Below are 256,804 nucleotides of genomic sequence, written 5' to 3' on the forward strand. Positions count from 1 at the left end.
GGAAAGAAATGCAGTCTTCAAAACAAAACAGGAAGTGAGCCTGTTTCAAATAAAAATATGAATTTGATATTTTCACCTGTGATACTTTCCCCACCCTCTTCCAGCCTCCAGCTTGTTATATATTTGAAAGAATTTGGTACTTAAAAATACAGTGAATATGTACAAATAACTTTAATCCCTATGATTGTTTTTGAACTATCAAGCTACATCGAATCAGACAATTCTTCTCTTTCATCTACACTCCAGAGAACTGCGCTTTTTTCCCTGAAATTCTATAGCATTTGAAAAGAAATGGTCCTAGTTTAGAGTGATAGCGCTCCAAACACTTCTTGTGTTTTCCATTAATTTTCAGTTGTATTGGTATTCTGTTCCAATTAGTCTCTGTTAATGCTTCAAAGCTTTATCTTATCTGTAGATAAGATCAAAGATGAGAGCTTCCAGTTTTAAATTTGGTTTGTAGTTATTTTAAAGATACAAAGGCGTCATTTGTGAATAGCTGATCAAATAGAATAAATACTTTCTTGTTTGGGCTCCAAAAGGGCCAGAAAACTACTTTTTATTTTGAAGTTCAATTTCATTTAGACATCAGGCCTGATTTTCAGGGTGCTGAACTCCCAGAGCTCGTGTTGACTTCAGTTATGATTGTATGTATGCAGACAGGAAGCAGATTTCCTCTTCCACAAGACTTTGAGACTCACAATTTTTCTCATTTCACTAGTTCAAATCACAGATATTTCAAAGCATCTTACAGAGGCATTAGCAAGAAAGATCCCAACTCCCATAATGACCACGCTATCGCTTCCTTTAGGACAAGGAGTTCTTAATCTCTCCTGTTGGAGCTGTTTCACTCCAACTAGAAATGAACATAATCATTCAGAAGGAGTTTGAACTGAGGTTTCTTGTACCCCAGGGAGATCCTAAGAGTTCAGAAAGTTGCTGTTTTCTCTCTACTGCTACCTTCTCTCTAGCCTGAGAAGTATTTAAACAAACGTAAACAAATTTAGCAAGAGAACAGAAGAAACTCATTTCACCAGTGGTTAGCTTAGAAATAGCAGGGCTGAGTGCAAGGCACCTAGAATTTCCCTTGACATTTTCCTGAAATAAGCCAGCTGTTTAATCTAAACTTTCTGATAAGAGTTACGTAGACAAAAAAAGTCTTCCCCAGCTGTACTCAGCACCTCCGAGAAGATGACCACATTTCAACCACTGTTGGGAAGTGGCTTACTTAAAAGCATGAGAGAAAAGTGTCTGAAATGTTTTCCCTTCTGTTTGAGAAGTGCAGTGCTCTCGCTGACATCTCATCTGGGATAGTGCTGTTTAGGGAGGTGCTGTCAAGCTTTGCCAGTCAGCAAAGGAATCTGTAAGTGCTTCATTACAAATACTTGCCACTGGCCTTTTACGTGTGATGGAACACGTACCAAGCCACTGTTGTGCCTACCTGGCTTGTAAACAACATTAAAGATGGTGTGCACTCACCGTCAGCAATCCCAGTTTGCACCCTGCAATTACTGAGAGCATAAGGGACTTTTCTCCATGTCCCTGCATGCCTGCTTATATACTCAGAGGTGTCATCTTGGCATTCAAGGAGCAGTCTCTCTTGTTTATCAAACCATGAAGAGACAGAGTTTGAAGGTACTCACGGATTCTGCTAAGAAAGCAAACCATGGAGACATATATACCATCCATGAAAGTGTTATTTGGGAAACATAACGCTTCATATTTCTGACCTACTCCAAGTGTCTATGTAGCAGCAATTTCCACAGGAGCTCTGCAAACATCCACCAACACAACCACAATACATTAGGGCTAGAAGCACTTTAGAGAGCAGGGTGAGAATTCAAAATGATCTTCACAAACTGGGGAAATAATATGGAGAATAATATGGAGAAGATTGGGATGGAGTTCAGGAAGCACAACTGCACAATGTTATGCTTAGGTGTGGATAATCGGTTGCATAAACAAAAGACAAAACAACTGGTTATGTTGCTATGCTGAAGAAACTAATCTGGGGAAGAGGATGTATTATAAACTACACACAAGTAAACAGTTTCATGCTGTCATGGAAATGACATATACAGGGATGTACAAAGAGGAACAAAGACTGTAAAACATGCAAGTAACCTCACTGCTTAATCCCATATTGGCAAAGTCCTAGGAGGAATGCGTGACCACTTTTGGATACCACATTACAAAGAAAGAAGCTCCAACAACGATGACAAGATCCAGCATAGACTAATGAAAGTGATATACACGCAAGTGTTGGAAAAACAACTACAACAACTCCGGGAATATGTGATCATGCTCCTTTATCTGCTGAAAGAGGACTGTTGCAAAGGGGTAGGAAGCTCAGCATAAAAGACAAGAAGGGCAGCAATAAACTGTTGCGATGAAGATACGATCCTCATTTTTCATATCTGTTACACAAACTTCCCTTCACTCCCATGGAAGTCCTGTAGATGAGTGTGACCAACAATAGCTACCAGAGGATACACCCCGTTCTTGAACACCACATTCCTGTCTCCTTTACACAAGCATACATTCAGACAAGGCAGCAGTTAGACCACGAAGCTTATTTTCCATCTCATCTTATACAGGTTTTTCCTAATTTTTGCTGTAATGGCCCAAAGGCTTTCAAACATCAGTCTGAAAAGATCTCCTGCAGCAGGTCTCCTTTAGCCTAGAGGGGTCCACCCAAGAGAACTGTACTTCCACCTGCCTTATTAAATGCACAAAAACTGAGCCTTTTAAGATGGTAAACTGTCCCCTAACACTTTTTTTTTTTGAAAAATCTACTATGTTTAAACTACTCTCCACTACTCTCCACTCAAATACAGCCACCTACATGCCCACCAGTGCAGAGCCATGCAAAAAGACAGTGTACACATAGGCAACAGAGAACTTGGTCCACGACAGACAAAACAACATGGAAGCACAGGAGGATTTTCTGCTTGAAGCCAGGGTACACAAAGCTTCACATACCTCACATGTTACTATAAAAACATTATGAAACCTGTGCCTTCATTTTGACTCCAAGAGTTTACAGTGGGTAGGAGGGATATTGGCCAAAGAATATTTGTGCATCCATATCCCCTTCCCCAGCTTGGACAAGGTTAGAGGCTGGGTCTTTCCTAGGCCTTCCCTACTCTAGCATCTCACTATCATTTGTTCAACTTTATTTCACACCTGCCCTCCATCCCATTCTGAAATTGTCCCCTTCATCACTTTTTAGCTCAGTCCCTCCTTGCCCTCTTGAAGGATGAAACCTGTAAGCTATCTGCTGTCTTCAGACACTTTGCTTTGCTGGGGAGTGAAGTGGTTTTGCTGACATGTAACATCTCTTTTTCTTTCCTGTTAAGTATGGAGTATTTCTAATCTTACTGGTTTGTAACATTTCCTCTGCATTATTAGTGACCTCTGTGCTCAACAGCCTTTGCAACACTTTTCAAGATTTTATTCCTTTCCCCAGTCTAAGCATATTCCCAGGCATTCGCCAATCTAGAGTGGCAAGGAGTGGCAAAGTGAAATAAAGCCTCATGTCTCCCCTTACAGGACACAGTTACTGAAAAATTATCTGGAGTGTCCATGAGGCAGAGTGATGGGGAATAAAATCTGACTGTCTTTGTACTGCTCAGAGCCTCTGCAGCATATAGATCATTTGTCAGTGCCAGTTTGAGGTAGTCTCTATAAACAGGCTGTTTTGCATTTGAAGCACTCACAGGACATGATGGTTCGGCTAAAAAACCATGCATTTTACATGTAATCACCAGGATAATTTGGCTGTATATCGTGTTCCCACAACTTAATATTCTACCTACAGATGCATGATCAAGAAGAGATTCCTTAACTTTGACAGGGCACATCACATTATACTCACTTTATTATTGGAAATGATCACCCCAGGGTGCGAAAGGGAGCAAAGGCATAGTTTCATCGTGGTGTTTTTTTTTTTTTCCCTCCTTACACATTTACTGCAGTGTGGGGTATTCCAAAGCTACAGAGCGCCACTTGCCAGTGGACAAGTGGCTACATTTTACCTGGGCTATGCAGAACAGAAATAACTGCTTAATCCAATGTTGTGCTGTGGAAATTGTGTAGTTCTACTTCCTGGAAATGAAACTTTGATGCATACAGTTCAGCTCCTCAAGTAAAAATCACTTCAGGTAGTGAAATATAACTCTGTAAATGCTGTACCCATGGATGTAACCAAAAACCCTCTTGGCTACAGCTTCGCGTCCCTCCCTTAGTGCAGCACATGATTCTGGACTCTTGACCTAACATTAAGCACACAAGGAAATCTTAAGTTTTGTTACTTGCTAGGACCAACAATGACATTTTTCCTCTGCTTTGATGGTTATTACAGTCTATTAAAGTTTCCTGTTCTCCAACTCTACAAAGACTTGAATGCACTCCTAGTTGAGCAGACCAGAAAAATATACTCTCAAATTTCAACAAGCACTTGACACAGTACATTTATCTGGCAGCTGATTGACATCATATCTATTTTGGCATTATGATTTTTTTTATTTTTTTATCCTCCATATAAATGCCGTATTTCACAATCTGGAAGGATAAGAAACAAGTGATGGCCCATAGCTATTTAATAGCTATAAAGTAAAACCTATAAAATAGAAGTGACATGAATTATCAAACCATAAACTAAAGTTCGGTGTTTAAAATGGGCCATGGCTTTAAAAATTCAATTACAGCTTTAATAGAAACAAGTTTACTCAATATTTTAATGACCTTCTTGCATAATGTTTTTTTTTTTCTCCTGCTTTTCAAAGTCTGGCAATACTGAGGATGCATGGTAAGCCTGCCTTTCCTCTAACTGCTTTAAGATTGATTAGGAAACAGAAGTATTGATGCATTTATCTGAAATAATTAAATGAGGGGAAAAAATACACACACAAATATGCCTCAGTAGAAAACTAGAGCTGATCAAGATGAAGAAAGGCTATATTTCATGTTTCTGGATTGAAAACATTAGACCGTTAATTGAACATCAGTAATGGAGAACACTCCAAATAGAAAACTCATTTAATATTTTGTTAACTAGCTGGTGAGATCTTTCCCGAGGTTCAGATTCGGTAACTTCTGAGGGTTTGCATCTTACCAACAGGCAGAGGAATTGTACAACGCATCTTGTCTGAGAGTAGCAGATGAACAGGTTATCTCAGAACAGGAACCTATGTTATTCTTGCTGAACCATAGATTTAAAGCCAGGTTTTTATTTGGTTGATTTGCACAAATCAGTATTGTCATGGCTTGGGGGAGATATTTAGTAATGAGCCATCAGCAGCTGCAAGTGGTACTGGTTTCTTGCACTCTTGGAGGCTGTCTGGACTGAGTTCTAGCTCCTGCTGGTTTCAAGAAGAGCTTAAGTTGGGAAAAAAAAAAATCTAAGGAACAGCAACTTCAGGAGCTGTTCTTTCAAGGAACAGCATCTTTCAGGGCTGTAGCTTTGGATGGGCTTTTCTTGGTTGCTTTACTGTGGGAGACATGAGTGCTGAGTGAGTGTGTAGAAAATTTTCTCTCTAGTTTCCTTTGGAAATAAGCCATTTCTTCATTTTAAGCAGTGCTTCTGAAATGCCGATTAACATCAGGTCCAAGTTGCAATCCTATAGGTCTAGGCTAACCCATACAGAGCCCAGGTGATTTTATTAGGACCCACCAGGAGCTCGCTCTACAGCCTGTTCTGGCAAGTACAGCTGAAGAATCAGCACCACTGATAAATTTAAAACATTACAGGTGCAACAATATAGAAAAAATAGGAAAGTGTTTCTGGGAGAAACGGGGGAATTGAAAATACATGACTCTCAAAGCTGCATCCAAGGGGAATGGAACAAAGATCTTAAAATATTACCCCTAGACGTTTCCCCCCTGTGGTTGCAATTATTCCCAAAGTACCCTGCTTAAAATAGGTTTTCAAACCATGCAAGACTAATCATTGCAATTTGGAGATGTAAGTAGGCACTTACCATGCAATTCACAATTAGCTAAAGATGGTAGAAGAATCTCAGGCATGTTGGCACGGGAGAAGTAGGAAGAAAAAAAAAGAAAACATTTTTTCTTGCAAGAATGACATGTGATGGGAGAGTAGAGGAAGATAATTGTCATAACAAAGGGAATATGTTATTATTTATTGGCCACACTTAAGCACTGGGATCTTGGATTATAGTATCTGGTGACAAATGCTGCTTGAAATTTTGTAAATATTGCTTAAAAGGTAAGATAACTGAGTAATTCTGAATGTACTCTGCAACTAATACTTTCAAAACTCAGTTTGGGAAAGCAGAGTGGCATTTGCTTTTTTTTTGTCCTATAGAAGAAGTAGGACAACATTTGAGTACCCTAAAGTTTTTTTCTCTTTGGGCTTGACCCTGCCCTCACCAACATTAGAGCAGCATTGCTAGTAACTATAGCAAGTGAATTTTAACAGCCAACTAGTAGCATTCAATTATTTAATTTTTAGTGTCCAATAGTTACCTTGACATCAGCTTTGTTGACCATCAAGCCCACCAGCACGAGCACTGTCCCCACTCGAGACCTCTCGTCCCTGTCCAGTGCTTGTCTGTGCCCACCTGCCCTCCTGGGTGAGGATGGATTTCTGCCTCCTGAGCTCAGGGCATTCATAGCACTCAGCTCCCCGCAGGATTAGATCTTATTCTTTGCCAAAGTGGCAACTGTAAGTAGACACTCAGGGTCTGATTCGTACACCCTTCATTATTTTAACTTGCATTTAGCCAAAACATGGACACATTTGTCTGATTTGTCACTATTAATTTCCTGGTTCCCTTTTTACTTTTTCTCCCCTTGCAGATCCACTGGTTTATGAACTGCAGCAATAGCCTTTCCAAACCAATTTTTCTTTCACAAAGCTGTTGATTTTCTACCACTCCACTAGTGCTGGGATGCTGATTACCCCCTCCTTCCCTACCCTACCCAGCTCTTGAGGTGCATGCAAACAAAAAGGGAAAGAAAAAAAAAGGAAAAGAAGAAAACCTCAGCAATAAGTTGGCTGATTTTGGCAGCAAGACAAATCTAGCACCACACAGCAGGCAGGAAGAGAGTGCACTGCTCATCCTTTCGGTTTTGTCAGTGTATGGGAATGCTGGACATCAACACACAGCGAGGGATTTGGCCGAAAGCACTCCTCCCCAGCATCTGAACCCTGCTGCTTTCATCCCCGTTCGGAAGATACAGGTAAAAATAGAGAAATGCTTTAGCTAACTGGATTCAGTGAAAATATAAAGCAGTTAGAAGAAGCCCGGACAGCATAATCTTATTCCTAGCAGGCAATGGAAGTAAACCTCAGTGTACGGGCTGATAGCTACTGTATACATAATACCCTCAGGTACTGTAACTTGCATGTGATTCTTCTCGTTACAGCAAATAAATTGTCGCAAGTGGCAGTAAATGGTTTTTTGGATACGCTTGGTTCGAGTTGCCTTTATAAATATTTATCATTATTTACATAATTATACCTCTCCGACAGCAGGCTTTACAGCAACTTTGAACCACAATAAACAGGCAGGCTGGACACCTCCTCTGTAGCCAGACCGTATCTGTTCTGTGTTGTATGTATATCTCTTACCAGCATGCTACGACTGTATCACTCACTCCTTTCATAACGTAATTTATAGTAACCTTACAAAACAATCCATCTACAAACAGCAACCATGTAATATTGATAAAGCATTTAGGAACAGAACATAAATTTAATGACTGAGATATTATATAGTATAAATAATCTGCAGGAAAAGAAGTGTGTCTGTGTAAGTAAACAATCTATTACAGCTGGAACCTAAACAGAGAACACAGTTGTCAGAAACTTTCTTTAAAAGAAATCCTGACATCCCAAAATTCTTTTCTCCCCCACAGATGTCAGAAGCAGAGACAGACAAGGTAAAAATCAAACCAGCAGAAAGTTTTGAAAATGACAAGCAAAATATTTCTTGGCTGAAGAAAGGTAAGCTGCATTGCTGAGTTGTTAATTACTGGTTTGTGTTTGGAAAGATACACAAGAAATTTTGCAGCCTTAAATATGGCGAGGAATTTCTACCATACTAATTCCATAGCTTGACACCTGTGAAACATACATGTACATTTGCTTTTGGTGCAGAATGGCCTAAATTACCAAAATTTAGAGTACACTGAAAGCTCATTTTTCCAATATGCTTGCATGCCTTTGGAAGGTTTATTTAAGATCACTTACAACACTAAGATTGTACAGATCATCCTCTTATTCCTAATGAAAAGTTTTTGTTAAATCAAACCATTACAGCATTGGACTCACATTTGTTGGGTCTCCTCAAATTGCTGGGGGTAAAAATCAACCCCAAATCTTTGGATTTGGCAGCGTGCTAACTTAGAATAAGTAGCATCAGTTGTCATCAGTTCATGAAATATAGACTCCCAGCGGTAGAAATGTTATAGGAGATGTTATAGGGGGAATTTCCAATTTTAAAGGCTGAAAATTGACAGGTATTAAGTAGCTTGTTTGCTACAAATAACTGTCAAAGAAAGGTATTTCAAACACTACGTTCTACTAGTTAAACTATTTTAGAAGACAGACATGAGATTGTAAAGATTTTCTTATTGCATATCACTATATGCATAAAAAGGGAAGGTCAGAATATATTATTTTTTTTGCTAGAAAAATGTAATTGTAAGTTAACACATTGCTTATTACAAGACCCTCTATGTATGTTTGTTGGTCATAACAGAATCACTTTATTGTATTTCACACGCATGCACAGAAGAGAAGTATATGAATGCGGAGACTTTCAAGAATACAAATTACATATCTACAGTTAGGTGCAAATTTGGGTTTTAAAATGAAAACAGTTGTATTCTAATCCTAACAAGTGTGTGTTGGAAAGACTCAACAAGTGACCTCATTTTGAAAATATTAACTAGGAAGGTATTGAGGAAAAGGCCATTTATAGCAACTATTATGTCATCTGTAAAATGCGCATCACTATTTTAAACTCGTGTTCTTAACCATATCTTTTAAGCTACGATAGGGGCTGCATTAAAATAGACCTAAATTAATGTCTCTACCTTGCATTTTTCATTGTTTATGCAGCACTTCTGCAGAATGAAAATTGCATGCCTAAGTAGAGCTCACTGGCCAACATGCAGGCCTTGTTTGGCTGGACAACCAAAACCCTCCACTTGCAAGGTGTCAGCTACACCGGTAGAAACTCTGCAAAATTTGCAATTTGAGCATCACAAAGAACGATATAGCCGATTGAGATCTGGGTCTGATCCTACAAAACAGCTTTGTACTTTAGTTTGTAAACAGCAAGCACATAACTGAAATGAAGATTTATTCCATCAAAATAGGGTACAGCACAAGAGATTGTGACTTTACAAAAGGGGTATAGAGGGTTTTAACTGGTCCATAGTAAGAGAAGAGTCTCTGAGCAGGGTAGGTATGAGCCCTCAGAGCCCCATATAGTTATTTAACCTCTGGACTAGATCTACTCTGGTAGCCAGTTACATCTCTCACACCTCTATATTCCTGAGTTCATCTAGCTTGGGTAATGCTCATGCTCCATGTTTTATTACTATTCCCCTTCCTACAGAGACCTACAGTTCTGCATTTCTAGGTCATTAGCAATATACAAATTTTATTTTTTTTTTCTTGGAGACAGTAATCTCCTTCAGAAAGCAAGCCAAGCGCTGTCTATTTGCACCTCTTCTCTAAAATGCAACAGAGAAATGGGCCTTGAAGGCCTTGGACAGCAGCTGAGTCGGGAAGTAGCTGAAGTCTCAGAAGAGAAAGAATTTTTCCTGGAGATAGGAATATGGACATTATTTTATATTATATTGAAATTTGGTTATTTAAAATGCGTTATTGTTTCTTTGCTTTATGCACTTCTGTGGTACACATCAGGTTCTTAGAAAAAGCTAAACCATACTGCCTGGAGCAGAAGCTTAACTTCTATGTTTAAGTGTTTTAAAAATACATTGCATATAGATTTCAGGCATTCCAATAAACAATGAATTGTGGAGAACAGACTTTACTGTTTCCGTCAAGCACAGTAAGAAGACTATATGTTCTATTAGCATCCAGTTTTAAAGAAAAGTTATTTTTGTTCATGGTTTTGTATTGATTATTTGTTCCTTCTAAAAGAAACAATCATGAACCACATAGTATCAGAAATAAACATAAAATACAGACTAGGCTGTGGCTTTAGTATCTTTTGTAGACTTCTGTTTCTTCCCAATGCTCTGCAAAGTAGCAGTTCATGGACTAGTAGTGCAGTGGGTCACAGTATGTTACCTGTTGGCTTTCAACATTAGAAGCTGTTCAACCAAGGCAGGGGGAAGGGATTTTAATTTGGCTGCCAGTTATTTATCTTCCAAGTATTTTGGAAGAGGATTTTTTTTTCTGTCTTCCAGCCCCTACAAATTGAAATCCATGCCTCATTTTGAAGGAATACTTTCACAAAGCAAAACAGACTCCAAACCAGCCATGTAAAAAGTATTACAGAGAAACATTAAGCTGTGCTTGTAGGAACTTCTTTGGGCAAGAAGACCCCCAAAAAATCCTACTCATCCTTCTACCTCTGAGAAATGTGCACCCACTGCTGCACTCATTTCTCTCTCCACAAGTGCAGTGGAAGACTCATGGGAGTTAAAGATGATGAGGGGGCATGGGGGGAAGAAATAACGCTGCATAAGCCAGAACAGTCTTGGAGAGAAACATCTACATAATCATGGCTCTAGACTATATTTTTTAAAATTAACAACGATATTTACCCTCTCCTTTCATTTCTTGCTTACAAAAGCCTTTTAGTTGGAGGGCCTGAGGTCCTTCACAACATCTAGGAGAATGCGGAACTATAGTGAAATAATAATAAAACTGCACGCATGGAATCAGACTGACAGATACGTGGTTTGGTTTTGCTAGACTATCCAGAAGTCCTAAAACATACCTGTAACCTCTTAAGTCACCTGTCACTCAAGTCTGGATCTGAACAACACCATGAGACACACCCTGGTTTGAGGGCCTGAATGAAGACAGAGAAGGGGTCACAGTCCTATCCTGAGAGCTAGAAGAGCAAAGAATTTATACCAGCAATCTTTTCTGAGCCTGTTCCTCAGTGCTGTTATTTTTGAAGATCACACAGAGAAAGCCTGTTTGGAGAGCATGCATCAGATCATCGGGCACAAAACCATGAGAAAAAGGCAGTTATTGGCCTTTTTTTGATTTGTCTGACCTTAGCACTGGTGAGAACCAACTCAAGAAAAGCCGAGACGTATGAGTAAAGCCAAACAACTTGTTTTCTGCAGCAGCTGAGGCAGTTATCTCTGCTTGCTTCTTCATATGGGGAAGAGCTCTTCACTGGAGAAGGGAAGCAGGAAGCAGGTTTAGATGGAGGTACAGATCTCCCCATGCAAATGTCTGCACAACTTCAGGTCAGAGTGAAACACGGGCTGATTTGCAAAGAAGCACTGGCAAAGTTATCTGCATTTCTACCCTGAAAAACTAAAGCAGGAATCCTCACTGCATGCATTATTACTGTTTATACTTGTTTTGCCCTGCCATACAGAAATTATGTAAATGACAAAGCGTAAAAAATAATTATGCATATATGTAAAGAACATTCAGTGCAACGTGAAGGAAATGTTAAGAAGTGTCCTCTGCATGGACATGAGCCCCCATCTGCATCACACACACCCAGAAGATGGGCAACCAGCAAACCATCACACCCCAGGCAAGAAACATCTCTGCGGGCTCCTAATCCAGCAGAGCTCTTAGAGGAAGTCTTATGAAATCTGGAAGCCACACAAGACATGCCCTTAGAAATGCAGTGCCCAAGGATGAGTAACACTCCCAGGGGCTGACCAAGGGATGCTCCCAGCTCACGCAACTCACTCACATCCAGGGATGTCTCCTCCACGTGGACCAGGGCTCCTTCTACCACCGTGGTGATAGTGCCAGAAAAGCAGTCATCTGGTGGGAAGGGAGGTCAAAGCAGAGCTAAATTCACACCAGCTTCAGCACGTGGCTTTTGGAGTTCCTTACAAACATTTAATCTCTCAGCATCGCTTGATGATTACAGCCATATGGATACACGGGAGCAGGCAGGAGCTTATCTGACTGACGTTAGGCGGTAAAAGGTGGCACTGATTCTGCACAGGGGCCAGCAGCGGTTTCTTCACTATTTTTTGCATCCATTGCTAAGGACTGAACGCAAGGTAAAAAGTGCGAGGGCCTAATACTGCCCTCCTACGGTTACATCCAAAACTGTCCCTGGCAGCCCAGGAACGCAGATCCAAGTTGCACAGAAATGAAATTTCATTTCAGGATATTCTCACACAAAGCCCTCCTGTTTTATGCTGCCCAGCTGTGTACACAAATGCCCTCCATATATAACTTCCAGTGAAAAGTTAATGAAATGGCTTCCTTGCTCTCCTGCCAAAAATATAACTGAAATGCTAATTTCAAGACTTTCTCCAAAATAGCCCCTTTCTGCACTAAAATTCTCATAAATCAGAAACGTTTTGTCAAAAATAAGCCTGTTTTCATTGTCTTGCAAAGAGTAAGGAGTCTAACCCTGATTTCTTTAATCGGCTGCTCTAGCCAGCAGATTTTCGCTGTAGGCTAAAATTCAGCCCTGTATTGAGGGTCAGTGCAAGGTCAGCACTTAAACCATAAACTAAGGCTTAAGTGGTAAATAGAGCCTCTGTTCAGATTATATTTCACCCCTCCAAGGAGCACAGTTCATATGAAAAGGGAGATTTACTCATATCATAGGCCTGGCTGTAGTGACATTATTCACATTATTCAAATAATCCCTTACTCCAGAAGTAATCCCAGTGGGTGAGATTGTGCCACACTTCTGAGCAGTACATCCCAGAAATCTGATGTGGGAGTAGGCAATTCCTAACTGCACCCCCTCCCCATAACACCCCCACAGCCTTGCCCTGGGATATATTCCTGGATGAACAGCAAAAAACTCATCTTTTGCAGCACTCAAACACCTTTTCCCCAGCATACCCTTCTCCCTGGATACCTAGGGGTTTTAAGAGCCTTTTCCAAAAAGTAATGAAGCAGGAAGGATACCCTGCCATGAGACTGGTTTTGCACAGGGGGAATTACCCCGGAGAGATTTGGAGGCTCGTTTCTTTCAAAACCTTCCAGCTTTCCCCTGATTTGCAGGGGCTGGAGTAGCCAGCATGAGGTTTGTGCTTTGGGTTCAGAGAGATTATTCTCAGCAAAGTGTTCCAATCCAACTTGCATCACTGCATTTAGGTAGCTAAATGTCATTTCTATAATTTATTTCTAAACTCAGAAGTCAATGAATGTAATTCTACATCCACACTTGGACATTTGTTTCCTGCATTTTGCTGACTTGGGTCCAGAAGCTTTTTCTCTTCAAGCCTGAATTAAGGCATCGGATTGAAAAGCTTTATAGAACACCAATAGCAAAAAAAAAAGAAAATACCTCTCAGTTTCATGCAGCAGAAAACACCAAATTCTTATAAGATGAATGCTGTAATCTAAGCAGACTGTTTCCAGATAAGAACCACACACACAAAAAAAAATACACTTTTAAAAACTGATGACAAGGATCCCAGGGGGCTCGAATTCCTGGAAGATGCCTTGTCAGCTTCAGGACTATGACCAAATGAATTAATTGAGACAACCCTTCCTTTAAGTTGTAAAACAGCAGATTTAAAGACTCTCTTCCAACGGAGAAGGAGTATATGAAACCTGCAATGGTCCCAGCTCACCACTCCTAATTATAGTTTTATAAACTGATTGGTCCTTGATCCTTGATCTAGAGAGTCCTCAGAGATGTAAGGCTTCAAGTACTGCCACATAGGCGGTATGAATGTACAGTAAGGAGTGGCATTGCTTTAGATGATAAGGTTAGCTTAAAGTCACTCTCCTAAGCTGGATACTGGTTGTAAAAATGTAGATGCAAGGTTTATTTAGGTTTGTCTAAGTTCTTGTGAATTTCCACAGATGAATGAAAAAGATTTTTTTGTTTGTTTGTTTAACTGTCAATGTTTGGAAAGATCCGAAGATGTGGTGTGGGTTTCTGTTTTGGTTTTTATTCTATCATTCACCGCATAGAAGTCTTCCAGAAGATTCCTATTCTTCATTGTACTGGGGCAAATTTTTCAAGATTTTCCCATTGGTTGCATGAGTGCAGCCAAAAAAAACCCTAACTCCACATAACAACACAGGTAGTCAGTTGTTAATTTACTTTTTAGTAGTACGTGTATTACAGCAGATCCCCTATTTCTAAGGGCCTCTTATAGCCTATATTCAGTAGGAAGCGCTAAGTAGAAAAGTGATCAGTAATTCCACTAAAGTAATGGAGTCATGTTGGCTTGCAAAAGATTTAATTGGACCAAGCATGTCTGAAACAGATACTTGTAATCATCTTAGGGTATAAATTAGGTAGGAGGAATAAAACAACATTCACAAGATGTCCTATTTTTACTGCTTCCATTCAAAGAGGGAAAGGTCAAATGCAAAACTTGTCTTCTCGTTCTAAGGCAATACAAACCAGAAAGCTGCCAGTAGGAAACAGAGTAAGTAACTTGGTTGGTAAAGAAAATTCATTATAAGTAAAAGTGATATGTAGTTCAGAATCTCTATCATTCTTGATGCTCTTGACTATACCTGCTCCCCTCCCTATTAGGGGTGTTGTTGGCATTGGGCTCCAGTACATGCATCACTGTCACGAAGAGGATTGTCTCTCTTCAGTGACAGAAGTGGAGCCCAATGTCAGTTTCTTCAATCAGCTTTAGCCTGCACTTCTGAAAGCAGAAAAAAATAGCAGCAGTTGTATTCCTTCTTATGTGGGTAATGAAGATGTCATTGGGGTTATTCTCAGTTTCTTCTGGAGGGAGACTGAGACACCTTGGAATCTAAATGTTCATTAGTTTATGAAGTTTTTAGTTCCTTAAGAATTACAAAAGATGCTTTTTTTTTTTTTTTACTGAGCTCAAAGGCAGGTAATAATGGATCTAAACAGCTGAGTGTCAATTTCCACATGTTTTATAAGCCTGCAAGATTATAAACCGGTGCATAGAGCCAGACTGACTGTCACATAGAGGTATAGCAAAATCCTCACTACTAGTGTGTGTTCAATCAGCTATTTAAACTCTGGTGTTATATCTATTGTTTATGAAAGATGTTAAATTACAAGTTTAGACAAAGACCAAAAGTGGAATTACTTTAAATATTCATTATGTTCGCTGAGGTTCAAAGGAATTATTTTTCCATTTTTAAAAAATATTTAGAACTAAATCCAAATGGAAAAATACTTAGACACTAAGATTGACTGCTCTAAGTGTCCAATAATAAAATATTGGACATAATAAAATCCTTATCAGAACAGCTTAGTGGTAAGGAATTCTTCTGGGACACTTCTTGTCTGTGCTGAGAGCACACAACAGTATGAGGACTTGAATTCACATCTTCCAGAAGAAAACTCTAGTCACCTGCTATCATACTCTCCTTAATACCACAGCTTAGAGATTAAGTACATATGTTTGGACTACTTAAAGCTCATTGCTCCAGAGAGAGCAGGAAGAACACTACAGTCCAGCAGAAAAGACACCTGCTGGAATGGCAACAGATTGGCTCTAGTCCCTGTGCAGGTGAGCATTCAGTTATCCAATACGATGTGGAAAGCTATTAATAGGTTGTCTCAGTACATTGCTGAGAGCAGGTAGAGAGGAGTTTGAACCCAGGCTGTGCCCAGTCAGTCTGCTCTGATCTCACCCACGTAGAGGACAAGGGACTAGAGCATCTCCTCCTGCTCTATCGGGAACAAGGTCTGGTAGAGGTGCCCAGTGCAAGTGGAGCATTCAGGTTGTCCTTCTCCCCAGCACCTCCCAGTAGTTTTCCTACTTGGACTCATCTTGTTCCCACACCTCTCCCCTCAGCTTATTGCTGCTCCCTGTTACTTTGTCCTCTATGTTGAACCTGAGAGCCTGGTGCTTGCTGGGCAGAAAAGCATATGCAAAAATTAGGTGCTGAAACCCTCGGTGTCAGCCAGGTTTCTTTATGACTCTTACTACAGCTGAGATTCATCTCTTTGAAGAGAATTGCACAAGGCTTCTTTACCACCTAAGAGATACTTAAGTGGCACAGAGATTTTTGCTATCCCCCTAAACTAGATTAATTTTTATTTTATAGGAGTGAAACAGTCTCTTAGGGTCTCCTGATTATATATAGTCTCATTCTAATTTCAGTCTTTAATCTGAATAAACATGTTAGAAAAACAGACACAATTAACTTAATCATAAATTCAGATGGATTGTTTATTATCTGTCTACTTAATGTGCTTATGATTGCAGCAGTTAAACATGATAATGTTTTCTCTCACACATAAATGAATATACACAGTGCAGAAATATGTGCAGGAAGAAAAACTTCTGCCTGAATATGTCAGGAGGCTTCAGAGATAAAGTAGATGCAGTGCTCACTGTTATGCTCTGCAGAAAAACACAAACATTGCCTTGATAGTGTTGAGACATCTGAGAACTGATTACTGACAAATTATGTTTCTTCATATCTTTGCTGAAATATGCTTAAGTACAGTTTCAAAAGAGAAAATGGTATTGCAGCATCAAAGATGCAGGTAGCAATGCCATTCTGCTATACTACAGCACCTCTATTTAAGAAGTAGACATGTAGATTTGGGTAAATAAAGTTACTTCAGTTCTTCAGAGTAAAATACAGGTTAAATCTCTATCTTCCCTCTGAAGCAAGCATCAAACATCAGATTTACAGAGAAGAGTTCTCTGTTATGCAGTCTTCATAAACGGTCATCAAAAAAGGTCAAACCCTTGTAACACCATTGTCCCTTTTGGTTACATGTCCATGGCAACTAATGTGTGGCAAAATACGATCACATCCACAAATACTTAATGTCAAAGTTATAGTTAGAATACGATTCTTCTTCCTGTTCCCACAGGATACTGAAAGTAAATAATTTCAAGCATGTGTTCAGTTAAATCAGTGATTATTATTCAAATAGGCTTTTCTCTGTCATTAGGGTAATTTTTTTAATGGCCTCATAGTATAACACAGTGAAGTTACACTTGGCTTTGAAATATTCACGTTTCAGCTAAATTTAAAACACTACATTTTTCCTGCCCAACAGGAAACATTTATTTTTGTTGTCTCACTCTTGATTTTCAGATAAGGCTGCACTAACCCCACATTCTTACTATATACCACTATATACTATATATATATATATACTTACTATATACTACTATATACCAAATTCAGCCTGGTATTTCCTACACCTCTAGCCTTCCTAGGGTTTCTGACCTGTGTGTTGACAGTCAGAAAAAAGTTCACTTCCACGTTAACTCTCACCATGCTTCGTGCTGGCTGTTTGCGTGATTCTCGCTAAATACATGGAGCTTAGAAATAAGTTGAGAGGAGTCTTTGAAAAATAGAGCCCATCCTCAGACACCAGCAACTTTCATAGGACTACTTCTTGTAACATTTTTATCAGGTGCTCCTCTTTCAGCTTTCCACCCTGGGAGCTACACTCACATTGAACTCATTGAATACCAAGGTAGCCAAAATCACACTAATTGTAACTTCTCTTTCGATGGTTAACAGAAGCCCAGTACACCAGGAAATCCATACTATTACATGTATAACAACTCTGAATTTGACTCAAAGTTTAAATTTAATGCCTTATAAGGCTGTCATATAGACGTATCTGTGCTGACTGCAAGTCCTAAACTTACATCATGGTTGATAAATCAGTCAGTACTCCTGACTGAAGAGAAGCCACTTTGATAGTGCACCAACAACAGACAAGAAAGGGGAGGATAAAAGAATTGAAATTTGGAAGTAAATGTAAGCCCCTTCAATTTCCCTTCATTTCTTCTCAAGGACTGCTGTCACATTAGTACTACAAAAATATATAAAATTTTATAAGTTTTCCCCCCACTGATTAAATGAAACAAAGTCATATTACTAGAATTTTAAATCTTTGAAATTCATGCATATACTCTGGGGATAATACAATAGAAGACATGGTAATAGACAGAAGAAAAAGTCAAAAGAACCACAGGAAAAAAAAACTATGGCACCTGGTGGTCATTCTGGTTAGACCAAGTTGTGACTGAATGTATCGACTTCAAATATTTTAGATGTTTAATATTTTAAAATACTACTGCAAAACAAGACAAAAATCAAATGTGAAGTCCATTTCAGTTTCCAGCTAAGTAATGATTTTTTTGTTTGTTTGTTTGTTTTCAGTTTATATATCATTTAAAAGGAAAATGACCTATGAGCTTCAGATAGTCGCTTTGGGGGGAAAAGAAGTTTAAATATCTTATCTCCAAGAGAACAGCCAGGGCTGTAATGACTTGGGGTTTTACTTATTGTCATTTCTGGCTGGAAGCATCATCCCAAGGTGTCTACCAGAGACAGGGACATTGCACAGGACCCCAGAGGCTGTCTCTGCAGACACCCTGCTGAACCCACTTAGATTTGGGTCAGGCTTAGGCTGTACCAAGAACAGACACACCAACAAAGCATGCACAAGCAAGTAAGAGGCAAAGGAAGCAGAGAGGCAGATGCTGTGAATAATAGTCTTATTACAAAGATAAGCATAATTAAAAAAACTGATGTTATATAAATACACTGAGCCTGCTTCACCTAAGGTTCTCTGAAAGCTCCTTCTGCAGATGGACACCCTGAATTCAGGATGATTTTCCTCTACTCACTCTTTGTGTCTAACTTTATAATCAGATATGTCCCAGCAGAGATGGCAATCATTATGCAAAGAAAATCACTATGCAAAGAAACAGCAGTGGAAGCTTCCTCAGCTCTCACTTGGAGGGAATCACCAACAGCTGTAGAAGGATAGTACAGTCTCCAAGCTCTAAAAAAAATTTCATGAAAAATAAATAAAATATAAAACTAAGCAGCGGTTTTTACAGTATGACACAGCAGTATTACTTGCATTAGGCCAATTTACCACTTATGATAGCAGTAATAGCACTAAAAGCCAATAAAAGCGGTCTGTTCGTTCAGAGATTGGCTTTTATGGCTTATTCTAAATATTATCAAGTGAATCAAAAGCTGTCATTATAGTGTCTAAAAAGCCTTCGTACCTTGTAAGCAAACAGTGTGACTTTGACAAATAATCATTAATATGCCTGTGTGAGACCAGGGCTAAAAGAGAAAGAAAAAGGAAAACCCAATATTTCACTTTACATAAGTCATTAAGATCATTTCAGTTAAATTTCATACAAAATAAAACAGTTTTATATGTAAAACACCATTGTTTTCCCAAGTGTTTTTTTTTTTTTTAAGTATGTGAATATACTTTCACAAAACAAAAACTTGTCAGACAACTGAGCAATGAGTGGCTGAACTATAGCGATAGTCTCAACAACCTTGGGAAAACAAATAATGCAAATAATGAAAGGTAGCACCTTTCGGGTCAGCCAAGCAGGTGGCATCACCCTCTCACCCTGCCTGCCAGAGGCCCTGACAAGCACAGCATCCTTCTCCCTCTTCTTGCTTTGTAAGACGACATATCTTCCTGTACCCCCCGGAAATGTGAAATTTATGCCCTGTCTGATATGTGGCTGGTTGCTCTTCCAAGAAGCTCAGAGGAGCAAAACCACAGCTCTGGCAGCTCTCAGCTGCTCTCCACCCACCTGGGTGTCAACGGGAATGCCCAGAGAACTGAACTGGGCTCTGCAAAACATAGGCAGGGCAGACATAGGATGTAGAGGATTTCCTTGTCCATAGTGACCAGAGAGCAAATCCTTCTCAGAGGAGGATTGCACGGCTCAAGTCAATACCAAATGTCATTTCTAGTCTTCGAACCTCTCAAGCAGTATCCCCAATGTGCAGTCGCCAGCAACAGTGAGGAAGATTTGGGTTTACCACAGGCTGCCCAAAATTTGTCACTGCCAGTATTCAGTGATTCAAATGCAGCTTTCTGAGGTGGTTGAGTTTGACAAAGGATGAAGGTAAAGAGACAGGAGAAGAAGAACCTTATTACTGCCCATGTATTGCCACACCACAACACCTGACACTGCTTCATTACATACTAAGATGGGCAAGGTGGAAATAGAGGAGGAGATTCAGGACGTTGCATGGGATGGGACATCATCTGGTATCGGGATGACAGCAGGAAAGCTGAGCACACTGCCACATAAACAGTGTACGTACTGGAAAGGTTTAGAGCGGACCACACAGCAGACCTGACTGTGTAACCATGCCCTTTCACACAAGTTTTTTTGGTGTAACATCAGTAAGAGGATTTGAAAGCCCCAGTTCCTCTCAGCACCCTACTGGGACTGTATACTGCAGTGTTTCCTCAGCCCCCAGGAAAGTCACGGTGACTTCTTAGCCATACTTGCAGACATCCAGGCTCTGAACTCAAGACCAGGGTTTGCAACTGGGACAAACTAAATGCCTTGGGTGAGGCACAGCCACCTGTCAGGTCTCACACACTGAGTACAGGCTCTGGGCAGTTGGCTAAGTGTCCATGGTCTTGCAGCTCAAGTGCTGCACCACGGTTTTCTCGCCTATTGCTATTTACAGTTCTTTGGGCCTCACGGGAATGGCAAGCTAGCATGCTTGCCGTTGATGGCGTTATGCGATACGTTGTGCAGCTGCACCAAGCACACAGGCTAGCAGAAACATGTGGTGCCGCACTGCCAAGGGAATTATTCCACCTAATGCAGCCCTTTAAGGGCCACGTGTGCTTTGCAGACAATTTATGTGAGCAGAAAACCAACAGACCTCCCCTTCCAAGCTTCCAATTTCTTTGGCTCTTTCTTTTTTTTTCCTCCCTGTAGATTAGAGATCTCTCCAGAAACACTACAGGTAGAAACTGCTGCACAGGATTTTGCCTGAGATATACTAAAGGACAGTAGGAAACCATAAGGATCCTCCACATGCTTGCATTTATCCAAGGAAAAGGGAGCGCAACTCTGTAAGTCTATAACAAGTAGGGCTTCTTCCCTTAAAAGAAAACTAATTATGGATTTATTTCAATGAAAAGAGCAGGTAAAAGCTGTTTGTTCAGATATACACAAGAATTAGATTTTGGTCTCTTTAGACCTTCTCTTTCAGGCAGAGTGTCTAGCAGCTATTGAGCTCCCTTCCAGATCCATTACACAAACTGAGTATCTGCTTTTCAGTGCCCAGGCATGATCTGGTTCAACAGAGGATCAATTATTGACGCTTGAAGAGCAGAAGCTGTACATTGAAGTGAATAATACCAATGTTACTCTTCTGCTGTCACCAATAGCATTTTGCAGTACTGATTTCAGTCTCAAGCATTCCTATAAAATGGTAAGAAAGGATTTTACACACACAGAGGTTTGAGTGCTTTGGTCTGTTTGCTTTTCAAGTCATGGGTCTGCAATGTGTGTATTCATCACGCACAGTTCTTCTATATTATTTTTCCCCAGGGTTTAATCCCCCCATATTTTAGCTCCACCTTCATCTCCCTGTCACACACAAGTCCTTTATTACTGCTGAGGAAAATCAGAGCAGAGGACTCTACGGGTTGCTGTGCAACCTGAAACAATCTGTGCAACACTGACACAAACCAAGGCAAACATTGGATATGAGTCTTTCAACCAGGATTTCAAGAGCAAAGTCACCAGAATTACTCATATGCTCGGAGTTATGCTTGTGCTTTGGCATTTTGCTCAATCTGCTTCTCATAGAAGAGGAAGATGAAGAATGCCTTGGCCTAGATTAGAGGCCACGTCTTGGGTGTGTTGTTGCCCTGTTTCTAATTGCTAGCATAGCCAAGAAACTGTATCCTTTCTTCCACTTTAGAGACCACCTGCAGAAATACATTTTTCCCCTCAAACTGCACAAGAGCCCAAAACTTGGCTTTAATACAACACATATTTTCCATTTTTCTCCCTCTAATGAGACACATTGATATTTTTACCTGCATGTACTGTGTTTTGTTAATGGGAAATTTTTCAAACACTACGTGGTAATGGACTGTGGGATATGGGATTATATATTTATTATTCTCAAGAGCACTGTACACCGTACCAGTAAGTTACAAGCAGGCTGGCAGAACAGGGTTTGAATTTTGGCAGAAGACCTCTCCTGAGCTTACTGCGATTTGCTGGTTAGGCTGCTTGGCTCTGCTTTTAAAACCCTGTGGTGATTAAGTTACGGTTGCTTTGGTCAACTGAGCTACAAACAGGCTGCACTGAGCGCTTTGTTCTGGACTGGTCATGTCAAAACTAGGGTGAGGTAGTGGCCAAGGGCTGGAAAAGGAGGAGCACTGCAAGAAGCTGACTGTTCTGGGTTGTTGTGTGATACAAAAAGTGATGTTGATGCTAAATCCAGAGATAACAAAATTTGTCGTAAGCTTCAATTGACAGGAAAAAAAAATCTGCTCCTTTAGGTTGTATTTATACACAGTGGTGTCTAAGTCTGCATTTACACAAGCATTCAACAGTCAAAATACACCTTCTCCCTGCCTTAACAGGTCAGCCTAGGTTTTTCTACGTGCTGCCTTTTACAGAAGTGAAATGCTTTTTTATTTTTTGCACACCTGAAAGACTGTCATTTTAAGATAAAAAGCTTGCTTTTCCCCCCCAAGGGAAAGTTGGAGAAAAACTTTCATGGATTTGCCCTTTGTAATATTCTGGTTTGTCTGGAGCAAGGGGAGGAAATAAAAACCTAATGGAAAGAGACATTTTTTTCTTGGATCAAAACTGAATACTTGGAAGAATGTGCTCTCAGACTATGCTCATAAATGCTTAGTAGAAGAAACAATTGCTAGGTCAAATGATTCACAAGGTCCAGCTTCACTAGAGCACTTGATATTTACCTTTTCTAATGAGACTAAGGTGAAAAAAACGTTTACTTTTTGTCTGAGAGTCTTAAATCCTTTTCAGTCATTAACCATTTGAATAGCCTACTTGCTTCCTGAAGGTGATTAATAGAAGTTGAGGTGAATCAGTTACTTAGAAATGTGAAAACTCTGGGCTAGATTTGTACATTAGGTTCAACACTTAGTCTACAGCAAACCAAGTGAAAGCTCAGCCCAAAGCCTTTTTAAACTCAGAACAGATCATATCCCAGCTTTGCAGGCTCATTTCATCTCCCCCCCATGTCACCAATTATCTCAAGGCATTCTATAGGCTGAGTAGTAAAAACTTCTGTACCAATGCTAAAGTAGGTTTGCTAGATGCATATAATACTTACATATTATAAATATCCAGCATTCCAGGTAGCTGAACATCACCAACTGATCACCCTTGTTTGTGGTTGCCAGTGCGCAGTACTTAAAGATGTGCTTTGCATGCTTTTAAGAAAAAAATGATAATTGCAGCACCCAAAATTTAGTAACTATAGGTGATGTGAAGATCAAAAAGAACCCAAAACTTCTACTGACCTTAATGTCAGAACTGTCGAGCCCTTAATAAAAAAACAGTATTGAATTATTAGAATATGGCTTTCCCTGATTCAGTCTTATTGAGTATCTGCTTTATTACTTATCCAACTCTCCTCCAGAAAAACAAGTAGCAGCACCTTCTTTTTGGCCTGTGATAACCTAGTTTGTGCAATGCCAACCCATTCAAAATCTTCCATTTAATTTTATGAACTTTGCATTGGGGCCCCGGTATTGTTGTTTTATTTAAAAAAAAAAAAAGTTTCACTCCAGAAAATAAAGCCCTCTTAAACCAGCAGATGTTAATAGCCTTGTACAGAAATTTTAAGAGGTCTCCAGGACCTGCCATACTGATCTTCTCCTATCAGCACCCAGCCCATGGGAACACAGCTGCACGAAAATCAAAAAAATTAGAACTGGATCTTTTGAGAACCTCCAAATCCCTTTAACTTCCAGAAAAGGTGCAGTAGTTGTCAGCCAGGTACAACACTGTAGTTATTGATGTGTAACTGGCCTTGCAAGGTAAGTAAACGTACCCTACTAAAGTTACTTAGCCAGTTCTGAAGTACTTATGAGGTATATTATGGACTATATACATAGCCTGTATCTGTCCTATGATGAAGGCTACCTAAACTACAGCTGGACATGAGGTGTATTTTCTTGGTCTAAACAGCACAAGCTATGCCATATCCCATGACCATTGGTAATATTAATGTGATCTTTTTATCTTCTAATACATATTAATTTGTAATATACAAAACCATTCAAATAAATAATTGTGCAGACTGAATAAAAAAGCAATTTAAACTTTTTTTCCTTAACTGGAGACACTTTTTACAAATAGTTCTTTTAAGTAGTCTTAATAGTATCTCTTTAATATTGCCATTAAAATTCACCAGAGTTCAAGAGCAGAGCAAATTTACATCTGTTAAAATAATGGAATTGACACTGGTATTACATCATTGCTATTTTAAATAATCATTCTTCATAATTTTAACCTACTTACTTTAAGTTGCAAATACAGGGCTTGTTCCTACTTTGATGAAAGTCAATGGCAAAACTGCCTTTGGCTTTCAGGGAGCAGCACGTAGCTTTAAATGTGGGGGTCTCTGGTTATACGTGGTGGGGTTTGACTGTGTTCACTTATACAGGGAAGAATAATTCACTCTGAAGGAAAAATTACTGAGGACAGTTCTATGAACTCTATCAAGCTCTGGTCAAATGGAATAATTGTACTGGACTAGCCCGCACCCCCCAAAATCGTGAAACTATACTCTGAATTTCAAGGGAGGTACAGTTCTCTTTAGTTTCACAAGAAAAAAAAGGTTATACATCGGTGTGCAATTTTGGGGGGTTTGTTCGTTAATATTTTGGGATAGCTTGTTTTTAAGAGAAGCATAATGGGAACCCTCACAAATTCACCTTCTTTTGGGAGAACATCAGCAGTTTCACTGAAATTAGGTAAATATTTTTCTTTGAAGGTTTCAAACTGAACCTAAGGAATTAAAAAGATACACCATACACAGATGGAAAGCCACCTAGAAAATGAATCCACATTGCCCTCTCCCTGATTACAGGAGAAAGTGATGCAAAGCCTTTTTTTTAAAAAAAAAAAAGATTATAACCAATTTGAAGAATCTTTAAAACTGGAGAAAATATGGATTTTGCTGTCTATCTAACACCCTAAAGAAAGCTTACCCATGTGGTCAGGAAAAAAGAGTCAGTAACCCCACCGCAGCTCATCATCTGCAAAATCACCATGACTCCATTGTCTACATAGACTTGCATAGTTTTCAGGGACAGGAACTTTTCAACTGTATCTGCACTGAGCACCTAGTTTGACAGATTTTGGCCATGGCAGAAATCACCAGTCACTACAGTTAACTTTCGACTATCATGCTACTAAGATGTGTCTTCACGGTTTACTGGACAATAACCGTCAGCTGAGTCTTAACCATAACATTTCACTGCAGTATAGGGCCTGTTAGTTGTTATCTGGGAGCCAGAGAACTTTATTAGCACTATCATAAAAACTAAAACAAGGTCAATCCCTTGTTTTATTTATAATAGGCAGTGCCAGGGATAATAGAACATCTACCAAATATCTATCAAACCTCAGCAAATTAAGAGTTGAAATAACAATTGCCTTGGCATTTTTAATAGTTACACATTAAAAAAAGACATGACAACAAAACGCAACCCTTTGCTCTGAAAGCATAAACAAGCAACACCACCAACGACAGGGAGAAAAGATCAAGTTATTCCAGAAAAATCAAGTTTTGAAGACCCTGCTGTGCTGACTGCCTTATTCCACTTGGAATTATTTACCCATTTACATTTCTTTCCACTTCCACAGCAGGACACATTTGTGAGCAGAAAAAATTTAGCTTGGATAGAAGGCAAATGTCTTCCGAGAAAGGAAGATTAGGCAATATTCTGCCTCAGGAAGAGTTTCAGGCACCGTCACTTAGTGGTGTCTAGGAAGAAATGAGAAAACACCTAAGGGGTTAGCCTGCAGAGACTTTCACGCCATGCAGGCTAGGACTAGCTGAGACAGGAGGTCCTTTCCAGGCCCACTGTCTGTGATTCTTTTTGGCATCATTTTTTGCCTTTATAGTATCATGTCTTCCCCCCAGCTGTGGCAGTAACACAACATGATGCACGCTGCAACCCAGCCTTTAAGGATAGCCTAGAATCACACAGGAAGCCAGTGCTGCGACCATTAAATAAGTTACAAATATGGCTTTTGTAAGCAATTTACTTTTTTGTAGCTTCCCAGCCACAGCACTGAATGGTAATAAGGGGAGAGGTGTATACCTGATGTGGAGAACAGGTTGTTGGCAGAACACTCATCACAGAGGAAAGCAGGAATATACAGATATATCATTCTAACCCTAACTACTCAAGTGTATATATAATATGGAGACTTTTTATATTATAGTCTAGGTTCTTCATTCCAAAACTATTATTTCCTTTCACTAAAACCTGTTAATGTGAAGATTTTACCTAGCTGCATAAATCTTCATGGAAAGAAATATGTTTCTGTCATCTATTTTTGACTTTCCGTGCTGTGACAGTGAAGGTTGGCCTGGTGTTGCTAAATATGCACACTGCTCAGGTAGCAGAATAGCTACTGCAGATTGCCTGGCACCTGCTCGAGGATGAGGTGAACAGAAAGTATTTTTGTTCCATTGAGAACATCTTGGCCAAATGATATTTGTAACAGACAAAAAAAACAAGGAACCTAAACTGAGTGAGAATGGAATCTTAATATTTTGGGATCATGAAAGGGTGAAATCAGAGTTCTGAACCTGAACAGGTTTAGATGCAGTGGAAAAAAATGGCAGGTGTTAGGGAAAAATATCTTCCTTGGAAGTAGGATTTTCAAAACCTGGTACTTAGATTGTTAGTTCTAATCTGTTTTTAATGAAAAAACTTCTGAAAAAGAGATAAAAAGCATGGAGCATGAATGCCAACAGAAACATATTGTAAGTATGATACATTATCAACAGTTCTACTGCTACTGGGTTAAGAAAAAAATAATGCACTTAAAAGCACCCCCTTTTGCTTTTTAATATTTCTTTGAAAACATCTGTTTTATTTATTTATTGTTTTTAAGTATAGCAGCTACTAAGAGAGAAATTAATTACGATTTCATTTTTAAGGACCTGGATTTCCTCTTGCATGTATCAGTCTAACTCAGGAGTAAGCCCATTGAAGCAAATGAAATGAGGTTGGTGTGAACGAATTTAAAAGTGATCTGAAGCAGGCCCTCAGATATATATGGATGGAGTGAGTCATTCTTGTTCTGGTTGGTTGATTACATCAGTGGAGATCTAGTATCCATCACGCAGGGCCTGACTCTCCTTTCTCTTATATCACCATGCTTCAGAACCATTGTGTGGAGCGCAATGATATTTTACTCCTAAAATCAACAAGTTGAAAGAACTGAGCCCCCAGCCCTGTAAATTTGAAGTGCATTGACTGCAAAAAGCCACCCCCAATTAAATCAATGGATCATATGGTCTCCATAGTCTGTTTACCAACTAAAGCTTCCATGCAAATTGTTTTAAGACATTTTACTCATTTAAAATTTTAAGTAGCTGCTGTCATAAAACAACACACATTCTTGCCTGGCACCACACTCAAGAAGTAACTCTTCTTCCAGCTGTTTCCAGTGACAAAACCACATAGATATTAAGGAGAAACTGAATCGATACCATGAACTTGACTAGTCCAATTCCCTCCACAACAAAAACAGTTCTGTAAAAAACCCTTGAGCAGTCCAAGCCCCTGAGCATTTTCTGATTATTTGTGTGTCAATTTTTCCTTTTAGGCACACACCAGGCTTGGTGGTGCTGGAACCTGTGGTATTCCCATATTGTCTCTCAGAATAGGCAATACCAGCTATTCAAGAAGCAACCCTGGGAAACTTTTTTGTGGGTTGCTGTTAATACCTGAGCTAGATTATAGAAGAAAAAAAGGGTGGAAAACCTTCAGCCATCATCGGGCTCCCTGAGAAGGTTTTCCCTCTTGGCAATGACTTTATGGCTAATCAGAGGCAGAAAACCAAAGTGGCAGGCTATGAACTCCCCAGACACCAGGTTTTTAACCAGGAAATCCCTTCCCCAGCCTCACCCCATCTCCGTTTCTCTACGGTTTCCCTGGACCTCTACCCCTATCAGAAGCGAGGCAGCCTGCCTTCCCACTATGTCCATGTACTTCTCACTTCTGGGAAACGAGGACTAAAACCACCTTCAAAGTGGATAAACCTGAGAGCAGATATTTCTTGGATCCAGCTCAGCCAGTCCAGAAACTGTCTTAGAAGCAGGACAATATTTTATACCAGCTTATTCATAGGGAAGCTATATGAGCATAGAGCATCCTAGTTCACTGCTATCCTGTCCCTGGCCATGCAGTAGTCCAGCAAGGACACTGAGCTAAAGAAACCTGACTTAAGACACTTTTAGTACAGACGTTTTACTTCCTACCATTACACCTTCTCAAGATATTTAAGCACCAAGCACTGTAGGTATCATGGTTTCATATTCATGTTACACTTAGCTAATACTAGCTAGAAATTCTCTGCATTAAATGGTGTATTTTATCTTGTCCAACAAGTAAGACTTCTGCACCATAATGTATCCTACAGGCAATTCTTTTCATATCTAAATCCCAAGGATGTTTGGGGGAAAAAAAGGAGATTATATTTATTCAGAAATTAAATGAGATTAATAATTTTAAAAGTAATTTACAAATAGCAATCAGCCGCTGCAACGAAGGTCAAAAGAAAAAGGACACATTAGCAATTGAATATCTTCCATCCCTTTAAAGTTTTAATACCTCATACCTGTTAATAATAGGAAATATTCTTCTTCAAGAGTAGCATTTTCAAAAATTGGTAGGATCCTTTTGCTAATTCTAATCTTCTTTTAATAAAATAATTTGCTAAAAAGGATTATAAAAAAGCATGAAAATGGAATGCCAATAGAAATGTACTGCCTATACAATAAATAGTTAATGTATTTTCTAAATGAATGATTTAAAATAGCTATTAAAGTAAAGAGAATGAGCTTATGTTTCTAGTAATGACTTCCCTGCCTCAGAATGAAATCTGTAAATCCCCGATTGCAATTTCACGTCCCAAAAGAACAAGCAGTCCTGGGACCAATGCTTATTGCCTTTATCGTTAATACTAGCATACCACATATGTGATTTTTATATCACTGGTTTGAATATTTAGATTTATACTTATGTGTGCTTTTTATTTTAAATCTCATACAGTTATTCTGTCACAAAAATAAAGCTCTCTTTCAACGAGGCTTTTTTGCATGTACGTGCATACATGTATACACAGACATTCAGTATAAGTACAATTTTATTCATAAGAGTGCATAATGATTCAGGCTGTGATTGTTAATAAAAATGCATTTCTAACCATCAAATTTGAGTCTATTATTCTAAGTTAATTGCATTTGCCCTAAAGAGACTTGCGACTGGCTGTCAGCCTATTTGTGTCAGTTCCATTTTATTCATCAGTCAATCTTGTCTCCTCTTTTTTCACATCCCATATATTGATCAAATAGATTTGTTAGCATGCCTCTGCAGCCTTAAAAAAAAGTTTGTTATTTGTCAGCTTTATTTGATAACTATATTAGTTTGTGTGTTATCTTAATTGTTATTTCAATAGAAAATAAATGGCCTTTGATAGCCCCACAAGATTCCCATTAAATATAATCCATATAACAAGTTAGTGGATAGAGTGAATGTGGTAAGAAAATAAACACATTAAACCTATTTTAGAAGGTGGTATTAATCTGCTGCTGTACTGTACTTGATCCAAAAGACAGGAATAGAAATAACTACAGTGTGAAACAATTTTGATAAACATCAGTGCCGTATCATTGCATATTATGCTATGTATAAAATACTTTAGGAAAAAGAAGTGTGATATAAAATAAACTGAGGTCATATCTGGAAGAGTGGGTTTTGCGGTTAAGTGTGAATTGGAACAATATTATATATGGCCTTAGACACTAGAAATTAGGCTACAGAGGCTGTAAGCAAATGCAGGTGGAAATGCATTACATGGGGCAAATTGTTGATCAGGAGAGGAAAAACAGCTTTATAGGAAAGTATTTACTGGAGAAAAAAATAAGCATTAAGCAAGATACATTGTGTAAGGAAATAAGAGTTTAGCCAGATTTAAAAGATAAAAATCAGAACAGCATCTTGTGCACACCAGTCAGTCAGTATTGGTAGTGACTTTACAAACACTTTTACTTCAACCTTCTCAAAGCAGAAGATGATGCAATCATTTTTCCCCCCGTATGATAGTCTCAGAAACCTGCCTCTGATACTGTCTCTATCAGCAAAACTATATAACCTCTGGCTCCCTGCTTAACTTTGAATCTGATCTCCCCAGGTGGTACCTGAGATTACATACTTTCCAAAATAAACACCACATTAAAGTCGGCAAGAACACGTGCTTACCATTTCATTTTAAAAATGATTCAAGAGTCCATGTGTATTAAGATAGTTGTTCAAGACATAGAAGTGCTGCTCATAAAAGGCATTAGGAAACAATCTTTTGTTTTACTTAAAGGCTCAAGGAACACTGACGAAGCCCCAGCTTTTCAAAATTGAAATGTGAGATTAACAGAACTTCCCAATCTTCTTATGAAAATTGGAAGAAGTTATTTCATCTCTTTGGTCAGGATTAGTCTTTTTGTTATCTAACTTTAGTCACTTATAAGTTTAGTTTCTGGTATGGGCTAATTCATTATTATTATTTTGGTAGCCAACTGCTAGGTGGTTTCACGATGGGGGAAGAGGGACAAGATATTTCTTCAGAAGAGCAACTTATTCCCACCTTAATCTTTTTCTGTCAAGAAGCAATGCCTTGCCAGGAAGACAGGCTTGTCTCTTCCTTTGGTTACTGTAGGAGTTTAGGCCAGGCTACAGCTGCTATGATGAACACCACCCTGAGAGGGACATATCCCATTATAGCAGAAGCATTTTAAACGCCTGTATCTAGCTGCAGACACTTGAAAAGCCCAACTCCTAGGTTATTATTTTTCATCTGGAACCTCTTTAACTGTATTTCATACAAATAACCATGCTAAGGCTTCAGATGACCTAAAATAATGCTCAAATTTGCAACTGTCATAGAGCAGTTAGCAATACCCCTGCGATTCAGAAGCACACAGCATGATGATAGCTTCAAGCCAAACTGTTATGACCAGCTAGTATAGAATATAAACAGGAACAGATGAGAAGAATACAGCCTCAACATTTGAGACAACAAAGAAAGAGTGAAATGATTGCTACATAAAAGACATTTCAAAGACCTCCCTGAAAAGCAGGCATAAAAATCCCCAATAAAAAGGCTCAGCAAGAAAACTGTCACACCCCCTAATCCTCAGCAGACTTTAACAAGATGTTTGCATGAGCCAGAGATTGTCTCCTTCCCCAGAAGACAAAAGGCACAGAAAACAATACTGTCTAGCATAGGATTAGGAGGCAAGAGATAGATAAAAAGGATTCCTTAACCTTACAATTAGAAGCCCCAACTCTCCAGCCAAAGGGATAATCAGAAACAGACGGCAAACCTGTGTCACAATAATTGCCACATCTTTTTTTACTCTTTGAAAACTGATATATTTTCTGATTTTTTTTTTTTTTAAATTTACTGCCACCCCAAGAAGGGTTTTGATGGTCATTTAACTACAAGACAACTGCTGCTACCAAACCACAATTCAGCACACATGGCAATAACCTTTTATTTCCCGTTCTTTATATTTCCATCACCTCCAGCCTGGCAAAAATTAGATTACCAATGCTCATACCAGCTTTCCAGTAAATGTACAGCTAAAAGCAAAATTACATGTAATACACTTGTCTTCTATCAAATGATTGGCGTACTGTGCCCTAAACCAGACACACGCGCAGAGGTTCTTCATGCAAACCTGGCATAAGCACTTGCTCTGGTTAAAAAGGAAACAACTTAGTTGTTATAACGAGCATCTCTAGCTTTTTTTGGTACTACTAATGCCTTTAAACAGAAGGCAGGGTACTGACAAGAGTAGAAAACAGACTTGGAGAAGGAGAAATCCTGCAGGCTGGAAAGAAACTAGAGTCTGCAAAATTTGACCCTCCTGCTGTAGTTAACTAGTGACCATAAACTGTAATAGCCATGGAAGTTAACTGCATAAAACTTTAAGACTTTTTCTGAAGCTGAACAAGGCAACCACAAGACATTGACAACTGCATTTACAGGGCAAATATTAACTTACAGTCATGACTTAAGTGCCAAAACAATCATATATGATTAGGAAGTATACATGTCCCTGCTTTATAGGGAATAATTTGAGGCACACAGGATTTGAATGGTTTGTTCAAGCACTTGTGAGGGACAGTCAGAATTTAAGCAGTCACCAGCTCCAGTGGGCAGATTGATATTGCTAGCCTTTCCCAGTTTTTGGGTGCCATCAGGAAAGGAAAGGCCAAGCAATTATGTTTTTTCTTCAGGTGCAGCACACTTGCAAACTATTCGTCTCTGCTCTTGTGATTCCATCTGTCTGTTTGGGACCTTAAATTTCCTGCCTTAAGTTCAGTGGCCTTGTTCCACGCAAGCTAGACACTACCTTAGAGCTGCCTCATATTCTGGGGGAGATGAAAAATTCCTCCTTTAAGTAAACTACTTAAAACTGCTTAGAAAGAGGTTGTCAGAGATGCCACCTTAACCATTTCTGGACCTTGGTGCAGGCAAAAGCAAGTAACTAATATATCCCTGAGGCACGAAGAACCAGCACACCAGGCAGAGCAATACAGGATGTCAATCAGTGTAGGGTAGGAGCAGAGGGTAGCATGGTTTGTATGGTGACAAAATCAAATTAATCTCTTCAGCAACACCAGGGACTTCAGGTCTTGCTTGTGGTGTGGTGTTGGTGACCCACAAACACTCTTGTTCCCATGCCAGGATCTTTGCTGCTGTCCTGCTGAAAGACCAGCTATGCTTGAATCAGAAACCTGGAAACAGGGCTGTGGCACCCTGTCTATTGCCTCAAATTATTTCCAGATCAAGTTTTCCTCATTTTACAAGTAAGCTTCTGGTTGCCACTATTACAAGCATGACCTGAGATTTACAAGTTGGGCTAGTGTTTTTTTCCCAGTTCACACATACAGACCCAGATTTACTAAATAATGGTCTGGTCTGAATTTTTTTTATGAGTGACACCTGTGCAGCACAAATTCCCATACCCTATGGCACAGCAATGCCACCCAAGTACACAGTCCCCCACTCAGGTTGTTACTTATGCCTTCCCCTCCAAGCAGAGGAGAAACAGTGTCACAGACACTTAAATTTTCTGCTTTGCCATCATTATTCATTTTGTCAGAAACCCAGATACTATAATGATGAAAGACAGTGCAAAACCCTAACATAGCTAAAAATCTAGGAAAATTCAGTCATGATGAAACAGAAAAATAAGAGGTGATCTAAATTTGAACCCCCAGTATATCACACAGCCTTGGCTCAGAAAACAAAACAGTATGTATTAAAGCTGTTTGATAACTTATTCTTCTTGATTCAAAAACTTGAAGTCCAGCATCTTCATATTTACCATTGGTAGGAACAGGGTTGTGATGAAGCACACGGTAATGAGGCCTACGTTCAGGTTCATTAGCAGTGTTTTCCTTGGTTGTAATTATTTTAATGAAGACTTCGCTTAATTAAGATTTTCATGACTTGGCATAGGAAGCAGATACAACACCTGATAACAGTATGCCCTGAAGTTAAACATCTCTATCAGTTTTAATGGGCATTAGACTGGTCCCTAACAGAGTAAGGCAGAGCCTTTTCACTGAACAGGTGAAGACAACGCAGACATGAGCCAGCAAAAAGACACAGCCAAAAACATAAGCTTTACTCACTCGAATTCAGGGATGAACACCACACCAGTGAGTCAGGATCCTCAGAGAGTTGCTGCTCCTCTGGTTAAGGTGAGTTGTGTTGGCCATACGAATGTTGGTGTGTCCCCTGGGGAAAAAAATAAACCTCAGTGAGGGGTCACAGGACCCTGGATTTTTAGGGGGAAGAGGTACCTCTCAGCTTCTATTAAGAACTGTTTTTCCTTACTCATGAAGTCAATTAGGGAACGAAGTCTCCAGCCCCACTAGCTTCACTTCTCACTTTTCTCTGACAACAATACAGCACTGAGAAGTTTAGAAAACACTGCTGCCTATGAGGGACAGCAAACCCACCTCACCAGCTGAGGAGCTTCTCCTGCTTAGTGAGGCCTTCCTTTCCTGCTCTTGTTTTCCAGAACTGGACAAGCCCACCCTACTGCCTCTTGGAGATTCAGGTAAGACCCCCTGCCTCCTCAGCTCCTTCTGCCCATGATATATGGTACCACGTAAAAGTAACTACTGAAGTGGCCCTTTTCTTGTAAGAAAATGAGCTCAGTTATTCTAATTCCACGGGGAACATGAACGAAGTATTTTTTGCCTCAATATTAACACATTGCATTTCAGATTTAAGCTCATTTTTAGAACAAGAATATTATTTCTATTAACGTGAGTTAAAGAAATATTTCAAGATTTACCACAAAACAGCAGAACAATCATAGGAGTGCCATGCAGTTGGCTAAGCCTACATGCTTTGGAGTACAATGATGTTTTTTTAAACAAATAAACAAACTCAGCCTCATGACCGTTTTCTTCTGAAAATTGAGTGAGAGCCTCAAAGGGCCAGCCTATAAGCCACAAAACTTTATTGTTTCAATTTGCTGGCTCTCAGTGGATTATTCAGGGATCAGGCAAACCCCCAAGTGATACCCAGCCTGCTTACAAAGGCTGCTGAACCTGCATCTTACCAGCAGAACACCCATAAGGTTTTGGGGCCTTCATCTTACCTTTATTTACCTGCTGAAGAAGGAGAATTAGCCGTGGCCCCCTTCCTCCTTCCCTAGCTGATGATGATTTCCTGATTAAGAGCTGTCTAACCCCTCAGTACCACCTGAAAACCTTTAGAGCAAGGGGAAGATCAGCCAATTTATCCGCTCCCTCCTCAGCCACAGCTGAATCCGTGAGGCCTACCTGCTCTCTTTACTTCTGCTGATGACCTTTAATTGGAGAGTCCCAGCCAGAGCTAACCTGAGGGGCTTCTCAGATTTTGGAAGGGACCCTCAACAATTAATTGAGCACCTCAACTGTTAATTGAGGTGCTGCTGATTAGAGGATGAGCACACCAGGCTGGGCAGCACCTACAAGCTGGGCTCTACCAGTCACAGTGACCTGGCTGCGTTAGAGACCACAACACCCAGAAACGTTCAGAAAGCACCACGCCCCCATGAGGCCCGTTCTCGATGTGGTGTCCAAGACTCTGCTGATGCAAGCAAAAGGCCTACACCCAACAGCTCTACGTTTCTTTGCATTGCATACACATACGCCATGCAAACTTCCTCTGGTAGTTATAGGACACTGCTGGGGCTTTGATGGGCAAGGTCAAGACAACGTTAGTCTGGCCTGATAAAATATGAGGAGGCAAATCATTCCGTGCAACTCAGAAGTCATTCAGATGGTACTTTTGGCTTTTCCCCCCTGCTTTTGTTCTGTCAGTCTGAAGAGAACAGCTCGTGTGATGTAATTTAGAATGGAGCTTTTTTAAAGCTTTCACTCAGGAAAAGCTTCAGGAGCTCTGGGGGTATAGCTTAGCTCTGAGAAATAGAAAGAAAGCAAGTTTGCATTGACAGCTTGATCCCAGAGAGAGGTGGCTGCCTGCTTGTCTAACAGGTCCTCTGGGTCTGGATGAGGCAGAGACAGAGGAGCAGTCATATTAAGTGAACGTGCGCTGCCAATGTTAAAGGAACAATTACCATTATTCTGCATAGTTCACTGTTTGCTACTGCTATTTCCTTCAATAAAACCTCTTTTCACTTGCCAATTGGAGCTTGTCATGTAACAATATTTCTTATGCACAATACACATACTAAAATGCCCCTGTGTTTTTAATACATTTATAGTTGTTAACAATAGTGGTATAGTGACAGAAAAAAATGTACTTGCTTTGAATACAGAATAGACTGAAAAAAAAAGAACAAACTAGAGGCCCTGCTCTGAAGGATTAATGGGTGTTAGATTTTGCCTAATCTCAGCGTTAGAGCGGTGACATCTCTTCCATCTCATTTACGCCTAGTTTTTCCTCTCAGGGCCTGGGCTGTGACCTCCTCGCTTAGAAGGGGTTGTCCACCTGTGAGACTTTTGACGTGAGGAAGTGCTGAGGAGGGAGACGAGCTCCTCCAGCGGGTGCTCTCACCTGCCCTGTGTCGGGCAGCTGAGGGATGCTGCCCCTGGGGCTTTGGTGAGCTCAGTGCCCTGCAGGTTGCCCAACCAACCCTTTGGTCCTTGTGCATGGCCCAGTGGTCACCGCTCACATCAGGCATGAGCTCCCAACTCCTTGGGAGTACAGTTTCTTATAAAACAGGACAAACAGCTGGTGTTAGGGAGAGTTTGGCATTTCACTGAGATTTCAGGAACTCTGCAGCTCTCCTTTGAAAGCCTGTACAATGAAGACATTGTGCTAGCACTGCACTCGCCAATGTTATAAAGCCAGGCAGAAATGACCACAGCGGAGGTGCCATGGTGAGAAGAAATTAAGTGCTTGCTCGTGACCAGGCTGAACCTAATATTTCATGCACCCAAATGATCAAGCAGCTGTTCGGAAACCTTTGGAGCACAGTCATGAAGGAAACTTTCTTCTGCCATAAGATTCATGGTTTCCAAGAACACTATTTTGTTCCAAACAAGTTAATATACACAGGGAGAGACATCTTGAGTTTCACTGGTCTCTCCTACACTATGCAGGAATAGCGGCAGGCTGCAGTTTTAAAAACATCCTTCCACTGCACAATGAGAGGAGTGTATTTAATGCTGGGAGCAGAGCAGTTACCGTGTTTGCCTTTGCCAGAGCAGACAAGAGTGCACCACCCTGAAAGTACTTGCTGTACAATTAAAAATGAGTGGATGTTATCTGTGCACTCCCAGAACACATATTCTGCATCTTTAGTGTTTCCCAGGAAAAAAAAAAAAATAGTTTGGAGAAAAGATGTATAGCATGGTATTTCTTCTGCTTCAGATATTGCTTTGTCTACAACTCTTTCTGAAGAAAAGATCAATGACAGAGAAGGCAATTGTTATGGAAGTTGTTTTGGAACCTGATCTGCTGAGTTCCCTGGAAGCCTTTCCATTGACATCTGCTGATACTGGATCAGGCCCTCATGGAACTGGATAAATGGCTTTCCAGCACAGCCCAGCAAGGGCTGCTCAGCAGCACCCAGGGAGGGGTTCAGATGGCAGTAAGATTAATAATAACATGTGCTCTGGTGGACAAGTCCAGCTCCCAGTCATGCTACAGTACTGCATGCAGCTGAGAGAGAAAAAAATGGGAGTTTTTGCTAGGAAAGTCTCTAGAAGACATGACTCTCACAGATTGCCACTCATCATTGTATTTAAAGCAAAAAAAAAAATTATAACTTATTAGAAGACATGTATTTTTATAGTTATATACTATCACATGTCAGTTTACCATGAGTAGAGCTTTAAAGGCCCTTCTATGTTAAATGCTGCATCTTCAGTGATTTGCAGCTCTTCTTGACAGTGCTTAAACTCTCTGGGTATATTTTAAGAAAACATGCTGCTTTGACGGCATTTACCCCCACCAGCGTGCTGACAGCCTCAGAGCTCCTCTGGCATTAATGCTTTGTGAGGATATCTGTGTGACCATAGCTGTGTATAACACCTGCTTTGGGAATAAACTCCAGGCACATAACTTCAGTGTCACTTAGGAAGTGACACAGGTGCCAAAGACCATGGAACATTAAAGAAAGACACTGCACTGTCTTTTCAAGTTCACAAACTCTGCCTGGAGTTGCCTCGAAGATTTCCACTTCTCATTAGAAAGAGCTTACCAAAAATAAAACCAAAAAATTAAAGTTCCTTCCAAATTTAATTGCAGAGAGTTTTAGGTGGAAAAAAAAATCCTTTGTAATAAGGGGAAAAAAAAGGATAATATGGAATGGAGACTTTATTTCTCTTTACAAAAGTTTTACAGTGATATGCCACACCACCCACAAGAAATGAAAGGCCAATCTGGGGCTTAAATTCAGCTTTAGAAGTTGCTGCTCCCTCAGCACATGGAGGTGTATGTGCAACACCACAGGGTCCGGCTGCTCACTGGCAGAGCCTCAATTACTACAAAGGAATTATTATATACAGTCCCAACAAACAGGACATGAATAGAGACATGAAGCAAAATTTAGCAGGAAGGAAAACAGTGCCTGAAGCAGAATTGGAAGATCCAGTCTAGAAAGAAGCCCTGGGGGCTCTGGCACAGCTCTCCCTGAGGATGGTGGCTGTACCCTGCACCCTGCCCCGCACAACCTGCTGAGGTTACGTTTCTGCTGCAGTTCATACCAAAGCTGTGAAGTTCTTGTGAAAATCCAGCGATATACCTGGGGCATATCAGCTGAGGGCTCTGGAGGGCCTGGCACCAAGCTCTAACCCAGAGCACCAGAGAGCGCAGGGCTCTGGGCAGGCATCTGCAAACCATCCTGTGAATGCAGCACAAAAGCACCTGAGTTCTGCTATTATTCTCATTGGGAGCATGAATTATGTCTGGTGTCTAATGCAGATGATGATGTCTGATGCAACAGGCAATTTTGAATTTGCACATAAAAACCTTTTCGTAGTTTTTGGTCCCCCCCCCCCTTTTTTTTTTAGCAAAGTCCATTACAACAGTTCACACCGATCCTTTCAATTCTTTTTTAAGCATCTTTAAATCCACCCCAGTCCCCTCCCCCCCAACTGTACATCCTCACTTTTTAATAGTTAAAAGTAATTTTAAAGCAAAAAAGAGCATAAACAATATACACTGACTCTTGACACTCCATTGCTTTTTTAAACTAGAATAATAAAAATTTGCAAATGAACAAAAGAGTGGGAGGAAGATATCTGATTTACAATGTTTTTGAGATAAAGAACACTATAAAAAAAGATCAATGTGAATAATAAAGCATTGTTAACTGAGTCATGACATTTCTATTCTCAGTGAAGATTTGAACAGTAGAGCTCTGCAAATGAGCACCTTGTGCCATTTTCAAAGTGGGAGGAAGACATATAATTATAATTTTTAAAGTGAAGAGAATTTTTTTAAAAATCTCTGTTAAAAAGTTTATTGAAAAACATATCGACATATCAATATGACATAAATTACTTTAATTTTATTAAACTAGGAGGGGGGAAAACCTCTTTTTGAAGACTGGCTGCAGAAAGCATTCCTTGAAAAGAATTTTCTTTATTAAAAACTCTTTTGCTAAGATGAAACAGCACTGAATGTCAGCACTACCGTATATTTATTCTGTAACTCTTCCAACAGCTGAGATCCATAAAAGAAACATATTTTCAAAACAGTTTTAACCTCCATTGTCTTGATCATTCGTATTAACATTTTTCATGTCACCTATTGAAATCCCTTAAAGGAACCTTTTATTCAGTCAAAATTAATGAAGCCATTTTCTTAAACAGCCTCCAAAAAGTAAAAAGGACATAATGTTGTGCATTTTACTTGACATACGTTTTCTTCCATTTCACTTATTTGCGTGACGAGAGCAAAACTTCATGTTTATGTTATCAATTCTGCAGAGAAAAGTGATTTTGAGAGAGAAGAAAACTAACTCTGCTCTCGCTGTGTGTGCAATTTAAATTCAGAGCAAAAATACAGCATTGATCAGATTACTCCAATTGAATCATTTAGTGCTTTGGCATTCCTGAAGTTAGGGCCCAGCTGTGAAATCATAGTTGGGGCCAAACTTTGCTGTTAGGTGAGTGCACATGGCTCCCATTTTCTTCAAAGGGAATGACACACATGGCCAATATTTAACTTTCACCTCTTCCATTTTTCAGCTAGCAAAGCCAGAACCAATGCAGGCAATTTAATAGAATTAAGAATATACTCAAGATTTTCCAGGACTTACTAGTGATTTGGACTATATAATTCAATACACCTCAAAGCGCAGATGCTCAGCATATTCTGAAAATCAGGCCATCTCGTATGTCTTATTCTAAGCAAGTAAAATCATAAATCACTTTGAGTATTTTGGCCATCTAACAGCAAACAGGGTGCAGGATACCTCTTCAAAATCATAAGCTCCAGTTTCTGGGCTGGCTGGGATGCCTGGGGGACTTCCACTTCCCAGCCCACTTTGGGCACTGGGTTTGCATTCATTTCTCCTCTGCCATTGCCAAGGGGGCTTGAACACAGCAGAAATGCCCACCTGCAGCAGCTGTCTCCTCAAGACAATGCAGGGTACAGTCCTGTGAATCTCCTGGACTGCTGGCACGGTCCCCAGGACTTTGAGGTGCAAGTGCCGCAGAGGGAAAAAAGGATGCACCCCAAAGCAACATCTAGCTGCCCCAAGGTATATGTAGCTCTTCATTTCAGCTCAAGGTCAAATGGAAAACTTTCCTTCCATCCTTCCTGACTCTCCCCTTAGCTTTCCCTCGATTCCATCTGTTCCTCGCCCATCTCCTTCATTCCATGCTCGCCTCCCTCCTCTTCCTGTGTCCATCTGTTCCCTCCATCCTCAACGTGAGTCAGGGAAGGGAAGTGAATTCAGTCATTCACTGAACAGATTTCAAGATGAACCCCCTCCCTCTCCTGTTCTAACTTCATTCATCATGGTAAAAATTATAATGAATAGAAATGTTGAAGGTGAAAATTTATTAGGAATTGTGTTGCTTTCCTATATCAAAAGCAGTTAAAGCTGCATATAAACATTGGCTTCATTCATTTTTTTTTTAATATATGGTATAATTAGCAAGAAATATTAGTGGAAGTGCTCGGTATGCAGTCCATCAACACATGCCCATCAGAGTTTAGGATCTGGGCCAAAATTTTTTGCTAGTCCTGTGATAGATTTATAATAAGCCTATAGAAGGCTTTACAGTCAGCTGGGTCACTAATTCATGAAGTTAAAACGTATGCAATGAGGTCAAAAATTCACTATTGATAAAATACCCCCTCCAGGGATTGCACCATTAGCTTTGGTACTGCAACAGAAAAAAAATGAAAAAGTAAACCCAAAGCTTCTACGAATTACCAGTCCATCATCATAAATCAGAAGAGAAGCACTTGCACAAGTTCGTGATGTCACATGAAGCCCAGTATATATTTATAGCCTTGTGTACCATTTCCTGTTTCCCTATTGCAAAAATAAACAGTCTCAAAATCCCTTGTATCCTTTTGGTTGACCTCAGCAAAATGTAATGGGCATAGAACTATGAAAGCACCCGTGATACGTTCATTACTTTAGAGCAGCTTGCTTTGCATCGGCCGTGACACCACCCTCCCTCTGGTCTCTCCTACGTGGACAACAGCAGTTCCTGTGCAGTGTGTCCCATTTGCCTGGGCTTGCTGTAGGGACAAGCACCCCATCCCACTTTGCCTACCTGATCCCAGGAGGGAGAAGGAAGTGGGATTTAACGCTCCAAGCCCTATGCAGGGAGCAGGTGGGGTGGCAAGTGTAGCTCAGCACCCACAGGAGGGCCTTGGGCATCTTGTCCAAGAGGGCTAAGCCATGGAGGCTGGGGCTTGGAGGTGCATTTTCCTCTCCATTCCTTTGCTGACCATTTGGGAACTTTATTTAAGGTTTCTGGAGTGCTTGGGCATGGATTATGCCTCACAGTTCATTGCAAAACTTCCAGCCCCAAAACTTTCTGTACCTACTCCAAATGGGAACTTCTGCTCCTGACAGTGATCCTCTGTCCTGTCTCCTCAACTAAAACTCTCTCTCTTATCAGTTTGTTTTTCTTTTGGGTTATTTTATCAAAGCAAGGCATAGATATCAAAAAAAGCGTACGTTCCACTGTAACCTCCCCTCCCAAGGAAGCATACTTGCCTCTATTTCTCCCCAAAGCAACAACTTTTAAAATAAATTACTTACATTCAATGGCTGGTGGTGATTTCTGTGCTGAACCATGTTTATTTACAGTGTGCCTCTGTAATATTGTGTTGTTTTTCCACCAAGACAGCTGTACCAGCTCCCTGACTCTCCCAGTGCTCCCCAGGGTGACGCTGAGCAGCGAGAACTGCACAGGTAAGCTGCTGTCCCTGCGCACATATTGCACCATGCAGAGGTACACCTGGCATACATTCCCATTGCTGTAAATTATTATTTATTATTATTTAAAGAACAAATTGTGTTCCTTAGACTGATTACCAAAAGGGTTTTTTTTTGTTTGGTTGGGTTTTTTTTCCCCTTTATCTCTTTTTTTTTTCTTTTAAAAACGTCCATCCAAACCTGGGGCTTGGGTTTTATTTTGCTCTGAGTCTTTTCAAACCAAGTGAGTTCAGTTCAAGCCTTTAAACTTACAAGTTATCATCCATCAGGTCTGATGTAGCTCTGCCGGCTCCATCTCAGGACTGAACGGACATGGCACTCAGCTCTTCGAGTGATGAGCACATGAGATATTAAATAGACAGGCAGTGACAGCAGTACGTGGGATAAGGAATGGCAGGGAGATCAGCCCGGCGTTCCTTTGGTGCTTTATTTGCACCGATATATGAAGATGCCTTACGGTGAAATTAAGAAGTTACACGTCCTAAACTGCCAGAGTTTCCCACAGAATTTACCATTAAACCTCGGGACTCTTTGCCACAGGAGTGCAAGGCAAGGGGCCACCGCCAGAGCAGCTTGGGAACAAATGTCAGTGGCGACTAGAGCCACAGACACACACGTCCTTTGCTGCAAGATGTGTACGAGTCCTACACAGGGTGATAGATCAGTTCCCTCCCTTTCCTTCTCTCTCAGAGGCAACTGCCCCCCTGCAGCATTACCTGGCTACAATCCAATTCAAGACACTGTTGTCTTGAATTCACCTGGCTTAAAAAATAAAAATAATAATAAAAAAAAAAAAGTCTCTATACTCACATAAATTTCCATCTCTGTCTTTATATCGGAAACATAGGAAAGCGATCCCAGTCCTCTGCAACAACGGTCAAGGCAAGTCCCAACTTCCCCAGCTAAAAAACAAAGTTGCTACTCCAGGACACACTTTAAAAATGGTAACTTAAGGGTGTTTACCTCTACCTACCTCTAACAGTCTTGCTAACGCTGAATAGACTGAGCTTTTTTCATCACAATTACCTATTTTTCCCCTTCTAATTAAGTTCAAAGGATGATTTCTGCATGTTAAAAACGGCATTCGTGGGCATGTGAAACTGTGGACCAGGCTTTTTGAAGACAGTAACAAAGTCTGACCTCCTGCCCATCTCTAATTGGAATTTAATTCTTTTACATTCTCATTTAAAAGTAATCATAAATAATCAGTTGTACATAATATATTTTTAAAGCCTATTTGGCTCCACTTATTTGTTCCAATCCCGCAACCTATTACTGTTCCATGCAGCAACAAACTATAAAAGAAAAAAAAATGCTAACCACTTTTTTTTTATGCTGGTCTAGCATAATCTTTATTTCTTTAGACACTTTGTGCAAACATTAAATTGATAAAAGACATAATGTAGATGGACCCACAGCTGAACTGAAGGTAATTGCATAAAAATGAAATGGAGACCTATAATTGTACACTGCTTTAGCCTCTCTCGCACTGTTTTCTGGAAGCAAGGATCTCGCTTGTCATAGCAAGTTGCTTGTTACGGTGATTGCGTGAAGACTTGATCTAGCTGTACAAGACAAGTATAACATTACTTAAAGGGAGCTTTTCAAACTAAGAGTCTGACACTAAAATGTACTGTATTTTCAAAGATGTAGTATGCTTTAACAAACAGAAGAGTCCTTGAATGACAGCTTTTGTTACCCTTTTGTTTGATGGTGCTGTATTGAAAAATTCAGGTTATGTCTATGCCTTTCTATTTCTGGTTTTGATTTCTCTTCAACAGCACTTCAAGAATAAAAACTGACTCGAAGCATGAATAGTAGAAGTCGGTGGATACAGTAAATGTTAGTCTGGCATTTACTGATTACTTCCGTCTGATTTTTTTCATTCTCATTTGTTGAATGCTTAAATGCTTTCTGTGGACCATTGTATTGCGGCAAAAATGGGAAACCGAACATATATATTGCAATTTAAAATATATCCAGATTAGACTTTAGGGCCAATTTTGAAAGGGGGAAATGATAGAAAATGTCATTCTTGCATAGACCTTTCAATCTGACCCCTGAGTATTCGTCTGCTCAGCCCATGTACGGCGCTCAGCCTGGACAAGCAAGATCCATTTGTAAGATTGGCACCTGAATACCAGGTGGGGCTCGTGCCTTTTGGACCCACAAATCAATTATTATCCAATAAAACCTATGCACAAGCAGGACACTGCTTCCTCCAGATCCCTGCTACTTCAATTAGCACAGCCTTTCCTAGAGATGGCATGTTATTGAATGAAAGTTCAGGGAAAACTGTGATATGACATTGATTTATAAATACTGGAAAATAGTGGTTACTGTATCTATAAGTAAATACATCCAAAACTCATGAATTTTCACATTTTTGTTTAAGAGTCTAGACAAGAAGTCAGAGAGGAAAAAAGAAAAAGCTATATTTACTTATTCCGAGGGAAAAGCCATTGCCAAATTTTTATAGCCAAGCAAAATCACAGATGTGCTTTGTCCAGGACACTGTTTTTTTACACACGAATGTGTGACCTACAGCCTTTGCACTGCTGCCTCACGTAGAGAAGCCACTGCCTCTCCTGCCCTTCCCAAGTCTCACCTGGGGCGTTCCATCCTCATAATGCTCACAAAACCTGACAGCTATAGGTTTCCAAGACTCCTTTCTGTGCCACCACCGTCTTACTTCCCTTTCCTTCTATCCCACCAGTGTGCCCTTCCCTAAGGCCACCCCATAAACTCTCCAGGAGAGGGAAAACTATTTCCTTCACATCAGACCTTGTCATTACCAGAAGTTAACAATCCAGCCAAAACACCTCCCAACAAACATTTTTATGACAATGACTTTAAATGAAAATAATAGCTTAGTATTTCATTTCACCCTCTTCAATGGTATTACTCCACTAGACTTTACCCAGTTTTTTTCACTTCTAGAAATTTCACCGCACGAAGATGATCTAAAATAGCATGAAATCTGACTATGGGTAATAGTTTTAACAAATTGTTCACTCATTCTGTAAGTGGAATCATAGAAAAATTATGATTGGAAGGGACCTCTAGAAGTCATCTCATCTGGCTTCCTCCTCAAACCAGGGCTAACTCTGCAGTAAGAGCAGGCTGCTGGGGACTTGCCTGCTTGAGCATACTTCCCAGCCTCCCCAGGGCCCGTTCCAGTGCTTTCCAGATCCCATGATGAAGAATTTGCTTCTTCAAGCAATCCTAATTGCCTTTGCTGCAACTTGTGACTGTGTCCTCTGGTCCTTTTGCCTCTGGGCACTACTGAGTGGAGTTGGGGTTTGGTTTCTCCATAACCTTGGGTATGGAGAAGAAAACAGTATCTAGCACTGACCTCTGCCTTCTCTTCTCCAGGACAAACAAGTCCAGCTCCTGCAGCTTCTTCTCTTTCGTCAGGTAACTCCAGACCTCTCACCACCTCGGTTGCCTCCACTAGACTCTACAGATACCAGTTATACTCAAAGTGCTTCCTCCCACTCAGCAGAATTTTCACTTATTTTGCAATCCACTCATCCCATCCAAATATCCTCCTTTTGGCTACAAGTGGACACAACTGCAATTTCACACTCTATCAATCTTTTATTGGCTTTTCTTTAATATACTGCAGGTGTCAAAGGTATCTGAAAAACAAGAGAGATGCGGGATCTCTCTTCTAGCTCCTTACAGCAGAACACAGACCAGTTGCTTTAGAGCCCTTACTGCTCCCATCAGAAAGCAATGTTTGCAAAACTGAGGTGTTTGTAAAGATTGATTTTCTGTATATAGCTTAAGAGCAAGCGTATCGCAAGATTTAAGCAAGATAAAAAGTGAGGCTGTGCTTGCTGAGAGGTGCAGGAGTTAATCAGCTGTAGATAAGAACTGATGAGGTTTTATCATCCCGGCTGTAGAAAGAATGACTGTGTTTCTTGGCCTCTTGATCACTTTGGAGAATAAGTCAAACTGTTTATCTACTCATGTTTATCTGTTCCTGAGAAGTTCTTCAAGAATAAATTGAGCTCAGAACTCTTCTTAACCTTTCCCCTAGTTGAGGCTTAAAAACAAGCTCTCCCTCTCATTTTTGAGCTGCCTCTCTGGCACACTGACAGCATGTGGAGTATCCCATCTTCTAGTTGACTTCCAGGCCAACAACACAAGTGGGGATGAAATTATGAAATAATGAACCTGGATGTTAAAGAGAGAACATCTGGCTTTCTTTGCAACAAGACTATGAACCATGGCAAGCTGGCACATCTGCATCTAGGTACCACCTACACACACAACATTGGCTGTAAATTTAGGGAAACAAGAGCTGCTGTTGAAAAATAATTGTTTTGCTTTTTTGCATGTCACACATTGCAATTGGGAGATCACAATCCAAATAGGTTTCAACTGAGCCAATAGTTCTGTTCTCCTTCCTCACCTGAACCCACACAATGGAACTGAATAATTACCCTAGCCTGTAATCCCCCTGGGTTTAAGAGAAAACCTTAGAGTGCAAGTGTAAAAATACTTGTTCCATGAATAAACTTATCCAAAGAGACTGAAATCAACAGGTAAGTAGGGTTAGGCCTCGGAAGTAAACACCTGTAGGCTTGGAAATTCTGCGTATGTTATTCCTTCAGATCTTTGCCTTAGTATCACAAACAAGTCTTTTTTCTCTTAATCCCACCAGATAACCAGCTTATAAATGAAAAGCATACAGATGAAAAGCCTGTGAAAAATATTGTTATGAGTACTGTCGCAGAATTCAGCATCACAGATGCTTCATCAAAGGAAACCAAAAATGAGAAGAAATTGTCAAATGCAAGCAGATCATCCATTGCTTCCCTGGAGAAATGCAGAGAGTTCACCTACATCGAAGATGATGCATCAGTACGTCAGAGAGACAGTGATGGTATGTTTGATAACACAGATTGCATTTAAGCTCATTTCTAAATAACGTCCATTTCAAGAGCACTATGTGTATCTAACTTGAAATAAATGCTTACATGCTGAATGGGAGTTTCAAGAACATAGCCAAAAGCAGTACTAATTTGCCTCATAGACACTTCTTATGATACATGAGAATCTGTAGATGATGATCTTAAATTGTCAGTGATATTAAATTCATAGAAGAGCTTAGAGCCTATGGAGCTGTTGTGTAATGGAGCATTTGTACCTTTGTAACCAGTGTTTGCACGGAGCTACTAGTGACGATGTCAGATAAAACACTGTCAGACATAGGCCTACTTCTTCCCAACAGCAGGGGCTGTTGCTTTTGCAGCAGCTGCAGTGGTTGCTGAACAGATGGTGTGTTTCGTGGTCTGGACATGTCTTAAGGACTTTTGCATATGCAGTTGTATGGACCATTATGTCCAACCCTGCTATTCTGCTGGTCCATCACCAAACCTCTCCTCTATTGCCTACACTGCAAAACTCACACGGGTCAAAATGAGGAGATCTCTTCAAACTCTACCATGATTCTGTAGAAAACTGCTTCTGATGACTGAGCAAGGTGGATGCATGTGGACAGGACTCTGGGTTAGCTCGGTATGATCTGCATTTTGAAAAAGCATATTTGAAAACAAAGCACTATGAAAGGTACCTACAAACCAAAATTGCAGCAGAGCCCCAGTAGCTCAAATGCATTTTTTTTTTCAAATGAACACTACATATTGCTAAAACAATTTGCTCTGGGAATATTAATCATTGTTACCTTTTCAGAAAGGGAGCTGAGCCTTTTTATTGCAAAAGAGCACAAGTAAAGGAGCAGAATATTTCCATTATTTTTTATTAGAGTTCCACAGACAATAGCATAACCAAGAGAAATGGAAGAAAACTGGTTGTGCCCATTACAGACCATGGGCCATGACTCCTGGTAATGTAAATGCTGTACCAACCCTGATTTTAGTGAAATTATGCTGAGTACCAGCACCCGAGGAGCTATTCCTGGTTATTCACACGGGTGTGGGAAAAAGTGCTTCTGTGAATCATTTTTTCTGTTTCTTATGTGTGCCTTTTGCAATAATGGATGAGTATCTTATATAAAGTAGAGTTGGGTTGTATCATGCATTTCATATTAATGATCCCCAAATTAAGAACTTCTGAATACAGATCATCACAATAAACTGCAATGCTCTCAAGGAGCCATTACCATCTCTGTTGTAACGCTGATCCCATAGTAAAAGGGTTGTCTCCGTTACATCTATTAGAATGCATTTAATTTCAATGAAAGCCATGAAGTATTTATTCCATTTAAGGGATTCATCCCCTAGTCCAGACACTCACTATTTTCTGAGTTTACTGACTATTGGATCAAGCCTCTCAATCACACACAGGTGAGTACCATGTGATGCAAATAACAGATTTCATACTCCTTAGAACGCTGGAAGTGAAGGAAATTAACAAAAAAAACAAGCTGTGCTCAATTAATAATGTTAAGGGCTGGATGGAAGCCAAGAGAACCAAAGGAAGCCAGATTTGTGATTGTCACTGCATACTCTGCTCACTCTACTCTGACAAGTTACTGCTTATTTCACACACACAAGGCTAAATCTTGCTCGCTGATGCATGGAGAACCTCCGAAAGCAGAGCAATAGCTGAAGAAAGCGGAGACTTGCTGAGAGAGGAGCAGATCCAAAGCTCATAGGTCTCACCAGGGGTGACCCCGGTGGCACGAGCGAGCTTTGGACCAGGTTTGTACAGAGCTTCATCTGCCTGAACAGAGAGCGAACTGACAGTCACCAGACAAGAACAGGAAAATTTAGAGATGAGGCAGGCTAGCGAAATTACTAGAAGTTTTTCTTTTGTGGTAATTAATCTACTAATGCAGAGAACGAGAGCTGAGGTCATTGTTCTCACCGAGATAAATGCAATAATGCCTTTTCGCAAACAGCAGGGAAAACAGAGGAGAAAACAGGAGATTGCATCTCCTTTTATGCAGTTTGTGGCTAATTTATTTTCAAATATATAAATGAATGCATAGGAATGGATGTTTAATTGCTAATATCTATTATTTATATACATTACCCCACTTAAAACAGGACAAAAAAAAGCCTCACACATGCAGATTTTTTGAAATGTGTTACATCCATTATCACAGTTCATGGTGTGTGCTCTGATGGGAATTTAAAAGCATCTTTACTGCACATCACAGACTCTGTGCTGAAACATTACTTTATTATTAAAATCTTGTGCTTTTTGTGTGCTCCCTTTCCTGGATGAGGTCCTAAGGATTGTATCTATTCTCTTAAGATTACATAAGCACCATTATGGCTAACGCATTTAGAAAAAAAAATGTTATTAGAAAACAGATCTTTGGAGAGAAAAAAATGGAAAGGTATAGGAAGAAAATTTGATAAACATAAGATACTTAAGAAGAATAGTCTTAATTACACCATGGACTACTGGATAAAATGATTACATTTTCTACACTGTAAATTTCATACAATTAAATGCAGCAGTGTCACCTTATAAAATGTTTCAATTTTATAATTATTTCAGTTCATTTACTTAGAAAAAAATATAAGCATGAATTTACTAAGTATCACCAAAATCTAGTCATTCTTATTCAACAGAACTGACTTCGAAGTTAGTTGTGCTTGTCTGAACTCAAATAGATCTTGACATATTTAAATAAGTATTAAAATTGATAACATTGGTGATGATATGCTACTTAGAAAGAAGTTCAATCACGTTATTCATTCTTGCTACCTGCTATAGCTGCTTTATATATACATGTATATAAATATAAAGACATTGGAATGATTTCTTAATTTTGTTTTTTATCAAGAAAGCTTTCTTCAAAAAGAAAGAAAAAAAAAGCGTAATTCTGGAAACTTCCTGGCAGTGAACTTTATGTTACGTGAGAGAGAAAATGCCACAACAGAACCAATGCAGTTGAATGAGTTCACAGTTAGTCATCCTAGGGCAAGGAATGCAGTTACAACCATATGCTTTCCTGAAAGAACCAATGAAAAGACATTCATATTGTTGAAGGCATTTTTCTTTTCCAAAAAACAAGGAGGGAAAAAAATTTTGAAAGGTTTGGGTCTTTGCGCTCCAACGAGATTCACACAGTCAGAATCTCACACCTGCTCAGAGCCCTGCTGCACTCCGAGGCACATTCCCCAGATGCTGTCGTTTGAACTGTGGGTAGTAATTAATTGATTTTCGAGGGGAATGAATAGAAGAGAATAGAAAGTTTTTGCCATAGGCAGCCAGAGTTTGGGGAATACTCGCTGGCTCCACACACACGCCCTAGCTGATATTATTTTCCAAACTTTTGTCTCATAGCCCAGGCAGTTCAAGAACACGTTCCTCTGCACTTCACCTCTGCAGAACATTTTCACCCAAACTATTTTACTATTTTCATGTCACTTTTTATTTTTTTTCCCCAGGACAAACAACATAGGAAATACTTCCACAGAATCGAATCAAAGGGTTTATCTCATTTCTGTGTAGTCACAGTAGCCTAAACATGGGTAATCAAGCAGGCCCTTTTTCTTATGTCTTGCTGCTTTTCCTTTTTCTTAGATGAATGCGCAACACTTATCCTGGCCTGCTTGTTCTGCCAGTTTTGGGACTTTCTTATAATGCTGCCTGATACCTGTGAACATTGGCTGACAGATACCTGTTGTCCATCCAATAGATACTACCAGACTTCCAACGAAGACCACACCAACAACGACTGCAACTGTGACTGTGACATTGATTGCAGCCTTTTTGAGTCCTGCCATGAGACTGGTGAATGCCTGGAACTTGCCATGGAGATTTCTGAAGTTTGCTATCGCTAATGGGAAAATATTAGACAAAATTCCTGAAAACTGCCTGAAAGGGAAATGGCAGAGTACAAAGGAGTTTTTTTTTTTTTTTTTAATAATAACAAAAATAACCAGAGTGTTTGCCAACCAGGACTATGTGCATCATGCTGCTCCCACCCTGGAGGTCTGTATATCTGTACCATACTGACTGTATGATAATAAAGGGCAAAAAAGGGTCTCCTCCTTTGCCATAGACAACAAGAGAATTCCTAAGTGCCAAGCGTGCTCAATGCTTTATCCACTTTCAATGCGATGCTTTTATAAACCTAATTGCTTTAAACATGGATTTTCCCCATTCACAAACAGGACAAATTAGGACATTCTTTTAGGACTGATATATATTAGTTCATCTTCCTAATGGATTCATACATAAACATGTATTACACATTGTTGGTTATTATTAATAATGTATGATACAGCATCATTTTATAATTAAAAATTTATTTATTCAATCTCTTAGAACACACTTATATGCTCAGTTTAGGTAGAAAAGAAAATTAAATGAATTAGAAACCATGCTAGCTGTAATTACAGCAAATGTCTCTAAAAATCTCCAGTGAATTTTGTAGAGGAAGCATTTTAACAGGGTAGTGCAATTCGACAGTGTATTAATGTGCGTGCCTATGGTTATGTAATAACAGGTTATGCCTATTGTTCATTAGTTATAGGAAAGGGCTCCTTAAGTGTAATTAGCCTAAATGGGAATTGACTGCACACTTTCAGAGGAGAATTACCCCATGGATAGCCAGTAACTCCTTTGCCTGATTTTCATCTGTAAGAATTCTGCAAGCAGCAGAATATTGTCATCTATTCTAGTGGAAACAGGCATCTCCACCTGCGCACAAAAGATTACAAGATGACAGTACCTATCCTGGTTGTGCTTTCGAACTCTATCTCTTTTCTGATGGCAGGTCTGATTAATAAAAAGGAAATACATATTGCAAATTACACATATGACAACAAAAGCATGTAAATTCAGCCGCCTCAGGGTGCAGAACGATCGCATTAAGCACAGAGGAAAATACAGAGTTGCTTGCTCACATTAGATATTTATAGACTAACACCAAAGACCATGTTTGCTTTGTATAGTCACTAAAAGTTCTCCCCAAAACCCCACTGATCTCAGTGCAGAATTGCCTGGGGAATCCCAAACAAGAATCCTGGACAAGATGCCAGGACAATCAGCTTTGCTGAAATCATTGAAGCCACTTGTTTAATAACCTGAGTCTCAAATCTCTAGTCTTGACACAGAAATATTTAATGAATGGAAACAAAGACTCATGTGAATTTTCTTCCTCCCACCCCCTTCTGGAAATTCATGCTTTCAGAAAATTGGAAGTAAGAAGGAGGTAGAAACGCTAACGATCTTTGTCAGGTATCTTACACAGCTTAGTGACCTCTTAGCAGATTAAACACTTTTTTATAATAAATAAAACATGAGGTGGCTTTGAGGACAATGAACCTTAGAAGCGCAGCAAACAGCCCAGCATACCTTGTTTCTGTACTCCTTCCAGGATATTGATGGGGAGTAAGATAGCTTTGCTTCTTCTAATTGCCACATCCCTTTGAGAGTTGTAGTCACCTGAAGGGACAAAGTCATTAGTCCTTAATTGTCATACCTGTGCCAGCCTGCCAGATGCGGTGGGACCCAAACACAGAAAGCGCTCACCGCCGCCATCTGCGAGGCTCTGTCTTTGCGCACCTGGGCTGAGCAATGCTGGCTTTTAATGCTTCAGTTTGTACTCTCCCACGGGTTTTTGATCTTAAACCTGGCCATACTATGACTAAACTGTCAGGGCAACATACTAGGAGTTGGCCACAGGCTTGGATCAATCCACTTCCTGCTGCCACAGGTTGTCTTCGACAAGTTGGCAAGCAGACTCGTGTGACTAAAGACACTGACCAAAACCATTTAAGAGTCAGAAAAGGAGAATTCTTGCCCCACGTTCCATTTCTGAGAGGAGTACCAATACACACATTAGTGATGCACGCAATACTTGCTGTTGATGCTGCCATCCAAAAAGTGGGATTTCATATGTGCAAGGGCTGGAAGGAGCCCGAGAGGCAACCAGTTCTCTTCAACTGTTTTCCTAGTAATCATTATCAAAAAAAACTTTCTTTATGTCGTAATCCATTGGTTGGCAAACTGAGGTCATGTCTATTATAGGGCATGGGTAAGGTCAAAGACAGATTTACAATGGACATGACCATAGCCATGGCTAGACAGGATGTCCCAACAATATGAATTGAATTACACTGTGAAAAATATTAAAAACTGCTGATGTCATGAATAGTGGTGTTTTAAACAGTGCAGCAATATCTTCTTGACTAAAGTATACATAGACACATTGCTCAGTTTCCTGTTTTAGGAAGTAGATTTTCAGTGGCCTTCTGTATAAGCAACGAAATCTTGAAGAATGTGTTAATATTTTTTCCGTATTTAATGGTTTTCATACCTTATTTCATGTAGCACGGGAGAACCAGCTGCTCATGATGACTTTGTTTTCTGGCATAAAACTGCTAATTGTACTGTTACACTTTCATGACACAGGGACCACTCAATACACTGACTGAAAGTCAGTTGTTTTTTTTTTGTGTGTTTTTTTTTTTCCATTAAGCATTCCAGAAACTGGATTTCCTGTTTGGAGAGCCACCCTATTCCTATATCAAACTGACTTCCTCAGCCAGAGAAATACCCATTTATCAGATAAGAACATGGGTAGACACTCCAGTTAAACAGAAATATCAATATCTTGGAACAATTCAAAGCTCTCTCTGTATTTTTTATTTACTGTGGAGAAAGGCCTGAGCATGCGAGTAGGAGGCGTTCGGGTGGATGGCTGTTCTGAACATGTTGGACTCAGCTGTGCTCCCAGAGAGATGTCAGCTCTGCAGTGTGTGAAACCGGCTCCTCAGAACAACAAATAAACGTTACCATTTTGCAAACGGGAACATCGCTCTGACACGACGCCTCTCCTCAGCACCATAAATGAGCTGACAGATTGGTTGGGGGAAGAGAGAGACGGAGATAATAAAGAAGAGCTATATTGCTACCTTCTACAGGAAGGGACCATAGGATGCTCTCTAAGGATCTCCTCGTGGAAACAACTCACCGATCTCATCCTTTAAAGGAAAATGTCTTTATCTCCTTCTGGTGTGCTCACAGGACATAATAGTGATTTGGATGCAAATTCTTTGCAGCAGAAATTGTCATTTGCTAATTGTTGTACTGCACCCACCACGTAGAGGACCCAGTCGAAAGGCTTCAGGGTGCTTCTCAAAGGTTAAAGAGAAGTTATCTCAAAGGAAATGAAATTCTCCAACTGAACATGAGCCCTTCCATTTGTAGTTCTGGTGCCTTACTCTCCACGCACACTAGGAGTCCCTTTAGATATGGGGTAAACAAAGATTAGCCTGTGTAGTTCTCCAAATATGGGAATGGAGCAGATTATGCTATCTCTTTTGACTTTCCTCTACTTCCTAGAGCATTTTGATCATTCATATTCTCTTCAGCAATCACAACCAGAATAACCAATCTCTTCCAAATGTCAAGACAACAATGACTCTTGCCTTAACTTCAGCGCTGCTTAGGGATTCAGGCTGCATGCTACAGCAGAGCTCTAGAAAACATTGTTTCTCAGGAAGAAAGCAAAATATGGGAGCAAGTAAGATGCCTGCAATCATATTTCGGCTATTGTTACGCTGGTATATACTGAAAACTTTCAATACTGTTTGACTAAGAATGTGTGTAACTATTAAATTTATCTTTTAATTACATGAAATGGGTGGTTCCAATCTGCCTTTTGCATTTCTGTAATTTTCACCTCTGTCAAGCTGTATTTTAACTCTCTTAAATACAAGGTAAGTTTCCCATTATGCAAGAAAATCAGGTTACCACACAGCCTGGGACCACCAGGCACCGCTCTACTATAACTCACAGTAACTGAGTATTAATCATGATTAATATTCTATCATTCCTGTAGTAAAAAAAAAAAAAAAAAAAAAAAAAAAAAAAAAAAAAAACCTGTACTTTCTCTTTGCATACCTCATATAATTGCAGAGCAAACGATTATACGGAATTCAATATTCTGCCGGTAACAATCTAGATTTCTTTAGCATTGCACACGAACAGGAATCGTCACCATCTGATGTGTGTTCTGTGGCCTGCGCGAAATGAGTTGGTGGGTGCAAGCCAACTCATAATGGATGTGTGCCCATCTCACAAAAAAACGCCATTATAATTGGTACCCTTAGGAAAAATGCCAAGGCCTGAACGTAAACGCAGTACTTTCTGTCCCAAGTGCTAGCTCTTCCACGGTCAGAGCTGAGGCACAACAGGAGGAGCAAGGCTGAACTGCACCTCCCGCCTCTGTAAAGGGCCTCTCTCCCCTGAGGTACCCGCTGGCATCTCAGATTCCCCTTAAAACCAGGAGAAAAGTCACACTTAAGGGTCATACCCAGCATGCCTCTGCCTCCCCCCCCCCCAACCCCCGTCATGTCATCATGGAGGTTGCAGGAGCAAGTGAAAGTCAGGCTATAATTTGTCCTCTTTCTAGGTGTGGAAGAGAGCTAAGAGAAATCTATTAGCACTAAATATAAAGTATTTATTCAGGAATCCCCATCTGAAATCTGAGAAATCTACAAGCCAGAAAATGTTGAAAGTCGCAGAGTTACCATTTTGTGGGGCTTTCCTGTGGAGGGCCACCACACTCCTTGGATTTCAGAAGACTATAGACTTCCAACCAGTTCACAGGCCACATGAGTATCCTAAAAAATAAAATAAAATAAAATAAAATAAAATAAAATAAAATAAAATAAAATAAAATAAAATAAAATAAAATAAAATAAAATAAAATAAAATAAAATAAAATAAAATAAAATAAAATAAAATAAAATAAAATAAAATAAAATAAAATAAAATAAAATAAAAATAAAAATATCTCTCATAGACACTCTGTTGATGGCCTGCCTGAGCAGAGCAGTTTATGTGAGAAAGTAATATTGGAGAAGTCTGCTTCCTTGTTAGAGAACCTTGCAACTGAAACAGTCAGTCACATCCTCATGCCAAGGTATATTAAAATGACCATGGTAAAAGAGAAAGAAAAAAAAATATACCTTGTACAACTGCACAGGAAAATCACCATCAATATCATTAAGATGCAGACTCAATTTATATTGCCAGTTTTGCCATGATTTCTATGAAGTAGAAAATAATGCCAGAGAGCAGTGAAGAAAATATTATTAGATCAACTGTATAAAAAGCATGAGTGATTCCATTAGCAAGCACAGCTGAGAAAAGACAGGATTTAAATCAAATCTAAATATGATAAGATTATACAGCCAAAGTGACATGTCCATTTTAGAAAACATACAGGATGGGGAAAGAAGCAGCAGAACAAAGTAGAGTTTCTGCTTTATGCTGTAAAATGTGGTGGCTTACACAACATTCAAAAACCTGATGGAAGCATCCTGCTAGCTCCTCAGTTTTATGCTGTACTTGTTCTAGCTAAATAACAAGTGTGAAGCTAATATACAGGAAGACCTTTCTTCGTCTTTATTTCGGTGTATTTGTATCATTCATTTCCTCAAAGTGTCAATACGCCTTATCACTTGGTACAGTCATTGCACACACAGACGCGCCTGCTCAGGAAACAGCAGAGCTGCCCACAGACCCCGTTTCAGATCCTAAAAACTTTTGGGATGTTGCACTACGTCTTTGAGGACAAAGAAAATGTGCTGAAAGTTGGCATTGAATAACAGAGACAATCATTTAAAACGAAAGGCCCAGGTTTTCTGATCTGTTCTCTTTTGGAATAGAAGAGCTTGCCCTGGATTTCAAGAGAATTTTCCTTAAAAAATGTAGCTGGAAAAATCTCTTTCCAAAAAATGGTTTTGGCTAGTACAGTGTCCAACAGACTTTACTGTATACAGAGAGTGACAGGTAAAGAATTAAGAAACAGAGAGAGGGCATTTCTTTTGGTAAGGTCACTGATAACAGTTGTTACTGGTTGTGCTCTCCGATCACTCCCTGGAGCAGGTTTCTCTCATCAAAGAGATCTTTGTGACTTCTGTACCAGAGACAAAATGAGCTGCAGAAAGCAAAGAGGGCAAGCACAGGTGGGCCTTTGCCCCAGCTCCTGGAGCTTTCTGCTTCCACACCACTGCCCGCTCCTTTCCTTGTTTAAATCCAGGTGGACTCTCTGAGATAAGTTTCATTTGTAAGGGATTTCAATGCTGTTCAAAATCAGGAGTGGAAAAGGACATGCATCAACATTCGCCTTCTCAAATATATAATCAAATATTGATCCATTTTCAATCCCTTGATTTTACTACGCATTTCAGAGTTTCCTATATTTTGTAACCCATACACACCATAAAGTCATCACCGAGAGGGGAAGCTGGAAAAATCCAGCTACCTTTCCAAATGGAAATCAAAAGATATATTTTTAGCTACGTTAAGCCAACTGCATGCAGCTCTGCACACTTATGTAATTCCAACATAAAAATAATCCATAATATTCCAGAGGAACAAATCCAATTCTTAGTCATATAAATTTTCATATAAGTCCATCAAAACCCATTCCAAAAATGTCTCAGTCTCTCTGAGCGCTAGAGTTGGAACAAAAGAGCGAGTCCTTTAAAATGCCTTTGGAGCTTCCAGGGATGTTAAATCTAATTGCCCTTAGCACAGCACCGATCCACAAAGGTTTAAGTCATGGAAAATGTATTTTACCTTTATGCAAGATATACTACGCAAAGTTTATCATGGCACAGTAAAGTCAGATCTAACTTTGTGCACATTTCAGACAGAGAAAAATTAACCTTTGATGCTTCACTTTGACTGACTAATCAGGCCAGAAAAATGTGTCTTCTCATTGCAGATATGCAATACTATATTAAGTTATATGACACAGTACAGTATGATATGATAAAATATCAATTTGTGCACTTGAGTGTGTGTACGTAGAAATCCATATTTATACTCAAGACTATTTATAGCAATGCCTCTGTGTTCCAAGAAGCAAGAAATGATGGAGAGTGGGCAAAGATTAATTGTGATAAAAACCTTCATAAGACAAAGCCAGATCAGCATTATTTGTTAATACTTTTAGAAGCTGTATAATTATCAGAGCTAAAGTAGAGCAGAAATTTTCCAATAAAATGGTTGGTCATGACAGAACGATCATTTGCTTAAACTGACCTTACAGCATCACAGGCAAGAAAGTGTTGGGAACCGAATGTTTCCCTGGAAAGCTCTGCAGGGCTTTGGCAGCCCACAGAAACAAGAACAACCCAGTCACTTTCCTGGGAGCCTGGAAGTCCTTGGGATTCAGGTCAACCATCTGTGCCATTGCATTCAAATGTAAAACAAGAACTAGAACAGAAGCCTTTTTTTTTTTTTTCCTAGAATGAGTTTTCTTTGACCATCCTTCTATACGAGCTCTTTCAATTTCTAATGTCTATCTCAAGCAGAGATAGACATTTTTTTCGCCAAACTTTGGAATCCCTGGTGGAATAAAAACCCCTAGCTTTGTGTGTAACAGCTGTGTCAAGACCAGTGTTTTATAGGCATGGGAGGAGACTACATCTGACCCAGAGGAGCTCCTAATTTTAAAGACAGAAGGGGAGAAATGTAAGACTGTATAGTCTGCAAGCAAGAAATCAGGAGTAAGGGACCAAGGGTGGATTTTTCCCTTGAGAACTTTATATCCTCAGCTAGGAATCAGACCTGTACCAAGGGGACCCCAGGGACGAGATGTGTTTATAATGCAGCCAAGGACTCTGCTCCCTTGGTCCAATCCCCTTGCGCACTCAATACTCCTAAGAGGTGTCTACTCCATAAAGACCCAAGAAAATTTAAGAAACCTTTAAAAAAAAAAAAAAAAAAAGATTTGCAATGGCACGTCTTCTTAACCAACATCATGGAAAAGTCACGCTGCTCTGTATATAGCCTTCAGGATTGTGTCTGCAACACTTGAAATCCTGCCCAAGTCTGGCTTCGCTCTCACTAACAGGTACTCTGTGTGCTTCTGCATCTTTTCCTACAAGCAAATGTTGCAACTTTCCTATTGCGACAGCTGTAATAGGCATTCACTTTACTCTGTTTTTCCTTAACACTCCTGATTCCTTTTATATCTAGTTGGGAATACGCTCAAGCGCTAATGGCACTTGTTCAGCCATCCAGAGAAGGCACGGCGTCGCCTTTCTAACTATTTGTATTTCTTCATCTTGGAAATCTGGACTTTGCTGAGATCCAAATGCCTGATATTTAACTTAGATTCATCCCTCTTAAGGTCAGAAGACACCATTAAAATTATCTGGCAACACAAGATCAACATCTACTTGGAGAGAGGAGGTTTTAAATCAGTCATTCCTTCCTCCTATTTCTGTTTGGGCAACGAGAGGAGCCCAGGTGCCAGATAATTAAGTCACCACTGACAGATGAGACAGGTGATAGACCTGCATCCATATGCTATCACTTCTAGTTTGGTAACCTCAAGGGATGTGGCTTGCTCTGCACGATAGCGATCTGCAGCTGCTGGTGTTTGCTCATCGGTCAGCGTGGGCTCCTTCTGCCACCACCTGATGGAAAAGTCCCCAGAGCCTGAGCAGAAATGGAGCTATCAAAGCTCCAAAGACATCACTTCATAGAAAAGGACCTGCTCATTCTCAGTGCCTCTTACCTGCCCTGGGCTTTCTGCTCTTGGCCCTAAGGGGATGTTCAGGGCATAGGGAGCGGCACCAGCGCAGTCCTGCAGAACTGCAGACAGTCTGAAATCCCTTGCAAGCCACTTCCAAATCTTTGAATCCACACATGAAAAATGTCTTGAACAGTACAGGAAGAAATGGCATTAATAAGCCCTGTGAAACCCATTGGTAAGGCAAAGCAAGGAGAGCTGCAGGGGAGCTAAGGGAGCGTGGTGACAGCCAAGGAATTCAGAAACTCCTTCAGCAAACAGAGACGTACCACCACCCAGGCAGGTCTGACATAAGGGTTTTGAACAGGAGCCTTCAAACTTTTATTACTAGGCTTCTTTTTGTAAGGCAGGGCACAGCAAATACTCCATTTAAGGCTTCTGTGGAGTAGAACCAGAAATATCCAGCCTTGCAAATATCCTCAGCAGCCAAGCGCAGAGCCGAGACATGCAAAATGAGCGCCCGTCAGCTCGGTGCCAGCACAACAGAAGGCAGAAGTGCTTCAAGGAACTTGTGACAGGTTCTCTGGATGCACCAATTCGAGACGGGCCAATCCCTGCTCGAAATGTGCAAACTCTCACACTCCTTGGCATGACCGCACAGCCAAAATGCACATTTTTTAAAAGATTCAGAGAAAACACAACCAAAGGGACAGGAACGCAGAAGAATTTGGCAATGGGAAGCAGATGCTTCCCGGGGAGGAGACAGGACTTAGTTCGAAAAAGGTTTGAGGAAAACTTTATATATAGCAATGAAGTTGCTGAAGTCTGTTGTGTTGTAGAATATCTAACTTAGAGGCAGGACTGGGCTCTAAAGAGCCACACCTAGGAAATCAACTCTTAAGTGGCACAAAAATCAGTGCCCTGGGTTACCTACAGCAGCCGCTGCTGGCAGACGCCGCAGACATCCGTCACAACCCAGGTTCCCCGGGTTTTGTCACTCGCTGCTCCTGACACCCCCTCTGAAACCCTGGGGGTGATGTACCGGAGATGCCGACAGCCAGAGGGTGAGCTGGTGTGCAGGGCTGGGGAGAGAAAGAGAAAGGGAGGGGATTAAAACACATATAAGGCACACACCAAGCAGAATCCAAAGAATCCCAAATTTGCTGGCAAGAAAGACAAACTTGACCGCTGGTTTTGAGAAGGGCAGTGGTACAGCTCCATCTTGCTCCTGGCTAGTGGGATTCAGTTTTCAGTTAACTTCATGTGAAGACCGTCATGGTGCTGAGCACAGAAACCAAAAGAAAAAAGGGGTGATAGGCTGACCTGCGAGGGATTGAGTTCCCTACCTAAAAGGGACAGACATGGCAGATTTTAGGGGAAAAGACCTAGTACAGGGCAAAAAGTCCTAAGAGAGAAGGAAGAGGAAAAAAAAAAACATTCCTGTTCTCCTTTATTGCACTAAAAAGGGCTTGCCTCCATCCAGAGGGATCTTGGTTGACTTTCTTCTCATAGGAAAGTACAAAATACATTATTCAATGTGGACTTCAGGCACATCCCAAGTGAAGCCTTTGCATCCTTCAGTAAAAAAAGAACGAGACGCTTGCTGTCCTCTGGGCTTCAGTCCTTTTCGTACTGGTGTTAATTTTATTTTTCAGGCTGAACAAGATCACTCCTCATTCACATCTTAGGGCCTCCTCATAAAATTAGCCTGGGAAAGCAAGATGATTGGACTGAAAATTTTTGGACTTGCCTGGACTTTGGAACACTGTTAAAAACCTCATGTTTCCTTGGAAATCCTCTCCCTTCAACCAAACTAAACCTGCTCTATTTCCACCAAGTGTCACAAGCTCATTCCCCTCTCCAGCGGGACCGGAGAATTTCCTTCCTATAAAGCAGGGTTTAAAGGCCAGCTGCACTCCCGAGGCTTCAGCAACAGCCCGCAGTCTCCAGCACACCACGTGCCAGAAACAAGCATCCACACAGGCTCACAAAGGCTGTAAAACATCTTGTGCAGAATGGAAAAAAAAAAAAAAAAGTTAAAAAAAAAATGCCGGGGAGCTTTGCCAAACACTTTCTGCTTATTTGCACCGATGCCAAATGCTTCGCAATCTTTTGCAGGGGGCATCAGAAAGTCACCCCGCAGCAGCCCCGGGAAGCGGGGACGTGCCTCCTGCCGGGAGCCTTGGGGAAGGGCTGGGGCAGAGCCCGTGCTCCTGAGGAGCTGCGGTACCTTGGAAATGTCTGCTTAGAGATCAGGCTGCCTGATGCCCCTGGGGGAAAAAACTTTTGTTTGAGGCACAGTTTAATTCCAGGCCTGCCCCAGAGCCTTTTTGCAGCCCTGCTGTCTCACCCAAGTCCCCTGCCTCAGTTTCCCCATCCAGAAAAACCATCAGTATGTCCTTTACACAGCTCTCCGAGGCACTGAAGGTACATCCACTTCTAAACCGCGTGGTTTGGAAGCTGAGAAGCAGACGGAAAGGAAAATACAAGACTTGAGCTGTCCTCCTGCTGGAGATGACTTCAGCTCTGCAGCGGTTGGCACTGCTGCCCACACCGCCCTGCAGGGAGCTGTGAGACGGGCCGTGCCCCAGACCTAGCATGAGTCTGTGCCTTCAGGAGAAGCATTTTTTCCCAATCTGGAATGTAGGAGGAGGGCCTTACAGGTACAAAGAGGCACCTTTTACCAGATAAGTATTTTTATTTCTTGCCCAGAAGGAACAAAGACTGGAAAGAAAATGAACCAGGGGGTTAGCTGGCTTAGGCTATGCCTTTGCTTCTCTGAAAGGAGCTGAGAGGAGCTCGATTTGCCTGCTGCAGAGAGAGAAAGAGGCAGTTTTAAGCCCAGCCCTTTCAAGCAGCAGAGAAAAGCCAGTGTCCTGGCTAGGGCAGGCGTCCTGGGAGCATCCTGCACCAGCAGCCCGAGGGAGAGCCCCAGCAGCAGGGCAGCCCCAGCTCCTGCACTGCTGGAAGACACGGTGAAGCTTTTCATCGCGCAAGAGTAATTTCTTCTGCTGGGGGAACACTCAGAAGCCACAAGGAGCCACACAGACACCCAGGAAGCCTGTTTGAGGCAACAACACCACAAACAAAAATACAGGAGAAGGCACGGACAGGGGGATACAGGATGCTCTGGGGTTCAGGCAGCCGGTCATTAACTCCTTACTTCAGCGCGGTTTTATTTCTCTGTACTACCATTTGCTTAACCAACCTCGAGAATCAAACTGTTAGCCCTCCTTCGAACACACCCAGAACACTCGGCTCTGACGGGGAAGCACGGAACAAAGAGGTCCCTGCGTATCAGGGCAGCCCGTGCCTCCCTCAGAAAGGTGGCTCCCAAAGCACTCCCAGGTCAGCCCAAAGCCGTCCTACAGACAACCTAAAACACAGCTGTGCCTTCTCACGGCCTCCTGCAGGCTGGCACCCACGTGCTGAAGCAAGGATGCCCTTGCTCACAGATGCTCCAGCACCATCCTGTGCTCCAGCACCATCCTATGCGCCTGCCCCGGTCCCCCACCGCCGCCCCATCGCTGCTGACGCAGGGCTGGCTTTTGTCAAAACCCATCATCGGGACTCGGTTTCCCCCCTGCTTTGAACCTTCTTATGCACAACATTAAAGCCTCAGATTTGTCAAAACATGCGGAGGTGCTGCCAGAGGCTGAGCAACTCATTTTAGTCCCTTTACAAAGCCATCTTAAGGGAAGAAACAACATGTCAGGGCGATGCCAACAACTGACTGTACCAACAAGGAGAGATTTGACGTACTTCTCTGTGCCGCAGTGACTGTTATAATAAAAGACAGCAGTGCATTAGTGAAAGATTTATGCTAGTATTTCAACAATGGAAAACATGAGCTTTGCTGTATCCTCATTCACACCGAGACAGGCAGCGAGGGCATGTCACGTCGCACCATTTCCAGGAATGATGTTCCAACAGAAGAAATGCTGATTTGCCGGTGCAGGGAGATCGTTCCTGGAAGCAGCGGAGACCCTCACAGTATTAGCACTGCGGAGGGAGAACCTCACTGCTGGAGCTCTCATCCCGGGCTGGTTGGTGGGAAGGAAAGGTGAGCCAGCAAGGCTGGGATTGCTGCCGCTGCGCCGTGGCCCCGCCGCGTGGCACCAGCCTCCCTGGCACCGCCGCCGGAGGCCTCCATGCCAGCCAGAGCCAGTGCCAGCTAATTGAATTTGCTAATGATCCATCCTCTCAAAACCCCTCTCGCGCTGCACCCACCGTTTTGCGCTTGCAATTAAATCACAAGCGAAAAATGCCATGTGGTGTCATTTGACATTTAGATGTCAAAGGAACTGATTGACAGGGGGAAAAAAAAAAAAATCGACAGCGAAAGGCCTGCTTCTGCCAAAGCCGGCGGGGAGGATGCCAGCGGCGGTGGGAAGAGTGGGATTGGGGCCGGCGGGATGAGGGGAGGTGGCAGGAGGGCACCCAGCCAGGGGGTGGCGGGAGGCAGGGGACCCCTTGCACGAGGGATGCTGTGTGCAGAGCCTGGGAGGACGGAGTTCTCCCTCCTCGAAGGGAGGCTTTGACATCTCGGTAGTTTCGGCCGTCTCTGTTCAGGGTAAGGAATTGAAAAATTAAAAGAAATTAAAAAAAATCTGAGCAGAGTTAAAGCAAAATATATATTTTGATTATTTTGAAATATATTCTTTAATTTTTTAGCTCACAAAATGTTTGCTTTTAGCCAAAAGAATAAAGCTAAAAAAATTTCAAAGCGAAATAGAAAAGTTTTAAGTGTGAAAACCTGGGTAGTTTTCATAATTTAGCAGTTGGTTGCTTTTTGTTTTTCACTCAAACCCTTTTCAAACTGGTGAGATCCACCAGAACAGGCCCCGTCCTGCAAAAACCTCACCAGCGGTAAATACGATGTTTTTCCAATGGGATTAAAAAAAAGGTTCAGGCTGAGACTCCTGGCGAGCCCAAAGGAAGGAGACCTGCCTCGGGGTCAGGGAGAGGTGGGAACGGGAATGGAAATGTCGGGCCAGGAGCGCAAAGCCCAGCTGTGAGCACGGGCAACGTGGAGCCGCATCTTTTCTTCTTCCCATAAGGAAAGGTTTGGGGTCACCCACTGCAGGCAGCCTCTGATCCACCCGCACAGCGCTCAGCTGCTAGAGGGGTGAAAAGGGACAAATTCCTATAAGAGAAGTGAATATTAATAATACAAAATTGCATTATTTCGTATTTTAGCAAGCAGCAGCTTCCACAGTCCCACAGGGTTCGGGTGGGCTTCAGCTCAGCCCCCACAGACCAGCATGGGCACGGGTATGTGTTTTAATGGAATGGACGAGGTATGCTCGTGGAGTTAAAAATAAAGCTTTGGGGCTTTTTTCCTTCTCTTAGATGCAGGTGGGGCTATAAAACCCTGTTAGCATGAGTCAGAGAACCAGACTTGGCGAAGCTTGGCTTGCCACTTTAAAAACAGAGCACTAATTAAATCAAGTAACAACAAGGAAAAAAATATATCTCTCTTTTTTTCCAATAACTAATCCAGCCTCAAATGAATTAAAAATATTTTACCTGGACTCTATTCATGTACAGAATAAAGCAAAAAACATTCCTGAAAAAAAAAATTTGCTTGGCAAAAACCTAATGCAAATTGTTCTAGCATGAAAGTGCAGGCTCTTCTTTGAGCAGTTTAGATAGATTTAATCACAAAGCTGAAAGCCTCCCTCTCTGAAGAGAGGCCAAATGAATAGCCCTTGCTTGGGTGTTCTTTGCAGGGGAAAGGGGATGGGAACCATCAGAGTCATCCTGAGCATCCCCAAAAGTGTATCATTTATCTTCCAACACTATATTGTACATTCTGGTGTAAGTCCAGCCTTCCTGGTGCGGAGACCAGCCATCGCTCGTGTGCCCTTGTTGGGCGATGCTACACAGCCTGGGCATGGCACCACGGGTATCTCGGCCCCAGAACCATCCCTGCCCCTGTGTTCCTGCAAACATTTTAGGAGAACGAGATCCTTTTTGAACTTGGTGTAGAAAAACATTGATAATTCCAGTACTCTATATTTCCTTGGTGCTGTTCTTACAGATTATCTTCCTTTTTCCTTCCTTTTTTTTTTTTGTAATTGTACATTGTTTATAAAAAAAAAAAAAAGTCTTAAGAAATGTTAGTATCAGCAAGACAAAAAAAAAATCAGTGCAAAAAAAATGTAAATATATTGCTAATGGGGCAGGAAGTAATCTGTTTCTAAGCAGCAGCACACCACTCTCACAGCCCCAGTTAGTGACCACCAGGCTTCACGCAGGAGCCACGGGACAAAGTTTCACGGCTTGCGTCACACAGCACAGCCGATCGGTGCGTTACGGGGTTCACTTGCCTCTGAAATTACTTTGGGCACAACAATGCCCAAATCCAGCCCGGTGCACACGGCAGTCATCCCATTAACTCCAAGAGCAATCCGCTCGCGTGAGCCGAACAAGACCGACTTGCCGGGGAATTTCTATCGGCACGGTGAGCAGTGATAGATACAAAGCGTGCAGCCCGCGGTTATTCATTCTCCAGATTTAGTTTTATGGCAGCTCTTTACAAAAGGATCTGCAGCTGCACACTTACCAGCACTCAGGCCAGCGTTCGCCCGGGTGCGAGCCCCAGGGCAGCAGAGGCACGCCGGCTCCTCTCCTGCTTTGTCGGCTGCCACCGGGGCTCTGTGGGACACCTGCAGGCATCCACCTGCACCCAAATGTTATGGGAAATTCGGGGGTGAATTTGGCTTCAAAGTAAATGTCATCTCTATTCCAGTCGGGGTACACCCCTTGCACGAGCCTGTCCTCGCACTGTCCTGAGCATCTCACCTGTGCGGATATGGTGCCATTGTACTCCGCAAGGAACACAAAATTCAAGGGCCATGCCCAGAAGTGCACAGGAAAAACAGTACTGCCTGACACTTCCCAAGTCCTATCCCTTCTATCCCTTGCATCTTTTTACCGAAGGCATCTTTTTTTTTTTTTCAGAGTGCTCATTTAAATTACATTTAATAAGATAGGCATGTCAGATTTTGTTTACAGAAGTTTACTGTTCAAGTCAGTAGGGAAAATAAAAATCTATCGACTGTGGCTTTTAAACAATATGAACGCAGATTTTTTTTTATTAGCACTTTATTTCAGTGCAGACAGAAACATCACTGACTATCACTGTTGTTTACTGTTAAAGGCACAGCTCCTACTGCCTTTCCACACAGAATATTCCCATGGCAATCAATGGAGGTTTAGCATAAAGAGCAAAATATACTCCATCATGTTGTCTCTCTATATAGTAAATGCTAATTTCTTGCCAACTATAAACTTGAAAATTTCTTGCTGTACATTGCAACACAAACCTATTCTCAGTGCGTAATTTAAATTTCCAAGATGTGTACATTCCCAGCGGAGAGTCATTTGTGCGTGTGCGCGCGCACGCCTGGGTATATGTATAGAAGAAATGAAATGTTAATGACTTCTCCATCTATGTTTCTAGACTTGTTAGCTTTTCCTACTAGTTCTCTTCTGCCCTTCAGAGTGCTAATTGTGCCTGTAAAAGTCCAGGAAATTTGTGTCATAAATAGTTTCTGCCTATTATAGCCAATGAAACACATATTGAGACAAATATATGGGACTGACTCTCGAGTTATTTCGCTGAAGTCAATGGGGTTACTCTGCATTTTGATTTTGATTTGGCAAAGCATGTGGTCTAAAGTTGGTCTTGGAGACGGGAATAAAATTAAGCACATGCATAAGTACTTGTCTGGGGCTTTTTGTTTAATTGGTTCCATACAGAGAGCAGACTTTAGCTAAATACATTTGATATGGTTTCCTTCTGATTTTCATCACTATAGATAATAGCTTATAGTAGGAAAAGTGTACTATAAATATCACACATTTGCCAAAGAATGGGCAAATAAGAGGTACTGATGCTGCACTTGAATCAGCTAGTAGTGCAGAATTTGATGGCCAGGTTATTGCCATCTGGCTATTAAATTTGCTGATAGGTTGGAATAAAATATGCTTTTATGCATTAACTAATGAATTTAGTATTCAAGAGCAAGGAAAAAAAAAATCCTTTGGTTTCTCAGGTGTTCAGAAGCACTGCTATTTCTCTGCCATTACACATTCCCCAGTATTTTGGGTCTGTCACTCTCTCTGGTGGGTATATTCAAACCTTTAAAAAAAATTGCCTTTTTTTTTTTTCCCACATGGTACAGAGCTGCATGCATGTGTGTTTTTAAACAAGGGCACCTGCATAAAAAATGTCTATTCTCATTAGATCCATTTTCTCAATTAAATTCAAGTTTCTGTGTCCAAAAGGCATAAATCTGGGTATCGATTTAGTCATAAAATAATGAAACTCCCAGCAGTCTTCTAAACCCATTTTACTTGGATGAGCGTATAAGCTTTTAAAATATCAAGTTATTCCAGTATTTAATACACATAACTGCTTCCAGAGGTCTGAAGGCAATAAGGCATATCTTCCCCACTCCATTTGAAGCACTGCAGTGAGAGCTAGCCAGCACCTTACTACTGTTTTTAAGGCTTTTGACAATTTTATTCAGTGTGAGTTTGATACTTTCTGAACAGGGGCTATATCCCCTGAAGCCAAAAATCAATAACCTATCGAATCAAAGCTCTGTAAAGTACCAATGGACTCTCAGTGTTTTGCTCCCGTAAATAAAATTCAGCTCAACTCTATGCTTCCGAGCCAGGCTAACTCTACATTTACTGATCTGTTCCAATGAGTTAACTGTATCGTCAGCGTGTATTTCCAAAAACCTCTTTTTAGGCAACAAATAATGATCTATTCATTGTAAAGTAAAGAATCAAACCCAATTCCACTTACTTGTATTCAGAGAACAACTCTAAATCTTGTTTCCCCCAAACAGGACAGTATTTCCCTGCAAAAGTGCGTTCTTTACTTGTTCAGTCGGCACGCTGAGCAGAGCACACACAACCCTGATGTAAAATAAATCTTTGATGTTTCTTGTAGTCCTATTTTGACAAGTTAAACTGGATGGCACAGCTCATAGATCAGTGTTGGTAAATAAACTTTAAGCTACATTGGCCTCTTACTAAACCCTGTCTAATCTCAGGGCAGTTCAAAAATATAGGAAGAATGGTAAACTGAACCGAATTTTAAACATGCCAGTGGTTTTATTTGAATCTTTTCCACTCCTCACACACATGCTGAAGTTGCTGCTTGATAAAACAGAACCCCAGAAAGACAAGTATTTTAGGAGTTGAGAAACCTCTTCTACTGCAACGTGTAATCGTGCAAGGAGTAACTTTCATTGCTAAATCAACACGTACACCACACGCTGTTTTTTTCTCCAGCTGAGTTTAACAAACAAACCTGCCCTGCATAACGCAACAAACAGTCTTCAATAACTAGGAGCAACGTTTCATATTCAGTGGTTCCATAACGTGTTTGATCTGCTGATGCAAGCTTCGGTTCTTTTCCTTTCCTAGCTTGCCTTTAGCAACAGAAAGCTCGGCTCGCTGCTGTGTTACCCCAGGATTTACACAGCTGCACAACCGGGGCAATGGATCCTTAGTGCGTGTTTCACTGAGACTGCACACACACAGAAAACTGAAGCAACACGGTGATGAATTATCCTCTGAATACAAGTATTCAAGTATTAATGAATGCGCAATGCAAAATTACTCCTAGTAGTTTTATATCTTAACTCCTGTTCATCACTAAGACCATTTTCTAAATATAATCTTAAGGTCAGCAAGTAAAAAAGAAGTATGTAGCTACATTTCACATGCTTTTGTATATTAAAAATAAAAATTAACACCTAAACTCATCGAAATTGGTGTCCTTTAGTGCTGCCACCCCTCTCCTCACTCTGATTAATGCCTCACCAATAAATACAGTTGATATAGTTGCTAATTTTTTCTCTGCATGGCATTTACGTACTTCCCCTAAAGCAAACATCACAGCAACTTATTTATATATTGATCTCTCTGGTGTCCTCCAGGAAAACAGTTCCCTAACATTACATTCCTCCAGATGGGTCTTTATATTCTTGCCTGTTCCACTAGTAGGCTCAGTTTTATTAACTCTTAGGGTGATTCTTTAGACCCAGTAATATCATCTGCAATGCCCTCCTTCCACTGTATATTTTTTTCTCCGCAGCTAGCAAGGACGATGCCCAGTCTTGGAGGGCTGAACAGCTGCCGAGCAGGACCACGACCTTTGTTTCGTGACATCTCTTGTTTTGACCCCCGCTTCCTGGTCGCTGGAGAGATGATTGACTAAGTGTGCAGGGAAGTCCATTTTTAGTACAGTGGACTGGAGCACGGCATGACAAACTGTGATGTCTGAGTTTTGTGTTACACCATCTGGCCTGCCATTTCCACAGCCTCACATCAGAGTCCTGATGATGTATGTTTAAGCTTGGCACTATCATTTATCTCCTATCTTGTGTTTAAACAGATGCAAGCTGAGTATAACAGAAAAGGAGACCTTGATGCAGGAGTCGCCGCAGAAAGCGATGCTCTTGAGCTGTCTACAGGCTCCAAGATTAAGTGTAAAATCTGACAGGGAGGATATGTATTAAAAAATATGTGTTGACAGAATGATTTAACTAATATTTTAAAGGCAAAACATCAACTGAATTTCCATATCATTTATAATGTTAGCGAACAAGGTACTACAAAGCAGACTATCCCCTTCTGTCACCATCATCTTATTCGCAACTTTATTTTACAGATCAAGAAAGTTTAAATAAAAGGAAGCTCTGGGGCCTGATTTTCAGCTGCTGTAAATCAACCCAGCTACAGGGATAGCACCAGGGCAGACACATTAATGAAGTGATATCAATTTGCATCAGCTGAGCATCCAGTTCCTAATTCTGATACAAGCCCTTGCACACAAGGATAAATTGCTGCATCACCAGGAATACGAGACCTCAATGATTAAAATGAACCCTTGAAATGCCACGGATGGGAAGACAGGACTGCATGGCCGGCACCACGCACGTTCATCAGCCAGGAAGAGGAGAGGAAAGGAGAAGGGTCTGTCTTGTGTCACAAGGCTGTGCAGTGGGGCTGGGTGTGGGGTTCCCACTGACCCAAAGATGCTCAACTCTTTTTTTCTTCACCCTGCATTGAAGTACACATCTCCTCCTAGACCCAGCTCACATAAATTAGCAAATCCAAAGGATTGCACACTAGCTTTTTACTCAGCCACGGAAGCCCAGATCAAGTTCAAACTAGAAATTCAACTAATTGCAATGCTAAAATTAGTAGTGTAAGCTTGCGCTCTTACTCCATGGAAAGAGGTAGGCACCACCAGAAAGGAATGCGGCACTTTTAAGCTACAAAACAAATTCTGTGGGGTGCAAAGCTCATTTCAGTGATGGCGAAGGGCTGAGCAATTGCATTGTAGCTTGGAAACCTGAGCCCCAAAAGCAAAAACATCCCAGAGAGAACTAGCAAATGGCCAGCAATGCAGTCAGATAGAAACTTCTTGGGGAGAGACTGGAGGTTGGAAGGTTAAGAAAACGTGATGAACAGAATAAAACAAATAGATGACAGAGATGTAAACAGTTTGGGAAGACTGAACTGAACAAAACCAAGATATATCACCCTTCTAGTCCGTCAACATCGTTATAAGCAGCAGCAGTGCTTTCACAATGCCCGTGGGACATCCCAGTGCCAAAACCAGACCAGGAGCGGCCGCAGCCCCAGGGGGGATGAGGCAGCAGCCCTGAGTGACACACAGCCTGCAGCAGCTCCTGAGCGGAAAATTTTCAACCCATATCAAAATGTTAGCACTTTATTTTGTGAATGAAGCTATGCTTTTATTGCATGCACAATTAGCCTTTCGTATTAGCAACTTCCTAGCAACTCTGTTTCTTAAAATAGGGACTTACAGTGCAAGCTTTTATCTTATATAATCCCTTAGAAAAAGATAGCTCAGACACCTTTTGGGGGTTTAAACATCAAACCTTCAGCTTGAGACCTGTCTTTATCAAAGGAACTAGCAGCTCTATCTAGGGTTTATGTTCTTTAGAGGAATTCCAAATTGCCTGTTTTTTATAGACTACCTACATAACAACCTCCTACAGTATTTAAATTTTTGTAATTTTCTACTCCTAATGTGATATTCACATTTAAATGCACAGAGTATTTTACATTTATCTAGTTAATATCATAGTTATGTCTTTCTTTAAATGCCTGTTATTCAACATCTTATTAACAGTGAACTGTTGTGGTTTTTTGTTATGTTTTGTTTTAAACAGAAACTGTTTAAATTTAGTTAGTTTATGGTGATTTCTTGCATCTTTTCAGCCAGGAGAAGAGCGTTAATAGCCTAAAAGACTGTATTTATAAAACATGTTTGTCTATCGAACCTCAGATGTATCATTATTATGGGAAAACTAAAGCATTTTCTTGACTTTTCTTTTCACAGATGTTTCATTTTTAAGCACTAATGAATGTGACTCCTCTGAAACAGGCTTGCTGTTTATCACCAGTCCTTAGAAATCATTTTGGCATTAAAACAACAAAGTTCTCCCCCACAGAGTGCTTACAGTCTTTTCAGGAAGCTGTCCCAAAGGCACAGGTGGTGGCAGGGCCTTGCCTACCTTCCCCATCACGCTGCCATGGGGTCCAACACAATGTCCTCTCGGTCATCAGCTGCCAGACACGATCCCATGGTGGTGCAGAACCCCCAGTGCATGAGTTAAGCAAGTGGGGTTAATATGGCTCAGGGAAACATCTGATTAACAAGGAGTTTCCACTGCCTCCTGGGCAGGAGAAGATAAGGGAGCAGAAGCCAGGTGCAGTGCGATTTCTCATCATGCTCACCCCTGCAGCCTTCTTACTCCTGGGGGCTTGCATTTTGGTGCACAGGTGGGCCATAGCCAAGAGCAAAGCCTTTGCACACGCTGCACTTGAAGAGCAGAAATGCTCACAGGGTTTTGAGGATGTCCTTGGCCACTGCATTGCGCAGGGCCTCTGGAAGCAGACAGCAGAAATGTGTTTTCCTGCAGGGCTCTGACACAAGCAGGACCTGAACTGTTCGCAGTCACGCTGCTCCCGGCCATGGCTCCTGGCCAGAGTGACCTGAACACTCAGACCTTTCGTCAGCTGGGGCTCCATCAGTATTTGCAAACTCTCCTGCCCAGCACCATCACAGCTTCTGCCTCCTGGGCACGGAGGTGGTCACATCTACACCACAAGCACCTCTCGCCTTGTGTGGGTGGGCGCTATTGCCTTGTATTGGCCTTCTTTGCCAGTGCAGCACCACGTGAATGCACATGGCCTTCTCCCTCGCTTTTGGTACCTAACAGCAAAACTTCAAGGAGTCCATTTCCTCCCCTTTATTTATCCACCAAGTGTGCTTTGCAAAGGCTAATTTATATTTGAGCAGCATTCTGTACAGAGGCATACGCAAGGCAGCTCAGCCACCAGAAAAGTTAATATGTGCTTTGCATTTGCTGCCTCTAATTACAGGAGGGAAGGAGTGGAGGTACAGCCGAGCCTGCCTCGGCACGAGCCAGTTTGACTATTGCAAAGCTAATTAAATATGTCTCCTGTATATAAAATATATCATCTCCAGATAACAGCATACTGTTAAATTCTTCATCTTATTAAAAGCTTGCATTAATGCTTTTCCAACATAAATTTTAACTGTGGACAGGTACTATTTGAGGAGCCTGACAATAGGACTGACCTAGATTAGGCTGACAGTGCCAAAAGATATATCACCTCTAGCTGTCTGGGAGAGAAGAAGGATGAGGAATACATTCTCCATTATTGCCTAGCGCTGATGTGCCGGCATTATCTCCAGCAACCCGGTGTTGCTTTGCCTCCTGCTCTCTTGGTACAGTAGACAGCTATCCCATGCCGAGGAACGATATTCTGTGCTTGCTGTCTCTTATTTTCCACCTGATAATTCAGCTACAGTGGGATTTAATGGGGCATTGCATAATGATTTTAAAACCTTTGATAAGTCCCCCTGTAGCTTACAAAATTACAGGAGATAATTCTGACTTCGTGGTAGGGTTTGTGCGGTGGGTTCTCACAGGCATTTAGGTCCGGGCTGTTGTTTGTGCAGGAGCAGAGAGACATCTGGCTGTACCACCACTCAAGCTTTTGCAAATTAGCTTATCTCTAAGGCTGCTTGGACCCTTCTCCTGCTAGACCTAAATAAGCAAGAAGCAGTGGTGGCAGTTTTAGAAACCGCAGACAGCATCGCCGCACAGGAAACATTTTGTACTTTTAGTGTAGGTACACAGAGCTTATCAGAGATCTTTTCCAGGCATCCTTGTACAAAAAGGAGCCAGAAAGCAGGCTCATGAAAAACACTTTACTGTCACACAACTTCTAATGCAGAAAACAAGACTGCTGAAGAGCAGCAATATTTCTCACATGCATTGCTGAATATTCAAAAGATATGAAAATAGCTTTAAGAGTCTAAGAAAATAGAAATTCCAAATATTAATAGGAACTCTGCCATTGATTTTAGCACAGATCTTGCACTGACATTGTGAGATTGCTCAGTTTTAGACACTTGATTGACACAGTGATGGCTCATTCAAAGTGTATGCAAAGTCAGAGCAACTGTATCAGGCTTTTCTCTTGACTTCAGATTTTTTAACTTTTCCCACTGACATCCCCAGGGCCATTGTATTGACAGAATAATACTTCTGTTGCAATGCTGGTGCATGAGAGACTTTCCTTTTAGGGGAGGGGGAAGGGAGGACTCTTCCACTGCTGCCCTCCTGGATGAAGAGCTCAGGATAGAGAAAAAGAGGTGCAGCATTGTGAGAGGAGTGGATTCAGACCACCGGTCTGGCTGCAGAGTCTCCAGCACATGAAATTCTCTCTGAAATAATTGATGGGTTTGCACACCCAAAAGTTCTGTGAAAACCAGCACCAGCACCTCTGAAAATTAGACTGTATATGGATTCTGCTATTGGGAGGATCAAGCCAAGGATCAATTTTGGAGGCACATCTCTCTTTTTACAACTTGTTTGTGGTGTTTCACAGAGTTGGCTCAAGCCTCCTCAACAGGGCAGGAGAAAAACAGCATTATTATTCCCCAAAATAAGACGATATTGATTCCCAAGACAGGGTGTTATCTAGCATGATTCCTTCCCTATACACCCAGCAAGTCGTCTCACGTTCCTCCTGGCAGGGAGCGAGCAAAGCTCCTCACCTGCCGTAGCATGGATCCATCCCTTTCCCAGGCAGAGAGCTGATGGCCCCAGCACCTTGGGCTCATTGACTAAGAAACAAATGCAGGCAAAGGATGCCTCTATGGGCAGAAGGAAATTAACCCATTGCTACCTACTTTTGCTACGCAACAGGGTGAAAGATAAAGGAAGAAAAACTGACAGGGGAAAGGCCTCCCTAGGGGAAAAGTCATTCCTCAAGCACTAGGGTGATAAAGCAAAACTTACTGTATCTAGGGATTCTGTCTGATAAAAAGAAAATTCTATGCCAAAACATTGGAAACCCAGACAGCAACAACTGAAAGGGTCTCAGCATCACTTCTTTGGCAGGAGTCAATGGCTATAACTGCCTGGGTACAGAATATATACAAGAATATGTCAGGGATCTATCAAAAATGTCCTACAAAAACAGATGTTTCCACCTACTCAGAGATATGGACAAAAGTTTCAGTTACGCTAAATCCCTCTCATGCTCTTCCAAATATATACCCATCACATGCCCTTTAAAGTGTGAGAATGATGCAAGACAGATTTCACGTGTATGAAAACCTTATCGTGGACTTTTACAGGAAAAAGTGTAATTTATCAGTAGACTTTTGACCAGCAGTTCTACTAGCTGTGGAAATTCACCTCCTTGTTTTGGAAGGTGTGTACAGAAATGTGTCTAATCCAAGGAAGAAAAATGAAAAATGACAATAAACCATCACAGTCTGCTTGATCAGCTGGAGACAGAAATAAAAAAAAAATGCTCCCTCTTAAAAGAGCAGTGTGAATTATATCTTGATTTGTCCTTAGAAATAAGTGACAACAGCTTCTAGATAGCACCACTTCCTATCCGCATATTTAAACTTAAAAGTAAAAGTTGAGTCAAAAAATATTGCTGCCTTGAAAGATAAATATATTACACATATTAGCTATAACAGGAATATATGCTACTGCATAAATATTTAAATTCAGACTTGGAAACTATGTATTTTGAAGAAACCAAGGCCATTATATATTGGATTATAAATTCGTATTTACAATTTCCTAAAAAAAAAAAAACCAAACAAACAAAAAAACCCCTTATGATTTCTTGTTTCACTGAACTGAGGTGGTAGTAATTTGTCTGTGTTGTACAAATGCTCGATTTGCACTCTGTTCTCCAAGCTAACATTTTCCATTTCCTTTTAACCACCAGAAAAGTGAAAACATTGCACTAAAATATTTCCATTCAAATTCTGTAGATTAAATCATATGCTTTTAAAATTCACTCAATGACTAAGACAGTTTTCCTGAAACACTCCAACCCAGTTAGTCAGGAGGAAAGAAAAGCCACAGAGTCCCACTAATAGAGCATCGCTAGTTTGGAACAGATAAAAGAGAATGCTGACCAAACCCATCGCTGCATGACATCACCAAAAGAAGTATAGGGGGTGGAGAGAGTGATCATTGCACATAATTAGAGCAGAAAGAGCTGGAAATATCTATTTTAAGACATGTAAAGAACATGAGCAAGGAAGAAGCATTTCATTTGTCCTGCTTTTCTTTAAAGTATGCAAGGATGGTTTGATTAAGTTTAGGAGGACGATAGATAAATTTTATGGAACAAATTAGTGGGGCTAAAAAAAAAGTCAATAAAATAATCTGGTTTTCCTATCCTGTGAGCCTACACCTGCAATTGTTCAGATCGGGTAAGAACCGAGAAGGGTAAAAAAAATTACACCACTGAACTGGTAGAGTCCTGTCCACTCGTGCTCGACCCCCGTGCTTTTTCATGGGGAGAGTCAGCAATTCCATGCAGGCACCTCAAAGATGAAGAGGAATGCTAAATCCACAGTAGCACAGCTGATGGTACAAATTGCACATTGCTCTGAATTTCAGAAAATGATTGCTGGTTTTAGTTGCTCTCTTTGGGTGGCTGCCCAAGAGAACTGATTGCCAGAGAGCAAAGGCTTGGGCTCACTGTGAATCAGGAGCTAATAAAATGTCCCAAGGGACAGGTGAAGGCGTGCCAATTGTTTTTGAAAGTGTAGGCTTTTAAACATGACATGACTACAACAAAAACAAAGTTTTGATCATAACCAGCAAAATAAAAATACCAGATTCCAGGACAAAAAAAAAATGTATTTTTTGCAAAATCCCATGAGATAATTATGTCATTTTTGAGCACCTTTAATGCTGAGTTAAATAAGTTAGCTGTTTCTCTTTTTTTGGTCCCAGGGAAAGCCTGGTTAACTTTTACATTCCTCTCCTTTTCAGTCTACAATCAACTGTTGGAAAAACATAGTATAACTCTCATCCATTACCAGACCATCCATGATTGTACTGAAAGGCTATGCCATGTACAGTTAGTGCCTCGATCCAAAGGGAAATGTAAGTGACATAGAAGTTTCAAGAGACTTTTTGATAAGTTCAGTTTTCACTAATCTAAGCTATTTTACCTCTCACTGCCTCTTCCCAGCAAGCCTACTGCCGCACTGACAGCCCACTACGTTCATGAGGAGCATTGACATCATGTCTGTAACACTAAACCAGCTTTGACAACACATCTCGCTCTCTAGGACTCGGCAGGCTGACCACTGGGTTTCCAAATCCTTCTCTTTTCAGGAAGTTTTTATACTTGTTCATTAATACTTAGTTTAAGGGCAAGTTGCTGCCCACCACTGTGTGGACAGTGTTTTGTTTTTTTTTTTATAAATAGCACATATTGTGTAATATGGACAATAAAGACCAAGGTAAAAACTGTAAAACATTTTAATGGAATGACCTGATGAAATACTTTGCCTTTTCTAAAACTTTAATAATCATCTTCTAGCTTGGGGAGGTTTTCTATTTTTTTTCTTTCTTTCTTTTTTTTTTTTTTTGTAGAAACAAGTTCATAATGCACTAATATTAAGCTGCTAATCATTGAAGTAGCAAAGTTCAGATGTGTTATTCCAGCTGTTCTCACCAAGTAAATGAGCTTATGCCCCAACACTGAGGGCTTCAGGAGGGTGTAAGTGATACATGTATGGGGTCTTCTCCAGGTCTGCTCTGCCTGGGGGAACTTCAGCCTCGCAGCACAAGGGTAGATTCCACTTTTCAAGTGCAATATGGAATAATGAAGTGAAATAATAGCATTAACCAATACCTAATTAACACCCAATCTATTTAATTTCTAGCTCCACCATTAGGTTACTGTTAAAGTATATTTAGTCAGTATGTGTAAAACTGTACATTATGGCAGCTTTTGAGAGTCAGGCTATTCACAGGCCATTTGCAATTTTCATTTCACTTCTCTCTTTAATGTCATAGACTTAACTCCACAAAGGTCTAGAGCGGGTTAGTGTAGAAGATTGACGATTACAGCCTAATAGTTTTTTTCTTGGCCCCTCCACAGAATGTGTTAGAAGCCTGCACAGATTCAGAACAGCAAAGCTCAGCATTGTGTCTGTCTCCTGCTGGCCTCCAAGGTAAGGGGGAGCACCTTTTTAGGTAAGAGGAACTGGAACTTCAAGCAGAGCTGCGTGCTCTACTAGGCACCAAAATGTTTAATGTATTTAGATACTCAAGCAGGGAAACATGGCCAGTACCATTAAGCTAGTGTCCATGGAAATAATGGAGTACCAACCACTGCAGGAGGATTTTACAGGGCCCAGCAGTGCTCATCAGTGCATGCAGCCCTGGATTTCAGAGTAGGTGGGTGCTGGGGCAAGGGCCCGAGCAAAATACTTTGTGGATCAGGACCCTTGGTAGGATCTGGGTCACTTGCACTCACAGTTAAACTCTTCCATCTGGACCAAAAGTGGCTGTAGTCACAGATATTATGGTCAGCATCTGAGATCTTGGGAAGTCACAGTCCCCTATGCTTCCCTGCAGCAATGGTCTGTATACTTAGCTGCTAACTGTGGTAAATCATTCAAAATACTGCCTCACCTACAGTACAAATAACAGGTGTGATTTAGTAAGGTTCTCAGGCTGGGCAGAGCAGAGCTGTCTGTGTTACCTCAAGCTAGAAAACGATGACTTTTCAACAGACCTCCTCAGGATATTTTAATTTGTATAAGTGCATTCAAGGCATGAAAGCAGATAGACAATATGTGAATTATGAACTAATTGGGGGAAGATGGAAATGAGAAGGTAAATTTCATTTACATTATCTCCCTTTTTACGCTTGCTAAGGTCTAAGGTAAAGGCTTGGTCTCTTTCTGGTCCATAAAATATGGATTGCTATTTTCAAACTACATCAACACTGCTAATAGCCATTCCCATTAGTCAGCCGTATAATAGCATTATGATGCAATGAAATATTGACATGATAAAACAATGTAAGCCAGAGGTTACTGACAGTGCACACTTTGATATTGACAAATAAATGCAGAATTTTTAATGCACGCCTTTTGCCACCTTTCTACCTGGCTGACAGTATATAAAAAATATTTTTCCAGATCCCTTGCTCACTATTGCTAACGCCAGCTGATGGCAGAGGACCACTGAACTTAGCAGGACTACTCTTGCTGATGTTTTCTGGTGTGGAAAAAGGATTTAGAAATTTGTCTAAAATGTGGCCAACACAGAAGATTTTACATCTCAGCCAGAGCAGAATGAGGGGGGAGAAGCAAGGGTGGAGGTGAAAGCTGTGGTGCAGCAAGCTTCACTAGCTAGCTGCAAAGATATCTTCCTATGCAAAAAATGTACAGAAACATAGATCGAGCTCCCCCAGGTATTCTGATGGGTGTTTTTAAATATTAAAATCATTTATAACACCTGTTTGGTGCCTAATTTTCCACCCTAAATCATATTCGCAGTACTTTTTATTTTGTTGGCTATAGACAAATTTCATGTAACATTTGGTGATGTATAGAGAGGGAGAAGCCTATTTTTGCAAAAAATAATTATTAGCCACCTACTGGAATGTATTCCAGAAACATTAAGTTAGAAATTATCACTTCAATGCAGTCCTGTGTACCAGAGGCTTCCATTTATTTGTGCTCTCTTTACCTCATCTTAAATTATACTCATTTTCACTGCATTACTCTTCCTCTGTAACCAAAGTATCTCCATACAAACTTCCAGACATGACCAGCTCTGTTTTCCAGAACCTCCAGTGGTGCCTCCTCATTTACAGCTCTATGTCCCACCAGAAACGGGGATAGAAGCACTCGCTCTGTGGTGGTGCTTCATTCACTGGTGTTTGCAGAGCAAGTGGACATTCTCTGGCCCAGAGGCCTCATTCTGCACCTGGCTTGTGCTTCCTTTCTTGCAAGAGGAGCCCAGCATAGCTTTGTTTTTCTCCTGGGGTATGAGCCTTCTGGACTTGTTCACCACCTCCCAGGACTCCTGTGACTGAGCTTCCCTTCTCATTCCTCCAACCCATCTGTTTTAATGATAACTAATTTCCACTACACATAAATCACCAGCCCGTCTTCATTTGCCTGGAAGAATCCTCATTCTGTGGCACATACCTCCTTATCGGTTCCTGTAACCAGCTGTTTCTCCCTTTGATGGTTTCTACCAGGCCTGCTACACAAAATCTCCAGACTGTATAAATCCTGCTCTGTGGAAACACAGTAATTTTGGCACCAGGCTATCCAGCCCACTCCTGAGATGACAGGGCCTGAGGAAGGCTCCGCAACAAGCACTGGCTTTGATGTTGACTTCCCACATGCTTTGTCGCCTCGTGTCTGGGCCTGTACATACCGTGGGAGGGTACAGCGAGGGCAGCCTGAAGAGAGCTTGTCTGGTGGGGATCATTTCAGGAAGATGCTTGTTTCTGGTCTCCATTATCTGCAGGAGTCACACAGAGGACGTGTCAGTGAGAGCTGATGGGTAGTGCTGAGCTAAGGAGAACACAGCCGTAGCTGAGCACACACATCTCCTGTGGGCTTTTAATGACTTAAACTTCACAGGCAGGGTCTGGATAGCACAGGAAATTTCATCGCCAGATGCTGTAGCCCCTACCTGCAGGCACAGATTGCACATGTAAGGGGAGCAGAACAGGGTGAGGGAGGATAGGGTCATGGCTCACCTCCCTACGTCCTGGCACTGCTGGGGACGATGAGATCTCCGCTTGCTTCCCACCGATGTGTGAGCACATCCTCTCACGTAAGACACAAAGCACAGCTTTTGGTTCTGGAGGTGTGTGGGTGCCCCGAGCTGCTGTGTAATTAAAACACAAGTGAAACAGAGGGAAATAACATCAACGAAGGGAACAATAAAAAGAGAAAGGAAAAGCTCCCAAGCTCTTGAGCTGGGGCAGGCAGGAGCTGTGCCTGCTTCCCATCCATGACGATGAAGCCTCGAAGTGGGTCCCTCACTTGTCACCGTTGTCACCAACTGCCTCCAAATGGGAGAGTCAGAGTACAGCGAGTCCATCGGATGGGCTTGAAGGGGGCTTCGTGGTGAGGGAATGACTCCTCCCTCAACAGGCTAGGCGATCCCTCCACTGACGCCTGAGGGCCACAGCCCCAAATCCAAACAGGCTCTCCAGTTGGCCAAGGCCACCTGAGGATGCAAGCAACAGATGGAAATGGTGGCTGTTGCAGTTTAAATAGGCTGATAGAGATCCTGGAGAATGCTTTCATCACTGCTAATCACAGCCTTTTTCCTCGGTCTTATTCAGGAGACAGCTCTTCCAAAATAGACCTTCCTGTAAGATGTAACATTACTGGATCTTAGCACAGGTTTAAAACCTTGCTCAGACTAGGATATGATGCTTGGAACATGCTCTCCTGAGTTAGCACTTTACTCTGCTGATTTGGCTCCTTACCTGAGCAATGCTTAATAGCCATAAAGTAACAGAAAGTGTTCCAAGATGTGCGCTGTGTTGCTGAGCTGGTGGGTAAAACACGGGCAATTAAAAATGTAGTCAGAAATAAGTTTCCAGCCACAATAGATGAGAGAAGAGATATGCAAAGCAATTGCTTGTCCTTACTATTTACCTTGGTTGAGAAGCTGATGGCAACCCTCCAAAGAAATGAGTTTAAACTGAACACTGAACTCAATTTAATTAGTTTTAAGGTATTGACACCACAGCAAGAATCATCAGATGAAACCTCAGTGCTTCATCAAACATATGGCTTTATCTGTGTCCGATGTGAGGCTTTTGCTGCCTAAACCTGAAAACTTCTTAACGCTTAATGGCTTGGCTAGAAAGAAAGCTAATTTGGGATGGTAAGTGGATTGACTGACCAATTTGTGTTTTAAGACTAATCCACATGTGCTGTACTTCACAGTGCTCCTTGGTGAACTCCTCACCTTGTTCTGAAGCTTTCTATATAAGCTATCTTCTGTGACAAGTGCAGGGAGATGCAGCGAAGAGTTAAAAGTGAATCTCCTGCCTCTTTGAACTGTTTTCTCAGTACTGCGTGTACACAGATACACTTTTGATGTGTTAACTAGAAAATCTGACTGAAAAAGAACAAAGCAGCTGTCACTGAAAGGAAGACACTGACGAAGAACCACACAGCCTTTTATTGAAGAACTGTCAAGATTGATCCTACAGCACTCAGTTTGTCTGTAGTATTTATCAAAGACCTAGATCAGATGAAGGAAATTAAAAATAATAATAATAAAATTCTATCCACTGGACATTTATAAATGATATCTGAAAATGCATTACAGTTAAAACACCTATGAGAACGTGTTTTTTAACAGCCTAGGAACTGGAATATTAGCACACACGTTTTCACAAGTCTTAGAAAATAACAAATTGTCATTGTTGAGCAAACTCACTTAATTGCTTGCAAAGTTTTAAGTAGCAAATGATTTAAAATCATTCTGTGCTAATAAATAAATGAATTCATAGAAAGTTCAAAATCCTTTGCCTTTCAAAGAGAAGCAAAGCATGCAACGCATCCTTGTAAGTATTGACATTTGTGTTACAGTTGCACTGTAAGAGCTTAAAACAAGATCAGGGCACAATTGTGCCAGGACCTCCCCACACATCTGGATGGGATGCAGATGGCTGCGTGAGCAGAGAGATTAAGCTGTTTGCCCAAGGTCACACAAGGATAGTCAAATCTGCAGCCCTGGGAGTTTCGATTCAATACTGCTACCTCAAGGCTGGCCGCTAATTGAACATCCATGCTGGCCCTAGAGATGAAGCTCATGATGTGATGATGGGAACTGGGGTGATAACACATCTCAAAGGACTGGCAATGACTGCCATCAAAAGGAGATTAAAGGCCAAGGGTTTCTGTGGGTTGATATCACAGATCCTGGTCCTGCGCTGAGCTCCACAGGGGAACCAGCACTCCCTAGAAAGTAGCACAACAAAACTTGTGGTTACTGTGTGGTATCTCTTGGCAAATGTTGACAATTTAATGATAAAAACTCCAGAGATATGTCTGACACAGAGCCAACAAAGGGAGTCTTCTCTGTCAACCTCTCAAAGTAACAAAAATACTGTCCTTTCTTCCAAAGAGTCAATCACTGTGCAAAGAGCTCCAAAGTACTATGCAAATGTCAATTAATATTCAAATTCTACACAACATCTACATATACGCACACTGGGAAGGGAGGGCAGATTAAACTTTCTGTCAGCAATGGAAATGAAAGTTGCAATAAGGAGATGTGGAAGCCCACATAAAAAATGCTTTGCACCATTTCCCTTTTTGAAAAAATGCTGGTAAATCCTGGAAATTCTGGTGTGCCATTCTGCAACCTGGTCTTCACAAGGACTACAAGAGTAGTTGCCTGCCTTTCTTTATCCTAGGTTCACCTGAAGAGGTCAGGAAGAAATCTGAAGCTCCCAGGGTCCAGCTCCTTACACCACACTCACACATTTCCATTTATGATGGTTAATACCTCCTCGCTATCGAGGCTGCCGACATTTTCACATCTCCTTCCAGTAGAGCAAAACCATGCCCATGAACAGGACAGGGCATATGGCCAGGAAGGCATGTATATGGTACATCAAAGCACTGTCCATAGGGGGTTCGTGCACACTGTCTTTGCAATGGCAAGCAAGATGCTCGCTAATAAGGTAGTCGGGCCTTCATAATTAATTCACGTGCCTACTGCCGAGCACAGCATTGACCTACCTCTCCTGCGAGAAATGGCCCTGGGAGACGTGGCGGCGAGGCAGGCAAAGCAGGGGTTAAGGAGTTGGATTGGGAAGAGACGTGTGTCTCGGTTTGACAGTCACACGCTAACTGGGGATGGCTGAACAGATGCTCTCTGAATGCTAATGTCACTCACGGTGTTCTACTTTGGGCAGGCTTTCTCCACCAGCACAAGTCATCTGGAAAGCGGCTGAGCTTGGAGGGGTGGGCGGCCGTTCTGGGGCACCGGGGCTCTGCCCAGCTGGAGGTCACCCCCGTGAGCCTGGCACGTAGCCACCCTAAATCCCTTTGCTCGTAGTTCATGTAAGTGCCCTACGGCAGCTTGGTCCCTGTGCGCCAGCCCTTGGCAAGGGATGGGTAAATCACCTGGGGCTGGAGCCTGAGCCATTCGGAGACTCTTGGAGGAATTAAAAAAGTACTTAGGACTTGTCATGTATACTGTAAAAGACATTTAGTAAGTCCTTAGCTAGCACAGCTCCATCGGTTTAGATACCAGTTCTGTATTCAGGCCAGCTCTTACTCAGACTCCTACTTCTGAAGCACCTTTTGAAGCTGAAGGGTCTGTGCTATCAAAGCCAGAGCCTGGTCAACACCTCAAATAACAGGCTGCTTGGATTGAGGATGTACGCAGTGCCACAGGGACCTGTGACATTTTGTAGCCATCACTGGTAAGACTTACTTAAACTGCACTTGGAGAAAATTTATATTTATATAAACTTTGAGCTGAAGACTCTGAAAATTTAAAATCACATTGGAGCTGTCCATTATAAACAAAATAGCAGAGCCCTTGCTTAGCTCTACCCAGATACACCTTCCCCGAGGTGAACCAGTAATTTGTCTAGGTGATTACAGAGATATGGGTCTCTGGGCATACAGGCAGAGGCTTGCTCAATGTAGGACGCTCTCACTGGAGTAACGCTGATTTACACCACACAGAATCTGCCCCAGAGATTTTACTTTTTCTGAAAAACACTTCCCGCTGTGGCAGACATAACGCCATATCTAAGGCATGTGCTGTAATACACAATAAAGATATAGCTTTCATAATTTTCAATTACACTTCCTCTGCAATGATGTTAGTGAATCTCACCCAAAAGTAAATTATTCAGTGCAGATGATATAGAAATCATTTGATGAGTGTCACTTTCCCATTTAAAGTTTTACCAAGATCTTCTTGGATAAGGGGCTCTTTTTTTTTTTCAGATGACACATTTTATATTTTGTTTCTGTCCCTCACCTTCATTCGGCGGGCTGTTTCGACTTTTTAATATACTTTCCTAACAAAACATCGAGTAGCCATTCAAATAGGTCTATTCAGGGGAAGTGCTCATTCATTCAGCCAGAAATACTGATATATATGTTTTACTTAGTTTTAAGAATACATTTTTTAATTTTGAGAACATTGAAAGCTGGAGCCAAATATGAAATGGCAACCTTCTTTCAAGGCAGGCTTGGAGGGAGAAGTGCCGTGGGCTGCTCTGGGAATCCTTTTCTTTCATGTAAATAAATAGTTCATTTACAAGAGCTTTTTAAATGGAAAAACATATCCAATACACCAATACATTTAAACTCAATCATATGGTAAAATATAGCAAACTGAAAAGCTGAATTCCAGAATGTTTTTATCTTTCTTTTCATGAAGCTACAAATACATCAGAATCTAATTCAAAAAAAATAATTTAAATGTCCCTTTAACTTCACCATTACATTCTACTTGCTGTATTTCAGGTACGTACAACAGTTAATAATTTCATTTTTTCCATCTACTCTTTCTTTCTACCAACTACTCAGAACCCTGCCCATGTGACACAGGCACAATATGATGTCCTGGGTTTATTTGTATCTGGTGCCAACAGCTGCTTTTATATCTGGACCTCTATTATGTTCCTCATCACCTCGGCTATACCAGTCAGGAAGCACCAGTTATCAATGCAGTTGTCTCAGTTATTCCTGCTTGGAATGAGGGTAGGTAACATGGAACTCTAGCCATAACCATTCTTGAAAGCATGAAAGCAAGGGAAGGATCTGGAGGATGAAAATGAAGCTTGCATATTGTCATGGAAAGTTTGATCTAAATATGAGGAAGTCTCTGTACTATAATAGTAGTTTGTCAAAAAAAAAAACACATCACAATCCCCTGTAGCTCATGACCATTGCCACATACCCATGCAAAACCTCAGGCTTCAGCATTTATCAATATATCAAAAGTTTAGCCAAGTGTACCTGTTTGTCTTGCCACTTACCCAGCGCTCGCCCAGGCTTTGTCGCAGATTAGATGGTGCAGTTCACATCTGGCTCCATTGCAAATAGCCCACAAACTAAGGTCAAAGACAGCCTTTATCCCTTGCATCTTTTGTAGTGAAGGTATTTTTCTTGACACTCAAAAAAAATATTCACAAATATTTTACTCTCAGTCTAACACTTCCCACTTTTGCACTAACAAATTTTTGTCCCGTACTAAGAATAATCTAGCAACAAAAACATGCAACGCTATCTGAAAAATGGAGTTTTTCAGAGGGAAAATACCCAGCTGTTTTACACTGCTGGGGTCCCGTAAAACCAAATGGAGTTCACCACCTACATTAGTTGCACAGTCTTTAGGAGAAGAAACCACAAAACCTGGTGAACTATAGACCAGAAGTATGGACCAGAACTGTTGTGTTACGGGTTAGCAAACCAGTAATACTCTGAAGTAGTTCATAAGATGTTGACAGAATAATTAAAGCTCTGGAAAAACCCTTATGTGAAGAGCAGGAAATGACTGGGATCACTTACCTTAAAGAAAAGGGCACAGCAGAGAAGCAGGTAACAGAGGTCAACTAGGACCTTCTGGTCTTCCTGACTCAGAACACTAGGGGAACATAAAAAGATTGGAAATTAGTAACTGGTAGTTATTCATACTTTTCCAGTTTGTTTAGGTGTAACAGCAAGTCCCTGAAGCCTACACCCTTGCAAGATTCAAGAACGGACTGGTCATATACAAACGTCACTGTCCAGAGAAGTTACAGATCTGCTTAACAGCCACCTGGTAAAAACAGAGCAATTGTGATTTTAGCCAGTCTTCGATTTTGAAGAGGCAGACCAGTGTGGAAAGCAAAAAGCCCATATCTTCCTGTTGCTGGGTTTTACATTACAACTGGTGTTCCCAGACTTCTGTGGCTCTTGGACCACCATCAATCCACTGATGCTCCTACTGATTCCCACCCTAACAATGGAGAACTGACAAACTCACCCTTTTTGCCATCTAATACGGATCCATACATCAGCTACAGATCATGTACCCTTGCCATATATCCAGATTGACAGCCTATGCTGGGAAAGCCAGTACAAACTTTGACTACTTTTGGCGTGCTCCTTGTGCAGACTTCAAATGTGCACAGTACTCGAAGAAACAAGACCAATGCTCGAAAGACAACGGGACACGCCTTTTTGCAAGCCGGCTTCTCTCTCTAAGCCAGCGATCTATCAGGAACGTGATAGATCCTCCCTAACACAACCACTCATCTCTGGAAGAAAATTTGTAATTCTCGTTCTTGATTTCCTTTCAACCTGTTTCTCTAAAACAATCTTCCCCTCAGGCAACGTGAGTCTCCAGCCTTTGTTTGGCTGAAGATGTAAATATTTGGGCACTCACAGATTTGAGATATATATACATATTTGTTGGAACATTTACCACCTGCTATTCAAAGTTAAATCCATAGATTACAGAAAACAAGTTCTTTATCACTTTTTGTCTAATGCAAAATTAAAGACAGCTGAAAGCCTACAAGATTTCTCTTGCTTGTGAGTCAGTTGTAGCATAATTACCCCTCTAAGGCTTAAACTGCAGTGAAGAGCCAGACCTCTGCAAAGGCTCCTTGTCCCAGCAAGAGCTCCAGGAGCTTTTGTGCTCCAGTGGACATTAAAGCAGAGGCCGCAGACTAATGAAATGCAGCTATACTCTGCGTGAGCTCTCATCCGCTGGTGATAAAGGCTCACTTGGCTCCTGAAGCAGAGAGACCCGGGCTCTTCAGAAAGCATCACATGCCTCCTTCTGAGACCAATGCAGATAAGATTGTAATGATGCATTGCACAGAGGGTTCCTAGCCCCGTTCCTAAAGTTAAAAGCAGGTTTTAGAGATTTGTAAGTGATTCCTTACAGCCAAACCCTTTCTATGAGAGAGGTCAGGTCTAACAAGCCTGCATTGCTTTCCCAGGGTGGATTGCCTCTGTAAGGCACTGCAGTGGAATCAGGAACAAGTTTCACCACTTGGCCACGGGTAGGTTTCTCCTCTATCCAGACATCTCAGGAAACTCCACAGACTCAAAACCAGACAAAGCATCTGAAGTGTGGTTACTTTCATCGCAGAGAAGCCCTACCAGCACTCAAAAAAAAAAAGAAAAAGAAAAGAAAGAGAGAGAGAAAGAGATACTTTTGCCAGGACAATTGCTCTTCTTTCTTGCATTTATTGCTCTACTTAGTTGCAGGTGGTGGTCAGTAGTCTGATCAGAGCAGACTACATGGGAGCAGGACATGTGTCAAGTGGATACTGTGGTAAACCAGAGCTGGTATAAAAACCAAAATCAAACTGGACTTGATTTTCAGTACTACATAAAAGCCCCTAGAGGTTTATTTCACGTCTTTGAGCTTTCAAAATATGATTGAATAAAAACTTATGTTTCTAAAAGAAAAGAGGTTTACTGTAGACGTTTCAGAATTTCCCAGTCCCTTGCAACTACTTGCAGTAATCAGGTGTCAACACGGTTTCAATGCCCATCACCACTGCCAGCATCTTTGCTCCAAGGAGAAAACTGAGCTGTTCAGCTGGTGACTGCTTTTGCACTTGTATATATGCAATTATTTGTGAGTACCCAGCTACATATATAGGACTTACATGATGGACACCTTAATGGTACACACACACAGCAGTATAAGCAATAGCATCCAACCAAGAAGGTTTGGAAATATGAGAAGCAGAAGCACTGATGGCTGATTATTAAACTGACTGCTTGGATCTGACTGTTAGAGGAAAGGAAAGGTATGCTTCTGCTCCCTAATGAAAAGGATAGACAGATATTGAAGAAGAGTAAGTTGGACTTTAATTACTGTTTTTGATGTCTGATCTATAACTCCCTAAAAGTTTTGTACAAGGAGTTATATGGAAGAATCAGAAAATTCCACTGGGATATAGATGAGGTCCAGTTTGCAAAAATACCCTCTTCATAAAGAAGCTCAGTGCCCTCTTTTGCTTGGCAAACCATCATGAATTTATGATGCATTGCATTTGGAAGGCAACACGGTGCACAGCTGAGGCAAGTTACTGAAACGCAGGGAGAGTAAAAGCAAAATGTTCTGAGAATGAGGGTGCATATGGGGATGCATTTGAAAAAAAAAATTATATATATATAAATATACACACACATTTGCTAGAGAAAATGTATATGTATTTATAAAAAAAAATCTAAACTTCTCACCAGTCATAAGTTAGAAATGATGCAAAACGCATCTGCTTTGATAAGCCTGCTATAAATCTCACAGTTTGAAGCTTTTAACTGACCCTTTCCAGTTCATGAATATTTTAAGCGAACACAGTTTAATTTAAAACAACCCTGGATCAATATATGCATTTATTCTGGCATCATCCAAATTTCAGGTCCTTGCATTGTCAAAAAATTTTTCATACATCTCCAGTTTGACTCCAAATTTAGGGTTCATTCACGGCTGGAGCCCAAATTAGGGGTAAACTTACATGGATTGAAACCTAAAAAAGGTCCGTATGGAACCTGGCCGAGCAAGACAATTTGGCTAACTATATTTAGAGCAAGACCATGACACAAAGTCTCTGCTATTGCCTGAAGCTCACTCTCAGAGAAGCATACACATGCCCAGGGGAACAGGTCATTTCCAATATCACTTTGTGGTGGTGTTCAGAGTGAGATATCAGCAAAGAGAGATTTTTGCATGCCACAGAAGTCCACACTACCTAGCTTCCCAAAAAAATGCAAAAAACACCCACTTGTTCCCCAGAACACTGATGGGGAGAAGGGATGCCCACCCCTCTGTGAACTGACACCTCCAACTTAGCAGGGTGCACCTTCCCTGCAAAAATACAACTACATAAAGTTGTTGTTGTCCTGAACAACCTGCAGAAGGAGGCATCTTGTCTGTATGACACTCTTCCTCCAGATGTGCAGAGAGAATTGTAGGCTGAGAACAGAGAGGCCAACAATTTGTTCTTTGGAAATTTTTAGGAGCTTGGAGCACACGTATGAGTTTGCAAGATTTGCAAAAAGCAGCTGTTTATAAGAATAACTCCAAACATACTGTCCAGTTTAAATCTGAACAGAATTAGCAAGTGTTCACTGTCCCACAGATCAGCATTCTTCACCTCCCATCCTCACGTCAGTGAGAGGCATTTCTTAATACCTACAGTGAAAATTAAATCCTGCCTTCCCTTTAAAGTTGAAGAGAGTTTTGCTCTGAGTCATAATTTATTATGTACTTGTGTTTTTCCCTCCTAGTACAGTTCATTTTTTTTTCTAAGTTTTATGGAAAGACACTAACATATATTCTACTGTGCTAAATATGTTTTTCATTTTAAAACCTCTCTTTCCATACATCTCCATCTACTGCAAAATTCATTTGGTGCCACTAACATAACACAGATCCTGTATTAATCCAAGCGGCATACTTCTAACACCATTACATTTCGGAGCAGTGACAGCCACCTGGAAGTCATCCTCTCACCTGGTGTCAGCAGCAGTGCCCGGCTCCTCGGCCGTGGTCCCCCGGCTGCGCTAGGACACGTCGCAGACACCGCACCCTTCCGAGCTGCTCAGGGCACGGACAGAGATTTGCAGGTGTCCATGGGAAGGGCTGTGGAGTTTCCCACTTCCAAGCATAATTTTAATGTCTGAAAACCTCCCCTTGCAATATGAGGGACAACCTAAATCTGCTTCCAGATGCTTTGGTAAAGAGAAAAGCTAACGGTCATTTTAAATGCAATGAGTAACAGATACAGCTAAGGCTGTATCACAACGCCAGCCTTTCTGCCTTATCATACGTGGTAGTGGCAATAAAAAGACAGAAATGTGGACCAGATTTACATTGGAGATGTATTTGTGGGGGTCTTGTTCCGTGCATATATTGTCTGTGTAACTAACCTCTAAAGAAAAACTCACAGAAACATCCAGCCTGTGACTTCATTAAGATGCTTACAGACTCTATGGGAAGTCCATAATAATCTCTATAGAAAGAATGCGATCAATATGCTATCGAGAAGATAAGTCAGTGTCAACTCTAATGTTTAAATATTCATCTACTCGTACCAACATCTTGTCTGTTACTGAAACAACAGGAATATTCAAAGATTAACTCTACATAAAATACTCTGTAATTTTTTTCTCCAATTCCTTGTTTTTCTCTCGTCAGTTCTACGAACAGTTGTTAAGTAGAACAGGTTGGCATTTTTTCATCAAAACGTTACTTATTTGAAAAATGGGTCTTGGAACAAACCAAGACTTTTGCAGAAAATTTTCATTTGGGGAAAATTTTCAGCTTGTTGTCAAGAAAAGTGAAAACTGAAAAGAACTCATTTTCCAGGATACACAATAGTTCTGAATATATAATCAAAAGAGCTAAAAGAACCAGACGGTATTTGTTTTAATCCAAAGAATTTGAAGGGAGAGAATATAAAAGGACTCATATTAACTGCAAGCACATTTATGAGGAGCTTCAGGAGAGAGAAGATTTGCTTCTTCATTCAGGACCACTAGACTAACTCGAGAAAGTACCAGAGGAGAGAAGAGAGGATGACTTCCCAGCATTTGTGACCTACTCAAGCCATTCTATCACTCAGGAGAAACTTCCCAACATTTCTACAGTGAAAGGTCTGTTTAAAGTCAGAAGTAAAGATAAAGTTTATGTAGAAGATTAAGGAGCATGTGAAATGCTTGGGCAGAAAGATGCTGAAGTTCTCTGGAGTTTGCGTTCTGCATGGTGCTGCTTGGAGGCTCTAAATATAACCAACATTTCTGCCACCAGAGGCAATAGTCCCTGTAGAAGGGGAGAAAACTGATCTCCCAGATTATCGCTCTGCCCTGAGAAATCCTGCCGAAGAGCATTAATATGGTTTCATGCAAGATGGTGAGTACATCTACCTGAGATCTGGAAAAAGTAATATATGGTAGTGGGCTCAGTCCCACAACTGATTCATCTGTAACAGCGTGTGCATTGTGCAACATATTAGAAGTAACTCGACGTGTTCAACACCTAATTCAGCAGGTAAGTATTGAAGAAAAGCCTGCTACCATTTCTTAGGTGGGTTTTGAACTTCAGAACTGGATGACTGATATGACAATACGAAAAGCAACAGAGACAAACCACGCTGTCATCGAGAGAGGTTTGTAATGAAATAGCGTAGTATTTGCCATTTTGCTATTTACCAAAAGCCTTGTTTTAATCAGGGCTGTAATTAAAGCTCTTAATCATTCTGAACAGTTTTAAATGAATGGCTTCTCTCATGCGTTAACATATCATTTATGCAACAAATGTACATGTAAGGTAGTGTCAGTAGTCTGTCTGGACATAGGAAGCAGCCTATTGAAACACATCTATTTGTCGGTATTTTAATACAAATCTGAAAATGCTAGTTTACACATTTAAGAAGCTGTTACTAACTGTCAAACAAAAAATATGTATCTTGTGAATTAATGAGGCTTCCTAAAGATACCAACTGTGTCTGTACGCAACATGCAGCGATGGCGAAGGGGAAGCAAACAGAGCATGGCAGAAAGAGCTTGCAGCTGCCAGCGTGGGGCTGTGTCCTGAAGGACCTCCTCCAGGGGAGGGCATATTATCCCCACCACCCAGCCAGCATGGGCTGAATTAGTCCTCACGGAGCCCAGGTTTGGGAAAGGACAGTAGCAAAAGTGGGAATGGGATCTATAGCCTCCCCTTATGCCTGGATGCATTGTCAGGCCACCCCTGGATCCACGAACATATTGAGATATTCAAATGAGAAAGGCATTGAGGTGGGAGTTACTTGTACTCACCAAGGAACTCACCCTTCCCACATTTTTTTGTCGCTGAAGTCCTGGCACCACAGGCTTCATGGGCTGTGATACAGCACGTGACAGGCACCCTCAAGTTGTCCTCATGTCCCTGTCATCGGGGGGCAATTAAACAAAGGCTAAATCTAGGCCCTGGTAATGCGAGATATTTCTGGGCAGCCCACATTTACTGCAATATGCTCTGCTTGGTCCCTCTCCACTCTTCTTCTGCCCGTCTGTGATGGGGTGACAAGAGCAGCACTGGCAGGAGAGCAAGAGGAAGGGGTCAGGCAGGTGGGGAAGGGAGGGCTCTGGAGTGCCAGGGAAGAGGCACCGAAGGGAGAAAGGAGGCGAGGCAGGCAAAAGTCCAGCAGCAAACACTCACTGTGATCTGAGAGTTTTGAAGAATTTCAACCTGTTCTGGTGAAAAAGCAAATGCTGTAAGGCTGCTTCTCCGAGGATGGGCATGCATTCTCTTTCCCTGCTTCAAAGAGTTAAAACAGAGTGGAAATTAATACATAGTCAGATTTATAAGCACAGTACAAAACACATATGGTATTAGGCAAGGCTGGGAGAGGTATCTAGCTTTTCTTCTTATTTTTTTTTTCCTCAGCTCCTTGTGTTTCCCCTCCCTACCACAGTCTAACTCTCTTTCTTGAAGGTCACAAACCTATTGTTCCCAGGTGCTACCTCTCCCTTCTGCTCCTCTTTTGCTGGCAGCAAAGGCAGCAGGAGCCTCCCAGAATTTCTTGCTTGCTTTGAGAGTGGGAAATGCAATACCTTTCTACCTTGCTAGCTGAAGGTGAGCAGGAATTTGCCACAAAACATTTTCCTCTAAGGGAATTGCTGATTTCTTTAAGACAGTGTTCCAGAAGGGGCTTTGCTGGACTTCCAGCAAAATGTTGGCATGGTTCCTAGGAAGAACTGGTGGACTCCCAGTGCCAAATGGGCAGTGTGCTGGGGAGGGGGCCAGGTGCCAGCACAAGGAAGCCCTGGCAGATGGATGGACGTCCTCAGCTGGGCACTTCAGACTTTGGGCCACCCAAACCACTAGGACGTGAATCCCCACGGCATCTGGAAAGTCCAGATTCCTCCACATGCAACAGAGAGCCCCGAGAGCTGCATCTAACATCTCGCAGGTTCCTCTCCCTCTCCGCACCGGAAATTTGAGTGGTCCTCCTGCATTCGCTCCAGTTATGTGCTGAAACAGATAAGTAAAATGCACCTGTATGAAACACGTTACTGACCTGCTGCCCTTGGCTTTGCGTGCACACATGCTTGAGACACCCGTCTCCCAGATGTCCTCCAGCACGTGAAACGTATGTGTGAGTACTTCAGGGATGTGGGGGCTCTGATCAGCAGGTGTGCCGGGTCGTTGGTCCTGGGTCACCAAAAGTCACCTGCAGCACCTATATGCCTTCGGAGGTGTCACCGTAACACATTTCTTTCAGGGCAACCAGTGATGGATGGATGAGTTAAACATATAAAATCCCCCCTTTTTCCTCGCAGAGGCCACAGTAACATTCAGTCCCACTTCCATGTCAAGCTTAAGTCTGCATCTTAACTATACATTGAGGAGACTGTTTAAAAAAATCTAATATTATGCTTTAGAATAGAGAATTTACCTAAGTAAATAATTATTTTTAAACCCAAGATTTAGGCAGCTTTAGTATTCCACATTATGCTAATGTTTGACAATTACTAAGTGTGGGTATCAGCCAGCATTTTTTTTTTAAGTTTAATTTAAAGCAATTTGACATGGAAAGGTTATTACTTTAGTTGCCAATAAAAGCTGTTCTTTTAACATAAGTGTACACCAAGCCCTAGGGTATGTGACTATTATCTTTTCTGCAATTATGTGGTGTTCTACATAAATGTTTAAAAAAAAAAAAAAAAAAACTTCGAAATATCAAAAGTGCGAACTTCGCTCCAGCAGGAAAGTTGAGCAGCAGCTGCGGGAAGCCCGGCTCCTGCCGACACAACGCAGGTTGAGGTTTCCTCCTAGAGGTGCCGCCGGGAACGGCGCTGCCCAACGCGGCTCCGCCACCGCCGAGGCTGAGTGCCCGCTCCTGCCCTCGCTCAGTGCTGGCGGTGCCATTTGGCATCCTTACCTGCCAGCATCCCCCGGGAGATGCCTTCTTTCACAAGGGGTTTGGTGGTTTTCCCCTCCTTCCCCCAGGGTTTCAGTGCAAAGAGGGAAAAGGGGCTTTTCTTGCCATCGCTCTTGAGCACCTGGTTTTCTTTATAAGGGGAAATTGTGGCTCCCACTCGCCATGGGGCTGCGATGGCAGAAGACACCCCATGGCCGGAGCAGCAAGTCTCCCCCTCTGCAGTTGCTGCATTCCTGCACCCAGTGCGCAGCACGGCACAGATGGATCACAGCTCAGGTGGGAAGCTTGGTCCTGCCAGACAGAAGCACCACGGCACCATCACCACTGCCTTTGAATGGAAACCAGCTTTTCCCCCCCAGAAATTACGTGAGACCACAAGGAGCCACAATGCCGTTGTTGGAGACCCTGTATGGCATGGGTGCAGAAAAGAGGTGGGTGCCCATCCTCAGCAGCACGCAGGCCAGGCCAGCCCAGCACATGTGAGAGGAGAGGTACGTCCCTCCTGACCCTTGCTCTCCCTCCAGGATTCATTTCTTTGGCCGACCAGAGGATGCCGTGCAAACCTAAAGCTGTCTGGTGTTTGCCCATCGCCCTGGGGACTTGGCACTGTGGGCTGTTTCGTCCTGAGCCCATCCTATACTGCAGGGCGGCAGCCGATGAGCACAGCAAGCAACGGCCGAGACCTGGCCTCTCCCCCCAGCCCCACTGGGGCAACGAGGGGCAGAGCCAGGGCTGGCGTGGATGTGGGGCAGCATCCCGAGGCAGGGTCCAAGCCCCACATCAGCCTGCATGGAGATAAACTCACCTCGCTCGCCCTTCAAAGGCAGAGCCTGGGGGTAAACAGATTGACGTGAGACAAGTTCTAGTCCAAACAGTGAGGGCTGCTTAGTTAAGAGATCACTTTGATATAATTTTTTTTAAGTCTGGGTTAGGTTTTTTTGTCTGTCTGGGTCTTGTTTTTAAAGTTAATGTGGAGCTTGCAAAAGTCACAGCATGACCCTTGCCGACTGCAAATCTTCCCAAAAACACCCGGCACCAGGGCAACAGACTCCAGCTTCCCGCAACACCCTGCCAGTGCCTTTCAGTGCTAACCTGCAACCATCCCAGACAGGGAAAGGGAATTCAACCCCAGCAGCCTGCACAGCCCTTTGTCTTTCTACCGAGAAAGCCAGAACATTGGTTAGTTACAGTGCCAACTGTAGTTCGTGTTTCAAATTAGCTAAAGTTTGTTATTTTACACTTTAGGTAGGAGCTGCAACAAACTGCTCACCAGCAGTCCAAGCGATAGTATACAAGCCCCTCTAGGATCCCTTGGAAGAGCTCCTGATGAGTTCACCAATGTTTGCACATTAACCTCTGGGTGAAAAGCCAGCCAGAGGGATGTGAGAACCGCACCAAGCCCTCCAGAGCATGACACAAAATGATGCAAGTGTGGGAGCTAAGAGAGGAAAGGTTGTGTGAGCCCAGAAAAATAATAAAACATTTAAATCCTTAATTGTTTTTCTTGAAGATTTATCCAAAATTGAGCTCTCCTTAAGCTTGTGAGTTTGCAGAGCATTGTCAATAAATTAGATCATTCACACAAGGCAGGGATTTCAAGCCAAAAAGCTCTAGCCGTGAGTCGCTTAACAGCAACACTCCCCAGAAAAACGACTCGAGATGAAACATGAGATATGTATTAATTATCAATGGTCTAATAGAAAATTTAATGAAGACAAGTATCTTCTTGCACTTTATCCACGATAACGATGATAGTACGTCAGCGAGATGCATACCTTACAATGTGGCGGTGAATGTCAAGTCTGAAGCCATTATAGCAATTCACCACAATAATGGCTAGCCAATGTATGGACTTGTAGCACTTAATCAAAGTAATGACATTCATCCACAATTATTTATGTTATGGTAACAAAGAGCTGCCAAATGCAAAACAAATGACATGAGGATTTGCAAGTGAATTCCTTCCCGTAAATTCTCCTAAGGTTATGCTTAAAGGCCCTCAGGATGGAAGTCTGTATAAATTCAGAGCGTTATCACCAGTGTTGTTATTGTGCCACATTTTATTGCCTATAAGCCATGAACCCAGTGGTCTTGCCGAGATGAGCTCTTCAGCCAGCATGACTGTTTCAGTACCGCTGGAGCTGGCCCTGATTTACACCCAGGAATTTTGTTCAGAATTTTACAGGGGGAAAAATAATTTGGAAGACCTTTGTTTACATCTGCCTATCAAGGAAAACGTAGAGCCAGTTGTATCAACACTTATACATGCGTTTAAAGCATATGAGCAGCCCCCCACTTACCTCAATGGTCTTTGGATTAGAGCCGTTATAGTTGCCAACCATGATTCTCCATTAAATGCACTGCCTTTCTTTTAGGGGCATTTTTGTGGGTGTTTGTATAAAAACACTGTCAAAAACTAAGAACACCAGTAAATATAAAATGGCAACATTCAGGTTCAAATGCAACGAACTAATTTATTTTTTTAACACTACATCCAACTGTTTTTCACCATTCACAGATGTCACTGGAACAACTTGAATACAAAAAATAGCCTAAGAACAATAAACCGCGCAGATCAGCTAATATTGATTGCTTTAAAAATACCCACTGTTAAACTAAATAATAGCTAAATCTCACTGCAGTAAATATGCCTTTATATGATTAAATGCTAATATAACAGAAATATGATAGCATAGTGGAAAACATGAAAATGGTGAAAATTAAGTTGTTGGTTTTTTTGTGTATGTGTGGTTTTTTGTTTGTTTTCCCCATTATATGAGTCTCCAAAGAAACACCCCAAAGAATAAAACAAGCATTTCATATTAGCTGGCTACTTATCTGCAGAGGCCCAAGCTGGGACTATCCCAATCTCTGTTACTTACTCTGCAAAGCAAACAGTGTTCCCGAGAAGGGAGGCTGGAGGACCCCTCACCACAGGCTCTGGCCCCCTTCGATGACCAGGTTGTGGCCCGTCATGTAGTCGGAGGCTTCAGAGGCCAAAAAGACGACGGCGGCCTGCAGGTCCGTCCCCCGAGCCAGCCTTCCCGCAGGGATGTCCGCCAGCCAGCGCCGCACCAGCGGCTGCAGGGCCTCGGAACGGATGAGCGCCGTGTCCACGATGCCCCTACAAAAAGCACACACGGCACAGGTTTATGGATGGGTCTGACCGAGAGGAAAGGCAGCACTCATGTGTTCGAGGTGTTAAAACAGAAGGAAAGCTATGGAGTGGCGTGAAGAAGAGCCGCAAGCTGCACCTCCTGTGCATCGACTGAAGGTCATCACGCAAATTTCGGTAACACTTCTTACCTACTGTCTTTCACAACTGCTGGGCAAGCCTAGAGGATTTATTTTAAAATGAGAACACACACACTGTCCTCCTGCCTAATAATGTTACCCTCTAACTTTCAGGTTACTCATCATAATCTCCAATTTACATTTTCTTACAGAAAACAAGCATGGCATTGGAAACAGAAGTGCCTCGAGTCAGGTCTGTTGCTACTCTTGGGAACTGCCGTCCCTTTTCTGATTTCTCTTTTCGCAGCATAATGTTGCTTGGCATGTTTGTATACAGCCCAGAAACTGAAAACAGCCCGACTTTCCATACGTCAAAAAACAAAAGCCATCACCTTTTCCAGTCCCAAACTCTTTCCACACAAAAAAGGAGAGACACAGCACAGAGCAATTCCCCTTAAACAAATACCCCGACAAAGCACAACGCATTTACCTGTCTTGCCTGCCTTACATTAATAAGTGACTACACCATTTATTAAAACTCTGCTAAGTTCATTTTCTCCAGGTGCCCTAAAAATGAGTGATGCTCTGGAAAGCACAATGCAGGGCGAACATTTGGCTGGCTTTTATGACTTTAACTGCGACTGATTTGTCACACTCCTCCTTAACAACATATTTGTATTTTGTGAAATGTATAATTTTTTCAGCCCCTGAACAAATATATTTACATAACTGTGTCTAACGAGAAATTACATTTAACTTCTCAGAAATGACAATAACTAAAACCTGAACTGCCAATTCCACTTCATTAGTGTGGTAGAAATGCATTCCAAATGTTAATAAAAATTCCAACATGCTGATAAATTAGCGCTTCTAAGGAGCATGTGACACCTTGGTTAACATATTCAACCTCAATTATATTTCTCTTCAGCACCCTGTTATCTGGAACCTTTGCTGGCAATCAGAGGTGCTGTTTTTCAGCGGCCAATTTTCTAGATAATGTAGCTTATCAACACTGTGGGTAAACTTGCCAATGAAATCAGGCTGCACTGAACCACACACACGCTAATTGCATCTCTTTTTTATGCATATTTACAGACTGTCACTTCAAAGAAATCAGTGGCCCATTGAGGCAGCCAGTTAGCTGGAAGAATTGCCTCTTGCAAATGAAAATTAGCAAACAAGCTAGTGATAAATATGAAATGAACAAAGTATAAAAATACCCGTTTTGTTCTGAAACTTCATTGGCATCCCAATTTATACTTCCAAGGAAATAATTTTTTGAGACACACTGGATTCTGGGTATGAGATTTACCTTTTGTTTTAAACGAAGTCTGAAATCTTCTATTTACTCTTTTACAAAGTGGAACTAATTCAGACTTTCCCCCAAACGTTTCTGTTTTCACTAATCAGGCAGGATTTAAGTATGAGCTTTATTTTTTATTTTTATTTTTTATTATAATTGTCAATAAACACCAGAGCAGTTCAGAAACACTGAGCAACACAGCTTGGTTAAGCTCTGGCAGCGTAATAAAATCAAACACATTCCAGTATAGGGCTGCAGATAGTTCACTTATTTCCCCTAAGCACACTTCCAGGTCTCCCCCCTCGCTCACCCAAACTCCTCGAGTACTGCTTTTCTTCAGACAGAAACATGCTTTCAGCAGCAGATGTGGAATATGTTGCACTCCTTTCCCTTACGTGCCTCTGTCTGTGCTTACAAAATCATCAGCATAATCATTCTGGCTTTACACTATCAGAGATCAGAACAAAATCCTTATGTTTTTTTATTATTTTTATATGTTTTTTAAAAAATTATTAATATTTTTAAAGGGGGATGCAGATTGGGAAATATGATGCACATTCCTCCAGCACAACAGATTTCACTAAAAAGAGGGTATTTTTCAATGTTTGGGAAAACCATCCTTGGTCTCATTGTTGCAACCTGAAAATCACAGGATTGCACCTCTTGTTTGACCTTTCCTTATGTTGACTTCAAGCAGCAAAAATTTTGATGTGTAACAAAACTTCATTACAAATTTTTGCTACATAAATGAGAAAAAATATAGCACAAAACTTAAAGTTGCAAACACACATACTGATGGCACTATAAATATTAGGCATGTCATTGATACTACACATCTTCTGGGAAAGCTTTGGTGCCAAGTTGGGCAATTTAATGTTGTCGAACCCTTTTAGGCAGATTTTAGTTGGCTTCTAACCAGTTCCAGCAAAGACAACTGCCAATGCATTAATTCCCTACCTCATCTCGTATGCAGTGCTGAGCCTATCAGTACTTTCTGTTGCATGTCAATGTAATATCAAACTGCTGGTTCCTTAACATTAGACATGAGCATCAATATTTCATTATTGATACACAGGACAATTTGAGACGTTAAAAAAAAAAAAAAAAGAAAGAAAAAGAAAAAGAAACAATTGCCTAAAACATTTCCACTTCGAGAGATGCATTAGGAAAAATATCACTTACCAGATACTTAACTGGAATTGTTACGTGCGTTCAATCCCCAAATGAGAGCAAAAAAAGATTCCATCTGTGTGTAACTTGATTTCTTTCAGATGAGTTATTAATTTGAATGAGTTAAGTACACTCCACTTAATCAGGAAGTGTTTAATCAAGAGATCCACTTAATTGGGACATCTCCCAAGGAATTAGATTTAAGTCCAAAGATACTTACCAGCAAGGACTGCTGCCTAATGGGGATGGTAATGCTGCTTAATTGGGACGCCTTGAGGTGATGCTGGGGTGCTAGTTCTCCTGCCTTTCCTTCCCATGATGGGGAGGACCCCAAACCCGGGGTGATCCTGCCCTACCTGCTTTCTGACCCCCGACTAAAAGCATTCAGCTCAGACAATGGCCACTGATTCAGCACGGTGGCTGCAAAATGAGGTGTTCCAATGCTCCATGTCAAAAACCAGAGGTCTTCAAAAGTCCCCTGCTCCATCACACCCAACTCACACAAAATGTCTGCAGGGACCAGGAAGGGGACTAAAGCACACACTGTGGGCAGCTGGACACATCGCCTGTCGGTGCTGTAAAGCTCCCTTTTCACCCTTATGTCCACTCTGTGGCCCAGTCTCCACGTCCCTTTTGATAAGCATCCAGCACTTTTATTTTGCGTGGCACCAGCTCTGCAACAGGCTACAAGGCAATTGCAGTAGATGGTGGCAGAAAGGCTGAGCACCATGATGCTTGCTCTGCCTGGAGCAATGGGCAATGTCAACCAAAGCATCTGAGGAGCCTCAGCCTCTTTCTCCTCATGGACTAGAGACTTGCCTGGCCAGCAAGAGAAGGCTGGATCTTCAATTTTATAAATGCTATAAATTATGCTAAGGACTCTGCCGTAACATTTTATGCATTGATAACTTTTATGCATTGGTCTGCATAAGTTTTATGCACTCATTAAGAAATTCAGTTGATAAAAAGTGACCAGATAGGAAGAAGGAAAAAAGGCCAAAAGGTTTGCATGGTGAAATAATGTTTAAGGCCAGCCTGGAGTGTTTGGAGTTTCAGACAGAGGTATACTGGGAATGCCTTAAAGCATTAAAGAAACTGAATGTAAGAAGAGCAAGGGACTTAAGGGCACGCCTACTTATTTTACTTCTCCAGAGATTATCCGGGGTACTGTTATGCTTTCTGTCTACCACTTGTGCTCCTCGTAGCCCTCAAAAAGCTACACACTAAACTGGACATCTGTGCTCAGAAAGACTTGTGCATTTGGGACATTTTTCAACCCAGCGAAGTACTCCAGTGGCCTTGACACATGCACTGATGCATTGAGGCTGTTGCTGGGTGTCGAGTACAACGCTCAAGTGACCTGAAGATGCCGCTGTGCCAGAGTCAGAGGCACAACGACAAGTCTGGTTGTGTCTGTGGGTCTGCGGATGGGTGCAAACCTGCGCTGAAACACAGGCTCTTTCCTCATATAGGCAGAAGCACCTGCAGATTTTGTGTTTGGTGAGGAGGATCTGAGTGATACAAACCATGCTAAATCATGACCTAGAGCTACCTGAGCAGCTGGACAGGAGGGGCACAACCAAAGCTTTGAAGTGATGGGAAGAAAACACTGCTGGGGTTTGAGAGCATTTCAGTCCAGGTCCCAGCTGCATTGGAGAGAGCTGCTGTGTGCTGAGTAGGGGACCTTAACCACAGCAGAAACCCTTGTCCTTTGTGCGCTGTTCCTGGCTATTGCAATGCAAAGAAAAATCCCACTTCCTATGACAGGATTTTGACCTCAGAGTGGGAGTTTAAGACGGGTACAGGTGGTCAAAATGCAACCTCATTTTGGCTTAAAAAAGTAGAGAAAGAAAAGTGAGACTGTTTTTCCCCCATGCACTGACAACTGCCTCCAAAAACATGACTTCTTCAAATACAGGTGTAGGTTTCCAACTTACACAAAGCAATGAATTTTGATCATTTGGCGGATACTTTTTAAATTTATGTAAACCCCTTAAAAATGGGTAATTCCTCCTCTAAGAGCCTTCTCACTCATGATCACAGTGAATATGAAATACTATCCCATCTCTGTTGGTAAAGATTACCTGTGTATTTGCAGGCACGGTTTCTGCCAGGTCCTGCTGGGCTTCCTTAATTCCGTTCATCTCCCCTGGCTCCTAAAAGCCAGTGTAAATTCACCAGACCCAGTTGTGAGAACACTATTGCAGAGCTGTTAGCATTGGCATGGGGAAAATCCTATTATAAAGTAAGACGCTGTTTAAAGAATCCATGGATCACATACAGTGAAGGCTAGAATCACTGCTATAATTAGTAATAAATAATCATAAGGAAGACAGCTAGCACAAGGAAGTGGAGAGCAAACCGACAGTAAAAACACAGGCACTTGCCATTGAGCTCTGTGATTTTTTTATTCCACTTTGTGGATTAAAATATGTAATTTGTTTTTCCTAATTTGACGTACATTATATCTTCATTATTACAATTTAACTCCTGGGTTAAAATCCTGCCCTTCTTACTTACTCTGATTGACTTCAATGGTCTACAGAATTTGACCGCTTCCAATTAGCGCCATCCACTTGGGTTTCTGCTTAGCGCTATCATGCACTGTTAATTGTTTAATAAAATGACTGTGTTGGGCATGTGTGTGAGAAACAGGGAGAGAAAAAGTGGCAAGAAAACTTTGCTCTGGGAATAAATACCATAAAATAAAACATGCAGCTTTAAGCCTCCAAAAGTGAGGAAAATATAATTTGTAATAAATATATATATATATATATATATATTTACAAAATTACACCTGGCCTCCTGTGACTGTCAGAGCTGAACGCTATCTCAATTACAGCACTACAATGTGGCTTTTAAAGTGCCTATATATTTGTCTCAAGTAAAAAGGGGAAAGAAGTATTGTCTATTAAGTGTCAAAAGCCTTTTCTTTAACCGCAGAAGGCTTGGACAGACTAAGGAAATATTTCATCTGGAAGAGAAACGCTAAAAACTACCCTTCACATTATTGGAAAACCTATTATCAAATGCTAAAACCTCTTCTTAAATCCCTGAGTATACACAGCAACAGAGCAGGCTTGGTTCTAAGTATTTAAACCTTTGTTAAGGAAAAGACAACATAAAAAGGGATGCAATCCACCTGCTAATTAGAAACTTTATTTTCCAAGATACTGCTCATTTGAGCTTTTTAGAACATTTCATTCTCTTTGTACTTTCAAAATGAGACTACATTTTACTTACGGGGAAATGCAGTTGACTTTTACTCCTCTGTCAATCCATTCAGTTCCTAACGTCTGTGTTAATTTTACGACCCCAGCTTTCGAGGCGTTGTACGCCAACTGCTTCTGTGGGTGCGGAACTGGAAGGGAGTCAGAAATAGGAAAATATTTATTCTCCACAATTTAATACGTGCGGGGAAGTTTAAGCACTACACTACTTCCCTGCACTGAGATGAACTATTTGCTGTTTTCCCTGATACTAGCCAGGGAGCAACAACAATTTAGCCACACCAAAAAACCTCTAAATTTCTATTTAGCCACCTCGCATTTTTACCTCAGCAGCTGGGGTACTGGAAGAAATGGAGAAAAAAAAAAGAAAAAGAAAAAAAAAAAACACTTTAAATGTTCCCTATCTGGGCAAAGCTAAAAGCAAGATGTTAAACATACATACGCAAGTATTTGACTATTTCCAAGAAAAATAAATAATCATAGATAACAATACATAACATTGCATTGTTATATTATAACGTAGCATATATAATATATGTATATTATACACATAGGTACATTTTATGTAAAATAACCATACATTGTAATACTAATATAAAATAATGCAATATAATATAATAGGTAGGCATAATAGATTTTATATAACATACTATATTATATATAGCTTCCTGGAACAAATTATTCTCCTTAATTTTTAAATTATCCATAGTCTGAAGCAAACACATCACATTATCTAATCAGTGTTTGTGTGGATGTGAGCCCAGGTGCGTCCCAAAAATTCCAAACACCCACCACTTTCAATATCTGAAGCTTTTGAAAATGTTTCAGAGATGTCACATGTCAGTCACAGAGGGAAAATGATCGGCTTGCTAATTACAATGTGCAGGCTTGCTAGCGCTGCGTGCTCGGGTGGCTCTGCCCCTCTGCGAGCTCTCACGCTTGCAGTGCTCCCAGGAAAGCTACTTAAGGGCAAATCCCTGGTGGGTGTAAAGTGCCTTAAACCCACCAGAGTCAACCCGAATCAGCCCGGCTGTTGGGATTTACACCCACACAATGTCTCTCTCTGGACTTTTCTCTGACCTGGGTGCAGGCATGATCTTTTTAAGCAAATTTGGTGCAAAAAACTGATCCATAATTAGCACCGTGCTGGAACCGGACATCAATAAAGCACTTCTTGGAGGGACAGTGGGGAAAAAACAGTGCTGAACACCTGAAACCACAAAACAAGCAATTGTAGCATGGGGGGGTGGGTGGCACTGCACCCTGGGTGACACTGTCCCCGTAAGGTATAGCAGTTGGCATTGGGTTGGTCCCAGCCTGTGAAGTCAAACTGGTGTATCACTTCCAGACGACCACCGTCCGTGTTATCCCCATACATCCACAATTGCTCTTGCTGTCTGAAACTATTGTTTTCAAGTGTGTCAATTTGAAGGGTGTAAAGAAGACTGTACCAAACTGAAGTATCCCAGCTCTGAAAGGGTGAAGAGCCCTGCTGTACGTTACTGAGCACATGAATAAGCACCCTGGCCTTGAACATAGACATCTGTGAATAGATTTGAAGAACATACCAGACTGGGGCAACAATAAATATATATTATTATTTTCTGTGTGTGCTGAAAGTTTGCTTCGAATTAGGCCTTTTTAGAATTAGGCTGCAAAGAGCATTTCACACACTGGCCCCCTCTGCCAGCATTTACCCGGTACCGATTTTTTGTTCCGTACCAAACAATTCCCATTTCTACCAGCAGAACCGTGTTGCACTCTGTGTGTGCCTGCTGCCCCACAGACACAGCGCTCCGTGGGGGCTCTCAAACAGGAGTGGAACCTAATTTCTTGATTAATTGCTGTGCATCAGCTCCAAGTTAGGTACAACTTTGGTAGTTAACCTCACAACCTCCCAATAGCAGTTCTTTGCTAAACTTTCCAAACACGTCTGTCTGTGATAAATCATTTGGTGTTTGCTAACAGGATAGGAGTTTTGGCACCTTCTTTGCACCTCCTGCCCATGTGGGTGAGAGCAGCACATTGCTGGGAGATATCAGAATCCGCTTTCTGACTCGGGGTGGCTGCCCAAGTCAGGGGTTTTAAGAGTATCTTCATGTCAATTCTTTTGTCTTTGTACAAATGGCTAAGGAAGGTAACCAGGAAGATGAAATATCCCCCTCTGGAGATTCTTGGCTCAGGTTATAAGAGCCCAAGTACCACCGCCTCGTTGAGCACCTGCACCTCCTCCTCCTCCCTTCCCCAAGCTGCCCTTTTGGGTGCTCTCTTAAAGACCAGCAAATCTTCAACCCTCCAGACCCACGCAAGACAGCTTATGAGAAAGCCATTCCTCCAGCAGTGACACCAAAAGAAAATAAAAACAAAAAAGTTTGTACGGCCTGTATGAAGGGAGGACACTCACTTGTGTTTCACATGGAGGCGATGGGAGGAAAGCAGATAAAAATGCTGCAAACATCAGCTGCATTACATTTTAAACACCTGACACAATGTTTTTGCGACCTTGTTCGGTGCACAAGGCTTCTAGCCTGACCTTGAAGCAGCAGTGTAATGTTAATGAGAGGTGCACACAGAGAGAACAGACCACTTACTGAAGATATTCGCTGTAAAAATTAGAGAGCGTGGTTGCACCTGTACAAATGGCAGAGCCGCAGCAGCCTCGTCACTGCTGCTGAAGCATACGTCTGGAATAATTCCAGTCAAATACCAGAATCAAAATGCACATACGCAAAATGTATGCAGCCTATCTTCAATTAATTAAAACTGATTCTAAGCAGTGTATCTGGAAAAAATCACAAACAAAAACCTCCCTACCCTGCTAAGACTCTCCTTATTTTTCTCTATCTCTCAGGAAGGACTCAACCTACAAAAAAAAAAAATATCCCCTAACTATTTCTAGAAACATTTCATACTATGCCAGTTGGCCAACATACTTAAATAACCAACCAACCAACATATTTATTTAACATTCAGCAGATGGACATGATATGAACATCGTGGTTTTCAGTTGTAGTTTTATAACTACTAGATTTTTTCCATGCCAAGATTCAAACAGGTTCAGAAGGTAAACACATCCCTTCATCTCTTAACTTCTGGCCTACCCATGTCCACAGGCACTAACTTTCAGGGATAAGGAAATGGAATTTGCAAAGTCCCTTCCAGGCTACACTCGGGGTTGTGCTTCATAGGGGTATGAAGTTTAACTCTGCAATCTTTTCAAAACTACTTTTGTTTGGGAGGTTTTGTTATTCTACAAAGCTGGGGCGAAGGGATGGTGCCTGTGCTTAAGCATAAGTAAAACAGCTGCTAAAGACACTTGAAAAAAAAATTAACAACAACATTATAAATGCATTTTTGAAGAAACATTTAAAGTTACTATGCAATAAACCGAACAGAATGTCACAGAATGTCAAACTGGGCACAGTAAAAATAAATGTTATTCCCAAGGAAAATAAAAAGACTGCATATTTATGTAACATTCAGCAGATGGACATGATATTAATACAGGGGTTTTCAGTTGTACTTTTATAGCTACTAGATTTTCTTGCCTAACTTGGCAGCCCAAGGCACCATTTGATTTTTGGATTTGGACAATACTGCAACAGATGTCCAGACCAATAAAATAAATTCCTAAAGGGCTATGCTTAATTTGTGTAATTGATCAATTTTTGTTACATGGGCCTCAGTTCACCAGCATGTAACTGCCTTCCAGATTAGCTCAGCAGTAGGGATTTCATTCCATATGTTACAATGGTTTATTGGCGCTTTTGACGACACTGCTGATTCAGCAGCGTCGGTGGAGACACCTGTTGGCAACAATAATGAAATATAACCGCAGGTACCGGGGTGAAGAGCAGCACAAAAGTTTTTGGGTGGCTTGTAAACAACGCTGGGGCACTGATTCCCACATTCAAAAGCATTTTCCCAAAATTACTGGGGAGGTCATCAGCACCTCTCCCATGCCATCAGTGCATCAGGCTCAGAGGTGACTCCGCCTCTTCTATAAAAAGTAGTAAGTGCTCTAAAACATAGAGGACAGATAAATGTTGAAAAATGATATCAATAAAAATTTTGTAGTACATTTCCTCTAATACAAAATGTCAGTGATTTACTCCTTCCCAATACAGGTTTAATTGATTCAAATAGCATCGGTAGTAATTAAAATATGGATTCTGAAGCACAACTGTTAGCTCTCATCACTCACCTATTAAACTTGCCATAGATGCTGTGTTAATTATCTTCCCATATCCTTGATTCAGCATAATGCGGCCTGCAGCCTGTGACAGAAATTAAAGGAAAGACCAGTGACCCTTTTTGTGATTGTGCTAATAATGACATGATAATAAATTAGTCTTCACTTTTCAGAAGAGTTTATGTGCTAACACTTTTTTTAAGCACTTGATATAAAAAATTGGTATAAAAATGGCTGATGCAGGAAAAATCCCATTGCCATTTCAGACCCTCCTTGCTTTTGCAATATTTTTTAAAAATCACTGATGTTGGGAACGGCCCCCCAAAGCCTTCTGCTTTTCAGGAAATGTCAAATAATCACCCTCCAAAAATGCCTGAGCTTGGACAGCTAGTAAATTACCAGCTGCTTTTGAAAATATTGACCAAAGTCTTTAATTGACATAAACCCAATCTTTCAGTAACCCCGTGGAAACTAGGATCAATTTTACTGTGATAATTATTAAAAATAAAAAAATATTTTTTAAAAAAAGTGTTACTTGTTAAAGTAAATATTATGAGAATCATTGCCCACTTGCAAAACAAACCTGAACAGCATTTCATACTCACCTGGCAGCACAAAAATAATCCTCGTAAATTAACATTAAAAGTTTTGTCCCATTCTTCTAGTGAAGTATCTTCACTTGCAGAGTTCATGTTGATTCCAGCATTGTTGCACGCAATGTCAACTGTGCCCCATCGAGCCACAATCGTATCAACAATCCTTTGCACATCCTTGGGTTTGCTTACATCTGCTGCAAGGGCAATGCTTTTAATCCCTGAATTAAAATAAGGGTGATGAAGTCAGTATGGGAATTCAACAACAAAAAAAAGGAATATATTTTTGATTATTTATTAATTCATGTAGATATGCGTGTGTAATATAGATATATACATATCATACATATGTGCCACCTTAATTCACTGCTCCACAAACTGGAGAAAATTGTGTGTTATTGCAATATATATATATATATTTTTTAAGTTGCTAACTGGTGCGAGGTTTGCTTGTTGGTAGCTCACATAAAACCGAGGTGTGAAAGCGGAGTTTGACACTCCAGCAGGACGAAGCTTTGAACACTGCACCATCTTCTGTCCAAACACTCAACTGCAGCTTCCCAGAGCAATTCCAGCGGTTCGCGGGTGCTGGGGACTGTTAAGAGCATCGCTCACTGATGGCTGGCAACAGCTCCAAAACAAGAAAAGCAAAGTATTCCTTCATTTGCTCAAATGCAGATTTTTTTTATGCCAGATATCAGGTACTAATGCAAACTAATTTTTCCCCAAAGTGCTCTCTAGATGAAGTACAAAACCAAGCCAGTTTTAGGCAGGAGCTGACTGGGAATACCTGCAGGTGCATGGGTATGGTGGTCACGGTGCCTGGCCTTATTTGCTGCAAATCACACTGCCAGAGTAACACAAACATTCAAAAGTGAAAAGATTTACTGGATCAGAACTATGCAAAAGTTGTGCTTTTTTTTTCCTAGAAGAATACAGATGTTGACTATTGTTCCGGTGCTGACTTGTAATTAGCTTCATTTAATTTAATATCAAAATCAGCTTTAAATGCCCTTATTAATAAGCAAAAAGCAGTGTACCAAGGCACCTGAAGCCAATGGGATTATTCCCAACCTGAAAGTCAAACAAGGCTACACCTGTAAGCCCTGTGGTGAACTTTACAGGGGGGGAGCAGCCGCTAGGGCTGGACTTTGGGTGAGCAGTCTGCAAGCAAACAGAGCACGGGCAGGAAGTTACAGCTGCTGCTGTTATGTTCTCCACTGGACTGGAGAAAGGTTGTGTGTTACAAGCAGGTCTCCCTAGAAAGGGAGAGAAAAGGAAGGATTTTTTATTGCAGAGGGGAAGGGCTGGCTCACCATATGCAGTGCTGATTGTGACCATTTGATCGATACCATACCCATAGCCCAGCCTCTGAGCTGTATCTAAACTCCCAGGTGACACTTCACCTGGTACTGACCTGGTGAGCACACTCAGAAACCTGTTTCCAAAGGACTATGGATGCTGCTGCACCATCCACCTGCACAGCTAGGGTGGAAGTGGATGCACCTCCCCAAAAAACACCCTTAAACCTTTCCTAGGAGAACAGAAGGCTCCCAAACAAAGTCTTGAGATGAAGACTTTTGGAAAAGCAAGGCAAAACAATAGAAGCCCAGAGATGATCTCCCCTTGCTTTCCATGGAGGAGAAAAGGGCAGACCCACAAGGCAGCCCCCTATGAAAATGAATGCATGTTCTGCTGCAAAACAAGCCCTCTTGTTTTATCACAGGATTTATGCTAAATATGCGGAAAGAATAAGAATAGCCAGACAGCCCCCATTGCTCCTTCTAATTGTTATTGAGACATGCAACACACTCAGAGCTGCTGCAATCTTTCTTATTCAATTTACAGACAAAATGGGTGCAAGCGTGTAACTAATGGTAACAGAATGAGGCTCTTCACCTGCCCTCCAACTCTCACCCGATTTATGGCGTCATCGTATATGATAGTTCATAAAAACAGGACAAAAGGTGCCACGTGTGAGTGTCTAGAGAAGAAGCAATGAAGGCACGCTCACTTCAAAACAGAGTCCCACACTTGACCTTAATCAATTCAGCTGGTATCTCTGCACTCTGAGAGAGGGAAAATAAGTCCCTTTCTCTCCACTGTCCCCCCCAGGCCATCTGTTAAAATAAATTAATTAATTATATAAACTATGGGAAAATAGTTTTAAATTTGTAGAACTAACCAGAAGTAAGAAACGCAAGGCAGGACCCTGCTGCTACATGCATGACAGTACCCGTGTACCTCTTCAGGCTTCAGTTTGGTTTTGTGATGCTGCTGGAGGTAGTGCTGGAATGAAAGGGGCAGGAAGAGGCACCCCATGGGTCAGTGCTGGAGAGGCACCAATGTGCCGAATCTCTCTGAGCTGCCCCTCTGGAGGTGATGTGCATGCAGCCCCATTGCCGTGGGGCTCCGTCTGTGGTCTCTCAGTATAAATGGAAGTAAAACATTGCATATATACAAGAAGATCAGAAGTGACATTGTGGGCAAGGCATTTGCATAGTTTACAGTGAAAATGCACATTTTAAAAATCCCATCAGACTAATTCTTCCCTTAAGGTAGAGGCAGTCATTCCCCCTGAAGACAGATGGGTATGTAGTGGAAGGTAACCCTTAGGATTTTTTGGTTACGTTTCATCATTTTTGGTTCTTCTGTCAAGATCCATTAGCAACTGTTGAAAAAGGTATTCACTCAGGATGTAAAAACAAAGACCCCTGTAGCCAAGGGAGATAATCCCGAGCTGTCTAACAAAGCTAAAACTGAGATCACAGGGTTTCTGATGTTTAAAACCCATCATGAAGTGATGGCACCTTCCCAGAAGACAGCAAAGGGCTCCTTGGTATAAGAAGCAAAGTGGGTTTAAGAAAACTAAGTAAAATGTTTTGAAGAAGTATCTGTATGGGAATGACTTGGGGAACTGTGTTTCCACCTTGGAGTAAGAGATCCACAATCAGAGAGGGGGGAAAAAATCACAGCTCCTTTGTGCTTATTATAGAAGGAAAAATATGTATTAATACTACAATGATTGCTTTAATTTACTCGTGAATTTTCTGAGAGTAAAGCTAGCTGAACCTTTTTGTCAAAATTTATTTCCAACAGAGTATGTTATTTCTTTGAAGCCAAAATGTTTCATGGAAACATATTGATTTCAACAGAAGTTTTCAAGGGAAAGCTTTGAGGTCCAGGCTAGACTCTCTAGTTACCTCTGGAGAGAAAGAGATTGAAAATCTGACCTTTTCAGATCCTTTCCAAAAATGGGCATTTGGATATAATTCCCTTTCACAAAAGCATTACAAAGTTTGGGTTTTCTTCCAACAAGGAATGACAATAAATTTGAAACCTCAAAAAATGTCATGAGATGGAATAGATGTGCCCTGAGCAGCTGCACTGGTCAAATCAACAAAATATTTGACCTCGAAGGATAAAGATGTGTAAAGACTGAGAAGTGAGATTTTCTTTACTTTAGACTGCAATAATATTTGCAATGCCTCATGACCCCTCTGAATGCATTTTGTAACCCTACCACCACTGCTGCCTTCTCTGGGCTTGCAACCCACCAGCGAAGGAGCAGAGAGATAGGACAGCCATTGAAGGATGGATGATCGAACTCCTACTGAAAACACCCTGGAGAAAAGTTAAGTTCATTTTCAAACAGACCACTGGCTTCCAAATTCTCATGGCTCTATCAAGTATCCCATTTCTTTTTGAATAGCTCTACTTGATATGCAGGATCTAACTGTAAAAAAATATCCAAAAGGCAAGTTAAGTTGTAAGGCACAGCTATTGTGTGCCAAGACCATATGGCTTCAGTGCATAAGAAAATGAAAAGCTTCAGGGAAGGAGGTACCGGATGACTCAAGAATTTGTAATAGGAGCTGGAGACTCTCTATTCTGGGTCATTATTAGGGATCAGATCAGCAATCAGAGCTTTAACCACTGCACGGATACTCAGTGTAACGTTTCTTATGCTTACCAGAGCTGGCAGTGTACAGCCTGGGACTTTTTGTTTAAAAGGTTCTCTGAGAGGCTCAGGATGGTACAAAACCAGGAATGAACCATTCCTTGCCCCTTCCCCAGGAAGCTGTTAGAGGCAGAACGATGGAAATACAGATGAAATACACTTGCAGGGGCTGGTTCTGCTGCAGAATATGATTCCGATGGTGCAAACACACTTTGCACAAATATGTTTCCGTTTATGAGTGTTTCCGTTTATGAGAGAAGTTTTACATTGGCTAAAGCAGAGTGGAGACTGCAGGTTTCAGTGGGCAGATCATCCGGAGGTGATCAATCCCTTCCTGAAACCAGAATGGACAGAAATTCTGGTGTCTGCATCCATATGGGACTATGAACATTTCCTCGGTACAGCTCCATCCTTAGAGGCAATGAAGTACTGAACTTTGAAGAAGGGTTGGTTGTAATATCACAAAAGGAATTATAAAATGAGTAACACTTCCTTTCTTTTCTCATTAAAATTATACTTCCGGTTTTCTTTCTCCTCTTTACAATTGCAGTTTAGCATGACTTTAGGGGGAAATTCAATTTTATATTACTTTTTGTGTTTTTACTGCTAAAATAGAAGTGGCTTGCAGAGGATTTTACCTCTTATTTGGTATTTTAGTTATTATGTCTACTAGTATTTTGTTCCTATATCTGACCCCATATGCATGTTTGAAAGAACTGTGGACGGAGGTTTTCAAAAGGGACTGCCTCAATTTGAGGGCACACTAAGAGGCTTATGCTGACAGTAACTTTATCCAGTTCTTCCACGGTGGTTAGGCTCGTGCTTACCTTTGAGGCTGAGCTCATGTGCCACTGCTTCTGCCTTCTCAAGGACCAGGTCCACAACAGCTACTTTGGCACCAGCTTCGCCCAGCGCGTGAGCAAAGGCTCTCCCAATTCCCTGCCCTCCGCCGGTGACGTAGGCCACCTTGTCATCCAGACGCAGCCGGTCAAGGATGCGGCGCTTGTTATAACCCCAGAAGATGTCATCCCTCAACACTTCTTTCTAAAACAAAGACAGACACACATTTCACAGCAAGGTGCAAAGCTCAGTAGCAGAACAGCTGTGACGCAGCTCTGCCTGCGAGGATGAGGTGGGAGCATGCACAGGGATCCATGTCTTCTTGACCCATTATTTAATGCAAAAACATAACTAATTCAAGCCAAAACACGTCCTTATCCCCACTGATATGAGTCTGAACAGGAGCACTAAGGTGCTAGGCAATGGAGCAGGAGGGCTAGGGTCTGGGGAGATGCACCAACCACTCCATGTACACGAGAGTAGAGCACAGTTCTTCCTGACCTGGCTTCCCATGGGAGATGGGTGAGGTACGACCTCTCAGAAGATAACCGGTTAAGTCTTCCAGCTATTTCACCCCCAGAGCCAAATCCTGCCCTCAGATTCAGCTGCCTCTAGGACGAAGGAGGCTAAGACAAGTTTCCAAAGGCAGGATTTGGCTCAAGTGGAGTGCAGTCAAAATATCTTCACAAGGCTGGTGCGCAAATAAAGATATCAGCCAATAACTTAAACCAAGCTGTCATCTGATCAGCTGCCATACATCGTTTCCCCCTGACTGGAATTAAAATGGAAAATACAAGATGTTTAAAATATTGGATTTGAAATGCCAGGAATTACCAGTGGATGTAGATTTGGGAGCACTCAAACTGCAAAATAATCAAAACGTTTGAGTCTGGCTTTACAGAACTGGGCCGTTACAATTCCAGGTGGGAATTTCGTTATAGCTGGATGATGCCCACTACATACAATGGAGTTCCTACAGAAAAGGTAAAATCACCATCTTTTCCACAGGAGAGGCTAAATCTAAGGCCATGAAAATAGAGCATGGGAAGGCATCAAGTGCTGCCTTTGGACAAAAAAGCTACTTCAAAAACACCACGTTGCCTTGTGGTGGCCCCAGCTGCATCTGCCCACGCTCTCCTGCAATAGGAAGGACTGGAGAGCAGCGGGCACAGACACCAGGCAAGAAGCACAAACGGTTAGCACAGCATCAGTGTGGCTGCCCCAACAGACTTTGCTAGGAATAGGTGTTTCACAGCTTTAGTGTAGCCCTGCACTAGTGCAGCTCACCCCTGTCATGCCCTAAGCTGGTAACTCCATGCTGCATGGCACCAAAGGCACAGCAGAGCATGAGTTTGGGCCCTCGCCATCAAAACCTGAACATGGTTTTCTACTTCATTGTCATCTGCACAGCCAATTTTTTTCCCAGAGATATTCACAGAGAGAAAATACACACCTTTGTTTCAATCACTGCATCTGGAGGTGCAGGGCTCCTTCGAATGATGCTCAGTCCATTTTGCACAGGTAAAATTATCTGCAAACATAATGCATACACACAGTTCTCAACTGCTTTGTACTTCACCCAAATTCCACTGATGTTAAGGAGAGACCTTCCTTCCTCAGGCCACGGTAGTTTTTCTCCTGCCCTATTCTTTAGCTGAAATTCCTTCCAACCCAAATACGTCAGGCATCCATATTTGCTCACATTCTTCTTCCAAATTCCTGGCTTCCACAAATGCCAGGAAAAAAATGCAATTTTGTCTCTCCATTTTCTAAATCAGTGCCAGCTGCTGAGGTTTCTGGGTTTCCACTGCCTAGCTAATGCTGTCAGGCAGATATTCTAGTCTCATTCTTGGAGCTCAGCAAACCATAACAGCTACACTTTGGTGTTCCTTAGCACTCTCTGGAACATCTTTCCTGCACCTCTAGGTGAATTTCAGTGAGTTTTGTCACCTGCCTCTCGATACCATCATCACACTTCAGTGAAAGATTCACTCAGTGCTGGAGGTTCAATGCCAATGTCAAACCATTAAAATATTAGATACGGAAACAATGGGCTATTTACATGCATTAAATAGCTGACGGTAATATTCAGGGCATGGAAAGTCATTGTCAGTCTTTCCCTCTTCTGAAAAAAAAAAAAAAAAAAAGAAAAATGTTGCTCTTGGTACTGACAGCTGTGTTGAGGATAGAGTAAATGGAGGAGCACGGGAGGTGCCTCTAGAGGCTGTCTGACCTGCAGATGGACAAGGACCTCGAGCCTGTGAGGCACATAGCAAAATCCCCTGGGCACAAGCCCCAAGACCCTGTGCCACATCCTAAGGGGGCAGTGGCAGACCTCAACTGTCCCAGTGTGGGACTGACCCAGTGGCACAGGCAGGCAGGGATCCGGCCATCCTCGCTGGCTCCCTCCCAGCCACAGCAGACCCTCTGGCAGCCCAACACAGCTGAGACACGAGAGCAAGCTTTGCAGGCAAAGCCTTGTCTAGTTGTCTGGTTTCATCTTGAAAACCACAGCATATTGTTTATGCATCCTACTACAAGAACTCTGTCTCCTGCTGGAGTAGGACTTTGTTGACTCTTGTTGTGCTGGTGGTGCCCTACAGCCCCCGAAGGCTTTACAGCAGTGGCGGTTCCTCGGTTGTGCCGTAGAGCTGATTATTCACACCTAAGTGCTCCACTTTTATCTCGCCTTTAACACCGTTGATGATGTAGACAGAGAGTAGGGACCTTTGCTGAACACAGAAGCTCACATAGAGAGATCAAGTAAGGTGAATTATAATAAAACTTGAGTTCTTTTTAGGTCCCTTGGATAATAGCACCAACAAAAGAAACATTTTGAAGAGCACATTGCAAAACCCACAGATAAGGTAACACAGGTACCTTAACCAATTGCATTGCACTAACCTGCTCAACACGAGGATCTGAATTAATCACTGTATTTAATTTTCTGACAGCTAGTACATTTTCCTCAGATATGTTCTCCAGGTAGACTTGTCCTTTCATGAGTGTATTCTCTACACAGATCACTCCATCCATTCTCAGCAAGTGGTTATCCATGACAAAGCTGTAGTAGTTAACAGCACTCCTTTGATCAGCATCAATAAAGACCATATCAAAGTGCTCATCCTCAGCATGTAATGCCTGGGAAAAAACGATATTGGAGAAAACACTAATTATTTACCTGCAGTTTGAAAGCCCTGCCATTAAAATGTCCTTTATATAAGAACTCAAATCAGACAAACCCTGCTCTTTTAAAATAACATAGCTAGAATTACTTCTGGAGATGTTGAGAGTTTTCCATGCTTCGCAAACAATTCTTCAGCAACCCTGGTGCCCAAACCTCTGAACCTCTCAAAGACAATCGGGATAGAAAAGAGGACTGCTCGTCACAGCCTGTGGTGCTGGGAGGCACAGCAGAAACACCTGCACATCCAGAGTCAAAGGGGATCGAACCATCAAGGCAAGGGAGAGGACTCACATCAAACCCTGCGGCAGCCGAACTGCTGCAATGAGCTCTCTCTTCTCACAGGAGTAACTATCAACAAACCAAAGAGTGGCAATTGTAACAGCCTCTGGGGAAAAGAGGCGGAAGGCTGATCCTGGGAATTGCAGACTGGCAAGTCCCACTTCAGTAGCAGGCGAACGGTTGAAATCCCAATTAATAATAGAATTATAAAGCACATAAAAGAATGGGTCACGATAGAGATAAAGCAGCACAGCTCCTGTGAAGGAAAATTATGTTTCTTTAATCTAAAAAAATGCTTTGGATGGCTCAGCAACAGCGGATAAAAGAGAACTGGCTGCTATCATCTAATTGGATTTTCAGAAATGTGGCACACCTTCCCTCCAAGCAGGCTGCTGATGATAATGTATAAAAGTGTTGATGGATGACCAGATGGGAGCCTTTACAGCCTTCTCCTGTGGCAGTTAATGCACTCGCTGCCCAAGAGGCTGCTATGGAATATTTCAGATTCCATCTGGGACTATTTAACTGCATCTGTGTGCGTTGCAATGAAACAACGGCTCATCCACCTATCTCAGGCAAGCATAAATGCTTTCAAGTCTTGGCATTTCAAGTGAAAAGAGAAACAATTATGTTTTCCAGAACTCACTGTTTCTACCACAACTTTTAACAGCACTTCTTGCGTCCAGATTTCCCTTTTGTGTTTGGAGACATTGTGCACAATGAGTGATGAGCGATCCCCTGAGATGTATGAGAGAAAGCATCAATAACAAATGGCAACGGAATATATGAAAAACTAATTTGCTTTCAGGAGTGAGGCTGATGGCTCCCAAACAGAGATTTCAGGAGCCTTTCTGAAGCAGAGAGCACATCATTCAGACGAGGAAATAGCAGGAATTGGATCAGTCAAGCTGTGAGTTATTCTATTGTGCAAACTGGTGTCATTGTGGGCTTGCTGGTGGTTAAGAAATTAAGCCTGCCTGAGATCCTGGATAGACACGCTTAACTGCAGATGCTTGATAGCACAGAAGCTCTGCCAAAAGCATTCATGAGTCCATATTTAGGACATTTTTTGCTACAACATTATGTTGAAAGAATGCCTTAAGGCCATATATACGCTGGTTTATAATAAATGTAGCAAAAGCTGGGACACCTGATTTCCTAGGATTCATCTTTTCATCTCATGACTGGTAAGAATATTTTGCCCTTGTTCCCTCTTGGGCTGTGCTGGCAGAAAGCAACAGGAACATTTTTGCTGCGGGGGAAGAGCATCTTATACCAAGTTTCTGCAATTCACCCAATCTGCCCCACGTAGCTACTTCAGGAAGGGTCAGAAGATGGATGCGAGGAGGAGGAGTCCATCAGGAAGAGAGATTAGAGGTCTCGTTCTCCAGAGAGAAGAGCCAAAGCCAAAGCCAAGCAATTACCATGACTTATCACTACTTTCTGACTTGTAACCTTCCTGGGCGGAGGAGATAGGGGGCAGATATTCAGAAGCAGATGTGGCCATCTCCGAACATATGTTACTACTGCTCTGTGGTATGGCTCCCTAATGAAAAAGAATCTCGCTTTTATGCATCAACTTCATTAGGTCCATATGGAGTTGTGCAGCTCTTTGGGTATTATTAGTTGGACTTCTCGTTTCAGCCCTCTTTCCGTACCATCTACCTGCTGACAGCTTATCTCCTTCTTATCTAACTTCTGATACAGACAACCACCTTTCAGCTTCCCAGCTTTCAGCCCAGGAAGGTGCCTGTGCTCTGCGTGCACCCAGCACGAGCCTGTGCTGTCCTTGCACTGCCCGTGTGTGCAAGGGCACCGTCTGGAAGGTGTTTCTCTTTGGCCAGTCCATCAAGTGAGGAATGGCCAGCCACGAGGGTCACTTGGGCACCTTTCATTGCTCTGTCAAGCCCTTTGAAGGCTCCTACCCTGCTTACTTCCCTTGTGCTTTGCAGAGCTTCACAAGACATTGCTAGGAGCTGTGATAGTCTGGGGGTGGGCTTTAGGTGTCTAAATGTAGGCAAATAGGTCCATTTTAGCTCCCCACAGATCCTACTTCATATTCCCCAGCTGCTTATAGAAAAGTCAGATGTCTTAGGGGTAGCAGAAGCAGTACTAGGCACCTATAAGGAATGCCTGAATCACTCCCTTGGAGTCCATAGTGCCATCATTCGAGCTTTGTGTTTCCACAGGAGGCATGCCTCATTGCCTGCACCCTCTGCTGCACCAAGGAAAAGAGTGAAAAAAGGGAAGAAGCCGCCCTACCGACAGCTCTGGCTGCAGAGCTCAGTGCTGGAAATACCAGCAGAGATGATCAGAGAGCAGGAGAGTTCACTGCCATCCCTCTCATAAATGGATGAGGGGGTTTACGGGGGACTGCCCACCTTCTTCTTCCCTGTGTGACTGAGCAGACTGGGCCTGGCCCTACCTGGGACCTCACAGCACGTTAGAGATGCCTGTCCTTTGCTAGGAGAGAGGCAGAGCCCAAAGGTCTCCAACTGTGAGGAAAGCTGAGATCCAGAAGGAAATAATCTGCCTGAAAAATATCCTGCTGAAACTAATTTCCTGAATGTTTACAGTGCAATCCCTGCTTCTTGCTACAGAGGCATCATAGGCAGTAACAGATGGCAATGAGAAGTTCTTAACGCAGAGCAAACTTGGCTAAAATTAATGCTTTTGCTTGCAGTGAGTCATTAACATCCTTTTTGGTTGGAAAAAAAACAACATCAACAACAAAACAACCTTGTAGCACTGCATTGCACGGCAGAGATGCCCCAAAAGCAAGCACGAGGAGGACACAGCAACACTGCTGATAGTTACAGCAAAAGACCAGGGAGAGGACATCCTGAATAAAAACATGAATGAATCTTCTGCCAGAGCTCAAAGAAAACCCGATTGCAGTCCTGATCAGAAGCAACGCTCTCTCATAAGGCATATACAAACTCAATCAGAAAAAAAAAAGACTGTCCAGTTTCTTTGAAATGGATCATACAGTCAGCGTATTTGTAATAAAGATGTACTCAAAACTTATTACCTTCCCTATGCCTTGTTCTTGACCTAAATGTAATAGCAATCCATCCTTAGGGTACACAGAATACATGAAAAAGTACAGCTTCCTTTTAAAACACCATTAGAATATTTTACTGTATGTGGACATACACTCTTGTTACTCCTAAACGCTATTCTATTGAGTACAGTTTATATTCACCGGCAAAGCTAAATCTCTAGGGAAGCTAGAGAGGGAATGCAATTTCTAGTAATAACAGCTCACAACAGTGAATACTATCCACTTATCCCCACAATTTCCAGCTATTTTGGACTCCTTTCTGAATTAACCTTTCATATCAAAAGGAGCAATTCTGCACACTAGAGACTCCGACACAATTTCATGCATAATTTATTCACTCAGTTCAACATTAAACGCAGAGTCCTTGACTTTGTCAAGGTGGATTCTGTTGGCAGACTTCACAAGCAGCAAAACAGGAGAAATGAGATCTGCAGCTCAACCTCTTCACCTATTCTGTCTGGTGAAAGGAGGGAAAAAAGAAAAAAGAAACCCCCGGCATGCTTACACAATGACCTGCAATCAGCAGAATCCGCTGCAAACACAGTGTTATTTTTTGCGTTGTGTTTTTGATTTTAAAATGGAAGGATCGAAATCACGGATGGGAATAATTTCCTGGTAGTTTACATTCCCTGTGGTCTCAGGCCTGCATCCATTGTTCAAAGTCCTCTGGGAATTAGAGGAAGCACTCGGTGCAGGATCAGGCCTATGGCTAACAGCTGATGCAGGGCAAGGTGTGTTACTCAGGTACAGCACAACAGACGTCAGATTTAAGGAGCCTGTTTGGAAAGGATTTTAAACGCTGTGGCCCAGCACACGTTCAAAAGGTAGCTAATGCCCCCTGAAAGCGCCTGTATCAGAATCTGGACCCCAGGAGAGGCTCCCCTCAACTCCATATTTCAAAAGATGATGTCAAGATTACTGTGGTCTTTGGGCACAGAGACATGTGCCGTGGAGTGCGTGAGCTACATCCTTTGGCAGGGACCTCTCTTAGCTTGTGCAGTGCCTCCCCCACACTCAGGAAAGGTGTTTTTCTTCCATCATGTCCTTAGGTACCAAACGAACCCCACTCTGTATCTGAGCTCTGCAGCTCCTCTCTGGTATTTGGCTTCCTTTGGCTGCCCAAAATCCCAGATGTTTTGCAGCTGGCTCTGATCTGGGACAAGAGACAGGGAAATTGGCCAGCCCTGCACATTAATGCAGAGGAGCTGTGAGAGGCTTCAGAAACGCTGGTCAGGGTGCACCTGTGGCCTGCTCGCACTGCTCTCCCCTACCTCACAGCCCTGAAGATCCACAGTGGTGGGTGGAGGAGCCAGAGCCACAGGGGTGCCACAATGACCCCACTGCCTGAGGCACATTTTTGTGCCTTAAAATCACCAGTGTGACAAGGCAAATACTCTGCTCCCAGGAGCCTGCGCTGTTGCAAAGATTTGAGGAGATGCAGAAAATCTCACCATGCTCTTTAGCAACTCTTACCCATCCCTGCTCTACACCAGCCTGCTTGCAGACAATGAGGGACAGAAATATGGTTATTTTCCACCTCCTCCGTGAAGCTGAGCTGTAAGAGCTCAGCTGTGCTAGCCCCAGCCCGTCTCCCACCTGACAGACTCATCCCCCGGCGTTTCAGCATGCCCACATGGAAATGCAGGAAGCCTACTGGGTCTCCAGCCTGAGCTGGTCTTCTCTAGGAGGGAAAAGGCAGCACACTTGTTCACAGCCTGAGCTTCTTCCATGCGCTCCCATAAGGCTGGCCCTGCTCCAGCTAGGCAAACCCCAGTGACCCGAGCATGCCAGGGCACCAGAGAGGCCACCAAATGTGTCCCTTCATCATTTACAGTCATTGTGGCCAGAGAGCCAGAGGCCCAGTATGACAGTCCTGAGTGTCCCAAACAAAATACCTCTCAGGTCGAGCAACACAGCTCAGAGGCCAGTGCAGAAATCCTGCCATAGAGACCTGTCCCCAGTGCAGGTGTCTCACCCACTGAACACGAGCATCTCCATTCCCTTCAGCTCCAAGAGCTATTCCAAGCCCCGAGTACCTGTAGAACTGGGGTCAGGATGTGCCATCGCTTTGCAATCTGAGGATACAAAATCAATTGCGACATTCTGTGTTAAGGATTTAATTTTCACGTCTTTGCTCCCTTCTTTAATCTCTACACAGCATGTACTCTGTCTGCCTCTAGATATTTTAATTCAGTCACAGTAAGTCAGTTGCACAGAATGGGCACTAGAGAGCAACAGCAATTCAATTAATTTCACACTCACTGCAGGGAGCTGGGATTTTAAATGCTGCACATTGCAGGTGATCTGTAACGTTTCGTTTATTCATATACTTGGCACAGCTCTTTGTTTCTTTCTTACCAAACTTGGAGGTCATGGAAGCCAGAGTTTAGAAAGCTCCTGGCCATTTCATTTTAGAAACAAATATGGTACCTGTTAATGCAAACAAAATTACAATCAAGCTCACACTGACGCTTCCAGATTGAAGATGGAATTGGATCAAATTGGTTTGCATTAATAATAGAAAGACTACGCGTTTAATGAACCTGGCATGGGCATCTCCTCTTAGCATGCTGGACCTGCAGCAGTATCATGGAGATCCATAAACCGTAATTAAACATGAAACTCCTCTAGCTGCTGGCAACCATAAGCTTCTCTTGTTCTTGGGACAAAATCGCTGGTCAGAATGAAACAAATTTAGCTGATGTGTTTGCACATCTGAAGCTGATCACATTGCTCTGAAAGTGAAAAGCCCAGGGTCTAATTCCCTGCAGTATTGCCAATGGGGCAAAACAGTGCCAGGCTGTGGGTGAACTGCAGACTTCTGCAGAGCTTTTCCAATTCTTGTGAAAATCGGGAGAAATCTGTCCTTCCCAGGGCAGGTCCTGCATGGCACAGATACATCCAGCCAGCTTGCTATGTTTGGAATTAGAGACCCTCATCCAAAAACTCCCCAAGTCCAGTAAAACTCTGCCTTTGTAGCGTACCGACCTAAATTTAGAGCTCATGATTCCTCTGATAAAAAAGCTTCAGTAATTTAGTTAAGAAGGAAAATAGCTATTTTGTGTGACAGAGCTGTCCCATCACACATTATCATGAATAAAAATTAACTGCTGTAGAAGAGTGTGTTCACATATTTGCGAGCAAACTAGGGTCACCATCCAGCATTTTGTGGGCAGGAAATAGGACAGACGCTATCTGCCCAAAACGCTTTAATCTGCTCTGAACAAGAGCTCCCAGACTCCCTTTCCAAGTGACTTTACCTCCAAAGTGTCAGCTATTGGTCCCACTCGCATGCTTATCTTTTTGCCATCTGAGGAATAATCAAATGCTTCTTGGCTGTTCACTCCGAGATACGGCACTTCTGCACATGCAAAGATTTTGCCATCATCTGGCAATTCTTCTGCGATAGCAAGGATACTGTAACCTTTAAGCTTGCCAATTAATAAAATCTTCCTGGCTCTGATCATATGAATAAACATCTCAAAAATTTGGCCTGTTAAAAGACAAGAATGAAAATTTAAAAATAAATCCATAAGAAAGACTGTACTTTGTTCACAATGAAAATTAGATGTACCTTTTAAGTGATCATTTAAAAAAAAAATCACACCTTAAAACACTTTCAGATAAGGGTTTAACAACAGAATCTGACAAAATTTCATCTAAAATCCAGCTAAAAGACAACAGAATAGAGGGACTGGTTTGAAATGTAGAACCTTTATCATCAATGCTGCTATTGTTCAAGTGCTTGTTAAATAGTGCTTGAAATATTGCATATTTTAACATTCCCCCCATATGAAAATGGCTTTAAGATGTCTCCATATTCTTTCTGGAACCTGGTTTAAAAAAATCACTACATTACCTTGCATTTGCTCTTAGAGTCATTATCCCTAGACAGCACCATCATTTAAGAAATTTATCATCAGTGGTGTCCTTCGAACAATGTATTAGTGTAATACATTATAAGAGTACTTCACTGCGATGATATATTACTCAAAAGATGGGAACATCTGGGAAGAATGAATCTAGGAATAGATTTAGTATAATAAGCTTTATATTGGAATCCAGGGCTAAGCATTGCTACTCAAAAAGGTACAGTGCTCGGCCACAGACCACCTCCATTGTTAAAGCACATAACCCCTACCAGGCAGCACCAAAACATAGCCCACAGAGTTTCCCCCTTCCTGCAGTGAAGAGAAGGATTTCGTTGCTGCTCTGTAAGGGATGGGACCAGTACCATGAATTAGAGTGACAAAGAACACAAAGCACACACAACCGTGTGCGTGAGCATGTGTGCATAGGCACAAAGGCATGGGATGGGGAAGTACAAAATTCATGTAAAATGAGAATTCGTGCAAGAAGATCCCATCTCTCTTTTAAAATAATTTTGCACATCTTCTGAGTATATCCACAGCATTCATCCTATCCCCACTAAGACGGGCTAGCATATGATGAACCTCGTTTACAACAATACAGTGCAATTTTATCATTTTGTTTGACCAACTTGCCATTCAAACAGCTAGAAGTGTGCTCTTGCTGCAGCCCAGCTCCAGTTTTGGTTCCTCCAGCATCCCCTGAGTCATGGCCAGGTGACATTTTTCTGGAAAAAGGAAGAAATTTCAACATTATGGGGACAACCGAAATCTGAATATCTCACAGAAAAAACAGCAACAAAGAGGAAAGACCTGGAAAAAGTGTCCCTGTGCATGAACATAAAATCAGCCCAGAGGCATCATAAATATCACTGAATTATAATCCTAGGAGCCCCTGGATTAGCAATAAGCAAAAGCAGCCTGGCCATGGCCCCTAGCTCCTGGGCCCATCTTGGCGCTGGCAGATGCACCAGCCATAGGGGCTTGGCAAGCAGAGGCTGTGGGGCCAAGGACGAGTGTTCCCCACTGTTCACACACAAATCTTTCCGTTTCCAGTTGGTCCAAAGCAGGAGTCCATTTGCTGTTTCAGAGTAAACAGCCCCAGCTTCCCTGGCTGTTTTTTGTTTGGTTTTGTGGTTTTTTTTCCAACAACAACAAAAAAAGTGTTCATTGCAGAATGGGGCTAGAGATGAAAATCTTGAATTTTCTGCAAGACAAAAATAATAAAAAACTCTTTCCTCCCAAACTGCCAAGAAAAGCATGGTACTTCCAGATGCTATTTCACAGCACCCAAGCCTGAGACAAGTCTGGCTGAAGTGAGATGCTGCTTATTACAGGGGGAAATAAATAGATGACTGGAAGAAGTCCATAGCCTCCAGACAGATTAGATCACCGTATCCGAAGAAAGTAACCACCAGAAATGGCTGGTGATAGTTCTGCAGGCCAGAATTTAGAGTCGTTTGAGCTTTTTTTTTCCTCTCCCTCTTCTCCCCCCACCACTCACCAGTAAAATGAGAAAGAATTCATAACCCGTGTCAGCCACACTCAGATAATCCAAGACTTAAAGAGTAGAACATTTCATATAACCTCTTTTCTGCCCCTCACAAATGCTTTAACAACTTTAATAAGATAATGTATAGCTATTATCATACAGCAAGCGTAAGTCAAACAACTATCAGCTATTATTTCAGCAACAGAACGAACGCTCAGCCTCCCTGTACTCCACAGCCTGGAACAGTTTACACATTGTCAATTTGAGACAGAACTGGCTTTTTCCACATATCAAAATGTACGCTGATAAATGGGGATTGTTTAGCAGACCCCACATGGCTGGGTAATATACTGTAGCAAAAAAAAAAAAAAAAAAAAGAATAATGAGGGTATCAGTTGGACTTCTGAATTAATGATACCTTAAATTAGTTTAATTAATTAGTTTAGTTACCAGAGTAATTGAGTTAGCAGATTAATTAATGTTTGTTGAGCACTTGGAGATAAAAGCTGCATTTAAAGACCGTTATTATAGGGTGGATCCAGAGGTCCTGATGCAGGTTTCCTTCATCCTTTGTTTATCCCAGCACCGGTTCGACCCAGGGGTTCAATCTCCGAGATTTCCAGCCAGCCCCTTGTGGAGGCTGGCTTGCTTGTTTTCCCAAGAATTCGGTGCAACACAGACGTCGCCACAGTTAGCACTCGTCTGGTGAAACACCTCACAAAATGTAGAGCTAGACTTTTTGTTCACACCTCCTCTCCTCCAGGCCTTGGGTGCCCTCAGACACACACGCCCGTGTGTGCACCAGTATATATATATGTAAATACATATATATATATATATTTATGTGCCGGCAGCTCTCACTCCTCTGCCTTCCTCCGTCCCCCACAATGTGGCACATCCTGAGCAGGCGGGCTAGGAACGCGTCCGTGCGATCGCAGGAGAAAAGCACGAGGTTTCAGAAGGGATCCGTACCTCTTTGAAGCTGCCATCGCATCCGGGTAAGTGTCTAGCCCAACGGCAACATCAAGAGCTTTCTGTAAGTAATTCCTGAGCTGTGTGGGAACACGAGAGTCATTGAGGGCTATTTCTTGGGCTTTGAGAAGGTTCTCAGCAATAAGCCCAGCTGGTGTTTCTGAAATGGGAAAAAAAAAATAGAACAATGATTTCATAACTTTTCAAATCAGCAGAAATTTAGACATCCCTCCCAATGTTGTTTTTTTTTTTCATGCAAATACAGGTTTTTGAAGGAATATGAAAACAATCATGGGATTTTCTCAAACTGCTTCTAATTCATTTCTCTCTTCTGCTTTCTCCCTTTTGTCCCCACTGCTGATCCTCTTCTGAGATGAAACAAGTATTTCAAAAACACAAGTTTTTCATTTCTGAGGCACTGAGACAAACGTCGAACACGGAACAGCTGCACATGGAACCAGCTCCTCCAGGTTATGTTTTTCTTGGAGAACTCGCGGCACTTCTCAGACCGCCCCTGCAGAAGCACCAGCTCCTGCCAGGCCAGGGCACCTCCAGCTTGGCAGGAAGGAGGGAGCGCCGCTCCCGCGTGCCAAGGGGGTGCCCGTGCCCGCTGCGCACAGGATCTGAAGAACAACCTGTGGCGCTCATGCCCAAAATAAAATTACACCTGTCCTATGGCAGACGAACTGACAAATACCCAAATAAAAGTTTCTAGTGCCCAATCCATGATGGTGTGAAATCAAGATATTCTACAACACATTATTTTGTGTAGGTGATGTAGGAAACACCCTGGCAGGAAAGCAACCTTTTAACCCTCTTGCCTTCAACCTTCCACAGCAGCTCATGGCGGGCACACCACACCCTGAACCTTCGTTTCTCACGGCACAGACAGCTAACGATGCTTGAACCCAACAGCATCTTTTCACACCCTGCCGAAAGTTAATTATTCAGATAGAGAGAAACAATTATGCACCACACAACAACATCTCAGCATTTCAAAGCCTGGGGAAACATCTCCAGGATCAAGACCAGCCTGATGTAGGGACAAAAGCAATGCTGCCCGTGGCCCTGAGACCCCAGAAATCCCAGGGCAGCACGAAGCAGCAAGGCAACGATGGATCCTGGTGAGCTGTAGCCACACAGAGCGAGATGTGGGTCAGAAAACCTCTCCAGTCCTCAACTGCAAGAGCACATGCTGGCTATGGAAGCAGCAGCTAGGGCAGATCGGGGACACAAGGCCAGCAGGCGCTGAGCACACCGGGGTGGAGCAGGCTGCCCCAGGCAGGATTTTATTCCCCATGATTAAAAACAAAAAAAAAAATGCTGCTTGAAAACTAAGTGCCGAAGAGTCACAACCAAGGACATGTTTCCTCTGGAGGACTGGCCCGGGCTAGCCCAGCAGCTGTGGAGCAAAGCTCTGACCGTGCGGGGCTGCTGCTGCAGGCACCGTGTCCCTGTCCCAGGATGGGTTTTGGTGGGACATGGCACAAGGCACACGGCCACCCCACGGCCTCCTGGCAGAGCCCCGGCGTGAAGCCACAGGGGACATCAGAGCATCCCCTCACGCCCGTAACCCCCACAGCCCACTGCTGTGAAACGCTGCACAAAGGCAAATGCGACAGCAGATTTTAGGAACTGCTTTTAATCAGATCATTAAAGGATCAGACTCCAAAATGGAGATAGATATATGCCTCTGACTTCTCTCTTTTCCATTTCTTTCCTATCTGCTCAAAATGCCACCCATCAACACTGCTGCTGACTGGCGGCCTAACGCAGCCTTGCTGATGAGCTGGTGTTAGCTTCTAGCCAAGGGGCAGCATGACAGAAGGGTGCCTTTTATTCTTTTTTTACTGTCTCCTCTGGCGGAGTGTTTCAGGGAGTAAATCTGAGATGGATACATGGAGCAGCTCCACATCCTCTTGTTATGGCTGTGAGCACTTCGGGTGCCTTCTTCTACAGCCCCTCTGTACATCAAGCTGAAGGTAAGCTCAGCAGACAGCCCCACACCAAACGAGCACCAGGGCTTCCAGCTGCTGGGAAGTGCTTCTTCCCCTGGTATTAAGATGCACCATATGAATAAGATCAAGTCTTTGGGAATAGGGAAAGGTCTAAACCTCCGCAAAGGTCTGTTTCTCAGAGCTATCTCAGCTTTCTGTAGCTACTGAGATGACAACGCTGTTGCCTTCTGGGACAATTGCAGTCATTTTCATTACCCAAATCAGAAACAACATGAAAGCAAACAACGAACACAAAATACATGCTCCTTTTACAGGGGAATTGCCGGAACGGAGCAGACTTGGAGGTCATATAGACAGCATTGCGCCCCTGCTAGTAGCCCAGCCTGACACAGAGAGAAGGCAGATTTAGGATAGATACTGCAGCCCCTGACTTACAGCTCACGGAGGTATCTCACCATCAGGGGCGGCTCACACCTCTTTCCGCATTTTTATAACTATGAGCACAGAAATAACCAGCCCTCCCCAGACCTTGCTAGCTCGCTGGCTTCAGCAGACCCCCTCAGCCCAGCTATGTGTCGTGCAACGGCACCATGCCTTTTGGGAACGTTTCCACCACTTCCCCAGCCTCTGGGGCTCGCACCGTGCGCCTGCGGGATGCCAGATGTCGGGAGCTGCCTTCTCCATCATCCGCCCTGCCAAGCACTCCCAGGCTTTTTGCTAATGTAGCGCGGGTGGGCAAAAAAAAAAAAAAAAAAAAAAAGCATGTTTATAGTAATAAACATGTTCTACTCCTGGATGAGTAACAGACAAGGATGCCCTGCCACTCAGCGAGGGGCGGAAGAGACACCTCCAGCTGTTTTGTAACCTGTGTTATAACACCCCCCGCGAGCGCCAGGACGTGCTAGCAGAGAGAGGGAACACACGGCGCGTGCCAAAGTCAACTCCACATCGGGGATTATACAATGGTTTCAAGAAGCGATGTCTGCGGTTGGGTTTTTTGCCCTTTTTTTTTTTTTTTTTTTTACAGCCCAGATGGTGCTTTGGGCCAACGGCAGAGGTCAGAATTACCTTCCTTTATGCAAGGGTCCGACAAGTCAGAGCAGAGGCCGGGGCTGCCTGCCAGTTTCGGCCAGGCTGCACTCAGGGCTCTGAGCACTAAGTGAAGGAACATTTATGCAACTACTTTTTTTTTTTCTTTTTTTTTTCCCCCCTGTGTAACTCTGGGAAAAGCCCTTCACCTTCAGCGCATGGTTTTGCACAACCCTAGGAAAGCAGCTGAACCACCCTAAGCACTAAATCGTGTTGCCTGGTTGCCTCCCCACGGCTCTGTCTATGAACAGATGTGGCTTTCCCCTTCCCATCTAATTGAGCATCATCTTTTCCATGCATATAGGAAAGAAAAGAAAATCCTGCTACTTCACAAGTGGCATTGAACATGGGTTTAGATGTCATTTTTTTGGGCGGGGGAGAGCTCAGCCAGGGAAGGGGAGGACATGGTGCTGTTTGCAGGGGGCTGTCCAGAAGAAGGCATGGAGAGAAACAAATAAAAAGTCAGAATGGATTTGGCAAAAACAAAGCAAAGATGCCACATCCACAGTTGTGGGATTGAGCCTTTGTTTCCCATTTGGGGCCATCCTCACGTCACCTTCCAGTCTCTAGATCAATTCTGGAGCCCCAGCATTGGCTTCCAAAGCTCCCCCCCCAGGGCAGAGCACCGAAGCTGCTCCACCGACCACCTCGGGAGCCGAGCACTTTGGCAGGAGACGCTTAGCACTAAACAGTAGGAAATCTCTTGAAACCCTGGAATCGGAAGTCTAATCAAATCTTCCCAACCAGCTCCAGCTGTCATGTTTACCAAAGCCCCTCAGGCATCAGTAATAGCTTAGCACGATGCTCACCACTTTGTCTTAGTGTGTGAACACACCTCAGAGGTGCTGTAGCCCAGGCAGGGCAGGCAGCATGGACCAGACCCAAGTGTCTGCCCATTTAACTGACGGTCCTGAGCAGAGCCATCCAGCATCAGCTGCGTTTATCAGCTTGGTCTCAGCACAAAACCTGCAGTGACACCACAGGGCGAGGTGGTGGCTTTGGGGTGGAGCAGGAGGATGAGGAGGAGGAGGGAGAGGAAGCAGCCGGTGCAGGGAGGCTGCAGGAGCAGGAGCCAAGGTGCTAAACTCTGCCTGAACTCGAGGGGAAGGCAAGGAAACCCACACCAGCTGACACATTTTCTGTGGGCTCCTGCACTAGAAAAGAGGTGGACAAGCTGAGCACCCGCAGCAGGGAGGCTCTGGAATCACCAGCAGAGGACATGCAAAGCATCCCTTTATTTTCATATACAACGAAGGGTGCTGTGTGAGCAGTGGTACACGCTGCCAGTCGGCTCCAAAGCCCGAGGCGCTGAGGGGAGCCTTCTGACAGCTTCGATGGGCTTCAGATCCGGCTGCGAGAGAACAAAGTCTCTGCGTTCAGGGCAGCCCAGATTCCCACGCGCAGTTGTTGATTTTAGAAAACAGCCAAACGAGACAGCAAGCCTCTCGCTGTGTGTGCCACGCCAGGCATACACAGCTATCACAGCAAGCTGCAGAAAAAAACTTGTGTAAAACAAGCATCCGAAATTACTCACTCAGGGGAGGTTACCTGCAGGATAACGCATGATGCCTCTCGTCCCCAACCCAGAGGATGCTGCCGCGGGGTTGCTGGCCGTAGCGCTGCGGTGCTCGGGTGTCTGGTGAGGGGTCCCGCTCCTCAGCACGATGCAGTGTGGCACACGAGGGCCAGGCACAGCCCCAGCCCAGGGAGAGGCTGCGCGGGGAGGGTGGCCCCGGGCTGGGGCTGTGCCCGTGCCAGCTGCTGCTGCTGGCCCCCGCCCAGGGCGCGGGCAGCGGTGAGATCCAACAGTGTCTGACATGAGAAATGGGGGGAGGAAAAAAAAAAAAAAAAAAAACGAAAAAAAACCTTTCGGTGCCTGCACTTTATGTAAGAGCAATATTCACATCCGGACCTTGGGAAGCTGCTGGCTCTCAAGGAGCTACTCAGCAATTTCGTAACCTCCTGGTTACATAGCACAGAAGACACGTCCCGGCTGAGCCATCAGGTGTGGAGCCCCAGGACTTTGAAGCCCAGCTTATTTAAAAGTGGCCCATGGACATGAGGTTGCCAAACAGATGGGCATTGGAAAGTCAGTTCATCCATATTTGTGCAACACAAGACATTTTGCTGCCCCCAAAATAGAATGGGAAAGTATAAATGGAAAATAAGTAAACGCCAGCACAAAAGAGTAAAAGAAAAGCAAACAAAGTCCCAACACTCAGTAGATTGCTATTAATCAAAACAAACAAGATGAAGACCGAACTCACTGCATGCCTAAGATTATTCCAGTCTGTAAGTTAGTAAACAGCCAGCTGTATTAGACCTGCGGCCCCCGTGGAAAACAATGCAAACTGTGTTTGGATTGGGAGTTAAAATTTCAGATGAGTATTTGGTGAGGCTAAGAGCTTTAATATGCCACCTAAGCCTCCCTCCACTAGCTTTGGAGGTGACTTTGGGCAAGCTGCTCCTCTTTTGGTGACTCCATCTCCTCCTCTGTACAATGGGGATAACAGCCTGTCCTCCGGAAAGCACTTTGCCATCTGGAGATGGAGCCAGCAGCGAGAGCTGGATGTTAGGCATTACTGCCCTCCCAGGGCAGCACTGCGTGGCTTTAGAGGAGTTTATTCCTGTAGCTTTTTCCCAAAATGAAATCTGAGATAAATCTAGGTTCCCAGATGGGTTTGGCTGCAACTAAGCCTTGAATGCTAGCACTTATCTCTTGCGGAGCAACTTTTACCAACGTCTGCTTTTATGCCTGTTTTCAGTTATCTTGATCTTTGTTCTGAACAAGGGCAGCTTTCAGAGAAATGACGAAGGAGAAGGCAAGGATGGGTTTGTATCTTCAGGCCCTGCTGGTGAAACTGAAGGAAGATCTTCCCCCGTGCGTGGCGCAGAGAGCCACGTCATGGGAGAATTTGGTGTGGTGGGCTGAGCCCCCCTGTGAGATCATAAGGAAGAGAACAGACCCTGGTACCTAGTCCACACTGCTGATTTTGAAATGGCTCCTTTGTAGGGACACTTTGGCATTTATAGACCCACGGGAAGCTGGGCAAACTAATCAAGACTCAGCTCACCCCCCAGCCAAACAGCCCTTCAGGGGACAAACTCTTGCTGATTATTTTTTTAAACCTACAATAAAGTCTGAAAGCAACAAAAAGAATCATTCCATTTCTCGATGCAATACTGGGAATGTGAGCCCAGACCGGCCAGTGCTGAACCTGTCCCCGTGCTCCTGCTCCCATTGCGCTGCCATAAAAGAGGTCAGAGCCCCAGCCTGAGCTCAGTGCAACAAAGGAGGTTCCTGAACAGCACTGAGAACCACAGAAATTGTTTTCATAACTTTAAATTTGCTGTAGGGCATCATGTTGGGTGTTAATTCATGCACTCCTATTGTACTTCTTAAACATTATAAAACTAGCTGATTATACAAGCCCAGCCCAGTGCCCGCACATGTCTTCAAATGCTCCTACCACCCCTAGCCTGTGTCCCCATTAGATAACCTCAGTTTTGTAACTGGTCTCCTCGCCACCTCCCCTTCCAACACCTGGTCACCTGGAGACTTTAAAAAGCACCTCAAAGGCACCCAGCTCCATGAGCTCTCTTCACAAGGAGATTTTCCTTTCTGGAAACATGCCGGTGTCAGAAGAGGGCTTTGCTCCCGTGCCCCTGGCCGCCGTGCCCGAGGAGCCCCGGCACACGGACTTCCAGCTGGTGCGAGTCAAGAGCACGTGGTGCAGGATCAAGAAAGGAGAAGCCCTTTCCGACTGTGAGGACAAGATAACTCTCTCTGAAGCCAAAATGTAAGTATAGGAGCCCATGTTGCTCGTTTGGCTCCGGCTAGCCAAAGAGCGCTGTCACCCTGGTGGGACGCGTTTCAGACAGACAAACCCTCTGTGAGCCGCTGCAGCTGAAATCCATCACTAAGCGCATGCCAGTATGGAAAGGGCTTCAAAACAAGCGCCATTCTTGGCATGAACTGGCTCAGTTACTGAGGCCATTTTATCTGAAACCTAAACTTCTGTAGATGGAAAGGTTCTTAAATCTACTAAACAACTTACGTGGATACTCCTGAAGGCTGTCTCTTAAGGGTCATGTACTGGAGATGGTTGCACATGCTGTGAAATTACAGCATTTGTGTATATGTTTGCTGCATTAAAATGTGCATGATGATGCTTTTAGTAACACTGCATTTTAAAAGCCCAGAAGAAACTTTTTGGAAGGTAAAAATCTTCACTATTTTTCTTTAACACTTAAAGTTAGGGCCAGATTTAGAGGCAATTTAGTGTCAAAGAAAGCAGAGACACACCTATTAGACCTCTAAGGGGAAGGTCAGGCATGTGGAAAGAAATTGGGCATGTACAGAAACCTGATTATCCAAAGAGCCATCAACTCATTCAAAAAACAAACCAAATATTCACAGAAAATTTCAATTTTTATCCAACCGCAGCTTAAGATGAGGTCTCATATAAAATACACTTTGCGGTTTCATTCTGTCCTTTTTTCTTTCCTCCTTTTCCTTTCCATGTCCTTTCCGGATTCACAACAAACTAAAAACCCTCCTGTTTTTTCCCTGGCTCCCTCTTCCCAGCAGCAGAAGTAATAACTAGGTTGCAGGGCTATGTTCTTCACTGTTATCAATAGATACTACGTGTTAATTTCATGGGCTTTTTTTTCCATTAAAACTCCAGTATGGAAATCTTTCCCAACTCTTAAGTCCCTTTCTGTCCCTACCAGGGTGTATTTCCTGTTTCTATCATATTTATTTTGAGATACGTTGACCCACTCTTACAGATATATAGGAGATAATATTTTGTTTGGAGTTCTGCACGTGTGTGGGGGGAGGTAGACAGGAATAAATCAACTCTTATCACCAAATCTACAAGGGAGAGGATGTTTCCTTCAGAAGCTCTTTGAAAAAATTGAGAATCGCTTCCCCACTACCTTCTGGGAAACTGAAATTATTGGTCTGGGGTTTTCTGCTGCTTTGACAAATGGGTAAACTGGAAGGGAAATGGTTTATTTCCCAGTCCTTCTGGTTCTGTGTTACCATTGCCATGCAGAAGTTCAGCCTTTTGGTTTTTCACTAAGAACTTGGCAGCCCCGCACCTTTGCGGCACACAGGCACAGACCCCACATGTTCCCCACCCCTGGCCACCTCCTTAAACTAGTCCAGATGTGCAGAGTACAAAAGAGGAGGATAATGATTTCAAACCAATGTTTTCCGATCCCCTCCAGAGGTGAATGTGTCTCCAAAAGTGGGATTTCCTGGACAATCGAAGCTCCCATCTATTTTTGCTACAAAGTGGTAGAAACGCACGATATTCTGGATCCCTCTAACACCACTCTCCTCTGGGGTCACATCACTGACCCCCAGCAGCTCGAGCTAGCCACTAGCGGTAAAAAGAGGCTGAGGCGCTTCATTGTCATAGATGAAGTCGTTGATGAACTTTATGGCTCCAAAGTCAGGCAGTTCTTTGAAGAGAATGACGTTCAGCACAAAATCCTCGCCCTGCCAACCACCGAAGAAACGAAATCCATGGACCTGGTCTTGAACATCCTGCAAGAAGTGCAGAACTTCAGCATCGACAGGCGAACAGAGCCCATCATTGCCATCGGAGGCGGTGTCTGCCTGGACATCGTGGGACTGGCTGCGTCCCTCTACAGGAGACGCACGCCTTACATTCGCGTCCCAACCACCCTCCTCTCCTACGTTGATGCCAGCGTGGGAGCAAAGAACGGGGTGAATTTCCTCCAGTGCAAGAACAAGCTCGGGGGCTACACTCCCCCCGTAGCTAGTTTCCTGGACAGGTCCTTCATTCAGAGCATCCCTCGGCGACACATCTCCAACGGCCTTGGCGAAATTTTAAAGGTAGGAGCTTTTGCAACTGCAGTTTTTAAACCTGAAGTATTGGTAAGGTGTCCATCAGCACCCACAGCACTATGGACACAAGGGTGGGTCACTAAGGCTGCATGGGGACTTGTAACTGTCATTGAGTCTACACGTAAGTTTTTACAGCTGCCAAATTTGTTAGAATATCCCTTACACACACACAGTGCCTCGTGCTAACTCTGCAGAGTAAACACCACAACTCAAGGCCAGACACAGATGCACAACCATGGAAGGAAGAGAAAGATCCGTAGCACACTTACAAGAGCTGCTGGCAGACAATTCCAGGCTCATTATACTGGGGATTAATAATCTGCAAGATCATTTGCACCTACCTCGGGGGGTATGTCAAGTGTGGTCAATCAATCTCCTGCGAGAAAAATTCTACTTCTAAAATTACCTGGGAAGTGCACGGTAAATGGTTCTGTGCTTGAAGAGCTTTGAAAACTTTTGATAAAGTAGAGTTCAAGCTATTCAAGTGTATTAAATATGAGTTCATCCGTAGTTTTTTCAGTGCTTGCACAGTGGGAAGTCCCCAGGATATCTGGAAGTTTCTGGCAGGCACCGGGAAACCCGCTGGCCGCTGCTTCCCACTGCAGGAGGGGTCTAATGCCAGAGTCAGAGGGTGAAAGATCACATACTTGCAATCATGACACCCCTTCTGAACCCTCATATTCTCTGTATTGCAGTACTTTCCCAGTTTCTCTTCCCCAAAAAGCAATTGCAAGAATTAGATGAGAGTTGACCTGGGGATGTCCACCATCCAGCCGGAAGCGCCTGGAGGTTGTGCAGGCGCAGGCAAACTTGCCCAGCAGTGCTCCCACACAACTCTGACATTTTACCATTTCCACACCCTTTTTGCAAACATCTCCACTTACCATAGCCAAAAACTCACATGACACCACTGTGACACATTCATAGAGACCTGCTGAATATTCACCAAACCAGCATATCCTCCCTGTTCCCACAGTCCCATATGCATGCTGGCAGGAAATGTGGCTACAGAAATACTGTTTCAGGTAGTACAGGTAGAATTTGCCCTTGTTTCAAACATGCAGGTACTCCTGCTAGCATGCAACACAGCACTATAGTCCACTCTATCAAAAAATTCAATTTTCAGCAGCAAATACAGGAATCACATAGCTATCTTTAATTACCTCTTCGGTTCTTTATCCTAGATGGCACTCATGAAACACAAAGGGCTCTTTGACCTGCTCAAGAGCCACGGGAAATACCTGCTGGACACCAAGTTCCAGTCTTGCAGTGGCATTGCTGACCACGGCGATGCTGCACTGCAGACCACCAGGATTGCCATCGAAACCATGCTGGAAGAGCTGGCTCCCAACCTCTGGGAGGACGACCTGGACAGACTGGTGGATTTTGGTCACCTTATAAGCCCAGAACTGGAAATGGTGAGTGACAGACTTCAGACTGCAATACGTTGTTTAATAAATAAATAATTAAAAGAGGTGCTCAAATAGAAACATGAAAACTTTGTGCAAAAAGAGTTGAGCTGAAGTGAATGCAAGCTACCCCAGAGCACCCAATGCACCCAACCTGGTCCTGGTGGCTAAAGAGATGCCTTCCCCTGCCCCATTTCCCCCACACCCCCATCCGTGTTTCCTATTCAGGAAATTGTTGCAGCTTCTTGCTGGGCAATTACCAAAGCACAGAGGTGACCAGATTTCAGTGGAGCCACTGGAAATCACCAGCTCAAACTGTAACAGTGCAAAGGCATGGAGACCACAGCCTGTATCACTGGGGGAAAGTTGCTGCTGAGGACTGAAGGGAGAGGACCAGATCTTATGCAAAATTCAGAGCTCTCCTCTCCATCCTATTGTGCTCTTCATCAGTGATTTCAATGGGAGTAGAATTAGAACCTAGATCCCTATGGGACATTTTGTATGCCATTAATCATTTGTAAAAGAGACCATCCCCTGCGACCCATAAATCACAAGACGCTAAGATCCAGCATACGTGTACTTCTACCACTGAGCTGAATGTTAATTGTCACAAGTACTTTTAGAAAAATAACAACTAGTTTCCTATTTGTCAACCCAATCCTTTTCCCCCACCCACCCTTGCTGTGTTTCAGAGGGTTTTGCCGTCGCTGATGCACGGCGAAGCCGTGAACATAGACATGGCCTTCATGACGTACGTGGCCCATGCACGGGGGCTCCTCAGCGCCGGCGAGAAGGAGCAGATCATCCAGTGCATGCGGGGCCTGGAGCTGCCCATCTGGCACGGCGGCTGCAGCTGGGCCCTCATCAAGACAGCCCTGAGGGAGCGCCTGAAGCACAGCGGGGGGCTGCCCCGCATGCCGCTGCCCACCGGCCTCGGCGTGGCAGGTACGGCGGCGAGGAGCACCAGGGACACCCCGGGGTGGGGACACAATGGGGTAGCAGGCATCCCAGCACAGTGACATGCTGGAGAGCGTGTCCTGAGGCTCTAATATGCATTACGCCTCTCTTAACTTCTCAACAAGCCTGTAGAGAGGCAGGGCCCTCTGCCAGCATGCAGCCACCTGAGCTCGGTTAAGGACCGAGACCCCGTGCATTGCGTGACTGCCCGGTGCACGTGGCAGACATGTTCACAAACAGACGGTCTAAATGCAGTGCTGGGGCAGACATAGCAAGAGGGTCGGAAGAGAAAAATAATTCCTTTGTTATACTTGAGAATAGTTCTTAAATAGTCCTTGGCAAAAGGGATTTAGCATGCCTAGAACTGATACTGGAAAACTAAATAATAACTGTCCAGTGTCTCGGGTGAAACATTCTTACCTATAAGACATTAAAAACAACAAAATAACAAAACCACTAAACCAGAAGCAATACATGGGACGAGGTTGCCCTCTCTTACATCAATATCCAGACTGTTTCCATTAAGCTTCAGTCTCTACGCACTCACAAGAAGTCAGGCTCTTGCAAACTGTTTGGAGGAGCTGCTCTCCCCCTAGTGAATCAGCTGTGAAAAACTTCCCTGGATGCCCAGCTAACTGCAGGTCTTATTTTACAGACATTTTCAATGACACCAGCGAGGAGACCCTGGAAAGAGCGTACGAGCTGTGGGTCAGGGACTGCAGGACGGCACTGGAGGAAGGGCCGGCTGCCCTCTGAGAGCCGTGAGGCCTGGCCGAGGTCCTGCCCTTGTGTGTGGAGCTGTTCAACATCATAAGTGAGCAGGCAGGACTGAATTTAAACAGAATAAACACAGCAGCACCTGCGAACCCGTGAAAACTCCAGAGCTGCAGGGAGCAAGAACAACACTGGTGTCTGACCCAGTTTACCTCTTTTGGTTGCTCTAGCTGGAAGGGAATTCGTTAGAGCAGCACTGTGCTCACACAGGGACCACTCAGCAGCGAAACCATCCGCTGTAGGTGTTAGCGAGCTCACGTCTCCTTAGGTGGGAGGTGGGCAGTGTTTGTCCACTCACCTGGTTCATCCATCTCCGCGGTCCTGCACAGCGTTTTCCCATCGCTGCTCGTTGGGCCCCTCAGGTCGGCAGGCGTACGGCCTACAGACCACAGGGAAGAAGCATCTTGATATCACCTCATAAAATCTCCACGCTATATAAAATATTTCAGAGGGATATCTCCCTCGCTAGTTTTGGCACCCTGAGTACTTCTCGTATTCTCAGTTCATTCAAATTAGCAAGAAAAAGAAACAGCTGTCGGCCTTTGCTCTCAGCACAGGGGAACAGCAGCAGCAGGCCACCTCAGGCTGTCCCAGACCAGCAGATGGCCCCTGCTGCAACACAGGACTGGCTGTCCCTTGGCAGCCCTTACAATCGCCCTGATGTGCTGTCAGGCCTCATGGTGCTGCTGAAGTCTACAGCGGTGGCTTTACTGCACATCCCCTACAAGCCGCTGGTGTGACCAAAATGGTACCATTTGCACCAAGCGTTGCCTGTGAACCAGGTTGAGCTTCAGGCTGGAGCAGCAGGAAGCCCCTGGGCTCCCCTTCATGGTGGGCCTCCAGGAGCCTCCCGTTGCTGGGCTGCTCCCTCCCCACCTCAGGGCTTCCAGGTCGGTGAGGCCAGCTGGGAAATGGAGAAACCAGGGGGCTCACAGCCATTTCATCGCCTCCTGCCGCCTCAGTGACACCTCTTGGGATGCTGACAGGCACAGGACAGGTTAGATATCAGATGGTGACTGAAAAACATAAAGGCAATGTCGTCCTTCTCCCTGGAGGCTGAATCAAAGGAATCACAGTCAACAAACTGCCTTTGAATTATTTACAGCATTATTTTTTGTTTGTTTTCTTGTATCATACCGGTTTGTGCTGATGTGCTGGGTTCTGTTTTGCTGAAGTAATAAAAGCTATTAAAACTAGGAAACTTTAAAAATAATTATTCCATTGCTAACCACAGCACGTGTGCGTGTGTGTGTACATATGCTCAAGACACTGGAGTGAGGAATAGAGACGTACGATGAATCTCTTTTCCTCTTGAGCCTGGAGAACGTGGGCCTAGAAGTTTGTGGAAAGCCTTCCCACCCTTCTCCAAAGGCTCCCAGTGACGTTGTGTCCGTACTGCAGACTGTTGCTAGCACAGAAAGGGATGGCACAACAGAAGACAAGGATCTACATTTTTTAGGAATATGGAAGAGCCCCAGGTCAGCAGAGCCTAGGGACAATGCGATGTGACACCCCGGAGGGGAGGTCCCCGTGCCTCAGCCCAACCCGGTGCCAGTCACCTCTCGGAGCTGACCTGGGACCACAGACTGGTAGCTCTGGTAGCTCCTCTCCAGGCTTATGGTGACCACCTGAGTATGCTCATGAGTGGCTTTCCCCCTCTCCGGGAGCTGGAAGGGCCACTTCTCACATCAGATAACCCAGAAATGAACACAGGCTGCCCAACAGTGTCCTTCAGTGCAGGAGTCCTCCCCCATCCACCTGCCTGGAGGAGGCACAAGACAAATATCTGCTTTAGTTACTTACTTTGAGCATTTTGTGAGAAATCCTCGGAGGCTCGAAGGCATTTAGCCCTCCAGTCCCATGGAAAGCCGTGGACTTAGCACAGTCCACCAGAAGCGAACCCAGAAGAGTCCCAAAAGCTCATGTACCCCGTAGGAGCCCAACACACAAGACCCTTTGATATCGGTGACCAGCTGGCCCACAGGCAGGTTTTGCCTCCGTCCTCAGGCGCTGCAGTGTGTAACAACGTATCAGAGAAGCCAGAGCACAATTAAGGCTGAAAAGTGAACACATGATTATTGTTTTTTACCCTTCCTTCCGCCGTGGGTGACAGAACACAATCAACCCCTGACATGCTTGGTTGCTTAGTAGCAGCCAGCCACATTTTTAATTACATATTACAGTGTGCTAAAGAACATAAAACGGCTGTGTGACTGATACGTGTGTGTGGAGAAGGGCATGTGACAGCAACTAAATTACTTCAGCGTCTGATAAAAAGAGCCTCTGCCAGGCTTGTCATTGAAAGATCGAGGAAAGGAGGTAGGAATCATTATTAATAAAACAGCGACTTTTTGAAATACACCTCATTGTTTGCAGAGCTTTTTTTTTTTTTTTTTTAAGTGTCTGAAATGAATTTAATTCTTTTTCATTTATCCAGCTTTGATTTAATTCCTGCTTTTCAAATGGAACTGTTACCATTAGACCTAACATCTCTGCTTATTTTCCTATTACTTCAATGACACATCACTCCAAAGGAGGAGGCAGAAAGCCGTGTGGGACCCAGCTGCGTTCTCCGCGATGCAAGTTCTTCACGGAGTTGTTTGGACAACATTGCTTCAGGGATGAGCGAGCGAGGAATCATTTTATTATTGGCGTGTTCTGAAGCCGCTCCTGTTGCAACTGTCTGCTCTGGAAACCGCTTCTTGGCTGCCTCCAGGGCTCTGATATTTCTTAATGGCAGAGTAACCAAGCGGTTATTACTCACATCCAGTCAATAGCAGTGTTCAGCGTACCCTGTGCAACATGACAAGGCCAAAGTTTGTGAGCAGATGCTGAAAGATCCTGCCTATTTAAATCCTGCATGTATTTAAAGATAAAAGATCCTGCCTGTATTTAAAGCAGCTGTATTTAAAGCAGCTCAGCAAACACCACCAAGCCCACCAGCAACTGCCCCATTCTTCCCCTCGTGCATCACGCTCGCGACCGCCCTGCGCTGGAGCCGTCACCTTGAGCACCGCCATACGAATTACACCCTGCATCCCAGCACAACCACCTGCAGACCACAGCATGAGCTCAGACGGGGGGTTTGCTGGTGCTGGAGGAGAGCTGTGGGGCTGGCAGTACAGCACAGCTTGCCGTGGAGACGCCGTGGCCCCCTCCAGCTGCCCTAATGGCCTGCACGCTTCCACAGCTGCAGGAAGGCATCCACTGCACACACCCGCTACGCCCCAACCGTGGTGTTTTTTATAAACACATTTAGAGACGTCAGTACTTTGATGCTTTGCATGCCGTGGTTTGTCCTGCAGACCGTAGCAGTCTCCTTGCCTCTCACGACGCTTGGGCAGCATTTAATGCCATGGCCAGTGCTCGGCAGAAGCCTTCCTGCTCCTCCGTGACCCAGGTGAGGAGGCTGTAAAAAAAAGGTAGATTTCCATTGAAGCTGTACCTCGAGGCCTCGGTGGAGCCGTGAGCCTCAATACACGCCTGTTAAGAGTTTCCCTCAAAAACTCAGTTAAAAACAGAGCTGTTTTAGGTAAGGATGCGTTTTGGATCAGAGGCAAAGACACAGCAGCGGTACGTGCAGCACGCATCTAACCCACAAGCCAGGATCCAGGCCTATGCATCCGTTTCAACAAATCAGGGACACTTGGCAAAGCCATTCCCCTGCAATTTTAAGTAAATACATTTCAGAAGAGCTTGAGACACAGTGAGTATAATCAGCTTCCAGTGCCAAGACCACCCTGACTGAACAGCACCAGGAGGGCAGCCCCTGCAGCCACCAAGGCAGCGCAGCAAGGCTCTTCCCAGCATTTCCCAGCACCAGGAGCACCGAGAGGGAAGCACAACACAGGGAGGTGACAGCAGAAACCTGCCACACCAAGGCACTGCTCAACCAGCCCTGCAGCACAGCATCCCACAGCCCCACCGTTGGACTTCCCAGCAAGCCAGACCGTACACGGCATTGGCAACCTCATCCATATCCTTTCTCGTACCCCGCACAGGATTTTTCAGGCTTGTCCAAAGGAGATAAAAGGCTCCCAACAAGCACCACCACCACCTATTTGCTGCCACAAATGGAGCAGCTTCTTACAGCTACTACCCTGCGCCACGTTTGCTTCCTGCTCCTCTCAAGGTCCTGCAATCCAGCCACAATTACAACAGCTGCTCCCACCGACAGCAAGAAACGCGCTCCCAAAACGCAGCACTGACAGATCTGGCCATAGAAAGGAAAGCCAAAATACACCTAAAAGCCTCAACCAATTCAGAAACAACATCCTGGCTGCTGACAAACAGACTTGCTGCTGCAGAACTAAACAGTCACATCCTAATGCTGTGCTGAACTCCCGCAGAAACAGCATTACAGTGTGCTGGAAACATTCACGAGCTTTAACTCAAGCATCTCCTACAAAGGGGGTGCAGGGCTCTTCTGCTTATCCCTAGCAAAGTCAGGAAGCTACACACAGCATGATTTCTTTTGTTGTTTTTAAATCAACATTTTAAATTGAGTTCACTTGAACTACCAAGTATTTTCTATTCCTCAATAGGTAAAGGATTTTCAAAAGAGCCAATTTCAAGACCTGTATTATTTTTTTGCAGTTAACGTACTCCAGACTGCACAGCCATGAGACACCACGTTCACCACCATCGCAGCAACGTCCACAGAGACGGTGAGGACTCCATGCCGGGAGCACAGCGAGCTGTCAAAGAACAGGACCTGAACAGATGCAAACAACAGCAAAACAGGCAAATACCGAGATGGGAAGACAGGACAAACCCCACCGCCTCCTCGCCGGCACTGGCGCAGCTCCAGGCACAACCCAGGAGCGGCTGTGGGCAGGTTTGGCCCACATAGATTGTGGGATGACCAGTGGCAGGGCTGGGCACCGTGCCTGGCTGCGGGAGGAGATGGCAGCAGGGGCAGCTCCGGTGCAGCCCGAAGTGCTGACTGCCACCAGCTCAGGAGCACGGACACAGCCACTGCCAAGCCGCAGACAGGGGAGCGTGGCTGGGACTTGGGATGCGCACACACAAAAATAAAAACACACCGACAAGATTCACTTAGACAGAAAACGAGTGGCTGACACAGACGTATGTGAAAAACCAAATGCTTTAATCCATCTATCAAGAACAACAGTTCAAATTATTTCATCGGATACATTAATATTGATCCATAATTTACAGTGCTATGGACCATACACAAATTATTGCTGCAGTCAACAGCAAATGAATATCAACATTACAGTACCAAGCATCATAGCAAGAGGCAGTAATTAATGTCACTTTTTCAAGAAATATAGGTATTTATACTATTATCAACATCAGCTTCCCCCCCAGTGCATTTTATGTCAAACAACATAAACATAAGTGCATTATTTTGTGCTTTGTGCTTTCCTCGCGTACCTTCTTTTTGCTTTTACAGGTTGTAAGAGTTAAATATTGCTTCCTAGGCCAAAAGCAGAAAGGAAGAGCTTCGTGGTACTCTGCACGCTCCTGTCGGATGCACGGCTTTGGCAAAGTGAGAACTGGAAGGTGTCCCGTATCCACCCGGTTGGGAAGCCCCCGCCGGCCCAGTGCCGCACAAGGCACTGCCATCACGGAGGCAGCCTGTGAAACAACAACTGCCCACCTCTCTCCACCTCGTTAACCTGCCTCTAATTGCTGTCTCTGCCCCCTAAGGGATCCCCTGTAAAGCATCACGGCGACAGATTCAGTGATGCACACGAAAGGGGGGGAAACATCTCCCGGCACCTGAGCAGCCTGCGTCTTGCAGAGGTGCCCCCGCCGCAGCAGGGACGTTTCCACTCAAGGGGTGAGCAAACGGGGGCTGAGCAGCGAGCGGCCACAGCTGAGCCCTGCGTTCCCCCAGAGCAGTCCCACGTACAGAGAACACACAACCTGCCTGCTGCAGCCAGGGACTTCCATCAAGAAATCCAGCTCTTGATACAACAGCTCACTTTGAAGTCCCAGCTCGCTTCCGCGCAGCACGGAGCCACAACTCGGAGGTCACGGCTGCCAGCAAGTACCAGTGGTTTCATGCAAGTCTGAAAAATATTGATATAGCACAGTCTACACTTTGATTTCTGAATGACCAGCATAGGCATCAAACCAAAAGCCTCATTTAATATATTCAGTGGTTTTCAGTTACTACACTCACGTGTGCACACCCTGATTTTGTTGCACAATGCTCCAGAGCTGCCCCATTTACCAGGAAGGGTAACATGCCCCTGCCTTACAGCTACAAGCATTTTACAGCCCTGATTTCCTTTACCTGCCACCACTAGCAAACAGCACCAGCAGAAGCCCATACCTGCACGCTCGGCTTGGGGCTCACCACGGCACAGCTGCCCTGCAGAGAACGCAGCATCCCCTTGCCCCGAGCACCCGGCTGGCCACAGCGCATCCTGCAACGGGTCAGAACTTCACCTACCCTAGGAAAGACACGTTCCCAAAAGCTGTCCTGGGTGAGGGGGGGAGAGGCATCGCTATCACCTAACTCCTCCTTCCAAAAAAAAAAAAAAAAAGACAAAGCCACAACCTGCCGGTTGCATCCACGCCAACGCAGCTCGCTGCTCAAGCAAAAACGGGCGCAGCCAGGGGCAGAGCAACACGCGCAGACCCCAAAGGACCAGTACAAAAAGCCACGGCCCCACCAAACCCCGCGTCTACCGGCATCAGGAGGAGCAGGGATGGGCACCGGGCACTTCAAGGATCCTTTGGTGGGGAAACGCCGGCGTGAAAGCTCGGCGAGCCGCAGCAAAGGCTGCAGAAACTCCCGGCACCGTCCTCGGCTGCCCCGTCCCTACCGATTCACATTTAATTCCTGAACACTGTAACCGCCGTGACCAAGGTTTCCTTATAAAGCCTGCCAAACTGGCACTTCAGTCACCGTTTTGTTGCTTTTTTTTTTTTAAAAAAAATTATTTATTCTACATCATTTCCAGTGTAGCACAAAGGAGAATGGGAAGCTCTTGTTTTCTAGACGTAGGCACCATGCTACACTTCACATCCCGCTGAACGCCACCCTGCCGCTCTCTCCTATGTCACACTTCAGTCAGTGCTAGTCGGGGAAGACTACAGCTAGAGTTTAAGGCACTTCATTCTGAAAGAGATATGCTTGCCTGCCACTTGCAAGTCAATTGTAGGCTGCTACTGAGAAATCCATTCAATCAGTCTAGCTCGTTACACCGTATGTCACCTCCGTAAAACATCTAGGCTTGATATAATACAAGTATAACTACCGTTATTGCATAGGACTACACTTGAGTAGATAATGCACCAAACTACTTTTACAACATTGTTGCGTGTTAAAAATTAATAACATTGTTATCAAGTAACAGTTATTTGCAGATACAGTAATTTACTCTTTTTTTTGTTTTTTATGTCAGCCTCAGTGCTGAAATAAAACACAAATTACTATGACGGGTATATTAACTACATAGTTATGTTTCCAAGCATATTACTACTTCTTTTTTGTATCACTAAAAATAAATATGTAAGTTCAGTTTCTCTACAAGTTGTTTTATTACCTAATCTACATCTGTACTCTACCTTAAACGTGTTTAAAAACATTTTCAAAGTGAGACTGTAATATACAAAATATTCTCAAAATCTCTCTTAAAACACAGAACCCTGCATAAAAGCTTCCTTTCAAGTGTTTACAAAGAACGCAGAAAACTTCCAATGAGTTTTAAAAATGTCAAAAAAAATGTTGCAATATTAAGAGGCAAAAATCTTACAAATGAAATACAAATATATTTAAAACAAAAAGTTGAGAATAACTAAGGAATCCATGCAAATCAGAATAAACTGTACATTGCAATTTAAAAAAAAATAAAGCCAATTAGATATGTACAACATAATGTGCCCAGCTGATAAAACATATCAACTTTTTTTTGTCCAAAGAGTGTATACCAACCTATAGTGCTCCTTCTTGGTTTATTGTTGGCGAGCCACCATTGCATGTTACAAAACAAAACTGAAGTCTAAAAGAAAGTTGTACCATGATCAAAAGGAAAACCCAAATCAGCTCAGAGTAAAATTAAAGAGCACTCCGAGAAAGAGACTCACTTCTCCCTGCAATTTCTATTTCATTTTCAGCAACACCATTTTATACCACAATCAACACAATCAGGATGTCTTAACACTTCTCTTTTTTTTTGTATTCTGAATGTAATAGAGTGGTTTGGTTTTTTTTTCCCCTAAACACTTGTCTATAAAGACCAAAGTTTGATGGACACTGTATCTTTAAGGCAGCACTATTATATCAATACAATTACAAATTGGACTTTTTTTTTTGGTATCTTTACATTCTTTAAATTTACATTTTGTCTCCAAGTGAATAGGTTGCATTTACAGTTCTATGACTCCCACCCCCCAGTAGAAACAGACTCTTCATTTGTAATTCTATTGCTTTGAGTAGATTTGACCAGTTCAAAGTTCTTGGCGAATCCAGTTCACAGATACTGTACATATGCTGTACAATATATTTGGAGGCGTTGGTAGTTTTAAAATAGAATATACAAGTTCCTTCACAAAAAAATCTAAAAAAAATCCTATATATATAATATATACACACACGCACACACACTGGGCTACTGATGAAGCACAAGAAAAAAAATCAAAAAAATTCTACAAAAGGCAAATTATTTCATCTACTGATCAAGAAACAAAGCAGTTTATGAAAGGCGTGCCAAGTATTTGCTAACAAGCATGGTCGGTGTCCTCCATGCTCACACTGCTCCGCCTGCTACTCGTTTTCGATGCTCCGGGAGACACGGAGGAAAGTAGTGGGTCAGTTACTCCTACAGGAGAGAGGGTATCGTCCATCAAGATATCTTCCAGTTTGGATCCCATTTTTGTAGGAACACTGTAAGTGCCGGTCGGTTCAGTCATGTTTCCGAGGTTGTCACTGAAGGTGATGGTACCGTCAGTGAGATCAAGGGTGGTAGTGCAAGACAGGTCTGTGTGGTGCGGCATGATGTCTTGGTTGCAGTTGTCCAGCGCGGGTTCTTGTTTGATGACCCTGTTGACCATATCAGGGGAGCAAAGGCCGGTGGATGGCACAAGGGACAGTCCATGTGCCCGAGCTTGCATCTCAAGTTCCTGTGAAGGAGGATAAAGGAGAAATTAAAAATAATAATAAAAAATGAAAGCAAAATTTGTCGTCTTATGACCTTGTGTACTGTGACTTACAGTTTTCTTCTGTTGGATACGAAGTGTTTCCTCCCTTTCCAATGGTGACAAATGTTTGCACCCTGTACATTTCTACCCTGCAGATTTTCAACCAAATAACATTCTCTTGAGGAGCTGGATAAATGCTACCAACCACGGGTCCTTCACAGTTCTCAGAATCTACCCAGAGATGAAACCCAGTGCCCTGCAGGACAGACACATTGCCCCTCAGGCCCCTTCTCAAGCCAGTGCCAGGGTGGGGAAGCTTAGCATCATGTTGGGGGAGGAAAGCATTTAAAAAGTTGAAAAAAACTGAAACAGCAGAAGTGTAGGATTAGTGCTTTTCAGAAGTTAGGTACGAAAGCACACCATGGCTATACAAGGTAGCTACTTCCTGCCGAGACACTGCAAGGGACATTGCCCACCCTATAGCTCTGGTTAAGAGGAATGTGAAGATGTCAGCCCAAACTGAGCAACACTACTGCTGCAATAAAAACATACAGGAAGGTCACAGGAAGGCTTTAGACTTCACATGCAACTAGGATTCTTTGAATCTTTATAAAAGGCTTAAATCCCACCTTCACGTTTAATCGCAGACGCATTTGACTGAGGGAAGGTAATAAAAGAATGCACTTAAATGTCCTTTTTCAAATACAGCTGCAAAAGAGATGTTTTGCTTCTACTTATGCATTATATTAAGTAATCACAATCACTGTTGTGATTGCACTGTTCCTGGATATTCCTTCCTATCACCGAGGTTGATTAACAGCCTCTTCCATTTCCAAGCTAAGACAACAAGCTTGCAATGGCACACTGCAGGATCAACAGAGAAGGTAGAAAAAGAAGCACTTAGAGCAGCTAATGTGCCAAAATCAGAATACAGAGGAGTTCCTTCATCAGAATCAACATAAAAAGGGAAAAAATAGGTTTAGTTTGCGTTATTTACTGGCAGATGTATTATCCATTATTCCAGGGTTGTTGTTTTTGTTTTTGCCTTTTTTTTCATTGAAAAAGGAGCCAGAGCAGATGGGTAATGCAAAGAAAGATGAAAGATGCTTAAAAAGCAATCCGACTTCGCTTTGAAATACCACTGCTTGATGTTGCTCTGCAGAAGGGCCGTGCTTCTTTATCTTCTCACTCGAGCAAACAGATTGCTCAGCGAGGTACAAGAGCTACGCTGAAGCTCATGCCAGCCTGTTCTATTTTAAATCTGTTTGCTGCCAGACTTGACTCTCAGGTATTTCGAGCTTCATTATCTGCTCTGTGGATTAACTGGTTCAGGGCTCTCCTGTAGCCAGCCCTGCGCACAGCAACACGCAGAAGGGCTCTGCTGATTGCACTGCAAGTGAGCACTAACACGGGAGTATCTGGGGCTCACAGTCCAGCAGCATCCCTGTCTCTGTGTTACGTGTTCTTACACCCAATTCTATGTGTTTCTTGAATTAACCTGTTATGGAGAGGGGTGGATATCCAGCTATCCTGGAAAACAGAGTTGATAATAAAAGCTGTACAGGCTTCTAGGATAAGGTTACCTATCCAGTTTGAGGTGGAGGCAAGGGAATTTATGAGAGAAATGAAGTTCCATGCCCGAAACTGCTGTGTAATACAGCCTACAGGGAACCTGGGTGAAGCTAAGAACGCAACAGCCCATAAAGACGACAGCTGAAGGAGGGGAAGATATATTCATGCCTCCCTCTGCTCCCTTCAGGGTTGAAAAGGAAAACTCTTTTAATCCTACAGTCTTCAAGGAACAGAGAAGAAGAACAACTATAGCTCCTTGGACAAAAAGCATCAACAACAACAAAAACAGCCCAACATCCATAGCTCCTGGTTGTCCTGCTTCAAAAACTCTTGGGGCTCTCACACTGGGGCTGCAGCTGCTCTCAGACTAACCAAAGCAGACTCAACTTTTAACACAGCTGCCAGGAGCCAAATGCTGCAGTGTCTGACAACAATACTTCCCCCTGCCCACTTTGACCTGCGAGCAGCGTTTACCCTGCGAACAAAAAGCAGATGACAGACTCCTGCAGAATGACTCCTGCTGTCAGAGAAAAGCTCGGATGCGGCAGACTCCGGTCTGCACAGCCTCTCTGACAGGCAGGGCCTACATTGGTCCCAACAGAATTAAGAAAACCCACATGCAAAACAGATTTTGTTTGTTGCTGTTTTCAGAAACAGCTTCAGAAGAGAAAAAGCCACTAAAGCTCCAAGTCCAAAAAACTCCACAAGCACAACTAAAGCACAACAGGCAGCTGAACTGAACTTGGTCCAACAAATGGATCATACGTGAAGTCCTGGTTCTGGTCTGGCACACAGAAAAAAATAGTACCACATAGATCTTTTTTTATAAGTATGGCTTGCAACTTATGTTGGCTATAGCAGAACACAACCAGACCAGCCACAAGTGCTTTACCAGAGTGTTGAGGAGTTTAGGGACCAGGGAGGAGGGGGCAGAGGAGGGCATCTGGTTATTTTTTAGTGTGATTTTATTTATTTTAACTAATCGATCCTGATAATTCTGGAAAAATTCTGCAGACATCTCAGTACTGGTCACTATTAATTAAAATGGTGGCTCCGACTAACCCAAATCCTTATAAAAAAAGCTTCAGTTGCATCTATTTGCAGCCACACACTCCAACATCAAGAGCATTTGCAGGTTATGTATCCACAAACCTGTATTCTGAGCAGCAGATGCCTGTTGGCATGTTCCAATTTCTTCTGTCTGTTCTCAAGTTCCTTTGTGCGTTGCTGTTCTCTTTGAAGCTTACGAATGTAGTCCACTGATGCTTTCAGAATAGTTCCCTTATTCCAGCGCATATCCCTTCGAAATCGACACAAAAGGCAAGGTTAAGGCTCCCGTGGGGACTTCATGCTGCAGCCAGTACCTTCAGAGCAGCAGCTGTGATTCCACCCCACGTTATGCAACAGCCAGCTAATACAATATTCCTTCCAAGCTGATGAAAGCGGGAGGCTTTTGAAATGCGCTAGAGGGGGCCAGAGCACAGCTACTGCAAGGCAGCGAGCATCGTCCCAGCTGAAGGACACGGAGCCCAGGCACTGCTCAGTCGTGGTTTGGGCTCCCCACAGCCCTCTGGGCCAGAGGGACAAGCCCCTGCCTTCTGCAAGCACTGCAGAGACTGAAGACCAAGGGCTCCTTTCATTGCCTTCTGCGAGGCTGCACAAAAACCCCACGAGACACCGCTCAAGTCATCCTGCTTGCTATCTGGGCGATGCCTGATTTCAGCTGGGTAATTAAAAGACTGCAGGGGAACTCGAATTCATAAAGGACCTTACAGGAATTGGTGTTTCTGTGGGAGGAAGACCCGAGGCCCTTCAGCTCCCAAGCAGCAGCAAGCAACAGTCCTCCTGGTGGCACTGTGCCACAGCTGCGTCCCAGCGGGACGAGAAGAGCCCAGCACAGCAGCGTATTTGGATGCTTTAAGCTTAACTCTTTCTAAAAATATAAATGCCGTGTTGCAACCGAGGTGTGACCTTCAGTGAGGGGGGTACAGGGCTTCTATGTTGCCTCTCCCACATTATTCCTCCAGCACACAGAGGGTGTCTGCATCGTCTTCTCCCCTATGCTGACTTTTTTTAAATAAGGAGAAAGTTCAGCACAGAGTATCCAGACCAAAGATCCACCCGTTCCGCAGGCTGATAATATGTAACGTTACTTTGCCTTAGAGAAAGCTAAAGAGCCTCTCTAAAGAGTATTTATGAGTTAAAATAGGGAAAAGTCTGCCCTGAAGCCTCACTGGGCATTGACTCACATTCAAGTGACATTTTCAAGCTCCAGAGCATGAGAGGGGTTCCTTGCTATTGAACCCACATTAGGTAAATGCTAAGACAAATCGGTAACACTGAAATTACCTAAAAGAACTACAATGTGCCTTTCTGGGAAATTACCACAAACACGGCAAGTTATCAATTTAACAGACACAGACCTACAGTCTTTTTTCTTTATTTTTCTTGGAGGGATGGACAATGTGATGGTTTCCCAGAGGAACTGCCCTCCATTTCTACAAAAAGAAGGATCTGTTCTGTCTTGCCAAGCTATGACATCTAATAAATTCAAAGAATCACTTAGCAAGACAAGCAGCTATGTAGTCAGCTGAGCAGCTGGACTAGACTAAGCGTTCACATCCTGACAGCTCTGTTGCTGGTACGGCGGTCACTCGTAGCATCAGCCCCAGCGCTGCCAAAGCACAGGGCCCTAACAAGATGCTGAGCTGCTGCCGGGGTTCTGTAACTATTTTGTGACAAAAGTCATCAAATTGAGAACCTTCAAGCATTTTTACTGCTATGGAAAGCCAACATCAAAAAAGAAAACTCGGGATTTTAGGATTTTCTCTCCCCTAAGATTTCTTCTAAAAACAACCACCACCACCCTCCCTTCCACAGACCCCTGGGCACATCATACTTACGGGTCATTTGACTTGGGTATCAAAGTGCCAAGTTCTTTTATACGATCATTAATATTAAATCTTCTTCTTCGTTCAACTTTAGGAAAAACAGCACAAATGTTACAAGTCATATACACTTAATTACAAAGTATAAAGCTTTTAATTAAAGATTTCTTTAAGTGCCTTTGAAATTGTTGCCTGAAGCTTAAAATCTAGTGATGTAGTACTTTATTTTGCTCTCCTACACATAGAGGCAGAAGTTTCTGTCTATGCTTTAAAAATGTGGGACTGTTGAAGTGGCAAGATCTAAAGTGAGACTCTAAAAATATGATGGCTGTGTTAGCACAGGACTCCAATAAAAATAATGAAGTGTTTGTCTTCCAAGGGGAAAATATCACAAAAATTTGGAGACAAAAGCTTATATGCTCAGGGAAATCCCAAAGCAGGAAAAGGGACAAAAAGTATAGGCACGTTTATATGTATTCTTTCAGATGCAACACTTTGAGTACATAAAAATAATCAAACCTACATATCAGCTTTCTTGCGTTAGCTTTTCATGTTATTACAAAAGCTTACGGAAAAGGCTTCTGAATAGCTCAATAAATAAAAGAACATCTTTTTTCTATTAATACAAAAGACTCTTAAGTTGTCTTTTGATACTTAAGTCATAAGATGCTCATTGTTTTATTTTACTTTTCTAAACTCAGAAATGAGCGCTCCTTTCAAACTGGAATTTATAAAATTGCCACACTGAGGATGTGCACTGGTGTTTGAATCATAAGCTGACCACCTACCTTAAATTTTAGTGGTTTTGTTCTGTTTTGTTTTTAAAAAGCAAAAAATCACAAGGTGAATTTGTTCAAAGCAATCGGATGAGATGTTGTTCCGAGTAATTTTACTGGTAACATCACCTTTGAGGGCATACTTCCAAGAAGTCCAGATAAACAGATCATTACTTGGAATTAGACCACCTAGACCATTTTGCTTTTTTGGAAAACAGTTTAAAATTGAAGAGTAGATTTAAGTATACACTTCAAGAGTATTAGAGGTATTTGATTTATGGGCATAACATAATGAACCAGTACTACACGAAGTGGCTTATTCAGATTTAAGATGCTCACATTCCAACACCTAAAAACAACTATAATCATTATTAAAATTGGTGTAAAAAGCGAAGAACCAAACTTACTCAAGTTATGATTGTCTTTCTTTTGCCTCTCCTTAGCCAATGCTCTTGCTTCTGACTCTGTAGGAAAAATACATGCTGTGCATGTGAATGAAGTAATTAGAATTAAAGTAATTCAAACGACATTTCAGTTTGTGAAACATTTGTGAAGGAAGCCTGATCAGCAACTGGCAAACAAATCATTACAGCCTTTCCATAAAGTGAGAAGGGCCCGTCACATAAGCTGCGTTTACTGAAATCCAGAGCTGGGATTCAGCGTTACCCCTGTACCTGCAGAGCTTTTGTTCCCACACTTCCTATGCTGACTTTCACGATGAGAACGTTTCCCACGGAGGCCCTGATTCAGCAAGGTATTTGAGGACAACAAATTGCTGAAGTCCAACATACCTTCTCCTACGTACACATGCAGACAACATGCTTATGTACCACACAGAGGCTGAACCAGAGGAACAACATGCTTACTGCATTGCTACCTGCACAGGATGTGAAGCAGCCAGGAGTCAGCAGCTCTGCTCGCTGGAATTGAGACTATGTCCTTTTGTGGCAACCTGTGCACATCACCACGGCACTCAAGGTACGACTTAAGTGACCTACTAAAAATGCTGTGTTTTCCAGCTATATTAATTGTTCCCATTATATCAAAAAAGTTTTTAAAAAATTCAACACCTTTATAGGCAAATCTCCTCAGATCACAACTATTCTTAACTTTGGTCCACACATTTATTACTCAGACTTCAGCACATAACAGTTCAGGCAAACACATAACTAAGCTTGTTATTTTCAGTTCTCATTTGATCTTACATTTCCCAAACTATTTCAAGTACTTGTTTGTTCTATCCATATTAATTTTGGGGGAAAAAAAAAAAGTGAGGCGAAATCCTTAACCCTTTCCCTGTTGCACTTAAATTACAAAACCAGCAAACATTATTTAGTTTTGTAGTAAACCAGTGAGCACAAGTGAACCTGTGATCTATTATCACACATCCCTTTGTGGGAAGAAAACCCCTTCACTCAAACAAGTTTATTTTCTGTATTATTTTCTTCTTATGGAATATGGATTATGTCCTACGCAACCCACAGTAACTGGTGATGAGGGTTTGTTTCCCTTGGAGTATGGGAAGTTACCCCAGCATTACGTGCGGTATAACAAGGCATAACCTTCGTAACACTAGGCTCCCAAAGGATCCCCCCCAAAAAAGCTTGAAAGATTGTTTCACGTCTTAATGAAATCTGGGCTTAGTCTGACATTGCATTATGAAACAGATACGAGGTTTGTAAGGCCAAAAGTGATTGAAACCGCACTCCCAGCTGAGCAGGATTCCCATTAAATGCTTCAGTAACTACAGCTGACAACTCACAACTATGATCAGCATCAGATGCTGGATAACAGACTTGATTTTTTTTAGTTCTTTATCATTTTGATATTTATACAGTAGGATGGAGAAAGCAATATTTAAGTCTAGCATTTGTTAAAAACCTAACTCTCTTCAACCTAGTTCCAACAGCAATATCAAGAAATGGAGAACCAAAAGCTTTACCACATTTGTGCATTTAGAGATTAAACTCCAGCCTCTAAGTAAAACTTCTGTGAAAAGAGGAAGCCTTTCCTACCTAGACTTCTGTCTACAATAACATACCGATATTAAAAATCACCGTTTGCTGTGCACTATCAATGGTCAAAGGCTTGGCCGGATCAATGTCAAAGTGACTGCTGTTAAATTTGAGTTTAATTCCTAAACTTGTCGTAAGTTAAATGCAATCCGCTACCATATATGTTTAAAAGAAAAAGCATTTAACTAAATTGGTTGTTTACACGTGAAGGTAGCACATAGACATTTAGCTTAGTTCAGATCTATTTTGACTTACTGAGGACTTCTGTAAGACCACTTCATTCACTAATTTCCCCTCTTTCTGCCTTCTTTGCCCAACGTCTTACACAATCACCTGCAGTGAACCCACCAGCCTAGACACGTGGCAAGTTGAGTGTTTAGCTTGCAGTCTACAGCCACTTGTAGCTTTCTGTAACTGAGGCAATGAAGCTGTCTGTAATGTAGGACCCTGAGTAGATCTCATCCCCTCCCACCCTCCTCTAACATAGTTCAATGTGCTGTTGAAGTTTTTCTTTCTCTAGAAGCCACAAGTCATTTTGCACTTTGTGTATCTTCCTTTGGTGCAGAGCTCAAATTCTGTGCACTCATACAAAATGCAAATATCCACCAGCTCAGAGATGTGGCATTTCCTCCTGAGAACCTCACTCCTGGGCTATTAAAACTGCTCTACTTAAAACTAATTCCTGTCCAGAACCTGCTTTGCAACTGAGTCAGCCTGTGAGTTTTCACAACAGAAAGAAGAGAGACAAGAAAGAAACTACACCTCTACCAGGTCAGCACAGTATGACTCTCAGTTGGGCTTAAGAGCAATCATTTCTGGATATTAAGATGATTTTGTCATTGGTTCTAGAACGAATCTCCATTTGTTCATTTGCGGACATTCTTGCCTTGTATATGTACCCTACATGTGGTTACATCCTTTCATCTACAAGTGAAGCAAAACAGCAAAAATAAAACAGGCTTTAGAATACGGAACTTCTCTTCTAAGTCTTCAAACTATTTAGCTTTTGTATGCACGTGCTTGAGAGGGAAGGTTTTTAATGTTCCCTTTCCCTAACTCCCACAGCTTATTCAGATGAGACCAGCTTCACTGCTGGAAGCACTGACACGACGAGCTTCAGAAGATACTTCATTTTCACCTTGATTTAAAACAGTATCTTTTCCGTGCCTGATTTTACATTTCATAGAGTCTTGATGCCCAGATTTCATATTACAAGTTTTGTTCATTATAGTGCTCCCCTACTAGAAGAAAGCCTCAACACGCAGTGTTCCTCAACACGAATCCCAGAGATACTCCGGATGTCAAGTTGTTAAAATTTAATGTTGATAGAGCAAACAAGGGGTCCAAACTAGAAAACAGCTCTGCAAGAGTTGCATAGAAATTTCCTACGGCACAACATTTTGAATGTGCAGATTTGACTGCAATAATTAAGGACTTTGCCTTAATTTGTGACAGTGAACAGACGCACGCGAATACAGCTGCATTACCAGCTAATACATCTACTAAAAAACTGACTGCAAGAAGTAACCATTCATCCTTTTTTTTTTTTTTTTTTTTTTTAAGAAAAATCGTAACACAAATTATGTTCAGTATCACCTGAATTCAAAGCAATTACACCATAGCTCCAAAGTAGTATTTTAAATGTATTTACCTGTGAGCTCCCTTTTTATATTAGGAAGATTAGCTGGACAGGAGTTGCTGATGTTTAGTCCTGGAGGAGGCATGCTTTGGTTGCCATAAAGGTCGATCAAATTCCCAGACACAGGCAACTGGAAAAGATAAGGAAGGAGAAAGATCAGTTGGTTTGCCTTATGGAAAAAGCTTTGTACAAAATAAATGAGTTATCACCTGCTAAGAAATCTGCGCTCTTTTCAATGTGCAAACAGAGCTTGCAATAAGGTCAGCAAAAGTTACACGTATGCATGGGCATGAGGAATAAACCACCTACATTGGGAAAGTTCTGCCCTCTCTTCTCAAGAAGGTGCAGACAATACTTTATTATTATTTTTTTTAAATGCAGGGAAGCACAGCTCCATTTAAGTTGAAAAAAAAAAAAAAACTTAGGAAAGAAGAGGTAATACACGCTGACAAGCATTGCTGTATTGTTCCTCACAACTGCTTCACTGAAAGATAAGATCTGTACCCTCACCGCTTCCAACCGAAAGATCTGAAAGAGCCTACAGAAGGCTCACGGAGGATGCCCCCATTTACCCAGTAACACGTGAGTCAAAGTTCTCAGCGAGTTATTACATGCTTGTCAGAGGACACCGTATTCAATCAATCACATTTTTTATGTGATTTGAAGGCTAGTTACACAGAGAACATTTTCATAAGTTTACTTTAACTTGTTTTTCACCTTGTGTAACAAAAACGTGCACCAGCTGGAGAAAGACTGTTTTGACATAAATGTCCTCAATTACTCATTCATTCTGTAATTCTTCTTTAGGTATGTTTAAGGAAAGAGATTTATAGGGAAATAGGATAGTATTCGAACAAGACTTAGCAAAGCTATCCCTTTATATTAAAATGTAAATTTAAAGAAATCCACAAGTATCCTGAGTGGATTATTTTACCTGTCTATTCTTTGTTTTCAAACTAGGTTTTGAGAAGACAGGTATAAAACACTTTGATACCTTATCTGAGTGCCAACACTTCTTATCTTTGCTGCAAAGAAAACCAGTCCCTCCAAGACACTGATCCTGCAGAGATTAGACCATTAACTTTACACCCACGTAAATAATGTTGGGGAATACAATGGAGTGAGTCACAGCACAGCCTATTAAACTCCTACTGACAGTCCTTGCCAGACTGAGACTTAAGAAAATTTCTCTGCTGCCTAGAGCAACCATAAGAAACAACGCTGATGTGCACACGCTGAAGTGCCGCCACCTAAAAGCCATGCTGAGATCTGTCAAGAGACTTCTGAACAGACAGCAGCCAACAGCAAAATGAGGTCCTCTGACTTGGTCTTCAAGTGACAGAGGGGAAAGTAACTGAGTTCTCAGCAAATCTAGTCCTACAATTTCCTGCACACCACTTAGCTTCTGAATTTCATATAAAAATATATATTAAAAAAATAATAAATCTGTTTTAGTTCCCAGCTGTCCTCCACAGACCGCGATCCTAGTTGCAACACACCCACATTAACGTCACTGTGACCATTATCTCACTGCTCTACAAGGCTGGCCCTCAGATCTTTTGGCCCCTCAACGCATCCGTGACACAGGAGCAGCAACCTTCTGACTTGGACGTGCTTTTTCTATTCATGCTCCCATGTATGGTGAGAGCACAAAGGGCTTGTTTGTAGCTCTGGGACTTGAAGTTCAGAACCAGACATGTGAAATCTAATTAGGAGTTTCAGAGGGAAAAAAAAAAAAAAAAAAAAAAGATATTTTTCCCCCCAAACCAGAAACTGGCATCTCAAATCCTGGGTAAAGCAGCTAGCTTGTAACGAAGCATGGAGAACAGCTGAGGTCCCCAAGCTGCTGTAATTACTGCAAGACTGACCCTGCGTGTTACAATAGGATTGTGATTCTACCTCCCCATCCCCAGGTGTCAACATCGTGTTGGATTTCCGTGTAAGGTTCCGTAAGGAACTGTGCAGCAATCACCACAAAAGGGTAGGAGCTGTTGGCTGTGCACACTAAGTCCTGCAGAAATGGCTTGCACCAGAAGAACCCACCTGAGAGCTGGGCAACAAAGCACGAGTGCTGCTGATGCATCACTAACTAACTAACTAAAGGTGAAGGGAGAAATTTGCACAGGTGATTATCTTTGTAAGTTTGTTTCTATATTTTAAATATGTTTTCCTTAAGGCTGTTAAATGATTTTAGCTAAGACATTTAATGCGGCATCTTTCAGACCATCCCCAAGAAATTAATTCACCTTAACTCTCCCTAAAAGTAACTTAAGGAAGAGCGGTTTGTGCCAGGCTCGGTTTGTTTTCTTCCTTGAGACAGCATGGCGTGTCTTTGTTCACAAGATTTCACACCACGAAATATGACGGACTCCAATAAAATAAGCACTCACACTCAGGTCGTTCAGGCTCTGTGTGTATCACTGAGACATCGGCTGTGCAATCAACAAGGCTGTCTCTGAGGTACACACGCTGTTCCCCAGAAGGTGCCGTGTTGCTCCCTTACCTACAAGGGCACGCTCAGTGGCAGTCCCTGCAATACTCCTGGGGTTCAGCTTCCATTCTGACACCTTTCAGCACAGCAGCAAAGCTGGTTAACTTGTGACCCAACACCAAAGTTTACAAACACATCCGTAGGCACTGTATTGCAATGAGCCCTTTTCTATTAGGAGGTACTTAGAAACACCCCTCCGCTTGTTCTACACACAAATCTCTGATTTTGTTTATCAATTAAGTACTGTTACCAAACGTAACAAACTGGCCCTTTCATTCTTTGTTGGTTACGGAACAATAGCAGCCTTTGTTGTAGTCTCAGCACAGCTATTTATAGGTTGCGTCTCTTTAGAAACCATTTCCTCTCTTTATTTTTTTTTTCCCAGCTCTACTTAGCTCAGTCTACAGACATCAGTTCCTTACTAGTAAAATACTCTGTGTTTCCATAGCTAAATCTCATTCCAAACGAGAAGTTTTTGTTATGGCGGGCTCGTTTTTCCCTGAACCAGTTGTTGAGGAACGCGGCTCGTTTTCCATCACTTCACGATTGGTACCGGGTTAATTCAGAGGCTGAAACATACTTTTTGCACCTAGCAGTTTAACAGTATTAGTAGACTACTCCAAGGGCACTAACTAAGGGGGGAGGCTGGTGGGCTGTTTCCTGCAGCATGCTCCGTGCCTCCAAGAGGGCTGTGGGAATCTGTGGGAGCCAGACGAGGTTACACGGCATCAGACAAGTACTGTCAGCAAATGTAAACCTATGCTACAAAATCGATGCTAAGTGGTAAGCTGTAAATTTTGGCACTAGATAAAAAAGAACGAGACGCCAGCACTGGCAGACATCTACTCAGCCAGATCTAACAGCACTTAAGCCTAAGGCAAAAAATTCGCTGGAGCTACCCTCCACAAAAGATCAAAATAAGATTATGCCAGAAGTACGATTATGTTAATGCTCGCAGCAATGTGAACCAGCAAACAGAAGTGGCAACTTGGAGGTAATATGTGCCTTCCCTTGCTCACCAACTTTCCCATCTCAGCATTCTTGTCTTTTGTCCCAGACTTCCTGGGCGCCCTTCTCCCCGTTCAGTTTTAAGCTTTATTCTTTCACCTTTGGTTTGTTTTGAGGGGTTGCCTTTTTTTTAATCTTATTTTTTATTTTGTACCATCTTTGTTGTTGTCTAACTTGGGACTTATCTTCATTTGCAATCAGACTAAACTAAATATACGACATTAGAGCTTCACGGTTAAATTATAGCAGCTTTGGACAGGGATGCTAACACAGGCTTAGGCATGGCTTACAATTTTTTATTTGCACATAACAAGATGGGAACCTGGGGTGCCAAAGGTTCCCTTTAGGTTTCTGAAGCTGAGCTTGATGCTCGTTAATATGCCCACTAATATCAGTGGGTATAAGCTTACTTCTGTTAGTTCAATTCACTCCTCTACTACAACCTTTCCACTGTCTAACTTGAATTTGAAATAAAAAAGGGCAAAATTTTCCTTTGTATTCCCTCATCATGACTCTAGCTTGCATTTTTAAACTTGTGTTCTTCATTGCAACTGTATACCTGGAGGTCTTCAAAAAATACCTCATTACTCTCCACAGACAGTACAATAACTGCTTAACTGCTCAGAGAAAAAATAGTTACACTCCAGTTTTACGTTCACTTGAGGAGCGGCGATTAGGCTTAACGGGGAAAGCAAAAGGAAGGGACCGTTGTACCGTGTTTGCCATCTGCAGGGCTGGGTCCATCAAGCCAAGGATTTCTTCATTGTAGCTTGATTCTAGACTAATTATGTCATCGATCACATCATCCATCTGCAACAGTAAAGGTGAACAATAAAAAACAAAACAGTTACCAAACCCAAGAAGGAACAAAAGTCTAACAAAGCACTTCAGCAGCACACCGGTTCTCTGCAGTACGGGCCAAGGCAGAGAGAGGTCTGTGCACTTCTGCCATACTCCAGAACCAATCCCCCGGCTTAATTCTCACTGTCCAGCTAGGGCTCTCAGACCACAGCAAAGCTTCAGGCTTCGTGATCAATTCTGCACCTCCCATCAGCGGTTACCTGCCCACAGACAAGCTGTTCCTCCCAGGAACAGCAGAGGATATCAGTGCCCATACAACAAGCCTCACTAACGATGTGAAACCCTCCCCCTGGTTCTGCACAGGCCCCGTCACCTTATCTCCAACCACAGGGCTCCGGCACTGCCTGCCCACCCTCCCTCTCAGTCATCCAGGTGTGGGGCAAAAACCGACTTACAGATTGGAACACCTGAGCCCTGGCATCTGCGGGGGGAAGAAGGCTTGCTGCTGAAAGGCTGCCCTCCCTCAACAGGGGAATCGGATTTATTTCCTAATACTCCCTCTCCCAGGAAGCACCACCCAAGAGTAGCTCAGTGATGATCCTAGGTGGTGGAAACAGTTTTTGGGCTGGGCTGGAGGGTTCCTCCGTAAGCTCCTACACGGTCAGGGGGACCACAGTCCTCCAAAGCACCGCTTAGATGCTCTGAGCTGACCTGCAGCTTGCCTATTTCTTTTTTGATCACCATAAAAAATAAGCTTAAGTGACACTAATTAAAAAATAATAATAATTTTTTAAAAAATTAAAATTGATAGTACAAAGAGTAGTTTAGGGGATTTTTGTGTCAGCGCAAGAAAGTATGATCAGAACGAAGTACACTGTCTGGAAGTGAGGGCAAGAAAGGAAACAACAGTTACAGCCCATATCTGAAGTCTTGTTACTAAAATAAAAAGCAGTCTGCTCAAAATAATAATAATAATAATAAAATACAAATAATTTTAAAAAATGACTAGTGAGGACAAAATTACCACGTCGGGATTAAAGCCTTCTTTCTCTTACCTCCCCCCTTAAGTGCAGGTGTGATCTGCGTAAAAATGGGCTCTTAGAAACTATCACAACAGCAACACATACATGCAGCTTGGGGGAAAAACTGCTTTAAAAAAGACTTCCTGAAGTGAGATCCTAAAACACCCTTGATAATGTTCTTCTGCTATAGTGTTACAGTTCTGAAAAGGGTTAACACTTTTCTAGATGTTTTAATGCACTTGATATCAATGCTAATATGTAAGGACATGGCACATTTGTAATATAAGTGGGGGTTATGTTGTTTTGTTTCTTAAATACATTTTACATTCAACTTGTTAAATACATTACTGGTCAAGTTTACTGTTTAGCGTAAGTTCAAAGAAACATTCTCATTGGAAAGGTGTTCAGTGCTCCAACTCCTGTGTCATCCAGTACCTGCATGCATGATGCTCGTGAGTGTGTATTCAGAGCCGGGCACTCACTCTCAACCCTGCTTTGCTCTTCAAATTTATAAAATCCCTGCAGAAATAAAAGGAAAAAAAAGAAGCAAAGCATGGATCTGAGTTCATGGCACAGTCTCAGTCCCAAAAAGAGCACGATTGAAACGGTGTCATGCACACATGTGCCTGATGACACAGCAAAGTGAAGCTGTAAATAACTTGAGAAAAAAATTGTGATACAACTGAGATGATAGGATGGAACTTGGATTTTCACTTCATTTAAAACTATGGAGCACAAGTAATTCCCCTTGCATGTGTAAAAACCAGGTTTTTAAATAACTGTTTTTGGAGTTGGATAAATTTTTCCTCACAGAGTGCATCTGTATTAAAATTTTGGCACAAAGGCTCGGAGGAAGGATGGGGAACAAAGGGAGCTCTATAATTCTCTCTCGTTTGTCAAGTCGCTGAAATATTGACATGATTCTTTTACTTGCTAATGTCTTTCAACTAACCTTTATTCTGCACCTGAGCACATACAACATCCAACTATGTTTTTGCCAGCAAATGTTAAGACAAGATTGTGAACAACTTCTAGGCATAGGCTAGTGAAGTCGCAAATTTGCAGCGCTGAAACAGCACGTCAGTAACATTTTAGGATATACTAGCTGAGATAATCTGGTGTTGACGTTAAGAGACTTGCTCCAATTTTAGTCCAAAAATTTCTAAAACCCTAAAATATCTTTAAAAAAAAGTCTGTTTTTTTTCAGTTATTTTTGTTATGCTCTCTGCTCTTTCTACACTGAATGGGCCATAAATAACATTATTCCAGAAAGCTACAGCTAACAAAACTGCTTTGTATTCTCCAAAGGTCAACTATTCACTGTGTGCATCAAGCAAGCAAAAAAAAAATAGAAGTTTTAATAAGCATAAACTAGCTAAAATAGTTCAAAAAAGGAAATTACATGGACAGAGGGGTTTTTTTTTGCCCTAATGTTTTATACAAATACATATTCATCAGGCAGGCAAAGAAGCATTAATTGCAATTTCAAAGTGAGCAGTTCAGAAAAGAAGATAAACATAACATCTTAATTAGCAAATATGGTTTGAAACAGAAAGAAAGCAGAATGCAATTCCGTTTTACTGAAGAGTATGCACAATGAGAGCGTATTACCTCTTTTTCACAGTTGGAGTTAAGCGTAAGCATGGCCATCGGGCTGTTGGGCGCGCTGCTTCCAGTTCCAGGCGGCATGACATGATCACCGGGCTGGTTTGGACATGGCAAGCTCAGGGCTTGGTTGGCGTGTTTATTTGCTAGAGTGGTAGAGAGGTACTGCTTTACCTGCTGCCGCTGGGCTTGCTGAATATGGTACTTGGTTGGGTTCTCAAGGTGAGTCTGCACCTGTATGACAGGAGGTAGGAACATGCTTTATTGTTTTACAGCGTCATTACATGTGGCATCGATCTGAGCTATACATTTGTGACATAGACCAGCTAAGCATTTGACTCAGTTACAAACCCGCACAGCTCCAAGGAACTCAACAGGGCTTCACTAATTCACGTTCAGTGGCAAGGAACGAGTCCCTGAGAGAACGTTTCAATAACTGACTTGTTAACAGGAGGGCAACGAGTCCCACTTTTCTTTCACATGGGGAGATTTCCCACTTAAAACCAATGCTCAGGTTTTCCATTTCACACAGATACTCCACAAACAGGTGCTTCTCTGTTCAGACCTTCAGCTACACGACATTGAATTTTCACCAAAATATGGAGAAATACACGGCACAGCAGGACTCACTTTACTTGTTAATAGCTACTAATTATAGGCAAATGTATCAACCGCTATCCTTCATCAGATTTCAAGTAAAGGACAGATTTAATTTGTTGTTGGTTTTCGTTTTTTTTTAACAATGCATTTGATATTTTACAAAAATGAAAAGAAAAGTAATGTGCCATTTTTTGTCTCTAGATTATTTATAACTCAGATATATGGCCTAAGTCACATACAAATAAGATGGCCTGTTTAAAAAATGCGTTACACAAAGAAGATGCAAGAAAAGCAGTGTCTCCGGTCAGATCAATCACTGTTCTCAGCAGCAGCCATTTTTGTATTTAAGACAGGCTTTCCAGCGCTTAGAAATATTTTCACATATAAAACATGAAAAAAGAATACCGAACTATTCTCATTCACTCTAAATAAACAAGAGAAGAAAAGTCCTTTTTTTTTTTTAATGGAAAAAATGTCACCATATCTTGGAAACACCGTCACCTTTCTTTGATCATTAATGTCTTTATCAAAAGGTAGAAAACAAACAAGTAAAATAATACTCCGAAAAGTCTGTTGGTTTTGAACAGTCCTAGTAAAGTGACTTCTATTACCATTACAACTGACCGTGCACGTTCCCCACTCATTTTTGTGGAAGAAATTAAATAAAGCAAGCTAGATACAAGAGGAAAAGGATTTCCTGTCCACTGTAAGCCTTCTTAGCAACAGGTTTTAAAATAAGTCTGCAAATAACTCACCTGATAATGATTATACTCAAGCATTTCCAGCATAATACTGATGGGTTGTAAGAGAAGTGACTGCAATACCCTTTGCTTTATGCTACTCCAGTCTGAGCGATTCGCATACGGAAGCACCATAAACAAGCTGCCCCAAACCAGCAGCAGAAACTGGAACACCACTGCTCAGACTTATAGTAACCTACGCTAATTAGCTACGCATGTAGAGAAACAAACAGTTCACACAGGGGCTGTGCAAGTTTAGCCCTAAGTATTGGTATTTTTTCCCCTGGCTTTGACGTCATGCTTTTTCATAAACATAAAAGGACCTTTTAAGTGATGGCCTATCAAAGTCAGATTGACAGTTTGCTCAAGGCTAACTCGCTATTCATCTTTCGTTCCAGTCATACTGATAGACAATGGTATTTTTCTTTAGCAGTAAGGTTAAAAGTTTTTAAGTATGGAGGAAGAAATAACCGAACAAATGCCCTACGAGCCCAACGCACATCCACCAGCCATGGGGCGTGCTGGATGAGACCGCGGGAGCCACAGCAGCCCATTGCCCTGCCCTCGGCACCCACTGCTCTGGGCACCAGCCTCACCCAGGACCTGCAGCTCCACAGGGAGGATTTCAGGATTTCAAGGAGCCGTGCTGCTTCTTCAGCCTCCCTTGTGCCCATTCAATATGTCCCAGCCTTCAGCAGCAAGGTTTCCAGTTCAGAAAGGGCTGATGACTAGCTAAAGCACATTGCAAACATACCTCTGTCCACTCAGAGACATTACTGCACCCGGTCCCTACGCCTCCCAGACCTTTCTTACCCTTGCTACCCAACTGCTTGACGAAAGTGTTGTGCTAAAGCACACGCACCTGAAGTTGCTCTACTTGTGCTGTTTTCCAAAGTCTGCTGCACAGAGAAACATACTTAAGAGAGGGTGTTAAGAGAGCTTAACCTGATTTGTAGCACCAAGTGCCAAGACAATCCGGCAGCCTGCTGCGCTAAGTACAGCGCTTGCTTCGCGGGTCCCAAGCTGCATTATCAATTTTCCTATCACCAGTGGTAAGAGTTCCGCTACCCAGATAAGCCTATTTTTCACTTAAATTTTCATCTTCCAAGTAGATAAAGTTATCAGCAAATGAGTTCACTTTCGTAACCCTTATCTTAGAGTACGTTATTTTAAAAACAAGCCTTACTCATCTTACAGTATTCACACAGTCCTTTTCCTTCCCCAGCATCAGAAACCCCTTGTGCTCCCTCAGCCAGCGGGAGGGACAGAACTAAGCCTCCTCTCTGCATCAACCACAGATCCATGCTCCTAGGAGAGGGACGAGCAAAATTCCAAGATCCACATCTCCACTGACACAAAATTGCTCCCCATGCTCACTGCACGAGTGCTCTGCGCTGTGCCACAGGTCCCTGCTTCGCCCAGCGCACACCCGCACGCCTTGTCCTCCTCTTCCTTCTCACTGCTGAGGTCAGGCACCAAAACTTCTGTATCGGAAATGCCCAAAGAGCAAATTAGCAGTAGCAAAGCTTACAATGAAAGGCATAGCTGGGATCCCGCACACCATCTAACAGATCCGGGCTGATGTATTAGCAGTCTGCCATTTGGCTGTAAGGACCGTACGCACGGCCCTATTGTCTGAACCTGCAGGCTGACGATACGAGAGCTCGCGAAATGTGCGAGTATCATCACAATTTACAGAGGTACTAATACCCCGAACTGACTCCACAACACAGCAAGTTTTGAAACACACGCTGCCTACGCGTTGCTCTTGTTGGCTAAATAGACATTAGAAAAGAACACATCTTCCCCCTAGTTTTTTGCCTTATTCTGCTACTCCATAATTTTTTCTTTAATAGGCTGTGCTGGCCTTTGTTGCAGGGAAGGCAAGAAAAAAAAAAGAGCGAAATTCAGTTTCAGAAAGCACACAGCTCCTTTTAAATTCCAGCAGACATTAGGGTATCATTTATTAGCAGCATGACACAAATAAAATCCTGTGTCTAAGTAGAGAGAAGAGCAACAAGAGCATGAAAATGCAGCATTTTTACTTCAGCTGGAACGTATTTGGAAGCCATCTGGCATTTCTGATAGAACTTTTCATCAGAAACTAGGAAGTAAGGCTGGGCATTTAGCTTTTGTGTTAGGCTTTTACTGTTACAGAATAGCCCCGCAGAGCTCTCTCAAGAATCGCATCAACCTTACCTACCTCTGCCTCCGAAGTTATTTCGGTTCCCTTTTATCAGATTTCTACCAATTCCAGAAGTGCAACTATTCTCTGATCTCTCTAACCTTACTGACAAGTGCGTCCTCTTTGGCACGGGGCAACAGACTTCAGCAAGAGTTCAGAGGCTATTTTCTGCTATTTGGGGGTGAAGGGAATTCCTCCTCCTTACAGGGAACATAACTGCTAGACAAACAGCACTGCAGATTTACATGCAGCAGAACTGCAAAGACAGATTGTAACTTAGCTGGTTTAATTCCTGACACACTACACGTCACTTTGGTTCAGACACAAAGGCACAGTCTTCTGGAAGTATTTTGAACAAACTTATCCACTGGACCACTTTTTTTTTTTTTTTTTAAATCTTGTTATACACTGGTAAGAACTGGCTCTGAGGAAATGCATTTACTGTCAGGTGTCTGGACTTCAAATCAGCAGCAGCAGCAAAGACTCTCTATTGCCTTTACAGAAAAAACTACCAGAAGAATTGTGGTCATTTTCTGCTAGTTATGCACGGTTCTCCAAGGACATGTTACCTTCTCACACAAGTCCAGTAGTGAATTGCAGAACACAGAACTGCCTTTTCTGTCATTAAATTGCTCTGAAATGATGCAAAGGAGAGATTCGGTGAGAAAACATTTCCTCTCAGTCTGTAGCTGATCCAAGATACTTCCACATTTGAATAAAAGAACACACAATCTCGGAATGGAGGGGCATGTTACATTGGTATCCCAACTCCTCAGGGCAGTGCAACAAAGCCAGCAGATTCCACAGGAAGGAAAGCATCTCCACACGGTTCAGGCAGGTATCACACCTCCACCACTCCTTGTGGTGGGGCACACACCGAGCCGTGCCTGCACCGAGGCCCAGAAGCGCAACGCCCCGTGCTTCCCTCCTAGGCCATGGCCAGGCCTAGTTCTTCAAGCAGGAGCTAGCGTGTGGCGAGAGTTCAGACCCTGCTGGTCAGAACAGCTTCCCCTGCTTTCCTCCTCCAATTCGACAGGACTGTATCCTCCAAGAGATACAGCACCCGCTTCTGAGGAAAAAGTGGATTATTAACCCTTCAAACAAGGAGTTAACCAGCAAAGCTGAAGGGGCCCCAATCCTCAGCTGTGGTGGTACATCTGCAAGAGTCTCCTGATAACCTGTCATAATGCCGACAGCTCTGGGCTGCCCAACATTTCCCTGGTCCCCCACAGGCAGGGAAGGAGCACATTTGGGTTGCCTGAATCACACAGAAGATTCTTCTCATCAAAACACACCACTGAACCTTTCTGTGAAAGCACAGCCAAACCACTTAATGCTTCATTTCTGCAGAGACAGGCTTGGGCACAGGAACATAGCAAAGATTTAGAGAGGACAGCTAACCAAAGTGGGAGGAAGAATTTTTCCCCTCACCCCCACATTTTTATTTTTTTTTTAATTAAAAAGACTATTTGTTTCAAGTAAATTGCCTTAGGACTTACAGTTTATAATTACAAATAAAATACTTTTTGGTCGGTTTTCTCCGTTCAATAGAACTTTTTGTTGCTTAGACAGCTAAGTGTCATGGGATTTTTAAGAAAGGTTAAAATTCTGCGTCCTTTAACAATTAATGGTACCCAAAGAAAAATCATATAAAAGCACATCCAGCGCCATGTTTTGCAAGAGCTACTCTACTGGCTTCAGTTAGGTTCCCTGCACCAGAAAGCCAGTTCAGTACCCTAGTCCAGACCTTCACAGCTAGTCTTGTTTTTAAAGCTGCTTCAACCCATCACTTTCAGGGATTAGCAGCAAGTTGTTTTCTAGGTCCTTGAATAAAGTCAAAACCAGGTGTTTAGTTTATCGTTTCACATGAGGTAAAAAAAGTCTGAGAACAACAAAAGGAAAGATAATCAATTACTGCCTCTTACATCAAGATGACTGCATTTTACTGTCAAAGCACGTATACATAGTTAACTTGATTTTGAGCAGCTGGCAAATTAGTCTTAAACATAAATAACCATTCAAGGGGGATTTCTTGTAGCGTGAGTTACCATTATTACCCAGCCTTAAAAGCCTTTATTCTCCTTAGGCTTTCTAATCCAGATTCAATATTCTGCAAACAATATTCACCACAGACTGGACTATTATGCCTAGAAATCCTGAGCACCACATACAATTTCAATTATTTCATTAAAATATTGATCATGGGTTTCACTGCAATGCCAGGAAGAACCCTCACAGTATCCAACTCAGAGAAACTCAAATATCCAGCAAGACAATGGTTTAACTCATTCTCAAAGACATTTTCCCACATGCAGCATTCAAACGTTAAGCAATGACATCACATTCTTCCCCTTAAGGACATCTGTGGTCTGAAGTAGCTTCAAATTAGAAGTTCAGTCCTCTTGCTTTCTGAAACCTTTCCAGTCCTCCAGGATGAAACAGTTACCTCACTTGAAATATCATCAAAAAGAAGTCGATTGGGTTGGAGTACATATCATTCCCAAGGGGAACTGGGAATTCAGAAACAGATAAACCTATTTCATAACTTCTTTGGCTGTTGTTCTCCCCTTCTCTCCATCTTTTCTAGAGCATATTTGCTCCCTTTCTTTCAGTCCATAACCCAGGGGCAATGACTAGGACAACACTGACCAAAAAGCCCAGAAGTGGAGAAAGCTGAAAAGTTACTTTTATTGACTGGGGAATGACGTGCGAAGAGGAGTTTATTTCAGTATTTTATCTTAGGACATAGCCAAAGCAAGGAAATTACATCTGTTAACACTTAATAAAACGCTCTGGTTACTTACTTCATCCAAAACACACTCTGAACATGAAAATCAAGGCAGGTACAAGAAAGCCATTTAAGAGCCAGCAGTGTGATTGCAGCCTAAGTGGTTCCAACAGTCATCTTCAAACACACAGTTATGAAAATGAAGAGGCACATTGTACAGAAAGAACATCGTTTACACAACTGAGAACTGTTTTGCCCATCACCAAAAACTCCTCTGTGTAACGTGACATTTTCCTCTACGGGGAAGACATGGAAGCAGACAAAAAAAGAACGAGGTTTTTGTGATTGGTATTTAAAACCTGTGCTTTAGCTATAGGAGCACATGATAAGAGTATCTAAAGAAATTAAAGAGAGGTTAACCAATTTGCTTAAGATGACAGGAATTGGTGTAATTTACAGGTTAGTGGCTTGCTAGCTGCCATTCCGTAAGTGTGGTTTTCAGACAGAATCTCATCCTTTGAACTGCTACAGCTTTCTGTTAGGAAATGAACATTTCAGGTGATTACTTTCTGGCATACACGCCATAAATTTTTATTTTTTATAGTTACTGGGTAGGTACCAGAAACCTTTTCAACATTTCAGGACAGACAAGTAATTGACTCCATAAAACCTCAGACACAAATCTTTGCTACGATTTCACCTATACCAGGTGCTTCAGAGTGTAAATATTTTATGACTGGCAGACAAAAATATCGGCCACAAAACTGCATCTGACCAGCAAGCTTGAATTACTGCCAAGGTAAAAAAAACTGATTTAAGCACCTCAAATCTACATCCTCCTTTCTCATCTGCACTACAGGCCTTGAGACTGCTCACATTAGGGCATGAAAGAGAAGACTCTCCCATACAGGAACTGTCAATGACAGACGTAAAGCTGCTCCATAAGACCTCTTGTAAGACCTGGCAGAGACACGTCAGCTCCAGAGGAAGCAGAATTGTAGGATCACACATCTCAGTTGCCCCAAAGCCAGTATGGATGGTCTGAAGCCACCTCTGTTCCCAGCTTCTCCTTGGAAAGCCTTTCATAGCCAAAGTGCTATCATCCACGCTTCCTATAGCAGCACAGACTTAAGATTTATCCAGACCACTCTTAACACAGTTCACTATTGACTTGAAAGAGTCACTTCAGATTGGTAAGAACATTTGTCCAACCTTATCTTCTTCCCAAGGCTGCCAAGCACTGCATTAGCTAGTGCCAGCTTTGACCTGCAGTCACATATTTAGAGCCTGAGCAAGCCTATCAGTTACATTTCACAGGAGTTACCAATTCCGACACCTTTCCAGCCCTCAGTAACCCCTGCTATGCCTGCACAACAGAATATTTCCCTTCCAGTCCCCTGGTTCACTGCATATCTGCTGTAGAACCTGGTGGCTTCAAACAACTTAGTTCCACAGCATTTCTGATGGCAAGGAAGAAATGCAGAACAGCAACACTCATTCTCAGGAGGGCCTTGACAGGTCAGCTTACGACTTAAAGCACATCGACTTTCACGTGTACAAAGGGTTAGAGATTCTGGATGGATTTCTAGAGCTCACAGCAGAGACAGCACGCACTTAGCTGTGCAAAAAGGAGGAACGTGCATCTCCTCAAATCCTGCAGGGCTCCGAGGCACTTTCCAGAGGTGAGGAGAGGCGCCGTTCTCCAGGCCCTGTTTTGCTAGGGTCACTCATTGTCAAACAGTTGCCAAGCGTGACAGATTTTAATCCAGTAAATCTGCTTTGTCCCCACATGGGCTTGTCTTCATGCATATCATGCAACACTGACTTTTCACAGGTGGAATTTAAGCTAAAACTGGCCATTTTGCTCAAACTGTAGATGAAAGCAAACAAAACCAACCAACCAACCATTATTTTCATAACGTTTTAAAACTCCCTACCCTCAACACTAGTCTTATTTGTTAGTACGAAGTTTGTGAAAGCTTGCTCAATTTTATAGCACATGAGATGAAGTTTGAGCCCAGATAACTGCCGGTGTAGAGGAACACTATCTTCAGTACTTGGGGGCCAAGTAAGGTCTAAGTCTGACTGCAAATCTTTCAAATCCTCAGCTCCAGCTTGTAAGAAAGAAGCGGTGTTCAGAGTGCTGCCCGTAGGCTATCCAAGTAGTTACTTACGAAATTTCAACATGCTGCAAAGGAATGCAAGATAGGAAGAGATGTAAAGATGGCACTAGATCAAAATATATTGAACAGCCAAAAGCCACAAACAGAACCATACTTGTGTCCTTCCCTTTTTTGAATAGAAGTTATTTGTAAGTGCAAATACAACTCCTGGATTATTATATTCAAGAGGAAAAAAACTACTTTGGAGAGGCACATTGCACACCAACAGGACATCCACGCTTGTTGCGCACGTATTTTAAAATGATGCAGGTGAAATACTGCTACACTCTTTGTTCACATAATCCACGGGGACTGTGAGACTGGCAGCATGCTCCCAAGGCCACTGACAAAGCACATACCAAGATATGCCACTGCTCACAAGTGAAGTCTGAAGAGAGAAAACATGAATGCCAAACCCAACGAACACCACAGTGCGTGCTGTGCTTGGCCTGTACCACTAACCGGAAGACCTTCCTACTATAACTTTAAAAGGAATGCCCAAAAATAAAAGTCATAATAATTTTGAAAGGACCATTTATTTTAACAAATCACTTAGCACCACACTCTACAGCACAAAGGACACTTGTTTAAGAACACGCCTGTTTGGAAGCTATCTGCTTTATGACAGACACGTAGCGCCGTAAGAAAAAATTAGCAACAGAATGAAGATTTTGTTAATTCAGAACGGTTTTATCCATTAAAATGCCCTGAGCTTCTAAATGTCACAGTTAATAAAAAAAAACAGAAAGACTTTGCTGGGCTCTATAATACTTCGCCTACAGCCTATGATGTCTCATGTCAGCCCCAATATGGAAGATCTGGAGAAGCAGAATAAAGCAGTCTAGATGCACCCGTTTTATTCACGCTGCTAATATGATCATTAGAAACAGCCTAAAATAATACTAAACTGCTGAGTTCTTTTAAGTGAAGGAAATGCAAGCTGGCTTACCACCGAACTGCCTGATTCTTATCCTTCTGTTCAACGAGCTGTGATGTTATTTATGACTGTATTAAAACCTACTGAGTTGTAATAAGGCAGTTTCAGTACCTCGGAGTGCTCGATCATCGTGCTCGCTAATGTAAGACAACCCAAGTCACCTTCATGCAAACTCAACCAGCTACGATCCGAAGCATTCTGCTAAATACCAGAATTGGGATTTTGTTTTTGGTACTTTGGCAAGCCACAAAGGTGCGTACAGCCCTTACACAGAGGCAAGCCTCCGCTCTAGAGGAGAATTAACCCAGCCAGCCGAATTGATGCCACAGAGCATCAAAGCTGAGAACTGTGCTGTCAGCATTACTGCTGACAGGTGATGGCTTTTCCTAGCAAGCAGAGTGCTTATGTCCCTGACACTTCCATTAAGCAACATTACATATTTTATTTCCTGACATCTCACTCACAAGGAAGGTGTTAGAGCAGACATCACAGTAGCCGCAAGAGATTAAAGGTAACAGCAGTAAGAAATTAAGTATGTTTATTGCACTCATCTTAAACCACAATGAAATTTAGTGTTTTAGTTGTTTCTTAGCTAAAGGAATGCTGCCCTAACACTTTTGTAACACCAAGATGTATTAAAGGCAAAGAGCCGTAATGTTGTGTGACCTCACCTTTACAGCCCACAATCTTATTCCCGTAACAGCCAGATGGTGGCTATCTTCTGGCTCCCAGGAGGAAAAAAGAAACGGAGAAAGCACACACAAGACTATCGTAGGCTCATTTGTTAAAGAAGGATGGCAACATTTCAGCCCTTTAAAGATCTCGGGCCCTACATACACCGAGATACAGCATCACGATCTATTTTATACCGACAAAAACAACATCCAGCCGCTCGGCCACTTCTGTAACCTTCCGCACACCTGCCCCTCCGTGTCTCACAGAGATGAGCTGTTGAAAACCCTTCTCCTCATGTTATTTCACATATGGCAGGCAAATAATCAGTTACACTGTGAAATGAGAAGCACCTGTCCACATAAGCGACCCTTGACAGGCCAGAGGGTGGAGCATTCGCAGCACCATCACCTGAACTGGGGAAAGCTTTCGACACCAATTCAGTCAGCCGCGGTTGGCTCCGCTCAGCCAGCCGTAACCAACAAGTGCAGTCAGGATCATTACTTCAACAGATGTTGCACGAGCACGTTTTTTTTTTAAATCAGGAATACTTAAAAGAGAGGCTGTGAAAAGTGTGCTATATGAAAAGCTGGCTTGTCCAGCACATAGCCGTGCCCCGGTAACAGCAGCCTTTTCAGCACTGACTCTGTACAAGAGCAAGGGCCTGCGAGCTCTTGATGCTCCGCTGGGTGCAGTCCTATTGATGGCAGGGTTACGACTCTCCTGATGGGACTCGAATCACATTTTGTGGCGTGGCACCACACTAATTCCACCTTCCGAAACATTTTACAGAAAGCTCTTGTCAAGGGTTTCATCTGAACTTCAAAAAAGCACAAATAACAGCTCACCAGGAGAGGCACTTTATGAGATACAAAGACGGGTGTGTGTTATCGTCCCGATTCTCCAAAGGTTAGCTGCAGATCAGTATTGCCAAGAAATTCAGAAGTATTGGTTTTGTCAGAAGATCAAAACGTCTCTTGCAAGAGACATTCAGGGCCTCCAGGCTTGGTCTCAAAAGAATCCTATTTTAAACCACACTGGTGTAACCCTTCAAATGCTGCTACAAGAACAGAACTCGGTTCCCAAGGGGAAATAGGCACTGCACCTTCCAGCACAGCCATATTTGTGTGGAAAATACACGTATCGCCTCTAGCCACTGGAAAACAGGCAACACGGCATGTTTATCACAACATACTTGTCACCACTGATTGATGACGTACACAAAGTTTCAGTTTCCTAAGAGAGTATGGAAGCATAACCCAGCTACAGACAAGCAGAGTCTGGACAATTAGATGGAGACAAAGATTAGATGTGCAATAACTAGATCCTACCTCAATCTCTCCACCTTCCTTACCCCTTTTTATACTTCTAGTATAAAACCATTTTAGCATATCGTTATTTTACAGGATGAAATAAATAGTCTGAGATCTTAATGCTTTAAAAACGCAAATAGGCACACACCGAACCGCGTTGATTTTAACTGAAAGTTTGAACAGAGGAATAAAGCAAGGGAGCTGGAGGCCAGCAGACCTAGTGGCAGCCGGCACCAAGGCCCCCACAGCTCGGTGTGCGCCCACCAGCAGTGTGGTGCGGGACACGGGGCGCCGCCAGGGACCGGCTGCGGACACCACGTGTGCCCCAGGCCGCCGCTGCCGGCCCGGCTCGGGACCGCTCTCACAGGCTGAGCTCTCCATAGCGGCTGCAGAGCATGACGGCTTCTCGTTTAATTTCCTCTGACACGAATGTAATTAGTGCTCATCAACAGCACTCTGCGAAAATAAACTAACTTGTAATAAGTGGGGACAATGGGGAATTGACTTCCAAAGCACGTTGCTGCTCCACGCTCCAGGCCACCAGGGCTGCAAGGAACACTATCAGCCACCTCTGCTGCCAGAAGTCCACGTGTCACAGAACTGTACCCCCCAAAAATGGGCGTAAATAAGCAATAGGTTGAATAATAGCCAATTTTGCTTCTGCCTTACCCCATCTGGTGGCCTACTGCTTACGTACAGCTGGAAGCAGTAGTTAATTGAGGCACGTTATCGGGAATTGCAGCACTGGAGAAATAAATGTGGTGCTAGATGAGCTGCGGTGCCCTAACAGTTCCCTGCTGCTGTTCCCCGGGTGCCGTGGCAGTCGCGCTTCTCACTGCATCTTGGAGGAGCACCTCGACGCCGCGCACTCGCACCACGCGGAGCCATCGGGACCGGGCGCCACCACCGCAGCCCCGCGAGCCGGTCCTGCCAGCCTCAACTGAAGCGGATAAGTGGAATTAATACCAGTTCCTGGAGAAGGTGGAAACCCAGAGAGACTTTCTAAGGATAAAGCCTGGGAGCAGCCTGACTCAGGCAGAAGCCTTGTCTGGAAGCTGTCCCCTCGTTCCTTACATTAAATACCGCAGAGAGAGGAGGAAGGCAGTTCTGAGCAGCAATCCACATGGGAAGCATCGCTTAGCGCAGAGCACCCACTTAATTTAATAAGAAGCACTCCAGAGCAGAAGGCACCACTTTTCTTCCCTCAAAAAGCCAATATACATTAGAAAAGCACAAACTCTTTTGAAAAGCCACAGTAGCATGATTAAATACTATTTTTCTTTTTACACAATAAACCATACAGGGCTGCACCCTTAAGGAATATATGAACTTTCATGTGAAAGGAGCCCATTAACTGCTGCACAATGAATGGTGCCTGTGGTCCAAGATTCATTTCCTTTTAGAAAAGCAGAAAGGACGGAGAGCTTACGACTGCTGCACACAACTGCTGACTCATTCAAGGTCACTTTACTTCTTCCCTGAACAAACTGTTTCTTTGAGACCCAGCCTATCGTGGTATTTCAGAGGACTATAGTTTCAGCGGGAGTCAGGAAGCCCAATTTTGTTAGGTTGTGCCAAATTTGCAGGACTCTATATTATTTCAAATTTAAGTCAGAAATAATTTTTTTTCTTAAAGTACTGTTCAGAAATGAAAATCCATTTTGGCAGGGTGGGGAGAGGGGATTAAGTTTCACAGAGGTCATTTTAAACAAGCCTACAAGTACTTCCAAAGCCCTTAAAAGTAGATTTTATACAGATTTGTGTCATGTCAGCACGGCTATCAACTAGATTTCAAGAGGCATAATTTCCATAAAATAGTCAAGTAGTACTAGATTAGTACTAGAAATAGTTGAAATTATTGAGTTACGATAGAGATAACTGGCGTATTTTTTAAAACTAAGTCTCACTTCTAAGAATTTGCTGTTTAACAAGACAAGAACAAACTTCAAAGCCCTTTCTGAAAGGACAGCAGAGCACTACGTGGCTTCAGCAACACAGCCCCAGTTCGCACGGGGCTGCAGTAGCAGTAAGAGAAGCTCTGCTCCACTGGATTTGAAAAGAGGATTTCCACTTGCTCCCTGCTTATCTCTTCCTCTAAAAAGGAACGGGAAACCTTGTTCAGAATCAGCCACGAAGTCCGTAAAGTTTTGATGGTTTCAGCTAGGAATTTCCAGGTGACTTTTAGGAAGAAAGCCTAAAACAGAACCTTTGATTCATCCCCCTTGATGCACAAACTTCCTATCAAATTCCTAGTTCACTCCTGATTCGGAGTCTGGATAACTTCTGCTTTTATACCCCCACAAGTGCACTGAGCACAGCAGCTTACTGGAAGGCCTTTCACTCTAACTAGGAAACAAAAAAAGTCAGTGTTAGATAGGGAGGGAAAAACACTCCCAAAATCGCTGTGAGGATTTTCTAGAGCTTACAGCAATGACTCCAAGTCCTTTAAAGATGCTTGGGTGCCCAGCACCTTCTGAGACCCCAAGCCCTCCTATCAAGGCCACACAACTCCCTTCGATAGCCTATGACGCTTTTTGGGGAGCAGATCTGCCTTTCTCCATGTTCAGAAGGAAGAGACAGATAGATACGAATACATTGCCCCAGGACTGAAAAAAATACTCTTTAAAACATTGCTTTTTTGTTTGTGTTTTTTAAACACAAGATGCATTTCTGCTCACTTCAGCGTATTCATTTTTGGATACATTGCATGTTCCAGTTTTTATTTTATTTATTTAAAGCATTCCAGCTTTGCTTGCTGAACAAGTTTACTACTTCCACTGGATGCCAGTAGCAGGTTTACTTTCAAGAGAGAGCCTACCTTCCACAGACTTTCTAGCAGCAATTTGTTTCCACATGTAGTAACCGTTGTGTAGGGCGTACAACTGGTCAAGGGCTTTAAGACACCTCTGGGACATGAGTTGGTGGAAACAAAATACAATATAAACAACACGATTAGAATGATGTGTGAAAACCAGTTTCTATCACTTGACTGTTAGCCTCCAGAGAAGCGAACAGTCTAGAAAGGCAGCTTCAACAGCAACTGAGAGCTTCCCCAAGAAATAGACGCTCTTGGAAACCATAATGCCATCTGCTGAGAGATTATGATAGTGCAATGCAAGGAATGACACCCCTGAATGCGTTCTCCAGTGCTTACTGCATTTCATCTGCTAGCTTAATTACTGTAATATCGATGTTGAAAGGCATGCTGCTTCTGGTCATGTTCAAAAATAAAAAGAAACTGTTTAAATTGGATAAATTATCCAAGGGTTTTCAAAGAACTACCTGAGACATCACAGCCTACTGATAATCAGCAAGTCAAGGACACTAAATCACAGAGGTCCACAATTAAAACGTTGTTCCAGTATGCTGAAAGGATAAGAGTAGGATGTGGGACACCCAAATTATTCATTTGGCTGGGGCATTCTAACTTTGCAAAAAACACTGGTAATTAAATAGCTCTTTTTGATTTATTATGTTTTTAAAGATACTCTATTTTGTGCTCCGTATCTTTACAAGCTTGAAAGTTTGTACATAATTCTAAGACAATTCAACTACAAAAATGTATCACCAAGTCTCACAATAACAAATAGGTTAAATGTGAAACTGGCATCCAATGGAAGTGCCAGTGACAGCCTGCAGGACCGAGCTGTCACCCCAATATCCCACCAGCACTCTCCATGGAAATGTTTGGAGGCAGCAAGATATTTTTGTAGTCGGTAGCAGAACTGCTGTGAACTAAAGATTGGCAGGATAATGATTCCACAACGACCACCGGATGGATTATTTCATTTCCCAATCTGCCAAGCATCTAAAATCAGGCTGTTTTGCTGGGTCACAACAAAACTTACTGGAGCACAAGTGCCAAGAAGAAGAACCAGCCATGGGGATGCAGAGGGGATGCATGCATGACGAGCCAGGAGGATGTTTTTCCTTATTTTCACTAAAGCAAGTCTGCCCCTGAAGGTACTGATGAATTACAAGAGGTTCAGAAAACCTTCTGAAGGATTCAAGATCAGGCAAGCCCCAGATTCAAGATGTAAGCAGAATGCTAGCACAGTCTACTTTTCCTCTAGCCCACAAGTTTCAGGAGTGTTGCAATCTGAGCCTGTCGTTAATTATTAAAAGGAAGATTTACAGTAATAATAATTTAATTCTCTAAGTCAGACAGACAGAACTAACCAGATCCACTGGCTAGCAATTGATGATGTAAGAAATCCTAAGTGGATGCTGCCACACAGAATTGTTCTTCAGAGAAGTGCAAAGACAGCAGCCTAGTGATCCAATTCTAGCTTGACCCTCTCATTTCATTTCTGAGGAATGCCTCTTCTGTGCGTAAAGAAAGGAAAAAAAAGATTTTTCTGTAAATATTTTAACTGAAGAATGCTGCATGAATATCTTCCTAAGGAAACACAAAGCAAATGTGTTCCATCCTCAGTTCAGGGACAATTTCCACTGCAAGCAGTACAGAGGTGCATTGCTAAAATGGACCCTTTTGGTCAAAGAACAAGACACGAAGCTGGCACCTATCTCTGAGGGATAAAGAGTTAAAACAGCTACCCATCTCCTCAGCTGACCCACTACTATTGTGAGGGCAGTGTTCAGCTGAATTCCATCAGGCCACGCTGTCTTAACACAACGTGACATGTTCCTCTTCAAGATCTTCGAATTTTTTTCTCCTCTCTGCTTTTCAGCAGCATACGCTAGAAAATAAATACACCCCAAAAGCCAAATGGTAATCCAAGCACAAAATAATATTTAATTATATAGTAGGGGGTGGTGGGGAGACTGAGTAATTTATTTCATTATTTTTTTTAAAGTAAAAGACTCACCAGGCCCTTCGCAGACAACACAATACTGGTTTTTGTTTCAAGTTCATAACTTGGCTCTTAAAGTAGTTGATAATGAACCAGCAGGCATTATTTTAAATCAACCAGTTTTATTAAATGAGCCAGAAAGGAAAGAGGCAGGGCTAATTACCAGCATTCCTTGATGAATTACCTAGCGGTGTGTGGTAAATCTCTGGGCGTCTTTGTCTTTATCCCCAAATTTATCCCTTACTTATTTCTCAAGAGGTTAAAGGACATGGGGCTAATTAAGGCACCAATCCAATGACAGACAGAATCATTCAAGGTAAGGCTGGTTTTTACTCTTTCAAGCTTTTGCATCTCTGCCTGGTACTTCTTAATCTAATTTCTTTTTTTTTTTTTTTTTTCCCCTTAATATAACTGCTGGGGAGGGGGGAGGAAAAGCGCTAATCTTGTCACGGTCAGGCAGGTTGAAATTGCCATGCAGTGCTGGGCAAAACGCTGCATATTTGTAATTTAGCCAATAAGAAATTCCTTAAGCCTCTCCTGAATGGCAGGAATGTCTCTAGCTTGTCACTTTGAATTCATTCACTACACAGGTTCAGCCCCTCGGAGAATAATGCTGCCAAACTAGCCGAAGAACTGAAATATTTGCGAGCGTACATAATGCCTGAAGATTACTTTAAGCAGATCTGAGTTTTCACATTTCAACATTTAACGTCTGTCAAAGCCGTCGACAGAGGCCTCCCCAGACCTCCACATGACTCCCCCCGGCCTTCAGCGCCGTGGGGGGCTCCGGGCTCTGCTTGCTGCCCAGGGAGCTGCGGAGGCAACCAGCACAACCACAGTGACCAGCACTGACCCCTTCCATCTCCTTGGCTCAACCAGTAAAGGGTGGTAAGGTGGTTTTATTTTAAACTGACTTGGGCTGAGACAGGGTTTGATACAACCTAGGCAACACACACACGGACACCCACAGGAAAAGGAGATTTGGGATGAAGGGTGAAGGCAGGGTTTGCACTAGCAGTCAAGCAGTCAGACACTTGTACACAGAAGTACGTTGCCCCCTTGAATTCCACGCATGTTTAACATCCAATAACCTCTGCGTTGAGCAAGAGTTTACATTTTACCTCTAGTACTCACCACAGATGTTAGAGCCAGTTCTCATTCTGGAGAAGCTTACAACCCACAAAGCAAGCAAAAGATTGAAGGCCCGAGAGATATCTTACTTACGTGAAGGCTTAAGACAGGCTTTAGAGGTTCTGTGGTTAAAAGCAAGTTTTTCTTTCTGAAGAACGTGCTGTGGGCTGAAGTTACACTCACCAACTCTGTTGTGTTGTATCTGCAGTTCGGCAAGACCTGGTCTGGCAAATCACTTCTCCGAGTTACAAATACGTGCCAGGCTTGCTTAACATACTGGCACACACCGCTATCTGCTATTGTCAGGTTCGATTAACTTAACTTTTGATCAGATAAGCATTTCCACAAACACACATTTACTGTAGCAGATGCTACCACACGTTTATCTTGACATCCCATTGTTCCTGTTCTACAGGACTGTAGGACAGATAGATTGATCTCCCATACAATGAAGTCTCATGGTAATTATTACACCAGGAATACTATTTCTAACTGCACAGCCTTCCCTGGTAAGCAGAAGGACTACATTAACACCACAGGTCGCTCTTCGTAACAGGGCACGCTGGAAAAGGTCTAGGAAGAGGCATTTTTTGATACTTGTCCATAGCCATTAACATCACTCAGAAGGCATGCTTGGCATTTCAAAAGAAATACAGGGTATCTGATGCAAAGAGCTTATCGTGGTGGCGCATTTAAAACCTGAATGAACAATGACACGAGGGTTAAAGCAAGAGGCCAGCCGGGCCTCCCGCATTGTCCCAGACAGCCCGGCTGCGCCGCTGCGCTTCTGTTGACTCTGGAAAAGCTGCTGGAAGGAGAAAGATAAGCGTGAGCTACAGCAGTGCCAGGGGGGGCAGTAAGGTGGGTGAATGGACCCACTCTGGCATCAGTAGTGATCAGCCTGCAACGCTGCCGTGAGATGGGCAAAGAATAACAAAGCAAGAGCGGAAATGCAGTAAACACCGGTTGGTTGTAGACTTTGAAAAGGAGGTATTGCAGCTCGTTTGGGACCCCAGGCAGAAGAAAACCTGGGATGGATGTCTGCTGCCCACTGGTGACGTTTTCAATCCTGCCTGACCTGGTAATGCTGTCAAAGGAATTACTTTGCAGTTCTGCAGGCCGAGGATGCTCCCAGACATAAGGGTCAGTACACATACTAGGACTACAGGTGTAAAAATGATTTTGTGATATCAAGAAGGAAGACATTAACAGATGAAGCTTGAGACCCACTATGGGAAAACTTTTTAACAGGCCAGCTTCCCTACAAACCTAGGGTGGATTCTCTCAATTTCTAATAGCCAAGGGTTTCGTCCCCTGTAACAAACTGAGCTCCACAAGGACTAACAGCTGCACTGTTCTGCGGATGGACGGCCTGGGAGCAGGACTAGCTTCTCATCACTTCCCACAGGTGACAGGCAGAGACCTGATGCCCAACCTCCTCCAGCACCGGGCTGACCCCACTTACAGAACTGCGGGGATCTGTTCGCAGAGGTCAGGCCTGCAACACCCAGCACTGAGAGCTGCAGAGGTGCTTCTGCTCCAGCAGGAAAGGAATCCTGCCGGACAGGAGGATAAACAACAACAACAGGAACAACTTCTTGCTATCAAGGACACAAAGCCATAATACACCTGTATGGAAGAAACGATTTTATAAAGAAAACCATTGAAGATATTTTAAGAAGAATTCTGTACAAAAGAAGTTAATTCCTTAAATAAAAAGTATTGACTGTGTACATCGGGCTCCTGATCGAACGCTAACAGGGCTTGGGACCCTTCCAACAATCAACACATTTTAAGTTACTTTCTCCTATTTCCAAGACAGAGCAAGAAGTTGAAGCAGGGCAGAAGCAAAGAACCTCCTGTGACACCTCCACGTAGCCTTAGACCTAACCAGCAGCAGGAGACGGATGAGAAGATGCTTAAAGACAAACTAGCCCGTATGTCTGTGAAATCTAACATCAGTGGAGCAGAATGACAACTGAAACTCCTAACAAACTGTCCTGCTATTAGATGAGAAGAGATACTGCTTGATAGGTATTAGCCCCGTTCCTAGTCCATCACAAAATTAGGCTTCACTAAGCAACACTACATTTTAATTCCAACAGGTCACTTCCTACCTTGTCAAGCTACATTACTTGACATAGAAATGATGCAATAAGAAGTCATTACTCAAGAAAATAAAATCCTATTTATTCATATACCCTTGAATGTAATGGCCACATTATGTAACTTGGAAATTCCTACGCAATGTGACATGGATTAGTATGTATTACTCTTTCTTTCTGTACTGTTTCTACATGACAATTTAAACATCTTTAAAACAAATACAAAATGCAAACTCATCAACAGTTTCAGCTTCTTTTTAAACTAGTCATTCCAAACTACCGTCCTCAGACACTCAACTACTATTCCCCTAATATCGTGAGATATGGGACACAGCAAGCCACACAGTGTAATTACATAATTCAAAGAGTGAACAAAATCAACACGTTGCTTTTTCTTCTCTCTCTTTTTCTAATGTGATTTTAAATTCTATAAAAATCATCAAAACTAACAACAAAGCAGCTGCCACTTTTGGCCTTATTTGTGTAGTAACGTTCAAAAAGCTTTTTTAAAGAAAATTGCCTTCCAGATTAACATTTCTCAAAGTGTAAAAATCCCCTTTTTGTCCATCTCATTCTTTAAGGTCACTAAATCCAGACCATCTGGATAATAAAGTTACCACGTGTAGTTCCCTATTCACCTAATTAAAACTTCTGTACAGCTCGTATGGATAATTTGTCTACAGCTAAAAGCAACTGAAGTGTAAAAAGCAGCTCCGGGGAAATGATGTCACTAGAACCAGGTTACTGCTGCCAGAGCTGGCTGTCAGCCTATCGGCACCAGGAAGATCCCAATTTACTGTTAAACACATCTTTTGAGCCAAGCAACCTATTTCATCATCATCATCATCATAAATCATATGAACTTTCCAGTAAAATCCTGTTCGCACTGAAACATCAGTAGGAAATGTTTTAATGTTTAAAATAAATTACAAAACATGACTTCGAGCCTGGTATTTAGCGCTTTTTTTTTTTTTTTGTACAGAGTTGGTCCAGTCTGGTATCAGTAAGGAAAAAAGCAAGAATCTTTAGCTGCTTCCACTAAAAACATAAGCAACAGAAGTGAGCAAACCAGTCTCTCTTCTCTCAAACCCAGCAAGAGACCAAGAGGACTTGGTTTTGCTAATTTTGGCTGTTACTTATGTAAAGGTAGATAACGAGGAGTCAGACGCCGTTTTGCGTGTTTCCACAGCCATTACCTATAACACACGACTCTCTGTTGCCAAAAAGCCTTGCTGCTAGGTGTTACTTTTAATTTACAAGCCAGGTAAGGATGCACTCACATAGTTTTTCGCTCTATGGGGTCAAGCATGCTGCCCAGGAATGGGGACAGATGCTTCCTCTGTGATCCCAAAGGACAAGGATTCACACTGGAGTCCTTCACATGAATTTAACAAATTCAGGGTGGACAAGCATTAAGACAAAATAGCTTTTCCCAATTAATTTTAGACTCCTCAGTATACACACTCGCACACACGCTCAAAGTGTGTTGTACACACCTTTCCTTTAAAAAATAAATATGTAACTCAAAATTCAAATGCCTTCTTTTTGCTCTGAGATCTACGCTGTAGACCACACTTGAGTATATTCTAGTATTCCCATCAAGTATTAATTTTGGCACTGTCAACACAATACCATAATGCAGGTTCAATAAACAAAAGGACCCTACATTTCCCCCATAAAACAGTCATGCTGAGACTGTCTTGAAATACTGCATCTGCAAGCCTATTTTAAGGCTAAATCTTGGAATACACATCATCGATATAGAGCAGTGATGGGCAAAGTACAAGAATGCATTGTAAGCAAGTTCAATTAACTTATCTGGTAAGAAAATGCTTACCAACTGAAAGCAATTACCAAATATCCAACTGCAATAAAAAGATCTAGCACTAATGCTGAGCAAATAAATAACTTTTCAAAAAGCTAACGAAAATTTTACTGTCATATTTTTACATCACTTTTTACATTCTTTTACTAACACATTTTCACATTGTTTTACTCTATGCAGACTTACCCTGTGCATGAAATTCTCTTTTCTTCTAGTTGAACAAGTTTTTCCCCGAGTAATTAGCAAGCTACATCCCCTTTGACAGAGAGATACTAACAAGCTCCTACAGTTTCCAGTAAGACAAGGAATCCAAAGCTACTAATAGCAAACAAGTCATTTAAGCAAAAAAGGATTACAAAGGCTTGTTGCAAGAGCCTGGAAACTCACCCATATTTCAGATTAAGGCTTTCTGAGGAACTCTTTTGTAATGAGTTTTGACTGAAATTTTTTAAAATATGTATTTTTTAAATGAAATATTGATTTAAATATGTATCAATAATTTCTTCTTTGGAAAAACACTAAGTGCCAGAAAGACTGGACAATGATTTCCAATGGGAAAACTAGAGAAACTGTAGTTTTATAACAAAACCTCCCTCGAGATCTCAAAGTGTAAAGAAAAAAAATCACAAACTAAGAAGGATTTCTACTCTTCGGTACCAGGACACCAAAGTAAGCTGCGAATCAAGCCACAGCACAGCTTACTTGCAAGACTTTGTTTCCCAAAGTACCTGTCACCCCATCCCTAGGGCACATAAAGTCCACTTCAATGAGAGCTACGACACGGAGCGGCGGAGCCGCCGACGTACCTTGAGGACCTCCATGGGTACCTGCGTGGCGGGGGGCAGGCTGGCGGGGACGCTGACGTTGATGGCAGGTGTCTGGCTGACGGGAACTCTCTGCTGCATGAACTGGGCTGCTTGCTGCTTCTGCTGCTGCTCCCGACGCTCCTGCTCCTGCATCTGCTCACGCATGAGCTGCTGCCGTAGCAGGATTCGTGAGGTCATGCTGGAGGAGCTTAAGGGAGGCTTGGAAGCGCCAGGATGCTCGGAATTGCTGTGGGAAGACCAGAGAGAGACAGCTCAGCTTCTACCAGCGCCTTCATCGCTCAGGGTTTGCAGAATTGTTCTGGGGCACGGAGCAGAATCCGCGAGGATACGCGGCACCACACAACGGCGAGCTCGGAGCCGACCCACCGCAGGCACTTAGCGGCGCGTTAGGCTGCCTTAACTTCGCAGCAACTACACATTTCCAAATGCCAATATCCAGCTGTAAAAAGTGATTTACTACTCTTACAGCAACCATCCATGAGAAAAACAAATGCTTTTATAGGTAGCAGCAGGCACTCATATCCCTTTTTTTTTTTTAATAAGTATGGAAAGGTTGAATCATGTCTAATGATAGGTATAGGTAATACACCAGGTCTAATCACCTACCTCAAAATAAATAAAGAAATTCTACCTCTTCCATAAAAGCACAATAAAGTACAGTTATTTTCTGCAAAATACTACCTGGGGGTTGGATTTGCTGATGGTGACATTCTTCATAGCTAGAAACCCGACCCCAAAAGCAGCAGCTCCCACCTGAGGCCTACCAGCATCTCCTGGGTGCGGCGAGATGCAGGAGCAGGCAGCACAAACAGTCACGGCTTTCTTTCAGTCACCCTTACCAAAGCCTGTTGTGCTGCCCGGGCGAACACACTACTCACCTTTACCTGCTAAGAGCCCTCGACAGACCGAACATCCCAGCAGGTAAGGCGGGACAAACCCAGGAGTTTGCCATAAACCGCAAAGATGCCTCCTGAAAGACCCCATCACTTTGTTCGCCCCCAGGAGTAAAACTCCATTTACAAGACACTTCTGTTGCGTCCTTAAGATGGAGCAATTAAGGGAGGTAAATACCAAGGTACACATCCTTGGAGGGAAGGAAGTTAGCAGCGGCTAGGAACCCATGACTCCGTGCATCCACATGAGAAGGCGCCACAGCGCGTGTAAATGACGGCACTTGGTTTCTAATCCTAACTGAGGACGGACACCCAGTGCACACCGGGCTGGAGGGGAACACGGGATGCCTGGGGAAGCCGGCAGCAGCTGTCCCGCTCCAGGAGCGAGCTGCCTGTGAGCCCCCTGCCTCTGCTCCCCGCGTCTCAGTGCGGTGCTGGGCAGCTCGCGAGCCAGCATCAGCCCCTGGAGGCTGCGGGCATCGAGAGCCCCGTCTGCTTGGGCACGCTTAGAAGCCTGTGAGATTTGTTTAGGACCAACGTTGTGTTCATAGGGGAAATGAAAAAGGAGAGCCCACGCTTACTTGCACAAGAGATCAAGAGAGCTCGCCTTCTGGGGGCAGGGAAGGAGCGCTGGGAGGAGGCAGCCTTGCTATTTAAGACCTGTCAGGTTGAAACACTCACAGAGACACTGATCCTTTTGATAAAACAAGAGAAAACCTTTGTGGTGAAACTAATGCAGCTGCGGAATAATCGCACTAATTAGCTGCTCAAGACAAGTCACTGACTGTGATACTCGTAAAAACACCACCCTCCCAATTAACGGCGGAGCATTCTCACATCTCAGCCCAGCAGCCCGTTTCCTGGCCGCAGCCGCTTTTGAACGCACATCTGAACCACTCACGAAGTCTCCCTCCAGTTTGGAAACGTGCATTTGTACAGCTAGGATAGTTACAGGTCTCCAGAAAGGTCTCCAAACCTTTTTGATCACATACCCCCAACCACTAAAAAAAAAAATACTGAGCACACACCCCCAATAGAGAGAAGAGCAGAGAACAGCACCTTCTCTGCTACTGCATGGCCAACAGGAAAGAATGGCATGACAAGTGGGAAGGAGCCCTGCGGATTTGCTTACTTGCCCTTTCCTCATCCCAGCTCACGCTGCCCAGAAACGCTGAGAGAGCCGACGTTCCTCCAGCACCGCATTGAATCAAACTTTCTTGCTCTTCTGGGCTACACAGATGTTTTAGGATGCTCTCAGCAGCGAAGGCACCCAAGCCCTGAATGAAGGAATCACTGGGAACAACGTGCCGTCAAACCGTAGCTATTGCCAGCAACGCGTTTGAGTTTAAATAATGCCTGGATCTGCCAGAAACACAGCCTGGAGGCTGCTACACAATACCTGCCTGCCTGCCAAGACGCTCATTTCACAAGCACTGCAAGTGGAACTGGACGAACAAAACCGCTCCCAACACTCAGCTGTCCTGTGGTTGTCACCTGGGGACCGGGAAGCTCTCAGCGCACGCAGGGCCATCTCTCCACTTCAGGGCTGAAGCGGCACTTCTTCCGTTCGCTGTCACTCACCGAGAGCAGCGCAGATGAAACGTGGAAGCAGAAAACCGTCTGAAAGCTCCCCTTGGTATTTCATTCTCTAAGGCTGTCCCTCACAACTCCCAGCCTCCATGCCCTGCTCCAGCCGCGCACCACACTGCGCAACGCTCCGAGACGGAACGGAGGGTGCTCTGGGCTTCATCACCACGTACCCTCCCGAAAGCAAATAGAAGAAACTGTATCAGAAACTCACTTTTACATTAAAAAAAAAAAATTAAACGCTTAGTCAAGAGTGTACTGCAAAGTTGCACTTTGAAAGCTGCCTGACCTTTAAGCGCTGCGCAGGGTGAGACACCGCAGCGCGGTGCGGAGCCTGGGCACGTGGACGCCGAGCTCTCATACAAGGCCTGACTCACCCAGGCATTGCGCAGTCAGATCCAGAACCCACACATGCAACCGATACGCGATGCGACTGAGATACTTCCTGCAAACATGGTTATGGATATCATTTAATTGCAATAAATGAAACCGACTCATCCTCTTAATTGGCAGATGATTAAACCAGTTATCCATTAGCAGTCTAATAAACACAGTGTAATACAGACAGAGTTATTAGTTATGAATGTCATATGCCAATTCAATTAATCATTAAGTGATAGCATTCTATTAAATAAATTTAAATTACATATCCTTTGTTCAGATGCCTGGGAAACGTTAGTTACCGTATGCACACACTGTAATGCCGATGGCTGTTACATAATACAAAACAACTGGTCAGATTAAAACCAAGTTTTATTTCGTTGCTATCAACTCAAGTGATTACAGACCCCATACGGTTTGGAATCATCCTACCTGCCTAGATGGGTACCAGTGATTTGATTTGTGTCTCCTCGGACAAAAAGCCAAACTAGTCAAAAGTTAATCAATTGTTTTCGATTCCTACAAACTGATTAAATGTGTTCTCCAGTACACATGCATTACTTGTCTTGTTTGCACACATTATTTTGCATTATCCACATATTTGTTAAAAAACCCAGTTCCAAATTATTATTTTTAATTCCAACATTAGGTTTATTAGACAAACTACAAGTTAAAAGCACGGACCAACTACTCAAACCCAAAGCTCTTCCAAACAGTTCTTCATTTAAAAACACACACAAAACAAACAAACCAACCACCTGTTTGTCCATCACTCTCTTGTTCTCTGGCAACAGCCATGGGATACTTGGCTTCAGACAGGATCTGACAAATGCCTACCTGAAACGTTTCAGATAGGTATGTGCGCAGCTGACCTACGTGTCAGAGGGTGACGCTCAGCAGAAGACATTCTGAAGACACCATCAAGAAACACGTCCAGGAGATCTGACATTTTGGTAATGACTTCTCATTTCTGGTTCTGTGAATAGCCCAACAGCCTGTGCCCCACATTTGCCTGCTGCACATGGAAGTTGTAGCTAAAACAATACTCATCTTTTCCACACCCTGCAATCTTTACCCAGCAAAGAGGCTTCTCAGGGCTTTTTCATTTATTCTGGTTTGTCTGAACTAGAATTTGATCGAGTTTAGCATTAAAAAAAGATTTAGCAAAAGGTTTAGGGGAGGGAGTCCCTGTCAGTATGGTATGAAGCCACTGGTTTTGGCTGATATGCCAGAAGGCAGAGACTGTGCCTGATACAGAATAGCACCAGCCTGGAGAGCTCGTTCTGGCTCTGCCCTTCAGACACCCCCCCCCCCCCCCAGCCCCAGGTTCCTTGGGCATAGGTGAACAAGAATCAAGTAAAATACATCCAAAAAAAAAAAAGCCTCTCAGTTAGCCATCAGTCCTTTTACTTACAAGGTCTCCAGCCACTCCACACGTAGTCTTGCCTAGAGGGGAGTGCAGTAGCAGCACAGATTTCACAAGACTTGAAAGTGGAATGAAAAAAAAAAACAACAAGCTTTCAAAAAACACTTGCTTTGGCAAGACCTACTACTGGCCTGCTGTACGCAGAGCAATGGCACACAAGAGGGAGGTCATTGTTCTCTGTCCATGCCAACTGTTTAGCAGTGGGTTAGCCTGCAGAAAAATCAGCCAAGAGAAGCAGAAGTTGTAGTGCCTCCAGAAATCCATGGAGCTGCACCAGACCTTAGAGGTCTGAGGTAAGAAACGGGATTTAAATGCTTATATTTAATGCCTTACCCTTACTTCATTCATCAGTATTTATGGAGAAAAGCAAGGCATCCACACTGAAGCATCTGATATTAGCATAAGAACATCACTCCTGATCTTGAAAGCAAGCAGATGAAAGGTTGCCAACAATTCAAACACCCGGCCTGACCTACAGAAGGCATTATCAAAAGAGACACCGGCACAACTCCCCTCCGATACTACTCCTGCTCAACGAGCGCTATCGGTTCTCTCAAAACAACTTATTTCTAGAGATTCCAGTTGCAGTGTCTCTACCAAGCAGTAAAAACTCCAGGCACTTTTTGTTGCCAGTACTATAAACGTTAGCAGCATCTAACCTGCCTGTCAGCATTGCTGTTTGCCACAGGGATGAGCAACAGAAAAGGGAAGGATACCAAAAGAGAAGACAAAAGAAAAGTAAATATAAGAGGGAGCTGATTACAACAAAAATAAAAAGTTTTCTCCCCTATCTTCAGCCATCGAGAGGGATTCTAGGTACAGGAAAACTACCCCAGCAATTTCCCAGCAGCACTCTGTACTTCATTCCTAAAATTTAATAATTGATTGTGGGTTACGGCGACACTCCGCTCAGCGAGCCAATTGGCTGGCACTGAACCGGCATATCAATGCTAAAAAAAATTGGCACCCCTTTATGTCCTTTGTTGTCAAGGACAGAGCAGTAAGGCCAGCAATTACATAAATGGTGCAGGACCTTTATCAGCCTCCACAGTAAGGCAAGGGCTGTTTCCTTTTTAATAAAGGTTTCTGCATTTGAAAGTTACACGTTCGAAGAGACGTGCTGCCTGCTGTGGCACCTGCTCCACCATCATCCAGGCAAACGTTTTCCTCTCCCTCCAGTGCCCTCTTCCTCCGACGCACACAGTCAGCGACGTCCCCTACCCAGGAGCTAATGGCTGAGCTACAAACAGAATTGAGTTTAGCAGCTACACCTGTCTTTAAATAGATAACAACCAGCACTCACAACGACAGACAATTTAATCCTCTACGATTTTTTCTTTTTAAGTAGCTGTACACGATTTAGAAGTTTTCCATTTTTCTTCCCGTCTTTAAAACACACCTTCACAAGCTGCTGAACATAATGCTTTTTGAACTTAATGAAAACCTCTCTCATGACCCAGGAGCACTCAGTAACTAATTATTAAGCTCCGGAGGTGGCTTTTGCATGAGCGTTGACTTAATAAAATGCCATAAGTTGATCTGCTTGAATGCCTGTTTACTTGGGGACACAGCTTTCAGTACAGCTTGGGAAGCTCGGCCACCACCGGACTAAGTAACAAGGTAAAACGAAAGAGGTTCAGTATAAGAGCTGCAAAGGTCACATTTTACAATTCTTTACTACCGTTTCTGTTAAAGGGGAGATGAATAATTACAAACCTACACAACCTTCAAAGGCTCCTATATATCCACCGGCTAAAATAATCACTGAAATGCACCAGATCTGTTTGTGTCGAAACCGAACCAAGAAATAGCAGGGGAAGGAGAAAGCTCTAGCGAAAGGGGGAGCCGCAAGAAGCTCCGTAAGGGACGAGCATCTTCCAGGTGCTCCCGGGGTGTGCACGCAGCGCTAAAGCACGCGGGTGCTGTCAGACACACGAACTGTTTGGCCTCGTTACCGTTACCTGTGGCGTTCTTATCCCACAACAATCCCCCATTAGCTCAAATGTTTGTGCTTGCCATGAACTTTCAGAAGACGATACGCATATATATTATTTAAAAACGACAAATAAACATGCAGAGGGAGGGCTTCGCGAGCCTTCCCCTCCTGCAAGGCAGGGGCAGGCAGCTCCCCAGCGCAGCACCTGGCTCCCAGACCACCACCTCCGTCCTGAGGCGCTCGCTCGAAGCGTCACTTACAGGCAGCAGCTGGCCAAGGAGCGCGGCATGGCCCTCTCAACTCTAACGGCCTCCATCTTTGCTCCCCCCCCTTTTGTCCGGGGGCTTTTGCAGAACGCCTGGGTGAAAGTCAGGCCGGGCCTGGCAGGGCCGTGTCTCTAGGGGTGGCTCCGGATAAGGCCCTGGCAACTCCAATCCCCGGGAGCAGCGTGGGCAGCGGTGCCCAGCGCCCGCCGGCACTGCAGACCTGTGCAATCCAGCACCTACCGCCGAGCAGGGGCTGGGGCCTCACGAGGCCTCACGGCAACCCCAAGGGGCTCCCAACGGTCCAGGCCGTCAGGGTTGGGATCTCGGCGCCCGGCTTGCTTCGTTGCACAAAGTACTGCTCGAGACTGCCCTGGGACAGGAATGGATACGACCTGACAGGGCTGCAGAAGGAAAAGCCCCGCATTGTGTTGTCCCTGAAGGGCCTGAGACCCGCTCGGCCCTCTCACGCCCCACCCCACAACAGGAGATATGCGCCGGTGTTGAAAGCACTCAGCCCATTCTTTAATTAAAAGGGGACTGATCAGGCCACTAATGCCATCAGAGGGGCGAACGGACGGAGCTGTCTGTGGCAGTACAGCTTTCTCAGGATCTTTATCACCAAAAGGACGAAGGGAACAGACGGGTGCAAGACAACCTGCTTTCTGGGAGACAGATAACTCCTGCGCTTTCAAAGATCCCCTCAGTGAAACTCTGCGGAGGAATCACTGTGCACACACCTCGCAGTAACTGGACGTGTATCCGTAACTGCGTGGAGGCTGGGCACACTCGTTACCGAGTCCCAGCTCTGTTCAAACAGGGAGAATCCCTGCTCAGCAGAAGATCAGCGAGCAGGTGAGATACCTATGCACACAAATACCTCGAGCCTTCAAAAACATTCCACAAGGGGTTAAAGGAATTTAAAACTTAGCATTACTAAACCCTGGTTTCGTGCTCTTCCTCAAACTTACAAAGCCGTCACAAACTTCGCGAATATATTACAGGAGAAAAAAAAAAAAGAGCATGAGGCAAATTTGCCTTTTGCCTGATAGACTGAATAGTTGCCTTGTTAAGGACTTTTTGAGCCATTTCAGATGCCACTTTCCTGTTATCGGTACTTACCCCTCTAAAGAACTCTGCACACATTTGCAAAACATTCTACAACAGAAAGCCAGATAGCTAGAACAACCAAAAGGTGATAAAATAAAAAGCGAGGAGATAACGCTCCATTAATAACCTTTGTAGTTCTTGATTTTGTAATACAGAATTTACCTTCTTTTATCTGAGTAAATAGAGAAGATAACGCTGTCGCCAAGAGGGAAGATGAAGTACATCACCATGCGTTTTGACACTTTGTACCTACGTAGTCCCAAAATCTGACTTCACATCCCTTTCTCATTGTATCTTGATTTAGACAGTGACGTATCTATCACACTACGCAGTCAGCTCGCAAGTTTATTCACATAGGCAGCCAGCCCTGCAGAAAACAAGGCCCAAATGTGTTGTGCTCACAGCTTCTACCCCTCATTCATCTGCTCCGAAACTCGCCAAGCTAAAAAGCCACCATGCTTCTAAAGGTTTGCAGGAACCCAGCCATTCCCAGTCTGAATCCCTCTGCTCATCCTTGATTTTCTGCTTACTGACTCCACTTGTCACAACGCTATTTAGTTCTTTCCAAAGAACACAAGGCAGCTCGAAATCTCATCTCACGCAGATGACATCCTCATTCTGGTATGCTCGGCAAACAGGATCTTAAGAAGCAAAAGAGAAAGTGTTTATGAAAGATTTGCTTTAAATGATTAAGAACCCCAAACAGTCATAATGAAAACCACAAAGTGAACTTTCAGTGCTCAATACGTGAAGCGTCTGTGTGATCAGTGTGTATGACTTGCTCATTACAGCGAATACGAAATACGAAGGAAAAAAACAACCCCTAACATGTTACTGAGAACTCTAAAATCATCTTGGACAGTTGTTATGCAAACTCTCACTTCAATTTGTAGCCACAGGGTTAGCTGGTCATTACAGGACCTGACCAGGGAGTATGTTTGGCAACTTCTCTTTCTAACAAAACTCTTGGCTGCATAAACTAATTCCTCAGCGTCCATGCATTTTAAACAAACTTCAGTTTTAGTCTTCAAGCATTACTTATAGTTCTTCTACATTTTTGGCTATTCGTAGAAGAATTACTGGGGCAAAATGATTATGTAACTGTAAAGGCTGAACTACTGAGGGGGAAAAAGCCTTTCATTCAGCAACAGTTGCTTCACTTACCATTTGGATATTTACACTGCAACTGCAATTTGCAATCGCAGGACAGATGTACCGCTCTTGCTGCGTTGGGTGTTCACAGCACAGACAGCAAGGTGGGAAAAGCTCCAGCTGTCCGTGTAAGAAAGCAGCAGCAATGTTTACAAACTTGCTAATTGAGGCCAAGCAAAATGACAGTCATTCGCTGGAAACATTGCCAAACTGCAAACAACTGCTGCGGAGATGGCCTTCAACTCCCCTGCTCAGGCCATTTAATACAACCAGCAAAATCCCTGCCTCGGAGTAACCTCAAACAAAGGCTCCTGGAGAAAGCAAATGCCAGCAGTCCATCGGCTAACACTGCAACGCTACCAGGGGACCCAGCAGCATCCTCAGTACAGCCACATCCAGCACATGGTTCCCTGCCCCACGGTGCCTCTCCTTCCCCTGCTCCAGACTGGCTGAAAGTCTGCCTGGCAGAGCACCCCTCAGGCAGCAACCAGCAGGATAGGAACAAGGCAAGCCTGTCAGGCAGCTTCCCTGAGCAAGCTCCCAAACCCCAACCACTCCCGGCTCAGGGATTTCCCAAAATGGGAATGGTTTCTGCGTGCTTACAACCCTCAAGTGTGTGCCGTGGGTCATGTCAGCCTCACCTCCGGTTTTGTTCCGCAGCTGGCACAAGACGTGGAAGTGTGGACTAGAGGACCTCTCCATCCGCTAGCAGCTGTAAATTCTATTTTAAGTTCATGACATCTATAGAACTGTAGCCTTTAAATCAATACCACAGATTTTTGTGAATGGCTGGACTTCCGGGAAATTGGCATTTCCAGGGACTTTTCTAGCAATTCCGCCACCACCTACTTTAAAAAAAAGTAAAATAAAATTCTGCACCTCGTTTCTAGTCAGAAACTGCTCATGAATTACAAGGAGAGCAGAAGAGGAAAATAACTACTTGCAGTTAGGTTAACATGTAAATGAGACAAATACCAAATCAAAAACATGATACAGAATAGATTACTTCAAAATAAGAACATGCGAGCAACGTTTATACTTTCTGATTTTACAAAGCGTCAAGATATACAGAAAAGATCCTCCTTGATCTATTCAAAAGTCTTGAAAACCTCATAAATAGAGGCTGCTGATACACTGCCTTAATTTCATTTGGGGTCACCCTTCGGTTATGCATCTGTCTTTATGTTGCACCTAAAATGCATCAGAAGGGACACCAGGACCAATTCTGTGCATGCAAATACATTCTTGAAAAGTAATCCAGCTGCTGCAGTTCTAGAGAAAGCCTGTACTAAACCCACTCAGCAGGCACCACGCTCTGCTGTTCCATGACAGCTGAGACACGCCGTCCGCGTAAGCTGCTCAGACAGACCCGTTCCATGAATACTACGTCCCACTTTTCAAAATGCATTACAGCTATTGATTTCTTTTTTGAAAAAAAGCTGCCAAGTCGAAGTTATACACAAGCCTTTTGTTAGACCTTCATCTCTTCCACGCTGCCAGAAGCGGAGTGCTCGAACGGCTAGTTCTATTGACAGCTACAGCAATGTTTGTTGTGCAACTACTGCAAACTCCTGAATCACGTAAACAGGGGCAAGAGCCAGAAAATGCTTCACTGGACTTAAAAGTTCACATCTGCCTTAGTTACTAGGACAAAAAAAAATAACATAAAGGCAGCCACTTCGTTTATAACCAATAAATCATGCAAAGACTACGGTTAATCATGACTTCTTGCAACACGGCTTTCTTTAATCTGGTTTATTTAGCACTCATGACCTTGGCAAAGTACCTGCGGAAGCACCCACCGATGCTGTGGAGCAGCAACCCCCACCTTCTGTTATTTCAGGCCACCGCAGACAACTATACAACACTACATTAGTCAACCAGATTTACAAACTTGCAAAGTCACCTGGAAATGCTGTACAGCTCCAGACCTGCTGGAGCCCAGCAGCCGACCGAGCGCTGCTGTCCCTAAAAAGCCTCACGGTAACGGCTCTCAGCCCGGACCTGGTAGCAGCTGCACCGTTTTGCAAAACAAATGCTTGGCAAAGCTGCGGCTGCTGACAGCAAAATGACCCCTTCCAGTTCCTTTAACTTCTTGTTTCAGAGAGTTTAGTACTAGAAACCATCCCCTTACTTCAACTTTGTGGTTTGGATGAAAAGTTGACCTTCTCTTCACTCACCCGCCTTCTAGTCCTGATCCTTCTCGAGCATTAAGAACCCTTAACATGCCCAATATGCTCAAAACTAGGACAAACAAGGGGAGGGAGGGAATACACAGGTGCTTGGGATCACAATTTCACAGAAATCTCAAAAAGCCACCACTGCCAGCAACGACAAGTTCTGCCAACTGGTACCAAGACGTCCTGGGACTGGAGGCATATTTTTGGATACGGATGGGACACCATAGATAAATTAAGAAAAAGGAAAAAAGAAGTTTTCTTCACTATCTACAGAAGAAAATCTGCATTAGATCACAATAGCCTGTTTTGGCCATACAACCATTTGCTCAATTTAACTAAAAATTTAGTAGTTGCCCGATGTTGAGCTGCCAATCTGTGTCTAATACATGGGGGATATTTTTCCCATCCTTTAGTGGCTGCTGCAAAGTCACATTCAGGAACTACAACTGGTTTTCCAAGTACTTGGGGAAAAAATATTTATCTATTTTTAGCAACCTCCAGAACAAACAAGATGATTTGTTGTTCTTGTTTTGTCTTTAAAAGCAGACAATAACGCAAGTAAGAACGGACAAGACATTTCATCTGAAGCTTACTGCAGTTTAAGATTGCACACATCAGGAAGAATCAAAATATATTTAGATTAAAAGCATTACCTTTATATATCGTTATGCTTCCATATCTCTTCTCGTTGTCTTTGCAGAGTTATAACCTGGCTGTACAAACCCTAATCTTAATAGAAGTACACATATTTGGTTTTGCCTAGAATTGATTATAGGCTACTTAAAATGTTAATAAATCTAATATTAACCTCTTCACATGCTGGCATACATAAACGTGCTCACAGAAAATGGCTATCAGCTTGCAGAATGCCAAAGTTATTCGATTAACACTTGCACCATTTAAGTGTTTCCAATGCTATTTGCAAGTTACCGAAAACCACAAAATCCCTGCCTGGACTATGGAAAGCCATCTCCTGCAGGGTTTCTTCTTTTCCTAGCTCCCAGCCACCTCACTTCATACACTAGATGGAGCTTTGTCCCCTGCTTCCCCCAGCCTGCCGGCTGACGCCTCACTACTCGCAGTATGGATAAAAAAGAGCAAAGAGGCAGAGGGCGAAACACCCACGTCACCCCAAGTAAACAAAGCGCGGGCAATTGCTTCGGGAACACCGGGATACCAAGCGGGTGTCTGGGCTCTAACAGCACCCTCCCAGGTCCTGCTCTCCCCTCCCCACTTTGGGCACTGGTTTGTCATTTTTCAGAAAACAGGTATTTCAGCAACTGCAAGCCCCAAACCGTGCGGCAGCTTCTACCAGCCTGCACCGTGGCCACGAGGCACTACCTTGAGTTCACGCCAGAACATTAAAATTACCTTGTTTCTTCTCCCCCATAAAGAGGCAGCATTAACTCATTACCAGATTACACGCCTGGGTTGCTCACTGGCTTTCGTGGATCTCCCTTTATACTCCCACTTACTTTCTTTCAACGTTAGCTTTTCAATCCAGTAACCTCAGTCGTCTGCACCGAATGCCTCTGCTGAGGCTGTGGACCTGGATCCACTGACACTTCTGGGAAACATCGCCGATCAAAGTAAAATTCCCCCTGACTTACAACTGATGCATTCGGTCTTTATTGTTTCAGAAAATAGTTCAGGAGAAACAGCTCATCCCGTGCAAACCACACTGACATGTTCGAATAGGAAAGAACAGCAGAACAAAGCTGGCCTGACTTCTGGTGAGCTGCCAAGGCTCCATTAGGATTTTTCAAAGCACAACATGTTGTGGTCCTTCGTTAGGATTTCAGTGAGGAATTTATAAACTCACACAATCGTGGAATGGTTTCAACTGGGAGGGACCTTAAAGGTCACCCAGTTCCACCCCCTGCCGTGGGCAGGGACACCTCCCACCAGCCCAGGCTGCCCCCCAGCCCCATCCAGCCTGGCCTTGGGCACTGCCAACACCACATCCACACATGCCAACAACATCCACAGCTCCTCTGGGCAACCTGTTCCTGAGCCTCACCACCCTCCGAGTAAAGAATTTCTTCCTAATATCTAATCTAAACCTACCCTCTTTTATTTAAAGCCATTCCCCTTGCCCTATCACCATACCCCCTGACAAGGAGACCCTCCCCAGCTGTCCTGTAGCCCCCTTTAGGTACTGGAGGGCCGCTATAAGGTCTCCCCAGAGCCTTCTCTTCTCCAGGTTGAAGGACCCCAGCTCCAGCCCAGGTGAATGAACCATTCCTAATGTCCTAAAAGGCCAGCACTGTAACGCAAGTGTAAGCAGCAGCAGTTTCAGGCTGAACCAGACAAGGTCATACCAAAGAGGACAGAGAAACATTGGTGCCAGTGGTACAGGACAGCTGTGTTAGGATCCTGTGGGCAAAGGCTCATGCCTGGGCACCTGTGCTCAAGAATATGGAACTGAAATTGAAGCGATGAGAGACACAGAGCCCACTTCAGAGCGGGAAGCTAAAGAAAAGTTTGGCTTTTTAATCTCACAAAATGGAGGTTGACAGGGATGAGTGTTGCTGTCTATAAATATCGCGGAGAAACAAACACCCAGAAAAGAACAACCTTGGCATTTCACCAAGTGATATAAACCAGCTATGAGTAAGATTAAATTAGTACCAACAGTTATATTCTGAGAAGTCCAGTCCCCAAACAGTTTCCAGCTGGAGGACTGGCAAAGGAACAACGTGCATCTTTTCAAAGCCCCGCTGCCTAATCGAAGCAGGTCACTGCAGAGCGAAGCAGCCGGTCATGAACTAAGGGCCACAAAAGATGCCCTCCAGCGAAGGACTCCAATAGGACAGGCACAGGACAACACAAACTAAACTCTTTGGCAGAGCAGTAGTGCTGGAATCTAGTGCTGTATTAAACCATTCTCCATTTACCAGCATGGCGAAATGCTGCCCTTCTGGAAGGTGAGCATGACAACATGAGAAGGTTTCTTACCAGATCCTACCAAAATAAAGATGCTCCTCTACAGCTACCGGCACGTTCAGACCCTAATAAAATACTCCCCTTATCTTCTGGCTTGCTGGACCGGCTGGAAAGCAAGTGTCAGCAGCGCTTGTGCTGCAATTTCTTGGAACCGCCTCTCGCCCCCACCTTTGGGAGCGTTGTTGCCCAGATCCTCTCCTCCGTTAGCCCAGCTGAGTGAGCCAGAGTTCAGAAGTGTTGAACTGGAGCAGTAAATAATACCTCAAAAATGCGACCCCTCCTTTTTGTCTAATGTGGAAATAACTGGAGCGCCTATGTCACTGCTTTGCAAATCAGTGCCTGCACTTAGCTGACTCCACCTTTCGGCGCTGGCTCGTACACTGTTCCCCAGATTTCTGTACCGAACCACGCAGAGACCAAGAGGGGGAATGCTTCCTTAACTTGGCACAGCTGCACGTTCAAATGGAGTAAGCCAAAGGACAAGACTAACTTCAAGTACTCACATTAGCAAGAGGTCTGAAAACGGGCTCCAAATAATGGTCAATTTTAATCACGCGAAGATTCCTCAAAGCCGGTATTCCTTAAATATGCAAAAACTGCCAGCAAGCGGTGCAAGTAGCTGACATACCAGTGCAAAAAGAAAGCTAGAGTTAGAAAAGTGTGGGAGCAGGTGATGAAAATGAGAAGCTGTTATTCATTAACGTTGGAACGATTCTGCCTCAGCCCCGATTTTCTCCCTGTCAACCACACCACATTACTCAGTTCAACTGGCCTGCCGAGTCAGCTTCAGAAAGCTTTCCCTAAAACAAATGTTCACGTAGGTTGCAGGTTTTTGGCAAAGATTTGCTTCTTTATTCAGAAAATAAAGAAAACAAACAATAAAAGCACACCGACCATACTTCCTTCTCCTGGAAGGCCTCCCCAGGTTCCCACACAACGCCTTCCTGACCAGGCCGGGGGCGCCTCTAGCAGCCCAGGCTGCACAGCCAAAACCAGCCAGTCACTTGAAATACATACATATTTTTTCCAAGTCAAGATGTTTATGACATGCGTATAACTCACAGCAGATTTTGAACTCTCAGTCCCTCCTAGGAAGTTTGCTTTGCAAGGAGAACTAACTCTGTTTTGCCCTCAGGCCCTACCACCACCCCTACGTTCGCCCATCACTTTCTGCTGTCCCAGAGCTCTGACGCTTCAAGAGGTTCACCTGCCCTTCCTATCCCAGGGAAAAAAAACAATAACCCAAAGATTTGGGGACCCCATCCCCACAGCACAAATCCAGAAATAACATATTCTGCAGCAAGAGCACGTGGAGCAGACAGAAGGCATGCAGAGAAGGAGCATTAATCCAGAGCAGATCTAGCGGGACACCTTTCAAAGACAAGACAGCAGCTGAAGGGTCCAACACCCACACATCCTCAGACAAATCTGCCATCAGCCATGATGCCTTTCAACACATCGATTTTGAGCAGAGCCTCTTAAGGGACTTCCTTAGGAACACACAGCCCGGGCAGTAAAGATGAGAGTCGAAACTACATCTCTAAATCCCACTACCATCCATCCATCCATCCCCTGCAGCCAACAGCCATGTGTCTTTAACCATCCTATGTAGCACTGACAAGCAGCACGTTATGTAACTGAAGGTAAACCTGCCAGATTCTTGCAACACCCACTCACAAGTTCAGCAGAAGAATCCTTTCAGTCCATTACACCAGCACAAAACCCCAAACCCTTGGCATCTCGTTCGCGTTCAACGTGCTGGGCTTCTCATCCAGAATTTCCAGTGAAGTTCAGAAGTGGAGCAGAATGAACACCTTCACTGGCCACGTTATTTCCAGTCTGGGAACAACGAGCTTCAGCCTCCAGTGCCCTTTTAATATAGTCTAATTTATTCTGGAGGGAAAAAAAAAAAGCAGCATACAAAACCCAAGCATGCAACCTGAAAAACATCCTCCTGTCTAGCCGAGCAAGCACTTTTTAAAGACGCTTACCTTAGTTCATGCTGCTAAAATTGTTTTTTAAAAATATTTGGGAGAAAGCAGAAAGGATTCTACAAAATGCACAACGTTAAGATGGAAATGTTATGTTGCAGAAAAAAATAAAGGTGATCAATGCACTCAGTATTGTGTTCTAATGATTAAATCCATAGACAAGTTGTTTGAAACTGAAGTCTTTAGTACTTGAATGCTTACATATGAGGTTTAAAATCAAACAAGCGTTTAACACTACCAAAGAGCCAGCACATTAAATCTTTTCAGACTAGGATTCAAAAATTCCCCTGAAAAAAGAACAAAAAAGCCCTAGGCAAAAAACAGATTTCAACATCCAGCCCACCACCTACCTCTGCAGAACTGGCAACAGGTAAATTGGACACTGCAAATTCAGCCAGAATAATGCACTTCACAGACAAAAGGCTTGTTTTTCGTTTTGTTTCTTTTTTTCCAAAACAGATCAAAACCTTTGGTCCTTCAGTAGCCCAGAAAAGGCTTACAAATGAAGCACTAGGAAGCACCAGCGAGCGAGGCACTGAAGATTGACACCAGCTGCCTCCCGATCAACAGAACCACGCTACAGCTATTACTTCAGGTAAGTTGTATCCTTCCTTGTTTAAGGAAAACCTCAATATAACACCATTAAAAAGGGCAATAAAAAGCTACTGTAATTCCAGTGATAGGTCATAGTTTGAGAGGTTGAAAAGCTCCTTCCCTGCCCACGTGCAAGTACCAGAGTGACACCAGTAGGAACGATTCCCATGTGGTCTGACTGACCTCTTAAAGAAGTCCAGGGCACTTCCAAGGAAGCTTGATGAAGATGAGCAGAGAGTCATGTCCACAAAATGAAACTAGGCCAAAAAAAAAAACCCTAAACAACTCACTGACCTCTGAGAACTCTTACAGTATTCCTTTAAGGACGTACCACTTCAGGGACGTCTCACAGACGGACCCATTTTCCACCATCAGTCTCCTGCACTGATCCTCTCTCCCTCCTCAACTCCTTCACCTTGCTTCACTGGGGCAACCAGCAGGTACAGAGACCATGCTCAGTCAGTTTTGTTCAAAACAGGCCAGTCTGTTCTCAAAGTAGCTGCAGCAGCTTAAAAACCCTAAGGTTTCTCACTTTTGCATTGCACTGTTCAACAGCAGCATCATTTTACAAACCGCTGGAGCACTGCCCTTCAAGAAGCAACACCCAAGAGCTTTTCTGTAATGTTATCCATCACCTCTAGAGAAGCAAACAAAAATTGATATTGGCAGGTGACTGCCGTTTTCTGAACTGTTCGTTCAAGATTAAATGCAATGAAACTCTTTGGAACTTCTAAATCACATTTGCAGATACAAGGTGGAACCCACCCTGCACACATTTCTGTATTGGACAGCATTTCATGTGCATAAAAGCGTTATCAGTAAACACACTTCAAGACAGAATGGCCAAATCACATATTTTCCCCATTGCAATTAAAAAGGTGATTACAACTTTTAATAATGGGGTTGGGGACCTTCAGATGCATGAGAAGAAGACAAGGAAATTAAAAAAAAAAAGAGTACCTACAGAAAATGGATCTAAAATTGAATTTCTGGCATAGCAATAAAACAACATGCTGCTTGGAAACATCCTCCCACTCCTACTTAACATAATGGGGGAATGACTTACTGCCAAAATAAACTTCAAAAATTTGTTTGCCATAGAGGAAAACCAAGCAGACTCAAGTTCTACATGCAGAACCCAGGATCAAGAGTGTGAAGGTTTCTTTGTACCTTTTAGTGGATGGTCATTTCAAACTTCTATGTCTACATATTTAATTGTGCTTTCAAAACTTTTTATTTACAAGAAAAAATTAAAAAATGGGGAAAAAAAGACTAAAAAAGCCTCCTAAAATCATAAAACCCTGTTAAATGTCCTGTATACGTATATCACCACGTGTAACATTTTCCCTATTCTATCAGTCTACTCCCAAAATCTTGGCATCTGAAAGCAAAATATTATTTCATGTAGCAAAGAGAGAAGGTGTGTTTTTTGAAACAATATTTGTAGAACTACATAGGAAAAAAAGATATTTACAATTTTAATAAAAATAAAGCATAAATTTCTTAAATGACAATCTATACTCTTAAATGGCAGTTGCTGACCATTACCAACCATAAATGAAGATAAGACCTTTTATTCAATTATCAGGCCAAATTTCAAGTTTCTGTAAGCAGCCTGATAAAGCAGCTCAATTATTCCTCCTCTTCTTATCTGTTATCTAAAAACCACAGACAATATCATTTCAGACGCTAGAAAAATATTTGGAACTTCCTATGCCGTTGCTCAGCCATCCCAACAGATCTCCATGCCCACAGAGCAGTTTTCATTCTCTATCCCTGCTTTCCTTTTAGGTCTTTTACATTCTCCTATTATTTTTTAAGTCAGTATCTTCAACAAGCAGGTATCTAAGCAAATAGCAATCACTGGAAGTTATTTGAGAAAGTTTCTGTCACTTATTCAAGATGTATTTCTCATGGTATTTGTCCTAGCAACCTTAGGATTTGAAGTTAAATTGCAACATCACGCTTTTAACTGGTGAAGGATTTTAATGCGTTTATTGAACAGCAAACTTCCACTGAGCATTTACTTACAAGGCTAAATTCAGGCATACTTTCAGCGCATCATATCCAAGTAACTGGGGACTTAGTCCCAAACCCAAGGGCATCAACAGGCTTACTTTGTTTTACTTCTTACACTGTTTTCCACCGAAAACTCACCTGCCCTCACTATGTCTGAGAAACGTGCACTGAAACAGCAATCTCAAGGCAAAGCAAATCTCCAACACGCACAGCATCAGCTATGTTCGTACATCTGATTTATATGTGGATACGTATCAGCTCACAGCGCTTGTAATAGCATGAACCATGGAACCAAACTGGCTGCACATTAAAGCACACGAAAAGGCTGTGTGTGTGCTTGTTAGACTCCTGCGTAAAAGAAACAAAGGAAGGAGCAAGGCAACATTTACCAGCCTGTGCCAAATGTACCAACATTTACCAACCCGCGCGGGTTTGTTTTGTGTTGGTTTGGTGTTTTTATATCAGATCATTTTCAAATTTTATTCCTACCTGGGCCAGGTGCAGGGGTGGAAATCAAACACCACTGCTTGTTCTCCAGCTCCTACCACATTTCCGCAAGCCAACTGCAGGCGTTCGGACAGGAGCACAACGCCCCGCTGGAACCAGAAGCGACAACTGCTCTGTACAACGCCGCCGAAGCTCAGAAAAGAAAAAGGACCAAGAACTTACCCTGGGAATTCATTCTTTTACTTTGTGATCCAGCAAGGCAAGAGCTCGCAGGGAGCAGCCGTGCTCCTGGTGGCCGCAGAACCAAAGGTCTGCAGAGAAAGGTGGCAGCGAGCACCGGCTGCCGCAAACCGACTGCACTGCTACTGCCGCATCCAGCTCGCAGCCCGCTGCATCTGCCTGCCTGCCCTAGGACTTCTGCAAACGAAAACAGATGAGTAACTACTGCTGCTCTAGCAAACTTCCAAGCCCATGGTCACTAATAATAGCTTTGTTCCCTTTATTACTAAACAAAACCAAAAAAAAAAAAGTTGAAATGCTTGTAGGGAACACGCTTGCCCGAAGGTTTTCCTGCACGCCTCTGGTGCCACCTCCCACGCGAGCGCAGGCACCGATCTCGGGGCTGTGTGCAACCGTGGTGCAGAGCCATCGTGGGCTCCTGGAAAGGGCAGCCCTTACCAAAATGTTGTTAAATAGTCAGATTTTGTGCTTTATAAACCTCCGTTATAGATGCAGAGGAGGAGTTTAATAACGGAAAAAGAAATCCAAACAGAGATTCCCATTGTCACACGAACCCAAACCCCGGCACAGACGGGGGGAGCAGGTGGCGTGCGGGGACACGCGAGGAAGAAGAGGGAGATGCTATGAAGCTGCCACCATGAAGTAAGAGCAGCAGAACAACAAAGAAAACCCCTTCCCTTGCACAAGCCCTGAACTGATTCATCACTGGCAAGAAAGAAAAGGAAAAAAAAGGAAAAAACACCACAAAAAAAAAAAAACCCTTCGTCAAAAATTCAGATTTTCTCCGTAGAATGAAATTAGTTACAGGAACTGCTCGGTGCAACAAAACCAACTGGCTGCAAGTCCCCCTGCTATCAGGAAGCCCACCGTGCCTTCTTCTGCGCGCCCTTGGCACAGGACCCGCAGAGGCAGGGGCTCAGCCTCGCGGCCTCGCTGTTGGGGCACGCCGGCCTCAGACCCGGCCGCAGCACTACCGGGGCCGAGGCCTCCGCCAGCCCCGCAAACGTTGCTGGAAGTGCCTCGGTGCCACCGAACGTCCAAAGCATCGCGCCCGAGCGTTTTCACCCTGTTCGCATCCCGGAGCTTCCCGGGTTTTTTAACGGATTAATTTCTGCCACCGGGCTGACGGCCGCTGAATAATCCTGAGCATCACAAGGAAGGATTTCTACAGGAAGCAACTAAGCCAGCAAAAAGCATCCTCTTGTTCTTGTGAGGGCTTTTCTTTTTTTGTGTGTGTGTGTGTGTCTTTTTTAGGTTATTTGAACAATGCCACCATGAAAGAGCTTACAATAATGCCTGTTACAAAAGAGGAAGTTGGATTGTTAGGCAAGCTTTGCCTGCATTACTCCAGCAGCCCAGAGAGGATATGACAGGCACGTCTAAGACAAAGGACTGGACCCAGTGACCTCAGGCATCTCTTTCAGGACCCGGTTTTTGCAACCGAGTTACTTAAGAGTCAAAGCCTGCTTGTTTGCTTTCGCTCATGTATGAGATGCGCTGTTCCTGTAACTCTGGCTGAGGCACCAAAGCGCACACGCTTCCCAAAAAAGAAGACCAACAAGTGTGTAAGTGGAAAGCAAATACTTTGAGGAGGCTGTGATGAGAATCTTACCGGGAAACGAGTTTCAAAATGGAAAAGCACCAGTGCGGTATTTAATCTTTTTATGTACCAGAGGCAAAGGCAGCAGGACAGATAAATCTTGAGTTGCCAGTCTTTAAGTCAGCACAGTCTTAGCAAATCACCCCAAAAAGAAATATTTAAAAAGCAGTTAGAAGTGTTTTTTAAATAGCACCAACATTATTTTAGCTGCAAGTTTCAAAGACAATATCCACAAGGCTCCTAGAGCACCGCTGGGACCAGCTGTGCAGGGCCACACTTTGGCCCAGACCATCGATCAGAGAGGGCAGACAGCAGCCGCCCCGGCGCCATGATAACACTGCTGAAACTACGAAAATCAGGTGTAAGGTGCAAGTCTGAGAAACACTGATACAGATACCAGCAGCACAAGTGGCTGAGCAACGGCAGGACGGGAACCTGCGAGTGAATCACTGCCGGGCGACGATGCCTCCGTTACTCACCATGGCCATGGAGTTATCGGGGTACGCCTGGCTTCTACGAAAAACAGCACAGCCAGCAAAGGGGAGGACTAACACGTTCATCAAAAACTCAACGCATGCAGGAAGGGAAGAGGAAGGCCTGGCTCCTGGTCCCCCCGCAGCCGGGAGGAAGGTGCCGGGGTGGCCCCGTGCCCGGCTCCTGCCAGGGGTGGGCTGGGGGCTGCTGGCACCGCGGCCAGGGACCCGGCAGCTCCTGCCAGGCTGGAGACACACACCAACCAACCTCCACCTCGACAGCCTGACCTTTAGGCGAGGCAGCCCGTGCCCTTTTACCCATTTTCTACAGTAAATACCGCTAGGACTTTTTCTGCACACATTGGTTGTCTGTGCTACTGAAAATAAGCAAAGAGAACAGCGCTGGCGTTCTCAGCCGGCCTTTAGGTGAGATTAGCGAGCTATTAAAGCCAGTTTATGAGGAATTTTAAGTGCGCTCCTTCATGCCAAACAAGAGCAAGTCAAGCAGGGGATTTTTTTTGTTTAAGTGCCATTTAATCCAGAAACGGAAGACAAATTTTAAACATAATTTGGAAGCAAGAATTCAGCTTATTACAAAAACACCTACTGGAGCATAAAGAAAACACTCCGAGAGAAATTCTGCAAAAAAAAAAAAAAAAGGCAATACAACACGACTGGCTGAGGGTGCCAGAGCAAGCCGCAGCAGCAGGCGGCTCCGTGGCCTCGGGTGCAGCACACCTGGGGACACCCACAAGCAAATCTCGGCCCCAAAAGCAAGCAAGAGCTTTGCCACCGGTTCTCCAGAAGCAGATCACCGCCCAGACAGGTAGCCCCGGGTACGGCTTTTGTCCCGGCGGTTCACCATTTAGTCCCAGCTGCACCTCTTCGGGAAGCTGTCAGGAAAAGCAAAGTAACAGGAGAAAGCCTTTCACTTCAGCAGGGCGATTTACAAGAGGTCGGAGAGGAGAAGCCCCTACAACCGTGCTGGGTCTGCCTGGGATGGAGTTACCCCTCCCTGCAGCACCCACGCAGTGCTGCGAAACGCAGGAGATTTCTGAAGTGCAACGTAGGAGTGCAGGAAACGCAGTATGGTTTGGGGGAACTGTCACCCACCGCGACCATCGCACAGGTGGCGTGGGCTTGTCGAAACAGGCTGATATCGATTATTTTCATAAACAACACCAACTGGGGCAGAAAACATCACGGCGGGCGAAGCACACAGACCAAATCGGGTGAGGCAGCCGGGACCTGGCTGCAGTTCCAGCCTCTGACCCGCTGCTCACACACGGAGCGGGCTGCTTGGAGATCAGGGCCGAGAAGCAAGAGCTCATTAGCTCTTCTTCAGGGTTCATGATTCAAATCTGACAAAACACACACTTCAGTGTTTCCAAGCTTAAAGAAAATTCCAGCAGGGTCATGGAAGATGCTATTTATAGCTGCCTTAATCTCTGCGCACTCCAACAGAGCTTAAGTGCACGCACATATTTTGTTAGCACTTGAAGAAAAATAATCTTTGTTGCTGCAAACGTAATCAGCCACAAGTTCTAAAAACGTAAATGAGTTTTTCCTCGCAATACTGCTGCTCCTCACCGAGCTGCAGTGAAAAACAGCCCGTAGCTTTTCCAGGCAGAAAACTGTTACCGGAAAAAAAAAAAAAAAAAAAAAAAACAGGTCCTGGAAAATATTCAGTGAGAAAACCAAGAAACGAGAACGTGGGAAGTTGCACAGCAATTAATTTCATCAGCAGGCGACGACCCCTCCTCACCCTAACTGTACCTGTCGGTAGGACAGGCTGCTCCGAAGGCTGGCAGGCGCAGGCGAGATGCCTCAAGAGCCGCCCGGCTCTGGGCCCACCTCTGCGCTCCCAAACGTGCTCGGGTACGAAGATGCACGGCCGTGGCCAAGCTGCCTTCCTCAGGTGCACGCAGAGCAGAGCACAGAGCCCTCCGACGGCAAATATTGATCCCGGCACCTGCTTGGTCTGTGCCAGGATCATGGAGAGGGACGGGACAGCTCCACGCCAGCGCTGCTCGGCGCACGGCGCCTCACCAAGCCTGCCAGGAGCGGCTCCGCGGCCAAAAAGGGGGAGTCGTGAGCTACACGGGGGAACCACAAGGTGCGTGGAAAGCCGGACAGCGTGCCAGGCTCTAAAGGTAGCGGTCAGCAGGTGAAACCACACGTGGCGGGCGATCAATGCGTATAACCCTCGGGGAGCCCGTATTGGGATCAATACTGCCTGACGCTGCCTGAACGACCCTGGGGAGCTGCGCGATGCTCGACGGGACGTGGCTGCCTGGGGCCTCGTCCAAGTTCCCTCCGGGACGCCGAGCCAAGGGGCCGGGCCAGGTGACCTTCAGGGGCCCCTTCGACCTGAGCTATTTCATGATTCCGCACTTGGTCCAGAAACACTGACCCTCAGTCTTCGCCTCCTGGATTACTGACCGCATACTTCAAAGCGTGGGGAAGTGTTTTATTGATCCAAGTTACCAAAGCTTCAGCCACGGCACATGGGATGAAGAGCACTGTAGCACAGGCGGTGCAGCACCCTTGGGAGAGATGCAGACACCCATGCTTGCCACAGGGCCTTGGGTATCCCGTTCCTCATTACTCTCGTAACTCAGCCTGCTCTGTACCTTACAGACGTGCAGAAGCTGAGCGATCCTGCTGTCCAAGCCCTTTCAGTGGCATTAAATAGAGATGTCATGTAAGCTTTTAATAACGTCGACAGATACTAAATGAGGTTAACCGAGCCAGCTCGTAGGAAGCCACCGACCCTGTACATGTGCTCTCTCCCCATCGAGCGCGCCCAGCTCACACCACCGTGTGGGGACAGCAAGTTCCCTAACTGCCTTCTTAAAAAAGCTAACAGATGAAACCTGACTGTAAGGGAATGGCTGCTGAACCCCCCCCACACCCGAAACAAAGTTTTGGTGAGTCAGCCCCCGGCACTTTTCCTGCTCTAACGCAGCACCATGCACACACGCAGCGGTTCTCTAGCATGCCGCTGCTCTCCATCAGTGCCAGTACCCACGACCACCGTTTCATTACCTTCAAGCAAATTTAAGAAAAAATTACAGGCTGCAGGAGCACGGCAGAGAACCTTTTTTTTTTTTTTTTTGTAACCAAACACTACTGTCAGCGACCACTCCACCTTAACACCACGCTGCATTTAAGGCTTTGAGTTACCAGCATTACTTAGCATCAGAAAGAGAAGTACTTTACCAACATACATACATTGGAAACATTAGGCAGAATCAGTCAGAATCTCCTTGCTCATTTTCTGTAAGTGATACAAGTCCTCGAGCAGGCATAGCTCACAACCGGCAGGCATTTCTCTTAAGGTACGCCTCAAGGAAACTTGATGTACATCCAAACTCCTGCAAGCTTGCTACTTTCTGTTGGATGCATCTTTCATTTTCCCCTAAGAGTGCAAATCATGTTCTGGAAAGGCTGCAGCATGCCAGGGATACTTAAAATAGACAGGGCTGCAGCTAGCGATCCTGCACACACGAACGGAGCGAGCAGCAGACGGGGAGCCGGGGCAGTGGAGTGGTCAAACCCTGGCGGCGAGCTGCCAGCGGCTCCCGAAAACGCAAGCAGAGGAACGGGAATAGCAATCCAACAGCCTGGATCAGCATAATGCGAATGAAATGAGTTGTGACAAATTCACGGCACAATTCTAACCCTCGGGCTCTCGTGTTGCTAAATTTAGGATCTCAGCGCAGGAGGGGAAGGAGAAGAGCTGCAAAAGTGCTTTAGTAAGGTAGTAGTCAGAGTCAATCGCAAAAGCTGTGTAATTTTGACCTTGCTGTACGAGGAACGCGTCTGCAGTTTAGCTAGGTCATGTACAAGTGCTGCTTCTGCATGAACGGGGAACAGCACAGCCGTGTCCTCCTGTAGTAACAGAGCTCAGAGGAGGATGCAAACAAAGCTCAGGGAACAGAGCTGTGCCGAGAGGCTGCTGCTCGTAGGCACCAAACCGGCGCAGGACATGAACTTTAAAGTCCGCTTAAAAATATTCGCTGTCCGAGTTATGAAAGCACCCCAGGCAGAACCGCGTCCAAACCTAACATAATAATGTCATGTTTATTTCTGTCCGTGACTCCAGCTATATTTGTGCTTCTTGTAGCATTTTAAAGGAACCAAGCACACACGCACTGACCGGCCGGGGCAGAGGGTGGGTTGGACTATCTATTTCGGAGAGCAACCCTTGGTGCATCACCAAGTTCCTAAGCAATTTCAGGTCAACAGGCAGACACCCATTAAGAAATGCTCTTCTACGTATTTTTAAGTAACTATTTCCATGGGTTTAAAAATAAGCAGCATTTCATACTTTTTAGAACAAATCAGCGTGCCTCATTTAGAGAACTTAAAGAAAAAAAAAAAACCTTCATCTGCAAGGTGACTAAGCCCTCAGACACGTAATTACCCACCAGCGGCAGAGCCACTTGAGCTCAGCACCCATCTGGCCGTGTCATTCAAGCCACCAGGCAGGGCAGCGCTTGCGTCTTGACAGCGAGACTTCTCAAAACCTCTGAGGACAACACTCGGGGTCTCTCTGGTTACTGTTTAGCACATCAGACAGTGACTGCGGGGAGATACCAGCGTCCTGGCACTTGCCTCTGATTTCAGTTGCACTGCTGCTGGCTAAATGCAAAGATCAAATACTATTTTAAAAACGGAGACAAAGTCAACCAGGCCTAGGACAGAGACAACAAATAGCACCCAAATTCTGGGAGCTGAAGAAGGGACAAGCAGTTTAGCTGCTTGATCTGTACTCAGAACTCACTGCCATACACAACACCTCACTTCCAGCATCCTTCTTGCAAACTGCACACACTTTAAAATAAAATCTCATTCACTACAGCATTGCCAAGGCAGAAACAAAGCGGAACGTCTTGCTGAAGGCAGAAGAGGCTGCTCCCAAAGCCCGCAGAGGGACCGGCCAGCCCGTCCCAGAGGCAAAGCCAGACCTGCAGAGTACCTGCTGGTGGCTTTATAACAACATAAAGGTGGCATGCTACTGAAGCTGGCTTAAAGCAATCTTAAATAGGCCACAAACTGGTAAAGAAATAAATCCCATGCAATTCCTTTGTTTATTTCCTAGTCTTACCAGGAAAACACGCGCCCATCACAAGGCCACCATGTCACAAACCCACCAGCGGCCCTTCGGCAGGGAGAGCAGAGGCAGCACAGCATCTCACAGCCACAGCTACCAAACACAAAGCTTTTGAGTCAAGCTACACGCGTCAAGACAGAAAGCGGCCTGTCCTTCTCTCTCCTTCCCTTTTATTGTTCCAGCCCGGTCTTCCCTTTCTCATCCCACAGGCTTGGGCAGACGGGCTGCACACAACGTGAGCAGGACTTGGGCATCCACATGGAAGAGAAAAAGCCTTAAAGGTTTGGGGCCAGAACTCAGAGCCTCAAAGCAGACGGCCCAGAGCACCCCTGATCCATCTCAAGAGTATTCAGTACGTCTCCTTCACCTTCCCTAAATATAAAAGGGATGAGGACAGATAGCCGTGGGATGCAGCCACAAAGCACTTCTCAGGAGCAGCTGGTGAACAAATCCAGTCACCTGAAGCAGCAGAAGTTGTATCCTTGCAGTAACAAAAAGCGACGCTCTTGCAGCCAGGATAATCACAGGATGTGAGCAACTCAAGAGGCTACAGGGAGACTTCTTCATGAGATCTACAGAAACGCTTCGGGGAGGGGGGCGGAGGAGTAAAAGAAAACCTTTAGCAAACAAATCCCTCATTTGGTCTGCAGGTGCTCACATCCAGCACTGCCCAGACCGCCACCAAGCTCCGAAATCCTCCTCCTGCATTTTGGTATTTCTCACGGCAGGCAGAAACCGAGCAAGAGGAAAGGACAGCGAGCAAAGCCATTTCTCTACTGGGAAGTCAGCACAGTCATTTTCCAGGCCTACCTGGTTCCGACATCTACTTTCTTACAGTATTTTTCTTTTAGCCACGTAAAAAAAGTGCTTGCTTACTGGTAGCTCAAATCTAAAACACCCTTAGGCACGCTGCTGTTCCAACAGCGCGCCAACAGATGGACCAGCATTAGCACCACGGAGATGTGTCACATGCCCCTGGTTGTATAAAGCAAGAAAAAATGCCGCTATCGTGGCACAACTGAGCTTTCATAATAACTAATAAATGTAACCATAAAGACATTATTTGATGCTTTTTCATTACAGTCTGCAGAAGCCAGAGATCTTCGATAAAAATACAGTGTTGCTTAAATTTGATTACTACGGGGCGGGGTGGGGGGCGACGACAGGAAACAGTGAGTCATTTACGGAGAGAAAAGACAAATCCTGAAGCAATCAAGCCCTCACTTCCAATTCAGTAGACAAATTTTCCTTAATTGTATGATGGGAACATGGTTAAATAAAGTGACCACATGGGACTACCTCTCTCTTCCAGGACGGGAGCACAGCAAGGCTTTAACAGCACCCGTGTCAAGCTGTACAGCCTGCACATTAGATTCTAGTTATCCCCCTGCCAGCCACAGAAGCAAGCAAGCCCTAGTAAACAAGGCACGTGTAAACCACGGTGAGATGTAAGCTACAAGCACGCATAGTGGCTGGTTTGGGCTGTGGCCACAAGGAGGATAAAAAGCAAAAAAGTAGCAGAACCGCTCCTCACCCTCTCCTGAACGCAAAGCAAAGCCGTGTCCTGCCACAAGTGTGTGCTCCCCCCACCCCAGACCGGCCGGTTTGCAAAATCCTGACACTTCCCTCACAGTTTACAGAAGGACTACCAAGAATTAATTGAGAAAGTAAGAACAAGAAACCCCAAAGGCCGTTGGTTTTGTTCTGCTTAAGGAAAGGTCAAAGCTACACACGGTGGTTTACAACAAACCCGAATCACAGCCTCAAGCAGGGCGAGTTCACTCCCAGGGCAAGGGACCGTGTAAGGGACCGTGACCACTTCTGGGACCCTTCTGTGGACAGCCAGCCAGACAGCGGCTTCCTTCCCCAGCGCCGTACGGGCGAGCAGCAGCCTGTCCTCTGGGTCACTGCTGCAGCCCTGCGGGCCCACAGCTCCAGCAGCGGGTGCTGAGCGGTTCCGAGCCACCAGACGTCCCTGGTGGCAGCGGCACCGCGCTGCAGCGCCCAGCAAGCTCTGTCTGCGCAGGGCGAAGGGCTGTGCCCCTCAGTAGCTGGGAATAAGCCTTATTTCCAGAAGCTCACAGGAGAGCTTTGCTTGGCGATGCTAACATCAGGTGAAACCACTCCAAGACGCGGCGAGGACGAGGGCCCTGCTCCTGCCGGCCCACGCTACCTGCGGGTTAGCGGCTCCCCCGTTCTGCTCCTGCTTCCGCGTCGGCAGAGCGGGAACAACGACGAGGGCGCTTTTAAATTCGCGAACACAGCCACCGTTGTCCGAGCGCAAACAACGGTCCCTGTTCTGAGGAAACTGGAAAGAGGCCAACCGGCTGGATGCAGAAACCAAGCAGGGCTCTGCCGAGGGTACGAAGCCTGCCGTAAGGTACGTGGCAGGCTGGGGGAGCTCCGGCAGCAAGAAACCCCCAGGCCCCCCCCACCCCGAGGTGCTCTCTGCCCCCTGCCAGCACCACCCAGAACATCCCAGACCCCGGCGCAAGCCGCTGAGCGTTAGCTGGGCTCAGGTTCCGCGCCACGAGGCACGGTCATGGCAGGAGGTAACGCGGGAAGAGCTGCTCTAATTCACAGCCTGGGAGATTTGCCTCTGCAGATTTTCCTCAGCTGTACCCAGATGCGAACCGAAACTGGTTAAGTAAGAGCGCAGCTCGCCCCGATGAGGCAGAGTTTCTAATGAGGGACTTCCCGAGAAAATAACGCTCAGACTTTCTGAGTAATAATTATTCATATGTGTTATAAATAAACACAGCTCCTAATATTTTTAATTAGACAACTTCTCGGTGGAAACTATGTTCTCCCGAACTATTTACATTGCCAAAAGAAACCACACGTTTCTTACAGTGATGGAGGAGGTGGAGAGAGAGTGGCCTAGGTCAAAACGGACGTGCTGCAGGCCTCTTGTTCCAGCTTGCTTCTTCCAGACTCTGTCAAAAGTTGGTGAAGGTCAAAAATTCTCATTCATCCTACTAAACGCGTTTGAGAGAAATGAATTAAGTGTTCAAGCGGGTGAAGGTTTTGCCTACCTGCCTTACGTCACCGTTACATGTGGAAGCGTTAGGCAAGCCAGCTGCTCAGTGGCTCCCCACTGTGAATTCAGACAGTAGCAATAAAATCCAGCATATTCCATTTTGCTACATTTCACGGAGCAGCATTGGATATTTTACCCACTACTCAGGTGGCAATGCTCTCTCCCGACCTGAAAACAGCTCATTCTGAAAGTCACAAAACTTAAGGTCTCTATATACCTTTTTCCCCTATGTGTTATCACACCGTGGGCTTTGTGCACATTCACTCGTACGTACCCCACAGCTCCAACTGCCACGTGTTGGCTGCTGCATCCCTTGTTTGTGCTGCCACAGGACACAGGAACAGCCAAGATCAACCCGCACCTCGTACACACAGCCCGACACGAGCAGCAAACGTGACTGCTCATGTCCCGGAGAGCTTCTGATGGAAAACGGACAAGGCAAGGGGCACGGGAGGAGACCGGAGTGTGCCCAGAGACAGCCAGCAGTCCTTGCAACAGATGCCAAAGGGTTTTTTTTTCTTTTTTTTAATAATGATATAAAGAAGTCACTCAAGCCTTTCTTACCCATTCATTTCTTCCTCCCTCTGAAGGAAGGGGGAATACTCAGCTACACCTTTCCCATACTAAAATTAGCAGTAAACTCATTTTGATGCAACAAGACCGACAGACAGAAGCTTTCACCCTTAACAGCTTTGTAGCCGGCAATCTTTCCTCTGTTCCTCCCCGAGCATTACTCCACACAACCTTTCCCTTCCTTTTCTCTCGGTGGAGCAGATTTTGCATAACACTTGCTGCTGCAACAAGCCCTGTGGCAGCATCTCAGGAGCAACTTTACCTGCCAGTTTGCCCCCTTGCTGAAGTCCTCAAAGGAAAGAAAAGAAGACGGGCAGATGGAAAAGTCGTGTTAATAAGACCGACGAGATGCTCTCAAGAGACACGACAGCCCAGAGAAACTGAAGGGATGGGACAGAAGGAGGCAGCGACAGAAAGCAAGGCGGGCAAGCAGCGCTAAGGACAGCCACCTGCAGTACAAGCGCCACGCACTGACTCACCCAGGTCTCGCTCCTCTCCCCAGCTCAGCTCAGCTCCGGATCAGAGGGAAATGCTACACATCAGGAAACAAGGGTGGAGTTGGGAGAACATTTCCTGGGCAATCACAGCGGCAATACGCGGCCTGTTTGTCCACCCGGTGCAAATTACAGGAACATCGACGCTGCTCAAACGCAGCGCATGGGAACACGGAGAGCTGCTCCATCAGCCCCGCGCTGCCGGGCTGCACGAGGGTAGCAGGGATCTGCCCCTGCCTTAGCAAGGGCAGGAGGCACCCAGGGAGGAACATCATGGGCTGACACAGCACAGAAACCCATCTTCTTGTGTGCCGCTGAGGCAGCCTGAGGAACCTGGCACCAGCACGCTGCCAGCCCCTCGATTTAGAGAGCAGCTCATTAGTACGACCATTTTAAAAATGCTCGTGAGGGTAAGGATCATGAAGCAGTGCACTGTTGGACAGGTGGATGACAGGCACAGCTCCGGGAGGAGAAGCAGATGTGTTGTAACAGGGGATAAGTTTGGAACAGTGACCTCAGAGGTGGGAAGGGGAGAAGGCAAAAGCACGTCTACAGCCAGGGCAGCAGGCAGGAAGCCCTGCAGGGTGAGGGAGCAGGTGCAGGAAGCAAGGGACTGGGAGTGCAGTGGGACTGCTGGGGTCTGAGGAACTGAGGATGGATGCGAAAGGATAGGTGGTAAGTTCTTGAGGCTAAGGATATATCTGACATACCTAATTACTCTGCAATCAGGGGCCAGCAGCACAAACAACAACGACAGGGACTGAAGACAGAGCAAGGAGGTTAAGTGGGAAACTCACCTTGACATCAGATCCCATCCAATTCCTGACGCCTGCTCTGCAAACCCCCGGCCAACGTCCCTGCGAGGCCGGACCGCCTGAAGCTTCCCTGCCTCTTCACTCCCTATGAAAGAAGACCCAGATACCCCACTGCCTTCCTTCCCTCATGTACCCGACCAACACCTTCATATCCTGTGCTATTCGTCTTTCTCATCCTCTTTTCATCCTCATAGCAGAGCTATTACTTACAGCACTCCTAATCACATTTAATTGGGGTATGTTACAGGCAAGAGATCCATAATCTTCAAAGCATCTTCCAAACAAACTCCGGCAGCAGAGATTTCCCCCTCTGCTCAAGGCATTTGGCAAGAGCACAGCAGCAGACATTACACCGAGTGGCCTTTGTGTTCCACTCCCTGAGTCACAGCCCTGCGCATCAAAGATTGATTTCACGCCTATCTGGGATGAATGAGCTTTCCTAAATGTTTGTGACATGCTAAGGAAGACAGCAGCAAGGGGAACGTCTGACTCACCCGGTATTTGCTAATCTATAGCTGATCTTCGTAAGTTATTACATTTGTATCGTGTTTCACAAAAACATGCCGATTTTCAACACTTATCTCAGACCTACAGCACGCAGCACTCTGTGATTATGGGTTACCGCAGCTACTGGAAGGAGAAAATCACACACAGGAACCTTCCAGAGGAGCCAAAAATACCCAGTCAGAAATACGAGAGAAGCTGTCCTTAAACAATAACACGCTCATTGATTGAAGGCTTGTTCCCAAACTCCTGTTACAATCCCTACTCTCTTTGACGAGGTGGAAGTGGCAGCACTGGCTCAGCAAACTCAAAATTTACAAGAATTTTATAGATTTTTTTTAACCACCAAAATTCTCCTCAGGTTTCCAGAAGGACCGCGTCGGCTTCTCCCATCTCATGTATCCCCAGAAGTATTTGGCACCCAGGAGGAGACGACGCCTCTACTAGAGCTGAGCAGATAAACAGCCTTGCTCGGCTGCCTGAATCACTGCTTTAAATTATGCACAAGAACACGGAAAATCCCAAAGGCTTGCCTTCGCCTCCAGTATTCCTGCTCCCTGTTTCAGTGGGGAAGCCCTACAGACCTTCAGGGGCCGGCTCTGCTCCCGGTTACAAGCACAGCAGGCTCCTTGTCCCAGCTCCGACTGGCTCCCAAAGTCCCAAAGCCATTCGGAAGGTGGCTTGGGAGACGAAGCCGGGCTGCAGAGGCAGGCTGTGCTGGCGGTCCTTACGGGGGGAGCAGGGATAATGCTCCGGGCTGGGCTGGGCACGGCTCTGTTAGGGACTCTTGCAAGAGGAAGGAAAAAAAATTTCCTTCTTTTTTGTGCTGCAAATGTTGCTGCGGCGTGTAAAAACCGAGCAAGACACATCCCACCTTCAGAAAAGCTGAGTTTTCAACTGCCGAAAAGCACAAATCTCAGGGAAACCCTTGGAGGGGAGAGGGCAGGGGGGCAGGCGGGAGGCTGGCTCGACCGCGGCTGGTGGTACCGGCAAACCAGATGCCAGACGAGGAATCTGCCACTCCAGGTCACACCAAGTCCACCAGCCTTCACAAGGACGTTGAAAGAAATTCCGGAAGCCAAGCAGCAGGGAAGCTTCTCTCCCTGCTTCTCACAGAGCCAGGATGCATTTTAGGGCCCCAGGCACAGATCTCCATTACAGAGCAGCTTCTCTCTTGCGTCGGAGTTATCATTTTATCCCACATGCATCCAGCTCCGCCAAGTCCCCAGCACCAATGCAACGGCAGCGACTGTACAGGAGAATTACACCACATGCAAAGTATTTTTCCCAAGAGTGAAGCAACACACATCATTCCACCTTTTTTTTTTTTTAAGACAGAAATGGCACTTGGAAAAATACTCAAGTTTTATTACAAAAATTTAAATATTTTACAGGGCATCTCAAATCCAAGTTTTTGGTATTTTTTTGATTTATAGAAGCTGTTCTATCACTTGATCACTACCTGAAACATTTTTTTTTTTTTTATAAAAATACTTAAAGAAATTCACACTTTAAAAAAAAAAAAAGAGAAAAAAATCATCTGACCACTTTAGGCTGTGCTGTCTTCATAAGAAGAAAAACAATGCACTCCAACAACACAATCTAAGCCATGCACAAAAGCACAAAGCACAAACCCACAGCACCACCACTGACCTGCAGTTATGTCCCTGGACAGGTCACCAGGCGAAAGCAGGTGGGAAGCAGAGAACCCCACAGCACCCACGGCGGGGGCAGAGCCTCCACCTTCCCTTGTCACGGCCACATCCGAGGGCACCCCGAGAGGAGGCCATGGCAAAGCAAGCTACACGCTGCCACCACACCTCCTCCTCTCATTCCCCAGCCCCCTTAAACCCCCGTAAAAATAGAGGTAACGTTCCTCATAGGTGCTCACCAGCAGCGCGTTTCCTCTAGAGACGCCCGGGATGGAGCAGGAGGCGCTGGGCAGCGCGTGGGCAGCAGCAGCACCGCTCAGACCAAGAGCGGCCAGCAGTTACTCTTAACAGCAGCTGGTAATGAGCGACTCCATCCTCATCACCTATGGTTAATAACCACAGCTTCACACCCTATAAAAGTGGTGCTGCTTAGCAAACGAGGAGAGGCAACCTTCAATTAACACCTCCTTTCTTGCTCAGGACAGTCTGGGGAGCTTATTGGGGATCAGATTCTGCTTGCTTCATGCGTGAGAGCACTTGCTTTTAGTGGGAAAACTCAGAATTCAGCTTCATTCAAATGAATTCAAGATTGAAGTTCTGGTGCTCTGTGACCTTAATAAGGAGCCTGCATGCAGTGCCGAGACATCGCCTCCCTCCCCACCGGGTAGATCCTGCGCTGGGTAACAGCTGCAGGAGAGCTGGATGGCTAGACGTGAACTGGAAATTGGAAATAAGCAGATTAATCTGTTATTCTCACTCTTGCCAGCAAGCGTTGCTGTTTACCACGGGAAAGCAAGAATGAAACGGGAAAAAAAGAATAAAAAAGCTCTTGCTAAACTTCCTTATTGTGTTTGCATCCAAATCCTTCTATGCAGAATTCTGATTCATCACTTGAAACTCGGTGCGGCTTCAGAAAAGCATGCTTCTGATACCCTGACAGCTTCCCGATTCGTTTCTGCAAAAAAACCTGAGCATGCACACGATCTTCTGCAGTGCAGATAAGCACATTGCAAATGCCCGAGGAGAAAATTTGTGTGGGGAGATAACTGCAGAAACTATTCTTAGTAAGGCAGCTCTGCATCTGTTAAACTAACTCTGCTGGCACTGTGCTGAAAATTCATATTCACTAACACGTGCTCCGAGTGTTGTGAAAAAGCAACTATTTTAAATTCTGGTTTATGTAACCTGAAACATCTCCGAGAGCTCAGGCAGGTACTCTCAGTGCGTCTTCTTGTATTGACATGACTGCCTCCCCAGCTGGAGCTAAGAGCACAGCCCAGCGAAGACCAGGCTGCCGCCCCGCACAGCAGGAGCAGAGCCTAGAGCAGCGCCCTCCAGCACGGCGCCCAGAAGCAACACCCCATGCTGTGTGGGGGCATCCAAACCTGAGAGAAGCACAGCGGGAGGCACAGCCGGGCCCGATCTCCCACAGAAGCAGGCTGCACAGCCGCGGGTCTACGGCTGGAGACCACAGCCTTAAAGAGTATTTTTTTGCTGGCTCAAACGCTGTCACTTAGTATTGGGAACTGCTGTTTAATGAAACGGTTAGGCTGTCCTTCCTCTTCAATATAATATCGAGTTCCACGTTCTGATCCCTCTTGCAGGCAACATCAGACCCACAGAAAAGCAGCAAAACCCTTCAGATACCTGCAGATGAAAATAATGTGGTGCAAGCCTCACATACGTGGCGCTGAATGAGATGGGAAAGTAAAGACTACAGCCTCAGTTTCCTATTTTAATAGACAATGTTATTGCTTAGCTTCAATAGTTCTTTTAACTGCATTATTTCAACCTGAAAAAACAACTTTTGGTAGGGTAAAAAGTTGATTACAGACTTCCCCCCTCCCCATCCTAACATTAGCAGGTTTTTGAAGGTATTTTATTTTCGGCCACTATGCAAAGCTGGGCAGCAGCTCCCTCTGATGCATCTCCAGTGCCTCCCAGGCCAGCCGTGGTGGCCCAGAGCGCTCTTCCCAACCTTTCTTATGGTTGTGCCTCCATCGCACCGCGCAGGACTGGACCCCTGGATGCAGTTAGAAATAACTGCTGCGAATAAAAGTATTGGCAGATGGAGGCAGATGGCAGGCTGAGTCCTGGTGAAAAAAGGCAACAGCGAACAGAACAAACCACCGCTGAACCTGTAGCTACAGCTCCGAGCAGCTGAGAGCAGCACAGCTTTCTGACACCCCCTGAGGACCACCACTCCCAGGGCTTCCTGCAGCACTTAGTTTTTAAGCGACCACATGCAGGTGTTTTCACACCTGGGAATGATTGCAACCTTTACTTGTTGTGCAGCTGCAGAGAGCTGTCAAAGCCTCAGATTTTGAGGAAAGAAAAAAAAAAACTGCAAGTTACAGGGCCTGGCTGCAGCACAACAGTTTTGCAGGCAGTTAAACAGCCAGGACAGCTCCGACACTCACAACTGGCTTACTCACACTCCCATCCTTCTGGGTCCCACAAGTCATGTTCTAGTACTCATTTTTAAAGACGTTTCCCCTCTTTAACCCTTTTTTTTTTTTTTTGTCTCTGTTTAAAAGCTGATGGTACACACGGGGCCGTACAGTAGTTGTGAAGAAAGTACTTCTCCTGCTAAGCCATCTTCACAGCAACAGTCCGAAATACCCTTCAGTAACCCGTACATGTCAACAAGCTTTGTTACAGCCCAGAATGTTTGTTATAACAGTTATTTCACAAGCCTCTGGTGGGACTGTAAATTCTGGCAGTGTCAAATACATTTCCTTTTATTACAAAACCCGTTTTGAAGCCATCAGAAATCTCATTTGTAAACTAACACTTCTATATTTAGGTTACTTGGATTACAGATTTATTTTTTCTCCCTGACACTGCAGAAATGGAAAAAAAGAATAGGCAGGAGCATTACCACAGGCTCCCAGGCAATTTTTCAAATACTGGAAAAGGTTTAAGTTCGTGGAGAACGGGCCTATTCCTCTGGATTTCAAGGAGAGTCCTGATTCATGACTTCCAGCTCAAACACTGCTCCATACCTCGCCCCCCATCAAATGGAAGAGCTGCCACTTGCCAAGCTTACCTGGGACTGGGACTTACCGTCTGCTTCAGGTCCCAAAGGGTCAAGGTGTTGCAGGGGCAGGGGATGGAAATCAAAGGTGCCAAAAACCCGCAAACATTTCCCAAGTAAAGCAATGCCTGGCAGAACCCGAACAGGCTTCATTATGCATTCTGAATACACCCACGGCTGTTTCATTACAGTAATACCACAGCGGATCTGAACTTTCATTTTCAGAGAGAAGCTTAAACAAATGGGACATCATTTATTTATTTTTTTTGCTTGTCCAGCTGTCCTACTCCTAAGTTGTCAGAGTTTAAGCTCTTGCAGTCTGAGTGGGACTCGCACACGAGGTGCTAACAGCGAAGGCACTGCGGACGTGGCCAGGAGAGGACCACTCACCTTCTAACTCCCTCTTCTTCCCTGCTGAAAGAAGAATCACCACCTGCTCACCCCTTACAAGACATCTTCCCCCCAGAGCAGCCTTTTAAAAGTACTGGGGTAAGCCGTTTTAACACGCATGTACGCTCAAGTACATAATGAAGTGGGCTCCGTGAGTCAAAGCACGGTAAAGAGCTGACGAAGCAGAGATTCCAGTTACAATGGAAACGATACCTGTAGAGACTGAAGAAGCCTGCTGCATATGCAAAGGTGAACACAGCCTGGCATGGCAGAGATCTCAATAAACACTAACAAACACGACTGACAGGCTAATGACTGACTCCCCATGTAAAGCAAGGCATCGTACAGCTCTGCTGGGGACTCAGAGACTCTGATTTCTTTGATTGAGCTCTGTCATCTCAGACGAGCCTTCTTCTTCAGCTCTGGACTAACTGGCTCATTTGTCTGCTCGGAGTAAATGATAGCCAAGCTTTTGATTTCTTGACTCAAGCCTGCTCTGCAGCTGGAACTCATCTCAAGGCCTACCCAAACAGCTTGGTACAAATAAACCGGGGGAGGATTGCATATTAGTTCCCAGATCTGTGGATACTTTTTTTTTTTTTGGTGGGGGGGGGGGGCATTGTTCCAATAGTTTCTTAAAATTATGGCAGCAGAACAGAATGTGAAGCTGGGTGGCATGTAGCTGCCAACACGTCAAGCATTTGCAATGATTCATTAGCCCAGGCTCTGATGAGTAGTTCCTGGGTTTGAAATGACTCGAGAAAGAAGGAACGAGACACCAAACCTGCCAGAGCTCAGCAGACTGGTACCCACAGTCCAGGTGCTGGAATAAGTAGACCAATGGCCCACCATCAGCAGCCCATCTCCAACAGGATGGGCACGAGCCTGCCTCTTGCCTGTGCTCGGCTCCCCGGGTATCCAGTTGTTAGCAAGGGGATGCAGCAGCCCTGCTCCAGTCCCTTCGGTGTCTGTTTTGTCCTTGAAGCTGCCCGACCCCTTTCTGAACCTCCTAATGCCATCTGCCTCCGTGGCCGCCTAGAACAACCAAATCCAGAAGTTAGCTGGTTGCTTAAATTCACTTCTTCCCCCGCTAACCTGTATTATTAAATGACATGTATTTAATTTTATCTTAACATAGATAAGCATCTGGCCAAATGATGGAGAGGGTTTTTGTCACACACATTAACTGGTAGGGGGACAGAACGAACTCAGTGAACAGCCATGGGCTAAGTACAACTTCAGTGTTTCAGCATTTGCATTCAATCACAGTTTAACTTCTGTCTGTGCTTTTTCCAAGTGAAAACATTCCCATAATTTCACATATTTGAATCCTAACCTATTTGTCTGTTTTTCCTATTAAACCTTTTTCCAGGCTTCCATCTTCCCTTTAGTCAGAGGAAAGGCCTTTTAGAAGTTTTTCTCAGATATAAAGTATAATTTAGTCTGTTATAGCTATTTCCAGATGGTCTCTAACGAGATGAATTTATTCACTTGCTGTGAGCTTTCCAGTGGGGAAGAAATAAATGGAAGCAAGAGGAGATTCCTAAAGCAAGAACCTCAGGAAGTATGCGCCTTCATTTCTTCTAATGAAATAGATAATTGGATCTAATTCACAGACACCCAGCACTCCCAGTGACTTCACCCTTGTCTCTAACCCAAACAGCTTTTTCATGGAAAGAGGGCCACGCCACCAGCAGGTATTCAGACTGCTGGCACACCTCGCTGGAACCTGCTGCCCGAAAATCCAGGCATTAACATATGCAGGGCTTGGAGCAGGCAGCACTATTTTTATGACACATCATCTTTTCTGAGTTATCATTTTCCCTGCATCGCGAGGTATTTGGCAAAACAGACAGAAGCCTGACTTAGGCAGAAGAATTACAGAACAGCCCTCAGCCTTGCTATCAGCGCGACCTTTTCCTCCGCAGAACCCTGGCTGCGTTGCGTGGCACGGCACAAACAACTCATGCGATCGCATTGGAGCCTCTCCTCTTCTTCGGAAGGAGCTCCCATACGGCACTATCGGGCAGTCTGTGTGTGGGGACAGCCTGGAAAGTCAGGAGGCAGATCTCCAGGTTTGTGTCTACGACCAGAAGCCTCAATAAAGCCACTACTTTCCTGTTTTCATTACGACAGGCTTCTGTCACTTCTCCAAACGCACTGCTTCCTCGTCATGTCACATCTTAACTGAGGCTCTGCATCTGTCCTCAGCTCTGCTGCCATCAATCTCGGGACCACAGCGAATTGCCACCGACTACCCAGCGAGACGGGGCCGGGATCCAGAACCACAGGCTCCTGAAATTTGAGAAGAAATGTTGCAAGCTAGTCACTGGCTTTAGCAAAGCCAGGATTTAATTCACAGCTTTTGTTAATCTGAAGAGGTCTGGGCAGCATCGGAGATCTGTCTGCAGGCTTTTTATACGCGGCACTGGATGCAGGAAGTAAACAGGGAGGGATCTGCAGCGTACAGGAGTCAGGCCCTTGCAAACACCCCCCCAGGAGCACCACTTCGCCACGGAGGACCTCTTGGAGCAGCCACCTCTGAGAACAGGGCTCGGAGGTGGAAACCACATGATCCAAATGGACTGGGGGCAACTTTAAACGTAAAGGCTGCTGAGAAAGAGATCTAGGAATTGGAGTACCATAAAGGCAGCTGTCAGGTACCTGCACGGGATGCTGACGGGCGATTTGACAAGAGCTAGGCAGCCGATGAGCTAGGGGTCCTTCCTGTCGCACCGGCAGCACAGCCTCAACGTTTCCTCCTGCAGTCTTCTGTTTCTCGTGCCTTGTTCCCTGCAGAAGCAGCCTACCTCCTCGCTCGGTGCTCACATCGCACCCAGCCAGCGGCACCCGACGCTGGCCCCTGCGTAGGGCTCCCAAGTGTTACAGGAGGATAAATCACAACATGCAAAACAAAGCTGTTTATAGAGGACTTTGTTGTTGGAGCTTCCCAGATATACTGCTGGAAAAAGAACATCACATTTCATAATAATTTCCCTGACGTGTGCCAACTACAGAAGAATCTTCTTGAACCAGGGCAGCCCTGAAGTACCCCGTACCAAAGCCCTGGGTATACATACAAAGCTACTGGGGAGAAACAAGGTTTATATCCTGATTAATTGTTCTGGATGAAAATATGGGCTCTGACATAATGTAACAGCTATTTTGGCACAACTTTTGAGGAGCATGAGTAAGCAGCCTCTCCTAATTGATGTGCAGATCCTGGAGTGGGTAGTAACTGCATAATAGCTTCACGTTGTCTTCTGAAAGCTAACACAGATGTGAACCCTGTTAAACTAGTCCGCAGCCACCAGCAGTGGCTATACACTGAAAGAATTTAATCCTGTTTCATCCATTATCCACATTTGCCGCCTCCCATGGAAAATGAATATGTCCCCTACGGAAAATTAATTAACACAGGATGGCTTGGCCATTACGGCTGCAATCAGTGCAAGGGATTCCGGGTCTGGACGGTGGCAGGAGGACAAAGAGCCAACCTAAACACCTCGGTTTACCAGCAGCCAAGCAGCGAGAGCAGCCACGTGTGCTGTTAGATCACAGCAAATGTGTGCTGAGACACCTTAGCTTAGCCTATGGTTAAAGACGTTTGTGTTAACACGTATTACATCATATTTGCCATGAAGCAGGACTTTGCACACAGATAACTAGCGCAGTATAGCTGACATCAGTAAATTATTACATGGAATTAACTAAACTATGCATGAGCTGTAAGATGATTAGCTCGGTGAATCAGTGTATTTGGGATGCGATTCCTAAAGAACAAGCACAAAGCTCGAGAGGAAAGCCCTGTCAGGTTACGAGAGCGCTGGCATTACTCCTCAAGAGATTCAGTACATTAAAAATCAATCATATAAAGTCAAACCGAACTCTTTCCTTTCACTGAACGTAAGCACGACACACGCCACGCTTCCTACTGGAACACCGGTTTCAAGACAGCAAAGTTCAACCGCATACAACCCAGCCACAGGCCAGCCACCATACAATCACGTATCCCTTTTGCCTTGTTTTTATAAGATCAGCAGTACAATTTTACGTCCCACCTAACTCAACATAACTGCAGGCTGCTGGGGAGGAGGAGCCCTATGCTCCCATGCTCTTCGTCCTCAACCCTCCTCTGGGTTGGGTCTTCCCACTGTGCGGCCACAGCACAAGTCAGTGCTGTAAGCTGAAGGGATTTAATTTATTTTTTGAGCATGTGTGGGCCTTTCCCAGTGAATCAGGGAGAGAAACAGCTGAAGGGAGAGCTGCTGCAGCCGGTAACTCCTTCAGCAGGGAAGGAGCAGAAGCGTGCCTCGAGGCAAGGCCGTGCCTCGCAGCAGCCGCCGCAGGACGTTAGGTGCAGCCCCAACCACGCCCGCGGTGCACAGTCCTGCTGGCGGTCAGGAGATGAACTTTTACCCCAAATTACTGCTTGGAGGTAAAGAAGGTAAATAACAGATAACAAGGTGGCTTTTTTTTTCTCTCCTTAAATCACTCAAATGTTAGAAAAGACAAAGGCTTGGGTCCCCCGTATCTGTGTTATACGGGCAATGGCCAGGGGAGCGCTGAGCCTCCAGCATCCCTACCTCTGAAATCCAGCAGAGTACACAACAGCAAAGAATTAGAAAATGTCCACTTTAACATGACAATGCGTGTCACGGGACTACAACATGTGGACAATATTGCTCTGCAAGTGCCTTTGTGGCCATGTTCTGAATTGGCACTCTCACGTAGTCCCGATACCCCGTTTAAAAAAGATGCCCAAGCAGCATTTTGTGCACGCAACGTTCACTAGGAGCAGGGAAAACCTGCCTCTGATCCCTGCGGCCACCCAAAACCTCTAGGCAGCAGGAACCAGTGCAGTTTCCCAGGGTACTTGGAGCCTGTACCTTCTATCCAGAGGCACCTCAAGGAGCTCTGAAGCAGCACCACTCATCGGGGAAGCTCTGCACGAGGCCGTTTTGCTCCGTTTTGTGTTAGGGCTGCAGCCTGAGCACGGTGCTGGCAGCAGCAGCTGCCTGCTGTCAGTGCCTGCTCTCCCAGCTTCTCTCTGCTGCATCCCACATACGTGCCAATAGCATGATGGAAATGCCGGGGCCCAAGAAAACAAGTCAGCCTGTACGAATCAAGGAGATGTTATCAGCGCAGTCCTGGAAAGCACAGCGCTGTGGGACTTACCGCACATACACCAGGGCACAGGCCAGCTCTCGGGCTGACACTTTCTGGGGAAAATTCAAACTGCTTGCCTTGGAGAGAAGCAGCAGCACGCAGCTCTCCTCCGACGGTGGGGCTTCGTAACAGTCCTCTAGCCAGAAGAGTTGGGTACTGCTTTTCTTTGTAAAGGCTGCGCTGGGATGTAAAATGCAGGCACAGCAGGACGAAGAATGTTAGTATGTAAGTCACAAAGGCCAGGTCAATTTTTGTGAAGCAGCCCTGCTGCCTGCAGGTATAATTCTTCTTCCACATACCATCCTTCTGTGCCTCTCTCTAACAACACGCTCAGTAGAAGTTGCTGGAGTCTGGATCTACTCTTAGCTACAGTGCAGAAGGGGATCTCCGTCAGTAAGTCTGCACCACCCAGCTGAACCGGGAGCCCCTCCGTCACGTACACTTTTCATCCAGCAGCTGAACAGCTCACACCTTCTGGCAATCGTGCTGTCACAGCCATCCAAATGCCCAGAGTTCAGAAAAAGCCGTACCATAGACTCAAACGCAATAATAAGTCAGCGTGCAACAAGAGAAATCCCAACCCCGTTACTAAATCCCAATTAAATTCAGAGCATTCCCCAACTATCCAAAGGCAGGGGTGAAGCAGCGCCTTCAAGACACTTTTTATTGCGACCTCGGCATCTAGCACAGCTCCCTCTCAACTGCGCATAATCCAATTTCTGCACTATCCTGTTTCAATTTCTCGTTACTGAATATCTTTCATGTTTTAATTCACATGACATCAGATTTGCTGCGCTAAACGAGTGCCTTTTGAACCCCAGAATAAAACGGAGGTTAATTACTAAACCAGATTTTTAAGCGAGAGTAAAACTCTATTAACGCCTAGAGCAATGCTAAACCTGACAACTTAATTGAAGTTCAGCACTGCAGAGTTAAACTGCCCCGGCAGCTTCACTCCAGCGGCAGCTCCCGCGGTGCAAACAGCCTCCCGGGATCCCACGCTGCACCCAGAGCCCGCTGGCTACCTGCCCTGCTCTGCCTGCCAGGGGTCCTCTCCAGCAGGCAGAGGCCTCCTGGCTAGCAGCACAACAAGGGGTCCCCGAGCCACCAGAAGGAGCAGAGCGAGGCCTCGAGGAACTGCAGGAAACCCCAGAAGCGTGTGGCCGCGAGCAAGGTGCACTCGTGCCTACGCATTAACGCATACAGGCATTCCCCGGCACTCAGCCTTGCTGCAATCGTGTCGCTGCCTCCGGACACCTTCAGACAGCCAAGCCCAGGTCCCACCAGCCCTGTTTGCTCCCAGACCTGGCAGCAAAACGCTCCGGTGGGGCTCGGGGCTGGCTTTGTGACCAGACGCCCAAAGCTCTGCCCTGCCACCTCCCAGCTCCCTCATGCACAGCGCCGGGGCAGGCCCACGGGAGCTGCGGGGCAAAACGAGCTCTGGCTGCACAGCTAGAGGCAAACGCCTGCCTTCACACGGCATTAATGTGCCTGAGGCTCCCAACAACTGAGCCTTACAGCACCCCTGGGAGCGCAGGTATTGCTGCTTTCTGTCTTCCACCCAAAGCTACCCTCGTTCACACGAGAAAAGGCCAAAACGGCCACATAAACACGGACATATCCTCATCTATAAATGTCATGCAAGAAGGACTGGTGCCTGCTCCGGGTCTCAGGTTTCCCTGGAGCTTCTGGTGGCAGAAAGGCACCGAGCCTCTCCCCCAGAAAGCGCCGCCCGGGGAAAACACCCTTAACTTTCTGCCCATTTCTCAATAGTTTCTGGAAACGCAGAAGGAACAAAAACTGAAGCAGTAAACATGGTTTGTTTTCCATACTTGATGTTCTGCTATTGCCCGTCAACTGCAGTTACCAAAACACGTCAGAGCTTGACAACAGAGAGAAACGAGCGGTGCCTCTGCGAGCACCAAGAGGAGGCCGTAGTGCCAGCACCCGGCCACTTGCACGTCTAACGCCGAGCGAACCAAGCGGGACTGCGGTGGCACGGCACAGCACCGGGCTCTTACTGGCTGTTGACAGCCTTGTGAAAGATTTGCACTTCGCTGCTGCACTTCTTTTACCCTGGAAGGCACCTCTGAAGCATCCCAATACACTCTTTTTTTCCCCCACTGAAGAATGTCTTCAGTAACATCTCCGGCTTGGCGGTCCTTGGAGCTGCCAAAAGGAATTCGCAGAGCGCCGAAACGCAGCCCTGCAGAGCTGCGTGTTGCACCCAGTGCAGGAGCAGTCCCGAGTACAGCTCAGGTACTCGGTTCCATGTGGGATTTGCCAAGTGTAGGTTGCACACCCTCCTCGGGAGCACAGCAGCAGTTACAAAGAGGCCCCGGGTGTGCAGCATGCTGAGAAAAGATTCCAGAATTACCTCCCCAACATGAAATGGCCAAAGTTCATGTTTACTGTTTTACCAGCAATTTTGCCTTTAGTGTATGAATTCACAATGGACAAGTCAGTGCTGGTGCATCAAAGAACTGGAATATTTTAGTCAAAGCCTCGTGGAATTATTATACACGTTAAGCAGCTCAGATAACATCACCAGTGGTGAATGTTTGTCAAACGCTTTGCAAAACAGCACCCCGGCACGGTGCTGCCGCACCGGGCACCTCTGCACCAAAGCTGAAGCGCTCATTAAACACAGCACCACGTCGCAGGGTGCTTCGCAGCTTTGCCACGAGGAAGAATGACAGAGGGAAATCTGGTCTGTGTCAAACAAGGGTGAGTCAAAGCAGGGAGGAAAACCTGGCGGCCTCCGAGGCGAGGCAGAAAAGGGCGATGAGGCACCTCCGTGACTGAGGTTGTTGAAGCACCTCAACGATTCTGTATAGCCACTGGGGAAAAAAAAATGTGAAGACTTGAAAATAAGCCTGTTGTAAATTTTCAGATCCCTTCCTCATTTGGCCCGATACAAGACCTGTATCTGATAGCTTTGAGTACAACGTAGCTCTGATTCAGAAAGCCACAGCCAGACACAGCTCCTTTGCCGTCACCACCGGCACGCACAAGTGTGCAGGGAACCATCTTAACGGCTTAGGCACGTGCAAATCTCACTACTTCTCTCTCAAATGCCTCGAATTTTCCAGTGCTGAGAACGTTACTTCTTTCCTTCATCTCACTCAAAGTAAAAGACACTAAGATGAGCCAACGCTATCATCAGGACATCAGGAACTAAATGGGCGGTTAACACTTGGGGAAAAAAAAGCCTCTCTGCTGGTGCTCTTCCCGCGTTAAAGAGCCTGTACTGAAGCTCAGTCAGCTCCGTACCGCTTGTCAAAGTCAACGCACTTACCTTTTCCTGGTGGGATTTTATTTTTTTAACCTTTTCTTTCCTATGCAGTGTTTCACTGGAAGCGGAACGTACTGAAATCAGCGTCAGGCTGCGAGGTACACCAGATTTAACAGCCTGCCGTACGCTGAACGCCCTTCTTGCAGTCCAGCAGTGTATTCAAGCCACGTGCTGAAACTTCAGCACAAAGCCGTCAGCAGCACAGTTCTCCTGCCGAGGGTTTGCTGGGCCAGGGACAGAGCACTGCCCGCATCTGTCACCACCAGGCTGCAACAAGTTTAAACCCGCAAGTACAGAACTGATTCATTTATTTAGGATTCTGAAATAAAGAATACAGTGAAGTGTTTTGCTGAACTGCAGTGTAATCGAGGAAAGACTTTAGGCATAGGCTTCAGCACATGTTTAAGTCAGTTCTCCTTCGAAGAAGCGCAGACGCAAGCCCTGAATGCCTTCCTTAACTTGCAACACCCACCGCACAGAGGATTCAAAGTACAGGAGGGGAAAAAAAAAAGGAAAAAAATCCTGGAGTAGGCATTTTCTCAGGGAGAATGGTTTTGGGAGAGACTGTAAATCACTTAGTATTTTGTTTACTTTTAAGATTCCAAACAAACTCAAGTTGCTTTGAAAACTCCAGGTCATAAACCATCATTTACTTAACTCCCTGAATTTTAACTCAAATTCTCATCTTCATCAAACAAGACGGCAAGAAACAGAAAAGAGCCTGTTACCAAAAACTTAGATAAAATCCAGTTAAATTATCCAGATGGTTTTCATTCCACAGAAAACACTAAACCAGCAGTTTGCAGAGCACAGCATTCTCTAAATGCACAAAATACAGAGAAAACAATGCACAAGTGGAAAGTGCAAATGCTGAGCCAGTTACATTTTTGTTCCGGCAGAAACGCAACCCCGTCAATACAATCTTGCAGCTCTAGAGCACCCATCCTTCTGCCACAAAGGGTGCTCTGCAATCTGCAGAAGTTCCTAGTGACGTGCCCGCAGTTCCTAATTTCACTGCTTATTTTTCCCACGCTGCATAGAGAAGGGAGGAATTGCATTTCCATCACAGAGCCCCCAAAGCCAAGTGTTCCTTACGGCCCCACGCGAAGCCAGACAGCACCTACTGGATGTCTTCTGTTCCTGGGATGAATCTGCAAGCAAGCAGCCAGATTTAGTCCTTATCAGAAGCACAGCCCTTAAATACAGGGAAGACTGTCTTGGAATAAATAGCGATTACAGCATTTTAAGAGCTGTGGAAGTCCTTGCCACAACTGGGTAAATAAACCCGCTGAAAAAAGACAAGGAAGACAGATCCTGCAATTTTCTGCACTGTGTTATTTTCTAAACCTGGTTTTCCTCAGCGCAAAAGTGTTAAGTTATGGATGGGAAACACGCATCAGATAATTGTATGGCAGCACCTGAAACGATTCGAACCCGCCACAGCAGAATTAGAAAACTGACCAGAAAGATCGGCAACAGCCGAGCCACGGAGAGAAGCCCCGTCCCGTGGAGATCCTGCACCTCGGCACAAGTCCTGCCAGCACCTTCGTTCGAAAGGCGAAGTGAGAGATAATTAAGTCTCCTCCACAAAAGACGACTCCTTCGGCAAGACGGCAATTAGTGCCTGCTCCGAGGCACCTCTCCTGGAGCACAGGAGCTCTGAAGGCAGGGTGGCTCTCCACAGCTGATACCTTTGGGGAAGGCCAAAAGGGTGCAGGAAACCCCTCCGAGCCTTTGCAGACATCCAGCAGCAGGCACCAGCAGGCCCCCGCGGCCAGCGCTGTTTCCCTGCACCCTGACATTTGTGCCCCCAGCAGCTCTGAGCTGCTACAGTACCGGCCGGATCCCCCAAACAGGGGGGTTTGTTTCAGGCATTTCTCTGCCACACGTGATAAAACCAAGTTATTCCCGGCCCCCAGCACTGGCAGGGCTCGCAGCTCCCACAGTTCGGCTTCGTACAGCAAGTATCAAAAGCTCTGTTAGCTGGGAACCAAATTATCACTTGCAGAATAGTTTGGTAATTAGACTGAAACTGCAAATTGTGCAATGAACTGAATCAAAAAACAAGCCTGCGATAGAGCCCAAACCTTATTCCATCTCCTGCCTTACTCACTCGACTCCTTTGAAACAACCCACCTCTACCGAGCCTGCCTCCTCCTGCTGCACCGCGCACCATTTCACCTTCCTAAAGGATTAAGTGCTCTCAAGAACTCTCTGTATTAGTCCTCACTCCTCGTATCCACCTCCTTTACCAATATCTACAATTCAGAGAGGCTTTCTGATCACCAATTCCATCAGAATCACCTTCCTTGTCCCCTGCAGCAACGCCTGGTTCCCGTAACGCTACAAACGCTTTGCGTCCATCCAACCGCCCGTGCCACGGATGTCAGCACCGCTCAGGTGTCACGCCGCTCCCTCTACTTCACGCTGTGACCCCAATTGCAGAGATTTGGACAAGTGCCTTTATGGAACAGATGGAGCTGAAAAGGATCTCATTTGCGAGAGCGTCCTCCCCGCTTCCTGGTAGAGCTGTCTCACTACGGAAAAATTATCTTCTGGAGCAGGATGAGAACAACTCCAGGTGAACGCTCACCCCCTTGTGCTACCAGGCCACTCCTGCCCCTAACAGTTCAAGGGATATTACATGAGGCAAAATGAAGTAGCTCCTGCAGGAGAGACACCTCTGAAAGCCCGTGGTTTATTGGTTTGGACACTTCCAAGGGGTGGTGGACACATTCAACCCTGTATTTTGGGTCAGACAGAGATAAGAATGGAACCCAAATGGGAGCAGGGAGATGTTGCAGCAGCTGCCCTTCCCCAGAGCAGAACTGTCTCTGACACCGAGAAAGGTTTAGCAACAGCTCACCTGGAGCAAACAAACAAGCCTTCAAGGGACAGCATTAAACACGAATGGCTCTGGTGCTCATGGTACATATCCTACCCCTCGCTGGCTGACTCAGGCAATGCCCCACGCTGCGCCAATTTTCACGAGCCTTTGGCAACAGGCTTTGGGCGGCCCCACCTCGTGGGACACGTCCCTGCCCGTGCCAGGGGGCTGGACTGGACGACCTTTAAAGGTCCCTTCCAACCCAAACCATTCTCTACAGCCACATCTTCCCCCTGAACTCTGTAAGGAACCTAGACACCTACCTCGCTTTTTTAATTTTTCCCCCTTTCCTTAATGCCACTAGGCAGCAGAAGACACAAAAATGAGATGATGCAACGCAAAACCAAAGTTCCCCTTGTGAATATAGCCCTAGGTGCCCAACAGGATGTGACAGGTGGACAAGCAGGCAAGCAGCACAGGAGGATGAGGTCACAAAATAAGCAGTTGCAGAGCATACTATTAATCTTAAATTCCAAACTCATTATGCACAAGACTAACAAACAAAGGAGCAGCTTAACAGATTTACAGGCTGCCTTCTCAAAGGGCGGAATAATTATTTATCAGATAGCAAGCCTCGTCCTACTGCAGCCATAAATAAAGTAATCCCCACAACTCTTAACTATGGCCGTGTCTCCGCCAGGCAGACTGACATCTGGGACGTGCCTCTGGCTGGGCTGAGCTTGGGTAAGACTGTAAATATTTGGTACAAATAACATAAAGCTTGCTAGACGGAGCAGAAGCCCAGACACAGTAGTTAATGGCATCCCAGGGGACCCACAGCGTGGGCCCCACACTTCCCTGCGCTCATCTCAGCCCGGCTTCCAGCGAGCAGCCCAGAGCAGGATTTTGCCTTTGCCTTTCTGTCAGGTCCTCTCCCGCACGTTGACAGATCCCGGTATCGTTCTGATTTCACCCTCTGGGGTTGTAACTTATTTAAGGTGAAGTCCAACACCATAAGAAGGAAGGAGTTGTTTTGTCCCTTCACCCTGTGTATTCCTAGTCTGGCTTTACAACTGCATGTTATCAGGCAGGGTCACGTTTTGGAAATGCTTTTTCTGAGTAAGTCTTGTTGTATAATACATATTCCCCTTCTTTATTTAGAGAAATCTCAAACAATCTCGAAAAGAAACAGTAAACGTGCGTACAACAGGCTTAGCCAGGCTCTCCCAAGCCTTTCAATGATTCCTTTCATGTCCTCGGCACTCCCACAGCTTCCCAGCCCGAAGCTCCGGGACTACAGCCCCCTCGTGCCCGTCCTCCTCACCTCATGCCATCTGACAGCTTCCACAGCCTCTCCCCTCTTCTCACCCTGCCACAGCTCACGGTTGATTCAGCTCCATCCCAAGTCTTCTAGCTGGCTTTTTCTCCTGCAGAAAGTCTCTCAGTGATTCCTATTTTCTGTGTGTGTTTACATGTCAGGACAGGATGGCTGGGAGTAAGATTAGTAAAGGTCGTTAATCATTCCTTTCTCCCTTCTCTGCAGCATCCTTCATTCAGAACATTCCAGTGGTTCCCACTTCTCGTTGCTCCTCTGGTTTCTCTGATCCCCGAATCCCTGCCCTGCCAGGTTTCTACCCTCTGTATGGCAGTTTGTGTTGTGACGTAGGGCACAGAGGAGAAACGGTGTCCCCGCATCCCGGGATCACAGGCAGGCTTCGAAACCACGGCATCTTTCATCGGCCTAACGCTTGGAGAGACAGCAAACCTGGCAAGCTTCCAGCGTCAAAAATATCTCAGAGCTGATTAACGTCTTCCCATACACCCAAAACACTAATTTTCCCCATGTAAAGTCCTTTTCTCTCCAAATTTATCCCAAGTAAATTCTTTCATCTAACAACAGGCCGAAGCAGGCAGCTACTCTTTGCATCCGCACCAGCGAAGCCCGTCTGTGCTGCGTTTGCACAGCTACAAACCCTGCAGCTCGCTGTCCCATCTCTCCTCTTCCCTCCGTACAGCCGGTCCCGCAGCACGGCCCGAGGAGGCCAGACCTCCCAGCACACTCCACGTGAGCCACACAAACCGACTGATGCACAGCAGCCGCTGAAAGCGGCGGATTTAGACAGATCTCGGTTCATTTCGTGACAAAAGAGCAGCACGAATAGAGGCGGTACGTACCTGCGGAACTAGATCACGGTTTTTTGGGAAGTATTTACAAAGGATGAATCCAGTTCTTCCAGGAGATTGCCACATGGTCTCCAACGCGACTGTTTTCCTTAGCTGAAATATTCCCACGCAACAGCGACTGCAGGATCAACCCCCAGCTGCCTGAAGCCGAACCTCTTATAGTCCGGGTAAGAGGAGGAAAACCCGTACATTTCTTCTGAATGCTCTTTTCTCCGAGTAACGCAGAACTCACAAAACCAACTCCATGCGCCTGTAGATATACGTCTACTCAAATTGTAGGAGAATAATCTTCATGGGAACGGATTTTAAAAAAACTTGTTTACTGCTAAAGGCTGCTAATTACAATATTAAAATACTAGCCCGAACCCTGCATTAAACTCGTATTCTGTTTTACATAGCAGTACACGTAACAATCATCACAGCGAGCAGCTCTGCTGGCTCACGCTGGAAGCTGTAATTATTTATGGCTGCAACACATTTTTGCCCTTCAACCTGCCAGTCCAGTCCACGCAGCAGCTGCTAGCAGCAGGTCAGGGCGGGGGGAACCTACAGGATTTCTACAGAACCACTTACCACTGAGGGAAAAGGGATAAACCGCCGGACCCCGGCGTGCACGTCCAGCAGAAAGCTGCTAACACAAACGTTACAGCAGCCCTTGCAGCAGGGATGCTACCAGAAAAAAAGAGAGTGATCCCAGCACGCTGCTAGGGGTTAAGGCACTAGCTAGCAGCTGCATTCAAAGCCTTCCTTATCGATTTTCACTGTTCTTTGACTTGTACCAACAATACTACACTCTCCTGGAAGAAAATCCTCTTTGAATTTCTTATTTTCTGGTAGAGCCCATCGACATCAATGCCTAGGGCCTGTGCAAGTTGCAAGGAGAAATTCTGGTCAAGGATACCAGGGCAGAGTGTTTCCAAAAGGCACCTGAAGACTTTTAGTGCCCATGCACCACGGGCAGACGCTTGGCACGTCCAGCTGCACCCACCGCCTCCCTGGAAGGCGCGCTGCGGTACTGCAGGCAGCAGTGCACTGCTTGGCTCCCTCAGCTCAACGTCTCAATCTTGATGCTCAAGCCAGCATCAGCTTTCAACAGCTGCTGCAGATGTTATTACGAAGACAGACCAACGTGCCTTTTCCCAGGCTGTTTTTCCTCAGTATGAAATGAAGTGTGAAACTCTATGCACAACAGTAGTTGTCCTGTTACCATTTTGGTGCTAGGAAGTTCAGGGATAACGCGATAGCGATGCAGTGGTTAACTGTACAGCAAAACCTGCCATGCCGGGCTGCTTAATCACAGTTCCTTTGTTCCAGCAAAAATTATATGAAAAGACAGTGAATTTTATCAAAGCAAAATATTACAATAATGCCTTTCAAAAACTTTTAGAATCTAAAATAGAAAGAGAGAGACAATAATGGCCCAGAGCCCAACCAGCTTCATGAAAGTTTGACTCTCATTTTGTTCTCAAAGCTGAAATGGCAGACTGTGCTCTGAAGACAATTAGCAGTCGACATGCAATTTCAATTTTTAGCAGAAAAGTAAACAGAACATCACTCCCACTTCATTTTTTAAGTCTTAAAGTATCTTACCCTGGAAAGTGAACAAAGAAAGGAGGACAGCACTGTTAAGGTCTGAGCAGGTTCCTCCTCTACCCTCGTTTTCCAACAGCTGTACAGATTTCTTCCTGTTTAACTTCTAATCATAGGGCATGGTGAAAGGCAACATTTCTTTATTAAATACTGCTTCCGAAAGTCTCTTTTGCTCTCGTTTCCCAATCCTCTTCTAGATTGTAACCCAACAGTACAGCAGGAATTAGTCATGCTGCCAGCCACAGTCCTGGAAGAGGCCTCTGAGAAATAAAACCATATACAGCACAGAATAAGCTCACAATGACCTTGTGATGACAACTACGAGGTTCACAGCACCCTAAGAAGTGCTGGTCCAGAAGCTTGTGAAAGTACCTCCGCGACAAGCAGGAAAATGAACAGCAACAGAGGCACCTCAGCTATCATCAGGCCTACATCAGTTTACTTTCAGCCACCTAGAGGGAGATCATTACAGAAAAATATATATTGATTGGAGTTATAACCTGCTTTCTGTAACTCAGCCTCAGTCAGCTAGGGAAGCTTCCTGCTCCCCAGAAAACCACGATTTATTTCATGTGCGGTGTGTGTACTTACACACAGCTACTGCAGCCCAATAAAAAGAAGGTGAATGTGTGCGATAAAAGGTGCAAAGCCGGCGAGGCAGCTCAGTCTCCGGCTACCTGCGCACCGCACGATTGCCTTGGCAGCTAAACAAAATTCTCCTGAGAAAAGCAGGCTAGGGAAGCAAAGAGGTGAATCAAAACAAATGCCGAACAGAATTTCACAGGCTAGTTTTGTTGTCATGCTAAATAGCAAAGGCCTACTGCAAATAAGAGAGGAGTGAGCTCCTCAGAGAGAAAAGGTCACAAGAACCTTTCACAAGGAAAAATGCTGTTACAAGGGTCGGTACCAGCTCCCGATACAAAGGAAATACGGAGACTGTGAGTTGCACAAAAACCGGTGTGTTTATACAACAGACACTCAATTACAGCCTTTCCTCTTACATCTGTTTTCAAAAATAAAAAAAGCAAAAAATGTGTGGCTCGGTTTCCTTCTGGTGAAGTGAGTTTGAGGTGCAGAACAGACACGGGATTATTGACTCACTCACAAAAACGTTACCGATGAAATTTCAGAGGCAAACTTTTGGCTCAGCTCTCCTCCCACTGCTGTCAGTTCAGCCTTTACCATTGACTCCAGCCAGTCCTGGCCTAGGTACCACTGTAAACACAGATATCGTTACCTTTTACTTTAAAATGTGTCATGTTCCTCGTCACAGACGGACAAATATTTCAGGAACTTTTTAAGTACGTTCCTCCAAGATCCACTTTTATTTTTTTAAGCACGCTGAGACGCGGTTCCTGGACGCAGGCACATGTGACCCGTTCTAAATAAAGGATATTTTCCACTTCTTGCACAACTGGAACAGATATAAGCAGTAGCTTGAACAAACTGCATTGCAGAACCCAACCAGAATATAAAACACTTGAACGAGATCCATAAATAGCAGTAGTATGAAAAGACTACCTCCAATAAAGCGCAAACTCGACGCTGAGCAGCCTAATGCAATCAAGTTCCAATTTAATCACACCGCAAAGTTCATTTACAGAATTAAATCTGATCATCTGCAGACTACGGCAGATGTCCTGTTTGGCTCTAGAGCTAAGTACACATCTCAAAAATGTGTGCCTCTGGATAAATAAGTGTTTCCTCCGCAACACTGTGCATCAGAAGGGAAGTTTTTACTAAATCTAGTTTTCATTGTTGAGTGCAGCACCAGAAGAGAGGAGGGGAAGGCTCTGCAGAGGATCCAAACCGGACAGAGACAAGGTGCTCGCTGACACAAGACACATACAGAATCGTTACACAAGAAGGGATTTGGGCACCTGGAATGAGGAGAGCTTTGCAAAAACCTCACTGCTGTAGTAATGACAAACCCTACATCTCAATGTCACCGCTCAGAAAGAGTAAGCTTTCCCTAGAACTATCGTGCAACTTCAAAGCATTTCCCAAACATTTTTTCCACTAAAAATACCCCCAGTAACCGGATCATTCAGGTGCTTTTTAACCAGTCAGAATATAAATAAGGTGGAAAAGGGCAATAAAAAATTTGCACAAATAGTAAGTTAACTGTAGGTACGTGATTCCACATAGAGCAAGGCAATAAATTTCAACGGACAATTATCGTCTGGCACTTACGAGGACACACACATATGGCACAGGATCAGAAGCCAGAGAAAAGCATGTGAATCTAGGGGTTTTTTTTGCACATCTGGGTTAGTTCCGATCACCCTGTGCTTTGGTCCATTTTTAATTTTTTTTTTTTACACTAAGCATCTCAGGGGGTTACGCTGTGCCCTCAGGGTCCTTCCTCTGTATTCGCTGAGAGGGAAGTGTACAGAACAGGGCAGGAGCTGGGTCAATAACTGGTAACTGCACGCCGTACAATAAATAGGGTAAGGTAAACATTGCAGCAACCAAGAGGAGTGCAGCAGCAGACCGAAGCCTTTTTCTTCCAGGTACCAGTTTGCTACCCAAAACGTAGCTTTAGTAATTCGAATGATTTAAAGAATCCACGTTAGTATTATGACAGACGTAACTTATGCCCAGCGTTCTGGTGACTGTGCAGACACAACATCTGTGTTTCCTACTGGTAATAACTGATTATTTTCTTCAGCCGATTGTTTGAAAATAAAACTCCACCCATTTCATTGTGCACTGTTTGCACCAAAAAAAAAAAGAAATCTTATTTACATCTTGTTCGTTACACAAGCACATATGTATTTAACAGCATGCGCTTATAAATTAAGGCTATTGGCTTCAAAACGTGGCAGCAGAGGAACGAAGTATGAATGTGAGGAAAGGAGAAAAAAAATCCCATTGCCTTACTGGCTAGGCATATAATCCAGTTTCCTCCCACAGTAAAAAGGGACTCTGGAGAAACCAGAGCAACCAAAACATTTTCTCAGTTTTCAAAGATGTTCAACCACAGCAAATTCCAGAGAACCCTGAAACGTCTCTAGCACTTTGTACAAGAAGCCCGGTTCTTGTTAGTCTGAGGGGTTTAGGAAACACGGTTGGAAATGATGCATCTTCACCCAGTGTGTTCTCTTCATCCCTTGTGATTAAAGCTTTTTGCTGGGCTTACATTTTCCCTTGGCCTCTAGCACTCAATTGTGGCTTGGCCTAACTTAGTACAGTATTTACAGCAAAAAGCTTTTATTAGTGGACCCCTTGCGGCTTTGGATTGCAGACTCAAATTATGAAATATGGATGGAGTAACTGCGAGGGCACACCAAAGAGGAGAAAAATTTAACTGGATGTCACGTTCAAAAACGAGCAATTTGGGAGGAAGAAAATAGGAGACTTCTACCTGAAAGAGAGACAGCCCGGGCTGTTAAACCGGGCAATAAAGAAGTTTCTTCTGGGGTCAGAGCCACCGGCGCTCTTGCATATTTCTGACTTGGGGGCTTTTTCTATCTGCTCACAACTTCAAAGCTATGAGTAAGCTGAAGATGCTTCTCACTTCTTACGGTTAAAAGCCATCAGAGAAAACCCTGAATGTTGCTAGGAAATCAGCAGTTCCCACCAGGGAGAACAGCCGATTGCTATTGAGGCTCCTCTCCTAACATCAGCGCTTGCCTCTGCTCTGCCTGCTCCCCAGGCGCTTTCCCAGAGCCAGACTGCGGAGCAGACCGCAAGAAAGCGACTCGCACGGCCGCGGCCCCGCCGTTACGCCGCTGGAACCTGGTGCTGCTCCGCTGCTGGGCAATTACTCCTGATTTACATCCGCGAGGGAAAGCAGCGCGGCCACGCTGGACACCGCCATCGGTCGGACTGGTTTGGGGCCTGAGCCGTGCTGAGGGCCTGCAGAAGTCCCCGCAGATTGCGATCTGAGTGCCACGAAGCAAACAGGTTTGTGAGCAACTTCTGCCACCAGCTATCACCAAGTTTGATCAGTCTGGCTCCGGGGACAGGTTTACAGGGACCTACCCCCGGCCCCTGGGTCCTTTGCTCCTGCAGCTCCCACGAGGCCAGGAGGACCCCGGGGATGCCGTGGGGTGACACGGCGAGGTGACTGACAGACGTCGGTGCTGTCCATCAGCACGGCCAGGCCCTTACTGTGCCCTCTTCTCGTAGCCTGTGTGCACGTGGAGGGACAGGAGTGCCGCCTGGGGCCAAGCCGCTCACCTCTCCAACAACCCGGGGGAAACTGATCGGGCGCTGGGCTGAGGCAGCAGCGGGGTGGCTGGGCGGCTCTCGCAGGGCCCCTCTACACGCAGAGCGCTGCCTCCTCAGGAGCAGCCGCTGAGGAGGTACCGGGGACATTCAGAGAAGTTGGAGGTGACAACGTTTGGGAGATGGCCAAGTACTCCAGTGCTTCGTTACGGAGTACCTCTATTCACTTCCCCACGGGAGAAGCAAGCAATGCAGGGCTGTGTTCAGGTCCCAAAGCATCAAGTCACAGGAATTAGAAGCAGCTGGAACACAGAATCACAGAAACCCATCTGCATGAACGAACAGCTGTCACAGCTCGGGTCACATCAAGACCTGGCACCTGTGCTCCCCGCCTGCACCATCTCAAGGAGAAGCCAGCCTGCCGATCACAGAGGGGATGCATACACGGGGACAAGCCTCGCACACCAGTTAGGACCTGTGGCCTGCGCAAACCAGGCTGTGTTACAGCTGTGCGAGGTTCCAGTGACCTGCACGACTGCCACACACCAGTGACCACGTGGACACCGACCCTGGGGCTGTCCCCCCTGCCTCCATCGCAGCTGGAACCACTGCCAGCGACTCCATCTCCTCCGGACTCTTCTCCCTCCTCACGTTAGCCTGGTTTCTACCCCTCTGCCTGGGTAACGGCAGCCTCCCGGCACTGCCTCGGAGGGCAGAGGAGTTGTGCAGCTCCGAGGGGCAGCCTGGCGCACCCCGGCCGCCTGCCACCCTGCTCCCACCGCCACACGTGCCACCGCTTGGTGACACCGCAGGCCCGACTGCGGGGCTGCCGTGAAGACAGGCTGTGGGAGACAGCACTCGCAAGCCCTTGCGACAGGGACAGAGCTTGTAACACCCCGTACCACAAGGCCTTCGACGCGTCTTAAGTGCTTGGAGCACGATCAAAAATTCATCTATTTACTTTGAAGTCTCTCTGACAGGCGGCACAACCTCGGCTGATTCCAGCGCCCTTTTTTCCTTTGACATTTACCTTCCCATTCATTTTCCAGCGACACGCGCAGACGCACCAAGAGCACTGCTCCGAGCCACCAGCCGTGACTCCGCAGGCAGGCTGACAACAGAGGGGCTCACGAACCCGACGCCGCAGCCAGAACCTCGCCTTCAAGCGCGTGCTGCCTGCGAGCGCGGCGGCGAAATGGAGGGCTGGCTGCGGCCGGAGGGCTTTGACTGAAGGCGCACAGGGGCGGAGGAGGAGGAACACACCGCCAACGGGGCTCACGGTGCGGGGGGCTCTCGGAGCGTTAATTCCCTACGGCAGCGGGGCGGGGGGCTCTCCTCATACGCGTCCCTATCGCAGCACTAGGGGTGGAAGCGGGTACCTCACGGAAGAGCGACCCACACGGATTTATTTCCCTTTAAAAAAATATATATATATATCGATGCAACACAGCCGCAACGGGTAAGAATAAAGCGTGTATTTTGGGGTTAAAATAAGGCACTTCGGGAAGAAGCTGCCGAGCCAGAAGTTTCCAATCCCGGCTCTCGCCCGCGGCCAGAAGCGGAGGGGGGGGGGGGGGGGGGGGGGCCGGAGGGGAGGGGGGGAGGAACCCCCCTTGCCGGCACCTGCCGGGGGGCAGCGGCGGGGACTCTGCTCGGCTCGTCCCGGCGGTGCCTTCCTCTTCTTCCTCCTCCTCCTCCCGCTGCTGCCGCCCGGCCCCGCCGCCCGTGCCCTTTACATAACGCCGCGGCCGCCGGGCCCGCCCCGCAGGCCGCACGGGGCTGCCATGACGGCAGCGGGCAGCGCGGCCCCACGGCGGCGGGCGGGCGGGCAGCCTCCCTCCGGGGCCGGGCGGAGGAGCCCGGAGCCCGGCGGCTCACCCACCTGCTCTTGAGCGGCTGGCTCTTCAGCTCGTAGTACGTCTTGGGCTCCTCGTGGAACTCCTCGCCCACCTCGAAGTCCGGCACGATCCCCGACTCCGCCTGCATCGTCGCCGAGGCCGGGAGAGGAGAGGCAGGGAAGGCAGGGAGGCAGGCAGCGAGGCGACCGCCGCTCCGTGCCGAGCCGCCCCGAGTCGCGCCGCCCCGGCCCGCCCCGCCCGGGCCCCGCAGCCCGCCCCCGGGCCGCCCCCGCTGTCACCGGCAGTAGCGCCCCCCCCAACCCCCCCGCTCCGTGTGAGGTCACGGCGTGACGTCACGGGACAGGGCCCGCCCGTGACGTCACGCCCCCTCAGAGAACAAGATGTCGGGCCGGGGGGGTGCAGAGAGCCCCTGAGGCGGGGGAGCCCGGCAGCTCCCGGGGGGGGGACAGCACGGGGGGTTGTGGCCCTCAGAGGCTTCCTTCAAACTTTGTGCATTTAGAAACGAGCAGAAAGCTCGTCGCCGTTGCTAATAAAGGCGTAATGAAATTAATTAAATATCTAGGAGGTGGCTGGGCTTCGGTCGCGTGCAGCAGGAGCGTTAAAGCACCACCTCGCCCCCCAGGTGGGCTGCAGGAGGGGGAAGCTGCGAGCAGCCCACCCTTAAACGAGCACAAGTTGAAGGCCCAGGGCTTTTGAGGCCACTGCTGACCGATGCCACCAGCCCCGACGCCACCAGCCCCGACACCACCGCCCCCTCACAGCTCACACCCCACCACAACAGCCCCGAGGCTGCTGGCACAGGGGCAGCCAGGGCCCCCTTGCCTGCCTCAGGCACCGCGAGTTTTGGTGAAATAACACCAAGGAGGAAATTTTAGCGTGAGGTCCCGGCTTATTCCGCAGCTGCCAAACTCCCCGCAGCGCCTTCACGGCAGGAGCAATTCCCCGAATCAGAAGCTGCGACTTGGATGAGGCCCTGAAGAATGTTCTTTTGAGCCCACGTTGGCAGATGGCTGGGATAGCTCCCCGGAGCAGTGGGCTTGCGAACAGTGCTTTGGGGGAAGGAAAAAAAAAAAAAAAGAGGCAACCAACAAACAAACAGTTAAAAACAACTTATAGAAAACCCGCTGCCAAACTGCATTTACAGCCCGAGCGGCTGCGGCTCTGTGAGCTAGGTGGTGTTTGTGATGAGCTGCCTTCAGGAGGGGGGACACTGCACGCAGGACTCATCTGGTTGAATTGACTTTTAGTCTATTTCTCAGGTGTAAAAATGATACAGTCTCTTCTGCTGTTCAAAATGTACGGCTTCTGAGCTCTCAGCTCGGTTTTAATTATAGCACTAGTTCTAAAGACCCAGTATGCAAATATCTGTCCTAGGCAATGACGCTCCTCTTGAGATATTGCCGCCTCAGTAGCGCTGGCGTGCACAGCTCGCGGGAGGGAGGAAGCTGGGTTTCTTTCCTTCAGACCGTGACGCTCGTATTTATGTCTTTCATCCCTTTTCTGTGCCAATGCAAAGTTTGTATTTGGGCTTCAGATGGGGGCAATTTCTCGTTGCGCTTCACTAATTGGGACCTTCACGCTGCCCTGCTGAGTCATACGAGGCTTTCTTCTCTCCATAATAGATGTCAGTTGAGTTTATAATTTTTTTAGAGTTTGTCTTTCAGACTGAAGGAACAATACTTCACTGTGCCTAAGCAGGATATTAACACATAAGCATGCCCCAAAACAAACATGATGCTTAAAGGTGAATCTGTTAAGCCAATATTGCAGTTAGATTGCCATAAAAATAAAGGAAATTAAACTCAAAATACATATTAGGTGAAATTGAAGGTGAAACGGCTACTGTTGTCACGAGGTTTAGATTTCTGCACAGCTTTCTAAAGAGATAGATTACTGCATAACTACGTTGAGTGTTTTTCAGTCATGGATGTCAAAGTGCTTTAGGGAAGCAGGGATCTAGAGAAATGATTATCGCATTAGCAAAGTGAAAAACACAACGCAGAAAGGTCATTTGTCAATCATCAAATTGGTGGCAGAACTTGAACTTTATTCCAGCATGTGCATTATGGACATAACCCTACTAAGACTCTTACCACATAGGATTTCTGTGGCACTGTCACTCCACTAAGGCTGACGACCTACGAGCAAGTCCAAGGCGCTCCATGCTTGGTGCAGGCAGGTTTCAGCGCGGGACAGTCCCACAACCAGAGGGAGGGAGCCCTGCAAACACAGCTTGGTTTCCTGGTCACCTGAAACCAGCCTTGCTTCTGAGAATGACTTAATATAAATTATAGACAGAATAAACCAAACAAACGCATCGGCATCTTGAAGATAATGCTCCATTATTTGCCCACGTTTCTTCTTTTTTTTTTAATTATTCCCCTCCTTTTTTATTTTTTCAAATGGAATTAAATATTCATGTCTCGTTAACCCCTTCCTTGAGTCACAGGCTACCACCTAGCACTATGGGCAGTCTTGATGCCCCTACGACCCTTGTGTCTTGTTCTTCACCCAAAGCACCGTGAGGCCCCCCAAAAAGCCGAGAGCTGCTTTGGATGCACCAGCTCCACGCAGCTCCCCGGTGCCATGCTGGCACACATTGTTGGGTCAGCACCGTTTGGCTGCTTTTTCATCCCATGTGTCTTAAAATGTGCGTTCGGTTTCTTAGGCTAACTCTCCTTCTCAGACTGAAAACTCATCAAGTTTGCGAAAAGAAGAGAAGTTCAGGGGGCTGAAGGACTTTGGGCAGCTCCTGAGGAGAGCGGCTTATCAGAAGACACAGCTGTTCCTCACTCTAAACCAATGTTTCCTCTGATTTTAGCAATGATTTTCAAGATACTGTGGGATGATGAATTTAACATGCAGCCAGCATGTTGGGCAGCGCTGCCTTTTTTTTTTTTTTCTTCCCCAAGATGACTTTTTGCAACTCCCTCATTTGTGGTATCTTCACTTACAGTGCCCGCAATTTGTGTCTTTCTTCTTCTGGCCTACAAGTGCCATTTAAAACGGTCCTCCCATCAGTAATGTTACTCAAACCACAGTTCTGAGATCTCTGGTGACATCAAGGTGTAGCAACATTATTCAACACCTCTGTAAGTAGGCAGAGCAATTGCCACCCGACCCAGCAGAGCTCCCAGCTTGAAAGAACTTCCCCACAGCAACTACTTGTGCATTCATTTCAGGCAAAAAGGAAGCAGTCAATGCTGCTATTCAGGAAAGCAAACAGGCATGTGACAATTTTGAAGAAAGTTCCCAGACCTTTGCATTCATACTCGATATTATAAGCTGTGAAATCCAGGATGAGAACACGATTTACCCCAGCAGACTGACACAAAAGCTGTTATCACTCTTTATCTCCATACTAGGCAGAAGATTTTTTAAAATTATTTATGCATATCGAGTACAGAAATTTAGCATTTAAGTGAAATCTTCCAGCACCCATGGGAGATTACGTACAGTCGTGTAAAATGAATGTCTCTGTCCTGCCTCTTTGCCCAGCCAGCTGCAGATATTGCCAATCAAAATCTCCCCTCCCCAGTAGCTCTTTAAATTGTTTCACTCTGCCAGGTCAGACCTAGCAGAGCGCCTCTTTCCATGTTCGTTGTCACCCAACCTCATTCCCCATCCCTTTTGCTTCTACCCAGGCACAACCATTTCCCTGCAGACCCCCCCGGCCTGTCACCCCTTCTCCCTCCCCGTCCCATCTCTTTGCCCACCCCGGGGTATTCCCCCTAGCTCAGACCTCAGCTCCCTTCCACCTCCCAGCGACTCCCCAGCACGCTGAATCACAGTTTCTGCCGTCTCTAAATTCAGTTTGAGCTTTGTCTCTTGTAAGATTCAGTTTCCATCCTTCCTGCTTTCAAATCAAGCAGTTTCCTTCTCCCCACTCCCCGCTGCCAGGAAAACAGACCCAGCAAGCTCCTCTCCGTTTAGGTGCCCGCATCGGGCCCCAGCTTATGCTCTGAAACACCCAGCAGCTCTTTGGTGTAATGGTGGGGAAATCCTGCTCCCATTTAGGACGGAAAACCTCCGCAAAGGGCCCAAACCTGCAGAAATTTAACTGCTGTGCATATAAAAATTTTCAAACTCTTACGACTGGGCCTGACTGTCCCAAGAAAGCACCCGGCATCTCTCTGACATATGTGAAAAACAGCAGGGGCACACAGCGCGGTAATTCCTCCCGGTTAGTTTGCATGCAGGGTTTGCTAAATGGCCAGAAGCAGCCAGATGCTTTGAGGGGATCCAGAGATGATTCTGAGAGAGAGAACAACGGGCCGGGCACCCCACGCCTGGGCAGGACAGCCTCGCTCGCTGCAGCCTACCCACACAAGATGTGGCCAGTTCTGAAAAATTCCCTGCGAGATTTGCATCTGCTTCTCTCACAAAAAGTTTCTGGTTCTCAGATTGAAAACGGGCCCCCTCGTTATGTGAATACCCCAGGAGAAATAAGCAGAAGTCGTATTTTAAAATAGAGTTTGTAAGACCATTTCATCAGCTTGGAACAAAGTCTGAAACACCGTCGGTCCCAGGGTGGTTTTTATCAGCAGAACTGAAGGTGATTAATTCTGCAGCTGGGCTCCTGAATGAATTCTGTTACTTTAATGAATCATTCACTCATTCCTAGTCCTTTCTTTCTTCATCTCTGCTATATTTTTCTGCACTTAAAAGGATGGGTGACAGAAGAGTTCAAGGGGGAACTAGACAATCTCCTTGTTTTGATTTTCACGCGTTCCTCTTTCTGGACGCTATCTCATGACCCTGGTTAGCAACAGCAGCGGTGGCGCAAACAGAGGCTGCAATAGCAATGTCATCCTGACTCTGCTTTAGGAAAAAAATAAGAAATCCGAGGCTGGGGATTAAGACATTCCCTCTGGTTCTTCCTCGGCAGACCAGCTTCCATGCTTTAAATGCTGAAGACCGAGCTCGTTGCTCGGGGCAGATGCTCATAGGTGCAAGCAGCCGGCGTTGGGGCGCCCCGCTGCCCCGCGCAGTGACAGGCTGACCAGGAGGAAGCCGACCTTTCCTTCACATGAAAGCTGAGTTCTCCTAAGCTAACGTGACTCTCAGAACTGCCACCTTGAGAAAAATCAATCCAAAAGGGAGAACGAGGGCTGGCAGCGATGTACGTGTGATCAACTCCCCCTGAGCACCAGAGGGTTCTTCGCCCTACAGGAAATAATTTGGGGCTTTCATCTGCAAGACCACTGCAGGGGGGCACGCAAACACCCTCGGGAGCTCTGCTGGGCTTTGGCCGGCTCTCTGGGAGAGGAACAGCCGCAGCTCTGGACACTGACGGCTGTGACTCCGACACAGCCACGAATGCTGAGAACAAGCCTTTAAAACTCAGTAAGTCAAAGGAATAAAGTTTGTGAGGGCAACCTTATTTGGCTAGCGCAGCGTTACAAACCCGGTTAATTAAACCGGTGCAAAGGCCACAGCAGCCGCAGATAAACGAGGTTAAACTCTCACTTGCGCTGATTTCACGTAATTCGGTACAGTGTCAGCGCTAGTTAAACTGATTACAGAGTTAACCGGTTTAAATAAGTTTGCCCTAAGTACTGTCACTGGTTCAACTAGACTGCTTCAAAACCAGGAGAGAACTGTGCACCTCTGCCAAATCCTCCCTGTTGCACAACCTGTAGGGACGTGTGAGGAGCTGCTCTCAACGAGGAGCAAAGTGCATCGAGAAAGGAGGACTTGGCCCAGGAACGCTGGTCTCAGGCGCCTTATTCTTAGCTCTCCTGAGAAACTGTCATCTTAACGTCACCAACACCTCGGTCTAAATTTGTTCCTGAAAATTCTATTATAAAAGGTGAGACCAAAATCACAGCCCGTTTTTTTTTTTTTTTTCCAAAATACACATAATGTCATCAATTAGGGGAAGGTGTTTGTTTTATTTCCCCACTGCCCAATAACAGTTTTGAATGGAAAAGCACTTTTTTTTTTTTTTTCCAGTGAGAACTTTCTACAGCTTTCTATTTTGATACAGCCCCATGAATGCTTCTCATGCTTCATCTGTCTTTTGAGAGGGATTTCATTACAAGTGCTGTTTGGAGAACGTAACTTTTATTTTATTTTTTATTTTTTAAGAGTTCAACATTATACATTAGAATATGAACATTTGCAGTTAGTATTCCCAACAAGCTCAAATACCAAGATCCCAATATTTCTGATTTACATGAGGCCTTTACACACACCCCATAAAACACAAACCCTCCCAAAATGTCCTGGGATAGTCATTCCCCCACCTGAACTCAGAATCCCTTTGATTTTTTTTTCATCTTCTGTCTGTCTGTCACAATCCTTTTCTGTGTTGTCACCTAAAGAGTTTGTCTTCACACAAAAACTAAGCAGTGAGAGAAGCAGAAATCCTAAGGAAAAAAAAAATCTTCAGTACATAAAGCCTGCTGAGGCTTGTGGGCTTTTTAAAGCAGACGAATTAAAGGATAAGGGCCAATTTGCTGAATCTTTGGGTTACCTTTCACACTTTTGAATGTGCAAAATGGATGCCCTCAGATAGCAAAGCAGCCTGGTATTTTAACTCCAAACTATAAGGAGATAATTGGTACCATAAAGGGCCCAAACCACTTAGAGCCGAGATCAAAACCACCCGTACAAAAAGAAAAGATTCCCCAAACCCTTCTCGAGTGATCATTAAGTGCGTTACTCATAATGTGCGTCTACTTCAGAAACCCCGTCGGGGATTTAATACTTTTTTCCCCCTCTTTTCTCTCAGCGGGTTGCCATTTGATCTGACGAGAGGCAATGCAAGGCTGTGTCATTGCCTCGGTCTACCTGAAACGGGTCATTTGCCAGAGGGATTTTCTCCTTAAAGGCAAGAGGCTTTGTTAAACAACGAAACAAAATACAGGAACAAAACAGAGTACAGGAACAGACACATGGCTCAACCTTCCCCACCCTGCTAGATGATGTGCTGCGAGGGAACTGGGTATTCAGGCTGCTTCAGATGGCCCCAATTATTTGGCACGGCAGCTTTTGTGGAGATGGCTAAAGTGAGTTGTCTTCTCTCCAAGGAGCTTGTCAATAAGAAAGCCAGACCTGGAGCTCCTGCTGTCTGCTTTCCCAGAAGTTAATGCCATTACTATGGCAAAATGGAATAAAAAGCACACTCTGTGCTGTTGTGGGAGACTGGAGAAAATACCCTCTAGTGATTTCCTTAAAAATGTCATGGCACAGCAGGCCTTAACACAAAGTTACTTGCAACACACAAAAAGCCCTTGCTCAGCAGCCTACTGAGTCTACCCGGAAGGCGTCAGTGCAAAGGGGCCTGGCTCGGCCCTCGCTCACCTGGGCTGTCCCCGACAGAAAGGGACTGCTGCCTGGGGCTTGGAGCCCCGTCTGCCCACAGATCTGAGCGGGGCAGTGCAGCTGCCGCTCCCTTGGCCCAGAGCTACACAAGAGTACCAAGAAGCCCAGTACTTGCCTCACAACTGATCAGTTCAGCCGCGGTCGTTGCTACAGCTCCGTAAGTCTTTTACATTTCCATCAAGGCATGTAGGCTGCGTGCTGTATCCTACAGAGACATTCAGAAACGTGCCAGCGGGAGTTCCTGCATCAGTTATACCCGACCCTAATGATGCGAGAGCTGTTTCTGAAGCTGGCTGATCCATCTGGAGCTGATAAAGCCCGCCTCATTTTATTTTCCCTGACAGTGGCTGGGGTTTACTGGAAGCGGGGATGTACTTGGGGCTGTAGGTACTGTGGGAGCAGAGACTGTGCTGCGTGGAAGGCCTGAAGAAGGCGCTACCTGAGCTGAGGAGCCCAAGTCTCGCTCCGTGTAAAGGGCACAATCCTGCCCCATTCATGTCAGATGATCGTAAGGCCTCACTGTCCCTCCATGGAAAATCACCTTCCTCCCCACGTAACAGGGTTACTAACCAGGTGCCACGTTCCTCGTTCATTGCAAATGCAAAAGGGGCTGCCTCAGGCCACTGTGCTGCCCTGTGCCTTACTGAGGTACGGCCAGAGGGTGGCTGAGCTCCCTGAGCAGTGCCCAGCAGCATCCCCAGTAGCGTCTCCGAAGGCGTCAGGACTGTGGGATGCCACCTCAAAAGGCCAAGGAGGAGGGCCCTCAGCTGTCTCAGAACATAAAAACGCGTTATTTATAATTTCTGCATGCTATTAGCCGAAGCAGCAAAAGGTGCAGTCTCTGTCACTTCCCTGTATCCTAAGTGTTCGGAAAGCTTTCCTTGATGTTAGCAAGTCTATTAATAAAGAGCTGCCAGCAAGCAGAGCTGCACCACCAGCCTGGGAGGGGGAGTGTTGGCGACATCGTGTTCCAGCTGAAAGTCACGCAAAACCCTCTACACCTTCTTCTGAAAGGCATCGGCATCATCAGCAAATGTAAATGTGCAGTCACAGCACCTCGTAATTACTGGGAAGTTGTGTGCCCCGTTAGCACTGCGCAGCCCGGCGAACGGGGCTCTCGTCCCACTCGGGCACCGTCAGTGCGATTCGGCAGCACGTCCAAAGGCAAAGAGGGCTCAGCCATACCCCACCGATCTTTACAGGTGTGCTGCATGCCTCCGGGCTTCAGCTGCGTGGCAGAGCACGCATTAAGCACTTTCCTGCCTGGCAGCCACCACAGCCATCGACCGCCTTGGCAAGTGGAGCGGGTTTTGCCGTGGGTTGCAGCAGGAGGACTTTGCCTCTGCCGACTCACATGCATTCGAAACCCACATCAGCACTCCGGGGAGATGCTGTCTGAGCTCATTGCAGTGTGTTAATGCTGGAAAGATCTTGTAGGCCTCATTAAGACATAGTTTTGTTCTTGAGTGTCTGCCTTGTTTTTTTTTAAAGCACTCAGGAGACGACAAAATCACATTTCCTCTTTACACTCAATTTTCTGATCGGGGGCCTGAAGTCGTTGCCCTGTGTTCATGCAATCCATGTGACAGGCACCGATGCCAGCAGCTATGATGGTCTGTGATGTCAGTGCACAGAACAGCCAGAAAAGCGTTCCACATGTAGCTAAGGGGCGAATATGCAAGCTCATCTAGTTTAGATCTGATATTTCAGTGGGATTTCCAACCAGCGCAAGTTGCGTGCCTTAAACCGCCAAACATCAAGCTGCCTCTGCCCGGCATCACACCACCCCCATGCCTACTCCTTATCATCATTCTTGCACATCCATCCTGGTATTAATGATACTCAGATATATTATTTTAAGTGTGGGAAAAACAAACAACTACTTCTTTTATCCAAATTCTGGCCTGGATTTCTAGCAGATTGCGTTATTATGGTGAATAGAGAAGCACGTTAATACCACGCCAGTGCAGATATTTACAGTCCACACTCAGCACTAAGACACAATTCACCACAAGTAATGGCATTCTGCTCCCCTTCCAGTGTTGCCCACTTCCTCAGGTCCCCAGACAGCTGCAGCACAAGAGAGCAGAAAGAGAAGAAGAGATCTGGCACCAGATCAGGTGCCAGAAGGTACGGAAAGGCAGGAGGGGACCTTGCCATGCGGGAGGTACCGTGCTCTCTGCCCTCCCACGGCTCACCACCCAGGCTCCTCACCTATCTGATTTTCCCTTCCTTTGCTACTTAATTAATGCTGAATGAAAAACCTCCCTGAACAACACTCAGCCCAGCAGCACTACGAGCTGCTCTCAGCTCTTAGACCTATCGAAGGCTTGATGGGAGCTCTCCAGTGCAAAACCAGAGCAGACCAGCTGAAGAAATATGAGGAGTTTTGGAAGGCTCTCATCAGGGAAACAAAAGGGCACCCTGGTGTGCTGTAAATGGATCAAAGATGCTAAGCGTGGAGCTGGTCCTAGGGCCTCACTGCTTATGTTCCTTGGTCAGAGAAAGCTCTGGACCTGCTCTCTGGTGGAAAAGGGACATTAAGAATGAGAAAACAGCAGAGGGGAATTCCAGAGAACTGAGATGGGGAGCAGAGGGAAAAAAAAAAAAAAAAGGAAAAAAAAAAGGAAAAAAAAGTGTTTATTGCATGTCTGGCACGCACCTGACTGACATTTCACTCTTAAAAGTGCTCCCAGCAGATAAATTCAGATAAAGGGATGGAAGTCATCTGATTCAAACACGTGTTGAATAAGAAACCACATAAATGAAAATATCAAGGATACACTGACTGATGAGGCAATGAGCTCTAGTCTGTAAACATTCTTTCAGAGGAAAATCATGTGCCTTGTATAAAAAAGTTGCTTTGTTTTGGCAAAACTCTTAAAATCCAATAAGCCACAACTAGTTACTCATAGTGGGATCAGAAGCTTGCATCGGGCTGCTTTGTAGCCTAAGGTCCTTTTTCTTCTAACAATGCTGTCATGTTCTGCCCATTAAGTGTCACCTTTGTGTACACCAGCAGGGCTCCAGGAAGGAGGCACAGGGCCACCAAACGCGTGCCCCCAGCAGCCAGCGAGCCCTGGAGGTGCTGAACATGGGCTCTGGTTCCTGCTGGCTCCCAGCACCACTCGGAAAGTCAGGCAGGAAAGTCCTACCAAATGGTTGCTCGCTCACCAAAATTAGGTCACTAAGAAGTGTCCCAGCAGACTGTAATGGTGAGAAACTTCCTACACGAATTACGTGGGACTGGCGGCCTCCGCAAATGCCACTCAAAGCACTCTCCCACCTCCAGACTCCTTTGGAGAAGACGCAGGCAATGGGATTTTTCCATTCTCTCAACAGGGTTTTTCCTTTCGCCATTCCCATGTTCTCTGGAGCACCTCAGAGCGGGATTTGTTGAAATACCTTTGAAGTGGGTGCTGGAGACGCCCAAAATCTGGGCTGGGGGCTTATGCCTGCACTTGAGAATTGTCCTAGGCATCAGCTCAGCCTCTCTGCCCTGGAGCCCTGTGGGGCACATGAGCCTTTCTGCTGAACAGGCCCACGGTGCCAAGCAGCTCTCTTGCAATGCCTTTTACTACACCAGAAAGCCAGAAGTATACTCATTAGAATCATTCCCAAAGTGGCAAAACTAATTATACCAGCATGCTTGATAATTTTTCCAGTCTTCATGCACTGCAGGTAAATCTCTTTTGCTCGACACTACTTTGGCTTTAATTTCTCCCATCTAATAACTTTGCATTTTTTTTGTTTGATTATTTTCCCTGTTACTTTAAGGATATCTGCACAACTGTCACTATCAATGGGACCTTTCCTTTGGCCATCTCGAAGAGAGCTCCTAATGCTGTCATGGAACAGCAGCTCCAGTCTTTGTCACCAGCTCCACAAACGACAGGACCCATTTTGTCTCAATACCGAATTTGCAGAGCAGCTAAGGCTGAGACGAGCTTTACCCTACGTCATCAAAGCATCGTTGCAAAGTCTGCATCGGATCTGTGACATCAGACCGGCATAAAGCCAACTCCGTGTTACCAAGGTGCTGCTTGCCATGCTTAGAGCTCACTTATGAATATAGTTGCTTCCTAGCGTGAACTCAGATACCATGAGGTCTCTTTTTTGCATACGTAGTTGCTTCCGCTCCTAACTTTTTAAGCTCAGCCAGCACAACCCAGACAACAGCAGGAAGGAAATTACTTAAAAACAGAGGAAGAAAATAAATCTTTCCAACTTCAATTACTAAAATGTCTTCATTTTTAGCTCTGCAGAAATTTCAACACAACCTTGAGGACATTCTTGTCTAGAATTTTACACAAGCATGCATGTATCCTAGCATGGCCCATGGACCTGCACACCACAGGACTCTGAACAACTTCATATGCTCCATCACACACGTATAGCTTTTTACTCATGTTGAATTGTCTGCCATGAGTAGTCCTACTGAAACCAGCGGGACTGTTTCCACAGAGAGGTACTACTCAAGATGAGTAAGAACATTACAGTCTGAGAGAGGGTGAAGATCCGCAATGAAACCTAACACCAGCATCTCTCCAAAAGGACAGATCACTGCTTCTCCGACACTCTTGAAATCTGGTTGACATCACTGTCAGCAGCTCTCCCTCTGGGTGTGGGGCTGGGTAGGATGCCCCAGTCATTCTTGGGGCACAATTTTATTCTTTTTCAAGAAGTCCTTTGAAGGGACATTGCCAGATTCCCTTCCACCACTCTCCTCTAAAGGCCTTGTACAGAAAGCTCCTACCAAAAACCAGCTGATGAAAGCCAGTGGAAGGCTTCCTGCAGCAAGGCACCGGCCTGGGTCTAAAGTCACTTTAAGCCTCTTTTCCCTACAGGTGTAGTTCCAAACCCCCAGTCCAAAACACAGAGGCACCAAAGCACAGCAGCTGACTGAAATCAGAAGTGATATCTCAACCATCTGTTTAAAAATGTGAGGCCATTGACTCATTAGTTTCATCTAACTCTACCAGCACAATAAAAAACACACGCCTTCTGGAGAACAATATCAACACGTGTGGGAGGGTAATATCTCTGCAAGATGTGGTGGGATGCAGCAGTGAAAAGCATCTCTCTCGAGTTGCACCGAGCTGTCAGGACAGAGCCTCTGCAGATTGGCACTCGCCACACTTGTGTTGGGCTCCCTCTGCAGAGGCTCTGGGCTCTTCCCTCCCAGAGGGAGGCAGTTTTATTTGGGTCCTCTCCTTTGACTGGGATTTTGGTGATGTAAAGCAGGCTGGGAGTTTGCCCGCTTTTATCACTTTATTTTAGAGCACTCTTTAAGCAATTGTTTTTTGAGCTGTTGTACAAAATGATCAAACCTCCCACCCTCTGCTTTTGGCTGTCTCAGTCTCATCTGGCCAGTCCCGATCAGCTGGGATGGTCGTAATTCTGTGGAATTACTCACAGGCCGATCAGAGCCGCTCACAGCAACTTTTCCAGACAATGAGTGAAAGCTGGTGAAGATTAGTTTAACGGTGTGCCTCAGTTCATGGAAGCTGCTAAAGAAAACATAAATAAAGAGGGAAATCAGATCTCGGCCGAGTTCAACATCTGAAAGTTCAAGTCTCCTCCTTATGAGCTCACCATGCTCTGCTGAGCAAGTGGAAGGAAAAAATTTTCTCTCTACAGCGTGACTTCGAGAAAGGAAGTTGTGTGGGCAGAAGCGCTGGGGTGAGTCTAAGTACAGTGATGTCTCCTTCCATGGCACGCCAGCCGGACAGCATTACTTTCTTCCAGGTGGGGTAATTTCAATGGCAAGATGTAGGGAGGAAAACATTCAATAAGTTTTAGAGAAATTTATTTCCAAAGCCAATTATGACTCCAGCCATAAACTTTTTTATTGGTGCGTCTCATGCAGTTTATTTATTGTAACTTCCTTTTTTGAGTGGGCTGTTTATTTTTAAGCAAGTGTTGTTACATTTTTCACTAGATTACTAATAGCCACGTGCTCTGGCTGCTGAAGCTGAATAAGCTGATGTAACTGTAGGTCAGGATCTTAGCTCCTTCTTTAGCCTGTCCAGAAAGTAAATATAGAGATGGTGAACTTGGGCTTTTCTCTGAATGCCCAATGCACTTGGAATTGGAGAAGAAGGCAAAGTCTCACTTCCAGTACAGCCACCAGACCTCCAGGGTACTACAGGTGGGAACGAGACAGGTAAAGTTTCTTCCTGCCATCAGTAGCACTTCACAAAGCCCAGGGTTCAGGCAGA

The 256,804-nt window shown here is 44.3% G+C and overlaps 4 protein-coding genes across 16 annotated transcripts; 2 read left to right on the forward strand and 2 right to left on the reverse strand.

The window, feature by feature from the left end:
• Window positions 1-7,881: 7,881 nt before the first annotated feature.
• MDFIC2 (MyoD family inhibitor domain containing 2) lies at window positions 7,882-50,979 on the forward strand (the record flags this gene model as incomplete). Its single annotated transcript, XM_080606349.1, has 3 exons — window positions 7,882-7,969; window positions 46,758-46,979; window positions 50,600-50,979. 3 exons carry the CDS (start codon window positions 7,882-7,884, stop codon window positions 50,857-50,859), a joined length of 570 nt encoding a protein of 189 aa, XP_080462475.1. The 3' UTR covers window positions 50,860-50,979.
• A 46,336-nt stretch (window positions 50,980-97,315) lies between these two features.
• Window positions 97,316-139,526, reverse strand: LOC308200498 (NAD-dependent glycerol dehydrogenase-like). Of its 2 annotated transcripts, XM_080606358.1 has the most exons (12): window positions 138,618-139,526; window positions 130,847-131,110; window positions 126,252-126,411; window positions 124,424-124,515; window positions 123,179-123,411; window positions 116,293-116,529; window positions 114,842-114,919; window positions 113,376-113,592; window positions 108,600-108,808; window positions 108,007-108,079; window positions 103,816-103,933; window positions 97,316-97,989 (listed from the first exon to the last, which is right to left on the reverse strand). In XM_080606358.1, the coding sequence occupies exons 1-12, from the start codon at window positions 138,628-138,630 to the stop codon at window positions 97,794-97,796; spliced, it is 1,890 nt and encodes a 629-aa protein (XP_080462484.1). In that variant the 5' UTR covers window positions 138,631-139,526; the 3' UTR covers window positions 97,316-97,793. The 2 variants fall into 2 exon arrangements, with proteins under 2 accessions (XP_080462484.1, XP_080462485.1); XM_080606359.1 differs by lacking the exon at window positions 138,618-139,526 and having other exon boundaries at window positions 130,833-130,963.
• On the forward strand, window positions 132,875-138,624 carry LOC308200499 (2-epi-5-epi-valiolone synthase-like). The gene is made up of 5 exons (XM_080606360.1): window positions 132,875-133,098; window positions 134,534-135,167; window positions 136,364-136,597; window positions 137,281-137,533; window positions 138,201-138,624. Exons 1-5 carry the CDS (start codon window positions 132,890-132,892, stop codon window positions 138,299-138,301), a joined length of 1,431 nt encoding a protein of 476 aa, XP_080462486.1. The 5' UTR covers window positions 132,875-132,889; the 3' UTR covers window positions 138,302-138,624.
• Window positions 139,527-143,408: 3,882 nt separating the features above from the next.
• On the reverse strand, window positions 143,409-243,527 carry MITF (melanocyte inducing transcription factor). 12 transcript variants are annotated; one of them, XM_080605594.1, is made up of 12 exons: window positions 243,278-243,423; window positions 224,072-224,452; window positions 218,970-223,192; window positions 185,275-185,521; window positions 163,263-163,490; window positions 162,087-162,170; window positions 160,543-160,638; window positions 156,342-156,459; window positions 153,083-153,157; window positions 151,915-151,990; window positions 150,164-150,311; window positions 143,409-147,421 (listed from the first exon to the last, which is right to left on the reverse strand). In XM_080605594.1, exons 4-12 carry the CDS (start codon window positions 185,470-185,472, stop codon window positions 147,020-147,022), a joined length of 1,425 nt encoding a protein of 474 aa, XP_080461720.1. In that variant the 5' UTR covers window positions 185,473-185,521; window positions 218,970-223,192; window positions 224,072-224,452; window positions 243,278-243,423; the 3' UTR covers window positions 143,409-147,019. The 12 variants fall into 12 exon arrangements, with proteins under 12 accessions (XP_080461720.1, XP_080461730.1, XP_080461719.1 ...); XM_080605604.1 differs by adding an exon at window positions 224,822-241,697 and having other exon boundaries at window positions 218,970-224,452; window positions 243,278-243,410; XM_080605593.1 differs by lacking the exons at window positions 218,970-223,192; window positions 224,072-224,452 and having other exon boundaries at window positions 243,278-243,527.
• Window positions 243,528-256,804: the final 13,277 nt, after the last annotated feature.

Source organism: Anser brachyrhynchus (assembly GCF_964034855.1).
Source record: "Anser brachyrhynchus genome assembly, chromosome: 10".
In the NCBI taxonomy this organism is placed as follows: domain Eukaryota; kingdom Metazoa; phylum Chordata; class Aves; order Anseriformes; family Anatidae; genus Anser; species Anser brachyrhynchus.

What these genes read in the sequence shown, in the direction of transcription:
- LOC308200499 (XM_080606360.1), top strand. Translation starts at nt 132,890, where the DNA reads ATGAGCTCTCTTCACAAGGAGATTTTCCTTTCTGGAAACATGCCGGTG. An exon ending in ACTCTCTCTGAAGCCAAAAT is followed by an intron (nt 133,099 to 134,533) that starts GTAAGTATAGGA and finishes GATCCCCTCCAG; the next exon opens with AGGTGAATGTGTCTCCAAAA. An exon ending in TAAGCCCAGAACTGGAAATG is followed by an intron (nt 136,598 to 137,280) that starts GTGAGTGACAGA and finishes GCTGTGTTTCAG; the next exon opens with AGGGTTTTGCCGTCGCTGAT.
- LOC308200498 (XM_080606358.1), bottom strand. An exon ending in CACTTCTAGCTGTTTGAATG is followed by an intron (nt 123,412 to 124,423) that starts GCAAGTTGGTCA and finishes GTCTTTTAACAG; the next exon opens with GCCAAATTTTTGAGATGTTT. An exon ending in ACATGAGCTCAGCCTCAAAG is followed by an intron (nt 108,809 to 113,375) that starts GTAAGCACGAGC and finishes ATTTTAATTCAG; the next exon opens with GGATTAAAAGCATTGCCCTT.
- MITF (XM_080605593.1), bottom strand. Translation starts at nt 243,381, where the DNA reads ATGCAGGCGGAGTCGGGGATCGTGCCGGACTTCGAGGTGGGCGAGGAG. An exon ending in GAAAGACAATCATAACTTGA is followed by an intron (nt 151,991 to 153,082) that starts GTAAGTTTGGTT and finishes TTTTTCCTAAAG; the next exon opens with TTGAACGAAGAAGAAGATTT. An exon ending in ATACCCAAGTCAAATGACCC is followed by an intron (nt 150,312 to 151,914) that starts GTAAGTATGATG and finishes TCGATTTCGAAG; the next exon opens with GGATATGCGCTGGAATAAGG.